Source organism: Cottoperca gobio, chromosome 10 (assembly GCF_900634415.1).
Source record: "Cottoperca gobio chromosome 10, fCotGob3.1, whole genome shotgun sequence".
In the NCBI taxonomy this organism is placed as follows: domain Eukaryota; kingdom Metazoa; phylum Chordata; class Actinopteri; order Perciformes; family Bovichtidae; genus Cottoperca; species Cottoperca gobio.
Window position 1 is genome coordinate 14,062,445 of NC_041364.1, and position 223,264 is coordinate 14,285,708.

A 223,264-nucleotide genomic window follows, 5' to 3' on the forward strand; every position below is an offset into this window, starting at 1 on the left:
AAGAAATCAATAATTTGAAAAGACATAACTGACCGTAGAATGCTGTAATTGACCAATCAGAATCCAGTATTCAACAACGCTGTGTAATAATATGAAATGACTGTACATTATGCCTTACATATTGTATTTTTTGTGCCCCTTTTGAGCAGTGTTGATCTACCTTCACATAATGATAAGACCAGTCCATATTCTGTTTTTAGATATCTGATTTTCCATAGTATCACAGGTCATAGGTGTCCCTTTATCGGTGTGGTAACTGAGCCACACAGTGTACAAATGGACAAATGCATGGCACAGTGCAGGAGGTCTATGTATGTGTGTGTTTTTCCACATGATGACAGGAATAGAAAACAAAAGGACAAGAGAGATGCACTATGGTCCAGCAGCACATCATCCCAGTAATCTGCCTCAGTACAGGAAAGAGGAAAGCGTTAGAACGTACCAAGATCAGCACCTTCCATCATCGATAGTGAGAGAAATGCAGTGCACAAGATTTTCCTAGAAAATGAATCAGTTTATTTTGGATTTAAATATTGCCTGTGAATTGCCGGTAGAAACAAAAAAATGTTTTATATCACTGAGGAAACACATTCAATTTATAAACTACAGTGTGTAGGGATGAATACAATATATCCACTGATGTGTAAAGACGAACAACAGCAATACAATGTTCAGGAAAAACAGAACCCAAATTGTCCACCTTACATATGTTCTTCTGTACGGTACAATCTGTTTTGTGTGGTCTTTGAGGCTTTCATCAAGCTGCAAAAAAGTCTTGAATGTTCATTTCTGTTTGTAGTAGAGGAATGGTGAATCCTTTGAAACTGCAAAGATTTGAATATAAAGTGGAATGAGTTTGGAGGGAAACTTCTCTGCATACAAATTATTTTTTTCAAACAAACATACAACACTCATTGAGGAATGAAAATAAATGGTAAACATACATAGCCACATCTCTCTTTGAATAACTACCCTTTACTTTCATAACTATGTTTGAATCTAATGTATTACAAGCAACCGAACAACAGAGGAAATCAATCTGTAGATTAAATATTCTAGTTGCGCTTCGAGGGTCTAAAAGTTTTCCAACACAACTGAAATCATCGGTTACGCCCCAAAATAGTTTTCTTCAGTTACAAGAACAGACGATGGTTAAATATACTTTTGTTTGAAAGTGACAGCCACGAAGCATAATCAAATGTTTCAACCCAAACAAGAGTTTTTTGTTCAGTCAGCTTGTTGGTCTACTTTCATACAGATTTCTTCACTTTTAAAGGACAAGGGCAAAATTATATATCTCAATTTTTGACAACATATTCAATAAAAGAAAATAAGAGTAAAACCAACAATGCAGTCGTCCATCTCTTAATCATTTCTGCATTCCCCAGTCTGTCTGTGGCTCCCAATCCCAAGACCATTTGTTCCTACTAAAGCCATGAATCCTAAAACAAACAGGTCACAGGTCAGTTTAAAAGAAATACTTAAACAGATGTAGCTTTTAGCAAATGTTACTCGCGCAGGAGTAAATTATGTTTAGTCAGCTGTGGATTTGATATGTTGCTGAGTATTTACTGCAGCATGATGACGTGTGTGGCATTGAAACTACGGTGGACCACAATGATGAAGAACAATGTCACCCAATGCAACAGTGTGGCTCACAGGTGTGTTTTTAATATCTTTTGGACAACAGTGGAGCTCTATGGTACAGAGGAATAAGACAAATCTGGATACACAGAAAGTTAAATCATGATTGATTTTGATCTGCTCATTGTATAAATATCTCCCAACGTTTCCTTTAAAGCTGCAGTTTTATATATATATTTTTTAGAAATAGAAATAAAGAAATAAAAATGTCATGGTAAATCTACTATTATATCTACTTGTATGATCTTTTAAGAGGCATGGAGGATACACACGTGTGCATGCAGAGATACACAGAGTTCTCTATTTCCCTTTACACCTCAAAGTGTTTTACACCTGGTTGTTTTGTGCTAAAAACGGTACAGAGTCAGTAAACTCAATCCCACCCTTGCTACGACACCAGCTCTTCTTCTCCAGATGCACGGCCAACCGGGATTGACGGCACTTATGGCATTGCTCGCCTCCAACCCTTATCTTGTTAGAGACAATTGAAAAAAGCAATTACCTACAGATGCAGCATTGTGCCTGACAAACAATGTAGCGTAGCAGATGGACAACAAGCTGCTGCATCGTTCTGTCTATTTCGTGCTAAGATGCTTCACCCATTTGAAACATAAAGCATTTCTCGTTTGGACTATTCGGACTGCAAAAAGCCTTTTCCTCACTTCTGACCCTAAGCAGCCCTGACAGCCGGCTCTGACTGTCCACTCTGTCTCCGCTTTAAAAAAAAGCCCAAATAAAACTTTCCCTTCAGCATATATATAGCATATATAAGGAAATGTGTTGACTGTCCAGTTGGTCTGATGCTCTCATTAAGCCTTTAGAGGAAGATGTGAGAGGTTGAGGGTCGTCCCAGCTCTGCTTCTATTCCTGAAGTAGTCTCCAAGTACAGTGTGGGATAAACGAAAGGCTCGGTAGGGGAGGCCTCCAAATCAACAAACAACACTCATTTTGTCTTGAATACAAATGCAATTAGCCGAGCATTTATCTCATGAATAATGAGGCATTGTTAGGGACACGTGTTTAATCTTGTGTGAAAGTTTATGAAAATAAACATAATATAACAGGCCTAGCTGCTCTACATGTTAAGTCTCTCAATTTGGATTCAATAGATTTAACAAATCAAACCGTGTGAGGAGACATGTCTGCAGAGTGTTCACATGACTGAAAGTAACAGAAAGCACTAACAGCTGATCAAAAGCATTGGGCTCCATTATTTCTGCAACAGAGCAGATGATTAGAAAGATAATTTAATTAGGAAGTGAGATTCAACAAGGGAGTTGTACGTCTTGTCGGATAGTAATCAGGAAGAATTCTACGGAGTGCTCATGGAAATATTTCCTCCTCGGATAATGCAACAGGCTTTAAGAGCGATGGTTGTGCTGTCTAGAGAATCTAAATTATACAACATGTACACAACAACATTCAGTTACACATGTCCCAATTAACATCACTTTCAACCCAGTAATTCTTCAAGATGAAGACACAGAGTTAATTCCACCGCCTCCTGTGAGTGTGATTCGACCCAGACATTTCATTTGTTTCAAGAGTTTGTCAATCCCTATGAGATAAAGGTTATTTCCTCTCACCAGCCGCACTTCTCTCAGACTGTCTAATTATGTTCATGAATAAAATGGTGCGGCACGTCAGGAGGAAAAAGAAATGCGCAACCATCTTCGCTTTTCTTTCCCTTTATGATAACAACTCCCTCATGAATATGTCCACACCTCCCAAAAAACCATTTCATTAAACTTAAAAAGAAAATTCCTTTTAAGTAAAACACCCCTCAAACAGGGTGATTATCTTTGGCAAGGCGCCAGTGAGCCTTAGGATTGCTTTGAAGACATTCCTAAGAGTATATAAATAGTGTCTCTATCCCCAGTATCCCCCTGCAGACAATAGGCTGATCAGCATTCTTCTCACTCACCAGAGTATTTGCAGAAAAGCGCAGGAACTTCTCATGCAAGTTTCATCAAATATACATTTTCACATACACTTTAAATCCTGCATGCATCATGAAGCAACCACAGTTTGAGCCCATATGGGAAACATTGCTGTGCTGTACAAATATACCCTAACCACAACATGTATTACTTTAAACTTTTGGTTGAAGTCATCATTTGTAGGACTTTTCACAGGATAATACAGCTTAGAGCAAAGGATGACAGACTGAGGAATGTCACAGCCAGTCAAATCTATTGGAATTCATTTTTTCCAACCTTGCCAGTAGCATTTTATTTGTAAGACAATTTTAGTTTTTATGCACAATGAAATTGGACTATATAACCCATGCTTATTGACACATTACTGAGGTACTGTGAGGTGTTCCAGTGTGAGGTGGTGTGATGGTGCGGTGGGGGGGATATTTGACTCTTATCTAGGTTTGGGGGTTCATTAATAAGATATGGTCTTGCTGTAGCTTTGACAGCAGCAAGCATAAACAAATGTGTCCAAAATACCGAACATTTCTTCCACATTCTACACATGATAATACACTTAAATCAGTTTATCTATAGCCACACTCACAGCATGCTGCTTGCCTGCTTATCCCCATGCTCATAATTTATAGATGGTGGAGATTAATCTTCTTTTTATCTTACACAAAACACCTACTGTGAATCAGCCGCCAGCACTGGAATCATACATCATAATCTACAAATTCACTTAAATGTTACCCTGAAGTAGTTCTTTCCCCCTGCTTGCTACAAAGGTGAATGTTGGCAGGACTTATTACCTATATATTATAATTGTGTGGCATAAATGCATCTAATGATTGAACAACTGACCATGTTTGATGCTTGCATCAATTCTGCAACACTGAAAAATATTATAATAATGTTTTGCTGAAATTGACATTTTATTTAGACTTTTAAAACAACACTGGGTATTTATTTTTCAATATTAGTTACATTAAAATGAATTTGGGGAGGGAAAACAGACAGTCAAGAAGAATGAGCTCTAATAATATAATCCCTTCCCAGCATTGAGTTAGAACAGATTCCTTTTGTTTACGTGCGTTTAGAAGTTCTACATATGATTTTCTTGAAGGATTTCCTGAAATCTCTGTTGAAAATAGTGTATATTATGGGGTTCACAGAACTGTTGCAGTAGCCAATCCAAAAGAAAAGGTTGAAAAGTGCACCAGGGATGTAACAGCTTTCTCTGCAGATAGCATGCAGGCTGTACGTAAAGAAAAAGGGGAACCAACAAAGCACAAACACCCCCATCACTACTGCCAAAACGAAGGTGAAACGTTTCTCCCGCATCTGAGCCACTTTGGTCTTGTTGGCAGCGGCCAGCTGTTGTCGCCCAGCTGGGTTCTTCTGCTCCGGGTAGGGCTGCGACGCCCGGGCTGAAGCCCAGGAGAGACGACAGTTCTGAGGAGGGCAGCACTCTGACCCCTCCACCTTTCTCCGCTTGTTGAAGCGATGATTGCGGGGTTTAGTATCCGACGGACTGCAGCTCTCCTCCAGGTCGATGTCATCCAGCTCCCCCTGCCTCTGCTGGTGGCTGCCGGAGCTCTGGCTGCTGGGGCTCTCCGTCTCCAACCGGTCCTTCCTGACGAAACACGTCTCGGACTGAGAGGGCTGCCTCTCCAGACCGTTCTTGGCCACGAACACGGTGGAGGAGCGCTGCTTGGCAACCTTATAGATCTTACAGTAAACTAGAATCATGATGAGACCCGGAGCGAAGAAGGACACCATGCAGGAGGAGAGGATGTACCAGGTCTCATCGTTCAGCAGACACTCCCGTTCATCATGTTTGGTCATGAGAAGAGGAGGAAAGGAGATGACAGCAGATATTACCCAGACTATAACGATCATGGACTTGATGCGCTTAGGTGTCCGCTTCAGGTTGTAGCTGACCGCCTTTGTTACTGACCAGTAGCGGTCCAGGCTGATGGCGCACAGGTGCACGATGGATGAGGTGCAGAACAACACGTCAAGAGCAAGATAAAAGGCGCACCAAGTACTTCCAAAGTACCAGTAGCCCATGACCTCATTGGCGAGGGAGAAGGGGATGACCAAGGTGGCCACCAGGATGTCCGCTGATGCTAGAGAGACCAGGAAAAGGTTCTGGGGCGCACGGAGAGCCCGGCTGGTCAGCACTGCTACAATCACCAAGACGTTACCGACAATGGTCACCGAAATGATGACAGTAACCACCAGGATGATGAGCGCAGTGGCTGCCTCCGTGTGTGGTAAGCCAAGCGGTGCGTCCGTGGTGTTCTCATCCTTGGAAACGTTTCCCACCGACAGATTTAACTGGGTTAAATCCATCTTTGACCCAATTTGTCCTTTCGTATCATGTTTATTTCCTTTCCAAAACAGCTAAATCTGCGTTCGCTGAGCTGCCTTAACGCATGGCGATGTGTTGCACGTAACGCTCCTGGTCAGTACAAACCGAGTGTAGCCCACAAAAGACGCAGTACCTGCACAAATACATAGCAAACAGCAAACCCTTCTTACAGGTCCTCCAAATTTTCCTGACAGGCACACGGGATTCCGAAAATATCACAGAGTTAACAATCCAACACTCCACGAGTAGAGTCGCTCCTCTTCCGTCACTTCGTCGTGCGTAATGCTGCTTCATTTGCGTTTTGGTGAACAGCATTGCTTTGGAGACACATTGCTGAAGGAATGAATACCCACACAGTAGTGAGGTGACATCACTCCAATCCACCTCTAAACTTAAAGGGGGAGAGAGAGAGAGAGAGAGAGAGAGAGAGAGAGAGAGAGAGAGAGAGAGAGAGAGAGAGAGAGAGGATGTGCCCTAGGGCTTGTTGTGTTTGATTTTGTACACTCAGGCATTGTTGTTCTCATCTGTTTCATATGTAACTTTTCTCAGCATTACATATAGCCTAGGACCTATAGCATGTTGAAAAACACCAACAGTCTACACAATGTACCACTGAGCTTTCCATTGTAATCCATTTAAAAGATTGTAACATGTCAATGTTACTAGCAGCGCTATGACAGAGATGTTTAGGGTGACATGGCCATTAAGAGTCACTGATGGATGTAGAAGTTAAACAGCACAGCATCAGGCTTCTCTGAACTTTATCAGCCCTGCATGGCTGCCAATTAGGAGGTCATGGTTTTCAAAGGAAAGTGCAACAGTGATTGACTGATCTACACTTACAATTTGTCTGTGAAATGTAATGGTCCATTTTTCATGGTCCATTTCTCTGACAGAGGCCTAGACTTATGCACCCTCACTCTTTTTCATTATTCATACACTGTTATCTATGCTGGTACATGGGGGTACCATATACAGTCCCCTCCAAAACTATTGGAACAGCGGGGCCAATTCCATTATTTTTGCTGTACACTGAAAACAATTGAGTTTGACATCAGAAGATGAATATGAGGAAAAACAAGATCAGTCTTTCAGCTTCTATTTCCAGGTATTTACATCTAGATCTGATAAACAACTTAGAAGATAGCATCGTTTTTAACGGAACACCCAATTTTTAGGTGAGCAAAAGTATAGGAACAGAGGCTTAACATAGTGTGAAAAGTGAATAATACCTAATATTTAGTTGCAAATCCTTTGCTTAACGGCATCAAGCCTGCGACCCATTGACATCACCAAACTTTTGCATTCTTTTTTTGTGATGCCTTTCCAGGCTTATACCGCAGCCTCTTTCAGTTGTTGTTTGTTTCTCCCTTCAGTCTCCTCTTTAGCAGGTACAATGCTCAATAGGGTTTCAGTCTGGAAATTGACTTGTAAAACCTTCCACTTCTTTCCTCTGATGAACTCCGTGGTTGTTTTGACAGTGTGTTTTGGGTCGTTGTCTTGCTGCATGATGAAGGATCTCCCGATCAGTTTGGTTGCATCTCTCTTTAAATTGGCAGTCAAAATGTTTCTGTAGACTTCTGAGTTCATGTTGCTGCTGCCATCGTGTGTTGCATCATCGAAGAAGATCAATGAGCCCGTCCCAGAAGAAGCCATGCGAGCCCCAGCCATGACATTACCTCCACCGTGTTTCACAGATGAGCTTGTGTGTTTGGGTTCATGAGCAGATCCCTTCTTTCTCCACGTGTTAGCCTTTCCATCACCTTGGCAAAGGTTCATTTTTGTCTCATCAGTCCACAAAACTTTGTCCCAGAACCTTTGAGCCTCGTCTCTGTACTTTTTGGCAAATTCAAATCTGGCCTTCATGTTCTTATTGCCAATGAGTGGTTTGTATCTTCCGGTGTAGCCTCTGTACTTTTGTTCCCAAAGTCTTCTGTGAACAGTGGATTGTGAAACCTTCACCCCTGCCCTCTGGAGGTTGTTGGTGATGTCACTGACAGTTGTTTTAGAGTTTTTCTTTACAGTTCTCACAATGTTTCTGTCATCAACTGCTGATGTTTTCCTTGGTCTACTAGTTCGACGTCTGTTGCTCAGTACACCAGTGGTTTCTTTCTTCTTCAGGACATTCCAAATGGTTGTATTGGCTATGGCCATTGTTTGTGCAATGGCTCTGATTGATTTCCATCTTCAACATTGCTTGCTTTTCTCCCATAGACAGCTCTCTGGTCTTCATGTTGGTTACACCTTTAAAAATATAAATGCAGTCTGCATAGGCAAAACCCAAAGCTGAAACTGAGAGTAGACATTAAGTGCTATTTATTGTTTGAATAATCAATGCACAGGACACACCTGGGCAACAAAAAACACCTGTCAGTCACATGTTCCTATATTTTTGCTCACTTGAAAAAAGGGTGGGTTCAAATAAAAGGTGCTATCTTCTAAGGTGTTTATCAGATCTAGATGTAAATACCTGGAAATAGAAGCTGAAAGACTGATCTTTTTTTCTCATATTCATCTTTTGATGTCAAACTCAATTGTTTTCAGTGTACAGCAAAAATAAAGGAATTGGCCTCGCTGTTCCAATAGTTTTGGAGGGCACTGTACCTGCTGCTGAAAAGCTTGCATAAGGTCTAGTCGTACAACATGTACGCAGCCAGTTGTAGAGCCTGGGGATATTTATCAGTCAGGAGTGAAACAAAAAGACACACACAAGCGCACCCAGGGGTCATTGTGAAATAAAACTATGAAATATAAATAATGCTGAGCGGGTGAGTCCTGCAGCTATGCTCACCAGATGCACTTTGCTAATTTTGGATTTGAAAAATAATCTATTTTGTAAAGTAAATAGCATCTGCCGGAAGTCTGTTAGTATGGGATTTAGAGTCAGGCTTAAATCTGTTCGATGGATGCCAACATTAACGTTAGTGTTTGCGTGTGCGTCTGTGTTCATCTTTGAAAGTGAGTTGTCTGGAGGCTGAGCATCCTTTAGTGGCTGCAGTGAGACGAAACACTGATGTAGATTTGGAGGAGGAGGAGCAGGAGGAGGAGGAGGAGGAGGAGGAGGAGGAGGATTCCTCGCAACATAAAAAAACAGTGAAGATCATCTAAAGGGTGAATGTCACCATATATCAGTGGTCTGCAGACATACCCTTAAGGGTCTACCTGCTGCATAAAAACATACAAAACACTGACCTTAGTAACCAACGTCCTCCAACACAAACATGCTCTTTACAAGCAGCAAAACAGAGTTATTTTGTGTCTGACTTTATAACCTGCGGGGATTCAAGAATTTACATACAAATATAATTATAACAAATGACCTCGTCTTGTTATGCAATCATTTGATGGAAGATGTAATTACACACATTTCCTGTATTTTATCAGTTTTAATTTTAACCTTAAAGGGATGTTAAGAAATGTATGGATTTGTTCCAAAGCAGAGGACACACAAAGACAAAAAGTGATACTTAAGACTTATACTACTTACGTAATTATACTTAAGATAACTTGATATAATATCTATATATATGTATATGTATGTATGTATGTATGTGTATATATACTGTATATATATATATATATATATACATATATATATATACAGTATATACTAAGACCAATACTTTACTTTCTGCACCTGTAACATTTCTCATGGCAAACAGAAATATTCTAACAGTTCTGAATCTTCCTGCTTGCAGGTGTTGACAGCATCCAGTCAAAACAACAACAAAGTGTTTTGTCTTGTTGGTGCACAGGTCTTACTTTTGTTCAAGACAAATGTTCAGGACAGAAAGAACCAAACTGTCTCTACAATACTGTTTCTAATTCAAAACTTGATAAGTGCAGAATATTTCATTTACATAATGCATATCACTTAATATCTCTTGAAGCAGAAAGTCACTGCAATGTCCTTTGTGTTATGAAGTAATGCAGAACTCACTGGCACCGACACACACACCTTCCTATGTTTCATACATAAAACATTGCATATGTGCTGAACATGTACTGTATATTTTAAAAAAGAAAGAAAGAAAAGGAGAAAAAAGGCAAAGGCATGAAAACATGCAATTATCCACAGTGTGTAATAGACACTTACATATACTCATATACTTAGCATACACTGCATATCACAGAAAAATAATCACTCAGTCTTCCGTACTTTCTATTTCGAGCAATACAACAATACCCAGCATCCTGTCAGTTTAGATCCAGCTTCCTGTTATGATGCAGTCACCACACCTAATGAGGGGTGTACATGCCTGAGGTTCCCTTCTCTGTGTGGCTAAAGATTTTCACACAAATTAAGAAATTACACAACCAATCATTCAAACAATTACAGTTTCCATTTGAAAGTAAAAAGCATCATCGAATGGGAAAACGTATTATGTTTTTAGCATGTTACGTTTGACATCTTTGTGACAAGCATGTGCCCTCTGTGACGCACATGCCAGATTCCTTTACTGTCACAATTTAAAATATTAGAAGGATTAGCAGTCACAGATGTAGGGAGCGGGATTTTTTTTTTAGAGTCACTCGAATAGCTTTAATTGTTTCAACTCATCAATCATTAGATATGGACCGTGATTTGACAACTTGTCCCCCTGCCAGCAGGTAATGTGTTAAGTGACACATCTAAAAGTGTGTTGTATATGCCGAGGCTTGAAGGAGACTACCAAGAGAGGTTGCCACTTCTGATTAGCCTTCGTGGGTAGTACAAATATGGTATGCTGACACATGATGATGCTGATAACACTGTTTACAGGCCATACACCACTGTGTGGATAAAAAGATCCCTGAGATGGCAGTCATATTCAGAAGTGACTGACGGCTGTTTCTCTCGGTGCCTCAATCCTCTTACCTTCCTGTTTTCTTCCGAGGAGACTGTTAAGGCTGGTTGTGAGCCGAACCCACTACTGCGTTATATAACGTTCCAGGAATAAATGGCCTGAGGTGGTGTGTGAAAAATCTCAGATGGCAGGTGATTTATTATAGTAAACATTTTCTTCAGGGAATTCAGCCTGCCGAAATTCAGCTAGGACCCCATATGATTACTGTATATGCATAATCGTGTGTGTGTGTGTGTGTGTGTGTGTGTGTGTGTGTGTGTGTGTGTGTGTGTGTGTGTGTGTTACAGGATCCTTGGCTCTTGTTGATGTATATACTTGTGGGAGATGGCATACAAGGAAGTGGGAGAGGACTTTGTGTGTGTGTCTCAGCCTCGCTGTGATTCACATGTTCTTTTTTCAGAAATCTCACATCGTTCCACATCTCCCACCTTCTTCAAGTGTTGCTATTGCTGTCAGTAGGCCTGGCAGGTCTGGATAAATACATGACTGCTGACCTTTATTGTGTCCCAAACAAACAAGATTTGCAGTTTTTTACACAGCTTTAGACATAGCTGCACTTGAATTTAAAAGCATGAACGCGTTAGTGAAGCATGAAGGTCACACATTTCACAGATGGAAATCTTTATCTCAAATTTCAGCTGAAGTTTGGCATAGCTTTTTATCAGGGAAGTCATTGAGGCTCAAAGGGCAATAAACATATTAGCAATTATTTAAATTGCCTTTTTTTGTTTAAATGTTGGCTCTTTTATAGTACTTTTAAACACTTACGCAGGCATGCTGTTAGTTTTGTAGATCATTAAAATGTCCCTGAAACTGGAACTGATCAACTTGTTTCATCAGCTGCTCTCTGAATTGAAATGTAGTATAAAGGGCTTCATTTTTGCTAAAGAGCTGTAATGGTTGTGCACACATTCAGCAGAGGAAGGAGCTTTTAAAACTTACTTCCAAGTCCCTGAAGAATAAGCTTCCTGCAAAAACACTTCAGTGAATGAGATGCTCCATCTCACTTTTAAGAGAAAAAACACTGGTTAAAAGTGGCACATGTTTGGTGTGGTTATCTTTCTTGTTGACTGGTAGCTGGAGCTGAAAATGAAGAAAAATGGATGAGGAAGAAGAGGCAACATGTGCGTATGAGGGCAAATCAAGCCTTATGGTGGAATCAATTCACTATGCTGTAAGTTTTGGAAAGATTTTCCAAATTCACCTCATTAACAGCGAGTCAGAACTCACTGATGACGCACAAGACATTATGATTTGATCACTGTAACAAACTATGAAATATGAGTTATCAGATGACATACACACATTTCACATGATAAAGCACAATTGTTCAAGGAATGAATGAAATGAATGAACTAAACGTACAGCAAGGCCTGAGGACTTGACACAGAAACAATATCAACTCTGTACTTTAGAACTGCTGGTGGCTCTAGCAGATACATCAAGGGATCACTGGGGACACTAGTGACATAGAAAATGACATAAGAAAAACAAAATCTGTTTGATATGAAATCTCCTAAAGGCTACACATTAAAGCCGCAAGTCACACTGTTTTTACATACATAACACACAGTGCATAGAGTGCATAATGGCCATTGTTGGCTTTTTATTTCATACAATAAGATCCAGAGTTTTATGTCAAGTTTATTCCAATACAATCATAAGAGGCATCTAAGATCAGATTTATAATGTAACCATAGCTTTCCTTTGAACAGAAATTGTAACTCACAAGCTTCAAACATGCATGAAATAAATCCTGTGCTATAAAAATAATCTATGATTTGAAGGTTTTTTTGTAATATTGGACTGTGCTAGAGCGACTTGGTCCCCGAGAGAACAAGTCAAAGTCCGAAGGAAGGAACCGTGCTGGGCTTTGAAGCAAATCTTCATAGTGTACAAACCGTGGAATTACAACTGACAGGTCTGTCATGTATCATGTGTCATTGGGCCTAAAAATACTTTTTCCTGTAGACCTATTGGAAAAGAAACATCTGTAAATCAGCGAATAGGTTAAAAAGAAATGTTATAGCTAAATCCACTTTCCAGTACAAACACCTCCAGCCTTTGTACGCCCTTTTCTCAATCTCTTTTTTTTTTTAAGTCTTCTTCAATATAGCATGATGTTAATTTTGTAATTTGTGGTCCCATTCAAGGTATGCTTTAGGGTGTGGTTACCTTGTGATGGCAGGTCGCTACCAAGGGCGTTGTAGGAGCCAATTAGCGCTCCTGCTATAAGTAGTAACCAATGTTTGGTGACGGTGGTGTTCCGCCGGAAGGTAAACTGTTTTTGACCACATACATACACGGACACACATACACAAGTTGGCTGAGGTAGCGTTTGCTCCACCAGGCTAACTTATTGTGTGTCTAAATGTCATGTTATGTTTGCTGATGGAACAAGAAATAAACGGACTGAGTGTTCAATCGAGAGTTTGAATCGGAATCGTTATTCAGCAGACACGACCATAAGTGCGTCAATTAGTGCAACAAAGTGGAACCCCAGTGGGTTAAAGCGTTGACTTACCTCCACAGGCGTTGTCCGGTCTGGTTGTTGTCCCTGTTTTTGTCTCACAACTTTAACCCTTTCACAGAGGGCTTTCAGTTTGTGAAAATGAATGGTAACCTTTTGGTTGCCTAAAAATGCCTTATTCTGTGTTTGGTTGTACTTAGCTCTACCTCTCGTGTCACTTCTGGTTGCAAAAAAACAAGATGGTGACGTCCACAATGCTGAACTTTAAGTGTCAAAACGGCAGTCCACAAACGAATGGGTGACGTCACGGTGACCCCATCCACTTCTTATATACAGTCTATGTTCATGCCCCACTGAGCAACTTCAGGTAGGAATGATAGAAATGAACAGGGCCCTGCCTCGAAAGCTGTGTCCAGTTCTCTATATACGTCCATGCTCAGTCCTCTGAGATAGCGTCCAGTAGTTCCTGGCAACAGTTTATATCCAGTGAAGGTTCTGTTGTGACATCCATCAGCCTCTGAGGTCACATATTGCAGAGTGAGTCATTGGGCTCTGGTCCACCATCAGCCTTCTCTGTCTCTGGACCTGGCACACTCTGCCAGTCAAATGAACCTTGTTAGGGCTACTGTGCTGAACCACAAGCAGAGAAAAAGCCAGGGACTAAATTTGAATTTGATGGCAGGATGTGTGGCAGGCATGGCCTAAACAACCAAGCATGATATGGATGTGGACAGCAACACAGAATAATAAAGAGGTTGTTGTTGGATACTTTTCAGACAGCATCCCTGTGTTACTCATGCCTGTCTAACTTTGTCAGACGTCTTTCTCTTGTTGTCTCTTTCATGTTCTCATGCCTCTCTCTCCCTCTGTCTCTCCTGTTGTCACTCTCATGGAAATGAGATGTGACTCTCTGCCCTGGACCATCTGCTGTTTTTTTCTCTCACTGAAATTGACCTGATCACAAGTGATCTGACTGAGTCATTTGAAAAGGGGATTATGGTTTAAACACCATTGGTGTAAAGTATCCAAGTACATTTACTAAGGTGCAGTACTTTAGTGCAATTTGAGATACTTGAACTCAACATTACATGCTACTTAGTACTGAGCCTATACCCCACTACAACTCAGAGGGAACTATTTACTTTTTTACTCTCCTACTTTATTGGACATACTGTATATGGTTACTACTTTTTACTACTGATTACGTATTAGGCTACATTTAAAAAACATATAAGCATATCATATCATAATACATTCTTTTTAAATAAACCAGTGGTTCCAAACCTTTTATTGGCTTGTGACCATTCACAAACAATTATTTCCACCTATCAGTGATTTCCCCTTTTAAATGTCTCAGATGGTTTCATTTAAATGTTTGTGGTGCAAAAAGATCAAACTATCCAAAGTAAAGATTAGAAAAAACTCAAAATACATCATTTTTAAATCATATAATGTTTAGTAGAATGTAAGACTCACCTCGCAGCTGCACAGATTAACCTTGTGACCTTTGAAAGGGGCTAGGTTAAACATTATTCCTCTATTAAAAACTGTCGCTCTGTAGCAAGTGTACAAGTTGTTGGTATTCATTTTTAATTCTTTGATCAGTCATGCAAATACTAGATTTGTCTCGAGGTATTAATGACGTTGATTCCACGCTCAAAACTGTTAAGACATTGATTTTTTTAAGAGACTGGATTTTCCACAGAAGATATTTGATGTCCGATTCTTAAGTTATTAATTCTCTGCTAATTGTGATAAGACAGCAGATATGACCCCTGACAGTGGAGGTGTCACAGAGGCTGGACTGTCTGGCTGGGACAGGATACAGTTATTATCTTCTCAGTACACACACAACGCTGTGTTACTAGATCCCCCTTTCTGCTGGCGTTATCTCATATCTGAGGCTGAAACTACTTGTCCTCAAACTGACTAATGATTCTATCACTGTTAGCAACCGTTTTATGCTCAGGCATGTTGTTGAACAATATAATGTTTTATACCCTGCTATGTCCCAGGAGAACCTTTAAACTTAAAGTATACAAGCTCCTCCATGTGCAAAGTAAGTCTTACGCCTTGACGCAAATGCTCATTCACTAATTCTGTTCTTTAAAAACTGTCTGGAGCTTTAAGATAAGACTTCTTTTCAAAATTCTTGAAAATAAACTTGGTGGAGTGGTGATGTTTTCCTGATGGATAATAACTGCTCCCAAATTTCTTTGCTGCCTGGTCCTTGTGGGCCTCCATATGCTGTGAGAATCTGATACAGCCCAAAGCAAAAAAGGAAAATTGTATTAATTTTCTTTGCTGTAAAAAATACTTTTATTTTCATGGTGGATTTAATTTGAGGAACACATGTTGTATTAGACAGCCGATAAATACTGAAACTTTACCAGCACAAGATTGTTTTTTATTTTGCAATATATGTGCAGTGCACTCAACAAACAGACAACAAGCCGCAGTCAGTGGACCAAACCATACTCAGAGTAAGTCTCATATCTGCCCTTCACTTTTGACTAAGCATGAAAATCCAGTTGATGTACAGAAAACTAAAGCGACCTGAGAATGTCTCTCTTGAAAAAAGTTTTATTAGAAATGACAATACCACTCTCATATCTATCCGTTAAATATAAGGATACAGCCAGGAGTTCATCTTAGCCTCGCACACAGACTGGAAACAGAGACAGGTAAAGTTAACACAATATATCTTAAGGGGAGACAGCAGGTGAATAGGATAAACATTCCACCTGATAGATATCACCATACAACTCCCCCCAGTTGATTAATTACATTAAGACAGTTGTTTTTTGTATTATTAAGTTTTCTAAAATTGTATGTTTAAATATTCAAAATAGGCATTACCTGATGTGTTCATTTGAAAACATTTCCAGAACAGAAATCTGAACATTGGGTAAAGCTAGGTTCCAAACTCTTGTTACATTTAGTTGACATTGAGTCAAAGGTTTTTAGATATTTATTTTTGTCACTCCAAAAATCAAAAAATATTGTCAATAAAAAAAATGGAATACAATGTTATAAAAATCAGGCTATGAATGATGAAGGAAAACCGCTCTTTACGAACCTCATGAATATAGATAGAAATTAAACTTGGGAGATATCTCGCTCAGATTATGAGAAAAAATTAATTAGGAGAAAACGGCCTATAGAGAAATGTATTGTAAAGTCTTATACATTTTGAAAGACGCTTCAGGTGAATAGAACATTTAACCCTATCTATCACCATGAAACTTTTCTGAAATGTTTCCTTTCTTTTATAACACATAAATTGTAGCACCAGTCCAACAGTAGGCACTTATCACAATATTTAGTTGGTTGAATTCCAGATTACGAATTTTGATTTCACAGCCTGCTTTGAAAAGAAAGACTTGTGCAGTTTTCTGTTTTTTTCAGTCCAATGCTATTCGCAGATCCCCTTAAACAAGTCTATCTGAAGCCAGCTGGCCTCATATCTGACATCACTGGTTCCCAATGCAAGCAACTACTAATGAGTATAGACATGCTTTTGTTCACCTTTTAAAACAGGAAACTGCATGCTCTGCTGTTGATAAAGTATTTCATCCTTAATCTGTGTCCATGTACGAGCAGCAGAGTGTTTGGGGGTTCATCTGGGATTTCAAATATCATCCAGAGCTCTCCCTCTCTGTCTAATTGAACTTGGACCATCTTTTCCAGCTGAATAGGTTTGACGTTGTGGCAATAGTTGTGTTCCCAGAACTAATAAACTGAACACAATTATACAGACTGACTGACAAATATGATTTGTACTTTGTCAGAAAAGTATAGCGTAGTCTGTTTTCAAACTGAAGCGAAATGTGTGCTCCAGAATTGATAGCATTTTGACAGCACAATAGGATGATTTGCAAGGCACAAAATTAACATCTACCACTTATATACACACACTTTATTTTATTTCTCTGCATAACCTTCCTTATAAAGTCTTCACGTTGCTCAATAGGTGTCAGAAGGCTGTCTATGTCTGATTACAATGACTCATTCTGTATGATATTCCTCACAACGCTTACTGGTTGAAGGCATCTGAGGTTAAATACATGAGAATGTGGTAAACATCAAGCACAAGTTACAGAATACTATTTTCTCTTTTCCTGGAATATCTGCTGTCCACAACACATGCATTTAAAAACAAAAACAAACAGAACATAGAAGTAACTGTGCTTTAAAATATGTACTGAAATGATAAGCAAGGTTGTGAGCTGAGAACAGTTAAGGGTGCAAATTGTTTAATATGTTTACAGTGTTCTTATCAACTCAACACGCCTGTATGTGTGCATGAGTGGCAGCTCCCCATCAAAAGGAAGCAGCTTTAAGTGAAGCCATGCCCAACTAAACACTTAAAGCTCTCGACCATGCTTATAACAGGAAAGTATGCTGGTAAAATAACATGTAATGTGTCATCTGTGGATGGCTTACACATAACGAAATGTATTATCTGTTCTCTTCAGCCTACACAACACTGATACTATGTTTGTATCATTATAACACAAGGATGTGTCAGACACTGTGAGTCCAGTGGGTCCACAGAGTATCAGAAATGCATCCCCAGGGATCAGAGAAGTATGAGGAATACAGAGTAAGCAGACGTGTCTCACTTCATGTCGTAACAGAGCCTCAACAAAGAGCCTCTTTGCAAACACATTTGCCTGGCTGTGGACAGCCAAGCTTAAAATAAAATTAAAAAGGAATCTGATCTTGATTCAGGTATTTTTCTGAGCTTTGTTTAAGTAGTTCTGTTTACAGTTACATTTGAAAGAATCTTCTATGAGGAATGCAGATGTTTGATTTCTAGAAACCATCCTGTGTAGGTTATATGGACATGTTTGACACATTTCAAAATCATTTGCACAGCATGAGTGCACTCCAGTGGTGAAGTGTGAGAATACATATTGTCACACAACTCAACGTAGATAGAGGAGATTTGATGTTTATTTATGTGTGGATTTATTACAGCAAACTAGTTCTATGGCATATTATGAAACACATCATTTCAGTAACTTAATCTGGTTAGTAAGACACTTCACTTCACTCCAATAACTACAGCGACTGGGACGAAACTACACTAACTTTTTCTTTGTTTCTTTGTTCTCTTCAGTAAGAATTGTAATAGTTATTGTAACTAATATGTCAAATAACAGCAAATAAACAAGAGACAGATGTTTTAAGGAGAGCCTTTAAGTTTTTCATGTTAGTCATCATGACTGCATTTTGGTTGACTGTTTTAAAAAGAAAAATAATACAAATATCTAGGCCTACTTTTACTATAATATTGACCCAATATATCAATTTGTCAGAATTTCTAAATGTTGCACGTTTATCAGTAAAGAGCTTCAATAGACCTTGTTCACAGCATACATTATGACTTGTCATAGTAGGGAAAACACAGATATTACTGCAAATACATTATTGGATCTACAGAATAAATCCAACAGCCTTTAGAGTGGAGGCGTGTCAAATACTGATGTATTGTAATACACCATAGGACATATATTATATTGTGTTTTCTTTTAATACATTTAAAAAAAGATTATCTAGTCTACTTCCATGGTGCTTTGTTTTGTGTACAGGATTTACAAAATGATTACATGTTTAGGCACACCTATTTCTGTTTACCCTCTGATGCCTAATGAGGGTGAAATTAAATGATTAGTCCAACAGAAACACAATGAAACAGGCAAAGAAAATACCCTGGTACAATATACATTAATATAGTAGCAAGGAAGGCAAATGTGCAGGGGTTAATACATCTGCAAAGGGGTGATGGACGTAACAAGCATATTTCAACCGATTTAAATGGAGTTAGGTTTAAAGTCACTGTGATGGGCATATGTGATTTGGAAAAATACAATTAGTAAATTAAGTTTGCGTAGGACTCTTATTTTAATTATAGGACAGGTTTCATTGGTGTTAATGATGGCAGGCTGAGCCCTCACACTCCAGAACAGTAGGTGGAGATATAGCTGGTTGTGATCCGCCATACTACAGAAGAAACATTTCTAGAAAAAACAGGAAGCGTAAATGTTCAGATGTGCGAGTCGAATCAACTGGACGTTGTGTCATTGGATTTGTTGTTCGGATGTAGCTTGGTTCTAAACTAGACAACGTTAGCCCCGTGAAATATGAAGATCTGGCCAGATTTAAAACCACCGAGAAGAAATAAAGAAACAAAGAAATGCCACGAGTCCTAAGGTTAACTTTACATGCCTCATTAGCTTGTTTTATACAAAACATGATGGGGAGTTGCACATCAACGTTAGCTCTTCCTTCTTCAGGACTGTGGCCACTACCATGGGTCTGCTTAAGGTAATGCTTTAGTGAGCTTGCTAACATTACTCAACATTAGCTACTGAAGTTTCTGTCTCGTATGAAGTTGAAAGAGTGAGGAGAAATGGATGATGTGGTCACTCTCAGTTCTGACAGTGATAAAGACTCTGATGTGGAAATTATCGGCTCCTTTTGTAACGTTATGACCAAAGCGGATCCACTGCCTCTGTCGGCTGTGCGAGTTGACGTTGATTCCGTCAACGTCCCAACGGTAAGCTAACACACTAGCTACTCGACGGTTTGTGTAGAAACTGTTGCGAACTAACTTTTAATATCCTCAAAATGTCGTTGCAGCTATGGCTAGTTGACTTAACGTACCTTAAACCGAGAAAACGACCCTATATTTCAGGTACAGGATGTCCAGAAGTCCTCAGTCAAATAGATAAACTTCAAATAGCCTTTCTCTTCTATCTTTTGTCCAGGTTAGGCTATCAGATTAAAGCTAACGAGCCATTACAATATAGCAAAAGCCCAATATGTTATTGCATCTTCGTGTTATTATAATGCACAAAAACAACTTTAATTGAGCAAAAATACTTATTGTTTTGATACTATACTGTGTTCGATTATGATTTCAATGCTAGCTATGTGGCTTTAAACTGCTAGCATAATCTTCCCAAACCTGGCTATCATAAGTCAATGTGTTAGTTATTATGTATTACGTTATCCATATGCTTTATGGCGTGTGCTCCTGAATGTAACATTTTAAAATACTTTAATTGTATTAGCTAACATTGCTTTACTTTAAAGATATTTCAACATGTAGCCTACTATATTATAACAAATAATTTGTAACTGTATACCTTCTTAAAATTGTGGGTTTTCTATTTACAACAAAAGTGTAAAAGTGTCAGGGACTTATAAACCTTAGTCAGTTAAGTTGCATCCAACACATAGCTTCCATGTGTGCCATGGGCCATTTAAAGACCATGCTAAAACACACTTTTTATTCACCAGCTGACCAGAGGCCTGAACTACAAAGCGAGTTCAACATACCCAGAATACCTTTGTGTTATGTGGCTTAACTAACCCCATCAACCTGAGATCCCGCTTGACTCGTTATCAACTGTGTAAATAAATCCAGGGTTTCTCAATCTGGCTATGACCACGGTCACATATAAGGAGGAGGGTTTGCAGCATATGGCCAATCACAAGTGTAGACTATTGTCCTGTCAGCAGTGTCATATTTTACAAATGAAGCGTAAACTACACTATTTGACAAATATGAAGAAGTTAAGCATATAATCCTGGCTAAAAGTAACACAGATAAATGTAGGAACAACAGATGGCAAAACATCTCCAACCAGTGTGAAAGTGTAAGTAATAATAAGATGTATTCTTATAGAATACAATATACTTTATTCATCCTCTTGGGGAAATTATGATAAAGTATCTTGTATTATATAATAATACATCCAAGCAACACCTTCATTTAATGGAAAACACAAATGTAATTATAGCGAGATCTACTTCGTGCCCTAGATGGGCAGACAGTGATATCATATATTTATTATTTCCTGCATTTAGCAGTTTAAATGCTGTTGCTTTTTGCCTAGATTATCACTATATATAGCCTATAACGTATTTGTGTAATATTATTTTACAATCCACAGCTGTGATTGGTCAGCAGGCAGTGCTGTTACACAAGTTGATCTCTTATCACGAACAAAACCTGCTCCGGAGCAGTTTAGGTGTGCAGCATACTGTAAATCACCCTGATGATCTAACCCGGTTAGAAGTGAACCACTGTCGTAGGACTGAAAACCCCAGCAGGGTTAACCCTGAAGTTACCTCGCAAACCCCAAATCCTTCTTCGTAGTACAGGCCTCTGGTGTCATAATCAATAGTGGAATGGTCATAACAAACAAATGTACGTTTGTGTAAGATTCAGTATTGGAAATTGTGACTTTGCCTGTAAAACCTCTGTGTCAACCTCTTGAGACATTGCAATATTCAAAATGTAGATCCAGAGAAATTATGGAAACAGTGCTTCTACATTTATCATATCATTTTACACACATACTATGTTTACTTGGTCTTAAAGCAATACTACAGTAGCACTTGCACTTATTTTGACTAATAGTCGGACCAAATAATCATAGTCTTTTGAATAGGTGAGGAGAAATGTGTTTATACTGACAGATTCAGAAGCCATAATGGTCTTCTCTGTATTTATTTAAGCAACCACAACATGTATTGACATTTTTTTCCTTTTATTTGTCCTTTTCCAGCTTTATATTGACCTCACAAATCCTAGATGGACTCTTCCAGAGCTGAAGTTGCGCAAAAGACAAAATTCCACTTCCTTGAAAGTGGTAGACTTGACTGAGACCAATGTAGCAAATGCGACAAAACAGAAGATAGGGTATTTGCCACCAGATGTCTCTCAAATGAAAAAAGAAAGTACAAATAAAGATGAAACTTCAAACTTACAAGAAAGCTCTTCAAGAGACCCAACTGTATTTGAACTACAGCTGCAATGTGGTAACTTCAAGCCAAAGATGAGAATTTTGGATTCTCAAACACGACACCAAAAGCAGACAGATAAAGCACATCGTCGCACAGCATTTGTAAAATTAAGACGATTGCCTTTTCTTGAAACTCTTGTCACAGAACAGAAAACATCGAGGAGTTCTGTCGATTTAAACAAAGATTGTACAAACATGTCACTCCACCACAGTCAACAAGACTATGCTATTGAAACACCAGAATGCAATAGTAATTTAAGCAGAACTACCACACCAAATGGTCCTCACATGGATCCCTCACTGGATGAGTCTCCTCCTAGTGTGGTTGAATCTCTTATCAAACAGGACGGACAAGACAACAGTAATGAAGATACCAGCACACAGTTAAATACTAAAATATCTCAGCATCTACGGAGCCCAGCTGACTCTCCCTGCTCAGATAAATGGGTCTCTGTTGCATTCTCAAAGGAGCACGGCACTCGTGAAGACAAAAGGGATGACTTTACCTCATCCCTGTTCATCCCCTCTCCAACATCCCCCTCTTCATCTCAAGATAAAGCAAAAGGTTCCTTACAAAGAGAAGTCTCCTGCTCCAAACTAGAACAACTGGAATTAGAAAAAGCTAATTCTAAGCAAAGCTATCTCACTGATCTCTCATTCCCCCACTCTCCTTCCACTGGACCTAACCCTTCTGAGCCTTTTGACCGTGACTCTCCGTCCCACACAAGTCTCATATCTCATAACCTTATGAGCCAAGTCAACCCAACACCCACCTCTGAGCACACACTAGCTGGAAATACGTCTGAATGGCAACCGGAGGATGCTAAGGCTGATGAGGCCTCAAACAGCTCTGACTTCTTGCACTATAGCATCCCTAGTGGACCTTTTTTGTCATTGTCAAATGAGGACATGGATGACAGATCTGGGGGTGGGACATACAGAGGTGATCTGGGCATTGACAGTCCAGTGTCTTTTCTTTGGCAAGAGGGGAGTGATGGAGACGAAGTGAACAAAGAAGGCAGATTTGACATGGACTTCAGGGCAGCCAGTAGAGACGACCGGCAGTTGGTGTGCCCAATTACACTCAGGAAAATAATGTCTGGACCAGCTCAAGCCCTGGTAAGAGACATTTCTCCAAATCTGTATATTTGTATTTTATTTTTAATTTTCTGTTGCTCTCTTTACACATATGCTATGCTGTAGCTTTTATTTTCCTTTATTTTCCGTCTTTTTTAGCTTGATGAGGAAGATGAAGGTTTTGGAACTCCAGAGGTGCTGTGCCGTCAGAGCCTGAGCCTGGTTTACAGTACCATTGATGAAAACTACACAGAAGGCACCTTGCAGCTCTTGTCTGACCTGCTACAGCCTGGTTACTATCCCCCCAGAGATATCACCAACCACCTGCTGCGTGGCGTTCTGCTCGACCCACAGTGTCCTTATCACCTCTGCGTGCAGGCCTTTAATCTGCTGATGAGGACACAGAGGTGAGGGAACCATAGGAATAAGACTTATTATAAATGTATTATTTGTAGCCTTTCCTATTCAAATTCTTGATCTGTCCTTTACCTCCTTTCTTCTACCTTGTCTCTCCCCTTTCCATTTTTAAATTCAGAGATTAAAGCTGCTTTCTGATTGCAGACACCACACAGCTGATAAAACTACAGTTCCATGGGACTGGGAGTTGTTGACCTCTGTCACGGCCAATCAGGTACTAAGATAGCAAACTGTGAATATACAGAAAAGCTGGGTGTTGTATTAATACACAGAAGCACCAGTGTTGTTGACCAAGAACACGTCGAATAAGCTTTTAGTTGCAAATTGTGAAATGGGCTTTTTAAGAACTTTTCTCGTGTGTCAATATCTTCTAAAAGCACCAGAAAAATATTGTTTCATTGTTGATATTGCCATCGGTGAAAAGACATTAAATACTTTGTTTCACTCTGCCGTAGTATGCGGCCATGTTTACAGCCGAACGTCTTTTTTGTGATTTCAGTAAACTGATATTGTCCCTATCTGTGCCCCTCTCGCTTCCTAAGGACGATATAAAGAGGCGACGGAGTGAGGTTGTGCGTATGCTCCTGGACTATGTAGTGCAGACTTTGGAGGATGACTTCCAGGCCAAACGCACCATCTCTGACCTCCACCAGTCCATCGCCAAGGCAACATTGTCATGTGATCAGCAGTTCCCTCACGTCAGGTTTGGAAGCTGTAGTTTTCTGATGCTCTTGACTTGTATTGTACTGATAGTTGTTTCTCATTAGTCTACTCTCATTTATATAACTGTGATGGACACACTATTAGAATCACCTCTCAGTATGCTTTATACTGCACAGCTAACCTACTGCAGAGTGGGCTGTGTTCACGGACTCAGAACACAAATGATCATTCCTAAACACTCGCATATTAAATACACTGCTAAATACACTCCATGTTATTGGATGTTTGCCAAAAACCCCACCTCTTTAGTTGTAAATGATAATACTGTTGATGTTGTTTTGTTTTCAGGGAGATCATCAAGTGGCTCTTTTCTGCCATTATGAAATCAACAGAGCATGGAGAGAGTAAAGAAGCAGCCAGAGAGAGGGATGAACAAATCAGGTAAATTACAAATGTGGAAATATATATTTTTATAGTGAGTTCTCATATGCATTGATGTATCATTATGGCTGCTACTATGCCTGTCTTTCATTTTTTGTTATTCACGTTTTTGTTGCGCTGTCCCGTGCAGAATGGTGTCCATCTTTCAGAGGATGCTATCCTTGGCTCTGGAGGTGGATCGTTCTCCAGCTCTAAACTCTGCCAAGCTGTCCCAGGAGCTCTTCCATATGCTCATCAGCAATACACCTCTACGAGCACACAGGTGAGGAGGAGAGATGAGACGAGCGAGGGAGGCTAGATGAACCGGTTTTGTATCACGATTAAGGGAAAGCTGAAGTGTTTCTTTTAATATACAAAGCCTACCTTTCCTTGCGGATTGTGCCACTGGAATAATCATAGACTTTTTCAAATGGTACATTCAGTATGTGATTTATAATGTAATAGATATTGCCTTTTAAATAATAGAATATAAAACCTTTAAAATTAAAAAATCCAAAATTGTGGCAATCAATATAAAAAAGTATTAATACATTTAAATGGATTCGCAAAATGATCATAAAGGCTTTTAAAAATAACTTTTTTGTTTCCCTTCATATTGCATTGGTAACGAGATGTTTTTTCTTTTAATATAAGTGTGAATAAAACAGAAACTGATCGCATGTATATTATAATAGGACACATATTTAAATGAAGTAACAAAAAGGGATACTAAAATAGATTTCCATTCATGAAATAATAATTTCAATATAGTTCACACATTTTAATTGCATTGTTTAAAGTATTTCAGCATTGTATGAATAGTCTTTAAATGCATCAATTAAGTAATTCATGATTAAACACAGAAAATAAATATAATTCTTCTAATGTCACAATGTGGCCCTTTTCCCCAGTTTTCCAAGCTATCACTGACTAATCTGTTTGTGACACCCAGGATGTTGTTGCTGGAGAGCTTGCAGAGCAAACTGCTGAGATGTAAGCTGTTGGAACATCTGCTGGACTATGCATGCCCACAGAAAATCTCTCTGCCCATGTCGCTCAGTCTTCTGCTTCACTTTTTGAAGCACTGCACTCTGACACCAGACCCTTCGGTGAATATCACTCTTGCATCTTGTTTTCATCTGTACCTTATCGCACAGCCGTTGCTCATATCTGATTTACAATGTATTGATACATTTATCAGAAAAAGATTGTTGAATTAAAGTTTAAAGAGCCTTTTTTTTTTTTACATTAATACATTTGGCGGTATCTTTGATTTATCTTTTGAGAATCTAACACTTAAAAGTTTTTCATAACAAGTGGCCATTCAATGCGATCCATGACTGTATTCACCAGGATGGTACTGCAGGGTGGCAGAGGTGGGAAGAGTTGGTCCATCTTCTCTGGATGTTGCTGCTCAGCTACAACAAGGCGATGAAAGGTGAGATGTTGGTAATTTCCACTACATTGCTACGTGAAATGTCTCCCTATAAATTCTGTAAAATTGAAGAGAACATCATTTTTGGTTGTGACTGTGAGTTTGTCAGAGGTCAGCTTTCCAGCGTTCCGCTGCCACGAAGCAGACGGTGCTTGGAGCCTGTGGGAAACCTCAGACTACAGTGAATGTGCAATATGTGATGCGATACCATATGGGATTGCACTCAGCTGTTTTTGTGGAATGTTTTTTTGTACAGCAGAGAAAGAAAAGAGGGCTAAGTTCTTACATTGATTAAAAAGATCAAACAAGAGCTGGACTATCCTGATCACCTAGTCAAATGTCTTTCCCTTTTCTCTACTAAACATTTCTTCATCATTGTATATTTCTCTGTAACTATTGGGGATGTATTCTACTGAATACATGAAATAATTTGCATCATGCTATGCCAAATTAAACAAAAATATGATAGGGGTGAATTTTATACATATTCTTAACATTAAACTGTGCTTGGTCCTTCTTCTTTGTTTACTCCTGTATTAAGATGTATGTATTATCTGTAAATTCAAAGTATATTTGTGAAAGTCTTTTAACCACTGATTTCAAGAGATGTGATCTCTCCTGGAGAATGCCTCTAATACTTGGGTTGTATTTGTTATCTAAAATAACAACGGAGAGTAAATTGAATTTCCACTCGAGGGATTAATAAAGAAAAGAGAAGTAAAAAGTAAAATGACTTTATTTGATTTTCCTTAGCCCACTTGGGTTTACTCCTAACTTTCATCTGTTATACCCAGGCTATCTGTGCAACTCAGTCTCAGAACAAAGAGGAAAAGTTGGCAACTTGGTCTACAGGCCGGATGATATGGTATCCCAGCTCGCCATTCGTGAAGCCGTGGAGGCCTTTCTTTCCAGATCCCAGGCGGACCTCGGCCAAGCCTTACCTCTCCACGTGGAAGAGTCACTCACTTATCTACAGGATCACCTGCTAGATGTCTGTCAGTGTTGAATTAAAAACGTGTTCTGCTCAGTTTCTTGGATACATTATAAAGCATTGGACTAATTTATTATTTATTTTTTTGTATAAATTGACTTGTTCAATATTTTTAATCTAAATAAAGGCCGTGCCTTGGTGGGTCTATTGAATTAAAACATATATTGAACTCTGTCTTTTCTTAATAAATGACCATATATTAACTTTTAGCCAGCAAAGATTTATATCCGTTTCTCATGAAGCACTATCGTCCTTGTATCTTGCCATACAAATGCAATCATTACATTATTACTTTGACTACATTCACTTTACTTCTGCTATTTATGCATACTCTTAATAAACCACGGTAAATTAAACTGGTATGCTATCCATCCATGTCATGGTCCATCACTTAAAGATTGTATTTACTCCGGTTCAACAGCTGGTTGGACTGTCTACGCGCTGACCAATAGAATCAAGCGCTGTTATCGGCAGAGAGAAAAAAATCCTTTCAGTCGCCATGATACAGCAGCGGAAACGGGTGCGAAGTAGCTAGAAAACAAAAGAGAACACGCAGTGGTCCTCGCGATTTGGTATGATCTTACAGGTATAAAAATATTCCTTCCTATTGGACCTGAACGGTTTCCACTAATTTCCCGGCAATCTTATTTAGATGTTAAAAGCGATGTGGTCGTTTTCCGAAGTAGGACTTATTTGAATGGGAAGTCTGTCAGCTTCGAATTATTGGGATCTGTTAGCTTTTAGCTAGCAAGCTGACTCAAGCTAGGCTAAATAGCTCGTAATTGCTTGTAAACCCAGCATTGTGCGGCGTTGTGAGGTCGTTTGCTCTGTTTATCTCAACCTCATCAGTGATTCTTGCTACCGGAGGCTAGCTAGTGGCAGCTAACTAATGCGCTGTTTCGTGGCCTAGTGTCAATGCGCAAGTCAGTGCTTTGCTATTATGTAAACAACAATTGTGCAGTATCTTTTAATATAATATTGCTTCTTTTTAGCTAACCCACTCTAACAGGGCGTAAAAGTCAGCCAACCAATTGCTCAATTTAACTAACTTCGCGTGTCCCTTTTCAATCTGGCTAGTTAGCAAGAGCTAGCTTTAGCTGTTTTAACGTTAGCGTCTGCTATGTATAGTTTGATAGCTAACGTTACCTATTTAGGTTAAGCTAGGCTAATCAGTTAGCGTCAACGAGAGGAAAATCGGCTAATCTTAGCTAGTGTTAACGTTAGCTATTTTTACTCATTTTGCTAATGTAGTTTATTTTCCGTTTTTTTAACAAATTAAAGCTTGAACATTACACAATAAACATCCTGGTTTGCTTTTGCACTACGTTTCTGATTTTAATGGTGATTGTTATGTAACGTTAACTTAACTCCAATGAAAGCAGTGTTAATTGTATAGTACTATAAACGATTAAAAGCAATGTATAACTTTAATCGTTTCTTGATTTAAAACGTATTTGGTAAAGCTTATATTTAATATATTGTGACAACATGTGTACATGGGGTATCTTGTTAAAATTATCATAGCAAATACGGTTAACGTTATCCTGTGAGCTAAATACGTACACAATGTCAACCGTTAACCTGATTCAGATTATTCAAGCTTTAGTGTCAGGACACAATTACTTAATCGATTTACAATTGATGGCACATTGGGAGAAGTTGGACTCTGTCCATGAATTATATTTTAAAAGCAAAATGATCTCTGCAGTGTTATAGGAATGCCCAAGGAAAAATATGACCCGCCGGATCCCAGGCGGATGTACACAATTATGTCCACCGAAGAGGCAACAAACGGGAAGAAGTCATACTGGGCTGAGCTGGAAATCAGCGGTGAGTATTGTGAGGGAGTTCCTAAACTTAGTCATAGTATAATCATGGTCTTTATGCATCTACCTTTCCTGTCATATAGTTAGGCTCAGGTAATGGGCCTATTTCACAGCAGACATTTGGAGCTGACACTTTAGGGAAAGCACAGGTGTTACTCACAGCACTAAAGATGGCTCTGTTCTATTAAAGTGTTCAAGTGACAGTGAGCCAGAAATCAATGGAGCTAAATGGAATTCAGCCATTAGTTTGATTTACTGTGCTTTTCCTACTCTGACAAGTAAAATGTTTTTTTTGTGAAAAAGGCCTATTTCTTGATTTTCACTGAACAAATGGGTTGTGGGTCCACCAACGTAGCTCTGCCGCTAATGATTATTTTCATCATCAATTAATCTGCCGGTTGCTCTATTGATTTACCGCTTGGGCCATAAACATGTCAGAAAATAGTGTTCAACGTTCATCAGAGCCCAAGGGGAAATCTTCAGATTTCTTGTTTCAGCCCATGGACATTTTCCCTCAAATATTAATTCAATGATTTATACATTATCACAATTGTTGCTAGTTAAATGTCTATTGATTTTTACTATTTCCCTTTACTAATTAATTGACTAATCATTACAGCTCTAATCCCAAACTGTGTTTTTATAGGTTTAAAAAGGGTCAATGTACATTTATTTTGCCTTGGAGATGCAACATAGTGGGTGTAATCAACAATCTTTACATGATTTTCTTTGTCTATTTGGTCTTTGGGAAATAATGCAGCTCTTTAATTGTACTCAAGCATCATTGTGAAATTAGTCAACCCTATCCACACCAATGGGGAAACAAGTTATTCTATGTGTTTTCATTAGCTGGGAGGGTATGGTTGAATTCTTGGACTTAATTCTTGTGTGCATGTCCGTGTGTATGTGTCCTTCTCCCACTGTCACTGCAGGCCGAGTAAGGAGTCTCAGCACAACCCTGTGGACTCTCACCCACCTCACTGCCCTGCACATCAGTGACAACTCATTGTCACGCATCCCGCCAGACATTGCCAAACTACAGAACTTGGTCTACCTGGATCTCTCATCCAATAAGATCAGGAGCCTGCCGTCAGAGCTCGGCAACATGGTGTCTCTCAGGTGAGTGGTTTCCGGCTATACATTTACCCCTTAATTCGGGCACAATGAAAAGGTGTAGCTGTCACAGGGTTGATCTTGAATCTGGTTTTGGCACCATTCTTCACTCTGGTTTTACCCAATATGGCGATGCAATTTTTTTCTTTTCTTTTTTTATATAATAAAAAAAGATATAGATATATTATTATTATTATTATTATTATTAATTGTAGATCCTTTGGATATCTGCCAATTTTGTTCCACATTAAGTTCACAGTCAATCTGAAGTTGTAAAGTATGCCTTAGGCAAATGTTTTTGAAAGGTAATAAAGATGGTTGTTTCTCAGGAGGGCTGGTTTCTAATAATCAAATTCCCCTATGTCCTCCACAGGGAACTGCTTTTAAATAACAACCAGTTGCGGGTTCTGCCATTTGAATTGGGGAAACTGTTTCAGTTACAAACACTGGGGTTGAAAGGTGAGTGGCTTATCAATGTTTTTTGTGGCCATTCTAGCCTTGAAATCCCATTGTCCTCTTAGCTTTGATTCAGCCGGCTTTGCTTTTCCTTCACCAGGAAACCCACTTGCACAAGAAATTATGAGCCTCTACCAGGAACCTGATGGCACGCGGAGACTTCTCAACTACTTGTTAGACAATCTGGCAGGGGCTATCAAGCGCAGTGAGTTCCCCCTCTGGCAGTTTTGACATCGAAACAGGAATTTTATTTTGCCAGTTGTTTTTTTTATTAACCCAAAAGATGGGTTCATCAGTAGATATAGATGGGGACATCATGAACCCGACAACTTATGGGCCCTAACCTTTTTGAGTTCATTGTTCATGTTGTCGCACATATTAAACCATTTCTCCCCTCTGCTCAGTACCAACAGAGCAGCCTCCAGCTCGGTCATGGATCTCACTCCAGGAACCAGACCGAACCCGGGCCTCAGGTAAGGACAACATACATGAAATTAGGGATGTCACTAGAACAAATGCAACTTACATCAATGTACAATTCAAGAGTAGTAAGGATTCAATGCAGTTTTGTGTAAAAGTAATGCTGGGCTTAACCCAAAACCAATACTTTTACAATTAGTATATGCACACCTGTGTTTGAACTGGAGCAAAACTAACTGTTCAAACAGCAATAGACCTCACGTGAACACACACACACACACACACACACACACACACACACACACACACACACACACACACACAGTGTTTCCCATGAGTTGGACATTTACTTATGTTGGGTGCATCTGTAGCTGTTGTTTTGACTGACTGCACCACAATGTTGCAATCATCTGTTAAAAAGCACTTAACTTCCAGTCTGTATGTCAAATTGTACTTCTATACACATTTTGGTAGAACTAGTAAAACATATTAAATTTGATTTGTTGCCCAAATTCTGGGAAAAACAGTGGCACAAAAATACTGCATAAAATGAATGTTTTTCATGTATAGACAGGAAAAGAATACAGCACACGGCTGGATTTAATTTTGATCATCTAAGTTCAAGGCTTGTAGTTAAACAAGTGTGGAAATGTCCCTACCCCTGCTTATTATTTATTATTTATTTATTTAATATCTGAGGCAACCTAAAATCATCGGCTGTTCTAAGTTATGCCATTTTGTGTGTTTCTCCCCTCAGCACTGTTCTCTGTGATGTGCTACAATGTGCTGTGTGATAAATATGCCACGCGACAGCTATATGGCTACTGCCCCTCTTGGGCTCTAAACTGGGAGTACAGGAAGAAATCCATCATGCAGGAGATAATGGGCTGCAGTGCAGATATCATCAGTTTGCAGGTGAGAGATGGATGTTGAAGCCTAAACGCATGTTTAAGTTTTCACAGAATAACTATTAACTTTTTGTTTTGCAACTTGTATGAGGAAGTAATTATTGTTTTGTTTTTTTTATATGGAGAGTTGTTTTTAGTCAGTTTACAAGGAAGGGTTCATAAAACCACGAACTACCTATTTGGATTATACTAATATATAAAGGGGTCTATTTTATTGTATGTGTTTATCACAAGGAGCAGGCTTAACATCTAGCACACAGATTCTTCTAACATTTGCCGTATTTGCTGGTATTATAGCCACCCCTCCTTCCTGCACTATTTTCCAGCCGTTAATGGCTGTTTTTATTGCTTCAACTTGAGCAAATAGTACGTGTCATTTCAATGTTTCAATGACAATCTCTTACAGTATCTTGCTTTTGCCAGTCTTGTATTAAAATGTTTAGGATTACAGTTTGGTCTTTTTGGAAGAATGTTTTTGTTATACTTGCATGACTGTCGGTCTTTGTTGTTGTCCATCCTGACACGTTTCTTGTTGATTTACAGGAAGTTGAGACGGAGCAGTACTATAATTTCTTCTTGCCTGAGCTGAAGGAGCAGGGATACGAAGGCTTCTTCAGTCCAAAGTCACGAGCCCGGACTATGTCAGAGTCGGACCGTAAACACGTGGACGGTTGTGCAGTTTTCTTCAAGACAGAAAAGTATGTACCTACAATACAATTATTTTATGGCCAGTATCTGTTATTGACTAGCTTAATAGGGCATATAATCATTTATTTGAACATGCATAAAAAACATTTGTATACATAAAATAATCACTGGCTTGCAGCTCACAGTCCAAATCCAGTTAATAATTTAATGTCTAATAATAGTTTTTTGAGGATGAGTTTAGGATGGATCCTAATATTATTGTCTGTGTGATCAACGCAGCATAATTGGTGCAATGATAATAATGCAAGTAGTAAGCTTGTTAGATTTTCCTCCCATTTAGGTATAACATTGTAAGTCTTTCACTCAATGTCCAATCTGTAATGCTGGGAAACTGAAACCGTTGCTATTTATTTTTAATTATTGCTGCGTCTTGTTTTTGTTGAGGGGTGTATCCGCTGGGTTGAGCTTCCACTACTGGCCTACCTAACCAGTTCGATTATTCTGCAAATGAGAAACTCTGCTTGACGTAGCCTTCAGACAGTACAGTTGATTGTATTCGCCTTGGTAAAGATTTTCAGAAACTGTAAAACCACAAGCCGTCTGTATTCATGCAAACGCTAGATGTTTTTAGAATCCATACTAAAGCTTGACATTTACCGCTATCTTCAAAATGGGATATGTTTATTCCATAGCACGTAGATTTGATTACTGAATATGTTATCCACATTTTGAGAAACAATGTTCAGAAAACATTGCATATGTTTATTGTAGAAAGCTGTAAGGGCCCCCCTACGAGCTGAGCAAGAACTCTGAGGTGTGACTGATGAAAGGTGCTGATCCACCTTTAGGTCAGCCCACCTTAAGCACACCTTGGGTCTCGAGGTATGCCAAAAAAAAACAGGAGGTCCTACTGCATCCGGTTTCATTTTCAGTATGCTAGCCAGCATGCTTTTCTGGCTTTTCTGACCCACAATCCTTTGCACTCCTGATATGAGCAAAAGGGTCATAGTATGTCTCAATTGTATGCTTACTGCGTGCAACAGTATGTACTTTGTAAGGGAAACTGCATTACATACTAAAATAAAAAGTATGTGCTTTTTTAAAAAATTCTAAATCTTTCCAGCATTAGTCTGACAATGTTATAGGAATGCGACGCTAAATCGGTGGAGTGCTAATGCCAAGATCTTGTCAGCTTGCTAGTAATCAAGCTCAATGGACAACGATTTGTGTCGAACTGTAAGCTGTCACTGTTCCACTGTCTGTGGAAACACGACAAACATTTCAATTACTACGGCCCCACAGCGCTCAGGCAGTCTCCCGCTGCGGATTTGGACCGTGCCAAAGTAATAACTATTGCTATCGAGTGTTTATCACTGTGTATATGACACCACTCTCGATCGTAGAAGATACAGAATTAAAGCCGGGTCATTTGTTTTTTTTAAGCCCCGCAATAATGGGCCTTCATGTGTGCATTACAATACATTTATTTTTTATTGACTGTCAGTATTTGACTGCTTAACTGTTAAAGTAAGAATTATGGCCATTGAGCACTGTCAAATGTTTCTAATCCAAAAATCTTTTTTAAATGTACCGAACCTAAGATGTTAATGTCGTTAATGTCGTGCCACTGAAGCAATTTGGATTCAAAGCGGTTAGTGTCATAACATGAAAAACTTTTATTCAGAGATTAAAATAACATCACATTCACGTTGCATGGTTAGCTGGTTAGCTGGTTAGCTGGAAGTACAGTTCAGTGTTCATTGTCATTACCTTTTTAAAGACTCGGAACACTTTGAGAGTTTTTTTCTTTTCAAATTTCTAACATTGTTTTTTATCAATTGTAGAGTTTTGATTAGTGGATAACATTATTAGTCTGATGCTGAAGCTTTATGTTGCTGAAGTAAAAGCAATGAAACCTTGATGGCTTTTTTTGTGACTATTATAAGCCTGTGTTAAATATAAGAGCATGTTTTTAACTTGAATTAAAAAGTTACAGACAGCTGAAGCATCGTCCAAACAGCAGCTGGCAGGACTGATTTCTGTATTAAGTCACCATTAAGTTGGGTGGACAATATTGGCCTTTATAAATGTCCGCTCCCTCATAAAAACAGTAAAAGAAGAAACTATAAAAATGTATTTCACTGCATGTTATTAATGTTATAGTGATGAATAGTGATAGGATTTCTTTTTAAAAAAATTTTTATTGGACTAAATCCTAAGTGGAAAAAACGACCCACACCTTCGGCACGACCAGGAGGCCACCCCACCGGGAGAGGAGAGCGGTCAGCACTCTGCAGCTCTGGGAGACTGAGCTTCAGTTAGCGGCCACAGCAACTCTAATTCAGCCAGCACAAACATCAGCGACATCAGTCACAGCGGCAGCTGGTGGAGCACTTGATATAGAATTAAACAAAAGATCCACACACTGCCATCAGACATCATTTTGAAACGTGTCAATCTTGCAGAGATCTTCGTCAGGCAGACAAATCACCATCTCAAAGCAGAACAAGCTCTGTAATGTATAGATATAGATAGATGGATACAAACAAATTGATTACTCTGTAACTGCAGCAACTTTGCTGAACCGGCTGGGAGTCGGGTTTCCCATATGATCAGACCCTCTGTGCTGGGGTTTGCTCTGGCTGAGCTACGAACTGGGGGTCTGTTTTATTAATGTTTTAAAACTTTATAAAATGTGAAAAGAACATTCGGGCCATATCCTACAAATTGTACTTTTAAAAAAAATGTATAATTAAAGTTTGATCATGCATGAGCCATTTGAAACACAGCTGCAATCACTTTGAAGCCTGAAGATTGAACCACCTGGTGAATGTTTTTGATTTGCCATGCAGAGGAATCTGATCTGGAGTGAAACCGTCAGAACCCAGGATCTATTTGCAGCGCATCATAAATTGATGTGCTTGTATTCAATTAGTTATTCCCACACCTGCTTAACGTATTAAGTCCCCTCTTCTCTGTTCTTGTCTCCTTTTGTTCATGTCCAGGTTCAGTGCAGTGCAGAAGCACACAGTGGAGTTCAACCAGCTGGCCATGGCTAACTCCGAGGGCTCAGAGGCTATGCTGAACAGAGTGATGACCAAGGACAACATTGGGGTAGCTGTACTGCTTGAGGTCCGCAAAGAGATGATGGAGGCCTCCTGTGAGTAGACTCTATTCTGACCCAGGGGACTTCTTATTGGACAGTTATTATTCTATAAAATCGGCTAATCGAGAATTGACTTTAGTCTGAAACTGAATGAGAAGCTGGAGTTACAGTACAAAGGATTGTAGGTGGTGTTACAGATTTCTATGATGTACATTGGACCGATTTTTATGAGGTGTATTTCAATAGTCATAATGACACTCCCCCTCCTCCTTTTCAGCTGGAAAGTCACTCCATGGCATGGAGAAGCAGCTGCTCCTGATAGCCAATGCCCACATGCACTGGGACCCAGAGTACTCTGACGTCAAGCTGGTCCAAACCATGATGTTCCTGTCAGAGGTGAAGAACATAGTGGACAAGGCCACACGCAGCCTCAAGTTGTCCTCTGTCTCTGGTGAGACCAATGCCATTCCACTGGTGCTGTGCGCTGACCTCAATTCCTTGCCTGACTCTGGTAAGTAAGCAGAGCCAATAGAGCAGTGCTTTATCTGACCGCAGAGAGTTTGTATATAAAAACTAGTGACAGGATGTTTCCCAGTATCTTCTAACAACGTGTTGCCTTTGAGCAAAACTGTATCTTAAGGTTAGTCCACACGGATATCTTTGAAAGCTTTTTTAATTTTTTTTTATATTTATTTAAGTTTAAGGGCTTAGAACATTATGATGGAAGTATATGAAGGCTCTTATCCCATGCAATATCTTGGCATGGGATGAAGCCCCCCCCCGAAATACGCTGCACCAAGACCTTGTAAATCTTGTAAACATCTATTCAACAGTAACCACATATTATTTTGTATTGAAAAACTGTCAATGGACAAAAAGATGTACCTACCTCACTTGCATGCATCTAATTTATCAATTCATTATCTTGAGAGATTTGCACCTTTTTTTTTCTCTCCATGGTCACGACGTTCCCTTTACATATCAGTCTCTATGTTGAAGGTTAAGTTGTCCTGATAAGGTTATTCGAGCTTTCCTGCTTCAATTTCGCTGGACTTGATATCACACAGCTTTATTTTGGTGTTTGTGTATAGAGCAGTTTATCTGGTTCACCTCGCATTGCTTGCAATGTAGGGTGGGTTGAATTATTGTTTTCATGTTACAGCTAATACTGCTAGATGTAGCGGTGCCTATAGTGACAGGAGGAAGGGATGTGGCTTGGTCTGTTGGGACCTTGTGACTTGTCACTGTTGTGACTTTTCATTGATTCTGATGAAAAGGACTTCTCATCTCTCCCCTCTGTTCAGGCGTGGTGGAGTACCTGAGTACTGGTGGGGTGGACTGCACCCACAAGGACTTCAAGGAGCTTCGTTATAGCGACAGCCTGACCAAATTCAACTGCAATGGAAAGAACAGCACGTCCAACGGCAGGATCACCCACGGCTTCAAGCTGAAGAGCGCTTACGAGAACGGCCTGATGCCTTACACCAACTACACCTTCGACTTTAAGGTGACTGTACTGACGGCACAGATATTTGCATTTTCTGTCTGTATAAATTGCTTGTTTATAACATCATATAAAGGAAGTATTAATCTGAGGTGACTCCCCTCTTCTTCTCCTCTCAGGGTGTCATCGACTATATTTTCTACTCCAAGCCTCACCTGAACGTGCTGGGTATCTTGGGCCCCCTGGACACCCACTGGCTCGTAGAGAACAATGTCAGCGGCTGCCCACATCCCCACATCCCCTCCGACCACTTCTCCCTCTTCGGCCAGCTGGAGCTGCTCCTGCCCAACGTGCCCCCCCAGGTCAATGGTCTCCATCTGCCTGCACGCAGGTAGTGAGTCCCTGCCACACAACCAGGGGGAGCTGCAACCACAGCCTCTCCCTTTCAAACCCTCCTCCCTCCCACTACCAGCTCTTCCCTCCACCATACCGGAGGAGGAAGACAAATACACAACCTGTAAAATATTCGTACAGTGAGGTCTGGCCGACAGGGATTTCGTATAATGTTATAGATATTCTATATTTTTCTTTTCTCTTTCTCCGTTTTTTTTTCTTCTTCTTTTTAACTGCTCAATTCAGTCCTGTTCGTGTATCATATTTTGTGTTTTGGACTCCCTTTCCTCCTCAAATCCACCCACCCACTTTGCTTCTGTCTTTCAAACTAGAGGGGATGGTAGCTCATTCAGATTTGTCACATGGAGAACTGTTTGGTTTAGGTCAAGGGGAAACTGAGTAGTGGCTGAAGGGAGGACATTCACCTGAAAAGCTCCATAGCTGATGGTCGGCCTGTCTGTCTGTCCTGTATAAATCTGAAACCAGCAAAGACAGCAGACTTGTCAGTCTCAGACTTCCATCATTGGCTTGTGCTTGTTTCCCCCTGTACTCTGGGCAGTCGGTGTACTTTCTCAGTCTTTCTAGAAGACACATGTTGTTGGGTTAGAGCAGCTTTAGCTGGTGGTTAAGCGTCCCCCGCAGCTACTATGAGGTAAGATTTCCTGCTGTCATTCTGTGGTGCTGAGGCCTTTTGTGTGGTCACGGCCTCCCGTGGTGCTACAAGATAGTCTACACCTTTGACCCCGGCCCTGATGCATTAGCTACCAGAAGCTAGAGAACTACATTTACCCAGTTTCACATGGGCTGTATGTAGTGTTAATTTGTGAAGGAAGGATATGGTGAGAAACTGACAGCAGCTACCATCCTGTTTGCAGACTGTTTCACCCCAGCTTGTGTAGTTGTTAGGCTAGTCTTGTGCTTAGGAGCTCATGTGGCCCACCTACCCCCATTTTTGGGCAAGGGATTTAGGCTGATGGGCAAAGTGATGAGGGGCTTTCACAAATCTTTTCTTTTGTCTCTATTGATTTTAGGCAGAGAGCGAGTAATGGCTGATACATAGGAGTAAAACCAGCATTCCTCTCACTGTGTGGAGTTGCCATGCAACTCCACACATGCAAGCCACACACACGTAACAGGTAATTTGCAGGCAGATCTGTAGCACTGTCGCCGAGGCCAGTAGTGACTTTCCCCAGCCATATATTCCATACACAAAAGCAGTGGTTTTTTTCACAAGTGTTTGTACAGAATAGAAATCTAGACTCAGTCTTTACATGATTGTATATGAACCACAAAAGACCTGTTTTCTGGCGTTTTTTGTACTAAGAGTAAATTATGATCAGATTTGAAAAAAAGATTGTATTGTAAACTAAGGCTAAATTTTTATCCAGTTAATGTTAAGATGAATTGATATTACCAGCTTGTACAAAAGACGTAGGAAGAGGTTGTTCAAGGCGTTCACTGTCACTTCTTTGCACTCCCTAGAGATTAACTGTAATTAATGTATCAGTATTGTTTTATTTTTCCCTCTTCCCCCTCTGCTGTTGATTTGATTTGCCGGCATATTGCTGCGATTGTAAATAGACACTGAGTAAACTCTGCCTGTTGCTTCTTGCCCATTAACAAAGCCATTGATCCACACTGCTGCCATCAGTTCCGACAAAAGGACACGCACGGATAAGTCGCAGCCCACCAGTGACGCCACATCTGTTCATCTATATATCTCACACACACTCCCACTAGTGACGTGTGACCAATACACCCTATATTAATCCCACATGTAAGAAAACATCGTGCCTCACTGTAGCAGTTGTCGTTGTCTTGCACTATTTACATTTGACGAACGCCTGAACAACCTTTTCTCCTTTTATTTTTAAATACTGTTGAGACATTTGTGAAGATTTTATGTCCTTTTATTGGTTTTTGTTAATGTTGATTTCTTTTTTTATGAGCTGTGACAATGTTATGATGATGTGTATATCCTTCCTATTCATTGAGCTCTCTAGTATCAGGTATGCTTTCTCCACCGCCCCTATGTCCCCTCCTTAAGGAACATTAGTGGGATGTCTAATCTTTATTAAATCCTCGGATGTTTTAGCTTCCTATTTGAACCTTAACACAGCTCCATGCCCAGACCCCCAGAATATCTAGCCCGTAGCTCCTTCCCTGGCCATGAATTTTAAATCTCCTGAAGCCTTCCCATCACCCTATACGCCCCAATCTCAACTGCCCACTATATTAATCAAGCTGTGTCTTTTTTAACCCCTTTTGCGCAAACCACTTTGTAAAGTTCTCTTACGCTTGTCACTGCAGCTATAGTGCCATCTGTGGACCCCCCCCCCCCCCCCCCCTCCCCCCCTCTACCTAAGATGGATGGCCCACTTTGCTCTGCTTTAGGATGAGCAAGAGATGAGGGGCAGCTCAGCAATTTCTCTCTGAAAGCCAGGCAAAGAAGTTGCTATGTGTTACAGTTCACGAGTCAGTAACGAGACAGTTTAATTTCACAGGCATGCTTTTACACGAATACACCGGAGGAAGAGCACTTAGTAGATTCAGATGCAGCGCCCCTCACCTGGCCCATCATATTGGCAAATAAAGATTGGATTTACTTTAATGTATATGTTGAAATTAAATTTTAAAAGCAAGAGGGAAGCAAGTAAATGGGAAGTATAAGCTTCGTCCTCAGATCAAGGTTTCTGGTCCCATTTGTTTCCCCCCCGACATGTCTTGTCTTTTTAACCTTTTTTGTTTTCCAATGGAAACCAATGTGTCCGGTTTGATTAAATTGTTTTCCTGAATGGCATTAGTATTGTAGTAGATTTAAAGACTAGCTTTTTTTTGTAAAGTGTGAATAAAAGATGTATCTCATGTTTCCTTTCTAAAAAGATATTGAATTGTGTTGTTGGTGTGTAAATCATGAATTCTATGACGGTGTTATGTTTGCTACATTGTTTTTACTTTTACTCCAATATAATTTCCCCCCCCCCCATATACTCTTATTCCTTTCACAAACCAAATCCTCTGTAGTAATCTTGAGACGTTGACGGGTTGATGAGAGGAGTTGAATGTTCCTGATGATGCCTCGTAGAATGAAGGATTGAGAATTTATGGACGGAAAAGTATCTGCGTCATTGCTATTAGGAAACACTTTCAGAACAGGGATATTCAATTATTATTATTTACTTTTCAGCTTTATTTTAGATGTTGCATGGCACTAGCTGGAGAGTGCTAGTGCCTGTAGGTTAGGGCAGCAGCGCTGTCTTACTAGTGGCTGCAGTTCAGTACTAGAGAGCACTGTTCTCACTGTAAAACGTGTTTTTTAAGACTAAGCTGGACGCTAGACAGGTCCTGTGATTATTTTGAGTACTACTAGTCCATTTCACTCTGTTCTTGTGCATCACAGTGGTTAAAGCTGTTACACTAGCTAGCTAGTAGCTACTATTGATATTGATAGTTACTGATTCGACGCTTAAGTCTTTTTGGTTGTTTACTTCTCATTACCCCCCCCCCCTTTGTTAAACCAGACTATGGCGGGAAATCTGGCAAATCAGAGCTGAGTTATGTCACCCTGTAAGCTTTGGCGAGTGATCACATTGTTGGCTTTGTACTTTCCACTGTTGCGTTGTGTTTCATAGTTGGCTTGTTTAGACGTAGAGTAATTTCCCAGGCTGCATCTCCTTCTAATGGTGCACACCAAAGCTGCTTGTAGTTCAGTTCTCTGTTGTAGAGCAAGTTCTTTCACCAACCAGTCACATTTTATTTGTCCCCCCCCCCCAATCTGAATCAGTCTTCATGAAAAGTAGGGCTGTAAAGAAAGCACGATACTTTGATCCTTGATCACAAGAACAAGTTGCATCCATATTCATACTCTTGTTATGGTTGAGTTTCTCAATCCATCGGCTCATTTTAAATGCATCCTTTTCCAAAAAGAAACTTGGCAATAATACCAGAAACATTCAGACACATTTAGAATGGGTTTTTAAATATTTTATCTGGAAAATGTAGCTATTTCATCTTTCAAACTGGTCGCTTTGCACTCCCCTTCTTCTACCTTCTTTCCCCTTTTCTCATCCATCTTGTATATTTGCTCATCGTCTCTCTGCCGATCTAGTAGTAGTTGTTCAATGATCAGGATTGTCTATCTGTAGTCAGCCGAGTACATATATTGATCTGTGTCACTGTGTTTATGCACTGGACCAACTATTGTTTACCATTCATGTAATACCAGCAAAAAAAAAAAAAAAAAGAAGAATAAAGACAAAACAATTGCACAATGTTGTAGAATGTCCATTAATCCAGATGAGAAATCAAGGCAGCTGTTTTCAAATCAACACATACTGTTTTAAAAAGAAACTGAATGGTAAACAATGCTTTCTGTTGTACCCCTTAGCCGTCCTCTCGATTCTCTTTGGACTAGTTTTATTTAATTTCTTTCCGTTTGACTACAGGTTCTGCTTGTTTCCTTTACACCTACCTATGTATTTTCCTACTTATGGTTGAAAAATAAATTCTATATTATCTGTTTCAAGCTGTGTCACCTCTTATTCTTTGCAATGGATATTGAGAAATACTCACTACTTCTGCATTGCCTTCTTTTGCTTCCTTGTTTTTTTTTTTATTTAAAATCAAAGTTTTTTTCAGACTTGATGTAACTTTAGACGCAGCATAAGGACACTGTAGTGTTAATTTTCTCTTCTCCCTCATCGCACATTTCAAATTTAGAAAACATACTGTAACTTCCTGTCCCCGTCTCACATTTTACACAGTCCAAACTATAATTCTGAGCGTTGTGTGTCGCTTGATGTTGAAGATGCAAGTGTGTCTAACAGCTGGTGGAGGCTGGATTATAAGGCCCAACAAAATGCTGGTTTTTATTCCAACTAAATTCTGCAGCAGTTTATTTAAATGATGTAAATATCAGCGGCTTTTGAATTTGAAGCCTGCAAACTCTCAACTCACTGTGACACATTTGTACAGACAAGTGTTTTACAGAGACCATCTTGGTTGAAGGCTCCGTGTCAGCAAGTCCACTCGTCCCCCTGAAGTGTCCTTTAGTAAGACACTGAACCATTATTGGCACCGCGGGTGCTGTCTTGTAGCCGAGCCTGACCTTTTGATTTTCCTGCAGGAGGGCAAATGAAAAGAGAATTTCCCATTGGGGATCAATGAAGTTTAACATTCACATTTAATTCTTAAAATAGCCTGGGGATGATAGTTTGTGTATTATCATTTGTAGACACACGATGGAGCCAAAGGGCCAGGCGCTGAAAACTGATCATCATCATCTACGGACGGAGGTAAGATGCCAGGTCTGAAGACTCACTGGTGGCTCAGAGCATCAGCTGGAGACATTTTGGAGACAGCAGGAACAGTGTGAGACAGGAAGTTGTGTTCGAACACAGCGGAGCCACAATAATAATACTCCAAGGTTTTATCAAATGCCAATAGGACAGAAAATTGGGTGGTGTAAATAAATAATTGTTTTTATTGATTTATTGATTATTAATCACAGGGGGGGGTGTGTGCACATACAGTATGTTATTTACAACACCTGTCGACACTTCTCTAGAGCTTCTCCTGACTAACGCTGTCACGAGTAGTCTATTAATCACTTCGTGGACCAACAGGAAATTAATAGACAATGCTTATGATAATGGCTTAAACCATTTATTAAAATAATTGAAGTAATCTATCAAGCAAACATGCCAAATATTTATCGATTGTTAATCAGACAAAGCTAGCAATTTCTTTTTCTGTTAATATTTCTTAGCGTTTATAGACAAAAGGATTTAAAGATTAATCAAAAACATAATTGGCAGATTAACACTCACGATGTCTTTATATTCTGTATATTGACCCGCCTTTACCACTCCCCTCTTATCAAGCCTCTTATTTTAAATAAGAAATCAATTTTGCATGAAGAAACAACACCTGCCATTCAACAAGTTTGGGAATACTTTATTCCTTTTCTTGCCTTTTTATTTAACAGATATAACAGCCGGAGAGAAACAGGAAAGGGGGAGAGAGGGGATGACATGCAGCCCTTTGCTGCATGTCATCCCCTCTCTCCCCCTTTATTCAATGTACACCACTGGTTGTTACTACAAAGCACACTAATGGACAGTAATTGCTGTGTAATGTTAGTATTATTATTATTACTAAGACATATATGACCAGGTGTGGGGCGGTGAATAAGCACGCACATTCTCTTTTTCTCACGGTGGATGTGCTTTATGTTTTTATAGCTGCTATATATATATAAATGCCGACTCAAAAAAGACCCAATAAACAGTCTTTGTACTCTGCTGGTGTACTTTCATAGAAATGTAAAATAGAGTAGTGATCTACTTATCCTAATGATCATTACAGTAAAAGTCCTCAAATTATTTTACTGAGAGAAAAAACATATTTGTTTTGGATGGAGAAAAATATCTGAAAAAAGTGGGGGCTTTAACTTTAAAACAGGAATATGTCAATTTGACATTTAAAATAATGTGAGGGTTAATCAATAATGAAAATGATCTTTACTTGCAGCCTTAGATGTGAGTTGAAGCAGAACGTTTGCCTTAACTGACAGTTCAACAGTCTGTTAACTTGTTTCTTTTCATCATACTCGACTTGCCATGCAACAACAGGGTTTTAATCAATGTGGTATTCACTGAAGTCTATTGGTTGTGTTTGTTTTTCTTCAAACTGTCGAGCTGGCACATTTTCCAGAACATAGTGGACTTCCACACTAAAGTGCTGCAGCTGTGTGCGTGACATTATTAGCAGATAACAGACCATGTGAGCCACCATCTCGCTGTCACAAAGGAGCGAGACATGATGTAGTAATTGAAACCTGGGAGACTCACGCACAAGTGGATGCGAACTTGGGCGGCAACAAATAATAATAAAAATTATGTAAAGTTCTGCAGAACAAAATAATTATCAATAGATCCACAATCCGTTTTTAGCAAGCGCACACACCTCTATATAGAGCCAATAACGCAGCAGAAGTTGTGTGCAAAGAGCCACAAGGCTTCCTGTTATTACCCTGAAATGGACTGTAACCGTAAATATGATTCTCACGTGATTGTGCTCATATGGAAACCCCTGGCTTTTTAAACATGCTGCCTTAATACAGTCGAGTTAATCTGTTCAAAATGAGTTGGAAGAGAATATCAAAGGCTGCCCAAGAGACACATTTTCCCTCTTAAGGTCATGAACTATTTCTTGTTTTAAATGGAATTTTCTTACAGGAACAACTGTCAAAATGTGTGTTTGTGCGACATTAGAGGGAATGAGAGAGTGTGTTGTTCGCATGGAGAGAAATAAGGGGGAAGAGAAGAGAAAGATTCCTCTTTACTTCACCCCAGTGTTTGCGAACTATCTGTCTTGTGTTGACGTGGCAGCATGATTGCAAAGCCTGTAAAGTCCTTTGCAGATGTAGACTCCCTCTATCTCTCCTCTCTTGTTCCTGCTTGTTTTCTTCCTTCTCTATATCCTCCTTTCTTCCTCCTCCTCCACTCAATCATCCTTTTTTATATCCTTTTCCTCTGAAATTCCCAGTAGTGTGTATATGTGTGTGTGCGCACGACTACTAGGCCAGTTGCCTGTGTGATGTTCAGCCAACTTCTCCTTACATGCCCTCAGAATACTTCTTTGGGTTCCACGGTTGTGGATTCAAGTTGTTAAGCTCCAGAAATGAGCACATGAAATATAGCAGTGTGTGTCTGAGAGACCAGACCAGACACACAGCCAGCACAGCAGGCCGGGCCTGCGCTCAAACATGAAATATCCTGAGAATTTTCTTTCACCTCAGAACAGTGACCCTGAACAGTGAAACCATTTGGAGTAAATTAGACCAAAATGATGATTACTTGTGTGCAACAGTGGAGGGAATGACACCTGAGCATTTGCTGGTCTGTAAAACAGCACATGCTTGTGTTAATGCATGTGTGTGTGTGTTTTATTGCTCTTGTTAAACCAAGGGGTGTGGTTCTGTCCTATTAGAGAGGAAGGTGCAGACCTGAGAGTTATGTGTATTGGCCAGCAGCAGTTTTGGACAGAGGATGTGCACTGTAAAACATTGTGAGTTAATTCTACTGATACTGCCTTAAATGTCAACTTAAAGAATCAGTTAAAAGTCTTCTCACATGTTATTATAGTGTAAAAAAAAACTGGTTTAAGTTCACTGCACCGGAGCACCGGACAGCAACCTCCGGGTCTAAAAGGTGAAGCCGATGTGGAAGTGCCATTCTCTCTAATATCCAGCAGGGGGTGATTCCAATGCTTGCAAAAAGAAGTCCGATTATATAGAAGTCTATGAGAAAATGACCCAACTTCTCACTTGATTTATTATCTTAATAAACATTTTCCTGACCAGTTAATGGTCTCAATAGCTAGTTTCAAGTCTTATTTAATACAGCATGATGTTTATCTAGGAAATAATGGTCCCATTTACAGTAACATAGACAATATGTGAAGTATGCTTTAGGGCGTGGCTACCTTTTGATTAAAAAGGTCGCTGACACGGCGTTGTCTTCATGTTATCGTCTTAAAACTTTAACCCTATCACTGTGTGGTTTTTAGCCCATTAAAGTTAATCGTAACATATTTGTCTCCTAAAAGGTATTTTTTAGCGTTCGGTTGCAATTTGCTCCACCTCTCGTGTCACTTCTGGATGCAAAGACCAAGATGGCGACGACCTAAACGGCAGCTGTATGCACTCGCTGCTGAGGTTCAGACCTGGGTATATCAAGGAAACATAACACTTGAACTTTTACTTTAATGTTAGACTGCTATTTCATATAAGAGGTGGTAGAAACACAACACATCAATGATAGTGGTTACAAATCAGAAAAGGATGGGATTCGCTAAACAAGAGTTAGACCAAAGGTGTTGCAAAATGAGTTAGTGCAGTAAAAAGGAAACTGCTTTCACAAAAGTGAACATTGCGCTTCACACCAGGAAGAAATCATATCATCAGTGAAAGGTCAACATTAAGTTCTCAGGAAGTGCATCACAGTAATTAATCTGCTTGCATTTAAGTTAATAATAAATGATTAGTAGGTTCCACAAAAATGTTCACTCGATTCCTGTCTGACGTTTTACAGTGTGTGTGTGTGTGTGGGTGTGTGTGTGTGTGAGTGTGTGTGTGTGTGTGTGTGTGTGTGTGTGTTTGAGTGTGTGTTTTAGTGCTTTTTCCTGTATGAGGGTGGCCAGGTGGCCAGATGTAATGCATTAACTGAAGTCACCTGTTGTCAGGGTGCAGTGAGGTTAAACTCATCCAGACCAGAACTGAAATGCAGCTTCAGCTATTATCTAACTGCTTTCTTCTTGAACAGCGTTGTGTTCACATCTGAAAAGAATTTAACGCTAAATGGAAAATAATATGAAATCTTTAAAAAGATAAAAGCTTAATGTTCCCTTTGGAAATTCTCTTATTTTGACTCGTCCACAAGCTGTTTCCCATTGCAGTGTTTGCAATGTTTTATTGTTAGCATGATCGCCCTTGATATTTTAAGATGTCATGTGCTGTTTATGTTATAGTCATAAAGCAACAACTATAAAATGGCTGCAAAAGGTAGACAGACTTTAAACTTAAGTATGTTTCCTGCAGACTTGCTTTGATGCACAGTATGTCTGAAATGAATGTTTTCAGCAGCATTTATCTCCAACAAAAATCACACTATTCTGCTGAACAAGGTAGCTCCTTTATGAAATGCTACACAAACAATGAACAAACAAATTAAACAATGCAAAACGGGTTCCAAATGAATGAGGATTTAAAGATTAGTAGGCTCATATAAGCAGGGGGAAGTAATGCAACATTGATTTGTATATTATACTTATTATAGGTAGGAGAAATGTTAATGTAAATAACAATTTAAAAAGCATTTTCTTTCAGGAATGAATACCATGAGGTCTTCTGGTTTTCTCACTAAACACATTGGACAGATGACAGGGGAGGTACAACAGACACACAGACCTAATTGAGATGGAGGATGCACCAACCAACGAGCAACACCTGCTTGCATATGCACACATGAACAATCCCTTCACCAGCAGCACCCCTGCCACCACCGACATATATTATCCTCAAAGTGCAGAGGAAAAAACGAGGCCGCATGCCTGTGAACTTATGCCAGGAATTCACAGCACGTATTTTGTGGTGGAAATAAAACACATGCCCTTATTTTTCTCAAAACAATGCAATGTGCCGTGTTTCCTGAGTTTATTTGTAGTCAAAGTCTGAGAGGTCAAACTTGCAACGATCTGCTTGCTTGTCTGTGTTTGGATGAATTGTGTGGTAAAGTTGTAATGGTCAATTTTTATTTTTATTTTTTGTGGCAAGTGCTAGAAGCAGTTATGACTTTGCACTACTCTAAGGGTGTTTTTGCAACTATACAATGTGAGACTAGGGACGGGCTCGGTGTGTGTCGAATGATCCAAAGTGATCAGAGACAGTGCTGTGAGGCAGAGACAGACTGAGTGTGCCATGGCCTCTGTGGGATTAGACTACCTGTTGTAGAAGATGAGGGGACGCCCAAATCTTCTCCACGGATACCCTGAAATTAGAGGTGAGAATTGGACTCAGCTTTTGTCACTGTCTCTGTTTCTCTCTGTCTTTGTCAATAAGCCTCGTAGCGTGGAGCATCTGGAGACTGAACACGGTGCGTTGGAGCAGGGTCGCAACCCCTCGTCTCTCTCCAGTGAGCTGCTTCCATGTGACAGTCTCCCTCTCTCTCTGTCTCTCTCTGTCTCTCTCTCTCTGTCTCCAGTGCTGGCTGTGCTAATTGTTCTTAAGGCTGGGGAGCATTCGTCTGTCACTCGAGGCCTGTACACTCGTGTCTGTGGGTCACAGGCTCCAGCAAAGACTGGAGTAGAGTATGACAGCTCCTGTGTGTGTGTGTGTGTGTGTTTGTGTGTGTGCTTCCAAAGCCTAATGAGTGTGAGAGGAGACGGTAATGCATCGGTTCAGTCAAACATGATGGTTTGCTGCAAGAAAGAAAGAAAACAAAATGCAAATTAGTTAGGTGTATAAGCAATGGGTGGTTGTCAGAAGCAGCATCATTATGTCTGCGAAGGTGTGCTTTCACCTGAATGGCAGAACAGTGACCTCTGCCAACCAATGATGCATTGTGCTGTAGTTCTGCAAAGGATGGTTTGACATTTTGGAAAATTTTCTTGTTTGCTTTCATGCTGAGAGTTTGTTAAGAAGATTGATACCGCTCTCATTTGTAAATAGTAAATATTTAGCTCAGTTTAGCATAAAGAGTAGAAACAGGGGGAAACAGCTAGCCAGGCTCGGCATTTTTAAACCATACAAATGAAATAGCCTGATGCTTCTTATAGAATAAACAGCTGAATAAAAAATAGCGAAGCAGACAACACAGTGAAGTATAAACTCCTGCAGGCTGCAGACACAAACTCACAGAACAAAAAGAGAGCTGCGTGTGTTTGCACGTGTAAAAACAGAGTAAAATCACATGAAGAAATCCTGATAAACTGTGTGAGGATGGAACAAAAGAAAGGAGCCAAATCATCAGCTCCAGCTGCTGCCGGTGTGTCCACAGGAGGGCAGAGTTCTGGAGGGTGGCAGGGAGCAGCTTGTGAACAGGAGGCCTATAACAAAGCAACATGATCAATTATTATATCATTGTGGGTTATAGTTAGTGTAACTGTACCTCGGAAAAGTGAAACATTTTAAAATAATACCTTTATTAAGCAGTGATTTAATGCATCACCTGACCTGCACCTGTCCAGCAAGCTAAGTGACCAAAATCAAACACACCCACCACAGGTGCATTCTGGGTCTAGCCAACATGCTATCTGCTAAATTTCTAATTGTGGATCCGAGTGGATCCTCCAGCAGAGACATGTTCACCATCAAACTTTTACTTTCTTTGAGGTCTGTGAGGCCTTCCTGCTGGTTGTGACAATAATCCGTGATGCCAGTTTAACATGAAAACGTTTGAGGAGAGCAGTGGGACAGAGAGACTGAGTGGACTGCTTTTGTGCTTTGAGAATGAATGAACCTGGAGCAGATTGAAGAGGACTTTGCAGCGGAATGACGTTCAGACACGTGAATACAACAAACTAGGCTACAGAGGACGTCAACATTGCTCTGCAACACAACATAGTGTGCATGTGTGCACTACAGTTAGTGCAAAAACTACACAGCTCTCTTTCGGCTTTAAAGAGCCTTTGCTGCTGTAGAGTTTTACTCTCTATACAGTTCTGTATTGTCTGCTTTGGTGATTCTTTTTCTGCTGTTGGTTTATTAAGAAGTGTCAGGCTATTTCATTTCTATAGCTTAACAAGAAATCTACGTGTTGTTGATAATTAGCTGTATGCCAGTCAAAGATGGACAAGGTTTTAATAATGTAAAAAAATATAATAAATGTAAAAACATTCATTTAAAAGCTTATTACCGTTGCATATTTAAGTGTGGTCCTAAAGAATACATAGTAACTTTTTGTAGATAATTTTACCCCATTTAAAATGTAATTCAGTAGAACAATGAATGAATAATGAATCTAATGCAAATGTTAAACAATCAAAAGAAATATTCAAAGTTAGACTAGCATAAATACACACAAGGTTTAGGCTAATCTATTTATATGACTAAACTTATCTGATACTTCACAGCAAGATGCTGCACATTCAGATGATTAAGCAGTGAGAGAAGGTATCACAGCCACACACATTTAGGAAAATTACTTTTACTGTGCGTCTGAGCACAACGTTTGAAATATAATTAAACGTGCCCCACTTCCTGTCTTCGTTGATAGCTAAAAAACAGAATTACAATTATCTTAACATTGTTTCACTTTAATTATTATGTTATGTTGTTTAGTTTTTATTAATAGTGTATTCAGTAGTGTGATACTGTTATTAATTAATTAAATGTCAATTTAATTGAATAATTGTGTTATTTGCCTAAACATTTTTTTAAATGATCATAACACATAATAACATTAATTCTTTCGTTCAGCATAAGCATGTGTTTGTACTGAATGACAGATTGTACCTGGCCACCTAAATCAAGTATCAATTATTGTATTACTGTATCAACATAAGGGCAAAACTACATGAATGTGATAACATTTAAAAAATATATATATTTATTGGCTTTGTTTAACAAAAGCTAAATTACCTGACAGCTAAAAGAGGAACACGTCTCGTCTTTGACCCACGCACAGACTGCAGAGTGGGAGCAGTGAATATAGAAAGGGAGTCTGAAGCACTGGTGGGTCTCATGTTATTGGTGATGCTCCGGCTTCCTCTGACCCAGGACAGGAGTAAAAAGAGGCAGAGGGGAAAGGAGAAGAAGCTTGGGGTAGTTATGTTGTAAAGAACGATGACCTCAACAAAGCGACCGTTTCTCTGTAGCTACTTCCGTAATAAATAACTTAAGTGAGATTTTATTGTGTGAGCATCCGATTGCTGCTGTCGCTGCTGCAACAGTTATTGTTGATGCTGCTGCTGCTGCTGCTGTCAGAGCTTGTGGGAAAGAACTGAAGTCTAATGTGAGAGGTTGCTGGCTGCGGTTGTCCCTTTGTTTACTGTTGTTTAGTCTCTGGTATTTATAGATACATTGCTGCCTGTTTCAGCTAATTATATTGTGGACGCCATTGGAATGATTGTAGTAATGACTGGTTGGCTTTCTAAAGCATTTAGAGCTGTTTTCCTCTCTGTTCATTTTCCTATGGGACACAAGCAGGGAATTCTTCTTTTCGTGTGTATGTTTTTGTGTACATACAGTATGTCTCCCTGCGTGCGTGCACATGTGTATTTCCCTGTTTGTCTTCACTTTGGTGTGGCTGCTTATGGCGTTTTTCATGAAGAATGAACATATTTCATTCTCAGCTATGAAATTGCTCATTCGATGGGGGGCCCAGGTCTCCTGCAACCTCAGCAACTCACTTAACATGCAGACACAGACCCCAGGAATGTTCTTTAATCAACCTTAATTATAGTTTCCCAGATTCTGCTGCTCCCAGGTCAGTTTTTAATCCAGGCTTCTGGTTCAAAAGTTCAGAGTGTCGTTTGCTCAGACAGCGAGGGCCTCTGGCTCTGAACATCTCTTACTTAGATTCATCACAAGGTCCTCATCTGCGCACCATAATATCAATGCCTTTCTGTCTTTTTGTGTATGTCTGAGTGATTCAATTCAACCAATAAAAGTCTGAGTTTTCTCTGCATTTACCGTAGTTGAATGTTTTTGTGGTGTTGCTGGTTTGCAGACACATCAGGAGAACGCAGACACAGACAGGTAAGTGTCATGAATTTATAGATCTCTAAGAGCAACTGGTGTCCGCGTCCTGTCTCTCTCACACTTGCATGTAAGCAACAAAGATATGTGATCCAGTCCCACAAAGAGGAATATGGAAAGCTCATTCAGTAAAATGTGACAGATAATTCAGCCCAGATCTAGTCAAACAAACATGTGGAGTGCCGATGTTATAGGCGTAGTTTGTAAGTACAGCTGACACGTTTTCAAAACACTGCGTGCTGGGTTGAGTGTGCTGGAAGGGTCAGTGAGGTTTGACAGGAGAAAAACAGTCTGGTTTGAGCTGAAGAAACACATCTCATCGTGTCTGTCTGTCCACAAACTCATGACCTTAAGAGGCTTCATGTTTATACATGAACACTTCGCTCTGAAAAGGGAGTGAAGAACTGTAGAATTTGTAAAATCAGACATAAGCTGCCAATATATCCATTCTAGCTGTGAAAGGTTTTAGCAAAATAATTTTGTGGTCTGAACAAAAAGTTTTAAATGTTGACATGTGGTGGCGTGAATCTGTACGTACAGAGAGCTCAAGTTCTGATACTGGATTTGTTTAAGCAACACATACATTTTTTAACAAACGGTGTTTCCCAACCAGGGAGTTGCCCCCTCCCCTATTTTGAATTTTGATATAAAATGATTTATTTTAATTTATTTGGTATTATATGGTTAGGTAAGTGCACAATAGCACCAGTAATGTGATCTAAAAGGGTTGAAAAGGGATTTTTCAATTGATCTCGACTTTAAAATAGTGCCATTATAATAAACATTAATAGAGTTACTGTGAGGTGTAGGGAAACCTGTATTATGAACATTGCATTCATTTTTAATAGTTAAGATAGCCTTTCATTATTTTGATGTATTATGAATCATTTATCCATAATTAAGACCAAATGATTTAGTTTCTGTCTATGTGATGCATATTTTTGGGATTTCTGTACTGCGATATTTGTTACTTATTAGCCAAGGTATACACTGACACCAATGTATCTGTAATACATTGGTTGATACTGTCAGTCCTATCAGTCGGGCTCTAGTGAGTAACTCAATGTGCATATGAAACTAAGAAAGACAAGGGACTGTGATTTGATGACAGCTTTGACAAGGAATTAGGAGTAGAGAGACAAATGAGTTGGGTGGATTTCATCGAGACTCCAGCCAGCGTATGTGTGTATGTGTAGTTGGACGGCATTTGTCTCTGAATATTGATCACTATTGACCAGAGCAACATCTGAGAGCGGAGGTACTGACAGCTGCCACTATTGCCGGTCGCTGCTTTCGTTTCTTCATTTCATTATGCAGCCTTTGTTGCTTTATCGTGTACTTCTCCTTATCTCGCTCATTATGTCCCGCAGCGATCCTCAAGGCGAGTGCGTGAATGAGTGCATGTCTGCCTGCCTGTATGTGTACGAGAAGAACGCTGTTGCTTGTATTCACCATGCTAACACGGTCACACAGCCTGCACCATCAGTTTAAACTTGATATAATATTTGCCCCACCTTCTGCTCAAAAACAGGACCAGATCATCAACAAATTAGATCCCTGCTTCACTTATTATTCTGTCCATCACGCTTGTTCAAATAACACAACATTGGGTGTTTGGCAAGGCATCAGCTTCTGCTTCAGTGCTAGTTGACAAGCCCAGAGCATCCAGCCTGGATACCACTGCCGCTGTCATGACTGATGAGACATGTATGGTATGCTAGCAAAAGATGCTGCCAAGTGAGGTTCTCACGTTCCCCTCTGGGCGCTGCCAATCACTCTGATGCTGTGGTAAATTTAAGCACAACCAAGCCCGACTCTGGAGATCCAGCATTAAAGCGATGAGTACACAAGATCCAGACAAGGCTTGATCTCCGCAGTGAGACAGGCTACGTTTGGCCTCCCTCCACTGCAGATCTATTGTAGAGAGAAAGGTTAGCAACATATTGTTGTTATTGTGCTGTATTCTTCACCACTCAGGGTGAAGGGAAGGGCATTATCAATGTGTTAAACCAACTTTGTCAAAGAGGGATTGACAAATCGTTTGCTGAGAAGGAGCTATTGTGAGAGACGGAATGAGGGGAAGAACCGGGGTGAGAAAAGATAATGATGCAGCTGGCTGTTAGCCCCTGAGAATTCTTGGAAAAGCGCTTTTGTGTCCTGTGGCAGAGATGACATGACGGCTCTGTTGTGATGAGACCAGGTAAAGGGCTTCGACTGTATCGACGAGTGATTCCATCCTACTTTGTTTTTCTTTTACGTGGTAGTTGTATTCATGACGAGTGTAACGCAGCTGTGTGAGCGTCTGTGAGTGAGCGTGCACATGTTTGTAATTCTTTGAAACCCAGCAGACTCACAGATGGACACTTTATGGCTGTATTAACTTCCTGGGGGAACTGATGCCAGCCCTCTTAATTTCCCACTACAGTCCCTTGTGTCAGATGTTTCTTCAGCTGGTAATAAGCAGCTTGGAGTAGCAGTGCTTTGCTCTCGTTTGAATACGTTTTAAGCTAAAACATACCTATCAGGTGAACGTTTCACCATTACAGATGGTAAAGGGGAAAGCACACCTGCAAATTAGCTCAGCAGAGGCTGGTGGAAACTAACAAAGTGTCCAGAAAACCCACATTTCCTCACAGTGCTGCACAGAAGCCTGTGTAACACAGTGACAGACAGCAGGGAGGTGATAAATGTCTGTTGCGTAAGCAGCCGGTGCCTTTGAACTACCTCCTCCTGTTACAAAACCAGTGGGGGCACCTGTACTCGCTGCCCCGCCATCTCTTTAACCTGCGCCTGGTGACACCTGAGTGTTTGTTGTCAGAAACCAGTCTATTAGTTTGACCCCATGCCTGTTCTCGCTGAAATGGCAGCCTTTTCCTTCCTGTCGGCGCTCAGGCCCGCGGCTCCCCGCCGTAGGTAGAAATGAACACTGAGATGGCTCGTTCTGTTCCTCTGACCTCCAAAAAGTTGAAAGAGAGATGCCACCGTGCGCGGAGTCAGAGCGGAGGATGATGGATGGCTCTAAGCAGTCTAAAAGTGTTGCCCTCCTCTAAGGAAAGAGAACAAATATCTGCCAGAGCTGAATGATGTGCGTGGCCTCTGCTCCCATCACACGGTGTTCCAGGTTCCCTCATGTGGCTTTCCTTCGGATGTACTGTAGATGCAGAGAAAGAGAGAGCTGTGAGAAGGAGATGACACAAAAAGCAAAAGAAAATGCACCAGGGACGGAGGAGGGTTAGTGTGACATTGAGAGGCAGAGAAGAGATCTCAGCTCTGTCAGGCTGCTTGTCTTCACACAGTGCAGATAGATGTGGCTCTTCTCTGCTCTAATGATTACCCTGCAGGCTTGACGTCTTCTTTACGCTGACATGTGAATGCAGGTTACGTCTCCTAAATGTCATATTATCATGTCATCACTGTTCAGTCACTAACAGGTGTTTTTTATAGCACAAAAACATTCCTGCAAAGATTTGCTTCCTGCACAAACACTAAACTGAACTATAGTTATTATCATATTTTCTTTGCTACATTGTCTTAATCTATACCCAGACCACAATCTTTGATCTATATTTTAGAGATTCAGAGTCTGTGTCCAGAATATATAAAGGCATCACAAACTTGGCACTCCTGTCTCGTAAAGCCTGGCAACTTCTTTCATAAATTATTGCACGCCGGGGCGAGCTGTGGCCCTGAGGGTTTTGGAGGAGACCTTTAGCTGAGCTGAGACTGCTTTACACCTGTAATATAAATTAAGTGTGGGCGGGGGAGGGGAAGGGATGGACACCTGAACCTCTTCCATGAAGCATTAGCTGCAACCTGACTTTCCTGTCTCATGATCTATTACCTCTGGATGAAGCAAGCAAAGTTTTGAATCCTGAAGTTCTTTATGGACACATTTTTAAACAAGCAAATCATCAGTTTACAAGGCAAAGTAGCACTATGAAATCCTACCGGGCTGCACAGCTGATTATCTGGTTTTGACTGTTGGAGATTATCTTACATCGTTGTTTGAGATGGACTATTTACAGAGACGTTCAAATATTTAAATAAGGTGATGAGGTCGCCAGAGGAGGATCTTTATGGATTATATTTAAATGTTCTTTTCTGTTGGATATGTCTCTATCATCCTTTGTTGACACAAACCAAGAGTAGGCTTAAAGTTTTGCTGGTAATAATAATTGTGGCCCTTTGACTCATAGCTGTTGATTTCCATTCCAGAACGATTGAATGTGAAATGTTCAACAACATAAGCAGAGCACTTGGAGAACAGCAGGAATGATCCTTTATGGGACACAAACCAGAAGTGCTTCTTGTGAAAGTTACCATCTGCTCGCAAGAATGCTCGTCCTGGACACACAGACTGTTGTACCGGCTTACTGGCAAGAAGAAGTTTACCCTCCCTGCTTTAAAACACATGAAGGACGTGTAGCATTGGTCACTGTAACATGTTTGGTGTAAATTGATATTTTACAGTGTGTGTTACCTACATGACTGGAGGCAGTTAGCTTAGCTTAGCTTAGCTTAGTATAAAAACTGGAGGCTGACTGAGCTCTCTCCAAACTGTGGCTGTTACTTAAAAACATTTTATTTTAACTAACTCAAGTGCAATGTACGTAGCCTATCCTAAAGAACATTCTAGGATTACTTTCTGTTAATTCTTCTTGAGCTGTGATGACAAGCTAAAGATTAGCAGCAGCGTTTTACAAACAGTAAATGAACATTTGGAATTGAAAGCACTACCCTTGAGTTATAAACAATAGGCCTACCATAACTTCTAAACCTATATGTTGTATCTCGTGTGTTTGTTTGAGTTAAGTGAAGCTTGATCTAAAAATTAATTAGCCCAGTTGAGCGTAAACACTTGAAGTGGAGGTAAACAGCTAGCCTGGCTCTCCCCAAAGTTAAGAAATACACCTCTGAAGCTCACCAACTAATATGTTGTATCTCGATTCATTTAACCAAACTCAAACAGAAATGTGCAAATGACGATGTCTCAAACTATAGCACGGGGTTGACAGACACATTCAGTGAGCACGGGCTTTAGTAGAGGTTTATGTACAGGCATGATGGCACCAAACCTGGCGATTTGCTGTGCCGACAAGTCGCTGTGTGAGAGATAACGTGCCAATATTTTTCCCATCGACCAAAAGAGTAGGTAGAATTACAGTTGATCAAGATTGTCTTCAGTTGACGACTGCCCTTCATTGAGATACGATCTCATGACATCACTGTGACTGTATGGACCCAAGGGATCAACAGCAGTGTTTGGACCTCAAATCTGTTTGAATTACATTTCAGTTTGACTTTATGTGGATGTTATCACCATTTGGTAGTTTGTTTCCACTTGGCCTTTAAGTCCAAAGTCAAGTTCAGGCATGTTGAAGCTGGTGAAACAGTTTTAATTGAGTGGCGAGAAGCTCATCAGAAAAAAATGTCTACAACGTGTTCGACTCTGTGTCATCAAGTTACATACAATAACATCAGGACTGACTGGACAGGATATTGGCTTCTTAAAATTTATGTTAAGAGTGCGTGGGGGACAAAATGGAAGAAATTTGTCTGAGTCATGCCCCCCCCCCCCCCCCCCCCCCGCTGTGGATGTTTGCTCATCGTGGGAGAAACAATCAGCAATTCTGGAAGCTTCCACAGGCCCCATTAAAAAATCATGAATCAATTTGAGCTTGTTCAAAATTTCAAACAGAGCTTTCATTAAAAATTCACTGGGACCTCTCTGTCTGTCGCTTGTAAATACTTCATTGGTATTGCTGTGGCTGATGAGGGCTGCCTCAGAATGAGCCCAGTACTTATGTGCTTGATCTTTGACTTTGGTGTCAAGGGCAAAGTTGTAGACTTGGTTCACATAAGGCCCCCAGGGGTGTTTACTTTTGGCAAGGCAGAAACCTTTCAAAACATAGTCAACCACTGAAAACTGGATGTCTTCGTATTCTACACCGTCATGGTTCCATTCAGCCGAAGCATCCTTTTATCATTGAAAATCACTCAAATTTCTACCGGGAACAGTGTTAAAAAACGAAGTGAGCTTTGTAAGATGCAACACTTTCTTACCTGCAAACTCTCTTACCCTCTCTCTTGCGCATACACGCTCACACACAACCTCCCTGCTTTCCCCGGTTTCCATGGAAACCTGTGGTGAAGGAACAGAGAATTCAAGGACAGGTATGTTTGCAAATGAGAGTTCCTCCGATCATGTGTCCACTGAGCCGCAATCATCAGCCCATCTCACCCTCCAACACTTACTTTTGTTCTCTGACTCTAACAGAGTGTATATTATTATGGAGACATTTGCAGCATTTGAGACTAAACATGTCACATGATGCTATTTGCGTGTTTGCCTGCTGCAAGTTTGGTACATCTGCAGACCATGCTGTGTTTGTATGTTTGCTCGTGTATGTGTGTTTGTGTGTGTGTGTGTGTGTGTGTGTGAGAGAGAGAGAGTGTGTGCACCACGTGTTTGGCTTCGTCATGTACAAGAACAGATACAAACACAGACATACTCCAATATGGTCCATGATTAGGAGAGCAGACTGTCCTGACTTCACTCTCGCCACAAAGCATGGACAGCTGTCTATAAATAACAAGAGTTACATGAACAATATTTTCAACACATGATGTTTTGAGCAAAGATCGTACATGAGAATTGAAAAGGGCACCAAGGACACTGTTTCTACATTATCAAATTTTCACGCAACATCTCACTTTAAGCGCTGTGTGACTGTGCTGTTTTCATCTCGCGGAGCGCAGGGAGGATCACATCTCTCTGTGATCGCTTGTCTACTGTCCCTCACAGATGTGTGGGTGTCAAACTTTGTTAGGTTACATTCAAAATCCCATCAAAGGTTGTTAGTTACTGCATGAAAACAGAAATCAGTACTGTAAGCAAAGGGACTACCCACACTCACTTGTGGGATTCTTTTTAGATGGAAAATTTGGCTGTATTTAAAGTATAGCAGTTCAAATGATTACATGAACATTTAAATCATATCGCATATCTTCATGTCTTCCAAGTTGAATCATTTTACATTAACAATGGCTAAAAGGAATATTCGTAATGTGAAAGTTGTAGCTCGTAGTGACAAACCCACAGAGAATTAACTTAGCTCTAAGTATTTATAAATTAGCATTTGTTTGCTAATGTTCTCCATAACATATGTTGTGTTGTGTGTTCGCATTAAACGACCAAAATGAATGTATAATACAGCTTTACAATACCAATAAATGATGTTCAAAAATGTGTAGTATCAGGATATATTCAAGAAACACAACACTATCTGCTTCTATTTTATGTTTTTTTTACAATACAGAAAACCAAGATATACTGTAACTACTTAACCAGGATTAGTAATTCATTTTGCATATATGTACTTGCTCAGTGTGCAATCACATACAACCAGCCTGCATTGGTTTTTGTGCACATAAGTCTAAATATTGCATGTGTATACCTTGTGTATGTCCTGTGTGTTACAGGCTGCACTGAAGGACATGACTCCGGGAACACACACGTATACGAACAGCCTGTTCTGCCCCTTATAGCACTCCATACCATATGTTACCCCTGGAGGAAAAGCTCCGGCTGTTGCCACATACAGTGGGTTTGCTCTGCTTAATGCTCGGAACATCACATTTACCCATAAATAGCTTTCACACTCGCACTTCTTATTTACCTGTCACTATGTGTGAATCTGCATGTGCTCACGTGTATACCCTCCTCACACAGGGATCTGCATCAGTACTTCTGTCATCACTTAAAACATGTGAAACTTGTTAATGTATTTGTGTTTATTGCATGCATATCGCATTTTTTTGTTTGCCTTCCAGCAGGAGATCTCTTGGCCCCTCAATCGTCTGTGTAAGTTGTAATGTTAACAGGCTTGATGTTGTCTGGGTGATGGGCTGATTAGTGGCCGAGTGGCGTTCTCACAACCTCCACACACATCTGCATGGCAACCAACTTGTTTGTCTCCTTCCGTCCTTCCTTCATTTGTCTTTAACTCACGGTCATAGCAAGCGATTAAGGCTTTGTTAGCGGGAGAGTGTGTATACGCTTGTGTAATTTATCAACAGGTATTTTAGGAAATAATGCATGTTGTTATTAATTAAATTATTAACTAAAATATACTAAAGGAGAGGTTTACATGTTTTCAATTCAGGTTATTAAAAGAAACAGGCCTGTGCGGCAAAACAATAGTGATAAGTACTGCAATAGACATCAATACCAATATGAATATTCGATACTTTCACTTTCACTTTGGTCTATAGATTACTTGTCTGTGCCACTACCGGGGGGCTGTATGGTCCCTGAAGGTTTCCATAGTTTGTTGGAATAAATCCAAAGTGACAGAAACGTGAAAAAGACCCGCACCTCTGTCTTGTCGTCTCTGCATCGAGGTGACCACCCTGCCAGGAGGAGAGCGGTTGGCAATTGGCCTCTTCGGGAGATGGACACCTAGTCAGCGGCCACAGAAACTCAAAGTCAGTCAGTAAAAAGCCTACTAACAGAAAGTTTGCTGATCCAGCGGAGAGTCTGGGTGCTCCACCGTGATTAGACTCCCTGAGCCGCCGCCAATCTCCTCCCGGCGAAGAATCCCCCCAGCTGCAGGGAGGCTAGGGTGCAAGTTTCTGACACTTTTTATATTTAATCCAATAAAAAAAACATCAAACCGTTCACGGGCCATGGATGTTGGTGCTCTACTTCTACATCTGCCTATCTGTTGTACCAATTTTAAAGATGGTTACATTTGGGTGATTTTATCATTTGCGCAAGTTTTTATGTGTTTCTTTGCACCAATGTGGAAGAAATGGATTCAATACAATCTCATAGAGAGCATGGTTTATAAACAATATACAACAGACATGTCTGACTATGTTATTGGCTTTCTATCTTAAAAAGGTAGTTTTATCATGAGTTTAATGATGTATCTAGTGGTTTCTATGCATGATGCTCCCCTTTTGCTGCATGTAAGCCCAACGAGAAGCTGCAACAGAGTGATATCTTTTTCTTTTTAAGTGAGGGTTGAACTAATTATTTAAATAATATATCAACAAGGCTTGGACTGAAAAAAAATGAAAAACAAAGAAACAAACTATTCTGAAAAGATTGGAGGGGGGCCAGAAACATCCAGTAGCAGCGTGGTGCTTCATCATTTTGGCCTTTCCTGTTTATGACTGTTTCTGTCTGCCTAAGTCAACAGCCAGACAGGGAAAAAGTAGAACTGGTATGCGTTCTTTTTCCATCATACTCGCACTCTCCCGGTTTTGGTTTTAATTGGCTGCTTCTCTTTCTCTCTCTCTCTCTCTCTCTCTGTCTCTCTCTATCTCTCTCTCTCTCTCTCTCTCTCTCTCTCTCTCTCTCTCTCTCTCTCTCTCTCTCTCTCTCTATCTCTCTCTCTCTCTCTCTCTCTCTCTCTCTCTCTATCTCTCTCTCTCTCTCTCTCTCTCTCTCTCTCTCTCTCTCTCTCTCTGTGTCTGTCTCTCTGTACTCTTTGTCTTTCCTTTTTTCTCATTCCTCTCTTTTTGTCCTACTGTTGACTCTGCCATCTTTTACCCAACTATTTCTGTCAGTCTATCCATCTTAGTTTCTCTTTTCCTCTTCCTGCAGAAGCACTGTGTATGTGTCAGGTCTTGGCATGGGTGGCATGCTTCCATATGGAAGTCTTCAGGAGATGATATAGAACATATGTGACCCCAACTCGCTGGCTGGGGACTCTGTGGAGATCACACCGTGTCATTAGTGGCAGTGAGAACGCCAGCACTGCAGTGCAAGGGAGGAGAAAGAAGGAAAGGACAGATATAATTAGGTTAAGGAAGAGGGAAAGGGTGAAAAAGGAGAAAAGAACAAGAGATGATGCTGAGTACATTGTGTTCTTTTGTGGAGCTCAGTGTGCATGCACGCGTGCATTTGTTGCTTGTGCGTGTGCGTGTGTGTTTTCTGGCCCTTAGCTGGTTAGATCTCGGTGCTGATGTAAGCCGAACTTGGCAGAAATGCCAGGTACACTCACGCTTCAGTGTACATTCTATGTTTGCTTTGAAACTGACTGTTGGGACCAACTTTAACAAATTGATTTTGTCTGAACCTTTTGCGTAGCAAGATCTGTCGGGATCCATTAGCCTTCTATTCTAAAGAAAATGAGTGCTTAGTTTAATAAGACACTTTCATAACATTTACCGAAATGATAGCGTGCGAAACAGCGATCCCAGCGTTTCACAGAGTCGTGAAGACATGCGCTGATGTCATGCAGCTTCCACAGACCTCAAAATGAAAACCAAGACTCGATCTCAACATTTTCCACATAATGCTTCACAGTGTATGAATCTGTTTTGATTGTTGCTGTCATTCCTTGGTCTGTGGAATGATTTGGTCAAGCCACAATTATTTTGGTTCATCTTGTGAAAGTCAGTAGAGCCTAATTTTATTTCTCACATTGCACATTGTGTGAGACATATTGCTCATATAAAGCAACTTCATTGCATTTCCCTGTGCTTTGGTATGACAGAGAGCCATACAGGGAGGTCTGACTTTGAAAGATGTCCGCTGGTCTGTATACACAGTAAAGAGTCAATATCCTTTTATGCAGCCTTGATGTAGATCTGACCAAGACTATAGAGAATATAAAAAGTGTTCTTCTTTTACACAACCATCATCATTATCTTTTGTCTGTTTCTGGTATGCTTTCATGCCTTCTAATGTGTTACCGACCCTGATTCAAAATTGGGATTTAATTTACTAAATGCAAGCGTGTCTGAAATATCTTTACTTTCTCCCAAAATATCAAATTACACTGCAGGTCATTTAGCAGACGCTCTTATCCAGAGTGACTTACATTGAACTAACAGTCTCCCTGGAGCAACTCAGGGTTAAGTGCCTTGCTCAGGGGCACAATGGTGTTGAAATCACAACCTTCTGCTGTTCCACCACAACGAGGAAATTATAATATAGTGAACTCGTCGCACTAGTGTCTAGCTAGCTTACATCACCATGTTACCATCCAGAAATGATCATTTATCTGTATTTCTTTCCAGATTGTACTACTTTACAACATCCTAATTAATGAACTACTTTTTGTGGGTAGCCTGATCTTGCTGTGCCTCCCACCACCAGGCTACTTCACTGCCCCCGGTAGGTACGTTTCACATTGATCATCTACTCACTCTGTAGACTTGATCCTTACGGTCCTTTTCTGCTATTTGAGTAAACCAACCAATTTTAAGCATTTAGTGCTCGTAAATATCCTGAAAGGAGGACTGTCATAAATATTAAGCCCCTGGAGGCAACCTGTCAGGAGGGGGAAATGTTATCAGGTGCATGTGAAGTAACGACTTATTCTAACAGGGTGTGCGTGGTTTCTGTGAAACTTTCTGGCAACTTTGGGGCAGACAAATCTCCACAATCAGTACACAGCTTTTACTAGCGTACAAGTGGATCTATAGTCTTACTAAACAGAGTTTCAGTGAGATTGAACCATACAATAAACTTGTAAAACAGATTAGATTTTGTATAGATCGTATGTCTGACATCAAGAGGTGGGTTCCTCACATGTCAACACTTGTAAAACAGAAATTCTTAACATTTTGTTCTTCCACATTTCTCATCCTACACTGACTCTTCTCAAGTCTTTGTGATATCCTTGTCAGCAACATTTCCATAAATCCATTCATGGATCCAGTCACATGCCCCTCCTGCTCTACAAACTGACCCACAAGTACTAATTCAGACCCTTGCAACCTCCTGAATGGACAACTGCTGGTCTGTTTGTTACTCGTAGGGCATCACACAGGTGCTTCATGACTGTCACTGCCGTCTAATTGCATTAACTTCAGGATGCATCCACTCCTTTTCTGCAAGCCAAGTCAGTGGTTACAATTACATACACATCAACACTTAAATGGCACTTAACACATATTTGTTATTTCATCACGAGAACACCTTCAATATTCTGTTACTTCTGTCAACGTAACACTCATGTTAATGATACTGCAATAATATTATACTGTTACTATTAAAGAGTAAATCTTGTTAAGTATTTCCTTGAGACATATTGTATTGTATGTTGGCTGATTGACTCACTCAAACATCAACATGAACCTAGATGAATGAATGCACGATTTGCTGCCTTTTGGTTTTTAGCATTTATGTATGTAAACTATCGTAACCATTCGAACTGAGCCAGCTTGTAAAATACTAGAATTTTACAAGCTGGCTCAGTCTTTTCTCCCATGTGACGACTGCTACTAAATATGAAAAAGGAGAAATAGTTATTGTCATCAATCACATTTAAGGAGCAAATCCTATAGCTAGTATCAAGGTATTATTATCACTGTATAAAGTAGTCGTTTCATGAGGAATGGCAGCTTATAGCAGAAGGTCTCCTTCAGGGGCCTGGAGTCTCTGAACTCTTTAGGCTGTGGATGCAAGATTATAGCTTATTCAGTTGATATAGAGAGGTATAGAGGATACATTAGATCTTAGATTATGTTGAGAGACAACCTTTGATAATTGTACAGAAACAGAAAAGTGTGAATAGAAATGAGGAAGAAGAGAGAAAATGAATCGGAAAGACAATAGCCTGTGGGGTGAGACTGAAAGCTGAATAATTTAGAGGAAATAAAGAACATTTTAAAGTAAAAATTTGGACTTAATTAGTTGACAGAGTGCATGTAAAATAGTACAAATGGAACTAAAGGACTATATGAAAGAAAGCGGGTCAGAGAGAGCGAGACAAGACGGCGAAGCAGAAGTATAATCCAACACAGAGGAAGATGGCGGCTGAGAGAAACAGACAGAGCTTGTTTGTTCAGGCATTGATTCAGGGCCCCTCGAGGCTGCGTCTTCCATTTACCAATTTGTGTCTTTCCTTCTCTCATCCTCACCTCCGCCCATCTTTCCTCTCACTGGCGGATCATTCGTAAGGAACAAACAGCACCGCTTGGGAACACCGGACCCTCGGTTGCTGGGCAACCACACACTGACTTGATGGAGTGGAGGCAACTTCAGAGGCCTCTGTGAGAACAGTATCAAGGTTGTTATTAGACCTGAGTCCCGATAACCTCCACAACACACACACATGCAACACAAAAACATGTGGAAACAGGCTAGAAATATGCAACCATAGTTTAAAAGATGTATAATCTGTGCTACTGTTACCATAAAGCAACTGCAAACAGATGCATGCACCCCCTCATCAAATGTATTAGTGACAGAAAAAGCTAAACTTGTTTTCTGACGTCTATTACAGATCATATGTCCTGTATTTTACTCTTCTGTGGTGGACGTCAAACTTCTCTTTCGCCACCATCTCTGTTTCTTTTATGAGCTACAGAGGGAGGACTTCCTCTCTCCTCCCTGCTAAAGATGAGTGTGGCTTTGATAATAACAGAGACAGTTATTAATTAAAGGGGAAATGGTCTCCCAGCTCCCCTCTTTAATTCACCGCCATACCACATGAGGTTGAGATGTGAAGGGGTAAAATTTAGGTGCATATGTGTATGTTCAACGTTTTTAAATTCAGCATTTGTGTGCGTGTGTGTGTGTGTGTGTGTGTGTGTGTGTGTGTGTGTGTGTGTGTGTGTGTGTGTGTGTATGCGTGTGTGTGTGTGTATGCATGTGTGTGTGTGTGCGTGCGTGTGCGTGTGTGTGTGTGTGTGTGTATGCGTGTGTGTGTGTATGCGTGTGTGTGTGTGTGTGTGTGTGCGTGCGTGCGTGCGCTTTGTGATAAGGATCGGGTTTCACCAACTATTCGTGCTCTGTGCTTGAAGTCCTTTGTAAGTTTTAACAAGCCACTTTCAAACTAATGATTTATTAAATGGGGTTGCACCTTTACAACTTCATACATGTCTAAGCTTGTTTAGGCATGACGCATACATCTGTTTCTAATAGGATGTCAGTTTCAGTTAATATTGCTTTCGGTATGCGGACACACATTTATTATTAAAAAGATCCCAAAATTATTTCTCCGGTGCTCTGTTGACTTAATAGGCATATTGACGTGCTATCCATTTAGAGCTGCTGTCATTTTAATGTTTTGCGTTGTAAATTAAATGTCTTGCCTTTTATTTTATTTTATGTTTGCTTTGCTGAAGTTTATTGCCACATTTTGATCGGGTCAACGATTGTTATCAGCTGATATTTGTTCAAAATAGTTGATCGGTGGTCTCTATAAAGGCCGTTTATAAGAGACGATCAGATCACACATCGATTCTCAATTGAAACCGGACAAAAATATTCTCTGTGGTAAACCATTTACATAGTTGCTAGGAAACATTTTTAGCACATCCAGTCAAAAGCAATCAACTGCAATCAAACAGAAAGTCACTCTAGCATGATGAGCATAACAGTATAGCCTATTAAACGTATCTGTCATTTGTAGATGTAGATATAATTGTGTTATTCATATCTTCGTACATGCAGAAATATGTATGCTTTAGAGTTAGAAGTTCAGAATGAGTATTAGAAGTTCGATTATGCTAAACTAGCTGGCATGTTGTGTGTTTTGAGGAATGTTGCGTTATTTGTGTGGAATATAATTTAAACTATTCTCAGTTTCCCACATTCCCACATAATTTAACAACATTTTACTATGTGATGTGCCAACCCTGTTCCATATTTATTTTACTCTTTACTCTAAATGGGTCCGATGTTAACAAGCTCCACGTAGTAAATGTTATAACTACGCTAGATTTCAATTCAAAGAAAGGCATACAGAAGCGACAAGTTAGACGCCTGTCAGCATTGTTGGGGATCCTTTAAAAGCTTGTTCAGACGACAGATGCAAATAGAGATGAAGAAAGAGAGACGGGCATCCTTTAACAATTGGTCACCACTGAGTCCCTCTGTACCACTGGGAAAAACAGTTTCTAAATACTCGTGCTGGGAAACAAAGATCCATTAGTTACTAGGCAGAGGATATACTCCAGACATAGGGAGGAGTACTAGGAATCTTGACAATAAAATAGTTTAAGGCGGGGATCTTTTAAGTTTGGGAATGAGTATTAAAGGAATGTGGGCCCATAGCTCGTTCATCTGTAAAACGAGAGGTGTGGTGACATGTGATGTCTGCTATAGGAGCTGTGATACAGTGAGACTTGTAGTGATCCTAAATTGGCTATTGAAACACATTCTGCTGTAATACACGTCATTGTTTTTCTTCTGTTTTCTGGTTCTGGGTATTTATTATTTTCTTTACATGCGTGTCATGAGTAACTCATTTATTTCCAAGTATAGTGAATCTATACTTTTTTCTGTATTAATTTATTCCTTATATGGCTAAACATATGTGGACAAACAAACTTGACTTGAATAATTGAACATCTCATTTCAAAAGCATGGACATTGATATGCTGTTACGACACCCTCCACACTTCTGAGAAGGCTTCCCACAAGATTTTGATTTTGCACCCATTAAGCCAAAAGAGCATTAGTGAGGCAATGATGTTGAGCAATAAGGCCTGGAATTCCAGTCAAATTCTTCCAAACTAAGACAAATTGTTTTTGGACCTCGTTTTGTCCACCAGGACATATTTTTGAAAGATCTCTCTTCATTAGAACGAAGAGGCCCAGCCCAAACAATGAAAAATAGCCCCAGACCAAAAGTTCACGAAAACATGGGCATACTTTATATATAGCACACACTCACTCTTTTTAAGTACATGTTGGTAACATATTTTTTCGATCACAATTTCATGCCAATAAATATTAATTACATCAACTGAGTTCAGAAACAGAAAGAGACAGAGAATCAAATGGAAGGAACACACCTGCAGTCAATCTGCCATGAATGAGACACATAGCAAAAGGGTTAACCCTCACTGTAATCCTTGAAGGGTACTGTCATTATAAACACAGAGACACATGTGCATTAGGGGTATCGCATGTGCCTCTTTTTGAATGCATGCATGAGTAGGTGCGTTGATTGTATCTGTGCACAAATGCACCACTGTGTGTGACCCCTGTCCCCTCACACAGAGGCAGCTTGGCTTAAACAAGTCCATCCTAATTCATGTGGGTGAGGTATTACCTCTTCCAATATGATTGGTGTTGTTCCAGTGACCTGGTCCACCCAGGTCTACACTCCCCTCTAATACCTCCCATCATCCTCTTAGTGGGCCATAGGTCGATTAACCACAATAAAATGTTCCACAGAGAGGCGTGCGTGTGTGTGTGTGTGTGTGTGTGTGTGTGTGTGTGTGTCTGTGTGTGTGTGTGTGTGTGTGTGTGTGTGTGTGTGTGTGTTTTGTGTGAGGGGTGGCGGCGTTGATCCGCAGTATGTGATTGTGTGTTTGTGTCAGTTCGCGTCAACCAGTAGATGCGATTAGATAAATATTTTTCAGTTTCAGAATTCTCTAAGTCCATCCATCCATCGTCTACCGCTTATCCGGGATCGGGTCGCGGGGGCAGCAGCTCTAGTAAGGAACCCCAATCTTCCCTTCTCCGGGCCACATCCTCCAGCTCCGACTGGGGGATCCTGAGGCGTTCCCAGGCCGGTGAGGAGATATAATCTCTCCACCGAGTCCTGGGTCTTCCCCGGGGTCTCCTCCCAACTGGACGTGCCTGGAACACCTCCCTAGGGAGGCGCCCAGGTGACATCCTTACTAGATGCCCGAACCACCTCAACTGGCTCCTTTCAACACAAAGGAGCAGCGGCTCTACTCCGAGTCTCTCACGGATGGCTGAGCTTCTCACCCTATCTCTAAGGGAGATGCCAGCCACTCGTCTGAGAAAACCCATTTTGGCCGCTTGTACCCGTGATCTCGTTCTTTCGGTCATGACCCAGCCTTCATGACCATAGGTGAGGGTAGGAACGAAGATCGACCGGTAGATCGAGAGCTTTGCCTTCTGGCTCAGCTCTCTTTTCGTCACAACGGTGCGGTAAAGTCACTGTAATACCGCCCCCGCTGCTCCGATTCTCCGGCCAATCTCTCGCTCCACTTCGCGAGTGAGGGGACGACTTCTCTAAGTATTATGTAGAATAGACTTTAGGTTTCATTGCCCTGAAGACATGAGACTGTTCTTTGTACAATAATGATAACAAGCTTTTTTTTATTATACATTATCCTCCTGAAACAAGGATTTTTATGTTATATGAAAACATTGTGGGTTAAAATAAATATTCTAAGAAAAGATAACGATAAACATAGAGGACATCAAAGACAACATGGCATAATTTTGGTTTTGTCTGCATCCCTAAATCTTTGCATAAGAGGCAGTGATGTTGATATGAACGTAATCTTGAGAAGAAAAAAAAATCCGAAAGGACACATTAAACTCGCTATGGATGCGCTGAGCCGACACACCATATTTATTTCCTGATAATCAGAGTTACATTTGATATGTAAACCTTTTTGTAAATAAAGTTTTCAGATTTGGGATTTTACTTCAGATACCCCCAGTGGGTCCGCGGAGGTACTGCAGGGGGGGGGGGGGGTCGTGAAATAGTAGGTAAAGCAATTTTTCATTTTCTTTCTTTCTTTCTTTTTTTTGCTTTGCACATTCACATTCCCTCCTCCGCTGTGTTTTGCAAATGGCGGGACTTCGCTCCCGACACACACACCTACAGTCAGAGACAGAGCGGAGGAAAGGAGAACTAAAATACATTTGTGCCACCCCCCCCCCCCCACCTCTTCAAGCCTCTTCTATACAATATATACAGTAAATTGTCCCTGCTCCACGCTACACCAGTTTGGGGGTCCTTGGCCTGAAAAACATTGAAGACCCCTGATATAGACCATGGGTCTTCAACAAGAGTCCTTGACGTATAAGGGGACCTCAGTTACAAAGAGTTATTGTAGGGGGGCTGCCAAATGTTTGTTTGATCATGTTTTGACATTTAATTATTATATTTTTTGTATTAATATGTCTGAAAATACACATAAATCTTTTGTTTATAATTTATACAACATTAATAAAAACTAACTGTTGAACCCTTGAATCCTCATGCAATCACAGTAGCTAGCAAATCTATGCTAAATCATTGTGTGGCACCTATCCATAACGTCAAACTGGTGGTTACGTATTATTTTAAATCAAATCAAATGTAATTATATAGCCCAATATCACAAATTACACATTTGTCTCAGTGTGCTTTACAGACTGTACAGGATACGACACCCTCTGTCCTTAGACCCTCGCATCGCACAAGGAAAAACTTCCTAAAAGAAACCCCAAAATTAAAGGGGGAAAAATGGAAGAAACCTCAGGGAGAGCAACTGAGGAGGGATCCCTCTCCCAGGACGGACAGACGTGCAATAGATGTCGTGTGTGTGACTTAGTATTGTATTCCCCATATGGCTCTAGGCTGCTCTACACGTTATTGTAGGCTCAGTTTAATATGCAACTACATTTTATACATATGTGTTAGACCTCCAACATAGAGAGTCCTGGGTTTCATCAGCATAACAACCCTCAAAGTAATAATGTGTGTGTGCAATAGAAGGCCCAAAGATAATATAAATATATAGAACAAATATTGTTGCAAGAACTGACCCCAAGATCATCCCACAACGCATCCTGTTGGAAAGGACCTGTAGACTCATCTTAAAAGTACTATTCAATTCAGAATTATGTTTTATGTCATCCACTACCTCTGTGTGTGCATCCATCCCTCATCCATCCTTCATCCATCCTTCATCCATCCTTCATCCATCCCTGTCTCTCTCTCTCTCTCTCTCTCTCTCTCTCTCTCTCTCTCTCTCTCTCTCTCTCTCTCTCTCTCAGGGACACACCCATTCAGGGACATTGACAGTGTAGACCAGGGGTGGAGAACCTCTGGGCCCGCGAGACCATTTGATCCGGCCCTCGAGGTACTTCATAAACACACACAAAAAATAAACTATAAAAAAAAAATTAAATAAACTAACTGTTTTTCCTGGCCATGACCGTGGTCAGGGTCCTTGAACACAACACGAGCGGAACATGTCATCAAGTGGTCACGTCATGTAAAAAACTTCAATATCAAACGAGACGGTCGTTGACATCAGTGAACGCAGCGTGGCGAGTGTAAACAAGAGAAAGCTGGATGTGGAATGTCGCACTTTCCAGGAGAAATGGGCGAACCATGATTTATTTGTGTAAGTAGTGTGCCTAGTTTGTGCGGACGCGCTTGCGGTGATGAAATAATAATAATAATAATAAAAATTATGTCGAGCATCATGACAGCACGAAACATGCCGAACTGCACGAGCTGAAAGGACGAGTGCGTTTGGATAAAGTTAACGCTCTTCGGTGGAGTTTGGCCCAACAAGCCGCTCTCTGCAGAGCGTAACATACAAACATGGAGAGATAGAGAGGTAGACCACCACACCAAGAACAGACTGTTCCACCACTGCTGTGGTGCCATGTGCAATATTCACTTTATTTTCTATCAACCACTTGGTACTTATATTATTTTTTATTCTATTTAATTATTGTTTATTGCCTTTTTACTTCATATGTTCTTTTGCTGTGACAAGATACATTTCCCCGTTGTGGGACTAATAAAGGATTGTTGATTTCTGATTAAACAGAAAGATACATGGAACATTTTGCAGAGGTTATGAGTTGAATAATAATAATAATAATAATAATAATAATAATAATAATAATAATAATAATAATAATAATAATAATAATAATAATAATAATAATAATAATAATAATAATAATAATAATTAGTACGGCCCTCGAAGGATGTTGTAAAAAAAATTGTCCTTGATAGGAAAAAGATTCCCCACCCCTGGTGTAAACTAAACAATGTCTCAGGTGAGGTAAAGGTATGATTATCAGATTGAACGAGGGTTCCTGAGTGGGACATATCAGACTTGTATCTGAGGCCTCATAGAGAGCAATGTCTGCAGATTGCTCCTGACACCCTCTATTACAGGGTTATGTGGTTGTCAACAGTAGTTTGAAAAAGGGGTCAATGTGTGAATGGAGGTGCTATGAGAGGGTGCTAAAAAACTGAGACTGTTTAACACAAAACATGAAGGCGAGAGACTCTCGCCTTCACATTTATCAAAAACTAATCTCTCACTTTCTCTCACCCAAACCTCAAATGAAGCAACATCGCTCTCCAGCTGTTGCTGAAGATCTTCCAACATGTGACAAAATGTTCTTTATCCTCACTGTTATTTGATGGTGACAGACATAAAAACTAATCATGGTATGATGTGCTGTTTATTGCATTTTTGGCTCCACATAGATCGGATCGACTCTGCCGCAAGCTTGCCTGCGGCAGATCGGCCGTTTGGCGGGGCCTGTTTTACCATGGCGACCCTGTTCATTTGCTGTGGAGCCCTGGGGGAGGCAGAGAGGAGTGAAGTCAAGAGGAATTGGAAATCTGATCCCCCTCCAAAAACAGTGAAATGACATTCCAATAACCCTGAGATCCTCGCTTGGACCTGGCTCAGATAATGGCCTGGGGCCACGGTGTATGTGTTTGTGTGTGTTCGCATTTTATTTCTACCAAGAGTCTGTGTGTATACAAAGCATGTACAGGCTACTGATCACCATTCCCCCTTAAAGTATGCACAGTGGTGGAAGAAATATTTAGATATTTGAATTAGGTAAATCCTATCAGAATCATACTTATTATATAATTGGATTATAATTAGTGATGCATTAATGTTTAAATCCCTAGTAATGTTGTAGCTGGTAAAGGTGGTGCTAAGGAATGATAATACATACAAACATAATTTAATACTAGATTTATAGTCACCAAAATGCAGTGGAGTAGAAGTATAAGGTAGCATAAAACGGAAATGCTCAAGTCAAGGACAATTATCTCAAAAATGGACTTAGGTACAGTAAATTTCCTCTGTTACATTCCACCTCTGAGAACACAGCCTCAAAGCTGGAAACAACTGTTGGCCTTCTGTGAGACACAGTTAAATGCACAGGCTCAGAATACTTTATGGGTTCCACTTGTAAAACCAGAGATAGACAAGCAAGACAAAGCAGTATTTTCTTTGGTTGCGGTTTCAGCATAAAGTATAAACGGCAAGTTGTAAAATGGCTTAAAGATCAAGAGTCAGAAAGTGTTTTGTGGACAGAACAATAATGAACAGTTCAGTGTATCATCTCTGTACCACTGTTACACTAATAACTGTTAACACAGCTGCTGGGGATGTTTGACGTCACCAGGACATGCAGTATGTGTGTTTATGCTGTGTCGGCTGGACATTTTCAGGAATGTACATTGCCTCAAAAGCTTACAAAAACAATGTCATTACATTGTTAGCCTGTGTTTGTGTGTGTGTGTGTGTGTGTGTGTGTGTGTGTGTGTGTGTGTGTGTGTGTGTGTGTGTGTGTGTGTGTATGTGTGTGTGAAATGACATCTGATTTTATGTGTGCAGTAAGCATCTATGATCCAGCATACTCTGTTTTTCCATCTTATTGTGTGTGTGTGTGTGTGTGTGTTTGTGTGTGTGTGTGTGTGTGTGCGTGTGTGTGTGTGTGCTCAGCATGTTCAGCTTGCAGAGGACTCTGGAGATTGCTAGAAGTTATAGGTCGAGTATAGGTGTCCATTTTATGCTTGAAGGTCGATTTGATTAATATGTGTGCACGTGTCTTTGTTTGTTTTTAGCCCGGGGGTGGATTCCCCATCATCTCAGAAGCAGCATCTAGTGAGTTATGGAAGAAGAAAATAAGCTGTTTGTATGTTTACTCCCACAAACATTGTGTTTAAACACTTCTTCTCCGCCAACAGTATGAACACTAAAGAAGAAGGAAGGACCAAAAAAAGAGAAACAACTCAAAAACAATTAGTCAGAATATGCATATAATGTAAAACATCTTCATAATTTACCCGGTGACTTAAAATTGCGTAATCATGTTCTGTTGGGATGTAGGCATCATTTTTCCCAGACTAGGTCAGGTTTCTGGTTGTCAGTCGCGCCTGTGGATCGCTCCAATTTTCCAGTGCGGTAAAGCCAGCAACACTTTTCCCTTAATGTTTTCTGTGCTTCTTGGATGAAAAACATTTTAATGCTCCTTTAAGTGTCAGCTCAGTGTTTCTAAATGCCTTTCAGATCTGATATAAATAATTAGTAACATCTTAGAGTAAATCACCCCACAATCCACTGAATGGAAGACCAACCACAGTTGGCCGACAGCAGACTTGATGCTGTCTAGAGTATCTCACCCCATCTGACAACAAGGCTCCTTTCAAGTTGAGTTAGTGCAGAACGGTCACATTATGAAATGGGACCGTCTGGAAAACAATCTAGAGAAGGTTTTAACATTTCAAGTGAATTTAGTGAGGTCGCTGATGGAAGTGATGGTAGCTTTCCTGTATCCATTGTGCAGCAGATGCATCCGGCTGGAGCCAAGCGCTTCTGTGTAAATCCACTGCATCTTGGATCATTTACTCTCTAAATCATTAGGGGTGTCTGGAGAGGAGACAGGGTTCCCCAGACGGGGACAGCAGGCCGACTGAACACAAACTTCAGGCAGGGTAAGTGGCTTCTGCTGTATGTTTACACTCCTCAATCGATGAGTGTTGCATAACTTTTGGTCGGGCACTTACCTAACCGCTTGTCCCCTTTTCCCCTCTCTCCTCCTAGGTGCTGCCTCTTCCTCTGCGAGGAAAGGCGACCAATCACGTGGCCCAGAGAGCTCTGACCACGCCACCCTGTTCCCTCATTAATGCATGAGCACCTTCCTAATTGGCAGCTGAGACATTTAATACACATCTAATTAACAGTTTAAATGTTTGAACCTGTTATTCTACGTTAATATATTTTCTTATACATTTTGGTGAGATCTGTCGTTTATGTAAACCTGCGATATGCACTGCACTATATATATCATACAGTATTAGTAGAGTAAGCCCCTCTTACCTGCCTGCCTGAACCTTTCCCTGCCCCATTCCTGCCATCCTGTGGACTACTTCTGTTTGGACATGCCAGTAAACATATGTTTGTTCACCTTTGCAATAAACCCCAGAACTGTTGCTGTCAGCCTGCGTTGTCTGCATTTAGGTCCCTTGCCTGTTGCCTCTCACTCACCCATGTCACAATTAAAAGTCATTTTAAACACAACTATAGTCTCTTTAGTGTATTAAAAAGTTCCCTATCAATGTTTTTATCAGGCATCAGTCCACTGCCAGTGCTGCAAGAGCTTCAGCAACCAGCTTCACTTTCTTTCTGTTTTCCTTTTGTTTTTGCTTTCCTTGTTTTGACTTTGATACATTGACATTCTTATTGATGGTGTGCTGAAGGCTACCCACTTGTACCTTAGGAGTCTATAGTCTAGCCATAATGGTTTCACTGGGTCCAGCTGGTCTTCTCCAGGGACTTTCTGAGGCATTTTCACCGTTTTAAGGAGATGCCAGACACAGTGAGCTCGGTAAATACTGGAGGTGTGCAGCCGAATACATTACTGGGCAGCCAACACAGACAGACAAGCAGGGATTGTATTTGGGGTGTGTGTGTGTGTGTGTGTGAGAGAGAGAAGGAGAGTCTAAAAGACAGAGAGGAAGAGAACATGCACACATGTACTTTATGAGTGTTTGTGTACACCGGGCATTTGAGTAGATAATTCATCCTTGGTACACATTTGTATAATGATCAATACAGAACATGTTTTTTGTGTAGCCCTGAGTGTTAGTGGAAATCAGCTCTCTGGTAGAATGTAAGCTGGAGGTTTGAATTGGGTTTATTGATGTCAGACTCTGGAGCTGTCTCTCTAAATCCCCTCCCAATGTGCATATGTGCGTGTGTGTACGTGTGTGTAATTGTCACCTATCCCCTGTCTGCAGAAAGAGCTTTAAGGATTTTAATTGAGCGCCGCCTGTAGATGCAAAATGTATTTCTCCAGAGAGAGTCACAACCCCTTTAATGTTTCCTGTATTCTATTTAAAGGTACTGGATCTCAAAACAGAAGACTAGAAACCTCTATGGCTCCCAGCTTGATGTTAGGTGTTTTAATACACAGACTAACACTAGAAAAAATACTAAATCCATGATATTATTTTCTTCTGAATCTGTTAAGGGCTTGTTTACTTCAATAATGTTTGTAGACACGGCACTAAAACTGGGTTTTGTCTTTCATATGTGCATCCTTTGATTGCTAATTTGACAGTTATCCTATCCAACATAACTTAATCCCGAATGATCAAATAAATCACTCACTGAAAGAACTGAATTAGCTGTAAGAGATCATTTGAGCTGGCGGCTAACATCATATTAGACTGGATAAGCTGAGCCAACCATTAAGAACGAGGCACAGGTCTATAATCTTACATTTATTAGACTTCCTAAATGAGATAAAGAACAGCTACCTTTTTGCATTTTATAGAAGCCAAATTTGTCTGGAAGTTCTGTGAAACACCTAGGCCTGCTGTTTAGCTAGTGCATATTCACAAGTGCATACAGCCATGGGAATGCTGCTGCCTATTGAACCTATGTGTTCATGTACAGCAAGTGTTCCAGGCTCTATTCTGTGTATCTTGGCAGCAGTTGGGATCATGATGAATGAGCATCAGGATGGTCGAGTGTTTTTACAGCTGGAGACTATTGCATGTAGGAATGAGGAGTGTTTACAAAAACACCCAACCCTAGTTTGTCTTCATTATACAAATAGATACCGCTGATTCCATAGACAATAAGTCGGTGTCAATTTACACATGCACGTGCATGTTTGTATACACACACCCACACTGCTAACAACTGGTAACCAAACTATTAAGACCACCCCTGGGTGCAGCTCTTTTAGATGTTGTCTAAGGATTTGTGTATTTCTGAATTTCCTCCTTTTCCTTCTGCAATTTCTGTGTGTGTGTGTGTGTGTGTGTGTGTGTGTGTGTGTGTGTGTGTGTGTGTGTGTGTGTGTGTGTGTGCATGCGTGTGCGTGCTCTGCAGAAAGCAGTAGAAAGGGCCACAGGTCATTTGGCAGTAGTGGCAGGTGTGTCTGGCAGACAGCCTGCTCTTCACTGGGACAAACCCTGTCTCTAATTCAGCCCCAGTCTGTTATTGGCATTTGGATAAGAGCCAATAACTATAATGTAATACTTGCTGCCTCACACCGTGGATGTTACAGCAACTGACACAACATTATCAGTTCTGATCTAGTAGCTTTTATTACCCATTTTAATGATATTTGGGAATGAAAGCTCACACTTGTGATTAAATCACACAACTGTGTGGTTTATTATCTGCTGTGCTGTGTGCCTGGAAAATCTCTTTTAATGTACATGTGCTACAATCTATTATCTTTGGTCAGCAAATTCCTGAGCAAAAGGAGCTTACATAAACTCCAATATTGTTTACACATGTTTTCTTTGCATCCCGCTGTTTGAACCAAATAGATGGGCTGTGTGATGCATACTTTACTAGAAAATCCAACTCCCTTGCTCTGTGAAGACCGACCTTGTTTGAATGAAGTACATTTATTAAATTAAAACTAATATTAAGTGTCATTTTGACAGTTTTAGTTTAAGCTCATTATCAGAAGCAGGCCTGTGACATCATCTCAATTAATGCACCTGAGCAATCAACTGGCACACCTGGTACTTATTAGCTTTAATGAGTTTTAATGTAAAAGCGAAAGCTTGGAACAATAAATGTGCCTCAGTGGAGTAACTCTTGCATGTTCCAAAAACCTATAGATGTATAGTATCTAAGAAGAGGTGTCTTATTCCTCTTCAGTAACACATATTCACGGGCACATTAAGATTAAGAAACTGCTAAGGTAAAAAGATATGTTTTAAGATTTTGCCAGAAGATGCCCCCAGCTCTTCTGCCTTTTCCAGAGGCGAGGACAATATACACTAAATGCTGCTTCCCTGTATGTCTTCGTCCTTACCCTGGGAATCATTAAAAGGCCGGTATCAATGGACCTAAGGGTTCTAGGTGGAGCATTCATTGAGAGCCTGTCTGACAAGTATTCAGGTGCTAGTCCATGGTGTTATTTGACCACTAATAAAAGGATCTTAAAATCTAATTAGAGTTACTATTTAGATTAAAGGACTTTAGGACAGCTTGGCACCAATCAAATCCTCAGTATCATTTTTGAAAATGAAGTTGCTTTTAAACCAGTGTTGCTGTAGCTCTTCTTCTCTTATTCACCAATGTTACATTGCCTTTGCATAATATGCAATGGTCCAGCTTTTATAGTCACAGCACAACTAAAACGCTGTAGCAGAAAATGAAGGTTACAACAAGTGAAACCAGAGAGGTGTTTGATAATCAGGGATGTTGGCTTGCGTGGCCTGCGTGAAAAAATTGAACTTAGGTTTAGTCGCAATAAAGATCTAAACCCAATTCACGGTAAGAATGGTGTAGGTTGAAAAGATTACTGCGAATAGATCAGATGATAATGAAAAAAGGTCAGTGTGTAATACTTTTCCATTCAAAAGTAAACTGATGTAATCGTCCAAACATAGTATATGAATGGCAGGAGGGTTACGTAGCTGAAGGCTTTGGGACATTTCTTTCTCTTCAGAAAAACATTTAGACAAAGTACTGAAAGCACAGAGAGGCTGCAGCTGTCTACAGTATGTGCTGCTGTATAGCAAGGCAGATGTGTAAGTATACAGTAGGCCATGTGTGTTGTGCTTGTGGATTTTTCTTGTTGCTTCCAGCTGCCAAGTACTTCTGTGCTTTAGTGCCACCAGTGATCTTTATCTATAGACAGTGTGCATGTGTGTGTGAGATATTGTAAGTCTGTGAACTAACATGAACTCTGGATCTGCCCCAACTTTTATGGATATGGAAACTAAATGGCAGAAATACCCCAGAGGACTTTCCAGTGCATCTGTTTATATCTCTGCAGTTCCTCCCTCTGTCTTCGTCTCATTCGCCCCATTTCACTTCCACTATACATGATCTCAAGAAGTCTGGGGTTGCTCAAGGATGCTGGTCTCACATGTCAAGTGTCTCGCCTATGGAGAATGTGTTGTTGATGGTTGCAGTGGTTAAGTGATGATTTAAAGTTACTTCTACAGAAAGAAAGACATATTTGGTTAAGTAGAAGGGAGGGAGGTTTGAGAGTGAAGGTATGATGCAAGCTGGTCTGTTTTTAAGACAGGAGTACTAAATGAACTCTGTCTGAACTCTGTGTGTGTGTGTGTGTGTGTGTGTGTGTGTGTGTGTGTGTGTGTGTGTGTGTGTGTGTGTGTGTGTGTGACCTGTTTTTTTCCCCTTGCCATTTACCTCTTTCCAGCCCCATTCTGCCCAAACTTGTCATACAACAAAACACTGATCCCACACGACGCATTAACCTTTTAATCCAACACTTATTCCAGGACATGCTGGTGCTTATAACTCACCCATAGGCATCACTGACATGGTCCAGTAACAGGAATTTTGGCTCATTTCTTCCCCACTCCGTACCATCACCCACACCTCAGGATGACAAGTTGATGATGGCCAAGATCTCGTCTATTTAATCTCGTCTTGACATCTTTTATACTGAGTTGAACATCGCTGCATATCTTGCATTTACAAGGTTTTGTTGTGGACAAAAGAGGCCCAGACTGCCGCACATGGCTTTGTGGTCCCGATTTCAAAATTGCATGCGTTGTTGAGCCTTGGACATGGTTTTACACATGGCAAGTTTTTGATTGTTCATGAGTGTTGATATTTAAGTGACAGTGATTTCGAGATAAAGTGCTGATTTCAGGGTTGTTAATGGCTCATAAAGCTAAAGTATTCCGTGACTGTAGTGAAATCTGTATTAAACGAACTGAGTGGCGTGAACTGATTGTATATACACATTGACACAGTGGACATTGTAACACTGAGGGGCAGATTAATGCAGACAAAGATGATGTGATATTTTGCAGTCAATAAGGACGTCTCCTTTAGCCCCACTTCCTGTCTATTATCTGGAATCTCTGTCAATGAAGTCTAAATCAGACTACATTTCATTATACAAAACTGCAGATCAGCACAAGGCTACTTCTGTGAATTCATCACAGAGATCTTTAACGGTCTTGCTGTATTTTCATCTTCAATCTTCCACATTATGATCTATGACTTCCTGGAATGAGCTTTGGCTCAGCATCAACTTGGAACGACTTGGTGATGTTCATTTGAAGGATTTATTACAATGTGCTCTTGGTGTATGAAAACACACACACACACACATAGGCACATACGAACACGCATACTAAAACTGTGCAAAATAGACGACACACTCAGGGCTCACAAACACACTTGAATCGCAGCCTTGGCAACTGTTTTTTTTTTTTTTTTTTTTAATTAGAGCAAAAGATCAGAGAAATACCAAGTGTCAATACTGCCGAGAACGAGAATATGGCAACGGCGACCTTTTAGAGCTCCCTGATCTTTTATAATGTCAGGGATGGAGCATCTTGTTCTTTTTTTGCCATAAGTTTATGCCCCCTGTCACGCCCCCACATGGAAATATGGAGAACTGCAGACTAATAAGGACCGTAGCTATTTTTCACAAACTATATTTAGTTTTGCAGACATAAACAGTTGGCTTCAGACGTGTGGCTGATCTCAACAGGTCTTGAACCCTCTCGTTAGACTATGTCAACAGAAATGTTGGTTGTTGTCAACAGTGAGTAGATACAGAGCAGAACGGTTGGATAATAAATAAATATGTTATGCTTGCTATGAAGTGCAGCTGTAAACTGTAAATGTGCCACCATCTTAATTTCTAAGCATGTTAGAATGAAGCTGTTAAAGTTTCAAAATGTTCACTATGAGGAAAAAGACTTATATTCTTGTTTTTCTCTTCTTGAACTGGATCCAGTTTGAGAAGAAGAGAGATGCTATGAGGCACTTTTGCCACACTCAGCCCTGATGGCCACATGCTTCTTTCCCACATTCCCAAAGCAGCAGGCAAAGGATGAGATAAATCACCCAGCCTAGAGGCCCACTGGCTGGGATCATCTCTATCTGTGCAGCCCTCCCCTCTCTTTCCTGTGGATGAAGGTGTTAGTGGTTAGCGCAAAGTATTAGCCTCAGGCTGTCGGACAAGGGAGGATTTCTGTGTGGCGCTGGTGCCCAGGTCAAGTGGAAAGCAGCCTTATCTCCTAATCCTGTTAAATAAATGGCCTGCATTTATGTTGTCAGTAGACTGGAATAAAAAGGACAGCATAAGAAGATATACAATAGCCTGTGAGATAAATGTGCTCTTTGCCCTTCTCTGTAGATAGTGGTGGAAGGGGAGAAATGATAGCCTGGGAGCTCCGTGGCCCTCCTACAGTGTGTTTGTTCTTCTTGTGAGCCACTTATGACTTAAAGCAATACATCCACGCCATAAAAAGGACTTTATCACCGCAGGCTTGGGAGATACTGTATATTTTCTTGCTAACATGACTGGAGAAAAAGCCAGTAGAAGAAATAACAGCAGCAGAAACAGCAAATTTATCAAAGGCTGTATCAGAAAGATTGAGAGTGAAATAGTGAATAGAGTAGATACAGGGAAGTGTGTGTGTGTGTGCGTGTGTGTGTGTGTGTGTGTGTGTGTGTGTGTGTGTGTGTGTGTGTGTTTTCATGTCCATGCATGACTGCCAGCAAAGTGGGTTGGCCTGGCTGTTGTCCTACGTTTGTTTAGCTGTGAATTCTTCCTCCTGATCCAGTGACTCGCAGCCTGTGGCTTAGGCAGAGTTTGTGTGCCCAGAAAACACTAATCTGGAGCACACAGACCCAAGACCACGGCATCACTATTACTATTACATCACTTTCAATGGACACTCAGTTACTGAGAATGCAAAAGTAAACCGAGTGGTTTGAAACTGGTTTGAAATACTAGTTTTAATATTTCAGTCATGGACAAACAGCATCATACAGTATATCAGATCAGATCATAGATCATGTCAGAGCAGTGAACCGCTCTTTATAATGCATTTTTGCTAACTCCCTCCAGAAAGCCAACCACCTGTCTGTGTCTGGATTGAGGAGGCTGTGCTGCCTATTGGAAACAAAGCTATTCTAAGGAGCTGCTCCTACTATTGAGGCTGTACAGCCAGAGCTCTTTCCCTTACTCAGAGTTGTACTGCTCATGTGACTTCTAATTCCTGACTGGAGAAACGGCACAGATGAATATCAAGTATTAGGAATGTATTATTTTGGGAATTGCGTGGATGTCATAGGTGGAGTGAATGTGAGAGGCCAAGAGACGGAGAGAAAGCAAGAAAAACCAAATGTATTAATAGTGTGGTCGCGTGAGAAACAGACTACGTAAGGCCAAAGGGACATTAAGAGGGTGTGAGGAACAGTATTGGCAGTACACTCCGTTATAGTGTGTGTGTGTGTGTGTGTGTGTGTGTGTGTGTGTGTGTGTGTGTGTGTGTGTGTGTGTGTGTGCGTGTGTGTGTGTGTGCGTGTCTCCCATATGAACTGTACTGAGGTTACTTGGAGAGAAGAAAGGAGTTGTGTTACTTGGGAAATGGAGTTGCCTAAAAACCTGTTGAATTAAAAAGTAAAACCTTACCCTAGATCTGTTCTTTGACCACACACACACACACACACACACACACACACACACACACACACACACACACACACACACACACACACACACACACACACACGTAAGGATTGTTATACAAGTGGCCAGCTGGGTGGAAATCAATCAGGTAAACTAGGTCAGGGGAGGAGAGGAGAGGGAGATGCGGGAGGTCTCAGAGGAGCAGGCCTTTGTTCTACATAGGAGGTGGATACAGAGAGATGCATCAACAAAATGCTTCTGACCTTTCCCTAAGGTGCAGAAAACACATCAGGTAACCAGTGCGCGTCTACATATGATGCATGAACACATGTAGACACATCATTTCTCCCATGTGTTTGCCGGTGCCCGTGGTGCAACACGTGCGTTCACGGGTTACACAACATCTGATCTCGGCTCAGTTGATCTCCCTCCGTCTCCGAGGCGATGCCTTCAGACCCCAGTATTGCCGAGGCATTACAGACCTGACCGCTCCTTTTCCATGGAAACTCCAATAAGAATCCACGGAGCTAAGCCCCATCCAGATAGATGGATGACCATGTTATGTCCTCAGTAACCTAATAGAAGCAGCTATGAACAGACAGGAGCAGCTTTGAATACAATATATTCAGAACCAATTACTGTGTATCATTCCTAATAACTGGTGTTATTGCATCCACAGCATTTGCCTGTATACATGGAGACGTAATGAAGCGCAGAATCAAATCAATGAAATCCACATCCCCACATTCATGTAATAGAAAAGATGCATTATACGTTTACATGGTTATTCATGCTGTTCTTTCAATTATGCACTGCCGTGTTCTCAGGATTTATCAATATTTATTTTTAGGTGTTGAATTTTAAATCATAAGTTATATAATAATTTGATTATGCATTAACACAAATTATTGTGTGTGTGTGTGTGTGTGTGTGTGTGTGACAATCTGCTTCTCCGCATGAGCTGCAGGGCAGTTCCATAAAGTTTAATTATATGTTGCATTCCCAGTGGAAAGGCTGAGATTAAACTAAATTAAATTGTGTTGGGGTGCATAAAATGTTTCTGTGCTGTGGAGGATATACACACGCTCATACATAAGTGCGCACACACACACAAAGGAAGCATGCCGTTGTACAAAACGGGTAGAAACCATGGCATCGTTGATCGCAGCGATTCACATGAAGGGAAAACGGTTCTGGTATGATCATCAGTACGTGATATCTGTCCGTGTGGATGCTGTCTGCCTCCTTTGCTAAGGCTGAAAGTGACCACTTGTGTGTGTTAAAAGTTTAGATTAGTTTTCTAAAGAGGCTGTCATACAAAGCTATATCTCAAAACATTCCACCTTGAAATGACATTTCTGCTATTCCAGGATTACATTCAATTATGTTTTTGAATGATCATTCCCTGCATTCAATTTGATTTGTTGGTTTGGTTGTAAGAAGGATTATGGAGAAACTACTCACCCACACATTTACATTTTGCTTCCTTATACGTATAAACCTCATACTACTGTTTCTCCCTCACACACACACAAATGCCAAGAACATATTATGTAACATCGTGTGCCTATAAACACATGTATTAACATCTAGTGAACTCTTTGGACTTAACTTCAATATGTTTAAAATCTCACATGATAACTTTCAGCCCTGTCCTTCCTCCCATCCAGTCTCATCATCTCCACATTTGAACAGGATCAGTGTTTGGTAAGCTCCAGGATCATAACGTGTCGCCCTTGTGAAATGTTCTTTTGTCTGCTGGTACTTCTGGTGTTCAAAATATGGTTTAGTGTGCACTGTAAGTGTGCCACTATTTTGAAAAGGGATCAAAATACACCATGATCCTAATTAGGATTAGGATAGGGATTATATTTTATTATCATAGCAACAATAGTATGACACGTTTTACATTTAGCTATGTTAATCCGAGGATAAGCAGTTATAATACAGAGACAAATGTGGATTTGAACAATGTGTGATTTTCACAACATTGATTGCTTGCTGTCTTTTTGTTTGTTATTAGCGACTGGACTCGTGAACTATTTCTTCCCAGTCCTCCCATATCTTTTGCATTCATAGATTAGCACAATTGAACAGTAAGTAGAGTCAGATGTGGTTTTCATATTGCATGTGGCGAATGTGTGCATGTATGTGTCCATAATGATGGAGATCAAAATCAGTCCTGATGTATTCCATGTAGGTGTCCAGTCATGGTTGAAGTTATTATCCCACTGACAGATTATAAATATCCACTGGCAGAAGAAAGTGGTCATTCCCCTATTTTATGACTCGACTGCATGACATGGCTCCTAAATAGCAACAAGATACAGATGTAGGTTTGAGTTGCACGCCACCTTTAAAATGTGTGATTAATCTCCCAGCAGGCATATTGTCTTGTTGGAATATTAATTGGTTTGTTTTTCGGTATCTGGACTATTTTCATAAAACTGTTTACATGTGAAAATGACGTGCATCCACAATTGCGATTTCAGGTCGGTTTCATTCCAAAACAATGTGGAAATAACCGATTTCTGTTGGAAAAAAACAACACAACCAACATCTGGTGAGCCGTGGAGGGATTCCTCTGTTTAGTCTCAGCTTGTTATGTTCTGCTTTCTGTGATCCCCTCTACTTCAAAACAACTGCACCCACAACTTTGTATTCACATACAACTGGACAAGCATGAGCATTAAGTGATGCTTCATAAATACAATCAACATAAATACAGCTCAATCACAACACCCGTGCCAGGTAACTTTTAAAATGATCACGGAGGAGGATAGAAGCGACGCAAAGTTTGTCAGTTTTCCCACAGAAATGCGTAGCTGATGTTTTAAGATATATTTCAACCGTTTTGAAAAATTGTTGTGTGGAGAAAAGGAAACTGCAGGCTTAGTTAAAACAGATGGCCAAAGCAAAGAAAAGATATGTTTTAAAATTGAGTTGGCTTAGTGTGTGTGGATGTTCTCTTTGTGAATGGTCTTTCTCTTCCCTCCACCTCTCTTGCTCTCTGTCATTAGATATCTTGGTCATGTCCTGGTTTCTCCTCGGTCTAGTTCTCCATTCATCAATCTCTTTCCTTATTTGTAAGCCAGCCACCTCGACGCTCACCGTTTTGCTCTCACTCCTTTACCCTTTGGCCTCGGACCTCTGACCTTACTGAAACTGCTACCCAGGGCGCCAAACCGGAAACACACATCAGTCCTACAGGTGTTACACACAGCCCAGGCTCTCATGCATGAATACATTTGCTTTTGTATGAGAAATTTGAAATCTTAAGAATTCAAATATGTTGTTGTTCTGCCCTCACAACATAGTTTTGCATAACATATTTGCATTTACATTTTTATAAAATGTGCTTTGAGAAATGGGAGGATTACCTTGGATTTTCTAAAGGATGAACATTAAGATTAGTTTTCTTTATTTCATAACATTTCAATGACAAGGAATCAGCAGGAATTAATAAATGTCCTGTGCCTTGGCACATTTTCTTCTGAAACAACATGCAAAATAACTCAAATCATACTTTTAGGTAGTCTCAACAGAGCGCGCACGCCTAACGCGTCACATTACACTTGGCATTACAATCATAACTTCCTCTGTGCCTCATTAGGTGATATCTTCACACACTCCGGCTCCTATATGATGATTAACACTGCCTACATCCCGCATTTTGATATCAACTCTGAATTGTTCATGTGATTAATAGCCAAACAATGAATAGAGTCCACTACCCCAGGGATAACATTCACACCGGATTCATGTCAGTACATTAGTGCAGCATCAGAATAAGCCTGTTTTATCTGCATGCGTGCGTGCTGGTGGGCACGAATGGGTGTGAGTGTGTGCATGCGCGTGTGGGCGGGCGGCGTGTGGCTGTGCCTATGATCATAGCTAGACATGCCACTGAAGGATTATCCCACCTCGTGAGGAACATTGTGACTAAAAGTCCCTTTGTCCACTTTATAGAAATGTTAGCCGCATGTTCAATCCTACCTGCTCTTACACACTGGAACAGGAAATGTGTTAGTGTTACCACAGTAATGCAGAAGGGCACTATGTCAAGTGAGTCTCACGGTATTTGATTACATATCTTAATTTATTTAGATCTTTGCTGCTTCCTTGAAGAAATACCTTCATACTCCACAAACTACTGTAGGAACAGAGCAATATTGCAATATTCAGAACATTTATACTATTTTCAAAAGAGCTGTTTTGCCGAACAATATTTTGCTTTTTTGTGCTTTTGTATAATACATTTCATCATCAAAGTTGTTTATTATTGTTGCTTGAAAACACTTTTGTGACGTACGAAATATATATTTCAAGTTCTTTCTTTTCACATGCATAGCAGTCACAGTAAAGCAGTTGTTGGTTTATCTTAATTGAGTCTTCCTCCAACAATGCTCTTAAAAATATAGAAAACCGCGTAAGTAATCAATCTAAACTTTTACAGAACTGTGTATGTGCCATTAAGTTATGCTTGGCTCTTCTGCACGCCCATTAATGAGAGAGCATGTTTACCACAGAATGAGTTTATGAAACAGCATAACCAAAAATTAATTTGTCATTGAAGTCACTGATCACAGCAGTTTCATTAAATGAATGTCCTAGTTATAAATGCTGTGTGAATGATTATGTCATCACACTATATGAATTCTTGATTGAACACATGTATTTTCTTCCGGTGGGAGTACAAATTGACAACCCGAACTACAGTTCAGTTTTTCTATAACAGATCTAATGCATCACATGAGTAGCGTGGTGGTCTGCACCCAGGTCCAGAGAAAGCGTTACACTTGACGTTACATAATAATTACTTGAAATGCTTCCAGATTTCATAATTGTCGGTATAAAAACACCCTTGAAGTTGTGGTACCTTTTGTGTACTCTCTGATCTGGTCCTGCGAAAGGAGCTTTGAAAAACAAAAACAATCCTGTCTTTGCATACTTCCTTGAATAGATAGACTCTTTCTTTCTTTCTCTCTCACCACCCCGCACACACACACACACACACACACACACACACACACATACACACACACACACACACATACACACACACACACACACACACACACACACACACACACACACACACACACACACACACATAATTTCCCTCCGATAATTACAGTACAACAATAGTACTCATTCCTGGGCAGGACCTTGAGTTTCCTGTGGTCAGGTTAAATTCGGTGGCCACTGAGGTCAGGGAGCAGAATCTGTCTGTGCTGGCATGGCTGCCTTTCTGTTGGACGAGGCCCTGTTGGAATTACAGGCCGGACTGCCCTCGATCATCCAGGCCCGTTTTGACTTTAGACAGCCTGGGAAAATCCACTTGTCTATTGCGCTGGTCATTGGAACAAGCCCAGTCTCTACAAAGATTAAAATCATCCAGAAAAATAACAAATTGAATACTAATCTTCTTAGGAGGGGTGGAGGATTAAGAAATATTCATTTAGTGCTGGACAAGTGAGGAATTTGGAAGAGAAAATGTATTTCCCCAACAGCTGTTTGAAGTTTGAGTTTTTTTCTCGCTTATTTTATGTAATTCTAACAATTAAAACCACATTTGATTACTCTTGTTCAGTAGAGCTGCGTTAGATATTGCTAATGCAAAGACGAGCACATCTCCATGCTCCAGATCCGTGGCGATCACTTATCCAAAAGGGCAACCGGGCCGATCAGATCAGTTAAGGGCATAAAGGGAAATAGGCCACAGGCACCCACTGAGGGCTTAGATAACATATGGTGAATAAACAGTCAATAGCAGAGGTGTGTGTGTGTGTGTGTGTGTGTGTGTGTGTGTGTGTGTGTGTCTAAATAAACACACCTGAAGGTGGTCCTGCAGTGGACGGCAGTGTATTGGCTTTGCCAGTGAATAAGTAAAGGCACTATTGACCTGAGGGTCGCGCTCCATGAGCTTTCACAGTACTCCGACCAATGAAAAGTGAAAAGTATTGACAAAATCAGTCGGTTAACCTTACTGTGAAAGCATAAAATTGCAGGCAAAATCCTAAGTGAAACCAGTGTATGTAGCTGATTGCTCTATCTATTTCATCTCTCTTTCCATCTTTACCACAATAGAATTACAAGAATTGTTCTCAAGATGTATTTTTGCATGGACTCTACGCTGTTAGATGGACAAAATGCCAGTATACCTTCCCACTTGGTTATACAGTAGTCTATGGAATCCATTGTTTGTCTCAAAAATCAATACCACAGTCTTTGTTACTCCTGCTGTTCCTTTTAAATGTGGTTCATGACGATCGATATGCTTGTTGAGGGTGCAGACACACACACACACACTACGATTGTTGGTCTTATTAGAGTTATGATTTGGACATCACCAGTGTTTGGGCCAGTTGGTGTCTGGATGTTATATTAGTTTGTGGTGTTTAAGGAGTTTCAAGCGAATAAAAAACTAAATCATTGTCGGGCGAGAGCCAATGGGTTCCGAGATTGAGATTTGCTCTCCACATGTAATCAAAGCCAACTCAAACATAATTGGTCAATACTACTCGGACTACAAACGGACTACAAATACCAAATCTTGTCCCGTTGCCTACATATTCTGCAATCATAAGCAGATTTCTGTTTATAGAGATGAAATGAGTTGTATCCTTTGTCTTTTGATTCAATGCCTGTTGATCCCATTAAGATGGTTTTGAACATATCTTCTTTTTACAACTAAAGATGAAACTGAAGAAATCCTAGGTTTGAGTTGGAGAATAATAATAATTATTAAACTGGCGAAACACAGCAAGAGAATAGTGCAGTACGCACCTAGATTTGAATCCACCTTACTCCACCTAACCCTAACGCTTCTAGCTTTAGTCCAATTTTATTTTTCACTCTTTCCGAACAACTGCAACACAAGGGATCAAAGCAAATTGTTTGTTAGTTAGTAGTGTTGGTTTTCATTGTCTGGGTTGTGGGTTTCTCTACTTCCACTTTCTACTACACTTTCAGCTTAACAACTCCAATTGCAGTGCACCTGTATGGTGTCTGCTGTATTTAGATATGCATTGTGGTGTGATCACCTGCCTTTTTGCATACACACTCACACAAACACACACACCCACACTCACACACTCCCACACACACACACACACACACACACACACACACACACACACACACACACACACACTCACTCACACACACACTGACACACTCACACACTCACACACACACACACACTCACACGTACACACAAAGATGCCTACACATGTACAGTCCCCTGTGCATTGCTCTCCATGTGGAGTTATGTGAATTGACTTTCAGCAGCCACCTGTGCCGGGGTTCATGGCTTTGGCCTGATGTGCTGTCATGGGGCTTTGATGCTTCATCATGTAACCTTTCAGAGACACTGAGAACACCTGTCCTTGCACTCATAAGGCATGCTAATACATTGGTACACAAGGTGGCCTACTGCCTGACCTTGCTAGGACAGCAGGAGTCATTGGAGAGACACAATACAGCATATGCTCACTCCGTATAGCCCTTAACACATACGGCACAATCAAGTTGCAAGTGAGAAAAGCTGCATAATGCTCAGGTACTTACAAAACGTAGTCAAATAAAACACAAATTTGAGCAAACAAGAATCCGATCATCTTTTGTTTTGAAAACACCTTTTATTAAGAACATCCCTTAGAAAGAAGATGACACCCCTTTGCTGTTGGCAACTGGAGGTAATTATACTAAATGAGAAATACAATAAGTTCACGTGTGGGTTTTATTCTTGTTCTGTGCTGTTGTTGTTGTTGTTGTTGTTGTTGTTGTAGTTGCATTGTACAGTACAGTTTTTCTTTTTTAAGAATTGGCTTGAATACCATCACAGAAGTGGAGGACAAACACTTAAGTTGTCAGCTAACATGGAAACTTGCAATTAGACTCTATATTAACCGCATACATTGAGAACACAACATATTTTCTCTACTGTCTTGTCTGACCATGCAGCTCTATTTCTCCACTCACAATCTGTTTGCACATGCACAGGCAATGGACATCTGAACACCCACCTCCCAGAGAAACACACAAACACGTGCCTGCACATGCACATGCACACACACACACACACACACACACACACACACACACACACACACACACAAACACACACGCCTGCTCTGCCAAATCTAGCTAGAATAACCTCCACAAACACACAAGTTTTTTGTGCGTGTGTGTCTGTTTGTCTGGGAAGAGGGCTATTATTGTCTGTCTCTCCCCTGCTCCTTCCAAGTGCACTTCTCAAGGTGCAGGGCTTGGTATCTCCATGGCAACAGCAAAGCGACCAGGAGCGATGGTGAGGGAGGAGGTGGTGGGTGGGTGGTGGGGATGGAAGAGAGGGCGGGGGAGAGGGGTAACAGGGTTGGTCGTGGGGTTGATGTTGAAGTGTGGAGGGGGGTGGGGGGGGGGGTCATCTGGTCATAGAGAGGCATGCTGGGTACATGGATTGTGTCACGACGATGCGGACTGAAGGCAAACAGGGTGTGGCTTTTTCTCTAGAGGTGTTCATGTTCGTGTGTGTTTCCTCAAACAGCCCTGTGGAGATGTATGTACTGAGAGCCCAGGTGTGATCTCGATGCTTGGTGAAAGGTGACCTCTCACTGTACAACACACACACACACACACACACACACACACATACACACACACACACACACACACACACACACACACACACACACACACACACACACACACACACGCACACACACACACACACGCAAAAATGTCAGTGTCTATGTTAGTATAGCAGAGACCTCCAGGTACTATTGTACTGTGTTTACATGTGCATGGGTCCGTGCTGGCCCAGATATGTCCACCTCTGTCCTAACCCTAACCCTTTATATCCCTCTCTCTTTTGGCCTTTACTCTCCTCTAGTTGCATCTCCCTGTCTCTCCATCTTTGTCGTCTCCTTCTCTTTTCCCCCCCATCCTTTTCAAATTAATTTTTGTCACTTTCCATTTTGCTCCTCTTCTCTCGCTGCCCTTTCCCCTGTCTGCAGCATACAGGGCCTCTGCAGGTGTGTGACATCTCTGCAGGCTGCAAATAAACTTCCACACAACTTTAACAGCTGAGTTAGGGTGAAACATGATTTTTACAGGATTGGTAAAGAAGGACATTTGCCCATTTATTGTCTCTAATTACATGTTGCAGGTTTTAAAAAGTCAACTTGTCCTACTCATGCATATACTGTACAGTATGTTGATATATTGCGGTAAAAAGTAAAGTTGTGGAGCTCAGGGTAGAGGATGAATATGAGTTTGCACATTGTGTCATGTGGCATACTAGTCCTGTCCAATTAATTTTTGCTAAGACTTCATTGAAGTGGTTTTATGTGGCCAGCCTCAACTGTTTTTAAGTTGCCACGCACAGATTTTGCTCGAAGAATTTTGTAAAAACTACTGGCAATCGACATTTTGCAGATGTGGACAAGATAAACATGCTGTCTGGTATGTTAAAGAGAGTCCAAATCACAAACTAAATGTATTTTGCTGTTGCTTAATAGTGCAGGAGATATGGTAAACTGAGTTTACATTCCAAAGTGGTATAAGATACAGCAACAAGATTAAACTGATCTAAGTTGAAAGAAAGTAAAGAACTAAGACGATAGCCTTGAGAATGGCTTCACTCCTACTACGTTGCTGGCATACAGGTCCTTAATGGTGCATAGTGAGATACTGGAGGATTCAAGAGACGGAGGTGGAAATTTATTCAGTCTGCTCTCCAGAGCTTCCTGTAAAAGTTCAATGATGATGTGGCAATTGAGGAATCCCTGGAGTTTTACTGTATCCTGTAGTTCACGAAACTGCTTCTAATTAGGGGGCATGGCCATCAAAGCATATACGAAAATTAGAATCAGTGTTGACGCCACAAGATGAAGCAAAAGATTTTACATGGACACACTGTCTGACATCATAGTGTTCACGATTTCAAATAATTTAGTATGTATTTTGTTTGTATTAGTCTGCATTGTTTACTGAAACCTGAAAACCCACTTTGGTCTATGGCATTATGGCTGAATGGAGGTGAAGGGAATCAACCTGTCAATCAAACAGAACATCGGTTTTGCTTTGAGTTAACTGCTACTGTGAGGAGGCTGACATTGTCACCAAGTTATTGCAATTGTAAAATCTCACACTTTTGTCAGGCAGTACTGACTTTTCTAAACTTTTCAGAACTTTTCAGGAAAAAAAAAAAAGTAGCACTAAGGAATAATGGATAAAGAGGATCGTTCACATAAAACATACATTTTGATTGCACTTCACCCCAAGATCAACGTTGTGTTTAGCATTTTCTTAAATGTCGAGAGTGGATTAGACTGCGGTAAATTAATTTTAGGTCAAAGTCAACATCAAAGGCATTTTCTAAACTCATACATAATATCTGTTATGTCATTATAACCACAGGAAAGACGATACAGTGTATATATAGTGCACAAAACATCAAAGAATACTTACAAATCACCATTGTTGATTCCAATTTTTCTCACTGAAGTTCACACAGTAGATGGTAGGCGTATTATATGCAGATTCAATCAAGAAGACTACCTAAATAATACAAAAATAGCAAGCTCTATTATTGACATGTCAATCACATATCTAAGGTGATGCGCATGGAAGAACATTTCATATTTGTTCCAACAAATTCACAGCAGTTCAGAACAAAGCCTTTAAACCAGGATATAATGATAAAATTAGAGATACAACAGGGAAACATGACATTACTAGCAGCTGATGGCAAGGCCATCAAGACAATTAACAGTTATTTAGTTTAAAAAATCACAATTTTGAGTTGCCTGTAGCTTAACATTAATAATTAGGTGATATTTAGTACAGTCTGCCTTTGGGATGCAAACAAACTACACTATGCTAAACTAACTAAACTGTGTAGAAGCACCCCATCAGAAAGTCTTAGAGACTGACTCTACCTGCAAAGGGACGTCAGCTTAATTAGTTAATTGACTTCTACTGAAGCAATCAGTTGATCATATTGTCAACATTTCATTTGATAATCAAATATATGCTGCTTCAAGCCTCATTTTACTTCAATCGTACATTTTATATTTGAGGTTTTTTTTAACTCTTTATCAGACAAAATGAGCTATTTGACCAGGTTACTCCAACTGGGATATAAACAATATGTCATGTCATTTATACACTTCAGTAGATAAACAGATTAAAACGACCAGTTGTCAGCAAGTTGGCTGATGTAGCACAACCATAATTAAGTGTGGGTGGATCTTAAAGAACTGTCAGTTATGAAACAAAAAAGCGTATTTTTTACCCAGAATCAAACTACTTAAATATGTATAAATGTATCTGTCATTTCTATTTATTCCTTTTTAACCCATAGTTGGGTCAAGACACTCCGGTCCCCCTCACCAATCCGTCTCTGTCAGTGAGCTTCACCTCTGTTCAATGCCCACTCTTTGAGGTGTCAAAAGAGTGGTCTGTAATTAGTCTTTTTTCATTCTAATGCTGTTCTCCTCTATCTTTTATTGCTTTGTGTTGAAAACGGACACCAAAGACTATAAATAGAATCAGAGCTTTTTGAAGTTGATATACTGCTAATTGGGACTCAATTTAATACCTGGTTTTGGAATTAGTTTAAAGATAGTTATTTATGAGTTCTTGTTTTTATATTGTCCCTAAGGCTATTTTCATATTATTTTGACAGAAAAGTTAATTGGGTTTTCTTCATATCTGTTGTTGACCTTATTCTGCTCATTACTGTTTGCAACAATATAAGATTAGTGGTCAAAGGGCGTAAATGAAGTGTTAAATGAGGGCAAGCAGGTTAGGCCTAGTAAGACTTTTTTCTGTATGTAAATTGGACCCTTGGGCTCTGCAAAACTGAATGTTTCCACAAGTTAACCACACGGGGCGCTGCTGCTCACCCAACCCAGGACGCTTCACGGGATATTCAAAGTTTATGCAAGGCTTGCAGCACATCAGGGACCGTCTGAGGGGAGAGTTGAACAGTAGTTTTCATTCCAGAAAGAGCGTCCAAGTTCCAAATAAAATCACTTTTGTGGCGCGCCACACGCTGGAGGTGTGATAAAGCAGCCTGTTAGTTAATTTCACTGCATCTCTTGTCAATGCAAGCTGTCAGCGGGCCAGTCAGTCCGCTGCACGGCCAGCGCTCTCTGAAATATCCTCACATCTCACACAGTGGAGACACACAGGGAGTGTGTGGGCGCCCGGTGCCCGGTTTGTGTGTGTGTGTGTGTGTGTGTGTGTGTTTGGGCGCGTGTGTGTGTGGAGTCGGGGAGTTGTCAGACCACTAAGGCTAAGAGTGGGGGAGCACACACATTGTGAGAGAGGAGTTGAGAGAAAGAGACATAGAGGAGGAAAAGAGAGGAGGAGAGTTGAGTGAGTGAGAGAGAGAGAGAGAGAGAGTGAGAGAGAGAGAGAAAGAGAGAGAGAGAGAGACCTCGGCGGAGAGGAGGAGAGAGAGAGGGGAAGAGAGCTCCGTCTCTCCCGGTGCACTTGGCAGTCTAGTTGCGGGCTGCTGTGCTGTTGCTGTCGTGGCGTGGCTGGTCGCGCCAGGCGGGGAACTTCACCACACTGGAGCCCGGAGTTCCACTCTCTCACCTGCGCAGTTCGGAGCTGCCATGGGTCTCTCGCCTGGATTTACTGTCCTAATTATTTTACCGGCCTTTCTGCTGCACACCAGCGGCCTTTACATCGCCAGTAGCGTCGGTACGTACAGTAGGCTACAGTTAAACGTGGTCAGTGTTTATGTTGTTATACGTATCTGCTGATCTCTTATCAGCTACACGGGCTCTTCATGCGCTCACTGGAAGTCTGGAGCGCAACGTAGCGGCAAAACACTGCCCAGTTTCTCCTGCTTGTGTTTAATTTTTGGCATGCTTTTGCAGTTTTTGCAAACAACATTGTAGGACGGATTTGCAACTTCTGTGCGTCCTGCTGTGGTGTTTGCAGGGTCTTTCCCTATGCGGTGCAAGCAGTGTTGTGATTTGTTTTCTCCCACTAAGGGGATAATGTTATCTGGGGTGTAAAGGGGCATCAGATGCACCGGTTTACTGTCGGATTTTTTTTGCAGGGAAGTAGCCTTACATTATCTGATTCTGCCGCTGTCGCATCTATCGATCTGTCACAGGACGCTGGAGTCGGATGTCAGCCTATTGATCACACTATTATCAAATCATTCATTTGATAGGGGAGCTTAAGAAATATTAACAGTGTGTGTTAGGTTTTACCAGTCAGCAAACTTTATAAATGACATATGACAGATGGATAACCAAATAATAATAATAATAATAATAATAATAATAATAATAATAATAATAATAATAATAATAATAATACAATAATACCAAGTGCATCTGAGGACCACAACCAAAGTGATATCATAACTGTCTCTGACTCTGATAGCATTGACACCTTAAAGTGGCCTTGGCTTAATGTCTGTGAGTGTGTATGTGTTGTGTGTGTGGGTGCGGAGAGCTTTTCTCAGGTCGCCTTAAAAATGCACCTGTGTTGTCACTGTCACATGAACTGTTCCTTAATCCGAGGCAATGTCAGACGCATGAACTGTCTTTAGGTGGCACTACTCAATGTGCATTAATTGACATACAATAATGTTCATAATGATAATTATGAAAGGATGAAATATTGCAAAATGCATTCCGATGTGCATCATATTAATTAAAAGCGGGGTTTTAAGAGGGTTTTGTTTTTGTTTGTTATTCAGTCGGTGTCGAGGTTTAAGAAATCACTTTTCTCGGATTGAGCAGCCTGACGGTGAGAAAACAGCTTGAGAAAGCCGCAATTAGCACCTTGATCTTGTACTGGTTTTCCTGTTGACGGTAGAAGGGCACAGAAGGTGTCAGCAGCGCTGCGCAGCGCGCACTGCTGAGGCTGCCGTTTACAAACGCGCACTGCCGAGCACTGGGGTCGCCTCTGAGTTCATGGGTGGGGCTGTGTGTGTGTGTGTGTGTGTGTGTGTGTGTGTGTGTGTGTGTGTGTGTGTGTGTGTGTGCAAGAGAAAGAGAGAGAGAAAGGTTACTGCTTTTATTTCTTTTATGTATTACTGTGTTCCCTGTGACGCAGAATAAGGAATAAATAATTCCATGGCGTGCTTGACATTTTTGTAATCCCTTATTTTTCCTCCCACCTCTTTCCATCCCCCTATCCACCCTTCACACATGACTCCAAATGTTCTCCATGCTGTTGTTTCCTTTTCCTATCTTCAACCTCTAATTTTCTTCCTTCCCACCCTTTTCCACATTTTCTCCTCTTACTCACCAAAATAATAATCTTTCTCTCTCTCACCTGTCCCTGCCTCGCCTCTCTTCTCTCACCCATTGCCCCCTCTACCTTGTCCTTAACTGTCCTGTTCCCAGACTCCCTGCAGCATGTCCTGGGGGAGTATGGACTGGTGAGGCCGATCAGTGTGGACGCAGAGGGCCGCTTCCTGTCACACGCCGTCTCGGCTGGCCGCATGGCAGGAGGGCAGTCCCGTAGGCGCCGGAGGAGGGAGGTAGGAGTAGGCAATGATGAGTGGGGAGGACCCAAAGGAGAGCCAGTGGCCTTTCGGGAAAGGCTTTACTACAACGTCACCCTCTTCGGCCGGGAGTTCCACCTGCGTCTGCGTCACAATGCCAGGCTGGTGGCCCCCGGAGCCAAGATGGAGTGGCATGATGACAGTGACAGTTCCCGGCACTCTGAACCGCTGCACGATGAATGCTTGTACGTGGGGGACATCACAGACATTCCAGGAGCCACTGTGGCTATCAGCAACTGTGACGGCCTGGTGAGTGGACGACCTCAGTTACTTCTTATCTGTCTGACTGCTGTAGTGTGTACTAAGCTTGCTGTGGACAGAATGACAGGAGGGGACACAAGAACACATGATGCATGTCTGAGTTGCAGGGAGGAACTCTGTGTTTACAATAGCAAGAAATTGTTTGCCCCTTGACCCCATCTCTGTCCCTTGTGAATCTTTCTAGTTGACCCCACAGCTCAGAGGTTGTCATGGGGTTAAACTTACAGGCCTGCCATGAGAAATACCTGAGTCATGTTTTCATCATCTGTCCTCTGCCCCTTTTAGTTTGCCCATGTTAAAGAGTAAAGGGATTATTAAAGGAATACACTGATGCTTCTCAGAAAACCTCAGTATTTAGAACTACTGTATATCTCTGTATGGTTGCTTTCAGAATAACATTTTGCTGGCTTGTCCCTTTCACCACACACAGATGCTGAATGACTGGACAAATAGCACACACTATGAAAGCATTTTAATTGAAGCTGCCACCATGAAATATTTTAGTTGTTCAACAGTTTCTCAAAGAGCCTGAATTGTAAATGCTTCTAAAAGAGCTGACGATGAATAGAGGAAAAGGAAAAGAGATGGCAAACAGTTGGTGAATGGCTGTCGGCAAGGGAGAGAAGTGAGATATAGGCCGTGTGAAGAATGTGCACTGCTGAGATGAGAGGATGCGGGAAAGATGGAGACTAGTGTGCCTGAGGAAGAGGTGAAAGCGACAAGTGCGAGAAATAAGCCTCGTGGAAAGCCAGGGGAAATAAGGCAAGTAAATAGGTGTAAAAAATGGGCAAAAGGATGTGTACAGGGAGTGATGAAATTGGGGGGAGGAGTACCCCTCATTAGGAAAAGTGTTCATTAGTCAGCCAGATCAGCCCGCTACTGGAGCTGAGTAGCAGCGACTGGATCCGTTTAGGGTTGAGGACACAGGGGACAGAGCAAGCAGCTGAGAGAGCAGGCAGGGAGCCAGGACAGCACAGGCCTGACATGCCCACTTAGCCTGACACCAGCCAGCAGCAACTCACTGCTGCCGCTCGCTTCGGCCTGTCATTCCAGGGCCTATTGGCAATTTCTAGGAAAGGTTGCTCAAAGTGTTATAGATAACAGATCACCGGTCAGCGGCTGCCAAGATTTTAAAGGATAGGTTCACATGTTTTCAAGTCTGTCTTACATAAAATATTACTCACATGCCCGTGTGCCCGTGGGAACCAAAATCCTAAATCCTCCTAATCCGCAGAAATGCATTCTTAAAGGTAACCTCTAGAGTTTTAGTCCACTAGTAATGCTATGGAGCAATGTGTTTTACCACCAGGTCACCATTTTGTATCATGCATGAGGATGGACATGTATTCACACGAGCATGCAGGTGACGCGATACACATTGCTGCTGCCAGTTTTACGTTTTGTTTTACTGATCGACAGTTGGTGGTGGTGATGTAGCAATGCGCCAAAAAAAGGACAAGCAAGAAGAAGACTGCAAACTATCAAGTGTTATGATGGAGGAAATGCATTCAACAGAGTTGTCAGGCTTCAAGTATTCACACAATGCATTTTGGTGAAATGTAGTAAATGTTACATAACTGCACAGGGCACCGTTTAAATGCAGTCAAAGCTAATATGAGACGTTAGCAATCAAAGTTAGATGAATCAAGTGGATATCTAACAAGTTATGGTGTTTTTAGTACAAAATGATCTCTTTATTTCACAGTCCTTCCACCGCAGCTCAGCAATAAAACAATTACCAAAGAAACAAATATGAATGTTTCTACTAAAAAGAATATACTATATGAAAATATTCACTTCATTTGTCTAACTCAGACTGCTGAAGTTAAATTTCCATTCTTGCACAGAAGAAGGACAGCATTTGGTCCCCCATCACTTACATTCGAGTTGCATTAGAAAAGGATCTCTCTTGGACAGAATACATTATTAGCATGTGAGTGTTATTTTAAGACGGGCTTGAATTAATGTGAACCTTTGCTTTTAAAATCAAGTTTGTTAAGGCTGTTTTCAAAATGTCATCTTGTAGAATTTACCTTTTTGAAACTGCTGAGGAGTAAAATAATATTGTTACAATGCAAATGTAAAGGCAAATATTACGGCTATCAGTGCTGTCATAGCAACACCAAATAGTCGAAACAAAAAAAGGAAAAACCCTTGTAATTATCACATTAGTGCTGTCCACTTATATTTAATTTGTTTCTCCACGCCCCTGAACAACTCATGTCATAACTAATCAATTCTTACATCCTCCTCAACCATGCCAAGAAATTCAGCCAAGCTCTGTCAGGCTCTGCCTAAGCTCTGCCCGCCTTTACCTTTTTAAAACCAGTAGAGACACGTAGTACATCTCTGCCCTGCTGTGCCCACTTCCTCAGTGACCCAGCCACCTGGTTAAAGCCTTTTCTGCCCTGCGTTGCCATTTACAGCCAAGAACCTCTTGCTGGCTGAGATCCAGGGTGTGTGATGAGGGGAGGGAGGGAGAAAGCCAAGACAGGGGCAAATAGGGTTCAAACCAAAATACAAGAAAATAACAATAAAGAGGCAGAGGAGGGAACATGAAGAGGTCAAAGGGTATAGATTTCAAGAAGTAACAAATGACCAGAATAAATAAGAAAGCATGAGGGAGCACAGGGGAAAAAGGAAAATCTTTGAATGGACAAATGACCTTTAGAGGGAATTGGATTTCTGTGAACAGAAGCTGTGATCAGCTGGTTAGTTCGGTGGATGGTTGAGAGGAGGCAGAGCACTGTACACTATGAGAACTGGGGAGTGTGCTGTGTGTGTGTGTGTGTGTGTGTGTGTGTGTGTGTGTGTGTGTGTGTGTGTGTGTGTGTGTGTGTGTGTGTGTGTGTTTAGTCCTACATCATAGCAGTTCAAAATGAAATTAAACTGCAGCTGAGACTCTGTTTCTGTGTGTGTGTTGGTGTGTGTGTGTTTCTGTGTGCAGAGTGCAGAATTGGGGACTGCATGAATCAAACAAAATAAAAGAACTCATAAGCTTAGGAGATTTCCACTTCATACAGTGTCTGTGAAAACCTATTTGTGCGTATGAATAAGGGTCGAATGTTTCCTTGTCGCTTTGAAATTGTGACTTACTAAGAATGACAAGACATGTCCATGTAGGAAAAGATGACTAAATTCCATTAAGCTGCTTTGGTTTCAGGGTCCTGGTTTTGTGCATGCTGGCTCAATTTAGTGGCTTACCGGGACACTCGAGTAAAAAAAGAGCCGTTGTTTATATTATTGTTATTAACACTTTTCCTGCACAGTCAAAATATCTGCTGTGAAAAAGGCCTACTCATCGGTTTACCTGTTTGACTTTAACTGCTAACAATTAATCGTCCTCATTTTTTAGTCCTTGTTAGATAAACATCATGCATCCAAATGGTGTAGGACAATTTCTGAAATTGCTAGAATGTTTTTGTATAACATCAAAGACTGTCCTCTGCTATATTAATGCAAAGTGATGGGAGCTTGCATGTTGGATACAACCACTTGTTGAACTGCATGTCTATTTCATCTGTAGTCATAATTTAGATTTTTTACTCTGATCTTTTGACCTTTATTTGAACAAAATTCGGTTTTACAGTTCAACTGTAAGCAGCCAATGTATCAAAGGTAATAGGAAGAAACTCCTACAGGTTTGAAAGTTGAACCCATTTTATTTTTCGTAAAGATTCAGGATCTATAAGGTTCTGTTGAAATTTGGTGGTTTTGTTTAAATATGGCTGTCTTTTCAGACACACACTTATAAACATGCTAACAATGCCAGGAAACCTGCAACATTTTGGCTCTGCAAAAGGGAGTGGATTTTGTTAAGAAATCACAGTAAATACCAAGATGTCAATTCCTGTAACTTTAATTCCACGTGAACAAATAAAAGCATGTGTGCATCTATGTGTGTGTCTGAATCTCTGGCCCCACTTGTGGTCTTTCCTTCAGCCTCACCTAAAGTATTTGTTCAGAGATGTGGAGGCTGTTGGCTGTGTTGGCCTGATTTTGTGCACATGTGGGTGTGAGGTCAGGTGCATTCATGTGTGTGTGTCTTATGTGGAATTTTGAGTGTCAGCAGAGCTCCTTGCCTTTCCTTTTTCTAGAAGAGACAGAGACATAGTGATGAGAGTTACAAAATTATCGCTATTTAATTTCTCCATGCTACATAATTCTGTCATTGTGATGTGCTAAATTAGTTAAGTGGGGACTGTCACACTGCACACAGTGTGCTTACACTGTCTGAGAGCAAAGCTGTCAAACTCTCAGCCAGAGATGCATTCATTTTCACTTTGGAAGTTCATTCATTTTGCATCAAATTAATTAGAGACGTTTTTCTATTTAAAGGTACACTGTGTAAGATATGCAGTTGCGGAAATTTATTTTAGTTCACCCCTCTCCTTTCCTCCACTCTGTCTCTGACTGTAGGTGTGTAGGTTTTTTTTAAAATTGCTTTATCTACAAACAATTTCGCGACCCCCCTGCAGTACCTCCGTGGACCCCCTGTTGAAGACCTATGCTCTAGAGGCGATAGTGAGTCACTGTAGCTCCAGTCTGCCTCAGTACAGAGGGAGAAGAAGTACAGCTGCCTGACTTGCTTGTAAATATTACAGCCATGGTCTGTGTCTGTTTTATAGTTTGTTTATTGGATTACATTCAAAGTGGCTGCTTTGCCGAGTGTATAGCTGTCGCCCTGGGAAACGGCGTAGCTTCAGTTAGCAGTTAGCTCGAGTTCAGCCACAGCACAGGCGAACTGCAAACTCCCTGTTGCTGCCGTCACACAGGTCCACCAGCCCGCTGTGACTGCCGGTGCTGAGGCTTCTTCTGGCCCAGCTCAAGTCTCTTCAACCGCTGTTAGACGGAGTCTCCGTCAGAGCGGAGTATAGTCAGAGCATGTTCTTACGTTTTCAGTCATGACTGAACAAGGTGAAGTGGTCTTATCCTTTAAGTAGCCACAAGTGCAGACAGAAACAGAGATTCTGTGGAGAGTGATTAGTATTATATGTAGCCAGTTCTAAACTCTAAATGCTCAACACGGACCAATGTTACCCAGCTAAAGTTAAAACACAGACGCTGGGATAGAAAGAGAGAATCTTAAATTGACCATCTTCAGAAAACTGCAATAAGTCAAATATAAATGTTTGGATAGACAGACTTTAATTAAGTACAACCCTTTCTAAAAGTCTTAAATATTCTCAACGTCCACCAGGATGCACCAAGCCACAAACACACACACATAAACGTACAGACATAATGCCAAAGCTGTTAAGCAAAACATTTAATGTCAACAGATATTTTTTAAATAACAACTAAAACAAATCCTCTTGATTAATAATCATAATTAAAATAATTACCATACTTTACCTGTTGACACACACACATAAACGCATACTCTCGTTGCAGTGCTGCCAGATATTTATCTCTAGTGAGAGGCTTCCTGTCTTCCAGATGTGCCGCAGCACCTGAGATAATCAGTGAGTCTGACAAAAGGTAGGGCAGCTTCAGGTTACCGTGGGAACAGAGGGTCACACAGGCCTGTGGAGGCAATAGGTGTGCACACAGTCCAGAAATGAGATCCAGCTGTGTGGGAAGTAATCTTCATGTCTCAGAGTTTGTAACAGAGGAAGTGCGTTGCCTCTCATTTTGGGGTTTACTAAAATGCACACCTGGATGACAGGACACGAGTTAATACAGCTGTGATGTACATTGTACACCTTCACACATACACACACACCTTTACTGAAGTGAGAAGCATTTGCTCCAGTAGAAGCCTACACCTACAGCATGGTCAGATGCTCAGACACACAGCAGGGACAGACAGCAGCCAAAAGCAAAGTTCCCCCGAACCATCTTTACCGCACTGCATGACACAAACCTGTTCACACATTTCTCTCATTGTCTCCACCCCTCGCTTCTCTTGCTCTCTTCCCTCGCTCTCTTTCTGTCTCGTGTTTCTTGGCCAGCAGCGGTAGGTGCAAGCTGGAGAGCTCTCCTAATGATGGTATTAAAAGAGTCAGGAAAATGACAGAAAGAGAGGAAAAGAATGTGGCAGACAGCTTTTTGCTCCCCAACACCCACAGATTCCGAGCTACGGTAAAAAAGAAAGAGACAGCCAGAGACGGTGTTCCTTTAGTGAGCAATCTTTGTCTGTTTTTAGCAGCAGCTCTGCTCCCAAGCATTGATCAGACAAGTGGTGTTGAGGGTTAAGGGTATTGCCCGCTGTCGATGCAGGAAAAAGTTTAGAGCCAACAAGCTAGATCCAGATCTTACAAACTAGAGGATGTTTTGTGCCTATAGTATGGGCGTCATAGTTTTTAGATAATTAGCCCTTCTCCTGTGCAGGTGTTGCCCTTTGTATATTCTGATGTGCCATATTTATGTATGGCTGTGTGCTTCAGTCTGTTCATGTGTGTTATTAGTGCACAGCAGGAACGCTGGAAGGCGGCAGTGTTATTTTGGTGCTTTCACAGAAAAGACTCAACAACAAGGAGAAATGCCAAAGCATTGACAGGTGTTTTGTTTATTTATTTTCTGTGGGCGTGTGCTTGATGGCACATTCTTTGCAAATACTATAAAAATCATATTAAGGCTTTCAATATTATTCTTGTGTAACTATGTTGTGATTGTAATATGACTGCAATTACAACGGTTGTAGAGTTACTTAACATTACAAAGCCACTAAACACACACACAGTCTACATGTTAACATACTGTACACCCTGTTCTGTGCCAGCAGAGGGCTTAATCATGTGAGAGTGTATTGACAGAGGGGCAGGCCAATCACAATAATAGCCCCAGAACTACACTGCCAGCGGCACCGACACTTGTGCCAGTCATGCCCCTGGAATACGCTCAGTCATTACCTCCGCATTAGGAGTCAATAGAGAAGGAAGCCCTGTAGGCTGAGCCAACCCATCCATCCATCCAGCCAGCCTGGCAGTTTAGCTTGGTCAGGCGTGGCAGCTCACTGGGCCCTACAGTTTGTAATTCCACCCCGGGTCACACGATAAGTAGCTCTCAACTGTAATCAGCTCAAATTGAAATGATGACATCAATTACAGCACGGCGCACAGCTGTTATTGACCCCAACCCTCACTGACTGGGTAGAGTAGGTTGTGTGTAGAAAGAAAAAAAAAGTGGAGGGATGATGGTTGAAAAGCGCATGCAGGAACCGCCTGGGTGGAGGGATTGCCGGGTGTGGAGAGGCCAGACTGCTGAGGCATGTTATGAATGGAGAGACAGACAGTGAGCGAGAGACACATGTTCTCGGTATCTGATTGCAGGTTCCACCCTGCAGTGTAGCTCCATTCAAACACACAATTACCCAATCTAGAGCTATTATCAGACAGAGAGAGAAATGGATGGAGAGAGGGAGGGAGAGAGAGTCAGACAGAGAGCAGGCCCATTCTGAGGAACGCTATACAGAGCAAAGGAGTGCTTTTACCAGAGCTGTGATTACTGCCGCTCACTCAGTGCACTTAACCAGCCCCCTTGACTCTCTTTCGTTTCGCTCTGTCATTCAGAGTGCTGCCTCAGAGCACATGGTTTGTTTGAGTGGTTGAAATAACAGGATTCATCGGAGAAAATGGAGCAGCGGAACCCCAATGATTATAGGGAAACACCTCTGTGATGTCACGACACCAGCCGGTTGTTTTGATACTTAAATAGTCTCCAACTCACTGGAATGATGCAGCAATAGAGATGGGAGAATCCACTGTACATGATGTCATGGTGATATTCCAGACTTGGGGCTTTATGTTTCACAGAGCAATAACCAGTGCAATTCATTGCCTGTTATGTTCATGCACGCAGTGCGTTTTGCACAGAAAGTGGGTGAGGTGGAACAACAGAGGGTGTGCAGTAGTGATTAATTAGTTATCTTCTCTGCCAGTCACATTACTTATTTTATTATTTTGTTAACACAATAATTCAAACATGTTTTGACTCTCCGCTCATGATTGCCATGTGCACAGGGGAGGACAAAAACAAATTGACAAAAAGTATTTTATGGTCCGAACAATAAACATTTAGTCCATCATGTCTTGCACATTTCAAAGAATCAGAGTTCACAATTAGGAGAGCAACTGGGAATGACCAAAATAAAGTAAATTCACAAAATAAATATTCTGCAGGGTAAATAGCAATAACTTAAGTAACAAAATAGAAAATAGACTAGGCATTATTGGATTGTTTTTCCTTTCCCGTCTGAACAGTCACCGCGCCTGTCAGTCAGTCTATCAGTCAGTCAGCTAGTCCCACAGGACCGTAGGGACTAGCAGGGCCGTGCAGGAAACTGATCGATGCTAGCAATATCAGCAGTTCTCTAGCTAACAGGCCCCAGCAGCTCCCGTGGAGGATCTTGGAAACAGGACGAGACATCCTCTAACATGTTCCAGCATCTTAACAGCCCTATCTGCCTGCCTACCCCTGGCTGACCCAGCCCATGTCTCCTGTGGCCACGCCGTTTTACCTCCCAGCCGCCACACAGGTGGCTTTGTACTCTTAAAGTTTCCCTCACACAATCCTCACAAACAAAACACAACATGAGAGAAAGAGAGGATGAGAGGGAAAGGAGGGAGCGAGGGAGTGTAGGTGGAGGAAAACGACAGGAACACAAAGGGAGGTGGAGGGGGGAGAGTGCAGTGGAATCTTAATGTGCCCAAACCTAACAACTGCAGCATCATAAGCGTCGCCACCTGCTCAGTCAGAAGGGATGGAGTGTGGAGAGAGGGAGGACTCTTCTTGATTAGCATGAAGAATTTCACTTTTTATTGTCTCTTCCTCTCAGCTAAGGTCACTTGCCTGCTTCCAGAAGCCAGTCCACTTCTCTTACTGATCATGGATATTTTATGTTTTCTGGTTGCTTTCACTGAGTGCATACTTGAACGCCCTACACTCTATGTGTATGTGTGCATTTGCTCCCAGCCTGATTTAATTAGTTGTATTTGTTCTTCCTCTGGGTTGAATTGTTTAGCTGTCTCGTTGGTGTTTGCATGTTCCTTAATGGAACAGAGCCTGTCTGTCTGTATGCATCTCTGTCTATGATTGAAAATCATTTTGCTTGGCGCTTGATGCAGCAGGCAGCTAAGTGGCAAGAATCGCACCTCATAACAGAAACTCACACCCTCCTCATCTTACTAAGGCTGCCTGTTTTTGTTTTCTGCAATAGAGAAATAATCACTTTTTTGTCTCCGAGTGTATTATGTTTGGGTTTTTTTTGTCAGTGCATGAGGACCTCGGGAATTGTTAGTGTACCAGCATATGTAATATATTATATAATAATATATTGTATTCTAATAACTGACTCTGTGGGGGCTGGAGTGAAGCAGCAGAAACAAATAAACACATCTAGCGCTTTGATCATTGTGACTGATCGTCTGCCAGAGTGTACAAGGAAAGCTTTGGATACTGCCATACAATTATGTAATCTGTTTGCCAAGATGTAATGGAGACTTTGAGATGACCTTGTCCATGTATAGCTCTGTGTGAGATTGAGTTACTGTATAGTTGGGCTTCCAAGGTGCTGGGTGCATTTTATGGATCAGGGCAGGGCCAAGCATCTCCTCAACACTCGCAGCAGCAGGAGGATGTAGTTAGCAAGTAGGGCTGAGCGATATTTATCACATTATAAATTAAGCCACTATTCTGTTGAGTTTAAGATTATCTTTATTTTAATATTCCCTAGTAGAAGATTTGAGAACCTGACCAATAAGAGTATGAGCTGCAAATAGAAGATTTATTTAAATAGATTGATAGATCGATTTAATACACACATTTTCAATCCTGTCATTCAAATCCCACAGTGTGAAATGAGTCAGTCATTCATCAGTTAGAATCACATCTACTGCTTTAAAAAAATGTGTGATAATTCTTCTGGATCCCAGGCATGGGTCTAATTACTGGCAACAATGCAAACACTTGCCTTGGATGTAATGGTAATTGGTCACGCTTCAGGTGATTAACGCATTCTGTAGTATTTGCCATCTTTGTGGTACTTATTTTCTTCGTATTGGACTTTAAGTGACATTGTTTGAGACTGTCTCATCCATTTCATGGCCCAAAGAGGTTTCAAGTGATCGCCCAGAAATAGCTTAGTTTCTGTGCTGGGATTGGATTATTAGTACAAGCAATGTAACTCATCAACAGTGTATTTAAGTTTCTCGTATTGCTCTGTTGAAGTGTTCTTGAGTAAAAGCTTTTGCTAGCTGCTTGCTAACTGCTGCTTGTAGCCAGTCCTGACCTCTGGCCTCCATGGAAAGAGTAAAGAAAAGCCGAAGCAGAGATCAATAAAGAAGCATGTTAATAGTAAGCTGTTTTCTACTGCAGCGTGTGTATGTTTGTGCATTCGTGTGAGGACCGTCGTGGCCTCCTATACTGTGATGTATCTGTTTATGTTAGGAGTGTGTGGTGCCATTTGTGTAGCACAAAGTGCATTAAGGTGCTCAGCTATTAAAATAGCAATGAAGGAGCAAAAGATAAATGATAAAATAGCTCTGCTGTCAGACGTAGTCTCTTATTGGTTATGTTTATGGCCAAAGCAAGAATTGTGCATCCCTGTAACTGCTATACACACACACACACACACACACACACACACACACACACACACACACACGTACACACACACACACACACATGCATGCACGCGCACACACACACACACACACTCACGCACACCACACACAGCGCTCCTCTTACAGTGCGATGATTGACAGCATCACTTGGAACACAAAGGGAAAAGGATTTTTTTCTCAGAAGCTAATCCTTTGCCTCTCTCTTTCACACACACTGACACCCAGACGTAGACACACTGGGGAGAAGGGACTTATTGTCAGGTTGTGCTCCATCTCCACAGTTCATTTCTAATCCTCGTTCTCCCTTTCTGTACGGTTTCCCCACGTCAACCCACTCCTACACACACCACTACCACCAAGTCCCCATCGTGGCCAAATCAGTGAGACTGGCGACATAGTGAGAGTAGAGGGAGACTGCTGCATGTGAGGCAGGCTACGTGAGGAATGAGATACGATTGAAATGAGACACACTGGAGAAGAGAGACTAATGGAGGAATAGAACAGAAGGGGGTGATCTTTTTTTCCATGCTTTATGCTCTCCTCTCCTCTCCTCTCCCCTCCTCTCCTCTCCTCTCCTCTCCTCTCCTCTCCTCTCCTCTCCTCTCCTCTCCCTCCTCTCCCCTCCTCTCCTCTCCTCTCCTGTCTTCTCCTCTCCTGTCTTCTCCTCTCCTCTCCTCTCCTCTCCTCTCCTGTCCTCCTCTCCCAGCAGCAGGGAGTATGTTTGCAGGGCGGGTGTGGCTGCAGCTGACTCTGATGCGATGTGACAGGGCCCTCCTCTCTGTCCTTTTTGCTGGTGTGTGACAGCGTGAAGCCGCCATCCACCCCCGTCTCCTTTTCCTACCATCTCTTCATCTCAGCGGTTGGGGGAGAAAGAAATCTGGGACTAGTTATGTGCCCTTTCTTTCAGCCTGTCTCTCTGTCTTTTTTCATGGTGTGCATAGGCCCGTGTGGAGGTGTGTGTACCTTTTCTCTGTGTCCTCTTTCGCCATTTTTTCAATCAAATGAGCATGAAACAAAAAAGTGTTTGAGCCAAACATGACAATACAATAAACAAGGAAAAAAAGAAGAAGAACAAAACAGCTGTTCAAATATGAATCTCTTCAAAAAGATGTAATCTATAAACAGTCCAAACAAACATTAGTGATGATTAAACTTTAAAAGAAACCTGTTCCATTTCATCGCAGTGGACTAGAAATTAGCGTGGCACTCTTTACTCCTCGAGTACTGATGGAGTTGCATATGAGGGTCGAGGTATTTAAGAGAGCAGTGACCTCCCAGATATTAATCCTGTAGTTGCGTTGGTCTGTCCGCGGCCCCTCTGTGCTGACCAATGCTCTATCTGGTCAAGGAATTTCTCCGTTTAGGGTCACAATGACCAGGCAGTCTTTTACTGTGTTGAGTCTGTTTAAAGTACATTCTCCTTTTCTTTCTATTCCTTCCCAATAACAATGGTAGTTTTTATGTCTTTTTGTGAGGTTGTGTTGTGGAACTGAAGGCTTTCCTGAGGCGGTGAAGTGAACCCCAGGGCCACTTGTCAGATGTAATGGGACCATTCACAATGCTCATACACTTATACTGAAGGTTCAAGTTGTGGTAGGTGTCAGGGATTGCTATTTTTATGGCCTTTTTTTTTTTTGAAGATTGAATATTAGGCCCAACTTATCCCAGCATGCATTGCTAGAAGCTGCTTTTTAACACCAAATGCCAATTGTGTAAATTAGAGTAAACCTAAATTACTTGTTTATTTAGTTTGTCGGAAATACAGTAATATTAGAGATTACCTTCCCCCGGTTTTAGTGTTATAGTGTCATAGTGTGACTCAACACAATCAGCTCTGAAATTGCCATTGCCTCCAAATGTTTCTTGGGACTCTGTGTTACTCACACCGTCTCTGTTGTAGTAGTGTTACTGTAGGGTTGTCACTTCCTTGGGTTTCCCGCCAAATAGCTAGAAAGCAAAGTAGTCCAATAATTCCTGCAGATGTAGGTGAGCAAATAAGTACAAGTAAGGGATTTGTTTTGCAGGGGCCCTTATGATTTGTACATGGGGACCGGGGGAGGAAAGCAAAAGAACAAATTAACAAAGATTATTTCTTTTCATATTTTTGGTAGTTTTCCTTTCCAGTGGCTCTCACTGTAGTTATTCCTATTTTATTTCTTGAAATGACAACACAGTCCTTTTACACGCTGTGTATGTGTCTCTGAAGCTGCAGGTTTGTTCACCAATCAACGTCTAACTAAATGTCTATAGGACGAGAGGTATCGAGCAGGTGCTCTGATGAGGTTGATGTTTTGGACCAAAGCCCTCTGTGTGTGATGTGCTTTTTTTCTTGCTGTTTCTCCCTCCTCCACTGCCCATCCATCTTTATCTCTCTTTTGCCCTCTCCACGTCCATGTCCCTCCCTCCCACTACAGTGCGTAGAGGTCATAGCCCCAGCTGAGCCACAAGCTGTTGTTGCCTTACACTGACTACTCTACCTGCTAATATGACCAAGCGAGCCCAGTTCATCAAGTTACTCTCAAGCTCTGCATGGCGAAGATCACACAGACGGCTTTAATTCTTTATGGTAGAACGATGGTGTGGGATGGAACATTAACAACCACACCTGGACTGGCATTCATCATTTTAGTGTTAAGGTGAAAACCTGACATCCTCAGTTGTTTTTATATTGATTAAATGTTCAGCGTTAAGCCATCAGTGTTATGATGTTTTTGCATTCCTCCCACATAGATTGGTGATGAGTGTTTGTGTTCCAAAAATAGACGTACAGAAGTACATTTTGTATAAAAAAGAGCATTTTCTGTTACTGATGTACCATCCAGCCACATAAAGGGCCTCTGATGCTCATATATAGCCATTTTCAAGCACTAATAATGTCCACCAGTTCAGAATGACTAAAAGAAAGAGGTAATTAAGTTATAGCAGGCACTAACTAAGACACCTGGATGGTGCAGGGGACAACACTCTGCGGCCCTACCGAACATACACTAGACTGTAAAGTATTTTCTCAGGTACAGTTTGGTCACTTAAGATGCAAATGGTAGGGGTGGGAAAAATGGCTTACCAGAAAGCAAAGTGTAACTTTAATGTTCTTTTCTGAGAGCGCAGGTTGTTGTTTGTTTATTTGTTTGTTAATGGAGAGTGAGTTTTGTCGGTGGCTCTCTTTCTTTCTGTGCTTGGCAGTAGCAGCTCTTCTGCTGCCATTCTTCTACTTATTTCAAACAAACTGCTCCTTGCTGCTTTCTTGTGCGCCAGAGGATTTTCACTGAGTGTAAAACGAAGTGGCCATACATGTCACAGCGCTGGTGATAAACATTAGTTAAATGGACAAGTATGTATATGAAAACGTCAGGGGTTTTCGATTTCCATCGAATAAATGCTACTCATTCGTTTTCTAAATGTCTTTCGATTTTCGACAGAAGTATGACAGCCAGGGTCTTTATTTGTTGAGTGTCGTTTGTTTTCTCTCATTTCTTCTCAGATGCTGCTGGACATTGCTGCTGTCTTTTTGAGGCAGCTGTTTTCTGAAGCTCATCTCTCAGTGTCTACAGGAGGAGGGGTGGGTGAGGCGGGGGTTGGGGGGTAATTTGGTTAGGGGAGGTAACTATGAGATATGGCGGAGAGAGAAGCAGGCTTTTTGACACAGACACTCGCTGGTGCTCTGCTGTGATGTATAATGGCAATACGGGTGAGCTTGCAGAGAGCAGAATGACCTGCACGAACCACACACACACACACACACACACACACACACACACACACACACACACACACATACACACACACATGCGCACACAGTAAATTGCACACAAATTGAACCTATGGGCTTTCCTTCTACCATATGAACTACCAAGCACACGCTCTTGTCTGTTTTTAGGATTAAGGTATCCGTTTATTCTCTGTGAATTGTAAAGAATCCTTTCCTACAAGGAGCTCAAGCCATTTTTGCTCTCTTTCAGAATATGATAGTTTAAGTGGCTTTTGTGCAGCTGAAAGCAGAAGCGAAAGGGGGCTGATTTCCTCCCAGACGATGTGATTGTATAAAACTGTGGCTGTTGACTCTGCTTCCAGGCCTCAGTAATTGGGGGCAATAGAGGAGCCTGGTGTTTCCCCTTTAGATGAAATCTCTGGTTTAGCTCAGACAGGGTGTGAATTACAGATTCTACTGTATTCCTCAACTCAGGAAGAGCATGGTGTGTGTGCGTGTGTGTGTGTGTGTGTGTGTGTGTGTGTGTGTGTGTGTGTGTGTGTGTGTGTGTGTGTGTGTGTGTGTGTGTGTGTGTGTGTGTGTGTGCAGGAGAGGTAGAGTTAGGGTGTTTATGGGTGCACAAGCACATATTTATTTGTTTGAAAGTGATGGGATTCCCCCGGTGATTGTCAGTTTCATAGCTTTCCTTGTCTTTTATTTTTGCCGGTGGTGAATTCTCTCTGCGGAGAGTCTGTATAAATGTATTTCTTTTCTGTATGTGTGACTGTCTGTGTTTATGAATAATGCTGTAGATGGGAGGGCATGCTTTGGACTTGTTTGCAGATCTGAGGATTTAGAGATATCTGTTTTCAACCTGATATGTTGTATTAACAAAAGCCTGTGGATCAGATGTTGGAGTGGGTACACGCCGTGTAGATGTGTTAATGTTTTAATTGGCACCCACAAATGCATGCAGTACAACATAGACTCACGTATGCGCTCACACAGCTGCAGGCTACATCTTTAACTCTTCCTTCTTGTCCTTTGTGTGTGCTTGCGTACGCTCAGTATATTTCAATGGCAGGGTGTCATTTTACACTCTGTAATGAAGAGACACTAAAATAAATAATATTTGGAATATAATAGAGCTGCAGTGATTATTCGACTAATCAATAAGTTGATTGACAGAAAAAGAATTGCCAACTATTTTGTTGTATAATAACCGTTTAAGGAAAAATGGCAGAAAATGCAGTTTCACATATGGAGATTTCCTGTTTTTCTCTGTTTTAAGTAGTATTAGAGTGAATATCTTAGACATTTAAAGGCATCACCTTGCAAAATAATTGAGAGATAAATCGATAATGAAAGTAATTGTGAGTTGCAGCTCTAGAATATATAGCTTTATAGAAGACTAGCAATGTGTTTATTTGGAATGTATACAATTTAGAAATTGATGAGAGTAATAATAATTACTTATTTCTAAGGATATCATTATAAAATAGATTTCTGTGTTCATTTTCATAGGATTTAGAAATAATAACATTTAACAATGTAATGCAATTTAATAGAATAAATACTGAAATGCTTATTATGCTCAATATTTTTGCTTAGATTGCCTGCCTGTTTTTCAAAGTCATCCAGGGCGATATGTTGAAATGAATACACTGCATGTTGGAGGAATCGTCTGTCTTCCAGCTGAAATGACAAAACGTTGCATTAAAACATCATTTAAATGTTCCATCCATCGTCTACCGCTTTAAATGGTGTCAATGTGAGACACGGTTCCAACTTGTTGTCCAAAGGTCTGCTAAAGATCTTGTGGCTTTGTGAACCTTCTTCTAAATAACTCTATGCAAATGTAAGCTCATCCACTGAGAGGACCAAGAACAAATCCACATTAAGCACTTAAGCAAAAATGTTTGGTTCTGCAAAAAAAACACTTTTCCATTCACATCCTTATACCAGGGACCGCTGCGCACTTCTGGAACAATCAGACGGTAGTGGATAGACATACCGCTGGAACATTTGTCCTTCAGTAAGTCAGAGTCACATTACTTTCTTCACCTTCTCTATTTTGCACCTTTGTACTATCTTGTGTTATAGGTTTCCTCTATTGTATATGTGTGTCATTATGCATTTTTGGACAAACGGCATACTGCAAAAATGATCACATTTTCTCAAGGAGCGTGAGGAATGCAGTAAGTGTCCATGATCATTTTTTTTAGCAATGCATAAAAGAAAACATACTGCCTAACAATATACTGGACACAGCAGTATTACAAAACATAATTAGCTGAAGTTTAGACACAGGTTGAAATAGCTTCAGGCTGGATTTTAAGCCTTTTAATTCCTCATGGGGTAGGAATAGGATGTGGAACAGTGGGGGAAGGGTTGACATATCACCTCAAAGTTGTGTTCACAAGGCCGACATGAAACCTTGAAGTACTTAAAAACAAGCATACATAGAAGTCTTGTCATCTCTCGCCACACCCAGTACACATACACGCAGCTCTAAGACACGTAGATAGCTCCATACGAATGTAATTGTCACTGCCAGGAATGTCATGTTCGAATTATGGTGTGAGAATTGTATGCGTGTATTCTGGTGTAAACACACGTTAAACTATGTGTGTGTGTGTGTGTGTGTTTGTGTGGGTGATTGATGGTTTACAAAGGTGCAAAGATAAAAACGTGTACAATTTTCTCTCATATCTTTTTTGTTCCTCAGCGTCATGGATCCAAATATTCCAAGTATTTTCGATACCTGAAGAGGAAAGCAATCTCTCTCACACACACACACACACACACACACACACACACACACACACACACACACACACACACACACACACACACACACACACACACACACACACCTCTCCAGTTAGAGAGTGAAGCTTGGAGCATGCCTGGGAATATTCTTTCTCAATTTGTGTGTCAGTGCTAGCGGAGGCCCTTCTTTGTCATGGAAACACCAATTTTTAATCTTCTGTCTTTAAACAAATGAATTCAAGCCTCTTATATCTTATATATACTAAGTCACTGGCTAATGTATGCACATCTGAAACGTCTGTTAGATCAGGCTCTCACACATTATATTAGAAAAGATGTGTAAATAAGCAGAAGGAGTCGAGCTGAGGTGCAAAGGATCAAACAACACCTGGATTGTTAATAACATGTTGCTGGATCTTGGGTATTTGGGTGCAGCATGCTGATAACTGCTAAAAGCAAAGTGCTAACTGAGACTTAGAAAGGAATTATACTTCCTTCAGAACATATGAAAAAAACAAACCGTGGAAGAAAAGCAAAACCAGATTTGCACATTTGACACATTGGAAATGTTTTGTAAATTGAAAGTTTTTTTCAGAGTAATTTAATATTAAAGAGTTAATATGTAAGATATCAGTCAGCTCAGTGAACACGTAACAACACTGTTTTAATATATAAAAATGCATCCTGGAGCATAACATTGTGTCCCTAATTATGGAATTTTTGCCATGAAGATGTTGCCGTCGACCAACTAGACCTTGGCCACACCCTCCATATTCTCACAGGCGGCTCCGACGGTATCCCTGGCTACCGCTGGTAACCTTGGTGATACCGGTGGAGATATGCTGCAGTCAGTGGGCGTTGCCAGGGCGTGATATGAAAGCATAGCTGGAGCAGTGTGTGTGTGTGTGTGTGTGTGTGTGTGTGTGTGTGTGTGTGTGTGTGTGGGTGTGGGTGTGTGTGTGTCTGAGATCCAGATAGCAGTCTCTGCCAGAGCCTTCATTTTGACGTGTTCTTTGATGACGGCATTGGCATTCGAGCAGCCGCACACACACGCACACGCACAAACACAGAAGCGGGGAAGGGGGAGCGATCGAGGGAAAGCTGTGAAATATGAAATTGTAGAGGCCAGCAGCTCATAAGAGATGAGGTTGTTAAAGTATTTTTTATAGTTTAAATACTTCTGCTATATAAACTGAAACGTGTCCGTGTCTCTCGCTGTGGGCCTGTGAGGCCAGAGAACCACGACCTCTCTCTCACTGTGATTTATGGCCGAGTAATTGTGCCTCATCAACAGTATTGTATACTGTATCTCCACAGCAACACTGCTACACCTCCTCAGAATGAATTAGCTCTATATTTGTTTGGCTATTAGGATTGGATAATAAGGTAATCAATAGAGAAATTAGCATTTCGAACTATATAGTGTAAACATAAAGCAACTGCTGATGCATCTTTGAGTTGCAGTTCTCGTTGGTGCATAATACATTTAATCAGCTCTTAAGTTTTTTAGGCTAATTTAGTATAATGTTCCAAGTATTCCATTTGTTTTGCAATTATACTTCTTATTATTACACACATACATTATTAGTTCTTAAAGTCACCTCATTTGTCTTTCATTTGTGAGTTCAATACTGATAAGACAACATGTGGAGCTAAAGAATGATATACATGAACACCAGTGAGAACGAAATGAACTGACACTTTCTTTTCATTTTGCTACTTTGTGCTAATCCTACACACTCCTGCCTTTTAATGTGCGTAATCCCTCCCGTGTTATCTCAGGCTAATGTACAAGGAACAGCACAGCAGAGTGGATGAGATGCACTCGCAGGCTGAAGCTAGCAGCTTCCCAGAGAGGGTTGAGGCGGAGGCCAGCGATGTTCACTTGTCTGTCGAACACGCACGCCGACTGTCTTCCACCGGAGAGAGACTCCCTTTGGCCTGGGCTGCCTTCATCAACACATTAGCAATATGCTGCGTCCAGCATTTTCGACTTACTACAACAACACACAGACACTATCCAGAGACAGAGGGAAAAGTGGGGAGGAGGTGTTAGGAACATTGTCAGCGACTACAGACAATATGTAGATGACTTTATTACCATTCTGTCTCTGTTTTGCCTTGTTTCCTCATCTTCAACCTTGCTTTCACTCATTCCCAATATCCCCCCCCATCCAAAAAAAAAGAGAGAGGTCATTACTACATTCCCCCCCAGGTTCTTCATAATCAAATATTTGACCTAATGAAGGGATTTAATTACTGGTTGCCCAGCACTGGAGGTGTCAAATTACTGACCCCCCTTTTTATTTTCCTTGCAATTTATCACTATCCTGACAGCAAGGGTTGTGTACGCATGTGGAACTCTGTTTGTGTGTGTGTGTGTGTGTGTGTGTGTGTGTGTGTTGTGCGAGTGTGTGAAAATATTCTTTGAAGCAGCATGTTGAAGGAGTGAATGTGGACCTGTGTACAAATTTGTAGTTAGTTGGCCACTTGAGACTGTGATAGCAGAATGGCTCGTTGGAAATGGCATCTAAACTATGCTAATGCTCATACACAAGCAAAGACATAATTTACATTCTTTCTGTGAAGGGTCCAAAAATATGATGATCATAGCTGTGCACTGTTTGCTATTCAGTCGAGAAGGCCAACAAAAAAAACCCCTGACTTCTTCATGTTAATACACAGAGAAGTAGCGATGCATACAAATGAGAGAGAAACACGTGAAAGTGAGAAAGAGACCACGTACATGTGTGTTTCTCTGCATGTGTGTTTGTTGGACATCAGTGGGCGTGGGGTACACAGTGGTGGCCCTCCCAAGCGTAAAATGAACAGCGGTGGAAGGTGTGTGTGAGTGTCCAGACCGTTTAGATTTAACTATGAATTAATAACCAGACAGGATCACAGCACTGGAAGAAGGGCAGGCGGCTGAGGGGGCGAGACAAAGGAGAACAACAACAGAGAGATTACTGAGGGGTGGAAAGTACTCCTAAAGCCATTCTCTCGGCACGTTGATGGATGCCAAAAAATATTACACACGGAGGACATCTTTACTGTAAACCCTCAGCTTGACTTGACCTTGACCTTGACTTATAGTTTTTTAGAGAGATGAGGTAAAGGCACCTAACCTGCAGTTACATGCTGCACAACTTCTAGATCACCAGTTGCTTCGAATTCGAATAACTTTGTGATAAAATAAAACTACTTGGCGGGCATTGCTTAACATGAGGCATTTGTCATCTATGACAGCTGCTACCAATCGTCTTTAACTGTTGTTTACTATTGAAAATGACTAATTCTTCATATTTACTGGGTTACACTACAGACAAACATTCTTGAGTCATAAAGTGACAGACATACAAAAACACAAATGCTTTTTCCAGACGAAGCTGGAACATAAAGTACTTTTCTGAGCTGCACATAGGTGAGCATGCATGTGGTACTTTTGCAGGCCATTTGCGTGACTGTTTCTTTTATACTTGAATAGATTTTTAGTATAACTTTTAAGTGTTTCTTCTTTCTTTAATGTTTTGAAATCGACTTCGTAACAGGAGGTGAATTCAATCATCTCGCTTGACCTTCAGGTCCGCACAGCGTGCATTTGTACCTTCGGTGAAAACATAATTCCAGCCGTAATGATCTAAAATGCTGCACAGCAACATTGTGTATGCTTGTGTTACATTAGGTTTTGTCAATCCTCCATGTTTCTCTTAGTGAACCCCCTGCCCCTCTGTGTCTATGTGTATGCACTGCAATTATTTTAGATCAACACTTGCTTTGCACATTTTTTTTTGTCATCACCAATAAACTTCATGTTGTGAACATTCAGCCCCGTGGACATCACCTCTCGGGATAGTTGCAGCTGTTGGACGCTTTCAGCTCAGCTTTTCCAGGAATTCATTTTAAAAGGTTTTCTGATCAGATTTCTTAAAGGTGCAGCTGGAGTCAGTGAAATTAACTAATGAATACCATATTCCAGGTTAAGTCCTCAGCCATTATGGTACTGTATATGCAGACACGAAGAGGAGATGCGAGTGGAAAGATGGTCTGCAGATACAGTTATGCTCCACTTCCTCCTAACACGCAACCATATATGCTTTTGCCCCTCTCGGAGCCATCTCTACTATCCAGATCAAGCCCCTGAGGCCTGATCCTGTTCTGTAGTTCCCCTCCTGACCTAGTGAGGGTTAAATAAGTGTGAGGGAATGTGGCAGTTGTCCCAGTCTCATTTCCTTTTCCAGGCCTGTCCATGAATTATTAGGCTAATTCCAGCTAATGAGGGAGGTCATGTTAGATGTTTGATGGGAGAAGACGTGGAGTCAGTGTGTGTGTGTGTGTGTGTGTGTGTGTGTGTGTGTGTGTCTGTGTGTGTGTGTTCGTGTGTGCGAGTGCGTGTGCGTGACATAAATTGCTGGTAACACTAAACTGCAAAACCACACTTATGCCTAACCTACTGACCCCTTGTGTTTCCATAGCAATCAGGAGTCGTTAAACACTGAGTGTACTTATGTTGCATTGATTTCCTGGAACTTATAGTGTGTGATACTTTGCTTTGAAGGGTTGCTGTCCTTTATCCGTGCTTTTATCTGCAGCCCCATGTAACCCATTCAAAATCAACTGCAGAACTGTGAAACTAAAAACAGCTTTGTTTCTATGTTTCTGTTCTCATTGTCTTTTCAAAGAGGTCGGTTTCATTTAAACGCAGTCCTCTGTAACCTCGCAGGATTCCAGCTCACAGGAATATCAATAGCACTGCCACGGTGCTTTCCTTGACACATCCTCAAGCATCTCCTCCACACAGATCGCACAAGATTCTAACCGATAGATGTTGTGATGCTTTTCAAAAGGCCGGCTGCTCTGACAGACAACTTTGCTGTGCGCGCAGTGGCCTTCTCTCTAGTGTCTTGCCTGCTGTGCAGAGCTGCTATGGCTGCTATTCACTGGGTGGCCTTCTACAAGGTTTCTGGCACAAAGACAATTTGACCTCCAGTGTGTTTGCATGTATGTGCTTGGTCGCTGATAGACACAAGGCAAAGGGTTAAGCAGAAATGAAAGTAATGTTTATGTTCACCCCCACCTCTTGTATCCACACGAGTTACCGTACAGCCAAGTGATATAGTATCCAGTGCTTTACATGTTCATTGAGCGCACAGTTGATGCCCTGGACATTAAAACACATTTTTTTAAACTGATTTCTTATGATTCATTAAAAATACCTTTTGAATCAGGAGTCATTCATATGTAGGTTGCATGGCTCACTGTGTGTCTCTTTATGGTCAAGCAGGCAATGACAAACTGTCACAGCTGGTGAGAGCGGAAGCAGAGTAGTCAAGGTTGTGCTGTTGAGTGGATTCGCTTACTTCGGAAAAGCTAACAGCTAAATGTCCTGATAAATATGAGCTATTCACCACAGAGCATCAAGTACACATGTGTCTTAGCTGGTGGGGTGACCTGGAGGGGAACACTTCAGTATCTCTAGAAACAAAGTCTAAAGTGGTTGATTCTACAGCTCACCATTTACGTCCGAACATGAACTTTCTTGTCCATTCTGATTTCTCACTGCTTTGTTGGCGATGCTCAGGTTTCTTCAAGACATTGTGCCTTTTAACCTTTTTAATCGGGAACGCCGATGCTCCGACAGCAAAAGCAGTGTTCCCGATCACGCAATGCATTACCGGGGAGAGGGGTGAGACAGGTTGTGGGATGGTTACTGATGTCTGCATAATCACCGCTGGATTATTATCTCTGCATTGAGAAACAGAGAGTAAATAAAAGTATTATTGCCACATTTCCATTGGCCTATTCTCAGTCATTATTATCTCATCTCTCTCAATTATGTATTCTGTCGCTCTCATTTCTCTCATTCATGTTCTTGATAATCAGAAGCGCTCTATTTTGATCAGTGCAAACGTCATTCATCGTACCGTGTCTAGTTTAGTCCTTAAATACAACATCTTGGATAATCATGTACAAACAAAATATATGTTATATAAACCATTTAAATCACAAAACTGAATAACTTTTATTGTGTGTAAATAAGTATTAGTCTATTGATTTGGTTAACAATTGTATATGCAGTTTAACATTCACTATTGCGTGGTTGTACAGCCAGTGTATTTAGTCCTTTATAGCAGTTTCCTCTCCTATTTTGCCCCAAAAGAGGTGGCTGATATATCTGGTTGTAAACACAAAGTCTGTTGACTGTGTTAATATTTTCATTTGTAAATGCCCCTTGTGGAACCCAAGATCTGATTTTATCACTTCCTATGCTCCGGTTTTTATTTGTCTTATTGAAACTTGGTCCGATGTTGATAACTCTCTCGTGGTAGACTGTGTTACCACGGGGAAAAGAGGAAGTTTCTCTGATAAATGTGTATTGGAGAAAAAACTGGCTTTAACCGAAAGGAGTAAACCAGTTGAAAGGCCACAGGGGCGCATTGTTGATCTCATGCTTTCAAAGAATGCATGAGATCATTACAAGACTGGTGTGATGAATGTGATTTCCCGGCAGTAGGGTCTTTAAGTACGGCACAGATAGTCAAACTAGGCATGATTTCCAATGTTATTTTATACTATTTTAATTCTGCTATTTATCTGCTATTTTAATTCTGCTATTTTATTTATATTTGAATTCTGCTATTTTATTTATATTTGAATTCTGCTATTTTTATAATGGTACTTCAGACTCATTATCATCTACACTGTGATTATTGTACTGTAAATGCTCTTATTCTGTCTAATCTTGTACTAATTGTTATGTTTTTGCTGTGAAGCACTTTGGGCTGCAATTCTTGTATGAAAGGTGCTATACAAATAAAGCTTATTATTATTATTATTATTATTATTATTATTATTATTATTATTATTATTATTATTATTATTAATAAATGTGGCATGTTCTCAGGGATATATGTTTCTGAATAGGCCGAGGTTATCTGGTCTGGTGGAGGACTTTCAGTCATTTATTGTGCCGAAACTCTATTTATTAATTAGTCGATTAATAATCAAGTTATTTCCCAAGAAAAAAAGCCAAACTTCTGGTTTCAGCTTCTCTAATGACATCTCTTTGCTGCTTTTTAAAATATTCTTATAATCTCTATTGTTTTTTTGTTTTTTTTAATTCATCGGACAAAAACAGCTATTTTAACGTGTCACCTTTGACTCTGGTCAACACACATTTTTGACTAGTCTTTATAGACTACACTTTATAGATAAATGATCAATCAATGAATTAAGGTTAACAAGGGAGCTTGCATCTTGGTTTCACCAAAATCTGTGACTGTAACCGGCATGTTTCAGATCCTATCCATCTACAGATTACAGCCTTGATTTGTTAATAACTTATGCTTGTAAACTTATAAATCTCTTGTGATGCCTTAAAGTTGTTCTCTTATTTTGACATTTGAGAATCCATAAACAACATATGTTGTGTATTTTATGTGATAAATGACTAACATAGTTAATCCATTTCACAAACCACAATGTAAAACCCTCCTCCTGTTGCCTTTTTCATGCCAGCAATGACACGAGTATTGAAGGCTTTTAAATCTGTGCCAAACACACACGAACACACTATACACGCACAGAGAGGACCCCATTGGCAGGTAACTTTCTGTCTCAGTATCCAGTCGCCTCTGCTGCAGCGCCAAGAGTGCCAGAGGCCTCTCGGATGCGTTTGAAGTGCAACAAGCCGCCTCTGTTCTCGTGCATGTCGCAGATGGGGAACCCGAGCTTGGCATCAGGAGAGAGAAGGGACATCCCAGTTAGATCTGTCACAGGAAACAGGAAAGAGAATAAAAGCATGGACATGTAGAAAGGGAAAGTACATGGCACACACACAGTTGGCCACACTTTTGATAAAGTCCATTTTTAAGCAAAAATGCAAAAAAAGATTAACTGTTTCCACTCTCTACAATGGGAATATCCTCTGGTTTTAAACTGATTATCTTTTGGTTTTAGACCGTCGGTCAAACAAAACAAGCGATGTTCATGTCAATTTGTGTTCCTAGACCTAAAGATGAATTGATACATTTACAAAATCATCAGCTGACTAATAGATTGTGAAAATAATCGTTAGTTGCAGCTCTAGATGGATCAGTCCATGTCTTTTGTTTTGGTGCAAATATGCATGTAGACATGATTGTATGAATGCTTAAAAACATATCATATTTACAGACAAAGTACAGACAGGTTTTGTCTAAATACACACGTAATAGGCACACTTAGGGAAACACACACACGCACATACAGTAGTTCATACACACAGTCAGACTCAAGAAAGATCAGAGATCAGATGTACACAGATGGTTCAGTGCAGACGGTGCCGCTCACATCTCTATTGGCGTCTGGGCCAGAAGACGAGAAAATCAGGTAATTAAAAAGAAAAGAGAAAGAATGAACACGAGAGGGGAGGAGTGGGAAGGAATAAGAGAAAGAGGCCAGTAGGGAAGAAAGATAATGGACAACCTCATGCAGCTTTGCCTGAAATCATAACTTGCCATTAGCAGCAGTGCCGTCAGAAACCGCCATGTTGGAGCCCGTGGGTTCTGCCACAAAACACGTCACGTATGTCAGACGCAAAAGTTCTCCCGGAGAGACAGCTTTCTCATTTTATTATCGCTTTCATCATAAAACTTCACATTATGCATCTTGAGATGGGGTTTGATTTGCCTGTGTCTGTGCATTAATGCATTTCTGTCCATCTCCACGTGCACAGTGCAGCATTGTCGTGCGTAGGTGTGCACGTGTGCACGTGTCTGTCCAGTGGTTAAATATTAAGCTGGAACTGTCAGGCTTGCTCAGGAGGAACGTTGCTTTCAAGCACGTCCACCTCGGGCTCCCAGCGAGAACGAGAGGAAAAATGAGAGGGTGAAGGAGTTCAATAGTTTGCGGTTGAAGGTAAAAACCAAAACACTGCTACAGAGAGAGATCGAAGGTTCTCACATGGAAGAACTCAAGTGACAGATTTATGTCTCTCTTCCCACATCCTTCGCTCCAGTCATCTGTCCAGTCTGAGAGAGACAGAGAGAGACACTGAGCTGTCATTATGAAAATACAGTATGTTTTAATTTTTAGTTTGTTTTCTGTTGTCATGGCAGCGGTAAGTGAAGTTAGCTTGTGTCAGGTGCCTGTTGGTTTGACCCCCGTCTTTGAAGCTGACAAGCGCTCGGAAAACACACTGAGGAGTTTGGAGGGTTCACTTTCACACACCCACACAGGCTCAGGCACATGCACAGGGAAACCAAGCATGCACTCACACATGGTAAACATGATCTCAAAAACTAAGTATAGCAGGGGCAGGCTCGCATGGAAGTGTTGAAATCGAAATTGATTGGGGCCTGTCAGTCTCTGTCTTTAACACCCCCATCATACAGGAGGGGAGTCCATTTCATCTTATACTGTAGGTAGATATGGAAGGAATGAGTACAAGAGAGATGCAAATAACAACTTGTGAAAGAGACCAGACCAAAAGCACATGAAGCATGGAAAGAATTGGCTCAAAAAAATAAATAAAACGGTTGTGCGTCAAAAGAGCACAAGCTAGAGAAAGAAATACGGTCTTATATGACTTTACAAAGCAAACAGGGACACATAAGTTTGTCTCTGCACTTCCTCAACTTCAAACCTTCGCCTGTAAACAAACTGAAGCAAAGGTCCAACTTGCCGGGGCAAAAATGAATAAGTAAAACAAAAAGTCACATATGCACATTATTCATGTGGTGCTGTCCATTTGACTGCATGAGCTGCTACCTCAGTGCAGTGAAGAGGTAGCAAAGTGGCCCGGCTCTCTCTCTCTCTCTCTCTCTCTCTCTCTCTGCTGCAGCTGATTTGAAGTGAACGAGTCTCCCGTTCTGTACGCAGTGTAAATATTTCAGCAGTTCAGGCGCCTGTGCTAAGCCTAGCCACAGCGCTAACATGTCATTGACCATTAGTGCTAACCTGCTGCTTCTGCTTCTCAGCTTTATCCTCTCCCACTTTTGTTTCTCACAACTTTCCTTTCACTCTGTTCCCTGTGTGTTATGCATGTTAAAAGACTTCCTGTAAATAAAGTGTTAACCGTGGAGAAAAATATGTTGTGTGATGTCTATCCAGATTACGAAAAATAGAGCTTGAGAGGCGACACTTTCACACTTAACTTGTTCACTTGGGTTGAAACAACCTCTGGTGTATTTGCCCGTTAGTTTCGAATTGCTTGGGCTGGTTTGAACTCTGGTTTAAACCAGAGTAAACAAACATGTTCTGGCTTTGAACTCTCAAGGAAGTGATTCAGTAAGCGATCTGTATCAGCGACATATGTATTCATGACTCTTAGTGACCGGAGGAGATACATAAACACAAGGTTCAGTGAAGTGCTGCCTGACTTGCTGTCACTCACCATGATTTTGATTTCCCCACATGGGTTCATGTAGCACTGATGTAGAATTAAGTACCTGTCAGTCCTGTCAGTCTTCCCCTTGGTTTGTTTGTAATTAGCAACTGTGAGCAACAAACTGGACCAGAACTAAAAGGCTTGGTGTGGACCAAATGAACCAGTAAAGGTCTCCAGAAAGCTGACACGTTTTAGTATATCTGCTTTCTTGCTTTCTATCTTGTGATGATTTTGACAATACGCAGAAATGATGGTTGAGCATGTGTCTTCAGAGAAACAAACACGGATTTGTTTCTATAGGTCTTAAACAAAGGATGGTTGCAAAGGGTGAACAAAACAAAAACATCTAAATACGCACACACACTTTAAAATCATTTTCTGTCTTTTACATGCACACGCACACAATCTCTCTCTCTCTCACACACACACACACACACACACACACACACACACACACACACACACACACACACACACACACACACACTCCCATAACACAGAGGATGGATCAATCAAGAGAACACCAGGTCCGGCCTGTCAACTGAGGCACAGTCTGAGTCCAATCGATCCAGAGGCAGATCTTATTGGTGTACACTCTATTTGGGCTGGAAGACGCACATATACACATATATACACACACACACACACACACACACACACACACACACACACACACACTGTACAGACATAAACAATCCTCAGACATGCACAGACGTGAGTCATAAGCTCTAGGTAGGAATATTTTATAGTGGCTTTGGTCCTTGTTGCTAATCTGTCTCTACCACATAGATGCTGTTCTGGGGATGTCTGCGTATGAGTCGTGTGTGTGTGTGTGTGTGTGTGTGTGTGTGTGCGCGTGTGTGTGTGCGTGTGTGTGCGTGTGTGTGTGCGTGTGTGTGCGTGTGTGTGTAGGAGCAAGTGTCTCTGGAAAATATCGAGGGAGCTGATGGATAAAACAGGCTTCTTTAAGAGTCCCAGTTATGCGCTTAACCTGCCAAAGATTCATGCTGAAATAAAAAGACTAGGAGAACATGGAGGAGAAGGAGATGTGGTGGTGACTGAGAGAGAGATATGAAGCTGTCAGCGCCGCCCGCCTTCCCTCTTCTCTTTGCTGGATGTGAATGACCGTCAGACTCTTTCATGTCAAGCAGCTCAAAGAACTTGAAAGTGATTTGGTTTGTGACACATGTCGAGCAATGTGTTGCTGCTAAACAATTGTTGTGAAGAGCCACACCTCCAGAGTTGTGGTTAGAAGAGAAATCCACCTGATTGCAGTCACATTGTGCTAATGAGGAAACTATGTTTACATAAATACGTCTATCTATCAAAAAATGACATGTTTGGAAACAGGCTTAAATACAGTGTGAGCTTCAGCGTGGGGTCATTCTTTGAATTGGAAACACATTAACGTTTACATCGTGCTCTGCTCAAGGTCTGTAGATTATCTTAACCAGGTCGTGATTTATGTAGAGAGGCCTTTTCAAATATATTATTTTTCTGCTTTGAGCACCGCATGCCGAGTGCCACGTAGTTCCATTATATTCAGGAGAAGGCAGATATCTCTACGGCCGATATCTCTACGGCCGATATCTCCAACACTCGGCAACTCACACCAAACAATCTAGATCAAAAGCACTACAGGTGCTATAAGAGGAAAGGATTTTGGCAGTGACCTCTGTACATCTCCTTTCTATCTGCAGTCCAAGCATGGCAACCTGCTAACAAGATAACTCTCAGTGTTGTTAACTTAACTCAACATCCCTCTTAAGTCCCTTAAGATTGTTTCCTGTATTAGTTTTAACGCCATCTCTAGCTCGTATCTTCATATGTGCCATTCCAAACAAAATGTCTCCCACTGTGTGTGTGTGTGGTTCTGTTTGACGATTGTCCTGTCTTTGCTAAAGTGATGTCCGGGTCTGCCTGGTGTGTCTTAGCTAATTAAAGCTGAATTATTGATAATCTGGTGAATTATTCAGAGGGGATAATTGGATATAGAAACAATGGTAAACACAGGTACAGCTGCACAACAGAAGAAATGGAGAAGGGGAAGGTATGGCCTTTATTCCTCTGGCTCTTTGCCAGCCCCCTCCTGTTTCATTCCCTTTCCTCCATGTTTATATCATTCACATAACTCCTAGCCTGATGTCTCTGTCCTTGACTCTGCAGTGTTTCACCCCTTCTTCTGTCCCTCCTTCCTTCCTTTCCGCCAGCCCATCTTCCCTCACTCAGTTTCTTCCTCACTTACCTCCTCTTTCTCGCCTCCACCTGCTCTTTTCTCCTCTCTTCTGTGCCGCACCCATTAGACTTTCCTTCTCCCTGTTGCTATGACATTAGCTAGCTGTAGCAGTGTCAGGCCAGTCTTGAGGGATGAGACTAAAGAGCTAAGTCTTGCTCTTTTCATTTAATTACTCCTCCCTCTCTTTCTCCTCGCCTCCCTCCCTCCTCCCAGCCTTGTTCCCCTTTATATCACACCCTGCCTTACTCTCCCTCCCCTTCTTTTCTCTCTCATCCGTATGCTTCTTTGTCTCTCCCTCTTTTTCCACCTGACTCTACCTGTCTTCATGCATGCATCCTCTCCCCCGTGTTCTTTCTGTCTCTCTGTCTTCATCTTGCAAAAAGAGGAGGAGGAGGAGGAGACTGGAGGGACATAACATCACACCTACATCCTTCCTATGAAATTGTCTGGATCATGTGGGATCCTACAGAACTCCACCTATTTGCTTTTCCTTTTGTCATTTTCTTCCTCTTTTTTGGCGTTAATCTATATAAAGTGAGGCTACTGATTATAAATATGTTGCCTATTCTAGCTGTGCACACACACACACACACACACACACACACACACACACACACACACACACACACACACACACACACGCACACTGTGTGAAGGTTTGTGTGCCTGCTTCTGTGTGTTGGCCTAGGCTTGACCTTGATTACCACGGTGACGGGGAGGCTCCTCATTAGTGCTGGACTGGAGGAAACAGTTTGGTAATGAGGGAGCAGTATTGTCCTTAGGCACAAAAACACACACATACATACGCACACACACACCCAGATGCCAATGCACCACTTTGTATTAGCGCTTGCATGCACCTGCTGACACCTGCGCTTATGCAAGATCTCATACATAAGCCTCATGAACACAGACACACACACACATGCACACACTCTTCTGAGTACATCTCAGTCTCATGGCCCCCCACTCAGTTGTCTCGCCTCACCTTCTGTTTAGTGTTTTTTTCTCTCCCACACACATTCTGCCTCTTCCCCCCGTCTCTGTCTTCCTCTCTCTGTTCTGCCCACCAGACAGACCTCGCAGACCTCGCTGCCCACTGAGTTCCTATGGGCCTGGAGCGTCACAGTGTCGCCCTCTGGTGGTTGCGCTCACACGTCAGAGGCAAATGCCTTAAAATCTCCACACGGGCTATATCTCGGGCTGCATCGAAACATGAAAGTAGTGATGTGACTTGACTAGAAAGACTTGACTTTTTATTAAAAGTTTTATAGCTCATTGCTGTGTAGGTATTTCCTGAAAAGCTCAAATATCACTCAAGGAAAAGTCTTTCGCACCATTCATTGCCACATCGTAGGCAAGACTTGACCGCTCTCTACACTACATTGACGGTTGCCGGCCTGTGTTTGCCTGTCCCTCTCTGTCCCTGTCTGAAATCAAAGACCCATTGTGTCATAACATACTAAGAATATCGAGCAGTAAATCTGCCGCAGTTGTAAAACTGCTGTGTGCCATGCGAGAATGGAAAGCTTGACAGGCGTAGCAGCAGTAACTAAGTGTGGTGGGGCTCAGTGAACGGTCAGTTCCTCTTTGGTTTTGTGCCAGATGTGTTCACATAAATCTAAATGAATTGTTGAAGCTGTTTGGAGTACGGTGTGTTATTCACTGTATAATCCAACCTTCTGTTTTATAGTTTTTCCACAACTGACCTAGTCTTCCCTTCACACACACATTATGTTGACTGTTTGCATTACACATACAAGGCAGTCAGGATCATGCTTACTAGAAGTTATACTGCATGCACAGACACACTTGAGTCTATGAGCTCTGTTATGTGTCGCAACTCTACAAAGAGAATGAAAACGAGAGAAAGACAGGAAGAGAGAATTATTTTGGTGGAAGAGGCTCTGTGGCCCTTATGGCCTCAGTTCACCGATGCTCCCATTGTTGTCTAATATGCTACACGCACCAGCCGTCTGCAACCACTCAAGTATATATAGTTGGCGCACTTTCGTCTTTGCACTTACATGGAGAGAGTTGTCATAGTTTTTCAATAGAGGCGCTGACATGCTTGTGTTAGGATTCTCCTTTTGCCTTTATGTATCAGGAAGTAAAGTACATATGGTGCATACACAATTGAAACAGATTTTCTGGTTCGATTTAGGATTTGAGGAATTACCAGCTCTCATTGTTAATATAATAAAGGTCCATTGTAATGCCTAGGCATTGCAACATTTATTAAATAAGAGGGCAAAAAAGCTTAATTTTGAAACTTTTGGAATACTACAACATGAATTGTATACATATTTAAACTGTGGGTGTATAGGCTGTAACTGTATAACGCTGATGAATGAATGAACATTTCATTATTGAAACTTTCTGTCTCCTTTTAATGTAATTATTTCCAGTCTGTTGATATCCACGATTGCCACTAAGCTAAAGTGAAACAGGAAGAAAATATTTTTTGTAGAAATGATTTGAGAGAGGAAATAATAAGGAATAATGTAACTGAAATCAAATACAAATGATCTACAGTACCATAGGAATATTAGTTATTTCTCCATAAGACTGATAAATGAAATAGTGTATAAAAGTGTACAATCCTGCTACAGGAAGACAATTAGATGGGTAATGGATGAGAGCTCCATTGACATACTGCAGGAATATTGTGATGATTTCTTCAGCATTATTAAAACTATTATACAACTATAGCAGAACTACAACAATGATTTTCTTGTGAGCAGTGTCACAAATATCTAAATCATTTGCTGGCACACCAAAATGTTATGCAGTCAACATCCGCAGACTAAAGTGTTTTAGTTTAATGTCTGGGGTGCACCCTAACCAACGCGGCACATGCACGCACAAATGCACGTGCACACATACAAATGCACGTGCACACGTACACACGTGCACACATAGAGTGGTTCATACAGAGCTGCACTGGATTTCATACCTGGAATTCTTGGAATACTAGTCGGAGGCCTTGGTTGTCTTTTTCTGTTGGAAACACGGATACCTTTTTGTAAAAAGATAAAAGATATTAGCCTTTGCAGCTCTGATAACACTTTAATGCTGGTGATTTTCCTGTACCAGTAAGTGGATTGTATTTCTGTGTGTGCAGATGAAGTCGTGGCGCACGTGAAAGGGATGTTTGTAGTAACAGATGTGTAGAATTGTGAGGATGAGGATGTCTCTCCCTTTCCCCTGTCTCTTCTTCCTTCAGTCTCCCCTCTCCCTCTCCATCTATCCAACAAGAGTCTGATTAATTCTCACAATTTTCCCGCTTTGATCGCTCCCTTCAGAAGCAGTGCAACCAGAGCCGTCGACAGCACAAGAGAGGGAGCTCTTACAATTCAAAGATAGATCAGGGACTCTCTCCCTCACACACTGGCTGCCTGCGTATCCACTTCCACAGTGTTTTGACAGATTCCAGTGAAAAAGGGGAGGAATGTGAAAATAAAAGAAGCAGGAGGCAAGGAGGAGACACATTAGAGAAAAAGATGGAGGAAGATAAAAGAGGGATAGGTTAAGGAGAAAATATGTCATGCCACACATGTGCATCTATTAAAGATATAAAATAAATACAAACATACAATAAAAATTGAAATCACTCATCAGTGACACAAAGTTTACGAAGTGCTTTACAACAGAGAATGACACGACAAAAAGCAACAATTCAGTAAAAGTTGAGGTATAAGAAAATAAGAAGGATGAGCGAAGAACTAAAGGAAGTGAGCTTCACTGAGTCCCAAAATGTCAGACAGGCCGTTCCAATGTCTGAGCTCTGTCAGCAAAGGTGTGGTCACCTTTTTGCTTAAGCCAGAAGCGCTCCGTCTGAGTATCTGACACTGAGACTCCTAGTAAAGCAACTGGAAATGTAGTTCAAAGCTGTGAGAGTTACAATCAATCATGCATTTAAGTAATAGCCAAAATAAGGGTTATATGACCTCTGTTATGTGCTTTTCAAAGTATCGGATACAATTCGGCGTGTGCTCTGGTCCAAACTTTCTAAAGGACGGATGTCTTGTCCAAAATCAACCCAAGCCTAAATAGGTTCTAGTTCCGAGAAATTAAACATTTAATATTTGCTTATGCACTAACTCTAATTAGTTGTAAACGGCAGAGAGTGTTCACTTCTGTTACGTTATCCAAACACTTGGGAAATATGGCAATTAAATGGCATTCAAAACATCTATTGTTTCTTTGTTGGTCAGTTTATCTCAGGACAGAGACCTGAAAAGAATAGCTTTTGATTTATGGGATTTTTGAGACATTTAGTTCTGAATGTTTTTGTGGCATTTGTTAAGAACATAGTTTAAATCTACTGGTTTTAGCTAAATGTGTAAAGTTTCTAAGTATAAAATGTGACAAAGTGACAAAGGAGGAGATGCATTGTATATCTGTTCTACCAAGAGGAAGAATGGACATATAGAAGAGATGAGGGGAGAAAGAGGGGCTTTGAACACAACAGGTCTATATGCTATATGGGCACATGGTAACACCAGTGCCTATAGACGGACACATGTTGATTTTGTTGCACAATCGTACAGCAGGGAGCCACACGTAACACACTTTTACCAACACACGTTTCATTCATCACCACATGCAGAGAGAAATAAATCGAGAAGTAGTCAGCAGTGGTCAAAGATACAGACGGCACAGAGGACATATGTGAACAGACCGTGATGTCTGTAGATCTCCAACAGAGAAGACTTATGGCCGACAGAACAGAGTAAACGGGCCTCAAAGGGACAGCTTGTTCCGATATCAAATACATTTCACCTAGCATTCTCTGTAGGTCTCGAGCTGTTTTTTTTATATTTATCTCATCATTAAAGCTTAGTTTTGCATTTCTTTCATCAGAAGTTACGCTCAGCTACATACAGGTAGCGTTCCTCGCTCTGCTAATGAAGCGTTGGTTGTTGTGAAATCAACAGGCAAGTCAGCCCAATCCTGTGATCTCTCCTGGTGGCCTCAAGAGAGTGTGTGTGTGTGTGTGTGTGTGTGTGTGTGTGTGTGTGTGTGTGTGTGAGGCAGTAAGAGCACAAGCATGCCTCATATGTCCATGTGCATGCTCGTTTCTTTGGGGTCAAAAGGGTGGAGATCAGGGGGTAACTCCCAGTTATTGCAAACGCTTGATTGGCTGCTGTTTCCGCCCTGACACAATTTGATTGGCTGTCGGGTCTAGCAGTCAGAGCTGTGAGCAGGTAGGGGAGGGTCTTCACTCTGCTCTGTTGCTAGGTTACAGGTATACCCAATAGATGTGGAGATATAGAGATAGAGTAGAGATAAGGATGGGGATGGGTGTGGATCTGAGTGTGGATCTGTGTGTGGATGTGTGTGTGTATGTGTGTGTGTGTGTGTGTGTGTGTGTGTGTGTGTGTGTGTGTGTGTGTGTGTGTGTGTGTGTGTGTGAGTGAGTGATCAGCATCAGGGAGGGGTCGACAGGACTGAGGGTCAGGAGGGCGGAGGGAGGAGTGAGGCAGAAGAGGAGCGACAACAAGTGAAAGACAGAGGGATTTCTTGAAAGTGAGAAGGAAAAAAGCAGGTTTATTGTGTTTTAGCGCAGAGTCTTGTTCATACAGACAAACATAATTTATCCACATTCCAACAATCCAAACTGACAGCTTATCCAAACATTTGAAATAGACTGAATATGGAGAGATCTGAAAACACCAGAATCTTCTTGCTGTTTCAGTTTGTTGTTTCTAAACACAAATGACAGCAGATTCTTCATTTGGAAATGTTTGTACAAAACTCCGATTATCTCAAAATGTCATGTTTTTTTCCTCTGACTTCCTCAAAATGTACAGGTGGAGGGATTTAATAATGACTGGCCAGCAGATCCCAGGCCTGTGGTTGGTTTGTAATACATTAAAGGGCTGCTGTATTAATCACAGACGACTCTAGACAACACTGCTCTAAGAACAGCTGTTCTGCTGCACTTAGATTGCAATCATAGAGCGGTCAGTCGCCACTAATCGGAGTCATTTATCAATCCGGAAGACCACACACACAAATGTGAACGCACTAAAATACACACACACACACACACACACACACACACACTGATCGATGGCTGGGCTAGGCCGGTAAGAGGGATTGATGGGCGCTTGGCTGGTGCTCTTTACGTGTGTGTGTGTGTGTGTGTGTGTGTGTGTGTGTGTGTGTGTGTGTGTGTGAGTGTGTGTGTGTGTGTGTGTGTGTGTGTGTGTGTGTGTGTGTGTGTGCGTTTAAAAGTGTGTGTTTTTGTCCTGGCATGAGCACAGCGAGGGCACGGATCACACAAAGGCAGAAAAGATTAACCTCAAGATGATTAAAATGTCAGTCATTGTTGTCACTCACAAACTAGTTTTGCCGCACAATATATTGTATACCTTTTATTTTTCTGACATACTTCCACATTGCTTTACCCGACTTGTTATCAGGGTTAATATTAATAATAAATAACTTCTTTAACCATGCTTCAGTACAAAACAAAACTGCATCGCCTTCAAAGTAAAAGCCTCCTGGTGACGTTGGTAAAAAAGCAAGATTGAGGTACATGACGTGGCTGAAACGGTCCTCGGTCTTCAAAAGGCAATTGTACATTGTTTTTCGGACATGTTCGCATAGCTTTTTTTTTTTATCCTTGTACATAATATATCATGTTAAGGTTCTCTTTCCTCTCTGTTGGAACAACCAATGAGGTTGCTCGACCTGCAGGTCCGCATGATGCATTGTCGTACAGCTCCCATAACACCCTTCACTGCGTAGGTTTGCAGAGGCGTTTGTGTTTATCTTTGCAGAAACATATTGGGTATACATAGTATTACTTTCATTAAGTAATTAAGTTATTTTGATACTGTTGCACAACCAGGAACCAGGAAGTAGTCAAACCCCAGTATTCTATAAATCTGTCTATTCATCGCCATATGAGTGTTGCAGTCTTTTCATAAGCCTGCAAAGTGAATGCAGGTCTCATTTTGTTTGGCTTCTGAATGTTTCACTACATGTATTATGAAAATCCGCTTATGTTTCCCAATTTACACAAGATAAAATTAGGATTTCCAAGGCTTAAACAAACATCTCCTCAGAGAGTGCCTTCGGTGCACTGCCCCAGGGTCTGTTTGGAGTTCTGAGCTTTACTTACTGGCACTATGGCATTGTTGGGGTTGCTGTAAACGTAACACAACATCAGCCTCTCTGAACCTTCCTCTGGGGTTGGATAATAACAATCCAAGTTATAACAATATATCAGCTATATGCTATACAGCCTCTGGCCCTGTGCAGCAAACTGCCACCATCTGTACAAGTGCAGGGCCTCTGCTAATACCTGAGCCACACTGTGAGAAGACAACAGTAGAGCCTAAGTATGGATGCCTCTGATGATTGGATCTTGTAAACATTCCCCACACTTGTCTTGACTCCTCTATGATGGTCAGGCCTAGAACATTTGGCTGTCTGGGAAGCTGTCAGACTGCGCTAAGAGAAAAAGAACGAAAGGGTGAGACAGAGAGAGGAACAACGGGGGAGGAGGAGAAGGAGGACCTTCGCGTTATTTCAGTGCTGAGCTGATTATGGAGTAAATTACTCTCTGATTCGTAAATAGTCTCCAATTTCTCTCCGGTGTTCTGTCTGTTGACCATAAATACTGTTCAGCCTTTCCCCAAATCTTTCTTGTTTCCACTGCTTTTCTTTTGTCTCTCCTTTAATCTTCTGCTCTTGTTAATTTGCACCTGTCACTTTAGAAAGTTCTCATTTTTACCCATCACTTTCTTTCCCCAACACTTCTTCCTGGCTGCTTTAACTCCTCTGCTTATTCGGACTCTATTTTGTCTCCTTTTCCCTTCCTCGTACTGCTGATTCATAATCTCTGTTTGGCTTGAAAACAGAGGGATGGAGCTTCTGTCCTGGTGAATAACAACAGGATTTGGGAGAGAGAGAAAGTGAGAACGGGATACTGAGACAGCCTCCTTTGCAAACTGTCTGTCTGGCTGGCACTCTGTCTCTATGTCTATGTGCCAGACTGTCAGCGACTGTGTTTCTATGTGTGTCAACGCTCTCACCCTGAACCACAATTTCCACAGATCAGGCTAACCAGATTTGGCTTACTACTGCTATTCTTAAATCTGTTCCATCCAGAGTCTGTTTAAATAATAAGACCTGTGCTCTGTTGTCTTTTGTCTCTCTTCTTTTTCCAACACCTGGGTCTGTATTCACTCTCACACATTTAGAGTGCCTCTACCACTTAGTGTTATGAGAAACGGAAACAGACGTAAGGGTAAGGGAGGGTGGGATACTAATGGAATTGTACGAAAAATGAGGGAGAAACAAAAAGATGACGGAAAAGAAAAGAGGAAAGCAGAGCAGATTTTATGGCAGCAAGAAGGAAAAGTGGATGAAGGAAGAGTGCAAATATGGAGAGGCATATGAGGGCAGAAACACAGAACTGGTCGACCAAATTGCATAACCGGGGGGGTCTGACTCAAATGTAGGAAGATGTTTCTGGAGATAACACACTAAAGCCTCAGAGTGGCGTTGTGGGGAACGCACAGAGGGCCTCTCCTGTTCTCCTCTTTCTTTCAGTTTTTCCCATTTCTACAGTTCCCCTTTTCTTTTAGGGGTCGCAGACAGTTGTGTATGTCCATGGGCCGTACTGAATGACCCGTACTCTATGTGTGTGAGAGAGAGACTGTGTGTGCAGTTCGGCTGATTCGCTCTGATCAAAAATGTAGGTCAAAGATGAACAATTTGCTAATGAGGTGGAGAAAACAGGGAAAGAGAAATAGAGGGTGAGTGCATGTGTATGTATGTGAGGGTGTGTAGGTGTGTGACCATTTTTAGAGACCACTCTATGTAATGAGCTGAGCAGGGTGACAGGGATGGGGCTGCATCGCTAAGTCCTGCGCGGCTTAAATCACACTGGCATCTGCCTTCCACACACAAACATACACACAACCTGACTGTGAGCCTGTATGTGTGTGTGTGTGTGTGTGTGTGTGTGTGTGTGTGTGTGTGTGTGTGTGTGTGTGTGTGTGTGTGTGTGTGTGTGTGTGTGTGTGTGTGTGTGTGTGTGTGTGTTTGAGCAAGTGACAGAGGACAGAGTAGAACAAGGTATGAGGAGGTTTAAGTATGACAAGGCCATCCTCCATTCTTGTGTTTATATTTGATACATTTAGTTTGTTATACCGGATTTATTCTCCTCCTTGCTACATAACTCTGATTAACATAATTGGGCAATCACCTCGCTGTTCAGGACATGAAGCAAGTAATGTAATTCACTTAATGAATCTGTCTCAATACGTTAACCTGAATTACAGTTCTCTCTCTCTTCCTGCACCTTCTGCTGTCTACCTTTTCTCCTGCGAGAGGCATGCAGGGGAGTGGAAAGGTTTGCCAAGAGTCATAAGTTACATATATTTAGCTTTCTTGAATGTTTTGAATAGCTTTGCTTCATGTCGCCTTCATAAATTTCAGATAAATCTCCATTTTTTTTGCCCGGGCGATAATCCAAACACAAAACTTTGCTTTCTCAGAGCTTAGCGGGAGAGCATAAAGGCACAATTTCCTGCTGATGCGATTAAATGAAACGCTATTAATATTTACGGTGACGCGTCCTCTTAATCTCTCTCTCTGAAGTGTGTCTAATTTTTCAAATCAGCTTTACTATTGTACGAGCCTGATTCTCTTATGACTCAAAGGGTGAATGAATTGGAGGGTTACACAGTATGAGTGAGTCACTATCAAAGCTATATTTGTGCGTGGATGTGTGTGTTTGTGTTTGTGCTCGTGTGACTGTGTCTGTGTCTGCCCTGCCTGTGGATGCTTGTGTGCAACTGTGTGTGAAGTTAGCCAGCAGTAGCAGGGTTATGAATCAGATCAAACACACACATAGTGACACCAGATCAAACACACACTCACACACTGCCTCTGGTAGACTGAGCTGAAGGGCCCCAACCGGGTGTGACTTTGATCCTCACCACAACATCCGCTCTTCCACTCCAACACTGCTCTTCTGCTGCTCGCCTCTCACATGCTCCTCAGGACTCTTACCCAGGACTCAAGTTACTCCTTTCAGATCTTCAAATAGAGCTTGGTGTGTCTTCAAACACAGAGGATCCTCCTGTTGTAACTGGACACTCAGTGTGTAGGATCCAGGTTTGGAGCCTGCAGATGGGCTTCAGGGAGGGTTGTGGTGAGTGTCCCCATCTCGATGGCCATGAGAGTAATAATAACAGTTATATACGCTGAGATGGTGGCTCGTATGGGTGTTTTCTTTGATAATGAGCCAGATGTGAATATTTGGTGCAGGTTGCTCTTTGCAGAATGTTCAAATGTGTTTGCTTCCTTATTCTTGATGATTCATTACTCAGATGTAATTTTGCATCATTATTCCTTGTGAAGGGATAGTGTTTAAATTGTTTGAAATATGAACCGAAATAGATCAGACATCTCACCAGTAAGACAATCTGTCTAGCTTTGTTTTTGTTTGTTAATATGAGTCGTTAGAAAGCAGCAAAGTCATAGCATTTTGACAATATTAATCGCAATGTTCATGTTTCAATGATTGGCTTTCTTCAGCATCAGAATCGTTGGAGAACACCGCCTGATGTTGAATTGTGGCACCAGGACTCAGATAGGTTACTGAGCCAAGTGAATTCCACTGACTTGGTTATGAACACTTTCCATTGGACATGTTTATAATATATATCATCTTTGTAACTACAACTCCTTGAAATTCTTCTCATAATTTGGCATCGTTAGAATTGAATGCAGAAATGCCTGTTTACATAGCTACTAAAAGGGTGGTCCACTCTATGCAAATGATCAGATGTTGTAGCCTTTACAGTCAGATGTGCAGTAATCATTCCTGTGTGTGATGTGAAAATCCTTTAGAATCAATGAAGATAATGATGAGATGCAGAAAGCCACTGTGTCAGAATCAAGTGTCTCATGAGGGGAGTGGAGCTAATAAGCAAAATGTTAACATGTCAAACCTAATAAAGCATCTTCAGGCTCGTCACCCGAAGGAGCACAATGCATTTACTGTAAGAAGAGAACAAGCAACTAGTGAGGCAGCTGGTGCCACAGCAATCCCAGAGCAGGCAAGTTAAAGAGTGATAACTAAATATATTAAGAGAAAAATAAAATTCCTAGCAGCAGATGAACAACCACTCAGCAGAAAACACAAGATTCTATCATTTCCTGCTTCACCACGACACACCAAACCTGTTGAAGTAACTCGTGGGACTCATGGGAGATATGACAGTTCACTGCATTGAAATATTGGATCGGTAAAGAAAACAATCACAGATGACTTTGTAGTGTTTGACCATCAATCAGGGATGTAACCAAGCACGAAAACTTAATTTGGATATGATCAAATGGTGTGCTTTGAACAGATACAAACAACATTTACATTTTCACAGTAGCTTTTTCCCCCCTCACCACAATCGACACAATCGTCCACAGACCACCACTACTTCTCAGACTCATCGAAACACACCAACATCATACACGCACTGGTCGCATCAGCGGAGCTCACCCTTTACAGTAATTTCCATGGAGAACATTTCATTAGTTTTCAGCATACAGTATTGGTTTGGCAGTGCAGAATAAGGCTTGACTGATGTTGCCCAGGTGCTGTCATCTCAATGCCTGGAGCTATGGAAAGCTTGACTTGACAGTAGATGGGAAAATAACGAGCTGGAGTTAGCGGCTGTCTTAAAAGTCCAAGAGAAGTTTTCCACGTCTTCCACAGTAGTTAGACTTGTTTTGTTTAGTTTTTCAGAGTTAGTGTTCAACTACAGTTTATTCTTTATTATTTGGTTAGTTCAGGTACAGGTTAAAAAATGATTCCAGCCACTCCAACCAGATCATTTTGCATTACACTTCCCGGCTGATCTTTACGTGTAGCTTATCTTCTTGACCCTTAACCCTGTTTTTGAATAAACCACATTAAGGCTGCTTGTGTACTTCCGATGAATCTGAATTTCTCTCAGTGGTTCTGGACACAGTGTTTGGACAAGCCTCCCTGTAACCCCCTCCACTAGGACTTGGCTGCTCCTGCTTTAGAGGAGATGAAGACAATGCTTCTCACTATGGAAATGTGTGCAGACGCTTTGATGCTTCATACACTTCGGCTTTTCAAAGTACATGTCCGGTTCTTCCCCCCCCTCACACCTTCCCCTCTCTCTAACCCTCCGCCCCCACTAGGCCGGCTCTGATCGATCCAACCTTGTCTCTTAGTCCCACATGTCATCTTTTTTCTTTGACACAGCTCTCCTCTCCCTACTGCTTGGTATTCTGGAGTGGGAATGCATGCACCATCGCAGATCCATCAGCTCCGATCGGAATGCCGCACCACGGCTCGGGGAAATGGAGGGATGAGAAGGGAGAGAGAGGTGGAGGGAGAAAGAGGGGGGAAATGGGGGAGAGAGGGAGGGGGAGAGAGAGAGGGCAGGTCAGTGGCTTGTCGACATCCTTCTGGGACCAAAGCATCAGACTGACAGGCAGATAGAGAGGGAGAGAGGAATAGGAGAGGACGAGGCATGAAGGCAAGAAAAAGAGCACCTTTTTATTTCTGAGGGGCCACTTCTGTTAATATCCATTTCCTTTCAAATCAGCCTCTCTAAGGAATTCAAGGAGCATACAAGTTCTTATATTCCCTTAGAGCTCAAAGGACTCAATAAGTAGTATGATATAGTGAGAGTATAGGTGCTCTTATAAATTAAGACCTCATATTTGTTAGCTTCAGGCTCCATGTGGACTATAGATGATAACTTCATGGGCTCTTAAAGGCAGAATGCACATTGTATACAGAATCGGTTCTCTCTATTCTATTCATGTGAAGTCAAATTAACTTTATTTATAGGCGGCCGAAACAGCTCAACTCACTGTAACTTAAAGAAAACATGCACGAATAGACAAGACAAGCAAATGATAAAACATCTTCACCACTTTGACAACACAACGGCAGCAGTTAGAAAGAAAAACACACAGACACACACAAATAGAAAAACAAAAACACTAACAGGATAGAAATTGGAAACACTTCATTAAAGCGCTACAGAGACAATAGGTGGAGATTATGCATGGTAGACGGAGGTAGTAGCATGATGAATATTGCACTCTATTTCCATCCCTGAAATATGTTTATAGCGTTTGAAAGCATGACTGTCATTATGTACAGTACATGTCTGTCACTTAAAAATCCATATTAATTCAGGTTGTAGTTTACGTGTGATATATATGTATAGATACTAACACCGCTGTAATGACACATATCATTGTGCCCGGGGTGGCATTACTGTGTCTTTCATCAAAACTCTGTGCATACGCAGCTTTTCATCACTCTTCAACTCGCTCATCATCCCTTCGTTCTCTTGTCAGAGCGGAGGGAGAAGCAGACAAGCGCTGATCGCATCGATGTTGTCTCTTCTTCCTTCATCGCTCTTTTTCTTTTGCGCTCTTCCTCTCCAAAGCCTCTCCATCCTCTCTGTGTGTTCTCCCCCATGGCTTTCCTCTACAGCAGTGCGTTGCCTTGGTAATTACCAGTTGTCTTAAACAGACAGATGGAATAAGAGAGAGTGACGGGCAATTTTCCCAGTGCCTGTTTTCCCCGTTTATGTGCACTCAACTCCTTTTCGTGTGCGTGTTCTGTATGCACGCTTCTTAACTTCTCTCCATCTCTTTCACAGTCTCTTCCCTCACTTCCCCGCCTCACTCTCTCCCTGTGAGTTTGCGTTTGTGCACGTCTCAATGTGTGTTTGTGTGAGTGTGTGTTTGTAAGGCGGACGTGGGGAATTACCTGACAGAATGTGTTAGTCCAGGATGGGAGTGGGACAGTCTCATCTCCTGCTCTTGTGTTGGCCATTTTAGATGCCAGGTGTCACTCTGGACCTCTGCAGGTCCCCAGGAGGGATTACTGCCAATCCCTCCACTTCTCTTTTCTCCCAGCATGCCCATAACACAGCAGTAAAGTAAAGACAAGGGCTATTTCTGTCTTCAAACTGTCAGGGCAAGAGAGGATGTGAAGGATGGCTGGAGAAGAGAGGGAGAGGCAAACAAGCTCGGTGTTATGTGTTCATATGAGGGACTGACACGCATTAACATGATGTCAGAGTTCACCTACGATTATTCATGTCATCCAATTAATTCTCCACACTCTCTTTCAGGCTGGTATGATCAGGATGGAGCAAGAGGAGTTTTTTATCGAGCCGGTGGAGAGGGGCGAAGGAGTGATAGAAGAGGAGGAGGAGGAGGAGGAGGGGGGAAGGACACACATCGTCTATCGCTCCTCAGCCGTAAAGAAAGCGCCCATCAGCAGCACGACGGCAGACTACCACTCCAGAGGTCAGTCTGTGGCATCCTCCACTTTTACACACCCTTCACTGAATGCCGCACACTTCAACTCTGTGCTCTATTTAACTCCATCTTTACCTGACACGTGGGAATGATTTAATGACAGCTAAGTCCCTGTTCACTCACCCTACATTTGAAACCTACATACATATTTCTCCTCACTTTTTCTTTTATCGTTAATGTTCTCTGCAGCACATCCTCAAACACTACACAGATTATACTCCCCTGATATAAACTAGTTCTCTTTAACCATTCATCCCTCATACACACCTGCTTATTTAATCATATCAAACTATTGTATGCAAAGACAGCGAGTCAAAGCGTGAGCGTACCCTGCTGTCAAAAAGATTACACCTACTCACACTCAAACGCATCCTCTTGTCACTGCACAATTCTTCCAGTGAGAAAGGAGTGACATATGGAGACGCACGTGTTTGATTGGTAAGGTAGCACCCTGTGTATCTTCTAATAGAGTTCTACGCTGCCTTGACTGCCTCAACAATTAACAGCTGGCACTCAAGTCTTTGGTTTCTCATCGTGTCTGCCTCCATTTTCCACTCTAGAGATGAAATAAATGAAGTGAAACAACAAGTACGGCTATTATTTTAGAGGAAGCATAATACTTATAGTTTGACAGAGCGTGTCGGCTCTGGGATAAGAGGGAAGGAAGACAAATATTTATTCAAATCGGCTTTAATACCCAAGGTTTGAACATTATCACGCAAGCAAAATTATATTTTCATCATAATAATTCAGCTATTTATCTTGTATTACTGTGAAATGACTTTCTTTTAGCTGAAATGTATTATTCATTTGGAAGTTGAGAATGTTATTTTATATCAAAGGACATGTGTAAGTGTAATGTTTCTGATGCTGCTCTATTTCAGTAGTGCTTTACACTAAGAAGTGTGTGCAAAAGAATATTAAAAACACATGTGTTTCAACGTTGTATTAGCCTGGCTCAAGCATTTATTGTGGATGAACAATAGGGAAGTAGAAGAGCCATGTCAACACACATGACCTCTGCAACACCTAATAACTAAGACAACATTTAACTTAATTTAATTTAATCAATGGCAGCCATAGAAATGTGCATTCTTTTGAGAGGACATAGTCAAAGTATTAGCTCATAGCAAGAAACCTGGAGCACACAGTGTATTCAGTATCTGCTCTAAGACTTGCCGATCTAAGATATTGGTGCATTTCTTATAAATGATATTTAGTGTTTTGTTGAAATAGTTTGATGGATTTGTTGTGAGAAAGAATTCTGCTTCTTATTCAGTTCACTTTAAAAAAATACTGGTCTCTTGGGTACATGAGTAGTGTTTGAAAAGGTGCACATCTAATTGTTGAACAAACAGAAATAGGAAAAAAAAGGAAAATTCCCCGAAGAATTGGATATTTAATATCGTCAGCTGTACCGTCAGGGGTTTAAGAACTTGGGTTGTTTGGAAAAATATTACTTCAATGCATTCCTCAGGCTTGTGTCAGTACAAGTGGCTGCTCAATCACTGTGATTGATCTGATGCCAACAGGTCAATCAATTGTGACCCTGACCTGTGTCTCAACTAATCACCAAAGCAAAAATATTCTCATAGAATCAAGTTTCCCATGTTGTACAGGAGTGACACGAAAGGGCTTTATAACGAGTGTATATAGATGAGATCTGTGTCTTCCTATTCTGAGCAGTTGACTCAAGAATGTCTAATAATATACAGAGAGAGAGTTTCCATAGGAACACCCAGTGAGGACAGACTGCATTAGAGTAACACAGATCTGCTCCCACTGTTACTGATACCTGGCAGTACATCCACACATGTGAGCGCGAGCATGCACACGCTGAAAAAACCTATAGGGAGAGTCACACACACACACACACACACACACACACACACACACACACACACACACACACACACACACACAGAGGATGTAACCACACGCAGCTTACACAACTCCCTTGATCATACATTTACACTTCTGAACACACATATGTGCTGGATGCACACAGGCACGCAGACACACACACAACACGTCTCACTGCTCCTTGTTGCCTTTGAATCTTTCCTTCTAATGAAGAGTGGGGTGCAGATCAATAGCGTAGGATAGAACAGGCCACAGTGTGTGTGTCTGTGTGCGTGCATGTATGGCGTGGGCATGAGTTCTGTGGTCGTCTGGCTTTGAGTGCTGGGATTTTCAAGGCCAAGCAGACAGACAGACTGACACACAGACAGACAAGCAGGCATGTGCTGCTCCCAGTAGCATTTGATGTGCATCTTTCTCTTATTTTTCTCTTCTCTTTTTCCTTTTTCTCTATTCCAGACCACGACATTATGTAAACACAGGTTCACTGTAATATCATGGAAACATAGGAAGCACATTGTAGATCCTGCTGCCTTTACCCGTCTTTCACGGTTTAAACTGAATCCTCTCCTCCTTTATTCCCTCATATTCTGTTTCTCAGACAATCATACCCCCCTGTAGATCAATCAGGGACATTAACGATTTAATTAATAATCAATCAATCATTTCTGGAGATCTCCTTCGCCAAGCATGCTTAATTCACAGCCAGTTATTGAATGTTGGACTCATTTCCTGGCCAAAGACGGAGAGAAGGAAGTTATATTTAGCAAGGTAATAGAGGAGCTCAAGAAGGAGAGAAAGAGAGATGAAGAAGGAGCGAGATTGATCGGCTTCTTACTCCATAAGCTGAGGAGGTGTGAATTCATGTCCTAAGTTGAGAGAGCAAGCTTTATTATTAATGTGGCACATTCGTCAATTAATCGCAGCGGCAATAGAAAATGAAGGATTGCTATTCATTTGTTGCTGGGTGGACGGAGCTCCATCCTTCAATCTGTCTTGTCTTCGCCCCTTACAATTTAATTTGATCTACTTCTTTTATTTATCTGTGGTTTTGATCAATGTCTTTCTGCTCTGCCAATTTCCTGGGTTTTAGCTTCTCTTTACTTTTACTCCAAACAAACTCTCGTGTTGATGTTTTCTCTTCGACGTGTTTTGTTGTTTCTGAGGCTGGACAGTGAGGGTGGGGTTTGGTATGTTGTCTAGCGGGACTGGACTTCCTGTGTGGGTGTGTTGCTTTGTATACAAGCACGTGTATGCGTGCCAGTGCAGTGTTGTGTCCTGGGCACTGAGACATGCCCAAACAGATGGACTACCAGAGGGCTTTTTCCCATAATCCCCCTCACCTAGTCTGCTGTCTGGACTAAACTCCCACATACATTTTTCTTACTTTTTTCTTGTCTAGTTACGGCATTACAGAAGCAACTTGTTAGACTGTTGTATGTTATATTCTGGTAGCATGGTAACTATCATTCAGCTCACGCACACACTCACAGTAGGTTATAGAATAGTGTTACAAAATGAAGTCCTTTGCAGCTGAATGGTTTTCATTGACATTTCAGAGATCTGTATTGTTCTCAAGGCAGACAGGCTCCCTGCAGTGTCTGGGGCAAAGTGATCGCAATTAGCTAGTGGACTGACACTGGGCGGAGGACTGAGGCAACTACACAAACAGGACCCCATGCATCTGCACAAAGCCAGCATTTGTTTTACCCTTCATACGCTGCTATTCTGTGCGGTTCTTGTATGTTTTGTGCCTCATTATTGATGTGAGCTGTTGTTAGGTCACTGTTGTTGTGTCGGTTGTGTTGTCTTTGCACAGCAACAATACAATGATGCGTCGGTTTCGGCCTGAGCGGAGAGGAAATTGGAGTGGGTCAGACAGGGGCCAGTGGTGCTAGTCACTGTAGCTTAATGTCTGTCTCTCGCATTTTAAAAATGAAGGACGCTCCCTTGAGATCCAACTCTCTCTCTCTCTGTCTCTCACTCTACTCCCTCCTTCTTTCTCCCCCTTGCTCCGTCTCTGCTGGTGTGACACAAGGATAGTCATATGGTGCAAGGGTTTTAAGAGGAGACTTGTGACTAAGCACTTAGAGATGTGAGCACACACGCACACACACATAGCTCATAAATGTCCTGAACTCATCTTCGGTATGTAACAGGAGGTCCCAGCAGACTCTGTGCAGTACATCGTGGCTCTTGTTGAAATCCCAAATAGCCTCCTGAAAACCTCCGTAAAGGTGACATTCTCCTGACGTCCTTATGAGGCTTATTTAAGAGATTGTGCTAAGAACATTCTCTAAACCCTTTGCTTTGGACCTGCATCTACCGCAAGCAGTAGATGCATGTGGACAACTTTTAGGGGAAATTCCAGTTTCATACAACGCAGTTCAAAGTTATTACTAAAGATTTTAGTTGTAAACATCTAGTTCAGTTTTGACATATTGCCGTAGTTGTGCAGTTATCCTACGCATTGAGGGATGATTACTGACTTGTCAGGTGTGCTCACTTTTCGTTTTACCTCCAAATAAAGTGATTAAGATAATGTAACTAACTCTTTCAATTTTTATTACCTGGCCAAGTTCCCTAAAGCAACATATTCCCATTCCAGCACAGTCTTCCCATTTGCCCCAAAGCAACATTGGCTGTCTAAGCCCTAGTATGAATGAAATCAGGAGCCTCCTGTCCTGAGTGTCTTTCGGCTGCTGCTTCATGGTTTAAAACCAGTAGTTTTAAAGGGGAAATTCCTTTGCCGTATATAGCCTATGTAAACAATGCCATCTGCCAAGGCTTGTCTGAGGCTGAGCATTTTTGGCACAAAAAAAACCCCCAAAGCTCTCTAGAATTTGGAAACATAAACTTAAGTGAACCATTTTAGCGTGGATAAATATGGGTTGTCCAAAATGTAAGTATACTATATTCAGGAAAGGAAGGTGTTCATTGGAAATGGTTCACTTAAGACCAGTGTGAGAAAGGTTTATTCAAGTATCAAACTCTACTCTCTAACCACAATGCTTTCATTTTACATTGTGTTGTACTGATTCAAAATGTGTGTTTATTTTATTAAAAACATCTGTTTGATTTAATGCCCCTTCCAGAAACCTTCTAAAAATGTTGACTTGTTTTTGTATCCATCAAATGAAACTCTCTATAGCAAGGCCACATTGCACTTTCCACTGATTCCAGGTCAGCAGAACGGCGGCGCCACATTAAGTTTCACAGCTTGCATTATATACGGAACATGTGGTTTATGTATGTAATAATGTGTAATGCCATATAATAATATGGGTGTTATATTGGGCAGTAGCGATCCCCTTTAGATCAGCAGTGTGCATTAGTGCATACCTGCATGAGTGCATACAGCCCAGCAGATACACACACACACACACACACACACACACACACACACACACACACACACACACACACACACACACACACACACACACACACACACACACTCACACTGATACAGTATATATGTGGGAATGAGTGCCGGCCCAGGTGTGCCTCTGGGAGGAAATTACAGTGTTAGGAGGGGAAGCATTTCAGCGGCCAGCTGCTTCCTCTCTCCCTCTCTGTGGTCACTGGCTCTATCCCGAGAGAGCACGACTGGCTTTTTACCACACTCACCATGTGTGTGTGTGTGTGTGTGTGTGTGTGTGTGTGTGTGTGTACAGTCATGCATTCAGGCATGTATGTGTGCATCCCTGTGCATTTGCAGGTTTTATTCCTTGCCTGTTTCACTCATGAGTGACAGCGTTTGTGTGTCCACCGGTGTGTACGTGTGTATTTGTCCATGTGCCAGCATCGCGTCACTCTGTGTGTGTTCTCCCTCTGGCACATCTGACTCCTTACCTGCTAGTAAGCTCCCAGCAGGCCCTCTATTGAGCCATCACTCACTGTGCCACAGCGCTGCCTTTAAACAGAGCAGGACTCCTGGGATAATAGCAGGGTGCTGCCGACCTCTGCTCCTGTGAAGAAGGGAAGCCTTGGAGGGATGAAGGGGTTATTAGAGCCATAGTGATTGAGAGAGAGTCACTATAATCACGGTGATCATAGTGTTTTGACAAGATTATCGCTGAGCCTGGGTGCTGCCTCTGATGTGGTTTTCATATTTTCAATACCTGACTCTTGATGACAAAATCCTGCTACATAGCTATGTGTGTGTCCTTGTATTTTTATATTTATGATGAACAATGATCATTTTGGATGACTTAGTTTCAGGGCAAAGGTTGTGAGAAGCAAAGCGTTGGTCCCAAGCTGGGGTCGGTTCCCCTTTTGAGGTAGAAAAACAAAATTCTCCCACAAATAAAATTGCATTTATTTGATTTATTATGCACTCTTTGTTTTTTTTACATCAACCTATGAAGCTATGCAGGCTTTATAATTAGATCATATGGTCATACATTCAGAGTTTATTTAACTGCTTAAAAAAACAGTAGTACAGAAAGTAGTACAATTCGTATTTAGAGTCTATGAGTAATGTATGTGTGCATGCTGTAGCTGGACTATGAATGTGCAATGATAATATAATACATGCTATCATAGAATTTTAATTTTCATATATGCAGACTTAAATGCAGGGCTCGCACACAGCAGCAGGTACAACTGTGGGACTGCAATTACGTGCAACAGACCTCCCTGGAGGTGGCCAGTGTTCTATGTTAGCATCAGTTATGTAACCAGCCAACCTAAGGGACAGAAGCTCATGGAAGATGAGATGGCGTGTGACTTCCTTCCTCCCACTACTGTCACAGTCCTCAGAGAAGAGTGGGAGCCACTGAATAAGCTTCCTTGATGTGCACGCTTGAGCAGGAAAATTTGACATTGTTTTCTAAAGTTAAAGCGCATGACCAATCACTCACTGAAACACCGTTAATGTAGTTATGTGTGTGTAAAGAGGATGTAATACTATGGCAGCTGAGAGCACAGAGGTTAATGGAGCCTCTCGTGTGAATGAAGCTTTACATCGCTCTGGAGACCCAAATACATTCACTGCTATTACAGCACTTTCCTCATTCTCTCATTGTGTGTGTGTGTGTGTGTGTGTGTGTGTGTGTGTGTGTGTGTGTGTGTGTGTGTGTGTGTGTGTGTGTGTGTCTCTCTCTATATAATCTATATTGCTATGATAAATGTGTAGCTTGTGAGCAGTTGACCAAAAACATGAAAACAATAAAAACCTTCAACTATATCACATGATCTTCATCAGTTGTCATGGAGATGGATGTGTTGACTTGTAAGCTCAGTAGCTGTTCATCCATAGCCCTTTTTGACTGTATTGGCTTATAAATGATGCGTGTTTATTATTTATTATAAGTGTTTATTCTTGGCGTTGGACTTAGTAACTCAATGTACACAGGTACTCATGTGTCATGTCAACAGATTAATCCCAATGACAATAAAGCAAACTCCACCTGCTGATCATGTGATGCAGTCGAAAACAGCAGCAAATCATTTTTAACATTCACAAACAACGGCAGAATGTGTTGCTTTTGTGTGCACGATGGCAATAATGCTCAGACATCCATGCAGTGAGAATAAAATTATCAAAGTGTATGCGCCTCATGGCTGCTGTCTGATTAGCAGAGTGATGTGTGGTGGTGGGAGTTTGTTAGGCTACAGTTCATTTGCCGCTGCGCACCCGAGGGAAGTTTAATTGAATAAAACACAGCTTTGTGCTTCTTCATTCAGTATTGTCTATAATACTAGCCAAGAGCATCAAGTTCAGACTCATTTATGGCTCAGACAGTAGGTACACATGGGGAGGACAGGTTATAGATGTTTATTGCATGTTGAGTCAATGCTTTAAATGTTGTGCATTCGGTTTTGTTTGTTTTATTATACTGTTAGTTTTTTATGTTGTCACAAAATGTTGCTATAACATGTCATTTTAATAATAACTTGAACTCTCAATGTCCATTAAGGGTGTTGGAAATGAGCTTTACACGTGTACAGTACATTAAACACTGCTTCTGCAACTGTCAATGTTTCTCTGTACTTGTCCCTTATAAATAAACATATAAATACATTTTTTATTTTAAATGTGATGAAGAACTGTTGGATCACAACACATGAGAGAGAGAGGGGGGGGGAGGGAACGAGAAAATGCAATCATCTTCATTGTCCTTGCTCCCACTCAGATGCCTGATACGTCTTGTAGCATTAGTCTGATGTGTTCAGATTTAGCTCGAATAAAAGTGGAGAATGGCTGCAGAGATCAGAGGATGAGGAGAGGGAGGAGAAAACAAGGCCCTCTCAGAGCTTAGCAGGAGCTGAAAATACATATTTGTCAATCTGTTTACTGCACCCAATGAACCGGAGTGACTGTCAGATCCAGATGGGTCATGTTGTGGTTGTCCGTACGCTGTTGATCCCTGACCTTTTTAATGGTGTGTGCTTGTATGGAGCAATTACAGCAGTCTGACACAGTCTGATGGTCGGAGGCAAACTGCCGGCTGGGTTATTCGTCTTTATTTTCCAATGCTACAATAATCGAACATTACTTTCTTCTTCTTGTGTTTTCTTCGTCTCGCAGGCTCTGTTCAAACACTGTATATTGTGGCTGCGGCAACATGTTTAGTTACGCTCGGGTGGTTCGGAGGCCTTTCATCCAATATTGAATACTTTAATTAATTGAAATTTAATAAAATGCATAGCAATTTAATTTACAATCTGTATAATTTATTATAGCAAATCATCCTTAATTTAACTGCAAAATGAAATATTAGACCACTACCGGCCGGATTTCAGTTTGAAGAAATACGTACAGTAAGATTACAAGGCCAAGGCAGCGTGTGTCTGTTTTTCTATTTGAAGTGTTTATGGTTATCTACAGTTAAATTAGACAACTCAGTCTCAGTCAAAGATATACAGTATATCAGAATTACACATTTCTGGAGAGAAATGTGTGGCTTGTAGAATATGTGTGCATGTGCATGTGGGTACACACACATGCAAAGTTGTCACAGTGTGACATTCAAAGTGCAGGATGTTGATAGTAAAGACAGGGTTAAATAGTATTTATTTATTTTCTAAATCAATTTGTCCTGCGTGTTTTCTTTTTACAAAGACAATAATTCAAGTATTTAAGTTTCTGAAACAGCCATGAAAATATTAATCATAAAAAGAATGCAGAGGCCGAGCTTGATCAAAAAATACCGGCCACAGAAAAGAAAATGTTCCTCAGGCATTGCTCAGGCAGAGCAAGGAGAAAAGGTTTATTAAAACGCTTTATTTAGTCGAGGATATTAGTTATGCTTTCGTTGTCAGGAATGGCTATGAAATATATTGACTGTGAACAGTTTTCATATTCGTTCCATATAAATGTTTCCTTGCTATGTTGATCAAAAGTGTGATCTCTCTGGCATTACATTACACAAAACGTGTTCGATAATGCTAGTTTTGGTAATGCAATGCTGATAATCTCATAATAACCACATCAGTAGCTACATAAATTAGATCAGTGTCGATTTGAAGTGTTAGTTTTACTTTGCTGGGACAGCCAGACAGAAGGGGTCGTCAGTATTCACTTTGTTCCACTGTGGGATGATGTGCGTGTGTAATAGATATAATTGAGCGACTGGTTTACACAGTCAGTTGAAAGTGACTGTGAAAGCCCTTTGCTTTTATGGAACGTGTCCTCTGCAGCTGTGGTCACAATCACGCTGAGACTATTAAAGACAGCATGCTGACATGTCTTCATTGCCGTGCTCTTTGTGTGTGTGTGTGTGTGTGTGTGTGTGTGTGTGTGTGTGTGTGTGTGTGTGTGTGTGTGTGTGTGTGTGTGTGTGTGCGTGTATTGTCACTGAGCAGCTAATGTGCAAACTCTACCTCTCGTGCCATATGTGTCCTGTAGCGATGAGAGGGAGATAGATCATCCTCCACAGCAGATGTGCTGACACCAGAGAAAAGTTAGTTCACTTCCCTGGCATATTACCCACGTTCCCCCTGTGATCCTTCTCTTTCTCCAGACTTCCTACCATTGCTCAGAACTCTAAGAGATTTCTGAAAAGATTCCCAGCCAAGCTGCCAAACCCCAGTGTTCTGGCATGTGATCGTCTACGTGTGTGTGTGTCTTCTACCCTGCTCATACACAGAAGCTCAACCCTCCCTTTGCTTTCTTCTTTTGACCTTTATTCCTCATCTTTTTCTTCCTGTCTTCCCCCACTTCTTTCCTTTCTTACTTATTTCCCTACTCCTTAAAGAGTAACTTAACACCAGGCTGAAAAGCTCTGGTAAAAGTTTGTTTCATCTTTGACCAACTTGGGTGTGGTCGGAAGTGTGCAACTGTTGCACCTGAAACTACATCGAGCAGCGCACACAGCCTTCTATATCACTGCAGTGAGAAGTTAAACCACTGAAGGTACGCAAGAGTTACTGTCTTTGAAGTAACTATCCTCCACTCCACACATCTGAGAGTTCATTTCTGTATTTATATGTCAGGGGATGAGGGCTGTGTAGGGAGGGAGGTGGCAGGGGGAACGTTGCCTTGTAATCTAGGGGGGTGGAGCACCAGGCAACGTCATTGATTTCTCACAGATGCACTTGATCGAGTAAATAAATACTACTAAGACTTGGGATCAAAAGTTAGTATAGAAATCAACTCTACAAATAGTTTATTTACTCAAAACAATGTATACCATGCAACGTTGTTCAATCCCTGATCATGTGAGGGTGCATTTTAAAAGAGTGCAGGAATGGTGGACTCCACTACTTACAGTCTTGTTCTCTCCCAGAACTGGCACTCCTTAAGGCTGCATGTTACAATATGAAACTGGTCAGATATTTGGTAAAACGAAGGTACAAGGTGATCATTTAGTAGCAGATGTCATTTTCCGCAATGCGACACATCCCCACCTCTGGTGTAGACAGGAAATTAAAAGACAAAACAGTTGGAGAGTTGGAGCACTGAGCAGTGTAAATATATTAAATTAATATTCCTACACACCATAGTGTCAAAAACAGCGTTTGATTTTTTTAAATGAAAATCTTAAGGAAAATAACTTTAAATTACACTTTAATCTTCTCACTCCTTCCCCATTTTTCCTGGCCTCCCTGCTGTAATGACTTCGAGCCAGGTTTGAGATCACAGCGTGTCTGACTATACAAAGAATGACTCACATACATTACAGTACGGGCCAAGTTCAGTTCTGTCTCCTGTTCCTTCCACGTTTCCTCCCACGAAGTCTCTCTGCATTTGAATTCTTGTATGGCATTGGTATCACTAGAGCATAGTAGATGTTGTTGACTTTCTCATAACTGCACTTGTTGGTCATATTTTATTTCTTAGTTGATAGTTAATGTTAAGTTTGATGACTTGTGGTGGGTTTTGAATCTATCCTGTAGTATCTCTGTATCTAATGCTGCTTGTTGTCTTTGGAAATTAACCAGTGATAAGTCAGCACATATTTCAAAGGCTGCTTTTATTAGGGATATAAACCAGATATAAAGACAGAAGCAGGGTACAGAATGAGCAGAGGACAGATAAAGAGTGATGAGGAGTTGAGAGGCAAATTGCCTTCTTGTTAAACTCCTTGTCACTCCAGTTCAAACATCAGTCTCAAGTTCATGGCATGACTATCTGTAATTTAGCTGCTGATATGATGTGAAAGCCATTAAAAAGAGAAACACAGTAAACAATTAAAGTATTAAAATAGCTGGTGTGAACACTGTTAAATGTTTCACCAACAAAGCTGTCACCGAGGCCTTTCTGAAAAAGAAAAAAAAGAATCTGCCATGAGGAGCTGTTTTCAGATTACAGCAAAGAAAACAGGAATACAGCTTTGGTGAAAGCAGCCACACTGTCACAACCTCTCGATGTGGGTTATTTTTACTCTGAAAGCAGATAAACACAGCAATTACTAATGTTTAGCTGCTGAAACACCAAGTTTGCTAAACCCTGCTAATTAAGTCCAGAGAGGTAAGAAAAGAAGGAATCATTCTGTTGAGATATAAGAAGACATTATTATTTTTAATGGACACAGCTTTGATTTGTTTGTGGCTTTAAAGCTTCTTCTCTATTGACACACCCACACAATCTATAAATGAGGATATCTTGTTGTATGTTGTATTTGTGAGATGCTCTTTGAAACTCTTATTTCATGATACTAGCGAACGTATTTATTTCCCGTAGCAGAATTTAGCCGGAGCACATGAAAAACACACAGAGAGGCAGACACGATGGTGGTGTCTTCCTGTGACAAGCGTGTTGCTCTCTCTGTCTGGGTAGTCAGGGCTGAGATTGCCAATAAATAGTGGCCAGTGGCCTTCAGCATTACCAGCGGGGAGAGATTTGTGTCCTCGTGCCTGATTGGTCCAGGCCTGAGGAAGAGAACAAACCATCTCATTAATCAGGGAACACTGTGGGGACACGGTGTGTGTGTGTGTGTGTGTGTGTGTGTGTGTGTGTGTGTGTGTGTGTGTGTGTGTGTGTGTGTGTGTGTGTGTGTGTGTGTGTGTGTGTGTGTGTGTGTGTGTGCCACTCGCACTCGGTGCTGGTGGCACGTTGTCAAAATACTGCGTGTGTGTGTTTGGAGAGACAGAGAGAGTGAGTTGTTGTGTGTGTAATATTATGTCAGGCGATTGAGACGCAGGAGTGCAGCGCTGAGCCGATGGATGACAGATGACTGGGTGTTAAAGGCCGCAGGAGCAGCCATGACTCACACACACATGTGTGTGCACAAACTCCTCGCTGCCAAAGCTGTCACATTACAGTCCTACCTGTGCTTACATTCCTCCTAGCACCAATGTTCACCTTTAGGGCTGCCAAATAAAGTACAGTGTCAAGTTTGATTATCGTCACTCTATTGTCTATTAGAGACATGAAACGTGTCCAAATGTTGAACTTTTCATTAATAAGGAAAGCAGTATTTTCTGATTGATAACTTTACACTTTACATTTAAAATTATCATTTCTATATCAATTGCTCACTCCATGTTACCTTGCACTTGTGAGGAAACTCTTGCATGCCTCCACTGTGAACAAAGAATCCAAAAATGGAGATAATTATTGAAGAATTGCGATGAAAGGGGGCCATGCAAAACTATATCAACATATCCATTTACTAATTATCACACAACTCGTGCAGTATAATCCAAATGTAATTCATCCAGTCGTCCAGTAATATGCATATACCTCCCAAACACATGCAGTTTCACTAAAACCTTCTCTTTAAAACACTTCCGCACTGCAGCTAGTGAGGTTTAGGTGAAAATCCATGTGTGTGAGGAGTTCACTTTGGAGGCATGTGAGAAAATAAAGTTTTCTTCATGAATTCAAGGTAACACAAGGTGAGTAATTTAACTTTGTTAAGCTGTTGAATTACTTGTTGAAACACCTGTGTTGTATTTCTTGCTCCTGTGTGCTGTGTCAAACAAACAGGTTGAGGGGATCACACCCATGCTGTCCATGTAAGTGTATACCTTATGGTGCTGCAAAGCAAATGTTGGTTCTGCTTTTAATCAAAAGCAACAAAACCCAGCAAAATAAGAATCCTGCAATTGCATTCAGCCAAATCATGTGATGTGCTAACATATAGAGAACAACATTGACTTAAAATTCAGAATGCGATGATGATAGAGAGAGAGAACAGATAGAGAACAGATAGAGAACAGATAGAGAACAGATAGAGAACAATGCAACTTACAATAAACACTGGATCATGGGATTTACATTTGAGTAAGCTGGTTTCTGTTTCTCCAGTCTAATCTCATATTAGCTCACACAAGGTTACACAGAACGATGTATGGTACATGTACATGCTCATGAAAGAAAGGCTATCTGTGTAGCTTATGTTCTGTGTGAAAGAATATTCCATCTTGTGTGAATTTCCAGTAAGCTGAAATGCAGTGAGCTGTAATTCCTTAAAATAGCACCCAAAAGTGGACATTCCCCCAGTGCATCTGTCATCACAATGGAGCAAAATGTGTTTTTCCTTCTTTGTAACCAAGAGCTTGTGCAAGGATTATCATAGTATTTGCCAAAACCACTGTCTGACAACGCAATGACCATAAAAAAGGTCATCTTGTACATGATGTTAATACAGTACGCCACTGATTTAGCACCCCGGTAACATTGTTGGACTCACAATGGACAGTTAAAAAAAGATCAAAATCAATGCAGCAGAAGAGGTATTGTCTTTTTCTATTCCACTCATTCTTCTTTCTTGTCAAAACATGGCACCTACGTTACCCACAATGCAACTCAAGATCAGAAATCCGAGTGTGTTATTCTAATGTTGCCTGAATTCGCTAGCCTCAAGCAGAGAGGAGGAACAAGCTGCTGAGATCTGGTTAAACTCACTTCTTTTCTTAAGCCACACCCAAAGATTTCTTTTTCATTTTCAAACCTTTAGTCTTCAGGCTCAACCGACACTGACTCACATCACATCACATTTATCAGCTCCTTCTAGAGACACAAAAAGGTTTTAAAAAAGGTTTTCACATGCAGTAGTGCTCCCCAAGTAAAACAGACTTTGATGTGTAAAAATCGCTGCATTTCCCCTTTTAGAAATGGCACAGTGATCACTACTACATATCTCCACAGAGCACCGTTCACCTTGTAGTCACCTTGGGAAGAAATGGTTAGTACTGTTATGCAGCTAGCAAACTTCACAATAAAAAGAAGCTGTTCATATTTAACCTTCAGCAGTTTTTGTTGTGCTGGACATTTCTTCAGTGAAGAGGAAAATGCCTGCTTCACTATAAACCACAACATTAGACTCTGGCACTCTACAGATTTGCTGTAGTACCTGATCACTGCAGAAGACGTCTGCATGATCCATGATTCACAACTAAACTGAAAGATTCATAACTGTACTGTTGCATGATAAAGTAGTCTATTGTTGCTGTTATCACACTAAATAAAACACAAAACAAACCCGATCACAGCCATAATAGTTGACCGTAATGACCTTGTGATGCATTTAATGATAGCAAAACTTCTATATTATATGAATTGTTGAATTAAGTCATTCTACGTATCTCTTTTCTCTCTCCCATCTTTATATATCATCCACCCAAACTTCTTCCATTCCTTGCTTCTTCCTTTCCTTCCCCCAGCTCCATCACCCATTCTGTCCTGGAGGTAGCCTCAGGGCTGCCAGGTGTGTGTGTGTGTGTGTGTGTGTGTGTGTGTGTGTGTGTGTGTGTGTGTGTGTGTGTGTGTGTGTGTGTGTGTGTGTGTGTGTGTGTGTGTGTGTGTGTGTGTGTGTGTGTGTGTGTGCGCAAATATGTGTGTGTTTTGAAAGCATAACATGCTCACCTGCAATTCAGTGAATCCACATCTTACTTCAAAGTTATTTGTGTCCGTTGTGTCCAAATGTATCCACATTTAAGTTGCATTGTTCTCTATCTGACTGTGAATCAGTCCCCCCCCCCCCCCTCCCACACACACACACACACATACACACACACATACACACACACTCTCTCAAACTACATAACCCCATATCAGGTCACTTAAAATGCTGATTTCTAAAACTGATATATATTAAAAGATTACTGTGATTAAAAATGGACTTCTTTTTCAAATACTTGGAAACAAAAGTATGTCATATTCTTATAATAATAATAATAATAATAATAATAATAATAATAATAATAATAATAATAATAATGATAATAATAATAATAATGATAATAATAATAATAATGATAATAATAATAATGATAATAATAATAATAATAATAATAATAATAATAATAATAATAATAATGATGATGATGATGATAATAATAATAATAATAATAATAATAATAATAATAATAATAATAATAATAATAATAATAATAATAATAATAATAATAATAATAATAATAATAATAATAATGATAATAATAATAATACATGGCATCTTGATCAACTTATGATTGCTGATATTTCACACTATTTTCTGGGGTCATGAGCATTTTGTGACCTAAAAACTAAAAACTTGGATACAGACCTGAAAAGATTAATAAATGGTGCGCCACAGATCATGAATAGAGGAGGTGGATCATCAACAGCAACTCACCATCCCAGTGGTGACTTGCACACACTACATACAGTTAATCTTTAAATAAATAACTGTTGTCTTGCATATTCATTAGCGTATTAATGTACATCAACATTTTGGCACTCTAAAACTTGGTCTTTTTACAGTAATCCATAAATTCCCCATCAATATAAATTCCTTAAAAAATGAATTTCACTCAAACTGTTGATAAAAAAAGAAATCTGAAGTAATTTTGTGGCAGGTCATCTATATTCCCCGTCTGACATACCGAGCAACCAGCCAAGGGGTCAGAGTCAGCGAAGGGAAAGGTGATGTGCTGTGTTTAAACGAATAAAATATTAATAGAGTCAGCCAATTAAAATAGGGGCAGCCGGAGTGTCCCAGGAATCCAGAGCAGACATTAGTACTGCACTAATAAGATGATTTCCATCAGCAATAGCCAGACAATGCAGGGGACGACAGCCAGGGCCAGAGAGACCCGGGGCGGGTGGGTGGGCGGCGGTTTGGTGGATCATCGGAAACCGAAGTCTGACTTGTACTTCTGCGAGATGGGTCTTGTGACGGCCTGAGAAGGTGAACAAAAGCAGGATAATGAAGTGTGTGTTGCATGGATTGTAGAGTTGTATGTTTCTATGTGTAATGAGTAATAACAGATTGGGGAGCACGGCTTATTTTCAATTCCTAAACTGTGTGTCCAGTTATTACTCTGAACCTGCATTACAATCTAAAGAAACACTGATTACCTTTCCAATTTCTCTCTCGCTCCAGGTCTTTCTTTCCTTCCCTTGCCCTCCTTGTCTCAATGCAGTGCAATGTAATTCATCAGGTAAATGGGAATTGTGTTGGTTTGTTGGACACATAAGTACACAAACACGCAGCAGAGCGCACACACACCAACATTCACATACACAGAACATATACGTACACTCATACACACCAAACAAAAAGAGCAGCTGGTATACAGTCCATTCATATAATCAAGGCTTTAGTGTAGTACACTGTTTCCCATAACAATATAACAATACAATAATATATTAATCAGTATTTGCAGATACATAACAAGCAAAATACTACAAGAACAATATCATAATATACGTTTTAATTAAATGCAAATAGAATTGGTGATTAGTTTGGATTGCTTTCCATTTACCACGTGTGCTGTTGTAATTCGCTGACTCATCATTACTAAAGGACACACGGCTCATCAAATCACTCTCCTCTTTCTCCACGCCTCCCTTTCTCTCCTCTTTCATGGCACGCTACAGTATTGCTATTCTTAGCAGGGTGATGCAAAGTTCTCCATTACAACCAAATGGATACTGATGTCTACTCATGCTTTTTGTTGGACCCTGTGTGTGTGTGTGTGTGTGTGTGTGTGTGTGTGTGTGTGTGTGTGTGTGTGTGTGTGTGTGTGTATTTTGTGTTTATGTGTTGTGTCTAGTACTAAGCTAGCTTAAGCCAGCTGCATCTCACATGCCTCATGCGTGGCTTAACTGAGCGAATGCCCGTCTGTGTGGGTGTTTCTGTATATTTGTAAGTCTATGCATTTGCATGTGTGTGTGTTTCTTATCCAGGTTTAATGTTTCATGTTGTGTGCTCTGCTCATTTTGTCCATACACCCTTCATACCCACACATCTTCTTTTCTCTCTCTCTCTCACATAGACACACACGGAAACACACACTGTATTAACCTTTAACATCCTCACTATTATGTCATTCAATATTGTTTAATTTACCTCTGTAATACTGTAATGTTTTGGAGTGATTCACAGAGTAATATGCCAGTGACAGGCAGAACAAATACTTGGCTCACACATTGAGTAGGCACACTTCCATATGTAAACACACACATGTCAACACACACACACTCTGGTATTCACAGAGTAATCAGCGCTGCAGCTATTATTAATGAGAGAGAACCAGGTCATTAATATTTAAGCAGTGTCACTGGGGCCAACACCATGAGAGTGTGTGTGTGTGGTCTGTTTGTGTGTATGTGTGTGTGTGTGTCCACATATAGAAGAGGGGCAGAGGGACTATAAGGCAATTTCCTCAGGCAGCGTAGTGAGACCTACTCCATTACAATAGGATAGACAGAGATGGAGACATATTACTCCCTTAAACAGAGAGGAGGAGGAAGACAAAAACAGAAATATCAGATTTTGCTCCTTGCCCTCTAGTTCCCGTCCTTTCCTTTTTTCTCTTTCTCTTTTTCTTTTCCTTTTCTTGTATCTCCTCTCCGTCAGTGGTTTCTGCTCCTGTGGAGGATGAAGAGGCTCGAATGGGAAACAGCAGATATCTCATTACATCACACTGGATAGGATGGGCCTGGGAGCTTCCTGTGTGTGTGTGTGTGTGTGTGTGTGTGTGTGTGTGTGTGTGTGTGTGTGTGTGTGTGTGTGTGTGTGTGTGTGTGTGTGTGTGTGCGTGCGTGCGTGCGTGCGTGTGTGTGTGTGTCCGTCCACACAGCCAGCTTGAACCTTTCTAAATGAACACTGTTGGGGATTGTGACTCTTTGGTCTGTGTCAAGTCTTCCGCACGCTCTGGTGACAGCACACACATGAACACACATACACATACACACACTTTTTCTCACAGCCACAGACCAACATAATGGGGTCTAAGAGTGAGGGTGTGAATGATTGAAGAAAGATTTAGCATAAAGCATGTAAATAACGACATAAGCTCTCTCTCTGTCTTTCTTTCTGTCACTCTGCCCCTCTCTCGTCCCCACAGCCTCTTTCTGCGTCTAGGATTAGTGGGTATTACTTGCTCTGCAGAGCAAGGAGAATGAGACAGGTCTTACTGCCAGTTCCTAGATTAGGAGAGGAAAATATTCCTTTATAATAACCTATCTTTATTAAATCGAGCTAGAGGAAATACAGCAGCCTGTTTCGCCCCCCTGAGCATGTTGTCTGTGTAGCTGCCAACAGTTTTCCTCAGATTATGCCAAGTTTTTCTGATTGTTAACATATTGATTGAAAGGTTATTAGTTAATGTTGAATCCTATAATATGGGGAGCATTATTGCTACAAATGGGATTACATTACATTCTAGTTTCATCTCAACATAAAGCAGATAATAGTTTACAAATTACCTATATAACAGTTTTAGGAATCAACTTAAACATTTTATCCACCACAATCTTCCTTCGATCAGGATGATGATTGTCTGTCCATGCAGTTTTCATTTTGGCAAAACTTTGGCCGTAGGACACTGCATCTTTACAGCTGTTGAAGTTACAGGGACTGGTAAGTGTTTATATAGTAGACGATAGTAAGTTCAATATGGTGGACGCTGCCCATAAGACGTTCACATAACATCCATCTTGTTGCTCCATAATGGCATTCTGCCATGTTACGTTATGTTTATTCAATAGTGAAGTGGAAGGAGCCACAGGTTCCTCATATACTTCTCATGGATATAGAGACTTTCATGCCCATCCTTAATATTGTCTTTGCTAGTGGTTGCCAAGCAAATGAGTCTAGACCAGCAAATGATGATCTTCAGCCAGATGTAGCAGAGATCAGCATGTTGTCATGTGGCGATGCAGTAATTATAGTTGTCTCAGCCTTCTCTGCGTCAAACTTCATCAGTGACGGTGCAGTGAAGGTCATACATAAATAATAAGACATTGAGCATTTAAAGTCATATAGCCACATGTTAAAATCAGCTCTGGCTCGGATAGATACGTGCAGGGAGAGAAGGAAACAACTCATTGGTAAGTTTAAAAAATTTGTTGCGCTCTCATCAAAGCGCCCCAGTGGTTGTTCCCTTATTGGCCATCTGCCTGTCTGTGCAGTGATTCGATTACCTGGGAGCTTCATTAGAATAGAGAGACGGGGAGGCCGCGCTGGTAGCTCCCCTATCCTCCCTACTCAAGTATAGAGTTACCTTTGCACGGAAGAGGCATCACTGATTAGCCATATGCCTGGGAGGTGTGTGTGTGTGTGTGTGTGTGTGTGTGTGTGTGTGTGTGTGTGTGTGTGTGTGTGTGTGTGTGGGTCGGGGGTGGTTCTGGCCTCACCCATGTGCCATCACGAGCGTCTCTCGGGGACTGAGAGCTGGGAAAGTTGGATTTTCAGAAATGTATTGTTTATGGGATACTTTCCCCAAGTGCATCTTTGCATTAAGATCCTATCTCTCTTGGTTACCAACAGAGCAGTGATCATCCGGACATTAATATGGGAAGCCTTTGCGAGGGTTTTCCAGAAAAGATGCGATGTGTGTCAATCAACAGAATGCACACAGATAGACCAGCACATGGCTTGGATGTCAAGTAGACACATGCCATACTGACGATTGCCAAGGGCCTAACGATGGACTTGTTCATGTGATTTCTCCAGCATGTTTTGAAGCTTCTTCGCAGCTTGACTTTAAACATGTTCTTGTCCTGCTTTTCTCACCCACACACTTTTTCTGCACAGATTTCACATTAGTGGCAATGTGTTTGTTTGATAGACACACATTCTAGTTTCTGTCCACTGGAGATAGATTGAGGTTTGATCTTTACATACACATACCTCAGCTCTGTCGACATTATCCTCTGTTGAAGTGCACTCGCTAATTATGGTTTTGATTACATTTCATCAGCTTCTCTGTCAGCGCTGCTCCCTGTACGGAGCTGGCATTGTAAGAATGATGAATGGCTCTTTTAATTGTTTCTAATTGATAACTGCTCTGAAAGACTTTGTTATGAAACACCGCCAATTTAGTAACACCGATACACTGTAGTGCCTTATTAATTCTCTCCCGTCTGGCTCGAGCACTGTGCAATTGAAAAGAACTCTGTCTGAGTGTTTGTGGGCCGATAGGCAGTAATAACTCTTGGTGTAAGAGCATGCCAGTTTTTAAACGCCAAAACACTCTTTTATATTCACCTCCCTGTGTCCTTGTCTTTGTACTCCACGCCCTAATTGTTTGAAACATTACAATGATATCTCTACTGATTTACTACCTTGCTCATGTAGCTCGGTAAGAGATGGTCTATTACTATGTTACAGCCTGCCTTACATGTGTATCCTTATCATTTATGATGAGGTAATATTGGATGATAAATCCTCATCCTGCCGCCCTTTGGCAGCTATGCTTGGGCTCGGCTCTGCTGGTGAGCTGCTTGGTGAGAATATTTGCATACATATTGTCTCACACCTTTAGATAAACCTTCTTGTTCTCACACCCACTCTTACTCCATATCTACCCTTTCAAAATGTGCATTTAATGAATAAAAGACGACAAGAAGGAGGAAGGAAAGGAGAGGAATGTATCGAGAGAGGGATAGAAGTGTAACTTGTAGGTGATCGTTGCTCAGCAGGTTTATAGAGACACCTGTAAACTGTTTGGTCATTTGGTATTTATGTGGGCTATTCAAACAGGTGAGATGTTGTAGCTTTTGTTTATTTGGCTGACCTGCTCGGCCTGTGGTGCAAATATTTATTGGTCCACCTGCGGTTGTCTTGTCAAATCATCCAGGTGTTAACATAAGACTTTGATCGACCTCTTCAGAAAATATGACAACTAATAATGAGTGACTAAAGGGCCCAATGCATTCGTAATGGCTGTTGACACACACCTTGTTTAACACTTCGCTGCAGGTCGACAGTTTGAAGCATTAGCACTAAGGCACTTCCATTTGCACTCTGTCCAAGTATATTTTAGCCTGACACGAGTCCCGTTTGTAGTGTGTGTTAATGGTCTTTTTGATTGTCAGTTGGCTGTTGCTTTTACAAGCCAGCTGACTTCACAGGCTGCTAATAAAATAAAAATAAAAATGCTGCCCTCTAATGTTGCTAATAATGTTGATCAAAGTTAGAAAATGACTTGATGGTTTCAGCTTCATAGGTTCCAGGCGTTTGAAACTGGTTGTGATTGTAACTCAAGCGTTTTGTATTTGGCTTGATTACTTAAACACTGAGTTAAAAAACTAAACAAAAATAATATTATACTAATAATGTTTACATCTCTCCCCTTTCTCATCTCATGACTTTTTTAATCTTGTCTCCTCTTCTGCTTCCCCTCCTCCTCTCCTACATCTCCACTCCCTCCATCCCTACAGTGCTCAGGTTGACAGATGTTTGGCTGGCTGGCCTGTCATAATAACTGTGGTGCTGGGTGTCTCTAGTGATTGGCGTTGGCTTCTCTTTGAGTATTTCACAGCCAGGACAGGACATTTCCTGGGGCTATGGGTGACGGGAGGAGAAATGAGGAATACCATAAGAGAGGAGAAACATAGACCGGGAAACAAGAATTTTAATATTTGTAATAATTATAATGTATATATATACTGTATGTAACATTTCAGTAAAACAAGAGTGAGCGTGAAGAGTTTCCTTAGATGACAGATAAAGTTAGCGACTATAGTGGACATTTTGCAGAACATTGGACTTCTTTTAAATGAATGCTGATGATGCTTTCTGTCAGCTGGGTGGGTAAATAAGCCACTGTTTGCTAACACGTTTGCCATATTACCTTCTTAAGGTGATAATATATCAGTGTTATATATAAAAAATGAATTATTGGTTAAATATCAAAGAAAGTCAACAAGTCCCTCAACTCAAACTCAAATGACATAATAAATGTGTAATTAAAAGCTGTCCTAGAATACATGTATTACCACTAACATACATTGATCTGCCTAAAGCAGGTAAATACAGATAGTGGAAATTGAGCAAAAGATCCCTAGGGTTCACAACCCTTTGAGTTGCCCTAACATAACCATAAAAAAACGTCCATCATGCTTCCGTTCCAGGACCAAATATTGTGGGGGGGAGAAAGAGATATGCTGACAGTTAACCTTTTGAAGGTACGTTAAAACATTTCCTCTTTATGTTAATAAAAACATAATCCAGGCAGCATCCCTTTTCCGTCAAACATAAGTTGTATATGAACATCAATTTTAGGAGACAGTGTTGATATATATAAGATCAGAGGCTGAGGTGACAGGCAGAGAGGGGATGCAGGGTTTGGGAGAGAGGTGGCAAGGGGGCCACAAACCCCTCAAGCCAGCGGGAAGCTGTCTCTGCTGAGATTTATAGGTTCCCTGGGAGCCGGACCTTGCACCTCACTGTCAGCCTCTCCCTCTTTATCTCCCTGTTGATGCACACGCCGTTTCCCAGTAAGATTGATCCATAGATTTCTTAAAGCAGACAGGTAGTGGAGCTTGATATGACAAAAGTAAGAGATGAAGATGAAGAATGAGTCTTGTCTGCATACGCTGTAGTCTGCATACTGGTGCTGTGATGTGTTTATCTTTTGCTGCCCTGTCATGGCTGGAGGTGTTTTCGTATTTTTTGATTTCATAAGAGACCTTTATAAATGTCTGACTCTGTGAGGCAGAGACAGACAGACACAGGCAGACGGGCACTCAGACAGGTCAATTTCAGACCCTCAGTAAGCCCTATATCAGCCTGGCTTTTCTGTTTTATTGGACACTAAGGCTCTCCAGTTTACATCCAACTACAGAATGAAGAAAGAGAGTTTGGGGACGTAATTGATCTTTGCCAACAATATTGCCTCTGTGGATGGCAATGATTGTTACTGAGTTACTGTGTTTTGAGACGTGTTTGCCATGTTTACATAGGCTGGTCTTCTTTGCTGTAATTATTGATGTGATGACAAGAGGCTACTTGCGGCTTGTGTGAAATACTGTCGCTCAATTTAGGCTCATTTGTGACAACATGTGCAATCATGAGCCCACACAAACCACAATATAGCTTCTTTAATTGTGTGGCGTTGCAATATTGATAAGTAGGTAACTCTGAACATAGACTTTATCAAGAAATGGCGAGGCTCAGCTAATGAAACGGTAGTACAACAGAACATGGGGGGAATCGTTGTACACCACAGTACGTCCCCAGCAGCTAACACCCCTGCGTGTTTCTGACAGACAGACAGTTATGTAAGAAGGGAGAGCTAAAGGTTGCCTTGTCTCCTGAACCTCCAGAAATCCGCACAGACACACAGAGCAGCAGTGAGGATAGGTGGCCCTCTCGCCTGCTGATTATAAAAGCTGCTTCATGCAATATTTAAAATGGTCCTCTGCTCCACTTCAGGTAGCACAGAAAGATATAATGCATCAGCTTAAATAAGCTTTGGACATGAAACTCACAGCCAAGGCTGGACCACTCAAAACATATCATCAGGAACCACGGTTAAAAATAAACAGCCCTAACCTAAAGCAGTTATTAATAAATGGGCAAAGTTCAGTGCTTGATGTATGAATAATTATTTTGGTCTTCAGGGAGCTGTCCATGTAAAATTAGATTGCTGATTGCCAATCTAAATAATTAACGGCAATATGATTATAGGAAGCGTAGTTCACTATGAGTTCCACACTCTTCAGCCTTTACAGCTGTCATATGGCAGCTTAGAAATAATGAGCATTCAGTATGGGAAGAATGTGTGGGACATCGTGGCATGTTGCTACCTGCACAGATGCTAGCAGCAGTAATAACTGGTCCGCTGTCCAAGCCACTCATCACCATGACAACCCATACAGCTGTCACAGAGGAGACACACTGTCCATGCCCTGAGCTATGTGACCAAGATGTGTCTGTAAGTAAATGAGTTCACGTGTGTGGATAACTATGCCCCCAGGTGGACAGACAGCCTTGATCTCAGGTGAGCACTAATGAGTTCACTGTCTCCCCTCAGGCCGGCTGCCATTCATACGTGCTAGAAAAATAACCAAAATATACAATAACACTAAAGATTTTAATCATCACTCCTGAGGGAAGACTGTGTGGGCGGACACGCTCAAAGTCATTTTAGTAACTTATGTTCATCTTATAAATGTATTACATTTTATTATAAGCTACTTTTTCACTGTAAGAACTAAAATAAACCATCAGATTTCTCAAATACCTTTATAACACATCTCTACAACACACAAAGCAAATCATCTATAACTGTTCTTTAAGCCAGGACTCCCCATACCAAATAAATACATAGTGGTGCATTTAAGTCGTATATTCTTGTAATTTAGTAGCCCTAACCACACTTATCCACCCAAATGAACATAAACTTGAACCTTGATTGTATCTACTTTAAAGTCCTGCAAGACTTAACCATAAACTGTGAGACTAAAGGTATGCTTGACAACAACTAGTTTGTGCGACATGTCGTCCAACCTCGGAAGGGAAATTGTGTTTACGTGAAAAGCTGGCGATTATGGTGAGAGCCACACAGCGCACACTTTCAGACAATCTCTCTCTCCTGTCATTCGTTGCTTTGCACTCGGTTATACACATAAAAAGTGACAGAAATATTTGTGTCTGTTTTACATATTTTGTTGTTTTAGAAGTCAACTGGGCGTTGCTATAAAAGAGTATGTATTGACAGCATGTGTGAGTGTGTGTGTGTGTGTGTGTGTGTGTGTGTGTGTGTGTGTGTGTGTGTGTGTGTGTGTGTGTTTGTGTATTTACAATATGATGCTGTATAATTCACTATATTGTAATTCCTCTATTTAAATCAGGGTTAAATGTTTTAAGACACAGCCCATTCATGTATCTTGTCACAGCAAAATAACATATTAAGTAAAAAGGCAGTAAACAATAATTAAATAGAATAAAAAATAATATAAGTACCAAGTGGTTGATAGAAAATAAAGTGAATATTGTAAATGGCAGTGATAAATGCACAAATTATATAAAGTGATAATTGCACAGCAGTGGTGGAACAGTCCGTTCTTGGTGTGGTGGTCTACCTCTCTATCTCTCCATGTTTGTATGTTACGAAGAGCGTTAACTTTATCTAAACGCACTCGTCCTTTCAGCTCGTGCAGTTCGGCATGTTTCGTGTTTCACCGCAAGCGTGTCCGCACAAACTAGGCACACTGGCCTTTTACTTCCTCAAATAAATAATCGTTCGTCCATTTCTCCTGGATTGTGCGACATTCCGCATCCAGCTTTCTCTCGTTTACACTCGCCATGCTGCGTTCGCTGATGTCAATGACAGTCTCGTTTAATATTGAAGTTTTTTGACGTGACGCGACCACGTAATGACACGTTCCGCTCGTGTTGTGTTCAAGGACCCTGACATTGGGCAGGAAAAACAGTCAATCGCCCGTCTATTGCTGTCTAGATAGATTTTTGCGTGTGTTTATGAGTTACCTCGAGGGCCGTATGGAAGCCGGAGGTTCCCCACCCCTGACTGTACTGTGTCTACTAATTCACCATTCACGAGGCTCTGTGTTACCAATACGTGACAGTTATTGTGTTGTGTTGAAGGTCCATGAAGCCTACATACTGTAACATGCAGACTCATCCAAATGCAGATATTTGCACACACACACACACACACACACACACACACACACACACACACACACACACACACACTCTGGTGCACACCTACCAAGGCTGACCAGAGTGACCATCGTAAGGTCAAAGCCAGTCATTATACAGTAGAGCTCCTGAATGCGGAGCAGATCGATGTGCCACACCTGACTGCCAAGCAGTCACCTTAAACCAAAGACCGCTGCTCAATAGTAAGATGTGGCTTGACCTGAATTATCATCACCATTCTCTCCTGTTGAGGTTATAGTCTCTCCTTACTCTCTCAACCCCCCTCTCTCCCCACCTGGTATTCAGCGGGCAACCAGACATTCTTGACATTTTGCAAAGGTTGAAAGACAAAGAACCTTTGTCTCCTAATAAGGCCACGCTCTACACCCCACCTGAATGAGAATACTGGGAGAGGGCGGCGTGCATGTAGGGTGGCGTGTTTGTTTGTGATGGTGGAGGTGGAGGGCTGTGGGGTATACAGACGGGAGTGTGAAAATGCAAATGAGGATTGACAACGGGTGGGAAAAGTAAAGTTTCAGGTTGGAAGAGACATGAAGGGTTGTGTGTGTGTTTGTGTGCGTGCAGGTAAGAGGTGTGGGAGGAGGAGCTTTGGGACTGAGTGATAAGAAAAATGAACAGTGTTATGATCAATTCCCTATCTGTAGGTTGAGAGTGATAACAGTTAGGTTTCAGAAGCTAATGTAAGCTACTGCTGTGAGAAACACGGCAGCGCACCCTGATGCTTCGCCCGCAGTCACACAGACAGACTCGGATGTTCTACAAGAGAGCGATATTCTCCATCACTGCAAGGAGCTTGAAGCGAAACTAAGAACAACCAAGGTCCTTCTGGTCTCTTCTCATCTCTCTCTCTCATCCATCACACCCCTCAGCTCTACCTCTCACCTCCCTCACTGCCTTCCTCAATCTTTCTTGCACCTTATTCCTCTGCAGTTCTCTCGGAAAAACCTGCTGGAAGATAGTGTTCTATAGCAAGTGTAAGCAAGGACAGAGGTGACGAAACGGAGAGGTTTAAATAGTTAGAGCTCTCCACCTGGTCAAGCACCTTCAAGCCTCTGGTTCAGTCTCCTCTTGTTTCCCACTCTGCCAGTGTCACTTTGAGTTATCTCTACCTTAGTCCTTCCACTTACCATACAGCTGCGCCCCCGTGTTATGCAATGATGTCCCCACATTGTCTCATCCGCTGCTTTCAAGGCAGTGCAATTTGGCGAAGGCGCTGAGTTCAAAGTGAGAACACAATAGTCTTGTTTTCTGTGTTTTGTCTTAACATTATATAAGGCAAAAGGTAAAACTATCTGGACCTGTCTTTAAAAGCAGATGTTGTGGTTATGACATCAGGCTCGTTAAAGGCAGCTATAACTAGGAAGAGCCAAAGGTTGTTGTGAAGTGCACTGCCTTAAATCCAGCTCCCTCTCCTAACGAGGAGAAGAAATGTTCACCGTCTGTGTGTGTGTGTGTTTGTGTGTGTGTGTGTGTGAGAGTGAGAGAGAGAGATAGAGAGAGAGAGAGAGGAGTTATAAAACTGAACAAAAGTGCTGCAGAAATCTTTAAATTCTCATCTCACAGTCTCTTGTCTTTCTCAATATTAATCTCTATCTCCCTCTCTCCCCCCCTTCTCCTTTTTCTCTTGTTCTGTGTTGGTATTCTGTCACTCACTGGAATGTGGGCAGATATGGGATCATATTCAGACTTCCAGATTCATTCTGCTCGCAACTCAGGAGCCAATATTAGCCACGCGGTCGTTGTTTTACCCATGAGCCCGTTGCCTTGGAAACGTTGCATAAGAGGGAGTGGGAAAGCGGGATGCCCCTTGCTGATTGGGAGACAAGGTGGCAGAACTCTCTTCCTCTCCCCTCGTCTTCCCTTCTATCTTCCTCTTGCATCTGGTTATTTTCCCTCCACACTTGTTGTTCCTATACTATATGTGTCAAAACACCGGAGCTCCACCTGAACCCTCATGCCACGTGTTCGATCAATTCATCACCCAGCACCTCCAAATCAAGCTCCACAGTCAAAAACAGCATACAGTTTGTCCTCAACGTAGTTAGTGAACTACTTAAGGACAGTGATTTATGGCCCAATAAGACATGTTTGTCCACACAGCGCTCACACATAAGCACATGCATGCACACTTGAACACACCACTCCATGAGCTGGGTTGTGTGTCACCCTCGGCTGTGGGAGGCCTTGGCTGGGGTCAGGGAGGACAGTGCTTCGTCGAATCCACCGAGACCACATGTTCAAGACTGCATGACTCGGTCTTCCATGGCTTCCTTACAAGCAAGGTCATGCTGTGTCTACATACCAGGAGGATGAGAGAGACAGAGGAATTGTGGGGGAGGACGGCGAGTGAGGAAATGATGGCCTTGGCGCCAGAGACAGGACCATTTATCTTCTGTATTTTCACTGACTCCAACTTTAAAAGGAAAAGAAACAGGGTCAGACTTTAAACATAATACATTTAGGAGTCAGGAATGCAGTTTATCCAAAAATGTCCAAACAACATAACAACTCACCTTTGCACATACCTGTGTAGGCAAAAACAGAGAAGTAATTAGTGATGGGAACATGTCGGGGCTGCTGTAGGTTGCACATTTTCCAGTGGAATAATCTCAAATTTAGTTTCTTGTGTAATTAGCATTTTTGGAGCATGTAGCAAGCCAAGAAAAGAGCAGGGTGGGCAGCCCCTGTGTGGGGGAACTGTCTCAATCCGTGTGTTTAGCAAGCACCATCTGCTGCTTTTATTCAGATGGGAGTAGAAATATTTGGTTGATTAGGAGAGAATCCGTGTAGGATAGTCGCACCGCTACCACCGGTTACGAGAGACACTCATGCTCGATTCTGTCAACTGGTGTCTTGGAAGGAAAACAGGAGACAGACACACAGACATCAACATGCAAGTGCTCATATTAGTGTATCGTGTGCATATGGATGTCAATTTGTAGCACGCACACACCCTAACACTGTAGTGGAGACGCACACAAGCTGAATCAAATCAAATCAAATTTATATTTATATATTTATGACTGTACAGGATACGACACCCTCTGTCCTTAGACCCTCGCATCGCACAAGGAAACACTTCCTAAAAGAAACGTCATAATTAAAGGGGGAAAAATGGAAGAAACCTCAGGGAGAGCAACTGAGGAGGGATCCCTCTCCCAGGACGGACAGGCGTGCAATAGATGTCGTGTGTACAGGATAAACAACATAGTACAACATTTGACAGAAATGATGTGTTGAAAAAGAGAAAGTTTGGATGAATCCAGGAAAATGTCAAAACGGCTTCCAGTCCAGTAGTAGGTCCAGCAGGACCAGGGCAGCAGGCGCAGCCACGATTCATCATCCATTCCTGAATGCAGCTAGACAAACAAGATGTTTCACAACATGCACAACAATATGTGCCACGTTTGGTGAATGTTAAAGTTGATTTATGAGTTGTTTCTTTCCAATAAAAAAAAAGGTTATTACATAATGTGCCAGTCTTGCTTTAGTTTGAATTTCGCTCAGCTGGTGAAAATGTTTAAAATATTCTTTCCTTGAATTACATACTTAGTCGAATGCTGTTTAATGAGATGTGTACGAGTTGAAGGAGAGTAATTATACGCACATCACATAGGTGCAAGGCTATTGGAAAAAAGCGTCAAAAAAATGCAAAAACATCAAATGTATCCGCCATGAACACCAATAAGCTGACAAACTAATTGATGGGTCATCCAAAACTCCCAGGGTGATAACACATCCAAAAACAATTTTAGTTAGATCAAATCCCAATAAGGAAAACATGCACACCTAAAATGACGAGGATCAAAGGATCTGAACATTGTCTTTATTAAACATTTGTTGTGCGCAGGCATTATCTTTCTCATCCTCACCAACTTTTCAGACAATCCTGCAAGTGTATGTGCCAGTTTTCTATAACTTAAATAACCCTGGAATGTTTCTATCTCCAGGTGCTGATCTCGGCGGTCTGATGGACCTGGAGTCTCTGTACCGCGGTGTGGAGCAGAGTATCAACCACACGCGAGCGGGGCGGATGCGCAGACAGAGCCTTGACAGGGCCTACAACATCGAGGTGCTGCTGGGCGTCGACGACTCTGTGGTCCAGTTTCACGGGAAGGAGCACGTCCAGAAGTACCTGCTCACACTCATGAACATAGTAAGTGTTGGTGGAACTCACAGTTACAAACACACACACTTAAGTACAAATGTGAGCTACTTGTACTTTACTTTGAATACTTCCCTTTCTAACTCTATACTTTTACTTCACTGCATCTCAGAGACACACATCGTATGTTTTACTACAATTACCTGAGAGCTTTAGTTACTAATTACAGTTTTTAAAACCTTTCAAGTGTTTTAATTGTTCTGATAAACTGAAGGAGGAAGTGTTCCTTTATGGGTTGAGAACATTTTCCCATAATATAAAGCATTTCTGTAGATTGAACTACCAAACAGTATATAATAAAAGGTCAAATGAACACAACCTTAAACATCAAGAGCCGTAAAATGCAAGATACACATTAATGCAGCAGTAATGCTATTCCAAAAACATCATATGTAATATTAACAGTTTTCTGCAGAATGAGTACTTTTATTTTGAGTACTTAAAGTACATTTTGCTGATAATACTTACATACTTTTACTTAAGTAAGCTTTTTAATGCAGAACTTTTACCTGTACTGGAGTATTTTCACAGTATGGGATTATTAATGTCACTTAAGTAATGCTTCTGAATACTTCTTCACTGCACATATAAATATATAAATGACATATAAAGTCACCTTCGTGTACACACATCATCCTAAATGACCAAAAGTGACATTTGTCGTCCCTGCTTTAAAATATTTAAAAATAAAATGGAAAACTGTGAGTGTTGAGTCGAATGGGAAGTAAGTCACAGAGAGGTCAAAAAAAGATGGTGACACGCACGCGCACACACACACACACACACGCACACACACACGCACAAACTGAATGAGGATTCAATTCCCTTCCGACATGTTCTCATCCAGCAATCAGCCGCGGGTAATCCTTTCTTCTCTATCTAAATATGATGAGATTTCATTTGTTTGAGTGAGTGAGTGTGTGTGTGTGTGCGTGTGTGTGTGTAAGGTTTGCCCTGTGCTCTGAAGGGGCTCCTACATATCATTTCATCAGGCTTTGTGTCATGTCATCATTCATCGAGAGTGTGTTTGTGTGTGTGAAAGAGAGGAAAAGAGTGAGAGAGCTGCAGAAACAGCAGGCAGTATGCTCCAGGCCACAACAACACTTAGCCAAGCACTCAAACTCCCAGATGTGTGCGTGTGTGTGTGTGTATGTGTGTGTGTGACACTGAACACACTGCAGAATTTAATCTTTGCAAATTAAACCTGTGGTGAGAGTGCTGTTTGCACGCATTCGTACGTGTGCGTGTGCGCGCGTGTCTGTTTGTGTGCGTGCGTGCTCCTGTTTGCTTTCGGTTGTATTGCAACCCACTGCGCAAGGAACCAATCCCCAACTGTTAAGCAGGTGCAAGCATACAGCATCAAATCCTGCGCCACACCTCTTTGTCTCAGCTCAGCGATTGAGAAAAAACAAGAGCCGCTGTGCTCTCTGCCTCCCCTTTTAGATATTTGTTAGACAATATAGGAGAAGGGAATACGCAGCCCTGTCGCAGCCCCCCTCTAATCTGTGGGGAAGAGATGGAGAGACAGAGGGAGAAGGAGTATTTTAAACAGCATATTCAGAATAAATTACCAACAGCCAGATAAACAGAAATAAATAAATAAAAGCTGCCTCCTACGCATGGCATCTGGGCGACTTTGTTCTTGAAAGTTTGCTTTGCTCACTTCAGGATGGGTGTGCTCTCTCTCTCTCTCTCTCTCTCTCTCTCTCTCTCTCTCTCTCTCTCTCAGTGTATCAGTAGCACTGAGTCGCTAGTCACTGAGCTCTTTTGCATTGTACTCCTCCCTGACTTGGGTAGTTTGTGGCAAAAAAATCTTCAACGATCTTAAAAAACTTTCTAATAATGTGAGTGACAACATAGGTTTACAGGGAGACATGCAAAGTCATTTTAGAAGAAGGAGAGAGCTTTTGATTTATTTTCCATAGGTGCCCTCCACGTCTTTCTAAAGGTATTCATATACAAGCAGGTTTTTGTGTTATTGTAACACTCTGGCTGCTTAACCACACAGGAAGGTAGGAATACTTTCCCTCTCTGATATAAGGCCACTTCTTTTGACATTGTAAAACATTATCATATTTACGCCGCGACATCTCCTCACTTCTCCTCCAGTATTTTTCCTGCTTCCACTTGTTCTTCTTTCCTTACATTTCTTCTAGCTGGTTCTTCTCTGTACTTCCAGGCTGAGTTGAGTGTATCTGACAGAAAGGCTTCTCTTCGTGTGTTCGTGTTTACACTTTCAACACACCTAGAAAAAGTGTGTGAAGTGATCCTCTGTCTTTTGTTGCCGCAGCTGTTACACTGTTGCAGCCACCTTCAAAGGATAAATAAAGCGCTCGAATATTTGTACAAAAGGTTATTCTGTAAAACTATGTATGTATTGTTTCTCAGTCTATTTTCTCTCATCTATTGTGTTTTTGTTATTACTCTCTGTGTCTTCCTCCTCTACTTCTTGCCTGTCTTTCTTTCTATCTGTCTGTTTGAATGACAGCTAAGGGTCAAGGTAATTTGTGTGTGAGTGTGTGTGTGTGTGTGTGTGTGTGTGTGTGTGTGTTTGTGTGTGTGTGTTTGTGTGTGTGTGTGTGTGTGTGTTTGTGTGTGTGTGTGTGTGTGTGTGTTGGGGGGGCGGTACTGCTGTCTGCAGGACATCAAAGCGCTCCCACAGAAAACCATTAAATCCTGTCTGCGAAGTTCAACGGGAGTGTCAAAGTGTGTGTTTGTGTGTGTGTGTGTGTGTGTGTGTGTGTGTGTGTGTGTGTGTGTGTGTGCGTGTATTAATGTGTAGATGGAGTTAAATGTGTGTATTGGTCATTCTTCCCACTCCTTTCCCATGTATTTACCCCCCTTCCCCACGTGTGAATGGGTCAACCATGTGGCCTAATTATTTACAAGAAATGTATCAATGGATGAGAATATGCATGCAAATATATGCACAATATCATATGTGTAACTTTGACATCTCTTTTCCCTTAATATTAGTTTATTTTAACCATGGCCACTGTTTTTCCCTAATCCTAATCAAAATGTTTTAGTCATTTAACCTTAAACAAACCTGGTGTTGATCTGATGAGCTGCCCTCTTCATTTGGAAAGTACAGTAATATCGGGCAACTTTGCTCGATAGTTAATGTTAGTAAATGAAGTGTGGCTCTGTCACCACATTTTTGTGGTGGAGAATTCTCCAAGGTCTTTGTACATGGGAAAGAAATATAATAATTCTATTTACAGTTACTCAAATGAAAAGTGCGCTGATTAATACTATTTTCTTTTCACATTTCCACAAGAATGTACATTTTACACTTTTTTCTAAGATACAGTAAAGATGATTTTTACAAAAAAGAAAAAAACATAGAGGCGTTTCACTGATATGGGGTCTTTTGAATTGAAAGACAAGAGACAGAACATTGGCATTTGGACAGGGAGGACAACACAAACAATAAAAAACAAACCAGAAACGCAAAGACAAAAACCAGTGTCGAATATAGAGAGAGAGAAAAGGCAACACAAAAGGGAAAAATGAATAAATAAAATACGGTAAAAGTGAGTCGGGGAAAAGAAGAAAAAGGGGGAGGAAAAATGGCTGACCAGGTAGCTTTGTGCGTTGTGTTTGGCTTGACCACAGGTGACAAAGGGGGCTCTTGAAAACAAGTGTTATAGCAACAATGTCTTAGAAAGTCCTGTAAAATATGTTGTGTTCTAAATGCCAAGTGGAGACTATTGTGCAGTAATCTTCTTGTGGCTAAAATCATGCTGATAGATTTAGTGCTCAACGGTGATCCGTCTGTCTACCTGTCTGTCTTACCCATTAATGGAGACCTTTAGAGAGGTGCCGCTAAGTGTTAATCACACTCTCCAAGGATATGAATAGTCACTGCTGGTGAAGGGAGGCACACGTGTGTGTTTGTTTAATTTTAATGATGCATATTGGCACACTGAGCTGTATTTTGTCTGCACCTTTATGCCTCTAGTTTGTGATAAATATCATTTCTGTAAGAGCTTTCTAAAAGTGGTGCCGATGGTTCAGTCTTTACCAAAGCTCCTGGAGGCAGAAAAAAAGTCATATTAATAAGTGACAGGAAGAGCTTGAAAAAGAGAGGTAGCCCAGGTAATAATAGACACCTTGTTAGCTGGAAGTTTCACAGATATGTAAGGAGTGCTGTCAGACTGAGAGCTCAAACTCTGGGTCTCAGTTTTTAAATATTCCCATGTGTGTTGACAAAGATGTAGAAAAGCTGTCCAAAGTCTTATCTAATTCATGTAGCGCTCAAGCCAAATCTTATTTGATGACTCAGTTATGTCTCATCAGCAGCTGAGTGTTTTTAATGCATGTTTTCAAAATTCCCAACAAAGTCCACTCTCCGTGATGAGTTACTTTGAACACATGAGCTCAGTGTGTGAAAATGTTCACATTATAAGTCTTATTAAGGGAAAAGAAATGGATAAATCCAGAAAGAAATAGACAAATTGTTACCTTATATGTCATTTAAATGATAAAGTGAGGTATCATTGTAATACTAAATGTAGGCGTGAACTTGTGGATGAGGTGCTCAGCAAGTAGCGAGACAGAACTGCTCGTGTCTCTCTTGTTCTTCGCTTACAGTCTGAATTATTCCTCCCTTATTCTCTCTTTTTAGAGCTCTTTGCTATTTACAGCAGTTAAAGCTTCGGATTTTAATTTAATCTTAAACGCAAAAAAACAAACAAAATCAATTAACAGGTTGTAAATGCTCAGAACTTCATGTTTCCTGATGCCGCTAAAGGTTTAATTACATGAGTTTTGTTTGTAAAGATGAATAAAAAAGGCCTATATTTCCATTATTCCAGTATTATCATTATCAAATATTTGTATTTGAATTATACCTAATAATCTATATGGTTGAACAATTCCTGTCTCTGATATCCCTCCTTTCTCCTGCTTTGTCACTTTTTCTCCTACGTTCCCTCTCCATTTCGTCCTGCCTTTAGCAATGTTAAGTGGTAATGATTGTGTGCCTTGCTGACCTCTAGGCCTGCATTAGTTACTACACAGACCGACACACACACAGCTGGACAAATCTAGCCTACCTTGGATTCCTGTACCTGGGAGGTTAGTAATGACACCTGGTGTCGCCCTTCAGCAGCGTCAATGTGAGAAATGCCTGTACAGTTGTTGAACAATTAACTTTGTGTGTGTGTTGTGAGCGTGGGTGTTTATGTGTGCATGCATGGATAAGCACATTTCAGTGAATATGTGGGTGTGTTTAGGATTATGAATCGCAGTGACATATCTGTCCAGTGTGTGCAGTGTCTGTGTGTGAAGTGTCCAACTGAATGCAATAGTTAAAGTGCATAACGACACATGAAGCTACAGTTGGAAAGGACACTTAGCTGCCTCTGTGTGTGTCTGTGTGTGCCTCATTAGATTGGACCTTGTAGTGTCGGGGTCACCTGGAAGTCAACTGCCCCTAATTGGCCTAACAGTTGTCAAGGAAACGGGCTGGAACAGGCCAAGTGTGAACTGACCCACCCAAGTGTCCATCTCATATCAGACAAACAAATACTGCGCCACACACACACACACACACACACACACACACAGACACACACACAGACACACACACACACACACACACACACACACACACACACACACAGTCTCTCACACAGACACACACACACACACAGTCTCTCACACAGACATACACACACAGTCTCTCACACAGACAGTTTCAGACACACAAACACACACACACACACACGCACACACACACACACACACACACACACACAGTCTCTCACACAGACACACACACACACACACATACACACACAGTCTCTCACACAGACACACACACACAGTCTCTCACACAGACACAGTTTCAGACACAAAAACACACACACACACAAACACACACACACACACACACACACACACATAGTCTCTCACACAGACACAGTTTCAGACACAAAAACACACACACACACACACACACACACACAAACACACACACACACACACACAGACACAGTTTCAGACACACAAACACACACATACACACACACAAACTCAAACAGGGTCAAACGGAGAAGACAACAGAACTCTGTCTTTGTTTGGTGGTTGCTTAGCAACTCTATCTTTTTGAATGTGTAAAGGGAGAATCCAAAATGTGCAACTGAAGGTTGCTAAAAGAAAACTTTATCCGCGTCCCTCACTCTAAAACTCGTCCCTGAACTTTGTATATTGTATATATTATATTCAGTTGTTGAAGGTAAATAAATAGGCTGCACTTACAAGGGCTATTTAAAATGACTCGTACTTTACGTGCGTATTTCCATTTTACATTACTTTCTACTTCAATTCAATAACATTTCAGTGGAAGATTACACTTTGTCTATAGTGACTACTTACTTTACAGATTAGGATTTTACATAATACATTTATAATATATAATGCATTATTACTGTAAAGATTATCACTTTGGAAAAATACAACAGTAGAATATTTCTAACAAAATAAGATATTATGGTCAGATAAATCCCTTGAGACGTTTTTCTAGTGGTTCCAGTACATGTCGGGGTACGACAGAGAGAAGAGTTATCCTACAAATGTACAAAAAAGTCCCTCAGGAATAATATTTAAAATATCCCCCAGGAATATGTTGCTGTTATAGTTCTGTAGCAATTATCCAAATCTTTGTTTCGGCTTGGAGTTTCAAAGATGTGACCGTTCATTACATTACATTACAGTTCATTTAGCTGATGCTTTTGTCCAAAGCGACGTACAAAAAGTGCAATCAATCATGGGGATACAACTCCGAACAGCAAGAATCTTGTAAGTGAATAGCTTCAAATAGGTGCAATCGTATAAGTGAACACTGTCTTCAAATAGCCAGTTTGAAGTGCAACATAAATGCAACATACAGAAACAATAGAATACAAATTAAACTATTAGCTATAAATAAGCCAAACCAATACAAGTGCAACATACAAAGAACAGTTGTTTCCTTCATTGGCCGAGGTGCAGTCGAAACAGGTGAGTATACAGTCTGCGACGGAAGGTGTGAAGACTGTCTGCTGACCTGACATCAATGGGGAGGTCGTTCCACCATTTTGGAGCCATGATAGCAAACAGGCGGGTTTTGTTTGAGGGGAATCTGGGTCCCACTCGTAGTGAGGGAGTGGCGAGCCGATTGGTCGACACAGAGCGAAGTGAACGCGCTGGGGTGTATGGTTCGACCATGGCCTGGATGTAGGCAGGCAGAGAGGGTTCAACAAAAGAAGCCTTAAAAAGATGCTTGGATGACAAGTTGCATTATGGGACGTGTAAGATAAAGACCCAGTGTTGTTGACCCACACAAGGAATTAAAGCTCAGAAAATCTCAGTTTCTTCAGCATCAATTTTGACCATTTATATTTTAATCCGTCTATGATCTCAATCTCTCTTCTTTCCTTTGCAAAATGTTCTTTTCCATTTGCAGTTGAAGGTCCAAAGGTTACACTGCTGTCACAGACTAATTACAGCCTCCATTATGTCTAGTGTTCAAGCTTGGAAAACCAACACATGTTAAAATGCTGCTTCCTCTGGAAGCCACATATGTTATTTTAGTGACATTTGGCAACATTAGTAAATTAGCTTAGAAGTTGGCAACTGTAAAGTTTACATTTCAAAAGGTTTATTATATTTGATCATTTACTAGACACATGTTCCTAACAACGCAAAGGCTGAAAATCAAACATTAGAACATCAAAAAACAGATCTTTATTTTGAGGTTTCTGAAAATGATATACAACTGCAGTCATATGTATGTGTTGATGTAATCTGATAAATGTATTCCAGGAGGTTTGTGGTTAACACATTAGGATTCTGCCTTGAAGGATCTCTCCACTGGATTTTTCCCAATAGGATGCTGGTTACTTAGGTTACTCCAAATGTCTCCAGTCTTACTTAAATGCCTGCAGCTCTACGTTACATTTGTTTTCTAAGAATGCTTCGTTTCCACTCCCTTCTAAGCTCTTTCTATTTCCTCACTCTGTGCTCCCTCTCCCCTCTCTGCTCAGATTCTTGTCTCTTTCCCTCTGCCTCTCTTTCTCTATCCGTATCATTCCTCAACTCTCTACCTTTCTCTCGCTGGGTGTGTCTGCAATTGTGTTCTTCTTCTCTGTACCTGTGTGTGTGTGTGTGTGTGTGTGTGTGTGTGTGTGTGTGTGTGTGTGTGTGTGTGTGTGTGTGTGTGTGTGTGTGTGTGTGTGTCTGTGTGTGTGTCTCTTTCTCCACAGCGCGTACATCAGCCATCTCATTACGGCTGTCTGTTTTTACATCCCTTTGCCTCATTAGGCACCGCACACAGCCACTGAGGACAGCAGGCCTTAACTCCTGCACCAATTTACCTCTCTCTCTCTCTCTCTCTCTCTCTCTCGCTCTCTTTGTCTCTGTGTGTGTGTGTTTCGCCAGTATAATGCTCTATGCATCTCCCTTGTCACACATTACCTTGTTTCGCTGCATTAGGCTCTTTTCTTTCCTTTGCATCTTCCTTCCTTCATCTCCTCTCAATCTGTGCTTATGGGAAACAGAGTTTCTTTCTGTCTCCTCAATTTCCTTTTCTCTCTTTTTTTGGGCCTTTCTTTTCTACTCTCATATCACTGTGACACTCGTAGGATACTGTAGTCAGATCTTTGCTCTCTCATATAAGTCTTCCTTTCTAACAGGTTTATAATTTGTAACGACTGGATTTATTCATGGTTAGTCTTCAACAATCCATTATAAACTATGTATAAGCTTTAACTTTTATCAACATTTACAATTGCAGACTTGATAAATTATTATAAATAAAAAAACATTTGACCTATGACTATAAACAGCAGGTGTGATAAAGCACTTAAACAAGCTTTAATTAATGACCACTATTGCATCCAAGCAACGCAAAAGTTATTTTAAGTAATGGCTTATAACTGATCTATGTATCAACCATTAGTCAAGCTATTAAATACAAGTTACAATCCCTTCAGATATTAGATTAGATATTGTTGTATTTCTTCTGCTGACACTTGTGTTTCTCTGTGTGACTCCAGGTGAATGAGATCTACCATGACCAGTCTTTGGGAGCAAAGATCAACGTGGTGCTGGTGCGGATTATCATGCTGGGCTACGGCAAGGTAAGACCTGACGAGACGCGAGTTCTACTGAAAAGTCGCCCATGATGCATTTTCTGAAAAGTGGATGCCTCTTGTCTCTCTATCAGCACTATCTTTGATACTAGGATTTTGCTACAATCGCTTTAAGTACCGACAGTAAGCACAGCCAAGTCGGACACACACACTCATAAACAAACACAGTCTCTCACACACACACACACACACATGCACTCATCAGCACGCACTGATGCCCGGAGCCTGTTATTCCAGTGGACTGAGCAAAAGAGGAACTAAAAGCATGCAGCATCCCAGGGGAGTGTTTCCAAGTCGCACGCCTTCACAGTTCAGCACCAAAGCACACAGAAACTCTGCCCGTTATGCAATCAGTCTTCCTCCCAGCAGGCTGCAGCAAGGAATCATGGGAAGTCCAGGCAAAGATAAACAATCAATGATAGCCCTCCCTCATTCATAAACAGAAAGACCGGACGATGGGGGTAGCATCCTTTTCTTCTTGACTGTAATTCTATCTTCCTGTCTGTGCTGAAGAGAAGAGGAGAGAAAGAGCAGAAGAGAGGGAAAAGTAGAGATAAAGCAAGACATGGCAGGAATGGAGAAGGGCAGGGATTACCCCCACAGGATGATACAAGGGATTTTATTGCTGGATAGGTGCTCTGTGATACACTTATGCTGCTGTAGCCTTATCTCTTCCTCTCCTCTCTACATGTCTACAGTCCCAGTGGACCCCTAGAAACACACACACACATACACACACACACACACACACACACACACACACACACACACACACACACACACACACACACACACACACACACACACACACCCACACTCACACTCACACTCCTACATTGGTCATTCTGGGCCAGTCCCTATGCAGCTTCAGCCAAAGCTCTGGCTGTCCATCATCCCCAATTACCGTGGCAACAGCGCTGCACCCAGACAGCCTGCAGATTGGCTATATGACCCTGAATGGAGGCGCACCCACACTTCACACACACACTCCAACACAACATGAACACACAACACAGCATTCCAAATACATCTTTGAAAACACACACACACAAGTACCTGATGAACATGATGAAGCACACACGCGTGTACAGTGCACTCTGTCTAAGGGGCATTTGTGCAGAGGCAGGCCATATGTCTTCACTGCAGCACGCTCACACTACACACTCTTCCCTGTTTGTGTCAGCTGTGCATTGTGCATGTGTGAAAACAGCGAGAAAATGTAGAAAGCGATGCAAAAAGGAAGCAGGGGAAGAGAGAGATGGAAAGACTTGTACAGCAGAATGATGGGAGGAAGGGGAGCGCAGTGGATATCCTAATGAGGAAGAGGATGAGAGGTGAAGGTGAATAGAAGGAATTGCTGCTATCTGGGTGGTGGTGTTGGTGACAGTATAATGCATTTAATCACAAGTAAGTATTCTGTAATTTGACATGTTTTTGACTATTAGTCCATAGTCATTAAAAGGCAGCTCTGTATTCAGTTTCTTATTCATTATTCAAACCATCAAGATTACAGGATCCTAGGACTCTTGTGTGAGTACTGTGGATACCTCGGAGTGTGCGTGTGTGTGTTGTACACCTCAGCAATTTGCAAGATGTGCTGACAATATATAACATTGTGACACTGCCCCCTACAGGGTTGAAAACAAAGTTATTGTACCAGAACTGAAACAAGAAGCAGGTTTATAGTTCTCTGTTTTGTATGATCTTTACACCCTCTTCTCTCTTTCCCTGTGTCTCTTTCCCTTCCTTTTCAGTCCATGAGTCTGATTGAACTGGGGAACCCATCTCAGAGTCTGGAGAACGTGTGTCGCTGGGCCTTCCTGCAGCAGAAGCAAGACACAGGGGACGCTGAGTATCACGATCACGCCATCTTCCTCACACGACAGGAATTTGGCCCCACGGGCATGCAGGGTAATGAAAGACATGAACATACCAAATCATTACTGTTTAATAGTACATACATCAAAACTGCACACCCACCCTCGTTGAGGACCTAAAACTCACAGAAAGTACAAACAGAAAACTCCCCTCTTCCTTCTTTTGCCTCATACGGCTGCATAGTGCACTGTGGGTTTGGTGGTTGGTGGTTTTCTGTGCAGCAGAGTGCAGGTTAACAGGCAGGCCCATGGGAGAGGCATCTAAAGGCAGTGGCCTATCCAGAAGCCCTTCAGTTGCCCTTGGGCTCAGCCTTCAGCAGCAGAAAATCAATAGGCAGAGCAGGGCCAGCCACAGTCCCACAATTAAAGGCAGTACAGGACAGACAAGCACACAGGGAGTTAGAGATTGGCATATAGAGGGGTGGATGGCGAAGGTTTAGGGTTAGGATTAGACACACAACAGGCACACTTGTGTTGATGTGTGTTTCAGTATGTGCAGTCAAATTAAAGTGTTGCAGAGAGACTGGCTTAAAATATTGTTAAAATATTATTCAATTTAAGAAAATGTATACAAATCGAATTTGACTAAATGATCTAAATGATATATTATGTTTATTGGCTCAGTGAGTGGAGATTAACCATTTATGTTCGATATCCTCTTTATTTTGAGAAGTACTACACAAATGTTCCTTATCCATCTTAAATATGTGAAGAGGTTTTTTAGATTTGACCTTTGACCAAATGTTCTTATCTTATCTTTAAGCATTAAGTCGAAAACATCCCAAATGTTTTTCTCTCTAAAGCTTTCAGTACAGCAAAGCAGTAGGACTACACATTCTGACCATTGTGTCCCTCTTCCTGGTTGCCTAGGTTACGCCCCAGTGACAGGCATGTGCCATCCGGTAAGGAGCTGCACGTTGAACCATGAGGACGGTTTCTCCTCTGCCTTTGTGGTGGCACACGAGACCGGACACGTGTAAGTGCATTTACCATAATGAAGTCTTCCAGCCAGCTCTCATGGTACAGCAGAAGACAACAAAGCAGTCACTTATAAGATTCTCTCTCTCTCTCTCTCTCTCTCTCTCTCTCTCTCTCTCTCTCTCTCTCTCTCTCTCTCTCCGCAGGCTGGGGATGGAGCACGATGGCCAGGGGAACCGCTGTGGGGATGAGGTGCACATGGGCAGCATCATGGCTCCGCTGGTGCAAGCTGCCTTCCACCGATTTCACTGGTCCAGATGTAGCATGCAAGAGCTGGGACGCTACCTTCAGTGAGATACAAACACACACACTGTAACACATTATATGGGTTTTTAAAGGTTGATTTAAGTCTCCAAGTCAATATGTCAGAGGGAATTTGCGTCTCGTTGATATAGTATTTTGCGTGATTTTGTTATTAGCCTAAAAGTTATTTTATTACAAAGTGTACAATTATTACTGGTCAAATAGTATGGTGGTACATTTTAATATAACTTTCCATTAAAAAATATGTAATTACTTTCTTTAGGTAATTGTGCAGCTTCTGAGGGAATAATGATCCACCACACGTCCTACATGTTAAACACTGTGAATTAGGTGGATTAGAGCTAAAGCTTCTGTTGTTGATTGAAAATGAAGTTTTTTAGGTGAATGTGTTAAATATTCATGTCTTCTAACTTTTTTAATGAGAATATTTGCTGTTTTTTTAATTCTCTGTAATAGTACATTGAATATCTTTTGGTTTTGGACAAAACAAGCTATTTGGTCTTTGGGAAATTGTGCGTTATTTCCTATTTATCGTTGAATTTATCGTTTATCGTTGAATCCCTAATTGTCATACTGCAACTGGAAGAAAATAAACAAAGAAAGTACAATTTCACAACATTTGTTGACTCCTCTTGCAGTTCCTATGACTGTCTCCGTGACGACCCCTTTGACCACAACTGGCCCTCGCTGCCTCAGCTTCCTGGTTTGCACTACTCCATGAACGAACAATGTCGCTTCGACTTCGGTGTGGGCTACACGATGTGCACCGCGGTAAGAGATCGCCGTAGTCTCGTGGTCCCTTTACTAACATAGCTAGAGTTTACTAACACTTACTAACACTTTATCTTCTGAGATGCTGCAGTTTCTTAGAGTTGGGGTAAACTCACTTTGAATTCAGTCTGATCAGTTCATTCAGAATTTGCTGAATTTCACTGTGGAAGTTACACTTGAATGGGAACTTTTGAGCTCTGAAGGTTTTCCTAATGAACTGAATGCAGCACTGACTTCTGTCTCTGATCTACGTTGTAATGAAAGAGTCACACACACACACACACAGCTGTTCACATTCTTCTGATGTGCTTTGCTTTCCTCTCCCGGCCCCTGGTGGGATTGGCATCTTGCTTAAAAGCAGGTAATTGTTTTATATAGCTCTTTCTTTTTTCTGTTATTAAAGGAATACTTCACCCACAAAATGATCAATTGTAAATCAATTACTCACCACGTGTTGAAATCTTAGCCTCCACGGTGAACTAAGAATCAAGCCTGTGTGAGTCCGGACCAGTCGAAGCGTTTTAAATGATATGGTTTTAGCAAAGATGCCCCATGTACTTCAATTTGTCAAGACCTTTTTTGATTTTGTTTTTTGATTCTTTGTTCACCATGGTAACGCTGTGTGAGTAATTGATGTACAAATGGTCATTTTGTGGATGAAGTATTCCTTTAATGTTAAATATGATAATTACAAATATATATATATTTGAACACAACACTTACCTTGACACCACAGTGCCTTTACATGAGCCTGTAACAAACAGTATGTTTGTAAACACAAAACGTCCCACGGTAGGCAAGCAGGCACCTCGCCAGACATCTTACCGTTTCCCTGTCACCTTCACCCACTCTATGACTGTGAAGCCACTGTGGCACGCTGTTGGGAAGCTGTTGCTTGATTGACAAAGGGCTTGTTCAGGCTTTTACACACATTGCTAGATTACCCTCTATTCTCTTGTCTAACCCATTCCCCTCAGCTACAAAAGGCGGGCCAGTCAGGAACGCAGGTAAGGTAACCCTACCTCCCGGAAGACATGTGGCCCGTCATTTGTTTTCTCAGATTTTCTTTTTCTATTCGTCCTCTGAAGTTGTAATTGTTTGTAATGTTGCTCCTTACTTTTAATTTTTACTGTACTTTGTTTCTCTGTTCTACCCATCGTCATATTTTGGACGTTAGTCTGCAGGATTCTAAAATGCTCATTTACAGTGACAGTGGCTGTAAAGTCCTTTAAAAAATGTGACTATAATGGTTCAGTGGCTATGGTGCAGTTCAACAGTTGAACCGTACCCGACGCTTCTCCTGCAAATCTGTGTTAAATCACGGCAGCGCTGGCAGGAAGAGCCTCATTATATTGGCACACTCACGACTATAAACGAGTGGAAAAGGTTGGAAAAATGTCTTTCCCATCCAAGGGGAAAGAGCTAAGCCAGAACAGAGGCTGTTTTTCCATGTTTCACTTCAGCTTTTAGGATCCTCCAGTCTGATGTCATTGGTGATTACCTACCACAGTCTAGCCATTGATTGTGACTCGCCCTCTGACCTGCCAAGGTCCCTGGGGTCATGGTGGGTGTGAAAGTCTGTAGAAAGGAGGGAGGAGGGCACGGCCCCTCAGACACTGAACTGCGGGTCAGTCTGGTGGTATCCTCATCAATGGTTCATATCAGACAAATAGAAGAATTTGGTCCTTGATCTGTGTCTAGGGGCATTTTAGAGGTCAATGGGACCTCACCTTTTGGCCTTTTAACCTTTTAACCTTCTGCCCTCTGCCCTCTGACCTCCCTTGTGACCTAATTAAACCACAGGCTGTCTCATTCTGAGAGTCTTGTCTCTCTCTCTCTCATCCTTTGGTTTAGTTTGCATGAATGGCTGTGTGTTTCTCAGTGGAGCGTAGTGTACAGTGCAGTGACACAGTGCAGGGTCGGTGTTGTTATTGTTGGATATAATACTGTTGTGGTTATTGTTGTAGTGATATTTCTCTTCTCATCTCTATTTTTATTATCAGTGTTTAGTCTCATTCCAGCTGTCTCGTGATGGTTGATTTGTATTATTGAAGGTCAGTGTGTGTAATGTGTATTAGGGCTTTTAATTGTAAGAAGGAGTCTCTCTCTGTGCCCTGCAGTATCGAACATTTGACCCATGTAAGCAGCTGTGGTGTAGCCACCCAGACAATCCCTTCTTCTGCAAGACCAAGAAAGGACCGCCCATTGATGGCACTATGTGCGGGAATGGGAAGGTATTTATAAACTTTTGTACTTTAACATACATTCTGTTGAAGAAAAATAATTTGATGGCACACTGTATCCAAATAGCAACTGTTTCTTGTATTCTTTGCCTGTTGCAGCATTGCTTTAAAGGTCACTGCATCTGGTTGACACCTGACATCATAAAGCAAGATGGAAACTGGGGCTCGTGGAGTCAGTTTGGCCAGTGCTCCCGCACCTGTGGTGGAGGAGTGCAGTTTCGCACACGAGACTGTGACAATCCAAGGTATGAAACTATGTTTCCTAGTGTGTGTGTGTGTGTGTGTGTGTGTGTGTGTGTGTGTGTGTGTGTGTGTGTACGTTTTCCATCTGTGTCTAATTATTCCAAATTCAGCTGAAGCTCAAAATAGGTTTTAGCAAGTATACCACAATATGAGTTCTTGATAGTTAACATCTAATATTTGTTGCACTGACTCTTGTGATAAATGCAGAGAGTCAATTTGTTCCATAAACATAGATCATTGTTGTTTTACCATGCTCCTTGGCCACTTAGACTGCAAGTTATCTCAATTCTGACTCGTCTTCCAATTAAGTTCCAATTAAATTAAGTTAACTTTATTTGATGGTTTATTTGAGCATCAAGGCATGAGTCAAGTTTCATCTCGCCCGGTCGATTACCGACTTGATGTTCCAGTACTACACGCTATAACACTGTAGTATATAACACACTGTATAGGCTATAACACAAGAACTTGTTGCAATCCAAACCTATGCAGACTTCACAGCATCTTCATAGCACCACGTTCCAAAACGTTTTTGGCCATGCACACTGAAGAACTGCATTACGGCACTATCACCTGTTGTAAATAATAAAATGTCTATTCTAGCACTTTGGTAAAATGGTAAACAACATAACCTTACATAGTCGCTATTCAAACTATATAAAAACTGTGGTATAAACTAAAATATTGTCAGAACTTGTAATATTTCATGCCAAACATTTTACCAAATATTGTAACTCTTCCAAAGATAATTTGTACAAGTCTGTGTTTTATTTCTATCCCAAAGTTTTCACATAAAAGCCAATACATTTTAGAAGTAAAGCGCAACACACATGTTGGATGACAATGCGTCCTCTGCCCTGCACCACTCTCAGACCAGCCAACGGGGGCCGTACCTGTGTGGGCGCGACTTACCAGTTTCAGATGTGCAACACCAACGAGTGCGAGGATATCTACAGTGACATGCGAGAGGAGCAATGCCACGCTTGGGACCCCCGCTTTGAAATCCACAGCAACAAGCATCAATGGCTGCCTTATGAACACACAGACCGTGAGTATACAGCTGATGGAGAGAGGATCAAGTTGTTTGGTGGAGAGATTGACAGCAAAACAGGCTTAATCAAGATAGCACCCTGAGAATGACAAACTTGAAGTGATGATACACTGTGGAAGTTGTAAATACGAATGAAAAACAAAAAAGGAAGCAAACACATAATTCATGAATGTGGTTTGGTTTTAGAGGGTTTTATATATATAGGTTGTGTTCTGTTATGGTCATCGACATCTGGCTGTCCTGCTGGGGCTGAGTGGAGCTTTGAGCTACGACTACGCCCTCCCATAAATCTCTTTGGAAATCTCTTTAAAAACAGTCTTTGAACTCTGTGTCTTCTCTCTCTCCACCCAGTCACTGATGTCATCTGAACTTCACCAACCCGCTCTTCCTCCCATCTTTTTCTCCATCCATTTATCAGTTGGCACATATGGACAAACTATAAGAGTAGCACTTAATAAGCTAAAACTTCTTTACATCATTGATAGAGATTTTAAATGTATGTGTGCGTGGGTGTCAGACCTACCTTGTCTCTAAGTGTCTAAGTGGAGGTGTCACTGTCTTTCTGATAGGTATTAAATTATCATCCAACTAAAGGGCAGCTCTAGAGTAAAGTGCTGAGCTGTCTACATATCTAATCAGAGGTCTCGCTGCACACACTCTGCTAAGAGGGGCCTTGCTAAATTGTTTTTCTCCGTTCTTATCATTGCTAAATGCCATATTTTTCAGCAAGGCTTTCTCAGTCTCAAATTACTTTTCCGTGAGTGTGTGTTAGTGTGCGACCACAGATGTGCGTATCCGTGTGTGAGTGAGAGAGAAAAAAGTGAACTGGGAGGTTAAATTGAATTCCATTCATGGTCTGTCATCTCCTGAGTTTCAGATAGTGTTAGGAGAGAAAAAGAGTGTCTCTGCACCGAGTGTGAAATTATAGTATTTGTTTTGAGTCGTTTGACACACTGTGGCTTTTGTCTCTATTTAGGTTTTTTCCCAAGTCAACAGATATTCTGTAATATACTCTTGAGCAAAGAAACATGAAACATAAGGCGGCCTCTGTGTGTGCGGCTGTTCAACCAGATGTTCAGAGGGATTCATCCAACCCTTTGCTCTATCACATTACATTAGAAACCCCAAATTGTTTATTTTATTCTCACAGATGTCTCCTCATAGAGCAGTTTGCGAGATATGGGCGATTTCAGAGGTCTCTGACCTTTTACTTAACACCTTGGACCTCCTGAAAACATTCAAATTGATAGTCGGCACTAGAAATGCTAGTCGGTTAAACTTATTAGCAAAATTATTATTATTTTATTAACGTATATATATGTCTTCCTACTTTTTTATACAAGCATCCGTTAGCTAGTGATGTTAACAACGCCGTTTTCAAATGGCGTATATAACTAATATAATAATACACGCAATATTTCTTTCAACAATGTGTAACTTTCAGCTTTGAATATTTTCTTTGAGTGTTTTCTTACTTTTTAACTAGTCGAACAAGTCTAAGTTTAAACTTCCCTTTAAATGTCATTAGGAACATCTTTATTCACTATGCAAATAAAGTCTTCTGAACCATCTTCTTATCAATAAACTCACTTTTTTCCAAAAGTAAAAAACACAGAAATAATGTGCTTGTACTAAACTAAATTATAAAAAATGTTTTCAGGAGCATTTTTTATGCTATAGAGAGGATGTATATCTACTTGGATTGAGTGGCTAATAATAGCATTCTCTGTTTTGGAGGTATATATACATGTATAAATATATTCTACCCACACACAGGTGGGTATAATTACACCTGTAGTGCACATGCAGGCTCCCACGATTATCATAGCGCATTTCACACACCGTAGAAGAGAGTTTCTGTGCTTCTGTACTCAACCTGAAAAGAGTGTGTTTTCTCCTCATATTATAATTCTAAAGTAGCACGTCTGCCACCTGCTATTAGTGTCAAAGCACCATAAGACAAGGTCTCTGGATTATGTCCATGTGTAATAAACGTGATGTAGTAGGAGTGTTCATTCTCACTGGGATGAACTGCCAGGTTTTATCTCTGGAGGCTCATGTAGTTGTAGTATGAGTCACACAGACAGACACAATGAGACAGAGCGCCACACTGACTCACAGAGAGCTCATTCAGAAAATTAAAATAAATCACATGTTGGTTGTAAAGATGAAATGATCAAAATAGATCTCAAATGTGCCAATTGGGTCATTTTTGTGTGTTTTATTTCCCAGCTAACAAACGCTGCCATCTGCATTGCCAATCCAAGGAGACAAGAGATGTGGTCTTCATGCAGAGAATGGTCCTAGACGGCACACGCTGCTCATACAAGGACCCTCACAGCGTGTGTGTGCGTGGGGAGTGTGAGGTGAGTGATGTCATGTGTGTGAGAGAGCAAGACATCTGCATGTAGTCAGATCCTGATGAGTTAAACTTTCCATGTCCTCATGAACAGAAAGTGGGCTGTGACGGTGTGGTCGGCTCCTCAAAGCAGGAGGACAAGTGTGGAGTGTGTGGAGGAGACAGCTCCAGCTGCAAAACCTTCAAAGACACCATCACACGTACTGCCAAGAAACAAGGTAAACACGCACCAACAGTCACAATAACGCTTATCTATATCTGGGACAGACATGACATCAGTGTTGCTGCTGTCTATCATGATGGTAAGTTCAGGATAAATAGTTGGTCAGTGTCCTCTGCTTGTAGTCTGCACAACATGTTTAGTTATGTTCAGCTAAACATCGCCCTCTAGAGGAAGATTTGCCACAATGTCCAAACTTCAGTGAGATCTGAGTTAACATGTTTCCATAGCCAAGAAGTCAAACCTCACTCTATAAGCAAATGTTTTAGTATATTATCTAACTCTTGACGGCGGGACAAACCCGAATTACAGCACCAAAATTCCCAGAATCAGATGTTTACTGTGTATGAAAATAGTCAGTGATGTAAGGGTTTTAACTAGTGAGCAGGGATACTTGGAGCTCTTTTCTGGATTAGCTGAGACTTTTAGTCAGGGAATTATAAAATGAGCTGGAGTCACAAACCAGATGTGTTTTGTATTTCAGGTTTCCTCAAAGTTCTTGAAATCCCAAGAGGAGCGAGACACTTACTGATCCAAGAGCTGAAAGCGACCTCACACACTTTAGGTATTTTACATTGTTTTTATTGTCTGTGTGTTTATATTGTATTGTATTGTATACTGGTAAAAGTGTAATCAATGAATATCTACAGCTGTAAAGAACGTTGCATCGGGACTGTTCTTCTTGAACGGGGAAAACGATTACCCAGAATCCCACTCGGTCATAGAAAAGGGCGTGGAGTGGGAATATGAGAATGACAACGACAAGGAGACACTTCAGACCACCGGTCCACTCAGACATGGAATTCTGATAATGGTACACATCAAAATTGATAAACATAGTATTTGATTTTGGTATACATTTTCTGCATACCAAATTACACTCAAAATATATTTTTTCTGTCTAAAATGATGTCAGTTATGTTAACTTGTGTCACTTTTTCTGTTTTTAGATGAAATTACATGGAGATGAGGATGTGAATCTGTCTTATAAGTACATGATGAACATGGACAGTGACTCTGGCATTCAGAACAACATGCTGGTAGAGGACAGTGCCTATGAGTGGGCTCCAAAGAAATGGTCCTACTGTTCCAAACCCTGCAGCGGAGGTACTGCCGAGCAAGGAACTGTTTCTGAGATCAACTATATGCATTTTGCGTGTTTGTCTTTATGTTTCTTTGCTTACATTTGTGGAATGTTCCGTCCCATCTTGCTGTAGGGAAACAATACCTGCGATACGGCTGCAGAAGAAAAGTTGACAGTAAGATGGTCCACAAGAGCTTCTGTAACAAATCCAACATGAAACCTAGAGGAGACATCAGAGACTGCAACCAGAAGCCCTGCCCTCCACCGATGTATGCTTGTATTATATGTAACCAACTGTAAAAAAATTATTTTAAAACTGTGATACAGACAACTTAGCTTTTTCTACATTCAGCTGGCCCTGTCCTTTCTCCTCTTTCATAGTTTACTTCAGCATTTTGACATTTTGAATGCCCTCAGAAGTCCTGTTTCTCTCTCCCGTGGTGTTCTCCAGTTGGGTGACAGCAGAGTGGCAGAACTGCAGCAAACCATGTGGAAAGACGGGGATGCAAATCCGCTCGCTCAGCTGTGTCCAGCCGTCAGATGACAACACCACACGCTCCATCCGCAATAAACACTGCAACAACCAACGGCCAGAGACTCGCAGACCCTGCAACCGAAACCCCTGCCCCACCCAGTGGAGAGTCGGACCGTGGTCACCGGTACGCAGGCTGAATATGGATCAACGGGAATCAAATGTCAAACAGGGAATTGGAAAAATGTTTGACCCATTTGGGTTTTTGTAGGGAAAATACTTGCACTGATATTTTCGTATTGAAGCCCAACATCTGGAATTTCAGCGAGAGATTCTGTTTCAAATATCAGACTTTGTCAGAACTGTACTCAGGTTTGACAAACTTCTACGGAACAGATGATTACAGTAAACTATGATTCAAATGTTCATGTACTGTTTTTGCCTTTGTACTGCTTTACATTTATATAAGATTCTACGTCCATATTTACCAAGTGATTTGTTATAATGTGCTTGTTGGTGTTCATGTCCTGTCTCTCCAGTGCTCAGTGACATGTGGTAATGGGACCCGGCAGAGGCAGGCTCTGTGCCACACCAGGGACAACACCATCGGCCTGTGTCTGGACAGTAGGCCTGACAACATCATAGTCTGTCGCCTGGATCCATGTCCCAGTGAGTGTGAAGGAACAATGCATAACCTGCCATGGGAGAAATGTACTATGTGGAAAATTCTTAAATTAATGTACTTACCCACACAAATGTATTAACACATTCAGCTTATGAGAACGTGGAAGCTATTTTCATAGTTTTAGCCAACATTCCTATGTGCAATAATAACATTGTGCTAAAAAAAAGTTACAGCAAATACCAGACAATGTGAGAAACACCAACAGTCAAACAAATTTAAAACAAACTCCCACATTAGCTAAAATGATCTGGAAGAGGTTTATTTTTTTAGATAATCTGGCTAAACTTTTAAAATTGAAGATATTGCTAAAACAAAAGTGCAATATCAACATGTTGCTCAGCAATTACTTATTATATAGTATTATATAGTAATTATCTGAGAATTATCCTTGAAGACAAACAGACCCTGATATCAGTGTAGAAAGAAAGGATGGAAAGGTTATCACAATAACCATTACAATAGTTCCCTTCCCACCTGAACTACTCCATCCTCTTTTTGTCTGCAGAGGGCTCATCAGACCTCAACAAGAACGGCAACATCCTGATCCAGTGGCTGTCTCGCCCCAACCCCAACTTCCCGAAGATCTCCTTACGTAAAACCTCCCTCTATAGTTCTCAGCCTGGCCTCCACAGCAGCAGCCACAGCTGCATGTCTGTCCTCTGCTGGGCCCTGCCCATCTCTGTCCTCCTGTCTCTGCAGGGCCGGCCCCGGCTGGCCCCCTGACCTTCCCCACGGCCCTTGCCTGTGCCCACGCCCGTGAGCGAGCGGCAAAGCTTTCGCTTCTCTTTTGGGGGGGGATGTTGCCTCTCTCTCTGTGTGTCTGAGAAGGCTCTGACTGGGGGGAGGTCTCTGGCTCCTGTGTGTGCTAGATGGTTCTCTCTTGCTCTGTCTCTCTCTCTCTATCTCTCTCTCTCCTTTGTGGAGCATTGTGTTGTAACCGCTGGCCAGTCGGAAACTCAAAAGATCAACAAAAAATTTGATGTGAAAAGGATTCGAAGTGGCAAGGCGAACAGGTTTTCATGGGCACCGCCTGAGACGTGTCGAAGAGCCGTTCATGTGTGAGGGGACCCCCTTTGCATTTGGCGGCCATGTTTTGCGCGAGCTAGCTGCGTGTTGTCATGGGTTACCACTCCTGAGATGCAGCTGCGCTTTTTTCTTTTTGTAGCGCACTGTCATTGTGGGGAGAAACAGGTGTGAAAATAAACAGAAAAGGTATATAAATATCTATATAGAAAAAAAAGTTATAAAAAAAATATGAAAGCTTTATTGTGAATGTGATCTTGTCACAATGAGGACATCTTTGCTAAAGTGCTCATCTGACATCCTGGTTCCATTCGGGGATGAGAATGGCGTCTCATTCTCTGTTCCATTCTCAGATTGACAGGAACTCAGCACAGGGACAGGAAGTGACAGAAGTAAACCTTTTGATTTTTTGGGTGAGGGAACTGTGAGGGGAAGAATCTTGAAGAAAGGCTCATTTTAAAAAACACACAAAAAAACAGGGTAGTCTGACCGCTTGAGGTTGCTTCCCATTTCACCTCATCATCAGCCATCCTCTCTTTGACTGTTATACTAAAGTTCAATAAATGCAGCTTATTTGTGCTTGCAGACTTTAAACAAATACATCTATAAATATATTTGTATTTATATATACCTATAAATCTAAATCTATATGAGTAACAATAATATTAATAATGTTTTACCATGAATAAGCTGTAGCTTATTTGCCTAAAACCTTTGGACTGCTATTGATCGCTTAGATCCTTGACTGTTATGTGTATTTTTTTATTGATTTTACATAAATACAGATGAATATTTAATAAAGGTAAAGTGTTTCGGGGGGAAGGGGTTAGACCTATATTATGCAGGACTTGGTCAGTTAGTTGCCTCTTCATTCTCTCAGATGGATCAGTGGTTTACTGTTGCTTCTCGTTTTCTTTAAGGATAGGATCACATTTTGTCATGCACATTTGCATCCATCTCCTGTATGTATGTATGTATGTATGTATGTATGTATGTATGTATGTATGTATGTATGTATGTATGTATGTATGTATGTATGTATGTATGTATGTATGTATGTATGTGTGTATGTGTGTACATGTGTGTATGTGTGTACATGTGTGTGTGTCTGTTTGCATGTGTGTCTTGTGTGTAGGCTTAGATGAGTAAGTTAATTAATGTGTTATTGGATGAGATATACTAGTCCTGTCAGTGAAAGTGTGTTTGTCTGATTGTGTTTGTTTGTATGTGTGTGTGCATGTGTATGTGTATGTGTGTAAGGGAGCTTCATCATTCGGGCTTTTACATATCGCGATCAGATACAGAAATACCTCATAAACTTTGATTTGAGAGCGTCCGATGATCTCATTTTATTTTGATGAACATTAACAACATGAACAATGCCTTATCTTGGATTGAATGTAATGGCATTTATCTGTGAAAGAGATGGCTTTACTCATTCAAAGTTTCACTCGGAATAGAGGCAGCTTCAAACCAACTTAACAAACTCACACCCGCCAACCATCAAACCTACCAAGGTGATGTTGGACCAATGTCCGACTACTGGGAAGGGTTTACAAAGGGCCTAGGGTATCGACACATATGGCATCTAGAAAAAAAAACACTCCAGACTTGTCATTGTATTGTGATCACATATTTCTGTTGTGACTATGTAGCGAGCTATCCAAGGTTTCCTTCTGCTGGAGTTGGACTGTATGAGACCAAGCCAGACCTAGCAGTGCGACTGTATATAACATTGGTGTTGACTGTATTTAATAATGTTCATGACTGTTATCTTCTTCTATAATATTCTATACTATGGGTAACTGTTTTGTGGCTTCACTAGCCTGCTGCGGCTGGCTAACGTTTGGCTAACGTTGAAGAAACATTCAGATGGACTACGTGCACTGCGTCTATATGCACTTTGATTTATCAGGGAAATTTTATTAATGTTTTGTAAATGTTTCATATGACACTTAATGTGCCATTCCCGTTTTTACATCATCATGGAAATTATGTATTTAATTTAAACAGCAAATTTTATTTATGTACTTCATGTTTTTTTTTTTCAATCGATTAAACAGATTGACTGGTTGATTTCCAAGTAATGAAGTGTTTTACCAAAGTGACTGTGAACTTGTAACTTTCGATACAGTTGAATTATTTTTCTTAAGAAAAGAATATATCTATATATTGAGCAGGGGGGGCGTACATCTCATTGTTTCAGTTACTGTCATTCTCAACAGCAAAGTTGTATCAATAAAAATGTTTTAAAAAGTGTGATCTTTCTCTCACCAGGAATGTTCACTGTTAGAAATAATTTCAAAATGTCAAACATTGCCAGCGGAACACGGTTATTGTTACTGTCATGGTATAAAAAGGATACAAGTCAAGTGGTAGAAGATTCAAATTAAAATTTTTAAAAAGGAAGCATACTTGAAGAAAAGGAAACACAAAGCTGCAAGAGGAAGTCAAAATTACATTTTAGATGTTTCAAATGAAAAATTCAGACCTGAAACACAATTATTTATTTACAACACAAGACTGGGCGATCCTTCTTTTTCCATTTCAGTGGCTCTGGACTAATCTCATGACTGCTCTTGATGTTTGGGTTGTCCTCTTCCTTTCTGCATCCTCCACTAATGGTCTGGCTTTACTTCTTTACTCTGCACGTAGTGGAACCAACACACACACTTACACTTAGTATGCATGCATGTATTTTATGTAAAACATACACACAAAGACTAATGCTAATGTAACATATTCTTATTGTTGCACATTTTCTCACAAACAAAGACACATCCTGGCAATCAGACACATGAACACGCACTTCTTCATAGTCTACCACCGGCTGCACCCAGTCTCAGCTTTCTGTTCTCTCCTCCACAGGCCAGCGTTGTCATGGAGACCGCTCCGTGTTCTGTCGTATGGAGGTGCTGAAGCGCTACTGCTCTCTACCGGAGTTCCAGCGCATGTGCTGCAAGTCCTGCAGCAATGTCACCATTACAGAGCTTCTACCCAACTCCACCTCCACATCCAGCCCCATGACCTCCATTCTGCTCAGTGTTACAGCTCCTCCACCCACCAGCACCCTCAGCTCTGGCTTCACCACCATCCAACCCACCAGAGCTGTCATCACCACCATATCAGCTTCTACCATCAATCCCTGGACCACCACTCACCCTCCTACCTTTAACACTGCTGTTCCTCATTCCACGCTTTCCCCACTAAGTGTTACACAAATGATCACAACTCATCCTTCAGCTGCCACCATTGCTCCTGTCCTCCCCAGAACTTTTTCCATGGCAACCACCTCAATTATTAAGACTTTTCTCAGTGTTACTACTCATCCCCTACCTCTGTCTCCCCCAGACATAGACGAGAACACAGACCCACAGTTACAGAGTACTACAAATAATCCAACAACATCTGGTATAATAACTACCACATACCTGCCATCTACAACCAGTCCAACTATGACGAACCCGACACAATGTAGTACAAAAACAGATGCCTCACTAAAATCCAAGCCCAAAAAGATTATGCCAAAGAAAAAACCCAAAAAGGTGTTTCCACCAAAGATCACTCAAAAAAAAAATATTGCACAAAAAAATACTACGAGAAAAAATGTTTCACCAAAGATCAATCCCAAAAATAAAACAAACGCTACTCCAAAAAAGAGTACACCAGAGAACAGCAATCCCCCCAAAAATACACTAGAAAAAACAACCCCCAAAAAGACTACTCCACCAAACAATACTCCCAAAAAGACAACTCCACCAAACACCACTCCCAAAAAGACTACTCCCAAAAAGACAACTCCACCAAACACCACTCCCAAAAAGACTACTCCCAAAAAGACAACTCCACCAAACACCACTCCCAAAAAGACAACTCCACCAAACACCACTCCCAAAAAGACTACTCCCAAAAAGACAACTCCACCAAACACCACTTCCAAAAAGAATACTCCACCAAAGACCACTCCCAAAAAGAATACTCCACCAAAAACCACTCCCCCTGTAAAGACTACTCTCAAAAACTATCCTAAAGTGAAGAATACTCCAGAGAAAAAACCTAAACCGACACCCAAAAAGGAGCCTCCACCAAAGGCCAATCCTAAAAAGAACATTCAACCAAAGACAAAAGTTACAAAGCAAAAACAAACAAAGATAAATCTCCAAAAGAACCCAAAACCAGGTTCCAAAAATGGCACAAACTCTCAGGCCAAGTTAAATCAGGATAAGGCCAAGGTGAAAAAGAAAACACCTAAAACAGTGTCTCTATATTATACCACACTTCCCACTCCACATACAAGTCCAGAACAACTAAGAGAGTACTTTTCTTCCACGATCTCATCTAGCGCTAGTGTATATGCGACAGTTGCAGGCATGCCTTTGCCTGAGTCCAGAATCAATGTCACATACATCAATAACAACACAGCAACTACAGATAAAACTCCACTGTGGTATCATGATGTTTCAGCCACAACACCCAGCACTTTTGCAGATGTCATAACACCGACTGGAACCGCTCATTTTGAGGAAGTCAACATGCCTAGTGGAACCCTGCCTTACAGTGATATCAAAATGACCAGCAACGGTGATGTCACAGTTACCAGTGGGACCATTCTCAGTGGTGATGATATCACAGTGTCCTACCGCGACATCGGAGTGTTCAGTGACACCATGGTGCTGGACGACGGACTCACTATGGTGATCCCAACCATCAACAGTGAGGATATGACAGACCTCGCTTCCTCACCCTGGCTGGACCTGTCTGAGTACATTCCTGTGAGCATCCCTGTTCCCACAACAACCTCAGACCCTGCCTTGGCCTCACCTCCCACAACCATCACAATGATAACAGAAAAATCAGCCATCACAACTATCACCAGTCCTCAGCGAAGACCAGAGGAGAACAGTGAGAACAACTCCATCGACGTCATATACAGCAGGATCATCGGCATAGACAACGACATCTCCCAGAACAATCTGATCCCAAAGCGTCGGGTCAACCTCCGAGAGAGAACCAAGAACAAACGCATTCAGGAGCTTCTGGAGGAGAAGAGGAACTTTCTCCTCAGGATGAAGAGAGGTCACACAGCATGATAGACCAAGCCTTCTCATTGCTCTTATAGAGATGAACGTTTTCCTTACTTTGTAAGCTCTTTTTAAACCCCTCTAAACTGCCATGATGCTTTCTATCAGGCCTTTCCACAAATAAACTGTCATATCACTATCATGACAATCAGGACTTTTGCAGAGAGAGAATATCGTCGACAAATGTTTGAACAGTTGCTTTGAATAAAGCAAAGCCCTTTACAGTACAGATTGTATCAGATTTGAAGCAAATCGCCTCGCCTGTGTCAACACAATAATGAAAAACAGAAGGGATGAAAAGTGTACATCCAGTTTGCCAGTTTGGCCAGCTATGAGCTTTTATCCCCCCCAAACCATCCACATTCTTGTTAGAGGATTCATCAATGATGTAATAAGGAGTAATGTTTCTGAAATGCTATTATCCCTACTGTTGCTTATGGATCAACAAAATGTACCACCTAGAATCCAAATCTCCATCTCCATCTTATATTACAGCCCAGGACTGCATCCCTAAACAGATATAGCTCACCCCCTCATAACAGTTACTGTAAGACAGGATGAAAATGTCTCCTTGTTTAAGGACCTTGTTGACATTTTTCAACCTGGACCCCATTTTCCCAGCTTTCTGTGTCACAGCATGTAATGAGAACAACAATTTTTAAAATTGGTTCAGTATTGAGGAAGAACGCCGCAGACGGGCTACAATGTAATCATATCGAGCAATTGCACACAGTCAATGTATATCCACTAAAATTGCTTGTTTTTGCCACGGACAGGCTCAGATTGTTATTTTAAATGTCTGACAACATTATGGAAAGGACCCTACAGAAAAACAGAATGTTTTTTCTTTATCTTTCATCGATCCAGTCTGTTTGTTTCACTCAGAGAAACATCCTGTCGCATCCACATTGTCAAAATCAGCTTAATATTCTGTTATGACATAGAAAATCTTTTGGATAATACTAATCAACACTTTCTGTTCTCCAACACCACAAACTCTGACATCACCCGCCCTCCTCTCTCCAACTTTCATTCACGTCTCTTAACATTATGTTCTCCTTCAATACTTGTTAGTCACCTAGGCACTAAAAATACAGATGTTACCCTTTAATTGGCCAGCACTCTGAAAACTCTATAAACACTGCAAGATCTTTAGAAGGCGTGAAAGCAATGTGGTAATGCTATACAATCAGAAAGTCAAAGTTCACTTTTGGTTTAATTGATTTGTGTAAAGTTTACGCTGCATGGATTGTGTTGCCTTTTCCAACGCAAACATCTGTTTGCATGGGGTCCCTCATCTCTCAGGAAGGTAAGATAAAGCATGTTGAGGGACATTGCTAACCATGTGGTGCTTCCTGAATTTTGATGATATATTTTGATATCTCATTAAGCGAAGTGGAAAAACAAAATAAGTAAAGAGAAAAAACTATATTGATTGCATTTTTCTTTTTCTTTTTTTTTACGGCCAGTCTTTTTTTTATGGTGCTTTTTTGTCAGTGTTTCTAAAAGCGATGTCCCTCGTGCATTCATTTATGTACACAAAAATACTAAAATATTATAATAAAAATAGACGATGTTTCTATTAACTGTATCAAAATAGAACCTTTGGAGGCCAGTTTTTTTATTGGTACATCTCTATCTTGCAGCAGCTGCAACCGCATCTATCAATCTTTCTGTTCAATATCTGTACATATGAAAAAGAACTTAATGTTTAATATTTATTAAAGTTTAAATGCTGTGGTATTTTGCAAAATGTCAGTGTTGTGTGAGTTGTGTTCCGGTGACAATTATCATGCAGCCCTTCTTTATCTTTTTGGCTGCATCTAGTAGTTGTTGCCTCACTCAGTCAATCCTGATATCATCAGTAGGCAGCGATATAAGACTGCACAGCTTCTAGTTAACCATCAAATTATCAATAGCATTCCTACAGGCTTTTATTCAAACTATGTAATGCAATATCTAACACATAGGGGGAAGCATTGCACCTGTATTCTATGCTGTAGTTATGTTATCTGTTTTCATATTCATGCTCCTTTTTTATCTCCAAATATCAGGTTCAGTTCATGACTGCCTGGAGACTAATGTTATTGTCAACATATAAAGTTACTGGTTTCTAAAATGGAGTCTAATGTAGTAAAGATTTTGCCTCTTTATTCTTGATGGAGTAGCTCCAACATGAGTCAGCATGATTTACAAAACATTTGAGTTGTTTTCACCTGTGGGATTCAAAATAGGCCTATTGTCTTTGTGGTGTGTATACTGTTTCTGAAAAAGCGTGTTGCTCTGGGATTTTTCTTTACTTTAAACACTGAAGGATTCTTTTCACTTTTGTTGTATTAGGGTGACACGTCATCTAAAAGTTTGCAAATTAAACTGCATAGCTAGATATCATTGGGGGAAATACATTTCTGCTTAGGATGAACTGTCCCTTTAGCATCTATTTAAGGTAACAGTAAAGTGTTGATTACCGGCAGCACAGGAAATATACTTTGGCTTTTACTTGCTTCAAAATTAGGCTCAGCATAACTTTACATCTGGTTATAATATAATTTATTTTGTGGAAAATGTTGAGTCACCCAAACTCTGGCTTATTGACAGTAACGTTTTTTTTAACAATTTTAAAAATTCAGTTTTTGATATGTGACACATGACTTGGAGAAGCATTTTCTTTATTCCCTTTATATGCCAGACTTAAGATTGAGCCTTAGTTAGTTGTTTACATCTTTCATGAGCCAATCACTTGTCTCTATGTTTTCGGGTTGTCTATACATTCGTATGTAGGTACCTCTCGTTCTCGCTCTTGTTTGGTTTTGTCTTCTTTTCCCTTTTGGCTGTTTTCCAAAGCAGACTTCATCTGGCCTCTGTAAATTGGCCACATCACTCTGGCTACATTTATTAAAGGTTCCACTGTGCTACAAATTAGGACTGCATGGATGCAATAATGCTAACTGTTAGTTAAAATTGTATCCCCATGAGAGATAAACAAAATGTGTAGTGTACACCCAAATAATACTGGAAAAGAAATTCTAACATTTACATTCTCGAAAAGTTCAGTTATTACATTTCTGTTGTTTTGGGAAAACTGAGACTGTAGAGTTTTTGAGAAAAACTAACTAAATCTTGACTAATTTTGGATAACTTACCCCTTCATACTCATACTGAAGGTACAAGAGGTTGTAAGGAAGTATAGTGACACTTTAACCTAACAATATTGTATTAAACTGTCTCAGAGAAGTGCTGAGAGTTTGCAGTTTTGGTGCAATGGATTGCTCAATCTTGAAAGTCTCTACAAAAATGTAACCCTATAAGCCTCAGAATTAAAGTTGTATTGTATGTCATTCTACTTACTGTAACTGCATTATGTTGTAATGTGCTCGTGATTTTGCCCACATTTTTACAATTCTTCCCAAAAATATTTCAAAACAACTTGTTCTTGGAAGAGGCAGTCATCTCCCCTCTCTGCCCTTCAGAGGACAACTCAATGAACATTTCTCGTGCTACTTCTGGCAGCTGGAAGCTCAGTAATTAAAATCAATAACCAGGCTCAACAATCAGAGCCCTTCCATTTATCCATCCTTCAACTCAAAGTGTCCAGCTCTCTTTACCTACAGGCTGAAGCTTTTATCAGCCATGAAACATAAGCATCCTCCTTCAATCTAATTCTTATTGGACCCACAACACTGAGAACAAGAGGATCAAGACATAGAGAAGAGGTGCAGTGTTTAACCTTCTATAGTGATCTTATCTTTTTTTGTCACAATGATAAACTGCTCAAGATTGTCGCTGCATTTTGTTGTAACATAGAATAAAGGTTGAATTGATAGTTGGAAGAGTATTCAATGTTGGTCTCGTGGCAGATACAGAAGAGTAAACCTTTTTCACAGAACACATTTTTGACCTGTCACAGGAAAAGCCTAATAATAAAATGAATGACAGCTGAATTCTATTTAGCTGCTTCAGTTTCCGGGTCCTGGCATTGTTCATGCTGCTCACTGTCACACTGCCATGGTTCCCTGGGACACCTGAGTAGGAGAGAGCATCGTTAGTGTTATTGGTAACACCTGTGCTTTTCCTGCTACGGCGAGTCAAAAAATGTCTGCTGTGAAAGGTTTGTGTGTAAAGTCAGTGCAGAAGCTCCTCTCTGTTGAGAATTGTTTTACAATATGTTTAAACCTGGGGCTAAAAATTGTGTGGAGGGGAATAAAAAAAATTCATTTGAGAAGAAATATTTCTAGAGAACGGAGAAAAGTTTTTTTACTCAGAAAATCTGTTTTTCTTTTCCTTTTTTTCAAAACTACGTGTTGTGTTGGGCAGGATTTAAGCAGTCTATATGCATATGTGTATATGTGTATACATATATATATATATATGTATACACATATACACATACAGTCACCTATACAACATACTCACACATTATATGCAGTATATTGTCTCATGTGTGCTGAAAGACAGATATAGAGCTACAGTGTATGTTTTTTGGAGAACTAACCCAGTGAAAAATGTATAAATAAGTTGAATAATTGTATGATTATTAAAAGTCATCATGTGGCTATGGGGACGTTTCAGTAAAATGTTAATAGTTTAGGAAGAAATAGAACAATTCAATTTAGATTTATTGAATATTTCCATGAGTCAACCTTTATCATCAGAGTTGCCGTGGCTCATTGTCTGTGGTTCTAGAATACACACGTCATAAACACACGAGTGTCAGAGGCTCTGGGTTGGTTTTCAGCTGAGAGCCATTAAAAAACAGCTGGACCCGTTCCTAATCTCTTTAATATGGCTGCTGATAAAACTGCTATTTCCTTGTAAAAACACACACAGCAACAAATCCAAATGCCAGCATTACTGATGTTTAACCATGTATTTGTTGGTTCTCATGAATTTACGTCATGCTATTTTAATTAGAATTGAAGCCTTGCTGATGTTGTGCCTCGTGTTTCTCGTGTTTGTTATTAGTAGAATGCAGTCAGTGTGATACCAAAGAGTCTCTCAGGAGTGTAACTGTGTGTGTGTGTGTGTGTGTGTGTGTGTGTGTGTGTGTGTGTGTGTGTGTGTGTGTGTGTCTTTGAGGCAAATTTGTGACTAGTCCGTTAGAAACCTATAAAAAGACATGAATCTTTTTATAGGTTGGATGCAAAGAAGACTCACTCATGTGACTCATCAGAGGTTGTGCACACACACACACACACACACACACACACACACACACACACACACACACACACACACACACAACTCCATACTGTAAGACTGAAAGCCTTTTTCCCTGGACAGAGGGGAAGACTGTTGACCGAAGGGTCTGAAGCAGGATGTTCCTGTGTATGAATCCACAGGTGAGCAGTACTGGGATAATACTCTCCCAAATAATTCTCCCAAAATGTCGCGCGCCTTTAAAAAGGCATTTCAATGGAAATCAATTCAGTTTTAAACAGTAAATGAAATCTAAGCAGAGGAAATACAATGTTAAAAGCATTGCCTCCATCCAACCATCTGCCGTCCCATTTTTATTGTCCAATCTTTCCTTAAACAAGACACAAATAACACGAAGCTGCCCAGTGGACAGTCTTTATGGTTATGTAACCTCAAAAATGGGTTCTTCTTCAAATTGTACGATTTAATACAAAGGTGTAAAATATCTGCTTTATTATTCTTTGCTTCTACATTTTTCTTTACTCAGATAATCAGTCAGTGTGGGACTCAAGTCTCAATTTACATTAACTGCACTCTCGAGCCCGCCATAAAGTCTTAATGAAACACGTTTCAATTGGCCTACATAATAAATAACTTTTTGTTAAAGATCAAAAAGGTAAAGTGTCGTACTTATTTTAAAGGCATAATTAATGACTTTAATTGATTGTAGAGGCTTCCTAACACCAGTAATCGTATATGTTATGCACACACACACAAGCAAAGCTCTCACGTGCACATCAAATCATGTTGCATGTTTAAAATAACTCCTCAATACGTAGATTTCTTGGCACAAAGCATCATTTACTTTGTTAGACTCTCCCAATATAGAGGGGGTGACTGTTCAGTCATCTTTAGAAATAGCATGTCCTGAAAAAATCAAACTATCTATTTTCCTCCCTGTTTTTCTGTTTTGTTTTCCCCTCTTTCTCTCATTACCCTCTATCCATTTCTTAGTCATCTCTCTTTCTCTGCCTCTGTTTTTCTCTCTCCATCAATACAGTCCGCCAATGACAGTGCTTGAGCTGAGGAAATGGATGGTGTGTCTATTTTTAGAACCAGGGAAGGAGGGCAAACCAAAAGTAAGCTGGGGAGAGAGAGGAAGGGGGGAGGAGAAGGAGGAGGGATGTGAGGAGAAGATAAATCTGCATTCTACCGCTGCCTCTGGTCAGAGACAGTTGAAGCTACAGAGCACGCTCAAGGAGAAGCAGCATCCCTGGCTGGAGACATCGCATTTTCGATAAAGAAAAATTAAAAAAGAAAACATATCCAGCTGCAAAAAGGCTGCAGACTGATATTGCAAGAGCAGAAAAAAGAAGAAACGATCAACTGGACTTCACAAAGACAAAGGTGAGTGGGAAAGCAAATTGTGCAGAAAATCCCTATATAATTACTTAGAATGCATGAGGTGAAAATACACAGGGTGCTTATTCTGTGCCTCAGCACACAGCTGCTACCGTGGAACCATTTTTAGCTGTTGTATACCGAAGGTGTGGTCTATATTTAGCAATGGTTACACCTTGGAAGAAACTGGGAGAGGCTGGCATTTTGGTTTGGCTTGCACTATTTTTGGCATGGAGGTCGAGACGAATATATATTGTGGGCTACACTCAGGGTTGTAACAATATGGGGTTGCATAACAAAATATAAGCTGACACATTCTGTGGCTTCACATGACTGAGATGACATTTAAAATAGTTATCTATTTGTGTTGCCTCTTGCTGCTCCTTGTTGGAAATGTTTGTATTTTGGTCTGTTTACACTGCAACTCCAAAGTAAGCAGGGGATGGAGCCTGAAATGGGGGAAAGCAGGAGAGGGAAGACTTATATGTGACTTTAATTTGATTTGATACAGTCAGGGGCAGAAATAGATGGTTGTGTTTTGAAACACTACAGGCTCGTAAGTTATTTATCCACATGTAGCAGCACAATGATGTCATTGTTAACACACATTAGTCTGATGAGATATAACATAAAGCAAACTGTTAGCTTCAAAAAATATATTTGTGTCTGTCTATTGGATACACAGTGCAGTGTATGAATATGATATCCTCAATCTGAAGACTCAGAAATGCTGTTGAATTATAAAATGTATAGAATGAATGAATGAATAGCACTGCTCTGCTTTTGTAGGAAAAACCTTTAAAAGATTCAGTGAATAGAGCTGCTTATATACTGTACATTATTATGTCTGTTCCCATGCATCTGACAGATGTTGTTCTGAACATGACGTCTTCCCTTACTTTGCTTTTCTCTCAGCTATGCGGCCGCGCTCCAGACTGCTGTCCAAAAGGAGACTCCTGCTGCCCACGATCAGAGAGGGCACTGAGGAGATGATGAGGGATTTAAATGAAGTCAACACACTCCACATCACTGGCCACGGCCAGGCTGTCTCTTCGGAGGACTACCTCCTCTCCATCTGCCACCTGGCCCACCCCACATTCCCCACCAGGGACGTCACCCCTGACAACATCCACAGCAGGAAGCTGGACGCCATGCACCAGACGCTGCGGCTGTCACGGCTCCGTGTCACCACATCGACCACCTTTGAATTCAACCCCACAGAGGAGGCCCATGCCATCGATATGCAGCAGAGAGAGGAGAAAGAACTGAATGGCGAGCTGATGTTTGGCAACTCTGACCCCCTGGAGTATCTTTATGGACACCAGAGCAACCTCTTAGGTGGTGTGAGGAGGGCCTTTGTCGAAGGAAGGTTTATAAGGCACCATGGGAGTATATGGGAGGGCCAGGCTCGCTCTAGAGCTCACAGAATCCCCCGTGATTCAAGTCCAGACCTCCCAAGCCAACACAAGAGCAGCTGCCCTGAGTTACACACCAGCACTAACACCTCTATCTCCCCAAAGCACAGCTTCTCCAGGAGAGGGAGGCCGGCAGACAGAGGAGCAGAGGGGGATTCTCAGAATCCAAGCATCAAACAATCCCTCATCTCCCAGTGGATCTCTGACTGCAGGTCAGCATGGAGGGAGGCACGTGTACGAGCATGCATGCTGCCCGCCATCGCTGAGATATAGAACGCAAACACAGACTTTGTGACTGAAGACATTCCTCAATAAAGTATCCTAATCTTTAATCGTTAGGAGATATGTAGATGTGTATTATGCAGATAAATATAAGGGATATAATTAAATAAACATCTGAAAACACACAGAGGCAAGTAAATACTATCATGATTGTCCACCTGTAATGTTGTATTAATGTCATTACTGTTACGACCTACCTACACTTGATGTATGCTGGTGATCATACAAAATCATAAAAATGGACAAATCTGCAAAATCTTTTTTTACCTTCCTGTGTTTTGTGAACTAAGTTTGAATCAATAAAACGGTTTTTATACTCTCAAGCAAACTGTCTGAAGAGTGTTTTTCTGTGCTATGATCTGTGTTTCCTTGCATGTGTGAATCCTTCGAATATGAACTCCCATCTCGCCTCTGGTGGTGCCGAGGCGCTGGAGTTGCTATGGTAACTGTCGTGGGATCCTGCTCTGGTAAACAGAAGTGGAGAAACAGCGGCTGAGCAAAGATAACACCACTGAACCTAAACATGCCAGATGCAGGTGAGCTGTTGCGGGATGGCTGCATGTCGACTGCATGTCACAATCAAAACCAGGGAAATGAAAAGTGTAATAATGAGCTGACTGGGGAAGTTGCTGATTCAGATTCTGAATTTGTGTTTGTAATTAAAAAATTTAATATTGTCTATGATTATTGAGAAATGTTTTCATCGGAGTAGGTTCAGCCAGAAACAACACAAAGCATGACAGTAAATTTGAATCCTAAACACTAGAGGGCATGCTTCATACATGTTATTACCTCAATTCTCCTATAGGCCGAAGCCATGGAGGGTCATGAAATGCACATTTTATTGAAATCTGGCACACCTGAGGTCATGGTAAAAGCGTCAATTTACCAAACAACAAAAAACATATACATGAGCAATTAGTTTGGTTTTATTTGACCTGGTTTGAATATATCCGCCTCTGAGATGTCTGCCTCCTCCCTTATTTAACATTTTTAGATGTTACATTTGAAAATTAGAAAAAAGCAACAGAGACAATGTGTATGCTTCATACACTGTAAACCAGGGGGCATCAATGTTTTTCAGGCCAAGGACCCCCAAACTGGTGTACCTTTCCTCCACTCTGTCTCTGACTGTAGGTGTGTGTCCATACAAAGGACCATACAGCCCCCAGTGCCACGGTAAACACACAGATGGATCAGCTCCACGTGAATATTATAAGATAGAAGTGTTTCTTGACCGAGTTTCAGCAGTTTGGCCAAATGTTGTGTATTCTTGTCAACTGACTGACTCACTGACTGACTGACCGGCTTACACAGGAGTAAAAGGTACACAGTGAATATCATATCAACACTAGAAGAGCGACATATGTAGCTGTAGAATACAATACACTAGAATCTAAACATAGGATAACATACTATAGTCGGCCATTTTTAATAATGATGATTTTAATGATTTATGAAATCACGGACAAAACTAGCAAACAAAGTTTCTGTAATAAATTAGAATTATTATTTAAAACAACTATTGGTTGATTGGTTAACACTAAAAGAAACTAGAAGAAACGTTGGAACGCATTTAGGAAACATACAGTAAGAGAAAACCACCTTTACTGTCACAGGAAAACAGTATTTTAGGGACTGGAAACTCTTGAAAAGTCTCATGTGGTCATATCAACCTGCAAGTGTCTCATTCTTTTCACACTTACCTCAGCAAGGCCTATTGTAACCAACCTGACAGTCAAGACAGGCGGTGCAATGACAGTATATAGGCTGTATAAAAAGACATTTTTACACACTAAGCTTTATGTAAAATGATAAATATGTATTTCTGCAGGATGTTTCAGATAAACTAGCAACTGTCTTAGCCTTGGATGACCCCCCCATGGCAGTCAAGTGTACATTTGAACTGAATAATATGGGATCTTTCACAAATAAGAAATCGTCTCGACCATACTTAACCACACTTTGGAACCACACAAAAAACACAATCCTCTGAATATCAAATGAAACTCATGTGTACCCTTTTGACACGCACCATCAACTCAACATAAAAACTTGTTGTACAAAAACCTGAGGCAACGGGTCGCCTACAATGCAAAATTGCTTATGCATGAACTCCACAAGTCCTGAGAAGAGTCTGGTTAACCTCTATGTATAAAAAGAAAAAGTGGATGTGTGGTAGAAAGTACATTTACTCACGTATTGTGCTTAAACAACATTTTGAGGTAGGCAACTACTTTAACTCAGTATTTCCATGTTATGCTACTTTACAGTGTACATTTTTACTTCTTTCAGATGGAAATATTGTTATTTTACTCCATTAAATGTATATGACAGCTATAGTGCTAGTTAATTTCCAAGTTAAGATTTTACATACAAAATAAATGATCATCAAAAACACATTCTTAAGGATTAAACCAGCAGTTAAACCCAATGTTGGCTTATGACCTCTTCATGTCTAGTTCAGGCCCTCATCTGTCACATTTTAGATGTCTAATATGATTTTTTAGTGTTCCACCAAATAGTTATTTCCCCTCTAAACTTCTCAGATGATCTCAAGCAGCTATACAGCAGTAAAATGATACTCACTAATTGAAACATCAGTATTGACAATCTAATGATGTAAATGTGTCACTGACAGGGCCATTACTGTTTACTGTGAGAACTTTAAGGAGGCCTATAGGTTGCTGTTAATACTTACTGTACTTTTGGCTTATAAGATAGTCCTAAGTATCTGAGTACTTCTTCCTCAACTGATTTAGGTTTCAATTAAATCTTTTAACATTTCCCTCAACTCACTTGCAATTCTTTTCTGTTGATCCCTTTTAAATGAAATGAGAAGTGCAACCACTCCAGACTGCAAACGCAAAGTCTGCAGAGGAAGAGACTCTGCTGAAGTTAATATTTCCTGTTGCTTTGTTTCCGACACAGGGTCACACTTCTTTGTGGTATTTTTGGTGAAGAGCTCCACTGCTCCACACAAAGGGAACATGAATTATTAAAAATAGGTATGGTTGGTAATCCCCTCGCGTACCCAAACCCACATTCACCCCCTACACAGCCAAAAGGGCAACTAAAAACCATGAACCGTGCTGGTCGTATATGTAAAATACTGACACTACAGACTCCGGTCCAGCGGTACATGTCTTCCCCTTTTTGTTCCAGTGCCGTTCAGAGTGTATGAAGGAACAAGCTGTACTTTACTGACGTGAGCTCGTGCACTCTCCGGTCCCCAATAAGTAAAAACCCATGAAATATTAACTGAAGGGAAGTATAAAATATTCAACCTTGCTAAATGCATTCTGTCCGTCAGAATGAAAATGGATTGAGTCAGAATGGCAGCTGACACACTGCAAACCATCACGTGATAAATAAAACCATCGATAAGTCAACCAGAGAAGGTCTTGATATGACTCACATGTTTCTACACACATGCTTTTGTGTGAAGAGTTGTGAGCTCTCTTCTGTGGCAGTGGTTTTAGAGAAGTCACACATGCTGACCACTGCTGTTTGTACCATATGAAGAAATATATGAAAGTCCCTTACACTGTTATTTTTTTTGCCAGGGAAGACCCCTGTGTTTTATATGATCACAGCTTGGCTTTGACGGATTTCTCAAGAATTAAACAAACTCAATCTCTATTTCCAGCGTTAAGAAAAGTAGCTTGGTAGAACCTCAAAAAATGTTTTTATTAATTATTAATCATTTTTAGTATATAGCAATTTTTAAATTCAGACTTGAAGTCAGTAAAAAGTACCTCAGGATTAACACTTGAAAAACATCTCCATCTATAATGATTTTTAAGATAGGTAATAGGATTGCATGTGCTCCCTTGTTAAAAAAACAAACACTGGATGGTTCTAATGCATTGTCACCATGCTTAAAGGGTTGATTCACCCAGATTAAAAAATAACATTTTCACACTAACCTCAAGAGGTTTCAGCCATGCAGATAGTTTTGGTTTTACTTGATCATCTTTTGAAATATCAATCTCTGAGACTTCTGACCTCAGCCAGAAAGATAGATGTCTCAAAACCTGGGCAAGTAAAACCAAAACTCGCATGTCTAGAAACCATCACAGGTTTTGTGTTTTGGTTATTCATTTTTATTAAGTGAACCAACCCTATATATATATATATATATATATATATATATATATATATATATATATATATATATATATATATATATATATATGCTGTGTGCACAATTATTAGGCAAGTGAGTATTTTGACCATTTTGATAATCTTTATGCATATTTACCAACTCCAAGCTGTATAAACTTGAATGTGTATTGGATTTAAGCATATCAGGTGATGTGTGATTGGGGCGTGATCACAGAACCATCAAATGTTTTGTTGCAAATAGTCAACAGGGTCGCAAGAAACGTGTTGAGAAAAAATTACGCAAATAAACTGCCAAAGATTTGAGAAGAATCAAACGTGAAGCTACCAGGAACCCATCATCCTCCAGTGCTGTCATATTCCAGAACTGCAACCTACCTGGAGCACCCAGAAGTACAAGGTGTTCAGTGCTCAGAGACATGGCCAAGGTAAGGAGGCTGAAACCCGACCACCACTGAACAAGACGTAAGTTTAAACATCAAGACTGTGCCAAGAAATATCTGAAGACAGATTTTTCCAAGGTTTTATGGACTGATGAGATGAGAGTGACTCTTGACGGACCAGATGGATGGGCCCGTGGCTGGATCAGTAACGGGCACAGAGCTCCACTTCGACAGCCAGCAAGGTGGAGGTGGGGTACTGGTATGGGCTGGTATTATTACAGATGTGCTAGTATTTTTAAAGATGTGCTAGTTTGACCTTTTCGGGTTGAAGATGGACTCAAAATCAACTCCCAAAACCACTGCCAGTTTTTAGAAGACACTTTCGTAAAGCAGTGGTACAGGAACATGTCTGCATCTTTCAAGAAGACCATGATTTTTATGCAGGACGATGCTCAAGCTGAAGCGTGGTTATATTGGTCACTGATTTATCTTTTTTAAATTTCAGAAAAGTTTATTTGTAAATTTTCAAATCAAATCAAATCAAATGTATTTGTATAGCCCAATATCACAAATTATACATTTGTCTCAGTGTGCTTTACAAACTGTACAGGTTACGACATCCTCTGTCCTTAGACCCTCACATCGCACAAGGAAAAACTTCCTAAAAGAAACCCCAAAATTAAAGGGGAAAAAATGGAAGAAACCTCAGGGAGAGCAACTGAGGAGGGATCCCTCTCCCAGGACGGACGGACGTGCAATAAATGTCGTGTGTACAGGATAAACAACATAGTACAAATACAACATTTGACAGAAATTATGTTGTGTTTGAAAAAAAAAAGAAATAGAAAGTTTGGATGAATCCAGGAAAATGTCAATAAGGCTTCCCGGTGTCCAGCAGGACCAGGTCAGCAGGCGCTGTCACGATTCATGATCCTGACGTAAACTTTATCAGTGGCAACCTGCCACATGAGAGACAGACACTCCGGGGATGATACCCCGGATGGTGAGTTAGTAACATACATTTACATAAATGCATACAGATAGAGAGGGAGAAGAAGAGAGAGGGAGGGGAGGAGAGAGGAAGAGAAGGAAGAGAGCAGGGAGGTGTCCCCCGGCAGTCTAAGCCTATAGCAGCATAACTAGGGGCTGATCCAGGGCAAACCTGAGCCAGCCCTAACTATAAGCTTTATCAAAAAGGAAAGTCTTTAGCCTACTCTTAAATGTGGAGAGTGTGTCTGCCTCCCGAACACAAACTGGAAGCTGGTTCCACTGGAGAGGAGCTTGATAGCTGAAGGCTCTGGCTCCCATTGTACTCTTAGAGACTCTAGGAACCACAAGTAACCCTGCAGTCTGGGAGCGTAATGCTCTAGTTGGTTTATAAGGTACTATGAGATCTTTAAGATATGCTGGAGCCTGACCTTTAATTGATTTGTAAGTCAGGAGAAGGATTTTGAATTCTATTCTGTATTTTACCGGGATCCAGTGCAGAGCAGCTAATACAGGAGTAATATGATCCCGTTTCCTTGTTCTAGTCAATACACGTGCCGCTGCATTTTGGATCAACTGAAGAGTCTTAAGCGACTTTTTGGGACAACCTGATAACAATGAGTTGCAGTAATCCAGCCTTGAAGTAACAAATGCATGGACTAGTTTTTCTGCATCATTTTGAGGCAGGATGTGTCTTATTTTTGCAATGTTACGTAGATGAAAGAAGGCAGTCCTTGAAATTTGTTTTATGTGGGAGTTAAACGACAGATCTTGATCAAAGATGACGCCAAGATTCCTTACAGTGGTGCTGGAGGCCAAGTTAATGCCATCCAGAGCTTCTATGTCATTAGAAAATGCGTTTCGGAGGCGTTTAGGGCCAAGTATAATAACTTCAGTTTTGTCTGTGTTTAACATCAAAAAGTTGCTAGACATCCAAGTTTTTATGTCCTTAAGGCATGCTTGAAGTTTAGCCAATTCATTGGTTTCATCTGGTTTAATTGATAGATATAATTGGGTATCATCCGCATAACAATGAAAGTTTATAGAGTGGTTCCTTATAATATTGCCCAAAGGAAGCATATATAAGGTGAATAGAATCGGTCCAAGTACAGAACCCTGCGGAACTCCAAGACTGACTTTGGCTGTCATGGAGGATTTATCGTTAACAAGTACAAATTGAGATCGCTCAGATAAATAGGACTTGAACCAGCTTAGTGCGGTTCCTTTTATGCCAACACAATGTTCCAGTCTCTGTAGTAGAATGTCATGATCAACAGTGTCGAAAGCAGCACTGAGGTCTAACAAGACAAGAACAGAGACGAGTCCTTTGTCTGATGCCAATAGAAGGTCATTGGTAACTTTCACCAGTGCCGTCTCTGTGCTATGATGAACTCTAAATCCAGATTGAAAAACCTCAAATAAACTATTATTATATAAAAAGTCACACAACTGTTTTGCGACTGCTTTCTCAAGCATTTTAGCGAGAAAGGGTAGGTTAGATATCGGCCTATAGTTGGCTAAAACCTCTGGATCAAGACTAGGCTTTTTAAGAAGTTGTTTTATTACAGCTACTTTAAAGGATTTTGGTACGTAGCCAGATAATAGAGACAGGTTGATCATATTTAATAACGAAGTGTTAATTAAGGGTAAAACTTCTTTAAACAGTTTAGTTGGAATCGGGTCTAGTAGACAGGTTGATGGCTTAGACGATGAGATTGTTGAAGTTAGTTGGTTAAGGTTGATTGGAGTAAAACAGTCTAGATATATTTCAGGAGTTACAGATGTTTTTAAAATTCCAACAGTTGAAGTTAAGTCATTACCAATTGAGGTCAGGAGGAGATTAATTTTGTCTCTAATAATTAGAATTTTATCGTTAAAGAAACTCATGAAGTCGTCACTACTGAGAGATATAGGAATAGAAGGCTCTGTAGAGCTGTGGCTCTCTGTCAGCCTGGCTACAGTGCTGAAAAGAAACCTGGGGTTGTTCTTATTTTCTTCTATTAAGGAAGAGTAATAAGCTGCTCTGGCATTACGGAGAGCCTTCTTATACGTTTTAAGATGATCTAACCAGACTAAACGAGGGTTTTTTGAAATTTTGAGTTGTTTGTTTATTATTCTCACTTTAACAGATGAAAATAGTGAGATGGGAAAACTTTTGTTTTTCATTTAGTTGCATAATAATGCTGCACACTAATAGATATTCTCCTAAGAAAGACAAAACCTCACTTTCACTTTCTTAAATATTCAAGTTTGAGGTTTATTAACATTTTGGATTGACCGAGAGCACTGTAGTTGTTCAATAATACAATTAATCCTCAAAATTACAACTTGCCTAATGATTGTGCACACAGTATATAAACATAGTCACCTTCTCTTGACTTTTTTGGAAATGTATCATTCTTTTAACGGTCATGTAATCTCTAACACTTTACAAATTTTTCATTACAAATGGTATAGTACATTACCTCCCTGCTCTCCTCCCTTCCCTCTCCCCTCTTCTCCCTCTCTATCTGTATGCATTTATGTAAATGTATGTTACTTTCTTAAGTTTCTGTGTCTCTCATGTGGCAGGTTGCCACTGATAAAGTTTACGTTAGGATCAGGAATCGTGGCTGCGCCTGCTGCCCTGGTCCTGCTGGACACCGGAAGCCTTTTTGACATTATCCTGGATTCATCCATACTTTCTCTTTTTTGATCATAACATAATTTCTGTCAAATGTTGTATTTGTACTATGTTGTTTACCCTGTACACACGCCATCTGTCCGTCCTGGGAGAGGGATCCCTCCTCAGTTGCTCTCCCTGAGGTTTCTTCCATTTTTCCCCCTTTAATTATGGGGTTTCTTTTAGGAAGTGTTTCCTTGTGCGATGCGAGGGTCTAAGGACAGAGGGTGTCGTATCCTGTACAGTCTGTAAAGCACACTGAGACAAATGTGTAATTTGTGATATTGGGCTATACAAATACATTTTATTTTATTATATTTTATTTTAAGGAAAGTAAGACTTTCCCACAAATGTCACTATGTTTCATACTTTCATTCTATCTTTGTCTCCAAAATACAAAAGAAAAGAGAAGGATATCAAAAATTAGAGAAGGAAACAAGTAGTGAATGGAAGTCCTTGGTACAAAAAGTGAAAGAGGACATAAAACTGAAACTTACAATTAGAGTATTTATTTTTAGCTTTCTGCTGAAACCAAGAATTTCTTGTCAAACCTGCGACCTCATGGTCACAAGAAGTATGATGAGGTAGTTGTCTGAAGAGAGTATTTAAGACGACCCTCAGCCTCTACTCCTCACATCACTCCTGTCAACTAACATTGCTCTCTTTGACTCAAGCTGATCTTTCTTGCTGGACTTGTTACAGCTCCTTTCCATCATCTCCACCACAAGGATCAAGATTCTTTCAAGCATTAGTGTAATCTCGACCAAAGAAGGAAGCAACAATGTCCAGCATCATGAAAGTGTTTCTGCTCCTGGCTGTCATCGTCTGCATCTCTAAAGCCCAACGTAAGTTGTTATACTTTTTCAGCATTGACAACTCTAACATAGACAATGTGAGGTTTGTTTTACACATTTGTATACGTAGTAAAAAATGTCTAATTAAATTAAATGATTTCTCCTTGTCTTTCTCCGTAGGCAATGACTCAGGACAGTGTCTGTGTCAACATGTCAGAAATAGAATTAGCTCGCCAGTAAAGGACATCCAGATCTACCCAGCAACCATATTCTGTGGCAAAGTGGAGATTGTGTAAGATACACTAAAATAATTGTTAATTAACATTGTGGGAATGTGGCATGTTAGCGCAATAATGTGTCATAATTAGAAAATGATGATTTGCTATTTGTATGTTTTGTGCTAGTGGAAGACTTGTATCTTCCTCAGTAAACCTGGCACCATGTTGGGGAAATTAAAATGAACTCCTGTTATAGCAACAAAACATGCACATTTAAGACACTTCTGGTTTACCTTCCTGAATCATTTATGTATCTGCTTATCTACTACCCGAGCTCACCCCTTCTGTCCATTTCAACAGTGTCACCCTCAACAGCGGCCTTCGCTTTTGCCTGAACCCCAAGATGGCAGCAGTGCAAAGAGTCATGGCTTCCATCATGTGAGTATTACAGACATGAATCCAAGCCGCATTTTCAAAGACACTGACCAGCCAGTTACTAATATTTATCTTTCAGTGATTCTCTATAGTTGATGGAAATAGCAGTAATGAGTGACATGATGCCTTCTCCACATTTTTGTAAAGTATCTAATGTATCCTTCTGGTTTTATTGTCATTTCCAGGAAATCAAAAACCTCTACTACAGTCAGATCAACTATGCCCGCTTCCACCCCAGGCAGCACCAACACAGCTCACCTCTGACTCTTTAACTCCTTGGATCAATAAAAGCTCAGATGTCCTCTGACCCCGCCCCTCCAGCTGAACAAATGCACCTTCAATGAATGTAGATGTGAAATGAATGAAACTGTTTGTCTATTTATCTTTTATTTATACTTATGTGCACTTAGAGTATATTTCTCTTATTCTATTTGTTTCCCTTTTATCTGTTTTTATAAGTTGATGTATGTGATGTCATTGAACCAAGTTTTCTGGTAATTTCAGTGTTTTTTTAAAATAATAATAAAAAGTTCAGGTTGAGCATTGAGTACTTGTTTTCTGTTCCAAGTCTGATAATGTTGTGTCCTACATCAACAGTGCAACCTTGTGGTTTAGGGCCGCCAATGCAAGAAATACAGTACATGTGTCAGGCCACGCTGCCTATGATCTCATGCAGAATTCACATCCACCACTGAACAAGACACATAAGTTTAAACATCAAGACTGTGCCAAGAAATATCTGAAGACAGATTTTTCCAAGGTTTTATGGACTGATGAGATGAGAGTGCCTCTTGACGGACCAGATGGATGGGCCCGTGGCTGGATCAGTAACGGGCACAGAGCTCCACTTTGACAGTCAGCAAGGTGGAGGTGTGGTACTGGTATGGGCTGGTATTATTACAGATGTGCTAGTATTTTTAAAGATGTGCTAGTTTGACCTTTTCGGGTTGAAGATGGACTCAAAATCAACTCCCAAAACCACTGCCAGTTTTTAGAAGACACTTTCCTAAAGCAGTGGTACAGGAACACGTCGGCATCTTTCAAGACCATGATTTTTATGCAGGACGATGCTCAAGCTGAAGCGTGGTTATATTGGTCACTGATTTATCTTTTTTAAATGTCAGAAAAGTTTATTTGTAAATGTTGAGTAGTTATTATTCTCACTTTAACAGATGAAAATAGTGAGATGGGAAAACTTTTGTTTTTCATTTAGTTGCATAATAATGCTGCACACTAATAGATATTCTCCTAAGAAAGACAAAACCTCACTTTCACTTTCTTAAATATTCAGGTTTGAGGTTTATTAACATTTTGGATTGACCGAGAGCACTGTAGTTGTTCAATAATACAATTAATCCTCAAAATTACAACTTGCCTAATAATTGTGCACACAGTATATAAACATAGTCACCTTCTCTTGACTTTTTTGGAAATGTATCATTCTTTTAACGGTCATGTAATCTCTAATACTTGTCATTACAAATGGTATAGTACATTACCTCCCTGCTTTCCTCCCCTCCCTCTCTATCTGTATGCATTTATGTAAATGTAGTTACTAACTCAGCATCTGGGGCATCATCCCCAGAGTTTCTGTGTCTCATGTGGCAGGTTGCCACTGATAAAGTTTACGTTAGGATCAGGAATCGTGGCTGCGCCTGCTGCCCTGGTCCTGCTGGACACCGGAAGCCTTTTTGACATTATCCTGGATTCATCCATACTTTCTCTTTTTTGATCACAACATAATTTCTGTCAAATGTTGTATTTGTACTATGTTGTTTATCCTGTACACACGCCATCTATTGCACGTCTGTCCGTCCTGGGAGAGGGATCCCTCCTCAGTTGCTCTCCCTGAGGTTTCTTCCATTTTTCCCCCTTTAATTATGGGGTTTCTTTTAGGAAGTGTTTCCTTGTGCGATGCGAGGGTCTAAGGACAGAGGGTGTCTATCCTGTACAGTCTGTAAAGCACACTGAGACAAATGTGTAATTTGTGATATTGGGCTATATAAATACATTTTATTTTATTATATTTTATTTTAAGGAAAGTAAGACTTTCCCACAAATGTCACTATGTTTCATACTTTCATTCTATCTTTGTCTCCAAAATACAAAAGAAAAGAGAAGGATATCAAAAATTAGAGAAGGAAACAAGTAGTGAATGGAAGTCCTTGGTACAAAAAGTGAAAGAGGACATAAAACTGAAACTTACAATTAGAGTATTTATTTTTAGCTTTCTGCTGAAACCAAGAATTTCTTGTCAAACCTGCGACCTCATGGATGGCATATCGTCTCAAATCTCTCTGACACTGAAGTTAATGTCTAACAACTACAGAATATAATGAGGAACTGAAGATCTGTCACGTCTGTGCCTGAACTCGCACCTGCCACGCCCCCCTCTGTCTCCACTCACTCACCTGCACTGCATCCACAATCACCGGAATACTGATTGCCAGCACCTGTGTTCACAGCATAAAGTCTCCTCACTCCCTTCACTCCGCATCTGGCCTCGTACAAAGTGGACTAAACCCCATGGACTTCCTCCCCAGATTCTGCAACGCGATTTTCCTGCCTTTTGCCTTTTTGCCCGTCTGTCTGCCTGATCCCGGTACCGTTTTCTGTTTGCTCCGTTGGTTCTCGTTTGTTCCGAGTTCGACTCGTGTACCTTGTTTTGACGCTCCCTGTTTTGTACTTTTTAGTTCACTGTGCTTTTACGCCAGTCTCCTTATTTTCCAGTGCTTAGAGCCTGAGTATTCCTGAGTTCCTGATCCTTGTGTTCACCCCTCCCCTGTCTGTATGGTGTTTCCATCTGCTCGCTGGCTGAGCCTAATAAACTATTGTCAATTCCATCTCTGAGTCCTGACGTCCGTGACAAGATCAGAATCTATCAGATATTGCTGCTGATACTGATTTATCCACTCCACAGATGTCATGACAGTGTATCTACCACGCAGCTACACTGGAAAGAAATGAATTCACATTCATACTTCCTTCATTGTCTTCTGAGCAAGGTGTTAACCACTGATGCACACATAGTACATTCGGAACCAGACGTTGTAGAGATCACCAGCCCACACTTTGTGTTTCCAAATATAAAATAGTTCACGCAAATCTAAACTAACTTTTACTTTATTTTCCTGATTGTGACAGAAGGGACATAACAAAATAAAATATGTATTGCTCTTTTTTGCTATAATATGGTATTGTATTGTCACCAAGACACATATTAAGTTTCTTTGTGTCTTTGTTTGATTGCTTTGCTTGTTTTAGATGAGATACTTGTATGAACCCCATGTACTTGCATTCACCAGCACTGTTCTCATATGACATGATCTTTGTGTTAAATGTATATTGTAAATGAGTAAAAATGGGAAATAAAAACAGTCGACCCAAATGCCATCATTACCTTAGACACGTTTCATAAGTAATGTCTACATCACCCATTTGTTTGGATCTTTGTTCTTCATGTTATCAAAAATAAATACCGTGTGCAAAATGTCCAAAAAGATTTGTTCATAAGTCATATAAGAATTTACATAAACGGTGTGAGTACACGTTTGATTTTAAAGTTTAGTTGCAAATGCAGGTTTTCACTTGCAAATTATACTTTAATCTTTATATTCCTATTGTTGTACATGATATTAAAATGTACTTTTAAAATCTGCTTGATTATTAGTAATATAACCACAGGGGAAGACAACTGGAATGACAAGTGGAACGACTTTTCTTTTGTGGTTTTTGAAGTTTCACTTTCCAGTCTCAAAGAAATTCCCTTGATCACAAGAAGTATGATGAGGTAGTTGTCTGAAGAGAGTATTTAAGACAACCCTCAGCCTCTACTCCTCACATCACTCCTGTCAACTAACTTTGCTCTCTTTGACTCAAGCTGATCTTTCTTGCTGGACTTGTTACAGCTCCTTTCCATCATCTCCACCACAAGGATCAAGATTCTTTCAAGCATTAGTGTAATCTCAACCAAAGAAGGAAGCAACAATGTCCAACATCATGAAAGTGTTTCTGCTCCTGGCTGTCATCGTCTGCATCTCTAAAGCCCAACGTAAGTTGTTATACTTTTTCAGCATTGACATCTCTAACATAGACAATGTGAGGTTTGTTTTACACATTTGTATACGTAGTAAAAAATGTCTAATTAAATTAAATGATTTCTCCTTGTCTTTCTCCGTAGGCAATGACTCAGGACAATGTCTGTGTCAACGTGTCAGAAATAGAATTAGCTCGCCAGTAAAGGACATCCAGATCTACCCAGCAACCATATTCTGTGGCAAAGTGGAGATTGTGTAAGATACACTAAAATAATTGTTAATTAACATTGTGGGAATGTGGCATGTTAGCGCAATAATGTGTCATAATTAGAAAATGATGATTTGCTATTTGTATGTTTTGTGCTAGTGGAAGACTTGTATCTTCCTCAGTAAACCTGGCACCATGTTGGAGAAATTAAAATGAACTCCTGTTATAGCAACAAAAACATGCACATTTAAGACACTTCTGGTTTACCTTCCTGAATCATTTATGTATCTGCTTATCTACTACCCGAGCTCACCCCTTCTGTCCATTTCAACAGTGTCACCCTCAACAGCGGCCTTCGCTTTTGCCTGAACCCCAAGTTGGCAGCAGTGCAAAGAGTCATGGCTTCCATCATGTGAGTATTACAGACATGAATCCAAGCCGCATTTTCAAAGACACTGACCATCCAGTTACTAATATTTATCTTTCAGTGATTCTCTATAGTTGATGGAAATAGCAGTAATGAGTGACATGATGCCTTCTCCACATTTTTGTAAAGTATCTAATGTATCCTTCTGGTTTTATTGTCATTTCCAGGAAATCAAAAACCTCTACTACAGTCAGATCAACTATGCCCGCTTCCACCCCAGGCAGCACCAACACAGCTCACCTCTGACTCTTTAACTCCTTGGATCAATAAAAGCTCAGATGTCCTCTGACCCCGCCCCTCCAGCTGAACAAATGCACCTTCAATGAATGTAGATGTGAAATGAATGAAACTGTTTGTCTATTTATCTTTTATTTATACTTATGTGCACTTAGAGTATATTTCTCTTATTCTATTTGTTTCCCTTTTATCTGTTTTTATAAGTTGATGTATGTGATGTCATTGAACCAAGTTTTCTGGTAATTTCAGTGTTTTTTTAAAATAATAATAAAAAGTTCAGGTTGAGCATTGAGTACTTGTTTTCTGTTCCAAGTCTGATAATGTTGTGTCCTACATCAACAGTGCAACCTTGTGGTTTAGGGCTGCCAATGCAAGAAATACAGTACATGTGTCAGGCCACGCTGCCTGTGATCTCATGCAGAATTAGACAAACATCAGTGGGAGTTACTCTCTAACTTACATGTAACAGATAGGACACCAAAGCTGCAGGGAGATTACAGCGGGAAAAACTCGCCAACACCATGTGTTCCCGCTCAATTCTGACAGGGGAGGTTCAGAACAGCTGAGTGTCATAGGCTGTAATCCTCCTCACACACACACACAATGGCATTCCTCTGCAAAGGCAAGATTCAGAGAAAAAGTCCAAATTTGCGGCCTTGCTAAACGCTAGACGCTAAAGCCGTCTGATTATATTGAGGATTTAGAGTCATTACCGCCGATTGAATATCCGGATATTGTGAACTACCTTGTGCTACAAACGTCGTGGGCAACCAACGCACAAATGAAGGCATACAAGAGCTGCTTATAATTTCTTTGTTTCTGGCTGGGTTGGTAGACTTCTTACCAAACCAGTGAAAGATGACAGGGTGCTCGTCCATACTCGTGTAAATCACTCTCAAAGAGCTCGAGATACACCGCTCAAGCCGTGGTTTTTGAGTGAGAAGAGCGGCGATGTTATCCTCGCTAACGTAAACATAGCTTTAGCATGAGCTCTTACCAGATATAAAGTGGACGCCACACACACGGGTGAATTGTGCTTTTTCTTCTGTTAAATCCTCACGAGTTATGTTGCTAAACCAGTTTACGGCGTTCGGTAGACAGTAATTCATCCCTCTTTTGTGGATCGTTGTTTTTGATGATTGTAAGAAATCTAAAGAACCGTTTCTCTGGGTCACGAGTAGCGTTATTACCACAATTATACACTGCGCACAAGGTTGGCATTTTCTTTCAATCTTAGACGTTTAAATACAAAGAAAATTACGAAGCGTGGCAGCAACTCCCACGTGAACGGCCGCTGTCTTGGTTGTATATACCATCCAACATGGCTGAGAAATAAGCGTGACGTCACATGCACACGATCAATATGACTAATCCTCGCCCTAATTTTAACCAAGGCCGAAGTGTAACCACGTTTAATACTAAAAAGAAGGTATTTAGGGCAGTTCAATAAAAATTCGTACACAAAATGAACAATATACCTTTTATAATTCACTGCCTGCTCATCTCAATTTTGAAATATGACATTTGAATTGCCGGTGATGGAAAGTGCTTTACTCAAGTACTGTACTTAAGAACACTTTTAAGGTACTTTACCTGAGTATTTTCATTTTATGGCACGTTCTACTTCTACTACTACATCTCAGAGGCAAATATTATACTTTTTACTGAATAAATTGATTTACTTTCCAGTTCCAGATTATTAATTAAAAAATATAATCAACAAAAAAATGTGATATTATATTAATAAAACTTGCATAGATGGACTTTCACAAGTTACTCATTATTATATAAATGGTATTATATATTTATATAAAATTAGCCCCACATTTACTAGCTGAACTATTAGAGTGATGTATACATCAATGCATTA

At 41.0% G+C, this 223,264-nt stretch overlaps 7 protein-coding genes across 12 annotated transcripts; 6 read left to right on the top strand and 1 right to left on the bottom strand.

Moving 5' to 3' along the window:
- Nucleotides 1-499: 499 nt before the first annotated feature.
- Nucleotides 500-6,218, bottom strand: adra2db (adrenergic, alpha-2D-, receptor b). The gene has a single exon (XM_029442352.1). The coding sequence runs from the start codon at nucleotides 5,919-5,921 to the stop codon at nucleotides 4,650-4,652; it is 1,272 nt and encodes a 423-aa protein (XP_029298212.1). The 5' UTR covers nucleotides 5,922-6,218; the 3' UTR covers nucleotides 500-4,649.
- Nucleotides 6,219-19,292: 13,074 nt separating this feature from the next.
- Nucleotides 19,293-27,251, top strand: simc1 (SUMO interacting motifs containing 1). Of its 4 annotated transcripts, none has more exons than XM_029442334.1 (11): nucleotides 19,293-19,590; nucleotides 19,699-19,822; nucleotides 21,843-23,198; nucleotides 23,316-23,563; nucleotides 23,718-23,787; nucleotides 24,116-24,276; nucleotides 24,585-24,677; nucleotides 24,808-24,939; nucleotides 25,609-25,765; nucleotides 25,974-26,094; nucleotides 26,886-27,251. In XM_029442334.1, the coding sequence occupies exons 1-11, from the start codon at nucleotides 19,460-19,462 to the stop codon at nucleotides 27,095-27,097; spliced, it is 2,805 nt and encodes a 934-aa protein (XP_029298194.1). In that variant the 5' UTR covers nucleotides 19,293-19,459; the 3' UTR covers nucleotides 27,098-27,251. The 4 variants fall into 4 exon arrangements, with proteins under 4 accessions (XP_029298194.1, XP_029298195.1, XP_029298196.1 ...); XM_029442335.1 differs by having other exon boundaries at nucleotides 26,010-26,094; XM_029442336.1 differs by having other exon boundaries at nucleotides 19,293-19,822.
- Nucleotides 27,252-27,529: 278 nt separating this feature from the next.
- On the top strand, nucleotides 27,530-41,921 carry LOC115014441 (CCR4-NOT transcription complex subunit 6). Of its 2 annotated transcripts, none has more exons than XM_029441279.1 (12): nucleotides 27,530-27,668; nucleotides 28,791-28,912; nucleotides 29,841-30,027; nucleotides 30,395-30,480; nucleotides 30,578-30,682; nucleotides 30,882-30,950; nucleotides 31,655-31,812; nucleotides 32,349-32,503; nucleotides 35,459-35,613; nucleotides 35,837-36,070; nucleotides 36,864-37,066; nucleotides 37,183-41,921. In XM_029441279.1, the coding sequence occupies exons 2-12, from the start codon at nucleotides 28,801-28,803 to the stop codon at nucleotides 37,396-37,398; spliced, it is 1,680 nt and encodes a 559-aa protein (XP_029297139.1). In that variant the 5' UTR covers nucleotides 27,530-27,668; nucleotides 28,791-28,800; the 3' UTR covers nucleotides 37,399-41,921. The 2 variants fall into 2 exon arrangements, with proteins under 2 accessions (XP_029297139.1, XP_029297138.1); XM_029441278.1 differs by lacking the exon at nucleotides 27,530-27,668 and adding an exon at nucleotides 27,817-28,005.
- A 52,497-nt stretch (nucleotides 41,922-94,418) lies between these two features.
- LOC115014490 (A disintegrin and metalloproteinase with thrombospondin motifs 2-like) lies at nucleotides 94,419-200,596 on the top strand. 2 transcript variants are annotated; one of them, XM_029441382.1, is made up of 23 exons: nucleotides 94,419-94,764; nucleotides 96,432-96,841; nucleotides 140,643-140,820; nucleotides 170,942-171,147; nucleotides 180,201-180,284; nucleotides 182,051-182,207; nucleotides 183,044-183,149; nucleotides 183,298-183,441; nucleotides 184,054-184,186; nucleotides 185,164-185,193; nucleotides 186,307-186,420; nucleotides 186,529-186,674; nucleotides 187,545-187,720; nucleotides 189,956-190,089; nucleotides 190,177-190,300; nucleotides 190,787-190,867; nucleotides 190,953-191,116; nucleotides 191,253-191,409; nucleotides 191,520-191,655; nucleotides 191,838-192,045; nucleotides 192,398-192,527; nucleotides 193,049-193,135; nucleotides 196,435-200,596. In XM_029441382.1, exons 1-23 carry the CDS (start codon nucleotides 94,677-94,679, stop codon nucleotides 198,654-198,656), a joined length of 5,415 nt encoding a protein of 1,804 aa, XP_029297242.1. In that variant the 5' UTR covers nucleotides 94,419-94,676; the 3' UTR covers nucleotides 198,657-200,596. The 2 variants fall into 2 exon arrangements, with proteins under 2 accessions (XP_029297242.1, XP_029297243.1); XM_029441383.1 differs by lacking the exon at nucleotides 185,164-185,193.
- Nucleotides 200,597-201,913: 1,317 nt separating this feature from the next.
- LOC115014678 (uncharacterized) lies at nucleotides 201,914-207,198 on the top strand. The gene is made up of 3 exons (XM_029441701.1): nucleotides 201,914-202,755; nucleotides 204,897-205,190; nucleotides 206,100-207,198. Exon 3 carries the CDS (start codon nucleotides 206,102-206,104, stop codon nucleotides 206,870-206,872), a length of 771 nt encoding a protein of 256 aa, XP_029297561.1. The 5' UTR covers nucleotides 201,914-202,755; nucleotides 204,897-205,190; nucleotides 206,100-206,101; the 3' UTR covers nucleotides 206,873-207,198.
- Nucleotides 207,199-215,620: 8,422 nt separating this feature from the next.
- On the top strand, nucleotides 215,621-217,025 carry LOC115014740 (C-X-C motif chemokine 10-like). Its single transcript, XM_029441792.1, has 4 exons — nucleotides 215,621-215,883; nucleotides 216,013-216,124; nucleotides 216,411-216,488; nucleotides 216,671-217,025. The coding sequence occupies exons 1-4, from the start codon at nucleotides 215,820-215,822 to the stop codon at nucleotides 216,747-216,749; spliced, it is 333 nt and encodes a 110-aa protein (XP_029297652.1). The 5' UTR covers nucleotides 215,621-215,819; the 3' UTR covers nucleotides 216,750-217,025.
- A 3,299-nt stretch (nucleotides 217,026-220,324) lies between these two features.
- On the top strand, nucleotides 220,325-221,679 carry LOC115014785 (C-X-C motif chemokine 10-like). The gene is made up of 4 exons (XM_029441844.1): nucleotides 220,325-220,536; nucleotides 220,666-220,777; nucleotides 221,065-221,142; nucleotides 221,325-221,679. The coding sequence occupies exons 1-4, from the start codon at nucleotides 220,473-220,475 to the stop codon at nucleotides 221,401-221,403; spliced, it is 333 nt and encodes a 110-aa protein (XP_029297704.1). The 5' UTR covers nucleotides 220,325-220,472; the 3' UTR covers nucleotides 221,404-221,679.
- The last annotated feature ends 1,585 nt before the right edge of the window (nucleotides 221,680-223,264 follow it).

Excerpts from the sequence above, each read along its gene's own strand:
- adra2db (XM_029442352.1), bottom strand. The coding sequence starts at position 5,921 with ATGGATTTAACCCAGTTAAATCTGTCGGTGGGAAACGTTTCCAAGGAT.
- simc1 (XM_029442334.1), top strand. The coding sequence starts at position 19,460 with ATGCCACGAGTCCTAAGGTTAACTTTACATGCCTCATTAGCTTGTTTT. Across the intron at positions 23,564-23,717 it reads CTGCTGATGAGGACACAGAG|ACACCACACAGCTGATAAAA; the intron begins GTGAGGGAACCA and ends TTCTGATTGCAG. Across the intron at positions 24,277-24,584 it reads CAGCAGTTCCCTCACGTCAG|GGAGATCATCAAGTGGCTCT; the intron begins GTTTGGAAGCTG and ends TTTTGTTTTCAG.
- LOC115014441 (XM_029441278.1), top strand. Across the intron at positions 30,683-30,881 it reads GGCAGGGGCTATCAAGCGCA|TACCAACAGAGCAGCCTCCA; the intron begins GTGAGTTCCCCC and ends CCCTCTGCTCAG. Across the intron at positions 31,813-32,348 it reads CAGATATCATCAGTTTGCAG|GAAGTTGAGACGGAGCAGTA; the intron begins GTGAGAGATGGA and ends GTTGATTTACAG.
- LOC115014490 (XM_029441382.1), top strand. The coding sequence starts at position 94,677 with ATGGGTCTCTCGCCTGGATTTACTGTCCTAATTATTTTACCGGCCTTT. Across the intron at positions 180,285-182,050 it reads TCATGCTGGGCTACGGCAAG|TCCATGAGTCTGATTGAACT; the intron begins GTAAGACCTGAC and ends CTTCCTTTTCAG. Across the intron at positions 190,868-190,952 it reads AGCGACCTCACACACTTTAG|CTGTAAAGAACGTTGCATCG; the intron begins GTATTTTACATT and ends GAATATCTACAG.
- LOC115014678 (XM_029441701.1), top strand. The coding sequence starts at position 206,102 with ATGCGGCCGCGCTCCAGACTGCTGTCCAAAAGGAGACTCCTGCTGCCC.
- LOC115014740 (XM_029441792.1), top strand. The coding sequence starts at position 215,820 with ATGTCCAGCATCATGAAAGTGTTTCTGCTCCTGGCTGTCATCGTCTGC. Across the intron at positions 215,884-216,012 it reads CTGCATCTCTAAAGCCCAAC|GCAATGACTCAGGACAGTGT; the intron begins GTAAGTTGTTAT and ends CTTTCTCCGTAG. Across the intron at positions 216,125-216,410 it reads TGTGGCAAAGTGGAGATTGT|TGTCACCCTCAACAGCGGCC; the intron begins GTAAGATACACT and ends CCATTTCAACAG.
- LOC115014785 (XM_029441844.1), top strand. The coding sequence starts at position 220,473 with ATGTCCAACATCATGAAAGTGTTTCTGCTCCTGGCTGTCATCGTCTGC. Across the intron at positions 220,537-220,665 it reads CTGCATCTCTAAAGCCCAAC|GCAATGACTCAGGACAATGT; the intron begins GTAAGTTGTTAT and ends CTTTCTCCGTAG. Across the intron at positions 220,778-221,064 it reads TGTGGCAAAGTGGAGATTGT|TGTCACCCTCAACAGCGGCC; the intron begins GTAAGATACACT and ends CCATTTCAACAG.